The sequence below is a fragment of the Talpa europaea genome, assembly GCF_964194135.1.
Source record: "Talpa europaea genome assembly, chromosome: 6".
Taxonomy (NCBI): domain Eukaryota; kingdom Metazoa; phylum Chordata; class Mammalia; order Eulipotyphla; family Talpidae; genus Talpa; species Talpa europaea.
Window position 1 is genome coordinate 63,058,140 of NC_140072.1, and position 288,358 is coordinate 63,346,497.

Here is a 288,358-nt window from a genome sequence, read left to right on the forward strand (position 1 = left end):
GTTAGAGCAGGGCAGGTCTGGGGACAGAAGGATTATTGTTTCATCTTCTTTAACCTCTTAAGGTACTGTAGTACAGGGAGAAGGTGACTTGAGATCAATTTAAAATTTATTATTATTCTTGTAGCCTACTTCCATGCTACCCGTTTCAACTCCACTTTTCTTTTACTTCCCGCCATGCATCTTGATCTACTGCCATCCATGGGATATGCAATCCTTTTACAGAAAATACTGTATACTCTCCCTCTCATACCTTTAGACAGACCAATACAGAAGAGCGCTATGGTTGTGAGCATGGACTCAGGAGCCAGTGTGCTTGGGTTGAAAGTGGGCTGGCTTTGTCACCCCACTGTGTCTCCATTTCCTCATTACAGGAGCATTGACTGTACTACTTCAAAGGAGTACTTCAAGTATTGAATGAGTTAATACATACAAATGTTTACAACACTTGTCATAAGGTAATTACTTAGTATTATCTGTTATTATCAGCATCACTTTCATCATGATCATTTAACTGATAAAGTTCTATGTTTCAGTGAGGACCTACTAACATTTCTCAGCTTCTCTGCAGCTTTCTCAGAGCCCCACCATTACAGGCAGGCCTTGAACCTTCATGCTGCAACACAGTTTACTCTGCCATTTCAATAATTAGCATTCTGTGTCTCATTAATTGAACATACAACTGTTCCTTGATGATTATAAGTGCATTGTGAGGTAAAATATAAAGGTAAAGGAAGGGCCAAAGAAATTTGTTTTACGTTAAAATTATTTTGGATTATCACTCATATTGATGATATGGGAAATATTTTTAGTTATTTGTGAAATTAAAGAACTTGAGGTCCTTTCCCCCCATCTAAAAGATGTCTTAAAATATTTTCTAAGCTTCTCTCATTATTCAAAAATTTATTGAAAAGTGTAATTCTTTTATGATCTCTATAAAAAAGGTCAATAGTTTACTGAATGTATTTCTAATATAGTAAAGTGTAAATAGTACTATATGTATTTCCAAGCAAACATTTGAAAGTTATATAAATTAATTTCAAATATTTATAAAATGTTGTCTTTTTTTCTGATCAGATTGACTTCTAATCAGTCCAAATTGATAAAGTTCCATTTGATTTAAGAAAAAATATCCATAATATCCTGCTATTGAAACTGGGAGGAATTGCAGGATGTATATTTTTGCTACCTTTTTTTTTTCCAATTCAGTCAGAGTAGAATATCAGGATCTCATACATTAGCAAACGAGTCTGAATACTAATGTGGTTTCACACAGTTTACTTGTCAGTAAATTGTGTTTTTTTTATAATAACTGTCTACCGTTTACTTCACAAATTCCACTTTAATTGACCTGTTTGTATGTAGGAGATTGTAAATATTTGCTTTGTATATTAAAAATATACCATGAAATGTGCTTGTACTTAATAATTACCTAACAGATGTTTCCTTTCCTTAACAATGTTTTTAAAATGCTTAAATATGAAATAATTCTAAATATGCTATCTTAAAAACCAAACATATGTTCTTGAACACCCCAATATCAATATATGTATTCTTCTTACCACATTACTCAATGTGATTTTCCTAAATATATTTCCTAAACATATTTTCCTAAATCTAGGAAAATACATTTTTCATTTTGGGCAATTATTACTGGATGATTAACCAAACATACATCAATGTGTGTTTATTCCAATGAACCAAATCTCAAATATCAGTAGTGGCAAATTTTTATATTATTTCTAAGGGATCTTAGTTTTATTGGCAATATAGGACAATTAATAGGTACCTATTTTTAATTTTTAAACAGTACAGAGATTCCTTCAGCCATCAGATGTCTTTCTGCTTGACGCAACTGCACCTGTGGTCTTTGAAGAATACCTTACACATTGGAGGTAAATGAGCTCTGGATTAATTTTAATATTTTTCAAATACAAGTTACAGCATTATAAATAAGTACTAGCAAAGGTTAGAGCCTGGTATCTCCAGTGGGACTTGCATTATTTTCTTTAATTAAAAATTGACTAATGGAAAATAATTCATATTCTGATTAACGTTTTTTCAGGTTGAGTTGAATTTTGTGTCTTGAAAATTAATTTTATTGACCTAATATTTCTTTCCTCTTAAGATACACACAATTACTGATATGTTACCAATTATTTGCAGGCCAATGAGAAAAGGCATTTCTATTTGAAATTTTAAAATATTTTTAAAATACGGGTCTCCCTGGTGGCGCAGTGGTTGAGCACTGGGTTGTGAAGCTGCCTGCAGCCTCTGCAGTGCCAGTTCGAACCCTGGCCACCAGGCAAGGGTCCCACATGGTGCGCAGACCTCTCCTGCCGCCCGCTGCTCCCCTCAGCAGTGTACCTCGTCAGTCTGCCTGTTCTGCTCTCTACTCTGTCTCTGGTGAATTCTCTCACCCTCCTGCGCTTCTGACTATACCCCATGCTTGTATAAATAAATAAATAAATAAATCTTTAAAAAAATTTTTTTTTAAATACAATTAAAATTTAGTTATACTAATGCTCTTCCATTTCACATTGAAGAATAGGAGTAATATATGTGTTTTAACAATGTATATTGAAATTATAGGATAATATGTCCTTAGAAAACATTTTAAAAAATCTTTTCCTCTTTAACCTAAACAACTCTTATATTTATGAAGACAGTCTTATTTATATTCCGTTGGCACCATTATTAATAAAATGATTTGCCTGGAAATGTATTATTTTGTATATATCTAATATACATGTATGATTACAGAGTAATGTCATTATAATTGCATTAATTTTATTTTGCTTAAAATGTGTAAGGGTAGTTATGGGGACTACAACTGAGGGGGTGGGGAGAAGCAAATGTTGTTTAAAAATGAAAAATGATTTAAAAAAAGAAAAAAGATGTAAAAAATAAAAAAAAATTAATAAAAAAATTTTAAAAAATGTATAAGGATAGAACTTCCAGTTAAAGTAAATTGCACACAATTTGCTTCCTTTCCAAACTCTTCTAAAGTGAGAATAAATGAATTAAAACAAAGTAGGTATAAACCCACAAGGACTAAGAGAATAAGAGAAAAAATAGTGGTATTCAGACAAATTTTGATAAGTCAAAGGGATGGAGGAATTAGCAAAGCTTAAAAACCTAAATATCAACTTTCTACAGAGTAGAAGAAATTTGTTTATCAGAACTCTAGAAAGGTACAAAAATTTGAGTAATCCAATATTGTAGAAAATGGGGATGTGGCAGGAGGCATAGGGTATGAAAAGTCTGCCCAAGAGATAGTGAAACGCCTCTCATATAGAAATATCTACTGGGGAGACTCTACATTTAGGGACAAAAACTCCAGGGGGGGGCAGTATTGAAAGGGAGGATGAAGTGAAGCTTGTAGACTGATGATGAGGTCCCTTTAATTCCAGTGTTTCTGACACTGTCATGGTGGGTTTCCAAGAAGGCAGGAACTTAAGCTGGTTTGCTCTAGGGTGACTGCGTGGCTTCAGAGGGATGACCTATCTATATTAACAGTTGAGGGGTTCTTTTAGCAAACAACCTGTGCCCTGGATAAGTTCTGTTCATGTACACAGATCTTCCAATCAATTTCCAAATGCTTTACTTTTATTTTTTTAAAGATTTATTTATTTATTTATACAAGAACTGGGGTACAGGTCAGAAGTGTGAGAGGGTGAGAGAATTCACCAGAGTGGGGAGCAGAACAGGCAGACGGACCTAAGGCACTGCTGAGGAGAGCTGCGGGTGAGGCAGGAGAGGTCTGCTGCGCCATGTGGGGTTCTCTCTGGCAGGTGGGGAATGGAACCAGCACTGCAGAGGCTGCGGACAGCTTTGCAGTGCAGTGCTCAACCACTGCGCCATCGGGGAGGCCCCTCAAATGCTTTACTTTTAAATATGATTAGCAAGAGACAAAATATGGAAATTTCAGAAAACATCTGAAAATCATACTAATCTTTTCAGTGTTTAATATGTAGCAGAAAAATAGAACTGAAAACAGTAAAAGAAATTCCGTCAGAAAAGTTGAAAATTTAAAAAATAAAGAGGGATGAACCCAGGATGGTAGAATAGGGAGAACTTATGTCTACTTTCTCTGATAATCACACTACAATCAAGAGTGCATAATTATGTTGAAATATGCATAAATATGATAGAAAAAAATGAAGTGAATACTGTGACAGAAGACATGGATAATCAATAGGGAAGAGAGTAACAGATAGGTTAGAGATCCAACAGAACTGTGTATTCAACTGATAACTCTAGGAAAATCAGAAAAGAGTAGGGAAGGAAAATATATGCAAATTTTCTATTACTAGAAAATTTCCTAGAACTAAGAGGATGAGTGTAAGTTGGAAGGGCCCATAAAGTACCCAACACAATGAATGTGGAAAGACTTGTATCAAAGCATAACATTGTATAATTTCTGAACACCGGAGAAAGACAGTAAATCCAGAAACCTTATGTTAAAAAAAAATTATTATTTCCAAGTTAAATTTTCTTCCCAGCCAGCTAGTCAGCTATTTGCAAGAAGAAAATACAGACTTTTTCAGTTATGTAAATCTCACCAAACTTAATGTCCTTTTCTCAGTAAGCTACCAGACCATTGTATGTCTTACAAACAAGGACATTAAATCAAGACAGAGGAAGATATCTCTCTACATCAAGAACAGTATCTGTGCAGTAGACCTAGACATTCGCCAGCTTGCAATGGAGTAAGATTGTGAGGCTCCAGGAGGGATATTGCCAATTGAAAAGTTATACTGATTGGTCACCTGATATGTTACAGCATAATGGAAATTAATTAGTGTTAATATTTTTTAGAAAGCAGGTAGAAAACAAGGTAATTGTATAAGAAAGGAAATGTAATCACAATGTACCCTAGGTTCAGCTGTGAATAATCCTTATGTATTTATAGCACTGTCAGCACAGACTAAACTAAAAACAGTGCTTTTAATATGGGAGAGTGGGGAAGAAGTGTAAGTGGTAGTAGATGGGGAACGGTGTACAATGGTAGAGAATTGACTTCTTTTTCCATGGTGGATTGGCAATAGATAATACCCAAACTGAAGAATCGAAGAGTAATAGGTCAAGCATACTATTTATAAAGATGGAGGTATATCCCAGAAGAAATAGCTAAGAGTTGGGCCTCCGTGGTGGCACAAGGGGTTAGGTTAAGCACAGCACAGCATAGCTCTGTGAAGCTATCAGCAGCCTCTGCAGCACGAGTTCAATCCCCAGCCAGCCAGGGAGCTACCCACATGGCGCAGCAGACCTCTCCTGCCTTGCCTGCTGCTCCCCTCAACAGTGTATTTCAGTAGATCTGCCTGTTCTGTTCCCCATTCTGTCTCTGGTGAATCCTCTCACCTCCCCCCACCCCCTGCACCTCTGGCCGCTACCCCAGTTCTTGTATGCATAAATAAATAAATCTTTTTTAAAAAAGGAAATAGCTAAGAGTTAAAATAGTTGTCTCTAGGGAGCAGATAAAGAGATGGAAGATACACCATGTGGCAATACTGTTTTTGTTGAAAGCCTTTTAGCAGTTCTTGAATTTTTATGACCAGGCACATGTTTGAATTAGATATTTTAAGAGATCAAATGCCAAAAATGAAAAACACTTTTTACATTGTCAAAGACATTGGTAATGTCATAATTGGTGATATTTTTCTAGAAAGGTCCAAATGGTATCAATGCAGATATTCTTTAAAAAGAAGCATGATAGATGCATTCAATCATCTATAGATACAATTTTCTTACAGAAGGAAAAAATGGGACTTGAAGAAATTAAGGTCCTTCTATGTTATATTTTGTGCTTCTGTTTCTCACACTCAAAAAAGCAGTGATGAAGTGATGAATGCCTTAGTTTCTGAATATTTAAATCTTAATGAAAATGTGCTATTAGCTATTTTGATGCTTTCTAGATATGATTATAAGGCAAAACATTATTACTGTTAATGAAGCTAGCAAGCAGATACACTTATGATTAGAATCTTGTTTGTTTTTCATCTCTTTTGTTCCCTTAACTTTATATATTTAGGTTATATGCTTTTTAAAGATTATCAATATCTTAATCCCTTCATTTCTCCTAATCCATTTTTCCTTCTTCAGTTATTTTTCTACCTAGCTTGGACACCATGGTTAGAAATCTGATAATTCTATCTTTATTCCTTATGTCCTTGGTCTTCTGTTACTTGCCCAGCAAACTCCTTCCCTGGCCCTCCATTTGTCCTAAAGTCCTCCATCCCTGCCCCTGCTCCTCCAATTTAGAGACAGTAAATGGCTTTTAGAGAAGAATCCCACAGTGATGCACAATGGCCTCAGGGTGAGGGGGTGAAGAAAGGGGTAGTAAATTTTTCACCCCAACTGGATCTTCAGTAGGCCCTATACATTCTGTCTTCTGGGAACATTATTCTCTGAGCCCATATGAAATCCTGCTACTTTAGGGCTCAGCTTTAATAAGTCACCCAGAGAAGCCTTCACTGTCATTTAGACTAAATTAGTAACCTTGCTAATGCTTTGGTTATACTTGACATTTAAAGTTGTTTTTTTTTTTTAATTTTTGAAACAAACTGATAGAAAACTTGTCAATTAGTGTGTATTTTGGCATTAGTGTGTATTTTGGATAGAAAGGATGTTATACTGTATCACCACTGTAATCATCAGAATCAGAAAATAAACAGTGATTTTAGTACTGCCTGCCTTCTAATACTTGGAATTTCACCAGTTGTCCCATCAGTGTCCTTTTTAATCTTGCTCAGATTCACAGGTTGCATTTAATCTCTTTATCTCTTTTATCTCCTTCATTCTGGAATAAATCTTTCATTCTTTTTATATTTATTTATTTATTAAAATCTTTGTGGTCCTGTACTACTTTTTAAGAATTTAGGCTAGTTATTTTACAGAATGTCCCTAAATTTGGATACATTTGAAGTTTCCTCTCAGTTAGGTTCAGGTTATACATATTTGGTGGGAATAATTCAGAAGCAATGCTGTGTTCTTAGTGCGTCATATTGGGTGGTGCATAAATTTAATTTTTGCCTATTCTGATGATTTTTCTGATTGCTTGATTAAGGTGGTGCCTGATAGGCTTCTCTGCTGCACACTTTCTCCTTTTATTTAGTATTTTGTAAGGAAGGATCTTAAAATTATGTAAATATCCTGTTCCTTTCAATTTTTTTGAATTTTTTATATATCTATTTATTGAACCTTTTATCCCTGTGGGTCCAGATTTCCTATTTTTATTTAATGTTTTTTAACTCATTACTGCCATTTTTTATTTTGATAATTAATTTGCCCCTGATGTGGCCCATCGGACTCCTTTCAGTTTGGTTTTTGTGTCTGTGTGACATGTCTCTGTCAATACTTGAGTATCTCCCTTCTTTTGAGCACAACAGATCATCCAGACTCTTATTAAACATTCCCTTCCCCAGTCCTGGAATTAGCCATTTCTCTAGGGAGCTTGATTCCTTTTAGTAGAGAATGGTATCTAGAAGCAGGGTGTGCTTTGTATCTCCCATTGCTATTGGAATATCCATGCTCGCCGGCCCTCTTGGTGGGCAGGATTTAAGAAATGCATGTGTGTTTATGTATGTATATACACATATTTACATCTGTAATTATTTCTGTATCTATGTATGTTGTGTTATGTCAGAAACCACCAATTCACACTAATACCTTCAATTCTGATCTACCACCACAGGGTTCACTCTAATTTTCTCCCTTTCCATATTTGTATCTCTGACAACAGGAAAGCTGGGTCCAGTATTTTTATTTTTAATCAGTCACCCTGTATATAATCAGTATTCTCTCGCTGCAACTATTCTTTCCCTCTTGTGTATTCCTTTCTTACCCCAAATAGGTTCTAACATGTTAGACTGTCCCATATGTAGTTGTCTTTCTCATCTTGTTCTGTTTCTAACACTATACATTAGGTCATTGTTCCATGTGAATGATCTTGCCCTGCTAAGGTTCTGACACACTGTGTCAGGCTGACCCCTCTGCATGGATACCATCTTCACCCAACTTTTGTTTGGACATCCCATGTAGAGTAGATCTCCTTATGTGGATGCCCCCCTCATCTTGTTTGTGTTTTAACATAACTCTGGAGCAGATGCAGAATTCGGGGCCCCTCATGATCTTCATCATCCTTTTCTAGAGTTATAAATATTTGGATACATGGATTGATGGACCTAGTTATAGAGTAGAATATGATAATAGAGGCTACTGCCTGTGTACATAATACCTATGGTTCTTAGATGAAAAAAACATTTTTTAACATATGCACATAACATATACATGTTGAAAACTGTATAGATCATGAGGTATGTTTTGAACTATCAAAAAAGTTAACACACCCATCAAATCACCACCCAGGTCAAGAAATAAAATACTAGCACTCAAGAGGCTCTACTCGTGACCTTTCCCAATTACTCCTTATTAGAGAAGTTCAAGCCAACTACTAGAAATAAACTGCATTCTATAAAAATATATGTTCCAATTAATAGAATAATGAATAGAATGGCAATTCAATAAATACAGAAGATTGACTATTTTAAAAAAACGTTTTAAAATGTTGAAAGCTAAATTTGAAAGGTTAATTATAGCTGCAATTTTTTTTTTTTTTTTTTTTAAGTTTCCATTCAGTTTGAAAGCTTGGGGCAATCAGTCACTAGGGGGCAGCCTGTACTGCTTGCACTTCTTTAGAAACAGATCTATCCTTTTGTTAGCAATAGAGTAATTTTGCATGGAAGGAAAGGAATGTTACTTCAAAGAAGAATATTTCCCTGTACATACATAGGAAGAATACAGACAAAATTATTTCGTTTTTATATAGTTAAGTGGGAAGAACAGATTCCGTAGTAAAATCATTCTTAACATCAGGAAAGCCTAGCATTGCTTCTCTGTAGCCCAGGCAGAGCATCCACATTTGAATGGCTTAGGAGGCTTTTTGAGTTTAAACAAGATTCAGATAATTTATCCATTCCTTCCTCTAATCCTCTCTCTCTTTCCTATATATTTTCCCCAAACACCATACTAAATTGAGCTAAATTGGAGAAAAAGAAAGCTACAGCTCACAATCCAGTAGTTAGGGCATTTTGACTTCATTTGGCATTGCTTAGTGGCAGTTCCCTTTGGTAGCACCCTGTGAAAAATATCAGGAAGTGTGAATAAAGAACATTGATGTTTCTTCATTTCAGTTTTTTATTATATTCCTTTCTCATGCCATTTCAGGTTTCTGTATTCTTTTCTAATTAGATTGATAAGCTTTCCAATTTTTTGCATGTTCTAGAATAATGGATGAACATATGTGTAGGTATTTTTGAATGATTTTATTTCTAATAATGTGAACAAACTGTTTCTGTCTCCCTCTTTAATCTACCCCACCCCCTTGCCATATAGAATGATTTGAACTTTTTGCCATTATCTAATGCTATTTCTTCCTTTCTATAGATAGAGACATCGGGATCTACCAGTATTATGACAAGAAAGATCCCCCAAGTAAAGTATCTATTTTAATCCACTAATTTTTATAAAGTAAATATTCTAAACTTTAATGACCATTAAATGAACTCTGTTTTTTATAAACTTTTAAAATTTCAAGAAAAGTCACTTTTGTTCTTCAGAAAAATGTTGAGGTTGATGTCGAGGTCTAGAAAAAATAAATACCGAGAAAATTCTGTAGAAGAACATGAAAATTTTCATTTTACTGCTGATCAGACTGATAACTGGGCAGTCTATTCACGTTGTTTATCAGTGTCCCAGTAGAGGGCATTGTTAATGCATGGTCCCACTGATGCTGGCCTCCTGGATCCTCACCTGATATCTGAAATAGGCATTTCTGAGTGAATGATCAATTTTCTTTATCTGATTAATCCTGTTAATCCCAGAAGTTTCATGATGGGCCAAAAGGTCTTTCTAGCTAGAGTTACTTCCTGTTTTGGTCTCTGTTGAAGTGGGGCTTGTGTGGGCATCCTGTGTGCTTAGCTTGGTGGTTAATAGGCTGACTTCATGGTTCTGATGACAGACTGAAGCAGCTTCTGTTCTGGGCTCAGTTGCAGTTCCCGTCCCTATCTGATGAGATTGCAGGCGGAGGATATTGGCCCACCTGTTGTGCTGTGTAAGCCTTTTCACTGCAAATTTAGGAAGTAACTATGTAATTAAAGCATCCAGTTTGTCTTTTCCCCAACTGTTTAAAAGTTTGGCATAAACTATTGATCTCAACAATGTGTATAATATATTTTATAAGTGCTTATAAAAATACCAAGTGTTTAAAAAAAACAAAGCATTATAATAAAAATAATTTCCTTTTTTTTTTCCTCCTTTATATTTCTCCTGCCCCACAATATTCAGCAACAGAGCATGGTTACTTAGAAGATAAGCAGAAGTTGGCAGAATGTGAGCTTACTTTCTATTCTTTGGGAATAAAATTAGAAATGTAACCCTGATGTTTCAGTTTTAAAAAATATTTTAAGTTTTCTGCATAAATAAAAAATTTCATTCCTTCCAAATTTCTTATGATTATAAATTCCCATTTTCCAGGTATATACATATGAATCAGAATTGTGTATGTTAAGCATTTTGAATTTTGATCATTGAAATCTCTATCCAGTTTTGGTAAGATATGTGCTTCTGTAAGCATAAGCTGTCTTAATGAGCCATATTTCTATTTAATATATTTAAAATAACTATATACTATAAGTCTGGAAACATTACTTAGGCTATGCCTAAATTATTAGTATATATTACCCATTTAAGATTTATAATATCGATAGCTTTGTTTCTCTTTAGTCTTTTCTGTTCTAAAATATCTAAATATGCTATATATGTTATATGGATATAATATGGTTTTAATGACTTAAATATAATAAAAATGTTGTCTGAGCTGAACATTCTAATTGTTCTCTTATTTTAAATGGTCAAGTGGACATTTAATTAAAAAATATTGTTTTAGTAGCTGTAACAATGAATTTTAACTTTGCACATATAGTGTATACAATACAATTTAGGGTGTTAGATGAAATTAATTTGCTGAAATCAGCTATATATCAGCTCTAAAATTTCAGTGTCTACATATACTATATATCATGTATACGTACACATACATATACATGTGTATACAACTCTTTTAAAAGAATCATTAATTTTCTTAACATTGTTGTTAATTTGGGGGTAATACTTGATTTTTCCTCCCAGGTATTGTCCCTGTAGTTCTCCCACCATCATAGCATCTGTGATCCATCTCCCCCATCCCTTATGCTCTTTCCTTCCCTGTTTTGATCCCTCCCTCTCCTCTTCCCCTGCTGTGTGCCTCAGAACTCTTATTTAGAAGTATTGTTTAGGAGAATTCAAAGATGAATTCATGTTATCATATATCATTTATCATAGATACAATGAATTTGACATTTTATTCCTTTAAACAGAACTTATTTGATTTTGTCTTAGGCTAACATTGAGACTCTACTAAATAATTTTACCTTTTAATTAAATGTATTTAAAACAAAACAAAGGTTTTAATTATTGAATTGTGGTAAAGATTTTAAAGAAAATTAGTTGAAAAGAGTACTATTAGTGCCTAATTTGTTAAAATTTGAACTCAGTCTTTAATTTTAATATGTCATGCTTTGATTCTTGATTTCAAATTTTTTCCTGTATTTCATTTCTTTCCTCCACTATATTTATATACTGAAACAATTTCAGAAGTGAGGTATCTTGCAGAATCTGAACTTTCTTTTGGATTAAAAATTTAATTATTTACATGAAAATGTTAATTCTTTGGTAAAGAGTGGGTCATTCACCATTAAGAAGTAGATTTACTGGCCTAGGAAACTTTCCCAGGAATTCTCTGAGCCTTGTTGGTTGTCATAAAATTATGATCAGGGAGATTGTTTTGTGGTAAAAATCCTGTTCTTATGACAAAACCTTTCAAAAGGCTGTCATTTGATGATGGAAATGAAGCCCACTTCCTCTCAATTAAGGAGGTGTTTTATTTTAATCTTCCCAAGACACACTGCTAGGCAGTTTCCTTTTTTAATCATGTTTAACTAACTGTAGTACATGTTTTATTTGCCAGCACGAGATTATCCATGGACGCTCAAAAACAGACGCCCAGAAAAACTTCGAGACTCACTCAAGGAGTTGGAGGTATCTTTCCAAAAGTTTCAAAAATGGCAACAAACAAATCTGTTTTAAAACATCTTTCAACAGTTTTAATTTTCATAAAGGATCAACTCTCATGGTGATGATAGCTTTGCTTTTGTCCGGTGAGGAGTTCCAAAACAGTTGCATCTTTGTGTGACATGAATTTTTTTTTTTTTTTTTTGCTTGCAAATCAGAAGCACTTTAACTGATAACAACAATGTGTGTAGCCAACTAGCCAACTCACTTTCTTTTTCTGTTTCCTTCAGGAGCTGATGCAAAATAGTCAGTGTGTGCTGAGCAAATGGAAGAACAAATATGTCTGTCAGGTAAAATGGTTTGACATGCTTTTGCAGTGTTTAACCAACGGAGCTGAAAACTATGTAGTAATTGCTATTCTTGTGTTATGATAGGTAATGGACAAAAACTTTGTAGGAGTGGATATTTCATAGTTTGAATTCTAGTCATTCTAGAACTAACATTAGACAGTTTGACACAGGTCATCAGGCTCCCACATTAATCAGTATAGTTGTGTTCACATACTATAAACACTAATAAAAATATTTTCATACAGTATCTTTTATTTGGATTTGTCTGAATGTTGTATTAGAGGTTTACTGACATAGATCTAATATTTTTGAATGATGATAAAACTGTAGACAAATGGCTGTTGGCATACCACTTTAGTAAGCCTTTGTGAGTACTATGCTGTAGAAATCAACCAGCAGCTACAGTTGGACCTAACATAACAAGATATTTGGTGTTACTTTTAGGATGCTCTATGATGTGGGTTTAATATGATAGTCACCTGTAGCTATTTAAATATAAATTGGGGCCTCCTCTGGTGGTGCAGCGGTTGGGCGCTGGGCTGCAAAGCTGCCTGCAGCCTCTACAGTGCTGGTTCAATCCCCGGCCGCTCGTGAGGGTCCTACATGGTGCGACAGCCCTCTCCTGCTGCGTCCGCTGCTCTCCTAAGCAGTGTATTTTGTCAGTCTGCCTGTTCTGTTCCCTACTCTGGCTCTGGTGAATTCTCTCACCCTTCTGCGCTTCTGACTGTACCCAGTGCTTGTATAAATAAATAATCTTTAATATATATATATAATGAAGCTAATTAAAATAAACTAAAATTAAAAATTCAGTTTCTCAGTTGCATTATCCCCATGTTAAGTGCTCAGTAGCCACACGTTATCAGAGGGGCATTATAGATGCAGAAAATTCCTATCTCAGAAATTTCTATTGTACATGCTACTGCGGCCTAGACAAGGTGAGCTAAATTTCGAATGGATTTCTATTCAGAACATAATCAGGAAATAATAGTATCCTATGATCACAAAATAATGAACACATGCCCCAGCTTTGCTCGTAGGCTTTAAAGTACTTCTTGCCTAGAAAAGTTTTAGCTGGTGTGATAAAAAGAATCACTAGTAATATTCTACTCATACATGTAGTTGAAGTTATATCACTGCTAATAATAATTAAAATTATTTTATGGATTTGAAGATCCTGTGTCAATTTAAATTCTTATCTCTGTACACTGTGATTTAATTTAGGTCTAACTAGTCTAAAGTTTAGGCCCATGACTCTATCCATAAATCCACAAGATTAAATCTAATAATTACAAACACATCTTTATCTACTATTTAAACACAGTTTGTCATTTTAATGGACTCGAGCTCTTCCTCATTCTTTGTTTAAACTAGTCTATCTTTACCCATGAAGATAACTGTTTAGTTACCTCCTCAACTGGCATAAATTATTAGTTTGCAGAGACTATTCACAAGGCTGAATTAGTATTTTGAGACCCATAATACTTCTTAATTTCATTTTAGGATACCATTAAAAAAGATGGGATTATTTAAAAAAATCACAATTTGATTCCATAAAAAGCTTTAATCAGACTTTAAAGCTTGAATACAAAATATGCCCCAGAAAGTTTTATGCTTAGTACAGCTCAAATTATACTTCTCAATGCCATTACTCACCTTAAAAGCAGGATCAAAATTATTTGACTGGAGGGCAAGCCTACCACCTATAGTAAGAGGTGTGTCTATGGTTTCCACCCATACAATTGCACAGGGTAAGTTGGAACATGTCATGCATCTTAAAGTATGCAGTGGAGCATCCCAGTTGGCAATCCTTTATAAATAAACTTTATTGCATTTAAATTTAATAAGCAAGTTTATGTGTATGAATGGGGGCAGTATGGAGAAAGGAATGTCTCATTTGAATTCACCCAACTCAGAAAAGAAATTTTCGTGATAGATTATATACATAATTTTTCTAATTTATTGCAACTTAACAATATTGGTTTCAGAAGCTGCAGTGAGTCTACTTTTAAGGTTTCTAAAGGAACTTATTTTTCTTTATGTTCTGTCATATTTTGTGCTTTATTTCTATGATTGATAAGTTATTCCTAAAATAGGCCTATTACAATTTGCACATTCTTAATGGAATATATTTGAACAACATAACTTGACCTCTCCCCAATGTCAGGCCCAGATCAGTCCCCACATTGTTGGGGCTTTTGAGAGCTCCCATAGCAGTATGTATCTACTTCCTCAATTTCAAGCAAGACTGTTAGTTAGGTCTTCAAAAAGAGAGAGACAGAGAGACAGAGAGAGAGAGAGAGAGAGAGAGAGAGAGAGAGAGAGAGAGAGAAAGTGTGTGTGTTTCTGATTATCTCTAATATCACAGGTACATTTTTAGAAGGATCCCTTTAAACCTTTCACAGTTGCATAATAAGTAAATCACATCTATATGCATCCTTTGGTTCCCCTTTTGTGCGTTCATCCAGTATGGTGGCTCCAAAGGTAAATATGTTTAAGTTTCCATTTACGATTTTTCCCAACATTTTTAGCCCTAAAAATGACAGCAGTTGACTAAAACATCACTCTTTCAGGAAAGGAGTGAAAACAAGTTCCCTAGCATTTTGTTGCTAGCATAGTTGACTGTCAGACTTTGACTGTGGCCACTCCATAACTAATGTAAGCATTTTTTTTTTTAGATATTGAAGATTATGGAATTTATCATTGTGTCTTCCATTTAAGGCATCCTTATTTCTTCAAAATGTTCAATTGTTTAGGAATGAGTGAGGAAACTGCAACAACATGAAGGATTTTAGAATGTAGTGTGAGCTTGGATTATTCCCGCTATTGAATAATGGTTTTCTAGGTTATCACTATTACCAAAGCTTAGTTTATATTGTTCATTTAGTGGCCTATGAATTGTATCATTTAAAAAATTCCTTCCACTTGTAAATTCAGAATAGTTTATAAAATCAAGGTTTACCTATACATATGTTCTGGATGAAAATTGTCTTTTGAAGTTGGTTTTTCAGATTATGCCTATTTCCAGTTTGAGATGCATTAAAAGAGTGAAATATAACTTAAGAGTGTTAATTTTACAAGCTGTTAAACACATATTTTTTTCTAGTTTCCTAAAATCAATTTTTTTGTGCTTTAAAGCATACTCTTTCTTGCAGATTATTGCATAATTTTTTATAAACAATATCACTAAGCATAGATTTAAATTCATACATGTTGGTTATATTAAATTATTTGAATCAAGTATGTATATTTAACAACAAAAGTATATAGTTAACTGTCCCTGATTTCTTTCTATAACAATTCCACAAGTACAATTTTAAAATGCCAAGCAAAGATTGTTTCCTTTCCTTGCTTAAGTCCTATAATGAATTATATGGCAGGTTAGGTAAAAAGATAAATTATTTTCCAAGCCTATCATAGATAAATTGTGAACATATGTAACTCATTTTATCACAACTTTTTCAGTTGTAGAATGAATAATATCATTACCTGATCTTTCCTTTCATCAAGTTATGTGAAAACAAATTTGATTTCCTCATAAAATTATAATTGCCAAATCATAATTATAAGTCATAACTTTTAGTAATAGTATATTATATTTTCAAACCCATCACTTGGTATTTATTGACTATCAAAATTGTGAGACACACTAGGAATGTAAAAGGTATGGGCTGAGTTCCCAGCATCACCTAGTCAAGGAAATAGGCACATGAAATCTCCAGGACATTGATGAGTGCCAAGTTATAGGACATGCATCAGAAAGATAATAGTTTAGAGAAAACATAAAGATCAAGATAATCTGAAGTGTTGTAAAAAATTATAGGGAATTTATAACTTTTACTTAACCTAAAAGGACATGTAAAACCTGGCTAAGCTGACTGGGAAGGTATTCCAGAAGGAGAGCTTTAGATCAAGGTACTGAAGTGAGATATAGGGTATCTAAATTGTAGTGAGGAGGTGTACCCCTTGGGAACAGGGAATTCTCCTTTAAAAACCAAGGGATAAGTTTGAAATGCAACTTTGAGCTTCATTGTCAGGACTTTAAATCTTTTACTAAGATACAATTTAGTGAATTAATGTAACTTTCATAAAAACTTTTATATCAGGGGAGCACCATACTAAAAGAAGACTTATAGAAGGATAGCCTGGCAGTGGGATGCAGGATAAATCATGAAAATCAGAAGCAATTTGTATAAAGAACAAAGGAGATAGGTAATGATTTTTGGAAAACACCAAACCAGAGAGTTCCTGGACTCGAAGAAGTTACGTATAATTCAAAGTAGAAGTGTGGTGGCTAGGTTGAAAAATTGTGTTTAAGTGAGAACCCGTATCTGGAATGGTGAAATCTCCCCCATCTCCTTTCTCACAGCTACGACTAGGCCTCTATGCAGCGTATTTAGAGACTCCCCCAGAGCAAAGCCTATAGATACTGATAGGTGGTAGTTACTCTTGAAAGGTAGTTGTGGCATCTGAGAGGAGAAATCATATATTGTCCAAAAATTAGCAATAATGGAAGAAAAAATTTCACTTAATTAAAAAAAATAAGGGCCTCCCTGGTGGCGAAGGGGTTAAGACACAACCTATGAAGCTATCCACAGTCTCTGCAGCACGAGTTCGATCCCCCGGCTGGCCAGGGAGCAATCCACATGGCGCAGCAGACCTGTCCTGACTTGCCCGCTGCTCCTCTCAACAGTATACTTTGGCCAATCTGCCTGTTCTGTTTCCTACTCTGTCTCTGGTGAATCCTCTCACCCCCCACACCTCTGGCCTGTGCCCCAGCTCTTGTATGCATAAAATAAAATTAAAAAAAAAATTAAGAAAGGTGGTTGTGCCAACCAAATCCTTACAGTGAAACCCAAGTTAACAAACCTGCTAATATATATCAAGCTTCCAATCAAATTTTTAGAGACTCCCTTTTATAAAAATTAGTTTTATGGCTTACCTTATTTAATTATTTTAAATTTATCATTTTTTAATTGAGGTGACATTGATTTAAATGCTGTCTATGATTTCGAGGTAGGGACTTCCTTTTAAATATAACCAGAGAGACAGAGATCATGGTACTTTTTTTTTTTTTAAAGATTTATTTATTTATTTATACACGCATTGGGTACAGTCAGAAGCGTGGGAGGGTGAGAGAACACCTGAGCCAGAGCGGGGAGCAGAATAGGCAGACTGAGGAAGTACACTGCTGAGGGGAGCAGCGGCAGGAGAGATTTGCGCGCCATGTGGGACCTTCTCCTGAGGCCAGGAAATCAAAGTGGAGCTGCAGAGGCTGCGGGCAGCTTTGCAGCACAGCTCTCAACCACTGTGCCACCGGGGAGGCCCAAGGGTACTTTTGAGGACATTCTACATCTGTAAATCTGAGGACTCTGAGTTTGAAGCTAAACAGAAAAGAAAAAAATAGGCGACAGTGTAATAAACAGAACTAAATTCAGAAAGTTAAAATTAATCCCACAGAGAAATGAGATATTGCATCCCTGAAACAAGAATAGGATACTATTTTTTAAAAAAAGGAATAGTAGAGGGGAAGGAAAGAGGTCCTGTGAGTGAAAAATATGACAATTTATTTTTTTTTTTTTTTTTTTTTTTTTTTTTTTTTAAAAGATTTATTTATTTATTTATACAAGCACTGGGTACAGTCAGAAGCGCGGGAGGGTGAGAGAATTCACCAGAGCCAGAGCGGGGAGCAGAGCAGGCAGAAGGACTGAAGTACACTGCTGAGGGGAGCAGCGGGCGGCAGGAGAGGTCTGCGCGCCATGTGGGACCCTCCTTTGGTGGCCGGGGAGCAGCCGGGGATCGAACCCGCGCTGCAGAGGCTGCAGGCAGCTTCGCAACCCAGCGCTCAACTGCTGCGCCACCGGGGAGGCCCAAAAAATATGACAATTTAAATAGAAAAATTAATAGAAGATTTATCCTCTCCCCTGCTTCATTCTCTCCTTCCTTCTCCCCTCATTAGTGTCTAGGATCTATGGTCTGCTTTCAAGGGTCAGTCTTATAGTTTGTCTTTGATCCTTTTAGTTTCTCTAGATTTCACATATGAGTAAAGCCATCCGATATTTATCTTTCTCTTTCTGGCTCACCTTGCTTAGAATAATCCCTTCCAGTTCCATCCATGTTGCCACAAATGGCATGAATTTTGGTGGTGGGAAAACTATGGTGACCACACCTGAGGAGAGAAATCCTATATTGTGAAAAAAAATAAATAAGAATGTTTAAAAATGAAAAGAAAAATTAATAGAGGATTTAAAAGATAAAGTTGAAATATCCCTGTAATGTAGAATATAGTGACAAAATGACAAAACAGTAAGCAATAGGCAATAGACAGTAAGAAAATTAGAGTATTAGTCCAGAAGGTCCAGTATCTAACTAATAATAGAATACAAAAGGGTAGAAACAAAACAATAACAGAAGAAATTTCCCAAACTGAAGAATGTTTGTATTACTTGAAAGGATGCAATGATTGAAAAAAGACCAATACCAAGGGGTGTTTTATGAATTTTAAAAAACCAAAGATAAAGATTCAGAAATTTTTCAGAGTGAAAAAGAAAAACACAATATATAAAAGGAATGGGAATCAGACTCATATCAGACTTGTCAACAACAAGGATTTAGAAGGCAGCAGAATAAGGCCTTCAAAATTCTGAAGGGAAGTGATATTTTGCCTAAATTTCTAAATTGTCACTCAACCAAGGACATACTCGACTTAGTACTTCTAAAAGATAAAATTACCTGCATGAGCTTTTCTCAGGAAGATGTTTCAAGATTTATTGCTGTAAACCAACAAACCAAGAAAGACTGTTCTTAGCATCCAAAGGATCTCACACAGAAAAGTGAAGGGAAATATTAGAATGACAACTGTGCCATAGGCCTAGAGAGCAAGTGGACCAAATTGAGGCAAGGGTAGAAGGTTCTACTTGAGATGTTGGAGAAAGGGAAGAAAAGGAACTGGTAGATCATTTATCTGATCCAATATAGGAGAATTAATAATAAGATAGCAAAAGATATAGAAGAACTAGATTCTTAACTCATAATACAAAACCAATACATAATGATTAAATCAAGGAAATAATATATACGTAAGATATTACTGGTTGTTTGCCCAAATATCCATTTTTCTGAAGTGGTTAGATTTGGGGTATATTTGGGGTTTTGAGTCCTTTTTTTTTTTTTTTTTTTTTTGCTGATGGGTTTGCTGATGTTAAAAGTGTTCGGTACAGAAGAAATTTCTGAGCAGGTGTAAGAATGGAGTTGCCATCTGCTGAGAGGGAAAGATTGAGTAAAGACAATTTTTTTAAGATTTATTTATTCAAGGATACAAGAAGCGGGGTACAGGCCAGATGTGCAGGAGGGTGAGAGGATTCACCAGAGGCAGAGCAGGGAACAGAACAGACAGACTGACCGAAATACACTGCTGAGGGGAGCAGCGGGCAAGACAGGAGAAGTTTGCTGCGCCATGTGGGTATCTTGCCGGCCAGCGGGGACAGATTCACAGCGTTGCACTCAATTGCCTGTGCCACCAGGGGAGGCTCTGAGTAGAGACATTTTTAAGGAAAGTACCAGGTGTTCAGTTTGGGACATGCTGTGTTTGAAATGCTATTCTAGTAGGAAAGTCAATAGACAGTTGATTACAGGAGTTTGTAGTTGAGAGAAACATCTGGATTGGAAATATAAACTTGGGGAAAAGTTACACAGATGGCATTAAAGCCAAATTCACCAACACAATGAGTACAGAGAGAAATAGAAGAGGCCAAAGAGCTGAGCCTGGGATCCTCGTTCATTAGAAGATTGGAGAGAGGAAAAAGGGAGAGATGGAGAAAAGAGAATAAGGAGAATAGAAGTAGAGGTAGAGCATGGCATCCTATAAACTAGGTTTTTAAAAAAATAATTCAAGTGTTACTGGTAGATGAGATACCAGTTACAATATTGCTAATACCGTCCATTGAATGGAGTAGCACTGAGATCATTGGTAATCTGGATAAGAACATTTTCAGTAGATGGTGTGAGCAGAAGCCTGACTGAAATGTATTTGAAACAATATGGGAGGAGAGAATTAGGAATTTATAACATAAGGAAGGGTTTATGTAAGAGAAAATGGAGAAATCAGGCAGGAGTTTGAGGGTCAGATAGGGTCTTTTGTTTTTATTATTAAGGTAACATTGGTTTACAAAATTGTATATAATCCAAAAATTTAGGATTCCACCTCTTCAGATGTATGTTACCACACCCACCACCAAGGTTCCCATAACCCTCCACCATAGTCCATTTTCCCCCCTCCCCCCATGCACTAGTCTCAGTTCTACAGTTGGATTTTCAGGGTTTTTAATAGTTCGGTTTTGTGTGACTTTTGTTTCTCCATATTTCACATATGAATGAAACTTTATGGTGTTTGTCTTTCTACTTCTGGCTAATTTCATTTACAGTAATCCCCTCCAGTTCCATCCATGTTATCACAAATGACAAGAGTTCTTTTATTTATAACAGCTGAGTAATATTCATTGTGTATATATATATTCATTTTGTGTGTGTGTGTATATGTGTGTGTGTGTGTATCTCACATCTTCTTAATTCACTCATCTGCCCTTGGGCACTTAGGTTGCTTCCATAACCTGGCTGTTGTAAACTGTGCTGCAGTGAACATGGATGAGCACATATCTCTTTGAATTAGTGTTTTTGCATTCTTTGGGTAGATACCTAGGTGAGGAATTGCTGGCGCTTATAGTAGATCTATTTTTAATATTTTGAGAAACTTCCATAGTATTTTCTGTAGGGGCTGGACCAGTCTAATTTCCCACCAACAGTCTAATGAGGGTTCCTTTTTTGCCACATCCTCACCAAGACTTGTGTGTGGACTTTTTGATATGGGTCATTCAGGTGTGAGATGGTTTCTCATTGTGATTTTTATTTGCGTTTCCCTGACAAACAATGATGAACATTTTTTCTTTATTTATTAATTTTTTAATTTTTTTTTACATCATTGTTCATTTTTAAACAATATTTGCTTCCTCCCACCCCCTCAGGTGTAGTCCCCATAGAGTTTCCTTCACCAATGCACCCGAGCGCCATCACCTCAGTCCCCTGTGCTCCTCCCTCTCTCTCTCCCTCTGATCCCTCTCCCACCTCCTCCCCTGCAGTTTGTCTCTGATTTATAATTGTCTGTTTTTGTTTTGTTGTGTTTTATGCTGTTATTATTTTTTTTACACTGATGTCTTATTTGGTTCCCCTATATTCCTGCTATGAATGAAATGATCCAATATTTTTCTTTTTCCTTCTGGCTTATTTCACTGAGCATAATTCCTTCTAGCTCCATCCATTTTGCTGCAAATGGCATGAGTTTATCTTTTTTGATTGCTGAATAATATTCCCTTGTGTATATATGCCACAATGATGAACATTTTTTCATGTGTTTATTGGACTTCTGTATTTCTTTGGAGCATAGCATCTATTTCTATTGGTACATTAATGGGAGTGAGCCAATGCAGGTGGGGAAAAAATGATGCAAGGAAAGAATTAATTGCTAGAGTAATATTAAAGGCTACTTAATAAAGGGGGTGATAGAAAATAGGTACCTGGTTACTGGTATCATAGAGCTGTCTTATCATGGGTAGCTTAACTTCAGATTTCTTGTTATATGAGAAACAAACCCCCATTATATTAAGTAATGATTCTCTTTTAAAGTTTCTGATAAATGCTCTTGAATGCAATTCTGACAGCATATTATTTAGAAATGTGGTAGAACCTGATGAAACTGCTAAGAGTTAAAAATAGTTACATTTGAGAATGGGATGAGAGCCTATAGTGGGAATAAGGCCATAAACTGCTATTTTAATTCAAACTATATTTTGACATTTTAACAATTTATGTATTTCTTTAAACTTAAGAAAATTTTTTAACATGCCCAGAGTGTTGATTTGGGTCTCCTGAGAAGCAGATGTCAGGTATTAGCAACACAAGAAATTTAAGGGAGAGATGTGAAAGATAAAGGGGAAAGAGTAAGAGTATTTGAGAACAATCTTTTGATTGTGATAGTGGTCTGGATTTTGTGCAAGGAGAAGGAAAGGAAGAGGTTTGGACATAACCCCACACCGCAGCACAGTTCTGAGAAAGTTTCAGCCAGACCATGGGGAGTCCCCAAGCCAAATTTGTTCATTAGAGGAGTCCCCTGTTGGACTAATAGCCCACCTTGCTCAGTCACAGGCTAATAGTGATCTTGGGAACGTGTGGCTTTTTCAGTCATCATTCCAATCTCAGTTCCTCATGAAGAACTTTGAGAGCTACACATCCATGGCTAGCACATCAACCAAGATTTATATTAAAAATAAGAACACGTGTCTTTGTTCATACATAGTTAACTCTGTACCTCAGTCATCTTTTTTTTTTTTTATAAATTTTATTGTTATATTCCCCATACAATTGCAGCCCCCCATTCTGACCCCAATCCCTCCCCTCCCGCCCCCGCCCCCCTAAAAGTGTCTCTGGTTCATAGTTTTTTGTTGATTTTGATTTTCACTTTCTTATAGTTATTCATTTTCCTGGTCCCTTATTTAAGTTTTCTAGATTCCTGCTATGAGTGAGACCATCCGGTATTTTTCTTTTTCTTTTTGGCTTATTTCGCTGAGCATGATCCCTTCCAGCGCCATCCATGTTGCAGCAAATTGCATGTGTTTATCTTTTTTGAATGCTGAGTAATATTCCATGGTATATATGTACCACATCTTCTTGATCCAGTCATCTATTTTTGGGCATTTGGGTTGTTTCCAAAGCTTAGCTATTGTAAACAGTGCTGCTATAAACATAGGGGTGCAGGTGTTCTTTGGAATTGATGTTTCTGTGTCCTTTGGGTAAATACCTAGGAGTGGAATTGCTGGGTCATATGGAAGCTCTATGTTTAGTAGGTCCAGAAATCTCCACACAGCTTTCCACAGTGGTTGGACCAGTTTGCACTCCCACCAACAGTGCAGAAGAGTTCCTTTTTCTCCACACCCTCGCCAACATTTGTTGTTGCTAGTTTTTTTAATATGTGCCATTCTCACTGGTGTAAGATGGTATCTCATGGTAGTTTTGATTTGCATTTCCCTGATGACAAGTGATGTTGAACATTTTTTCATATGCCTGTTGGCCATTTGCATTTCCTCTTCAGAGAAGTTTCTTTTAAGCTCTTCTGCCCATTTTTTGACTGGATTATTTTCTTTGTTGTTGTTGAGTCTCATCAGCTCTTTGCAGATTTTTGTGATCAGTCCTTTATCATTAGTGTTGGGTGCAAAAATGTTCTCCCAGTTGGTGGGGTTTCTCTTTGTTTTTGTTATTGTCTCTTTTGCTGTGCAAAAGCTCTTTAATTTGATATAGTCCCAGCTGTTTATCTTTGCCTTCACTATCACTGCTTTGGGTGATGTGTCTGTAAAGATGTCTTTGATGTGCAAATCACGTAGTGTTTCGCCTATATTTCCTTCTATATATTTTATGGTTTCAGGTCTTATGTCTAGTTCTTTAATCCATTTTGAGTTGATTTTTGTGTATGGTGTGAGGTGGTGGTCAAGCTTCATTCTTTTGCATGTAGCGACCCAGTTTTCCCAGCACCATTTATTGAACAAACTTTCTTTGCTCCAATGCATAGTCTTTGCTCCTTTGTCAAAGATTAGTTGACCATAAATCTGTGGGTTTATTTCTGGATTTTCTATTCGATTCCATTGGTCTGTATGTCTATTCTTGTTCCAATACCATGCAGTTTTGATGATTATGGCTTTGTAGTATAGTTTGAAGTCTGTGTACCTCAGTCATCTTAATGCTCAGTTAGCCAGTTTAATCTGATGCTCTAATAATTGCCCTTGTATTTGCAAAAATCCATTCCTTTCCAGATCTTTGTCTTGACTATATCAATCCAAACTTTGATGACCTATGATAATTCACTGAAATATTATTTGCTCTTGAGAATATCATAAGATATGACTCCAGTATTGGAACATGGTATGAAACAAAGAACTATTTATAATAACATCTTTGTATCATCAGTCAACATGTTCTTTTCATAAATGGTTCTTTCTTATTGCTTTCATTTAAAAACATATTTAAACTCATAATTCCCTGCTTCTACCCTTTGCATTCATGTCCAATAATGTTTTGGAAGCTTCAATGTATTTATGACAAAGAAAGTCACTCTGGTTGTGAAATACTCTCATATATTCAGTTATAGTTAATAGTAAATATCTGTAAAGTTAAATGAGTTCAAAATCTGAATCATTTCTTGTTTTTTTTCTTTTTATGCATATTTTACAAAGTAGAAACACATGATAAACATTTATTTTTTATTTATACAAGAACTGGGGTACAGGCCAAAGGCATGAGAGGAGGAGAGTATTCAACAGAGACAGAGCAAGCGGGGAGCAGAACAGGCAGATGACTGAAAACACTGCTGAGAGGAGGAGCGGTTGAGATAGGAGAGGTCTGTCGCACCATGTAGGTAACTCCCTGGCTGGCTGGGAATCGCACCCGCTCTGCAGAGACTGCATACAGCTTCACAGCACTGTGCTCAACTCACTGTGCCACCGGGGAAGCCCTATGTTTTTTTTCAAAGGGAGAGTAAAGTTTTACTTCATAGCTAGATAACAAAAAGTATATTGAATACTTGCACTGAATTTTTATGCAGTAACTTAAAACATGACTTCATTGTTTTTGTTGAGTCTCATCAGCTCTTGTAGATTTTTGTGATCAGTCCTTTATCGTTAGTGTTGTGTGCAAAAATTTTCTCCCAGTCGGTGGGGTTTCTCTTTGTTTTGGTTATTGTCTCTTTTGCTGTGCAGAAGCTCTTTAATTTGATGTAGTCCCAGCTGTTTATCTTTGCCTTCACTATTGCTGCTTTGGGTGATGTGTCTGTAAAGATGTCTTTGAGGTGCATGTCATGTAGTGTTTTGCCGATATTTTCTTCTATATATTTTATGGTTTCAGGTCTTATGTCTAGTTCTTTAACCTATTTTGAGTTGGTTTTTGTGCATGGTGTGAGGTAATAGTCAAGCTTCATTCTTTTGCATGTAGCGACCCAGTTTTCCCAGCACCATTTATTGAACAAACTTTCTTTGCTCCAGTGCATATTCTTTGCTCCTTTGTCAAAGATTAGTTGACCATAAATCTGTGAGTTTATTTCTGGATTTTCTCTTCAATTCCATTGGTCTGTGTGTCTGTTCTTGTTCCAGTACCATGCAGTTTTGATGATTATTGCTTTCCAGTCAAAAAATGGGCAGAAGAGCTAAAAAGAAACTTCTCTGAAGAAGAAATGCAAATGGCCAACAGGCATATGAAAAAATGTTCAACATCCCTTGTAATCAGGGAAATGCAAATCAAAACTACAATGAGATACCATCTTACACCACTGAGAATGGCACATATTAAAAAAACTAGCAACAACAAATGTTGGCGAGGTTGTGGAGAAAAAGGAACTCTCCTGCGCTGCTGGTGGGAGTGCAAACTGGTCCAACCACTATGGAGAGCTGTGTGGAGATTTCTGGACCTACTAAACATAGAGCTTCCATATGATCCAGCAATTCCACTGCTAGGTATTTACCCAAAGGACACAGAAACAGCAATTCCAAAGGGCACCTGCACCCCTATGTTTATAGCAGCACTATTTACAATAGCTAAGCTATGGAAACAACCCAAATGCCCAAAAATTGATGACTGGATCAAGAAGATGTGGTACATATACACAATGGAATATGACTCAGCAATCAAAAAAGATAAACACATGCAGTTTGCAGCAACATGGATGGCACTGGAAGGGATCATGCTCAGCGAAATAAGCCAGAAAGAAAAAGAAAAATACCAGATGGTCTCACTCATAGCAGGAATTTAGAAAACCTAAATAAGAGACCATGAAAAAGACTAATCAATACAAAGTAAAAATCAAAATCAACAAGCAACTATAAACCAGAGACACACCGGGAGGGCGGGGGTGGCGGGGAAAGGAAGGACTAGAGTCAAAATAAGGGGGGAGATGCAATTGTATGGGGAATATAACCAAAATGAAAATGCATACATTGTGCAAAGATGAAAAAAAGATGTAAGAATTATATGAAATAAAATATTTAAATTAAATTTAAAAAAACATGACTTCAGATTTAGAACTTTGTATCAGATACACAAATTGAAATATGCTAGGTAAAATGAACATTAAAAACTAAGCATCTGATGTTGTGTGTGAAGACTCAGCAACTTTACATTCATGTTATTTGAGACTATTATATTGTATAGATGATGGTGTATTTTAGGAAATACACCAAGAGCTTTTTGCCAGATTGTAATTTATATACTCTAAAAAAATAGTTAAATTATTAGGTTAGGATGTATTAAACAAGTGACTATGAAATGAGAAACAGTTATGACTATGTTTCTCATAAAATATTGTTGTAAATTAAATATTGTCAGTGACTTTCCACAGTGAAGTACCTATAATTTGGTAGTCTCCTTGGTCTACTAATAATGCTGTGTGCCCAGCATGTAAATCTCCCTACATCCATTCTTCTGCCTTAATAGATGAATAATCCTTACTCCTGTCCAAGTCCAAGCCCTCCACCACACCAACAGTTCTCAAACGATTCATAAAAGACCTGTAGATTGCTATGAATTCACAGGAATCCTGCAGAATATGTAAAATTTTTAAGGGAGACAGACTTCAGTCAGATACTGCAAAGGGGAGTCGCTCCAGGTAGTTCAGTTTCAACATTAGATTGCACTACATTTCTTCCAAGGATGTCATAACTGTATGAAGCTGACATTTCAGAGCTCGCTGTGATAAAAAGCAAGTACCACACAACAATGAACATAGAACTAGAATGAGGGTGAGGGTGTACATTATAATTCCAAGGTTAGAGAAGTTGTGTAGTGTCCAGTTTCTTTTGTGGACCCATTCTCTCTTTTTTTTAATTAAAGGTTTATTTATTTATGCATACAAGAGCTGAGGCACAGGCCAGAGATGCCAGGGGTGAGAGGATCCACCAGAGACAGAGTGGGGAACAGAACAGGCAGGTTGACTGAAATACACTGCTGAGGGGAGCAGCAGGAGAGAGAGGAGAGGTCTGCCTCGCCATGTTGGTTTCTCCCTGGCGGGCCAGGGATCAAACACGTGCTGCAGAGGCTGTGGATTGCTTCATGCGGTGCTTAACTCCTTGCGCCACTAGAGAGGCCCCACCCATTCTCTTAGTAATTTTGGTTACATGAGAATGAAAAAAAGACCTTTTATTTCGATCTCAGCATACTATGTTTTGAATAGTTACAAAGTTAATGCAATATAAATACTTAAATTGTTTTTATATTTATTTAGCAGTACTGGTATTTTTTTCCATAAACATTACTGAGACTTCAAAGATTTCATGAATTGAGAAAGTTTGGGAACTTCTGGCCTAGTCTTTGGATCCCATTCCCTCTGGCTTTTTCAGGCTCCTCAGTCATCACTTTTCTTATATGCAGCATAGTGGTAGCAAGAGCTCAAACTGCTTCATTCTTCTCAGTATTAAATCTTGGCTTTACTAGCTGTGTGACTTTGGGAAAGTTACTTCACCTATCTGTGTCAGAATTTATTTATATATAAAGATTAAATACCTAATTCACACACTTACTACAAGAAGGAAGTTGATATATGTAAAATACTTAGACTAGTTTCTGGCACAGATAAATGCTTTTGAAATAAATTTAACCTTTCTATCAACTGGATCTTTCGAATTTTTAATGAAAAAGTTTTTATTGTGGTAAAAAGTATGTGATGTAACATTTTTCATCTAAACTTTTTTTAGTGTATAGCTCAATAGTGTTAATCATATTGATATTGTTGTGAAACAGAGCTCTAGAACTTTTTCATCTTGGAAAACTGAAATTCTGTACCCACTAAACAGTTCTCACCTCCTAGCAACCACCATTCTGTCCTCTGCTTTAATGTGTTTGATTATTTTAAATACTACATATCAATGGAATCATGCAGGATTTTTCTTTATGACTGACTGACTTTATTTACCACAAGTTCTCAGGGTTCATCCATGTTGCAGCATGAGATAGGATTTCCTTTCTTTTTAAGACCTAGTATTATTCTATCAACCATTCATTAATCTGCTGATGAACATTTGGACTATTTCTACCTCTTGGCTATTGTAAATGTTGCTGCTATGAACATGGATGTGCAAACATCTCTTCAAGACTCTCCCTTCAGTACTTTTGGATATATACCTACAAGTGGTATCATTCAATGATATGGTAGTTTTATTTTTAATTTTTTAAGGAAACCATACATTTTCCGTAATGGTTATACCATTTTACAGTCCCATCAATAGTGCATAAGAGTTTGATTTTCTCTACATCTTCACAAACAGTTGTTACTTTCTGTTTTATGTTTTCATAGTAGCTCTTCTAATAGGTATGAAGTGATAATTTCATTGTGGTTTTATATGCATTTCTCTAATGATTAATGATATTGAGTATTTTTTTTTTCATATGCCTGTTGGTCATTTGTATATAATCTTTGGGGAAATGTTTATTGAAATATTTGGTCTATTTTAACTTTTTAAATGAATTTATTTAATGATCTTTTTCTTATATACTTACATTTTTTGACAGTATGGGATTTCTCTCCTCAGGTGTGGTCACCATAGTTCTCCTACCACCAAAGCACCAATAGTTTTCTATCATAATCCATTATGCTCTGAACCCCTCTGTTTTTACCCCTCTATCCTCACCCTCCCCTTCTGGATGCCTCAGATCTGTGGTCAGTTTTCAAGGCTTGTCTTGTAGATATATGACTTTCAGACAGATGACTTTCAAGGCTTTCAGATATATGACTTTCAAATATTTTCTCCCGTTCTATTGGCTGCTTTTCGTTCTGTTGATTTGTGTCTATTGATGCCCCCAAATTTTTAAGTTTTAGGACATCCCATTTGTCAATTTTTGTTTTTGGTGTCACATCCAATAAATCACTGTCAAATCCAGTGTCACAAAACTTCATCCCTTGTTTTCTTTGAGGAGTTTTATAGTTTTGAACTATAAAACTTTATATTTTTTCCAAAGTTTTACTATGAAGTACTTTACTATAAAGTTTTATGATAAAGTAAAATATAGGTTTTTAATCCATTTTAAATTTTTGTGTATGGTATAAGATAAGGAACAACTTTATTTCTTGCATGTGGATATTGGATATTCAGTTTTCCCAACACTTTTTTTTTTTTTTTTAAGAAACTCATTTTCCCATTGAGTGGTCTTGGTACCCTTGTCAAAGATTATTTGACCATATATGTGAAGGTTTTTTTTCCTGGTCTCCCTTTTTTGTTTCACTAGTCTACTGGTCTGTCTTTATGGTAGTACCACACTGTTTTGCTTGCTGTGCCTTTGTAATATATTTGAAATTAGGATGTACAAGTTTTCTAAGTGTAAGTTCCCTTTATTCCAGCTACCAGCCAGGTCCTTTGAGATTCCCCATCAACTTTTAAATAATCTCAACTTTTTTCCATTTTGAACAAACACAACCTTATTCATCTTGATTCCTTTTCAGGAACCACCATATCTTTTGCTTCATAATCAAATATGTCAAAGGAATTATATCTATTTGGAGTTTCCACCTCCTTATTTTTCACTTGATAATCAACCAACTTCAGTCATGCTTTTCTTTTGACTATTACACTGAAACACTTTCCACTAAAGTTGTAAAATTTAAAAAAAAATTATTAAATACACAGGAAGATTTACCACTACTCACCTCTCCCTTGCTTTTGAGGTACCTTTTTCTATTATTTCCCATGACATTCATTCTTTTAACCTCCTTAGCATTCTTCTGATTTCCTTTCATACCCATGCTTCTCTCCCCTGCCCTTGAATGTTGAAATTCCTCACAAGACCCAAGTCTAAGTCCTCCCTCTCCACTGTGAATTGCTAGGTCACCAAATATATATCCATCGTTTCAGTGGCTTCTCTCTGGAGCTCAGAGCTCTTTCTTATGCTGCAAATCAATCAATCCAACTGCCTACTTGATATCTCCCCTATGGTGCCTCAAAAATACTTCAAACATAGTATCTTTAAAACGGAATTCAGAGCTCCCTGCTGTTTCCTCTTCTACCATTTCAATCTCAGTAAACAGGCTTGCCTTCCACCCACTGATGGGAACCAGAAATCCAGAAGTCACCTGTTTATTCTTGAAACTGTCCTCTTCTTTACTCTCCCCACCCTATATCTAACTAATCTCTGACTTTGTTTATCTAACTTTAGTTAGATTATCTAACTAATCTCCTTAACACCTCTTATATCCTTCATAGCCTCTTCATTCCTTCACTCATAACTTTAGTCATAACCACCTCATTTCATCTCTCTTCTAGACAACTTCACCACTTACTAACTTCTGTTTCCATTTTGGTCCCCCCTAGTCTATCCTCCACACTGTAACCCAAATGATTTTTAAAAGTAAATCCATCACATCCTTGTTTAAAGCCCTTCTACAAGTCTGAAGAATAGATAGGAAACTGGCAAACATGATTAACTAGGACAGAATAGGGGAGTACAGGCAGGAGGGATACAGGGATAGAAAAAAGACATTCAGTCATATACTGTCGTATAATTTGTTTTCTTTTGGAACTACATGAATGTATTATATGTTACAAAAACTAAATAGAACTCAAAAAATTACAACATCCCACTAATATTAATAGAAATATAGACTTGGTCTATATTTACCTACATTTTAAACTTCATCCCTTACTACATACTGTCTTTCAATCTCAGTGCCCCAGCCACACCCAGCTTCTGTCATCTTAGGCTCCATGTCCTTCGCTTGCTTCAGGATCTTTGTACAAATTGTTCCTGTGGTCTGAGCTCTGCCTAAAATGTCCTTTGCTCCCCCTTTCACTGAGATAACTCATTCTTATCGTAGGATCTCAGACCATATGTTCCATTCCTCAGGGAACGCTTCCCTGATGAGCTCTGTTAGCATTGTGTACTTCTTGGCACCCATTACTCTTCCAGTTTTATAGTTTTTGGGTGATGTTTATTACTATGTACCTCATCAATTGATTGGAAATTTCAGCAGGGCAGGGAATTTGCTGGTTCTGTTGAAGAACAAAGTCATAGATTATTTGGGAGAAGTTTCAAAACTCTCTGCTCCATATTTTGTGGTATATTTTCATTTTTAAAGATATTTGTGTTTTTTTATTTTACATGCACAAAAACCAATAGTAACAATACCAATACTCATCCTGAGAATTCACACAAGATAATACATTTTGTTAGTAAATTGGAAGCTATCCAATTGCATATTTAGGGTTAAGTGTTTAACTCAGGAAGTGCTACTGTTCAAGAGTGGACACACAGTTTCCAACCTTTCTTTTTTGGGATATCTTCAAAGATCAGTATTTCATGGATTGTGCTTTGGGAAATGCTATTTTACATTTATGCTGTATTAGCATGTACTACAGGAAAACAGAAGTGGAAGGGTCCAAGCCAGCTGCTAAATATGATGAATTTAGAATCTGTTAGGTAGAGGTGAGCAATTAAAAATGGTAATCTCCACCAAAGGAGCTGAAAATGATTTTGTGGTGATCTCTAGCCCCACTTTTAATGTTTTTGAATTTAATAAAGGTAAAATCTGATCACTCTAAAATAGCACACAGTACAAACAGATATACAATAAAAAGTAAAAGTACACACCTTACCAAAGCTTATTCCCCTCTTATTCCAGTCAGCAGCTTCCTAGCATCTACATGCATTGGTGGGTGTATGTATACATTTGTGCAGACACATTTTTAAATAAATGATATCACTCTAGATATTGTTCTGTAACTTGCTTCATATAACAATGTATAATTTACCTGTCTGATCTACATTTACCTCCTCATTTTTTAATAGGTGCATAGATAGGTTTTAATAGGTAATCCATATTTTAGATGTGCCAGATTTTTACAATTGTTAGTGATAATCATTTTAGTAAATAAAGAAATTGGAATGGATAAACAATCTAATAAGTTAATATGAAAAGATTGTCAGTTTTTTTTTAAGAAGTGAAATTGTAGAGAGAGGGATTCAATTCAGTTTCCTATTTGATCTTTTAGCAAGGAGTCACTCTTATAGTTCATTTTCAGTATGATTCAAATTGTGACTTTTTAGAAACACATTTTGTATCATAAAAGCATATCTTTAAAGCCATAAAACAAAGAATATATTTGTGGTCAGATATTTTAAGAGCTGCTTCTTTATTTTTTGAAAAGTTTTATTAAAAAATAGCAAATAGGGCCTCCCCAGTGGTGCAGCAGGTTGAGTGCAGCGCTGTGGAGCTGACTGCAACCTCTGCAGCGTGGGTTCAATTCCTAGCCAGCCAGGGAGATACCCACATGGTGCAGCAGACCTCTCCTGTGTCTCCCGCTGCTCCCCTCAGCAGTGTTTTCCATACATCTGCTTGTTCTGCTCCCCGCTCTGTCTCTGGTGAATTCTCTCACCCTCCCACACCTCTGGCCTGTACCCCAGTTCTTGTATAAATAAATCTTTTTAAAAAAAGAAATTATTTAAAAAAATAGCAAATAACAGAAAAAATAAAACTCATCCATAATTTCAATTTAAAAAAAGTCGGAAAAGTTAGATGTTAAAGCTCATACCTTCAGCTTCCAACTTCATCTCTTTGAGGTACCTACTATCAATACTTTGGGGCATAGTCTTTCTGACATCTTTTTGTTTTTACATAGGCAATTTCTATATGCTTTTGTGTGTGTGTGTGTGTGTGTGTGTGTATATATATATATATATATATATATATATATATATATATAACTTTTTTTTCCTAATGGGATGATGCTATTTATGTAGGTCTGAAACTTAAAAAAATTACCTTTCCACTTCAACAATGTATCATGGACTCGGGAACAAAATTTTTGATTAAACTTATCTATCTTTTATGTTATCTCCATTTGTGTTCTTGTACTAACAACATTCACAATAACCAAACTCAGAAGCAACTGATTTATTGACTGGCATGTCAATTTATTAATTTATGTACGAGAGCTATCTGGCATCATAGGCTTTGCTTATTTGCTTGGGGCATTCCCACCTGATGGATGAATTACCCAAGAGACTAAATTATAGATAAGAAGGCTGATTGGTGAGCTGAGAACTAGAACAAAAGCAAGGAGGTGTTCTTACAGGATATTTTTATCAAGCTGCCATAGCTCTATGATTTGCCCGGGGGTTTTTTCTGTCTTGACAACCAGCATTAGTCATCAGAGTCATAGCCTTGAACATGGTTAGAGATTTATGGAACAGGCTTCTTCCAGGTTTCTGATCTGAACTCTGCACTGCCCACCACTATGTACAATATATTCCAGGTCCTCATTCATTACCCTTTATGTAAGAAAAGTGTTGATCAGAATTTGAGGCGCCCCTTAATGTGCTTGATGGACACATGGAAAACATCTTCACCTCCATAGTAACTCATTTTTAAGTACTCTTTTTAGGTGAGCCTCTGTGGTTAACATAGAATTTGTGACAACCACAGTGTCTCCAGACAAATGTATCTTGTCAAAATGACCTCAATTGAGAACCACTGGTTTAGAGGGAGACTAGTTTAGAGTGAAGGAGTTACAAAGGAAAACCAGATGGGATATTGCATGGAAGTCAACTGAGAAGTGAGAGTAAGGGTTATTAGTTACTCAGCAACGGGGAGAACAGGATTTGTCCCAAGACTTGGTCTCTACTTTCTCATTAATTATAAAATTTGGTTAATTGTTTTACCCTCCTGGTTATGAATTAGTCTGAGGATTGACCTTGTTCCTATTTTAACTTGCATACTTACTATGTATCATAGTTACACTGGCGTTTTCAATGTATTATAGATACAGTGTAATAGAAATCTTCTGTAATACTGAAAGTTTTTGTACAAAAGTCATGTCTTATCTGGTATGTCTTCCTGTTCTTCTTACCATTTTTTCCCCTCTAGATCTTTTTTTTTTTAAGGTTTACTTATGCATACAAGAGCTGGGGTACAGGCCAGAGATGTGGGGTGGGGGGGTGAGAGGATTCACCAGAAAGAGTGGGGAACAGAACAGGCAGATCGACCGAAGTACACTGCTGAAGGGAGCACAGGCGAGTCAGGAGAGGTCTGCTGTGCCATGTGGGTTGTTCCCTGGCCAGCCAGGGATTGAACTCGTGCTGTAGAGGCTGCAGATTGCTTCATAGTGCAGTGCTTAACACCTTGCACCACCAGGGAGGCCCCCCCTAGATCTTTAAAACTACTGACAGATACTAGATTTACCTTTGTAACTTGTTCTGTGAGTTTGACCATGATTATACATATTTTCCAGAAGTAATCACTTAATTTTTGTGACATCTATAAAAGACCTGAATTTTTTTTAATTTTTAAAATTTTTTTTACATCATCGTTCATTTTTAAACAATATTTGGTTCCCCCCACCCCCTCTGGTATAGTCCCCATGGAATTTCTTTCCCCAATGTATCCATGCACCATCACCTCAGTCCCCTGTTCTCCTCCCTCCCTCTAATCCCTCTCCCTCTACTTCCCCTGCAGTATGTCTCTGATTTATAACTCTGTTTTTGCTTTGTTGTGTTTTGTACTGTTATTTTTTTACACTGATGTCTTATTTGGTTCCCCCATATTCCTGCTATAAGTGAAACCATCCATTATTTTTCTTTTTCCTTCTGGCTTATCTCACTGAGCATAATTCCTTCTAGCTCCATCCACGTTGCTGCAAATGGCATGAGTTTATCTTTTTTGATTGCTAAATAAAATTCCACTGTGTATATATACCACATCTTCTTGATCCAGTCATCTATTTTTGGGCATTTGGGTTGTTTCCAGGTTTTGCCTATTGTAAATTGCTGCAATAAACATAGGTGTACAGGTGTTCTTTTAAATCAATGTTTTTGTGTCCTTTGGGTAGATCCCTAGGAGTGGAATTGCTGGGTCATATGGTAGCACCATTTTTAGTAGATTGAGGAACCTCCAGACAGCTTTCTATAGTGGTTGGACCAGTTTGCATTCCCACCAGCAATGTAGGACAGTTCCTTTTTCACCACTTCCTTGCCAACATTTGTTGTTGCTAGTTTTTTTAATATGTGCCATTCTTACTGGTGTAAGGTGGTATCTCAGTGTGGTTTTGATTTGCATTTCCCTGATGATAAGGGATGTTGAACATTTTTTCATATGCCAGTTGGCCATTTGCATTTCCCCTTTGGAGAAACATCTTTTAAGTTCCTTTTTACATTTTAAGTTCCTTTTACATGGTGTCAGGTAATGGAAAAGACCTGAATTTAAACTTTACTTCAAGGATTAAAATATAGCATCACTCATTTTATAATGAGAGTGAGAAAATGAGATTTCGTAAATTGAAATAGAAGGCAAATTTGGGCCTCCCTCGTGGTGCAAGGGGTTAAGCACCACACTGTGAAGCAATCCAAAGCCTCTGCAGCACAAGTTTGATCCCCGGCCGTGGTGAAGCAGACCTCTCCTGTCTCGCCTGCTGCTCCCCTCAGCAGTGTGTTTCAGTCAGTCTGCCTGTTCTGTTCCCCACTCTGTCTCTGGTGGATCCTCTCACCCCCCCCACATCTCTGGCCTCTACCCCAACTCTTATGTGCATGAATAAATAAATCTTAAAAAAAAAAAAAAAAAACGAAATAGAAGGCAGATTTCCAGCATGCATCTGTTTTCCATATATTGAATCACAGCATACATATTTTTAGAAAACCCCATTGTTAATACCTCACAATTCAAGAAAAATACCTGTTTATTTCTTGTCCTTTTGTTTCTTATCCATAAGACAATTTTCTATAGTGGGTCAATTAATAGTTGTTTTTTTTTAACCTTCGTTTCTCCACTTAAATGTATTAGTCAGGCATGGTTTCCCTCCATACTCAATAGATGTTTGCTGAATGAAGGAATAAATTACAGAAAACATGTTATCTTTCTTCCAACAGGTTATCTACTGAAGTGATCAGTGACTCTACAATTCATTATAGAGTTACACAATGTAAAGTAAATGAAAATGTAAAATTGCTTGACTGTGTATAGTTCTCAGAATTTTTCAAGAATTTATCACATGGATTGGATTTGGGGGCAGGTTGAGGATGATACTGGGTGCCATCATGATGCAAATTCACTAGGCCTATGTAGAAGTGGATCTATAATACCTTAGGTAATTGCTTAAGCCCTAGAATTCACTGTAAGGGTCCTAATATTTTGTTGCTATCTGGATTGTTAGTGTTTAACATCAGCTGTCAATCATAAGGGATCAGTCTTGGCTTCCTGTCCATGACTTAACTCTCAAATCATGTATTCAACCTATCACCTATTGTTGATTTCTTAGTGCTGACCTTGAATGTCTTTACTTTTCCCTTCTACCCAGATATGATGATAATCAGATCAATTTGGGGGAAGTTTCTTAATGATAATATTGAATTCGGGGGACATTTCTTAATGATAATATTACATTCGATGGATTTGTTTGTGATACTGTTGTAAAAGAATTCATTCACAGTTTAATTCTGCACTAGTTTTTCTTTAATACTTGAGACCAAATGTAATGTACTTTTCTTTATGGGTACAAAATACATCATCTAGGAAGCAGTCTTGTATCCTAACCAAAACCTCTTTTTTTTTAATATTTTATTTTATATAATTATTACATCATTTTTCATTTTTTGCACAATGTATGCATTTTCATTTTGGTTATATTCCCCATACAACTGCACCCCCACCCTTATTTTGATGCTAGTCCTTCTTCTCCCCACCTCTCCCCCCCTATAGTGTGTCTCTGGTTTATAGTTGCTTGTTGATTTTGATTTTTACTTTGTGTTAATTAGTCTTTTTCCTGGTCCCTTATTTAGGTTTTCTAAATTCCTGCTATGAGTGAGACCATCCAGGATTTTTCTTTTTATTTCTGACTTATTTTGCTGAGCATGATCCCTTCCAGCTCCTCTATGTTGCTGCAAACTGCATGTGTTTATCTTTTTTGATTGCTGAGTAATATTCCATTATGTATATGTACCACATCTTCTTGATCCAGTCATCTATTTTTGGGCATTTGGGTTGTTTCCATCTGAAAAACCTCCTCTTTATGAGATGAGATCTTCGACTGTATTCAACATAAACCTGACCAGTATGTGTTTTCCCTATTCAACATTGTATCCCCATTTATGTGCTTGGTATATGGAAGGCACTCACATATTTTGTCTTGCTGAATGAAAGAAACTAAGATTATTGTTATTTATGCTTTGTTTTGATTAATGATATATAGTCTGTTGTTAATTTTCTGTTTCTTCTCCCAGTGGCATTTAACTCCCAATTAAGTATTCAATCTAAGTACTATAGACTCCACAGTTAAGAGAAACCAATTTGATGAGCCATCTGAGGATAGTAAGAATTATTTCCCAGTTTCTTAAAGAGAAAGCACACCTCTCTGATATGAGCTAATTGAAGAAAATGAGGAGTAAATGATAAAGGCAATGGAAAGAAACAGGGTCAGAGCATAAATAATGAGATTATTCCTGGCTGAGAAAGTGTTAGAGAAAAGGAAAAGTTTCAGTTCTTGTTTTGCCTTAGTTGTTTCTGTGCAAAGAACATGAAAATTGGAACAGCATTGGGGAATCCCACAGGCCTTCTCATTGATTTGTCCCTGGATTTCTTCTCAAGCTCAGATCTGCTTTGGAGGTGCCTCCTTTTACTTCTCTAACTGCTATTTCATTTTCTGAGCTGTCAGAATTCTCCCAGTTCCTTGCAATAGAATAGGGAAATATCTTAGTACCCGCTCTCTTTCTTGTCCTACCAAATCTTACCTGCGCCTTTCATTGTTGGAGGGCTTAAGAACTAACCTTTCAGAGACTCATGCAGAAGCACTTTCCTGTCCGGACTGGAACATTCTTTTCCTGAGTTTCAGACTGTTTTTTCCTAATTCTAGTTATGTTCATTACCATATCCAGCAGTTATCTTTGGCACCAGAACTTGGAAACTTTATGCTTCCCCACGGGCTGCTTTATAAAAATGCATTAATTAGCTTAATTTATTTATACCTTCTTATTCCAAAATCTGGTGTCAGGGATAACTCTAGGCCACAAGACATTTAGATAAAATGATGGACATACATTGATCCTAATAAGTACCCAAACTGGGTTTCAACAAGAGGCTACCCTAGTTTCCAACACCTCTAAAGATTGGAATGCCCCAGAGTTCAGATCTTGGACCTCTTTCTCTCCCTCCCTCATTACTATTATTATTATTATTTTTTTACCTTTTTGATATCTACAACTTTATTTTTTTTAACACTTAAAAAATTTTAATATTATATAATTCTTACATCATTTTTCATTTTTGCACAATCTGTGCATTTTCATTTTGGTTATATTCCCCATACAATTGCACCTCCCCCTTATTTTGACCCTAGTCCTTCCTCTCCACACACACCCCATTCCCAGTAGTGTGTCTCTGGTTTATAGAAGAGATCATGCTCAGCGAAATAAGTCAGAAAGAAAAAGAAAAATACCGAATGGTCTCACTCACAGCAGGAATTTAGAAAACCTAAATAAGAGACCAGGAAAAAGACTAATTAATGCAAAGTAAAAATCAAAATCAACAATCAACTATTATTATTATTATTATTAGAAGTAGTGACAACAGAATTTATTTTCTCACAGTTCTGGGGGCTCAAAGTCTAATACTATGTTGCCTTCAGGGTTGACTTCTGGCGAGGCCTCTCTTACTAACTGTAGGTGGCTGTTATGTCATACAACCTTTCTTTTGTTGGCTCACGAGAAGAGAGCAAGAGCCCTTTGGTGTTTCTTCCTCTTATAGGAACACCAGTCAGAATTGATTAGGATCTCACTCTGAAGACCTCTCCACTATATTTAAAAGGAGAACTTACTCAGTTCTATGACTTAAACACTACCTTTATATTGCCAGTGGCATCCAAAATGTGTATCTCCAGCTCTCACTTCAGTTGGAACTCAGACTCATTTCTAATTATCTACTTAATATCTCTTCTTGTAGTTCAGTAGACACCATGTTTAAACCAAATTGTTAATTCACCCTAATCTAAATTTTGTTCTCCTCGCTTGTTTCCTTCTTAGTAAACCCAGCAGCTTACCACAAAAAAACCTTCAGGTGTTTCCTCTGTAGGCCACGTCCAATCCTGGTTGATCTCTTTAAATTTTTTCTCAAATCTGTACATATATTGTCTCTCTAGCATTGCCATACTAGTTCACGCCATCATCTTCTCTCATCTGACCACTGCAATGACCTCATAGTGGCCTCCTTGCTTCTACTCTGACCATGACCTCCTCTGAAAACACAGATTAGATTATAATTCTCTGCTATTTAAATCTAGTGACTTCTCATCAAAGAATCGAACCCAGCCTCACCCCTGATTACCTTTCTGATTTTATCTACTTAGAATATCTGTTCCTCTCACTCTCCTTCAGCTGCACTGACCTACCTTTCTTTAGTCATCCCAGGTACATCCCAACCTCACAGTTTTTGCATTTGCTGTACTCTACCTCAAACTCCCTTTCTCCACATAATCACATGGCTTGCTCCTTCATCTGTGTCTACACTCAAATGACATTTCCTCAGAAAGGCCTTTTTATTTCCTTAGTAATCGTCCTACTTACAACAGCATCCTCCTAAAATTCTTATCCTTACTGTGCTGCATTTTTTCTGTTGTTTTTATTGCTATCAGACAATTATTTTAAAACTGTTTCTGTCTCCTTTATCCATACTTGAATATTTGCAAACTCCCCAAGGGAAGGGAAGATAAGGGCATTGTCTGTCTTATTCACTGCTATACCTTCATCTCAAACAGGGTCTGACTTATACAAAGTACTAAATATATATTTGTGGAATGAGTGATGTATGAATAAGTGGCTACACCTACTAATTGAGAAATATTCAGAAGGAATGCCCAAACTCACTCAGCATGATCCACAGTCCCCAAATCACTGCTCTTAAATCCATGTGTAGATTCGCTATCTACTGATCTATGCCTACTGTACCTTGATACCTCCCCTTTGGATCCTTTCCAGCTTAGGTTTCTTCTTTTTATCTACTCTCACAAGTTGCACTTTCCATCTCCATTCCACTAAACTGGTCTTTTTGAGCTATTTTTATAACATAACATGTTCGTGCATAGATAAAGCAATTTCTATTAGGAGATGAGAGTTATAACATGGCAGCATGGTAGGAACAGAAAATGAGGAACAAGAAATTAGAGATTTGGACAAATTAAATTTTAAAGTTCTAAGGGAACCTGAAAATATCTTGGAGACAGTATCCTTGTGAAATCATTGCAAATGGGAAAGGTAGCAAAAGATTTTGTTATAATTCACCTAGAGACCATCATCTAATGACAACAGACAATTTAGTGAGAATATATCACATGAGTAGTGGTTGAGTAATAATAGTAACTGCAAATATTATGTGCTAGGTATTATTCTAAATATTGTTTGTAAAAATTTATTTAATCTTCATCTTCAGGATCATGCTCAGTGAAATAAGCCAGAAAGAAAAAGAAAAATACCACATGGTTTCACTCATAGCAGGAATTTAGAAAACCTAAATAAGGGACCAGGAAAAAGACTAATTATAATAAAGTAAAAATCAAAATCAACAAGCAACTATAAACCAGAGACACACTACGGGGGTGGGAGGGGAGAAGGGGGAGAAGGGAGTAGGATCAAAACCAGGGTGGTGGGAATTGGATGGGGACTATAACCAAGATGAAAATGCATACATTGTACAAAAATGAAAAATGATGTAAAAAATATACAAAATTAAAAAAACAAAAAAAAAGTCAAAAAAGTAAATAAAATCACTTATTCTCCAAAAAAAAAAATCTTCATCCTCTGAAATTACTACTATTCTATCATATCAGATGGAGAAATGAAGTTACAGAGAGGTTAAGTAATTCCCTCAAGGTCACACAGCAAGAGGTAGAGCCAATGCTAATTTCAGTCTGTGCTCTTAACTACTATGCTATTACTCTTAATATTTAAAAAGAGTGCTATTGAAGAAATATAGGGGATTTCTTCAAAACTGTAAGGATTGGGGCTTTATCTCAAGCTCAAGCATGAACCACCTCCTTATTTTCCTGAAGTGTATGTACTAATAGGATCAGTAACAATACTTTATTGCACTTAGTTGCTTGGATTTCTGCTCTCTGTTAACCTTTATTAACTTATTTTAAGAGTTGTATTTGAGCCACTAAATTTAGTTTAGTGCTTGGCATATAATCAATAGTTTTTGTTGAATGAAAAAAATCAGTATGACAATTAAATTGCTTAGAAACTGTCCAATGGTAGAAAAACTTTCCTGTCAAGTAATGAACTCCTGGTCATAGGCACTATTTAGACACAAGCTAAATGCTGAAGGGATGCTACAAAAGGAATTTCCATGTTCTGTGGAAGTGAAAGATTAAACTTCATTTCCCCATCTGATCTGATAGTATTAATTTCATAGGATGAGGATCCAATAACTTTACAACTGATCCTACGATCACTTAATTATGTCTTTCCCAAGCATTTGGTTCATATCTACTTTGTGCCTAGTGTTCTAGACTCTGAAGATAAAAAGGCAAACGTTGCCTAGTCAGTATTATAAGGAGCTACTAGTCAGCAGATAATTAAGGGAACAGCGAGTCCTCCAGATCTGTGGGTTCTGCCTTGGTCATTCCAATCAAATGTGGATTAAAAATACATACTATAGGGCCACCCTGGTGGCTCAAGGAGTTAAGCACCTCACTATGAAGCAATCTACAGCTTCTGGAGCATGAGTTCAATCCCTGGCCAGCCAGGGAGCAACCCACATGGCGAGGCAGAATTCTCCTGTCTCTCCCCCTGCTCCCTTCAGCAGTGTATTTCAGTCAGTCTGCCTTCTGTTCCCCACTCTGTCTCTGGTGGATCCTCTCACCCCCCTGCATCTCAGGCCTGTACCCCAGTTCTTGTATGCATAAATAAATCTTTACGAAAAAGAAAATGCATACTATATAGCTAAACCTACTATGGTTGCATCTGGACTGAACATGTACAAGACTATTTTTCCTTGCCTTTATTCCCTCAGCAATACAGTATAAAAACTAGTTACATAACATTTAGATTGTATCAGGTATTATAAGGATCTAGAAATAAAGTGTAGGGGAAGATTTGTGTAGGTTATAAGCAAATATGCCATTTTATATAACGGACTTTAACAACTACAGGTTTTGGTATCCATGAGAGTGCTAGAACTAAGAAATGACTGTATAGCTATAAAGTTTCAGTAGATAAAAACAGGAAAGGACAGATTTTAGAGATATCTTGAGTAAATGGGCAAGGGATAAAAGAGCTTGTACAGGTAGACAACTAGATATAAGGGATGACCCTAAAACCGCCTGCCTGAGAAGGGAGATTAGGGAGTGAAGACCACATACTGTGTTGTTATGGAGGAATTCCCCCAAAGGGACATATATTACAGAGCTGACTGTAATCAGTAGAGATCAATTTATTTGTGAAATCTTTTGAAATTCTTGGAAAAATGCTCCTTCTCTCTCAGTCTCCAAAACCAATGAAAATGATTTAAGTCCATCCTTCTCCAATTCCCAACCTGTTAGTCCCTTTAGGAGCATTAATATGAAATGGAAAGGCCTTTGTTAGGTGGTTCACTAGAAAGAAAGCTTTATGGTGACTAGAACAAGGATGTAACAGTTAAGTAAAAAGGGAGTCTCTGGTTTCTTTTCTGATTCTTGTGCCTAGAATCTGCTAGGCAGTTGGGGACCAGTGGTCTGTCTTTTTATTACCTAGGTCCCTTGTGCTGCTGCTTTTCTAGACATATCCAAATGTGTCTTGACACAGAATCAGTTTCTCTAGCTGGGACATGATACCTAAGTAGGTGGGGAATTCCCCTGTTTTGTTTAAATCATAGTTGTCTTTGAGTTTGGCTAACATGTCCATGATTAGTTTAATGACAATTGGATTTTTTTTCTTTTACACCATATGCTACTTCATCATTCATCTGCTTTGCATCTGTTGCCTTGAAGGTGAAACAATTTCTTCCAATGTTGATATTTTATAATCTCCTAGATAACAAGCAAACAGATAGATATAGCCTCTTTGGAAGTTTTAAACATTTGGAGATGAATGAATTATACTGCCACAAATGGAAAAGAACAGCGTAAAATCATAATGGTGATATCCAGTCATCTTTTGTTGTGTAGTTGGATAAAACTGATAAAGCCCAGTTACTTGACTATGTTTATCTTCTCTTGAGGAATTGTTTCTGGTATGTGTTACTTATGAATTTTAAAATTCAACATTTTACTGTAATTGCTTTGATTTACATGTATTTTAATGTACTAAGCTGACAATATCTTTGTGGAAGTGGGCTTTAAAATGCCAAATAAATTCTAACATACACTGTTTATATTGTAATGGTGGCATCTTTTCTGTATTTAATGAATAGCAATGACTAGTCAAACCTCAAGAAGTCTTTTAACTTGTAAAAGGGAATGGAGGCATCACACGCCCAGAATTCAAACTATACTACAAAGCCTTAATAATCAAAACTGCATGGTACTGGAACAAGAACAGACACACGGACCTGTGGAACCAAATAGAAAATCCAGAAATAAACCCACAGATTTACAGTCAACTAATCTTTGACAAAGGAGTAAAGAATATGTAATGGAGCAAAGAAAGTCTGTTCAATAAATGGTGCTGGGAACACTGGGTCACTACATGCAAAAGAATGAAGCTTGACTACCTCACACCATGCACAAAAGCCAACTCAAAATGGACTAAAGAACTAGACATAAGACCTGAAACCATAAAATATAGAGAAGGAAATATAGGCAAAACACTACATGACATGCACCTCAAAAACATCTTTACAGACACATCACCCAAAGCAGTGATAGTGAAGGCAAAGATAAACAGCTGGGACTACATCAAATTAAAGAGCTTCTGCACAGCAAAAGAGACAATAACCAAAACAAAGAGAAACCCCACCGGCTGGGAGAAAATTTTTGCACACAACACTAATGATGAAGGACTAATCACAAAAATCTACAAAGAGCTGATGAGACTCAACAAAAACAAAGAACATAATCCAGTCAAAATATGGGCAGAAGAGCTAAAAAGAAACTTCTCTGAAGAGGAAATGCAAATGGCCAACAGGCATATGAAAAAGTGTTCAACATTACTTGCAATCAGGGAAATGCAAATCAAAACTACAATGAGATACCATCTTACACCAGTGAGAATGGCACATATTAAAAAAACTAGCAACAACAAATGTTGGTGAGGAAGTGGAAAATAAGGAATTCTCCTACACTGCTGGTGGGAGTGCATATTGGTCCAACCACTATGGAAAGTTGTATGGCGATTCCTCAACCTACTTAAGATAGAGCTTCCATATGATCCAGCAATTCCACTCCTAGGTATTTACCCAAAGGACATAGAAACATTAATTCAAAAGGGCACCTGCACCCCTATGTTTAAGCAGCACTATTTACAATAGCTAATCTTTGGAAACAACCCAAATGCCCAAAAATAGATGACTGGATCAAGAAGATGTGGTACATATACACCATGGAATATTACTCAGCAATCAAAGATAAATTCATGCCATTTGCAGCAACATGGATGGAGCTAGAAGGGCTCATGCTCAGCGAAATAAGCCAGAAAGAAAAAGAAAATTACCAGATGGTCTCACTCATAGCAAGAATTTAGAAAACCTAAATAAGGGACCAGGAAAAAGACAAATTATAATAAAGAAAAAATCAAAATCAAGAAGCCACTATAAACCGGAGACACACTACGGGGGTAGGGGTGGAGGAAGGAGAGATTAGGGTCAAAATAAGGGGGGTGCAATTGTATGGGGAATATAACCAAAATGAAAATGCATATTTGTCCAAAAATGAAAAATGATGTACAAATTATATAAAATAAACAAAAATAAATAATTTTTTTTTAAAAAGAAGTCTTAACTTGTGACATAAATAGCAATCTTTCAGAACCTTTTAATGGAACACACTGCAATTCTGAATACAATGCAAAGGAGTTATTTCTTCACTGGTACTTCCTAAGTACTAAGAAGATTAGAATTAGACTTCTAATAAATATTATCTGAATTCATCTTTTGCAGATAGTTTTAATCAGTAAACTTACTTGATGCATCACTGTATCACCTGTATCTTTTCACTCAGAATGTCCATGGTTTGTTTTTGGTGAAGAGAAACTATACTTTCATGATATAGATGCATGTGTAAATATCTTTATAAGTTGTATATTTGGAGAGAGATTTTTCAAAGATTCTAATTCTCAGTATATCTTTGTCTTTCTTCCCCTTTACTTGGTTTTAGCTCCTCTTTGGTTCAGGTGTGCTGGTGTCCCTAAGTCTTTCTGGGCCTCAGCTGGAAAGAGTGGTGATTGACAGAAGCCTGGTGGGAAAGCTCATCTCAGACACCATCAGTGATGGTAATTACCCCCATGTGCAAACCAATTGCCTACATTAACAGTGGGGCAGGAGAGATACTGTGTCAACAGGTAGACTAATTACTACCACTGGGGACTTGCAAACACAAGTAATTGCTTGTAATAGCATAGTTCCAACCTCTGGGACCAATATAAGTTTTGACTATTTAATATAAAAGTTTTTATTAAGTGTTAGACATATCTGAGTATTTTTTGCTCTTAAAAAAATGTAAATGTATTTTCAAACAAGGTTTTTTGTTGTGGTCTTTCAAAATTAGCATCACTGACATTTTACGTATTTTCCATTTTCAAATAAATTTTGAAAAAATACCCTAATGTATCAACATAGCCACCAATTAAAAAGATCTGTGCTTTGGCTATTAGGGGAAGATTCTTTGTTACTAAAGTGTATGAATATTAACTTACATTTGAGAGTTTTGGCAGTATTTCCAAATATCAAAAACCAGTGTCAAACATACTTTTAGATAAATCTGGATCTGCTTATGTGATATCACAATCAGTATGTAATTGCTCCAAAACACATAAGAAAATATTTTAATCCTGTTATTGAAAAGTTATGATACTGGCAAAAGCTTCTCTGCTGTGCCAACCTACCTTTCATTAAATTCAAAACACAGCCTTATCAAGAGTAGTTATTTCCACTTTATAGGTAAGGAAATTCAAGATGAGATGCTAAGAAACAAATGAGATACTAAGAACAGCTCAAAAGTGACTGAGCTGCGGGCCTCCCTGGTGGCGCAGCGGTTGAGCACTGGGTTGCAAAGCTGCCCGCGGCCTCTGCGGCCCCGGTTCGATCCCCGGCTGCTCCCCGGCCACCGGAGGAGGGTCCCACATGGCGCGCAGACCTCTCCTGCCGCCCGCTGCTCCCCTCAGCAGTGTGCTTCGGTCCTTCTGCCTGCTCTGCTCCCCGCTCTGGCTCTGGTGAATTCTCTCACCCTCCCGTACTTCTGACTGTACCCAGTGCATGTATAAACAAAAACAAACAAACAAATAAATGAATAAATAAATAAAACATGCCTCTATTTAAAAAAAAAAAAAAAGAAAAAAAAAAAAGAAATGTACCTTTAAAAAAAAAAAAAAAAAAAGTGACTGAGCTGGGATCTGAACCCAGGTGCTAGTTATGCTACCCATTTGCTTTTTGCTGTACTATACCCCTAAAGTTTTAGAAGTCTTTTATCCAAGGCAAGAAGTTCTAAGAAACAGATTGCATTCTCACTAGAGATTGAAAATTGTCAGTATTTTAAATTGAATAATCAAGAATAGCATGTTTTTGTGGAGATGATAGAGGTCTTCCTTTTGCTGTGTGCTCTCATTCGCTACCTCTGAAGAAAGAATTTCATCATCTTAAAAAAAAAAGCACTCTGCAGGATGGCTATAATTAGTATCATTCCAGATGATAATAAGCTGGAGGGGTAGGATGGAAATGTGCCATTTTCTTTTCCTTACCAGGAATATGCTGCTAAGTAAACTTCTCTTGTGGAAGAGAGTCCGTTCCAGATGTCTAATATTTGACCCCTTTGTTGCCACTGCAAATAAAATAGTGACTATGATGATTTTGTCATATTGATACTCCTCTACAAGAATTAAAAGGAGACCTCCAACACTATTCATGTCTCTGAGATATCTTTTTTTTTACTTGTTTCCTTTATTTATACCCCAAATAATACACTCTCATGAGACCATGATAACAATGTGATTTCTTGGCAGTTCTCCAGGTTCTCCTGTAATTGCGTAGCTCTACTGTTGGTTACTGCTTGCATAGCCAGGGTTGTGCAAATAAAGAAAAATATGGAAAACTCTCAGTAATTTCTTTAAGAATGAAAAAACATTTCTCAAATTCCTATTGTGTTTGTATCAATTCTACTTAACATTAATGAACATTATGTATTGCCTGTGTGCTTTAGAAATAAAACTAGGAATAATCTTCATTAGTAAATATTAATTTATATAATATACAATTAACATGGTATGCTTAATTTCATTTAACCTGTATATCCTCAAAAGGAAGGTTCATTGATGAAATTTTTTTTATTTATTTATTTATTTTTTTTTTGTGGGACCCTCGCTGGCGGCTGGGGAACGAACCGGCGCTGCAGAGACTGCGGGCAGCCTCGCAGCCCAGTGCTCAACTGCTGCGCCACCAGGGGAGGCCCCCATTGATGAAAATTTTTTAGAATAGAAAAAGCAAGATTGGTGGCTAACACTGAATTGTATCCCCTAATGAATCCAATTTATTCTTAGATGGTTTATGTCCTATGTACACCTATAAAAGGCTGTGCACAAATAAATGTTTTTATCATTGTATTCATATTTATTTTATGCTTTTCTATCCCTAATTTCCAAATACATCTCATCTGGTGGTTGTCCCCAAAACAGTATTTATTAAAATTATTAAAATGGTCACAGGAAAAAAGAAAATATCAAATCTATGTATGATTAGATTGATCATCATTGTTTATCTACTTAATGTCCTTATCTTATCTACTTAATGTCCTTGTAAAACATCATAATGATGTTTAGAGACTTTAGTTATTTCAATTAATAGTCATCTTCTGAAAATACATTTCAGTGGGAAAAAATTATTAATTCATTATTTGATTCTACCTTAGTGTTTGATAGTATTATCAAATCTTTTTCCATAGCTCTCCTTACAGACAGCTTTATCATCTTGTCATTTTTGGCACAAAGCAAACTATGTTTTATTCAGTTTACCAAGAAGATGGGTTCTCCTGATATAAACAGAAGACTGGAAAAACTTTCAGCCTTGGATTATAAGGTAGAGATTTCAATTTGTACAGTCATATTGCTATTTATTAAGGTATTATAGAATGCCACATGGGTTGATAGTGTGTCCATTATTCTTGAATATTTCCAGATTTCAGAAAACACAGAGTTATTACAGGATTAAGCTTGATTCACTAGAAACAGTGGCCATCCTAAGTTTTCTTTTACTTTTATTATGGGGGGCTAACAATGGCATCTTGGGAACAATTTATGTAATACTTATAGAGGCAAGTTATATATGTGAAAGTGATATTCTTGCTAGTGGTAGTGTGTATCCCATTCTCATCTTTCCCTTAGACCCTATGTCATATTTCTAGGCTAGGAGAGCTGCCCTGGTTTCCATTTCACAAGAAAAGAAAGAAGGGAGAGGTATTTGCAGAGGTTAATAGAAAAGTGTAATAAACAGGGAGCAGAAACTCCCGCCTTCTCTTTCCAACTCCCAGATACACTGAAGAAAAAGCAAAAAAAAAAAAAAAAAACTCCTTCATGTATTGGTATCTCTCCCTTCACTAACTCCAGGTAATTTGTTTCCTTGTATCAGGGACTTTACATCTGTTAAGGTAGGATTTTTATTTTAAATGATGTGTTTAATTTAAGTTTTACCACATTACATTTTAACTGCTTGGAAGGCATACTCTCTGCTGGGATGAGTATCTAATACATTTTCCAGGCTGTTTCAGTTCAAGGCCTCTTTTCAGCAGTGACTTGTGTTTGCAAGATTGATCCAGCCTCTGTGACGTGGATTTGAGACAGTTCACTGTTCACTGGGAACAGAGCTGATATACAGCTTCCTTAAAAAAAGATGCACCCTATGCCATACCTAGAGTTTCTATAGCAAGAGCAAAGATTTTTAGAAGTCAGTTCCGTGACATGAAACTTTGTGTATTTTTGAAATAGTGGTATTTAACCTAACTCTTTGCTCTTCTATATTGGTTTTTACTTTTTTTTTTTAAGACTTATTTTATTTATTTATGCATACAAGAGCTGGGGTACAGACTAGAGGTGTGGAGGTGAGAGGATTCACCAGAGACAGAGTGGGGAGCAGAACAGGCAGATCAACTGAAATACCCTGTTGAGGGGAGCAGCAGGTAAGACAGGAGAATTCTGCCTTGCCATGTGGGTCAGCTCCCTGGCCAGGGATCAAACTCATGCTGCAGTGGCTGCCAATAGCTTCATAGATCTGAGACTTAACCCCTTGCACCACCAGGGAGGCCCTGTTTTTTTGCTGTGACTGACATGGTAGTAGTATGGGGAGGACTTAAGTTTATTTAGTGAGAATATCTATTCTTATAAGGAAGATGTTAACAAGGGATAAAGTATATTTAAAAATTCATATGATAATAAACTACAATTTGACTTTGTTTGCCAACTTTGTGGAATGTCTGTAATAGTTTGATAATAATGATCTTCAACTGGAAATCATTGTTATCTATTATATTTTGGTTAGTCAAAAAACAGTGTTAACATTCTTAATGCAGTTTTATTTTCTAGAATGACTAACTGTAGATTTACTTGAAATGTTGTTTTTATACCAGTATGCATTAACTCAAACTATTTAAAGTGTTTTTAATGTTCTCTATAAAATTTTGTATAACTTGTTTCTCCCTGTCAAGTGTGATGAATAGCTTGGTAAAATCTCCTCAACTGAAGAATAGTAGCTGCCTGTTAATGAGAGCAGAGAGAAACTCATCTTTTCTTATGAAAAAATGTGGAAAACGGACTTAATACATGGGTCTTTATACCTTAAGTAAGAGAATTACTTTATTAGAATTCTTACTCTTCCTGTCTTTGGATTGTGGAAAGTAGGAATATGATTTCTCAATGTCATTTCTATACACTAGAGAAGTATCCTGCTTCCTTTTAGAAAGTCCAAGAGTTTTGTTTTTTGGTTCAATATTTAAAATATTGATATTTAATACTTAGTGAACACTGTCATTTGTCCATTGGAAGGATATTAGAAATTTACTCATTTTACTTGCCCTTTCACCATTACGATAAAATATCAATGCCATTAAAACTCATGGCAAACATGAAATTTTACAACATAAATGATTTGCATTGTGTAGGGACTAACATCACCAGTCTCTTGTTTCTTCATCTAGAAGTTCATAAGTAATATGGCAAATAGGACATGAAAATAATGTATATTTTTAAAGACTTAGTAATTCCATCCTGATATATCTCAAAGAAGATAGCTAGTTAAATAATGATATTGAGAGATTTTAAATACACAAATTTACACTTCAAAATATCAAGTACATCTGTGTTGTCTGTCATTGCCTACTTGTATTTTAAAACAAGGAAATGGTGTAGAGTATTATAATTCTGCTTTTCTTTACAGCTGTACCATAATTTAATTCTGTTAGATTGAAATAATTTTGGCAAAGAAAATTACAGGGTAAATATCCTGAAACTACTGACCTTTAACAAGTTTTCCTGTCTACATTTTAAAAATTCAATTCAATTTATTTGACAGTGAAGGGACAGTGCAAGGAGTTAAATGTTTACCATGAGAGAACAACACTGGTAATTACTTTGATTTCAGTTCCTTTTCATGTGCATTCAGAGGATGAAGAGGTCAATAATATTATGGCCATGCAAATAGAAAAGGGTTCCTTTTGACCATATTAAAAAAAAATAGCAGAGGATTATTAAAGCATTAACCTTGATTTTAATGGCCTTGGTTGAGTGGTGAGATCACAATTTGGATGAGCCTGATTATTTACTAAATACAATACATAAATGCAACGGGTTCTTAACACCCATTGCACTCTGGCATTATCGCATTACTGCCATCCTTTGTTGCCTTGCAGACAGGAATATGAAAGCAATCTGTCATGTAGTGAGACTGGCTCCAGAAGCATTTCTCTGATAAGAAGACCCCCTGCCCTTTGCTAGTGTCTGGTCCAGTAGGCTTAGCCATGCGCTTAATCCCCAGAAAGTGGTTCGATTATTGCTGACCAGCAATGGCAAGATAGTTTTTTTTTTTCCTTCCAAGCTATCAACCTTCCATTAATTCCTTAAGCAGAAATACGGTGCAATCTATATTTCCTTGGCATGTGTCACCCAGATGGTGCCGTGCTTATGTTTTCAAATAACCATGTTCCAAAATAACATAGTTTGAATAATAAATTCTACAAATCCTTCCGTAGAAAGAGAAGCATAATTCTCAAAAGCTGCATAAACTTTTACGCATGATGCTGTGGCTTATCCCTTTATGCAGAATATGTGTATATGTCTCATATAGTCTTTAAAGTGATATTTGCCTCAAGTTGTTTTTCCTTTTGTTGTCAGTCATTGTTAATATGTTATGTCTTAAACAGTAGTCAGACACTCTTGGTCAGCAGAATTGAACTTGTCATTTAATATGGCTGGTCTTAAATCCTATGTGTAGGTCGATGCTGTCAGGCAACCATGACTGTACATTTTGGTATTGATTGGGATTGCTACAGCCAATGCCTCCCTAACTCACATTTCTCCTTTCCTTTCCTCTGCTAAAAATGGGGAGAATATTGAACATATGTCTTTTTTGTATGTGTCAAAAGAATTTGGTAAATTCTGACACCTCCTTAAGCACATGTTTAGCATGGATATTTACTTGCACTCATCTACATTTACAGATGCTTTAATTTTTGTAATACTTGGAGGTTTCATCTTTAAAAAATAATTCTTTTATGTTTCTTTTTTTTTAACCATTAGATTTCCTATTATGAAATACCTGGTCCAGTAAACAGAAATACAAAGCGTCGTCTAGCTATCAATTGTGCTCAGGACATGATTGTTTGCTGGTGGCCACTGGTCAGTGATGATGCTTGGCCGTGGGCCCCCATTTCTTCTGAGAAGAACAGAGCCAATCTGCTGCTCCTGGGTTATGCTCAAGGAATACTGGAGGTAAATCTAAAGCAAGTACATACATTTTATTGATGAGAAAATAAAATAGGATTATTAGTTTTTCTATTCTGAAATAAAATTGAAAATTTAAAACCTGCACTTTATTTTCCTCAAATATTCAGAAAAGGAAATTATGTATGAAATGAGATTCTTTGAATTAATCATATCTAGAGAATACACAAACAATTTGTGGCTGGCCTAAATAGCACACTGATTAGGAGAAGAGGCTTCAGGATTAAAATCCTGTGTCTGCCACTACCTAGGCTCTTGGCCCTTGTGACTAACCTCTTTGTGTTGTGAATTGTGGGTTTGTTATTTGAAAAGTAGAGTTAAAGATAAATGAGTTAACATGAATTTAGAGATCAGTGATCAGTATTGTGACTCTTATTAATATCATTACTGATAGTCATACTGTTTGCTCAGAATTTCATGCCTGTCAAAGCTGTGCTATCAATCACCTTCAACTTCAGTCAGTCAGTTAACAAATATCAGTTAGATATTATAATTTGTGCAAGACCCTGTGGTGCTGTACTGTGACTGGGGTGAGAATTTGTAAGGAGGGCTGTCGAGCAATAGTCTTCTTAGTTGAGCATCTACTGCAGACAGGAGCGCCATAGGGTCTGTCTAGGAGACCAGGAAAAATCTTACCTTATCTTTTCCTGACAATGTTTCTATCATCATTCATTATTGTGAACTTATGTGTATTTTCAGTTTGTATCATTTCTTTGAGTATTAAAATCTGTTATTTATAACTTTAAAAAAAGAAAACCTTTCTCCCTCTGCTTTTTAAAAGTTTTTACCTGGAAAGAAATAGTGTGTTCCTTTATTTTCTCTAACTGTAATATTTTTGGCTTTAAAGAGTATTTTTCATGATTAGTATTCTGAGATACAGTCTGCAAGTCCAAGTTTTCTCTAGCCCTACCTACCTCTCCTGATTTTAAAACTTCCAGGCTGTCTTTTAAGACTGGTATGCCGTTGGTTGGTTGGTTAGATAGTTAGGTCCCTTATTCTGGAAATTTTCCAATTTGTTGCATTACTTAAAACCACTTATAATACTTTAGGTATGGATTTTGTGAGCCTAAGGAAGTCTCTATTCCTATTCACTTTCCGTTCTTGCCCACCATTCTATTAATATTGGCCCTAAGCTAATTAAGTAAGACTTCATTAAAGTGACAATATAATAAAGCCATAGAATTCTGTTAAATTTCCTGTCTTCTAGTAAAAGTAAAAACAAATCAGCCTTTAATTATGAATTACCTTTATTTGAAATGAGTGCATCATGAAACTGGGACTTTTCTAAAAGGATATACATATGGGCTTACACACTTCATCTGCTGGTCTCATCTATAATAGATCTTGAACTTTCGAGTTGGACAAACTTAGATTTGCCTGTGGTTGGATCATATGCTAACATTGAGCTCAATCATGTTTATTTCCTCTGAGATGCTGCTTGCTTTTAGTTAATTCTGTTGTCTGTGGCCTTGGGTAGATCATCTACCCTCTTGGCTATAGTTTTCTATCTTTTAAAATGATGGATTAAGCCAGATAGGTCACCACCAGGTTCCTGACAGCTCTAAACCATGCTTATCTATATTCTGAAGCACAGATTCAGTTTAGCCATTGCCTGTCAAATGCCTTCAGTGGATGCTGAAACTAAACCCAGTCTCAGCACAGAGAAGTCCACGCTGATTGGCCCTGCAGTACCTTTCCAGTCTCACTTCCTTTTATAAACCTGTGTTCCAGCCTATTGATTTACTTAATGCTTCATTTTTTCCTGACTCCTTTCTGTGCACATTACTGGTGTTTCTACCAGAAAGCCTCTTCCTCTCTTTTTCCACATCATTCAAGTTATCGAGTATGGCCATGAAGTAAGCCTTGCATTTCATTCCAGGGGAAATGAATAAGAAAATATCCATGTTCATAAGAATCTAAGCATCTACCAATGAGAAACATATAAAAAAATAAAGTAAGGATACTAAAATGTTAAATGATGCTGCGTATAGAATATGTGTAAGCTAGAATGGGAGCCAATGGGTATGATTGATTCTACTTAGAGAGATAGTAAGGACTGAATATAAATAAGTAAAAAGGCTTCACTAAGTACTCAAATAGGACATCTTAAACTATTTTACTATTATTTCTAAGTTTCATATCAAAATTATACTTAGCTCTATGGAGTGTATTGGTTTAGCTTTTATGTTTTATCCCTTCTGAAACAGTACCAAAAATATCTGATACTTTAAGGCTTGGTAAAACTCACTTATCAAACTGCTTCAGTGTGGTGTTTTTTATGGAAGACAGATTTTTTTCAAGGGTTGTTTTCCTTGAGTCATTTTTCTATAATTTGTATTTCTGGAAAATTAGCCATTTTGTCTAAGTATTTTAATAGATTTTCATAAATTTGTATATGATATTTACACATGATTTTTAATCATTTACCATGGATTGCATAGCTAGTGTACCCCTTTTAAAATCTTACTATATTAGTATATATACTACTTTTTTAATATAGTATATATAGTACTTTTTTTTGCAAGAAGCTTTAGTCTTGAATTTGGCTATTTTATATTCATTCTATCAAAATTAAACCATAAAATTTGTAAAGTCTTCCTTTTCAGGACCTCATGTGAACATCAGTATGCAAAAGGTGAATATCTTGAAAGAAATGTCTTGGGAATTGTTTCTTTCATGTGTATTTGCAGACATCTTCAACTGTAAATTATAGCGTTTTTTTAAGACCATGAACTGAAGTAACTATAAAAGTAATATTCAGGCATATCTCTTTAAATTTTTTTCACTAGTGACCAATAGACTTTTTAAATTATTCATCAGAATGGTGGATATATAGTATACTCCTAAGCCTTAACAGTCTAACTAAAAAAGTTGCAGCCCCGTGGAGAAGAAATTTAATTTTTGCATCTATTAAACTATAGGATTCTTAAAAAGCTTTTCCCACCCAAGTTCAGTCAGATAATAAGCTTTTATTTGGACAGTGGCAAGATCCCTGAGTAGTGGCTCCTAGCCTTGGCAACACATTACAATCACCTGCAGAGCATTTACAAAGGGGCCCACCCAGACAAGTTACATCAGAATTTCTAGAGGGGCAGGAGGCATCGGTATTCTTTTACAGGTTCCCTAGGTGATTCTCATGTGCATCCAAGTTAAGAACCACTGCATTACATACAGCAAACTTAAAAAAAAAAAAAATTAAAGCCATCCTTTTTGCATAACAGACCATGGAAAGGATAAAGCCCACATACTGAACCAAATGAGAGTTTTAACAGTAGATTCTAAGTAGAAAATTGGCTTACCAAGCTGCTTTTTAAAAAAGAAAACAAAGGAAACATAGACATAGGCTCTCTGTGACGGAATTATCGGTCTTTCAGAGGAGGAACATTTTTTTTAATTTATTTTATGGATATTAGATAACTGCTGGTCCAATTTCACACCACAGAGCTCTAAACAACAGTATATATCTTAATTAGAAGCACAGAACAGAAAGTTATGTAGTTTAAGAAAATAATTTCTTTTGAAAAATGTGCAATAGATAATATAGAGAAAAAGAAAAAAATTATCAATAGATAACTTTTAAATAGTTTTAATGGTATTTGTGTGGATTATCATATGTAATAATGGTAGTTGTTTTTATTTAAATCTCACATCATCTGTCTCCTTTTGGAAAGTTAACTATTATCCTAGAACTATTTGATTTATCACTTTGTCAAAATTGTTATAACAATATAACTTACTCTTCCTTTATCTTTATATTTGTGAGCAAGTTTTTTAACTTTTCACCTGTATGGATTGGTAATGTTTCCTGAGTATGGTGGTAATTTCTTACTCAGAAAATGTCACCTGAATTTGTTTAACAAATTAATCAAAAAACACATAAGCTGATCTACAAAACCTTAAAACCTGATGTCATGGTTAGAAAAATATAACCTCACCAAGATAAATTTTCCCATAATAATTCAAAACTATTCTTGCAGTAATGTACAAGAGAAGCAACTGGTGCAAAAGTGAAAATGTAACTGGGCCTCCCTGGTGATATAAGGGTTAAGTGTCAGCCCTGTCATGCTGTAACTGCTAAGGCCAGAGTTTGATCCCCCACCAGGGAGCTAACCCACATTTGGCACAGCAGACCTTTTTTGTCTCACCCACTGGTCCCCTCAGCAGTGTATTTCAGTCACTCCTCCTGTTCTGCTCCTCACTCTGTCTCTGGTGAATCCTCTCATCCCCCGTACCTCGGGCCTACCCCCAATTCTATACAAAAATAAATAGAATCTTCAAAAGAAAAAATGTAACCAACTGAACCATACTCAGGTGAAGAAATAGAGCCTTATTGACATCCAGAAATACTGTCACATTCTTTGTCATGATCTCAAACCCTTCCTGGTCCCCAAAAGTGGCCACAATCATTACTTTCAATCACTTTCTTGTATACCCATATAGTTTTTAACACCTAAACATGCATTCACAATTGTAGTTTAATATCCATATAAAACACTTAAGTGTGTTTCTTTAATCTCTTTTTACCTCTAAATCCCCCCTGCATCCCTGTCTTTACCTTAAACTTTATTTGTTGAAAATGTAGTGTCCCACATTCTGGACTTTGTAGTTTGCATAAGCTTGTTGTGGTTCAGTGTGCTTGTCTTTTGAAATTCTGCAAGTTAGTAGTCAGTTTGGGCAAGACTATGTCAAATGGTGTATTCTTTTATCAAAAGGCAAATAATTAGGTTTCCTCTTTCTTTGTTATCTCTCTTTTTGGATGGTAGCAATTGATGCTCAATACCTAGATTCACTCATTCATTAGGGTATCAAAATAGTGGCACTCTAATATTTTTTTTCATTTATTAATTGACATACAACTCTTCCTTGGCAAATGGTTCTAAGTCCCAATAAACCCCTTGTGAGTTTAAAGTATCATAAGTCAAAATGCATTTAATGCTCCTAGCCTATCAAATAACTTAGACTAATTACCTTAAATGTGCTCAGAACACTTAGATAACCTAAAGTTTAGAAAATCAGCACAAAGCCATTTTATTATAAAGTGTTGAATATCTCATATTATTTGTTGAGTACACTACTGAAAGTGAAAAATAGTCTGTAGCACTTCAGTTATTTACCTTCATTATCATGGGACTGACTGGGAGCTGCTGCTTACTACCTCTTGCTGCTGCCAGCATCAGGAGAATTATCAGACCACATAGTGCTAGCCCAGCAATATGTAAGATCAAAATTTACAATTGAGGGGCTTCCCTGGTGGCACAAGGGGTTAAGACGCAATATATGAAGCTTACCGCAGCCACTGCAGCATGAGTTCCATCCCCAGGCAGGGAGCAACCCACATGGCGCAGCAGACCTCTCCTGACTCACCCGCTGCTCCCCTCAGCAGTGTATTTCAGTCAATCTGCCTGTTCTGTTCCCCGCTCTGTCTCTAGTGAATCCTTTCACCCCTCGCACCTCTGGCCTGTACCCCTGTTCTTGTATGCGTAGATAAATAAATCTTTTAAAAAATTTACAATTGAAGTGTGGTTTCTACCGAATGCATGTTGTTTTTGCATCATTGTAAAATAGAAAAATCAAATTGAACAATTGTAAAAGATTGCCTGTACTTTTATAAAGGGGCACTTCCATTCATCTATTTGTCTGTTCTGATCTGTCTCTTTACTAACTGGGTTGTTTTTTTTTTGTTGTTGTTAAATTAAATACATTGTTTGTATATGTTGGAGATTAACCCCAAGTCAGTTGTGTATTTATGTGAGTATTTTCTCCCATTCAGTAGGATGTCTTTTTAATCCACTAATGTTTTCTTTGCTGTGTAAAAGCTTTTTAACTTGAGTTAAAAGTTATATACAAACAATGAATAAGAAGAAATATTCCACTCACAATCAAATGAAAAAGAATCAAATATCTAGGAGTTAACCTAACAAAGGAAGAGAAGAATTCATACAATGAAAACTATAAGACATTATTAAATGACAGGGAACATGACATAAAGAGAAGGAGAAACATTTCATGCTCCTGAATAGGGAGAATCAATATAGTCAAAATGTCTGGTCTACCAAAAGTGATAAATTTAGCATAATCCCTGTTGAAATATCAACAATTTTCTTCAAAGAAACTGAACCAAAAAAATATTAAAATTTATATGGAACCATCAAAGGCTTTGCGTTGCAAAAGCAATCCTGAGAAAAAAGGGAATAAGGTTTTTTGTCCTACTGGTTGAGTCTCATCTTTGTGTTTTGAAATGTATACCCAATGTTTTCTTCTGTATATTTTATCATTGTATTCTTATATCTAAATCTTTAATCCAGTTGGAATTTATTTTTGTGCATGGAGTTAGAGTGATTCAACTTACATATGTCCTTCCAGCTTTGCTAGTACCATTTGTTAAAGAGGCTCTCCTTTCCCCATTGTATGGTTGTTACTCTTTTATCAATAATTGCTAATATATATTTGGATTTGTTTCTGAATTTTTCATTCTGTTCCATTTGTTTTTCTTTATCCCAATACCATATTGCTTTATAATATAACATCAGGTGACATAATGCCTCTGTTTCTTACCTTTTTTACTCAGGATTGCTTTAGCTATTCAGAGCCTTGGTTCTGGATAAATTTTAGTATTTTTTTGTTCAGTTACTTTGAAGAATGTTGTTGATATATCAATAGAGATTATTCTAAATTTATCACTTTTGGCAGACCAGACATTTTGACTATATTGATTCTCCCTATTCAGGAGCATGAAATGTTTTTCCTTCTCTTTATGTCATGTTCTCTGTCATTTAATAATGTCTTATAGTTTTCATTGTATGAACCCTTCACCTCCTTTGTTAGGCTAGCTCCTAGATATCTGGTTCTTTTTCATGTGACTGTGAATAGAATTATTTCTTCTTCTTTTTTTTTAAGGATTTATTGATTGATTGATTGATTGATACATACATACGTACAAGCACTGGGTACAGTCAGAAGCACGGGAGGGTGAGAGAATTCACTAGAGCCAGAGCAGAGAGCACAGCAGGCAGAAGGACCGAAGTACACTGCTGAGGGGAGCAGCGGGTGGCAGGAGAGGTCTGCGCGCCATGTGGGATCCTCCTCAGATGGCCGGGGAGCAGCCGGGGATCGAACTGGCGCTGCAGAGACTTCTGGCAGCTTCGCAACCCAGCATTCAACCACTGCGCCACCAGGGAGGCCCAGAATTATTTCTTCTTATTCATTGTTTGTATATACAAAATGCAACAGATTTTTTTACGTTGATTTGTAACCTGCCACTCTTCTGTATTCATTTAGTTTCTAATAGGTTTTTGGTGGCGTCTTTAGGGGTTTCTATATACAGTGTAATACCAGCTACAAACAACAATTTCACTTCTTTTTTCCCCCAACATGGAGTCCTTTATTTCCTTTTGTTGTCTGAGTGCTCTAGCTGAACCCTCCAAAACTAAATTAATCAGAAGTGATGTGGGTCTCTTTTTCTTATTCCTGATTTTAAAGGGAAGGCTTTTGATTTTTCATGATTCAGGCTTATACTAGATATGTGTTTGCAATATATGACCTTTATTATATCAAGGTAGGTTCCTTCAGTTTCCATCTTGTTTAGAGTTTATATCATAGATGGTGCTGAATCTTTTCTCTGTATTTCGTTACTATCACATGATTTTATCTTTTCTTTTGTTGATGATATGTATTACCTTGATGATTTAAGTATATTAAACTATCCTTGCATCCCTGGGATAAATCCTACTTGATCATGATGTTTAATGCTTATAATGTATTGTTGAATTTGATTTGCTAGTATTTTGTTGAAAATTTTCACATAAATATTCATCGTGGATATGGCTGAGGTTTTCTTGTGCTATCTTTGGATTCAGTATTAGGGTAATGTTGTACATTTAATGCTGCACGTTTAATGTTCATTAAATGTATTAGGGAGCATGTCCTCTTCTTGGGTTCTTAGAAATAACTTCAGCAGGGTGGGTATAAGCTTTTCTTTGAAGATTTAATAGAATTTGTTCGTAAAGCCCTTTGGTCTTTTGTTTTGGGGAAGATTTTTGATTAATGTTTCAATTTTCATGATTATGATCAGTTTATTCAACTTTTCTGTTTCTTCTTGGTTTAGTCTTGGTGAACTTTATTCCAGAAATTTGTCCACTTCTTCAAGGTCAACGAATTTATCAGTCTGTAATTATTCATAGAAATCGCTTATGATCCTTTGTGTATCTGCAGTAATTTTTCCACTTTCATTTTTAATTGTTTATTAATGTTTCTCTCATCTTTATCGGTTTTATTTGTCAGTTTTGTTTATCTTCCTGAAGAGTCAAGTTAGTTTAATTGTTTTACGAGTGCTCTTTTTAAATTTTTATTGTCATTCTTATTTTTATTATTTCCCCCCTTCTACTTAAGGTTTTGTTTTCTTTTTCAGGTTGTTTCAAGGCTGGCTAATATTAAGTTATTTATTTGAGATTTCTTGTTTCTTAAAGTAGGCCTGGATTGTAATTATCTTCCCTCTTATGACTGCTTTTGCTGCATGCCACAAATTCTTGTACCTTGCATCCTCATTTTCACTAGTCTTACAGTATTTTTTTATTTCTGATTTAATTTCCTCTTTATCCAGTAGCTATTAAGCAGGATGTTGTTTAATCACCATGTATTTGAGGTTTTTCTATAGTTGATTTCTAGTTTTAAGGCATTGTGGTCAGAAAGAGTACTTGATATGATTTCAGTCTTCGTAGTGTTATTGACAGTTTACTTGTATCCTGACAGATGGTGTATTCTTGACATTTTTTTATGTGCACTTAAAATGTATATGAGCAGTTTTTGAGTGGGGTGCTCTGTAGATGTATATTAAGACTATTTGGTCTGGCTCCTTATTTATAGCTATTGTTTATTTATTCACATTTATTTATTGTTTATTTATCAACATGTCTTGTTGATCTGCCCATAGTTGTTAAGTGGTTATATTATAAATCCTCTAGTGTTTTTGTGTCCTGACAATATTATGCTTTATTTCTGTTAACTATTAATAATTGCTGTGTATATCTTGGTGCTCAATCACTTGGCGCATATGTATTTATTAGTGTTATTTCTTCATGTTTTATTAGACCCTTAATCATAATGTAGTATCCATATCTATCTATTGCTACCTTTTCAAATTGGAAATCCATTTTATCTCATATAAGTATTGCTATTCCTGACATTTTATGATTGCTATTGCTTGTAGTATTGCCTTCTAGTCTGTAACTGTTAGTCTGTTTGTCTTTGTTGGTAATATTAGTTTCCTGTAAACAGCAGAAAGTTGGCCTTTGTTTTGAAATACTCTCACCCACTCTACCACCTAATACCTTTAATTGTTAAATTCAACCCATTTCAATTTAAGGTGATTATTGAGACATAAATGCTCATTGTCATTGTGTTATTATTTTTTAATTATTTTAATATGATTTTGTCCTTTTATTTTTTATCTTCCTTTTATGTTTTTAGATTCCATTTCCATTATCTTTACATATTAACTTCTATTGATTTTTGTTTGAATGTTCTGCTGAGACTAGTGTATGATAGACTTTTTTTGTGGCCCATTGTATTATTTGATCTCAAACCTGGTCTGATAGGCCACATTTTTATTCTCCTATTTCCCCACATTGTATAATTTAAGTGTCTGTTACCTCAAGATTTGTTATTGCTTCATAAAAATACTTTTAATACTTTTTCCATGTCTAGGATGGTGTTGATATCTTCTTTAATTTTTGCTATTCATTGAAGCTGTTTACCTTCCCTTCTGCCTTGAATGATAGTCTTGTAGGATAAATATTTTAGGCGGAAATCTTTTTCTCTGAGTAGTTTTAATGTCTCCTGTCTTTCCCTTCTTACTTGTAAGGTTTCCATTGAAAAGTTCACGGGCTGTTTAATAGGTATTCCCTTACAAGTTACTCTTCTTTATCTTGATGCTTTTAAAAATCTGTCCTTGTTATTGGTTTGATTATATTTCAATAGCTTAATGTGGCTAGTCTTTGTGTGTTGGTCTAGTATTGTTTTGTTTGGAAGTCTTGGACTTCTTGGATCAGGGCAACTGACTGAGATGGTTCTCAGCAATTATTTCTTAATATACATTTTATACTCCTTTCTCTTTCTCTTCTTGTTCTGGAACCCATATGATATAAAGATATTATTTCTCTTGAGGTTTTTCCAAAGAGTTCTTACACTGTTTTCACTTTTTTAAATTCTCTTTTCTCTTTGTTATTCTATTTTTTTGCTCTCTATCACTGTGCTTTCAGGCTTGCTAGTTCTCTCCATTACTGGCATTTGTCACTTGTGGGGCTCTCTGTCATATTTTTTAATTCAGGTATAGTAGTTTTTATGTCCATTAGTTCTACAGTAGTTATAACAGCCTCAACTTTCTTGATCTGTATTATTTTACTGGTTTTGATGTTTTTTTCTTAATTTGGCAAGCATGGTTATCATTGTTACCTTGAACCCCTCCTAAATCATATGTCACAGTTCTACTGGATTGAGACTTCTCTCCAGTTATTTTTTTTTTTGTATTAGTATTTGTGATATGTTCTTTCTTTTCATTTTTAGTTTTATTGTGTGTAATAGGAAGTTTTTTTTTAAGTAGTTTTTTTTTTTTTTAAGATTTATATATTTATTTATATAAGCACTGGGTAGTCAGAAGCGCGGGAGGGTAAGAGAACTCACCAGAGCCAGAGCAGGGAGCAGAGCAGGCAGAAGGACTGAAGCACACTGTCTAGGGGAGCAGCGGGCAGCAGGAGAGGTCTGTGCGCCATGTGGGACCCTCACCCAGTGGCCGGGGATCGAACCGGCGCTGCAGAGGCTGCAGGCAGCTTTGCAACCCAGCGCTCAATCGCTGCGCCACCGGGGAGGCCCAGTTTTCTCTTTTTTTTAAATCTTAATAAATTGGTTTTATGCCCCGCCTATAAAAGGCTGGATATAATCCTTGGTATTGGACCCAGGTTTTTTATAAATTGATTTTTATAAATTGATAACTGTTCAAATGACCTGGGCACTGGTTCTGATGTAAAGGGTGAAATGTAGAAAGGAACTGGGGCAGTAGGGCACCAAAGGGTTGCCTCCAGTTAGGATTAAGGATTCGAGCTTTCTACAGTGCTGTGGGTACCCAAGTTGCATAGTAAGAATCCACAGTGATTCCCCCATCTCCCTTGAACCAACCCTTAAACCAAACCATCTCATACTTGTTTCTTGCCAGCCTCACCCTCTAAACTGTGGTGCTAGGTGATGGCTACAATTAAGACTGGACAACAAACTGGGAATTGATCTCTTTGTTTTCTGAGTATTGGGTCTTACTATGGGGCATGTGTTCCTGTTGTGATGATCCAGGTATTTCAAAATTTTCATTAGTGAGAATATTCAATCTTGTCTTAGTTTTTGTCCCTAATTTGGGGAAGGCAGGTATTTGGCATAACACAGCCAATGGATGCCTTTTCTGTGCGAGGACACATAGGTGATCCAACCAGACTCTCACCACCAGTTCAGACTTCAGAACTTAAGCCCCAGGCTTAAGCCAGGAATCATCACTTTATACCTTTACTTCTGTAGTTCTGCAGTGGTGCACCCTCTGTCTTGCCTGCTGACTTTCTGCACCCCCTTCTCCAGTGTAATGCCCATTTTTAAAGGTTCCTGATGTTGAGCTATGCCCTTGAGTTAGCAGAGGAACTTCATATAGCAACTGCTTCTCTTTCTCATAGGTTGTACTGTGCTGGTATCATTCTAAACATTGCTTAATTATAGTTTTTCCTACCCCTTTCCACCATTTGCTCCTGATGTATGCAAATAGTCATCCATTTATCTTTCAGTGGTTGTTTTCTTACTTTTGTTACTCTCGGTTTTATGTGGAAGAAGCAATCCCAGTGCCTTCACTCTGCTGCCAGCTTGCCAGATTCCAGTATTTTCTTTTTATATAATATAATTAATATATGGACTTACGGACATTTGAGTTGAGGGACTTTATAAATTGTAATTATTCTTTTGGAAGCTCAAATTGTTTTATCTTTGGCCAGTAGGAGGCTCTTCAATGTAGCCCCTCTATTTGCCATAACCTCAGTTTCCTTGGCTAGCTCCCTGATACTTGGTATAATTTTTTCCTTTCTTATGCATTTCTTGCCACAGCCTTGGTAATAGCCATTTTATCAATAAACTCTCTTTTATTTTAATGAAAAATTGTATTTTTAGGTCCAAATTGGGAGTGAGGTACATTTTATTGTCATTATTGGGTTGGTTATTGTTTCTACATTTCTGTAATAGAAAGAGATAGAGATTTTATACATACATGTATTCATGGTGAGTTCGTAGTTATACTTCTTACTCAAATACAGAATTTTGTGATTTTAATTTAACCTCTTCTGGGTTAAATCTGTATCTCCTCTATTCCACACCAAAAATCCTAGTTTGCAGGGAGGAACAGGGGATGAACTATAATATCCCATAATTTGTTACTTGTTTTATCCTACAGTACACATATACCAGTCTTAGAATAGTCATACTATCAGTAACTAATATAAATTAAAAGAACATTCCAAAACATTTTGCCAGTATCTTTTTCACATCTCCCCCTTTCATTTTTAAGCAGTAATTTTTTTAAAAAATTAATTGATTTTTAACTGAGGCAATTTTGGGGTATGCCCATCAGGTACTACCACCATAGTGCTTTATTTGCATATTTGGAAAATGTACTCATTACATCCACTCCTCTTTCACTTTTTAATCCATGTCTGGTTGCCCATGGGCTTTTGGTTTTTCTTTTTAGTCGAACTGTGTCTTTCATATAGGGATTTAGAGAGGTTCAAAACATGGTGCCACCATTGCCACTTTGTTAGAATCAGGGATGTTGTATTCATGGTTGTAACAGACACTTTTAGTTTGAACAAACTTTTTGTGAAAGGTGAAGCCCTGTGGTTAGAGTCATGTTTTTGCACATGTATATCCAGTTATTCCAGTGCTACTTGTTTAAAAGACTATCCTTTCTCCATTGAACTACCATTGCTCCTTTGTCAAAGAAGCGTTCACTATATTTATGTCAACTGAGCTTATCCGTGGGTCTATTTCTGGGCTCTTTTCTGTTCCACTGATCTATTTGGCTTTTTTCATGAAATAACTTTTTTATATAGGTTGTATTGACTGTTGTTACAAGTAAGTCTGTGAATTGAAGGGTTTTATTAGTAGACACATACAAGTTGGTGACCTTCTCATACCAAAAAATATGGATGAAGAATGTTTATACTTCCAAGTAGATATATTCATTTTTTCTAAGCTAATAAAACATTTATAAAGTTGTCTCTAGTATCCATGGGGAATTGATTCCAAGAACCCTCAAACCTTACCCAAATAGATACCAGAAAATGTTGATGTTCATTCAAATCCCTTTTCTAAAGTGGTATACTATTTGCATGTAACCTATGCACTTTCTCTGTATACCTTAAATCATCTCCAGATGACTTAATGCCTTATATGATGTAAATGTTATGTAGTTAATTGTTATAATGTATACTTCAGGAAATAATGACCACAAAGAAAGTCTGTACATGTTGAGTACAACTGCGTCCATAGTATGCATGTTTTAGTTTGTGCTTGGTTAAATCTATGGTTGTGAAAGCTGAGAAATATGGAAGACCATTTATATTTATCCTGTATACAAATGTCAGATTTCATTGAAAGCTATTTACAAATAAGACGGATAAGATGTGGAACAATAGGGAACTCTCATACATGCTTATTAGAAAGTATATTAGTCACTAAGGAAGCAACTTAGAAACAGCTAATGTAATTGAAGGTGTGAGTCTCCTACATTAGGAAAAACTGGTCTATGTGTACAGGAGATACATACAGTAAAGAAACATTGTTTGTAATAAGAAAAAAAATTCAAAATAAATATCTACTAACTGGAGATTGAAAGCATATTTTGTGTCATATTTAGAGGGTCAAATGGTATGCAGAGATTCAAATGAAGCTTTAATTAAATGCCAAAAGAATAAAATTGAGCCAAAATGAATTATGGTATGATGCAGTATAGCAAATTTTAAAACATCATTTTAAAACATTAAAAACAATGCTATGTATTGTTTGGGGTCTTCTAGCTTAGTACAGTAATAATATGCATAGGAATGAATACCAAATTTATGACAGCATTGCCTCTGGGAAAGTAGGGAAGAATGAGATCTAGCAGGTTTGAACTGAATCAGTTTCATTTCTTTAAATAAACTTTATAAAGCTGGTTTTTGCACTTACTATATTGTTCTCTTTGCTTTTATGAGTGTCTTCAATGTTTCACTGTAAAAATGAAGTATACTTTTTATCCCCCATTCCTAAAAATTTCTGCAAAATGAGATGGGGTGTGGATTTATAAGAATTTTGGTTGCTGCAAGGACTTTTTTAAGTAATCTGGGTAGATTACTACTAGTAAATGCTTTTACTATTAGTGAATGCTTTTAGTTCCAGAAAAGGCCACTCCAAATATTTTTTTCCCTGATTTTTATGTTGTGTAATCATTTCAAAAGTGCCTCTCTACTTAAACCTGAAACTAGAATCTTGAGCCTATTTCCTAATTGCTTTCCAGCTTTCTATTTTCTCAATTTGAAAATATCTTTCAGAGGAGGCATCAGTTACATTGCCTGCTTATACCTTTCCTCCTTTATACTGTTTTTCCTTTGATGATGTTTGGATCAATTGTTTTTTCAAATTTGGATTTTTAAGAATAAAGATGAAACCTCTCTGTGCATTTTTCCGACTTACTTTACCCTTAAAGCTGACTGATTTAAACTTACACATTTCCTATCAGGACTAATACTCCCAACTTGCTTGAATTGGATAAGTCTAAGACCTTTAGGATTCCCTTTTATCTTTCCTTCCCTTTCTTAGCTTGGATTTTTTTAATTCTTGCCATTTCTGTCTTTACCACACAGTTTTCTTAAAATAGGAAAACAGTGGCCACCTCGTCCATCTCTCTTTGGTATTACACTCTTCCTTTATTTGCCACTTCGAGGCTTGAAGAGCCTTTGTCTTAACTAACACTGCATGTGTTTCCGTGCTTTTCTTCCTGCATCACCTTCCTATTACTCCAGAATTAAAGCAGAGATCTTTTATTTTATATTTTCAGACTTCCAGCAGGTCATCACTACATGTTATAAAAGTCTTTTTTATAATCTCTTAATTATCTATATTATTCTTCCCATCTCATCCCTATTCACTGTATCTTTGCTAGAACTTTTACCCTGTTCTTTATCACAGGCATTCCCACTTGAATTCTGATGACCAATTCTTGAAACCTCTGGCATATATTTTAAGAATTTTTAAACTATTTTTAGATCTCAGAATTTTCCAAGTCTGGAGAGTACCTAAAGATTGGATTAAGACTAAGAAACCTAGTGATTTCTCCTCTCAGGTATGGTCCCCATAAAATTTCCACCAGCAGTGTAGGAGAGTTCGTTTTTCTCTATCTCCTCGCCAACATTTGTTGTTGCCAGTTTTTCAATATGTGCCGTTCTCACTGGTGTGAGGTAGTATCTCATTGTGGGTTTGATTTGCATTTCCCTGATTATAAGTTATGTTGAGCATTTTTTCAAGTACCCGTTGGTGGTGGGAATTCTGTGGAGACTACACCTGAGAGGAGAAATCACATGTTGCGCAAAAATGAACAATGATGTAAATATATGTAAATTTGCATTAAAAATAAATAGAATATACTATAATTTAATGTTTTAGTAAATAAATAAGGTTAAAACCAGAAGGAAAATTAAACAAAAAAAGAATCCTAGTGAGAGAAGGAAATAAGGGAATTCTGGATCACAAAGTGGATAGAGAAAGATGACCATGCCTAGTGAAGGTGGGAGTAGACTTGAGCTGAAATTCATCTTGCTAGGGTACATGAATATTGCCAGGCAAAATCCTCTTTTTTCTTCTTTTTGGATTTTTCCCTTTCCTTTGTACTTTTTTTCAGGGCGTTGTCACTTAACATTTCGCACTTTACTACACACCATATTTTTCATTCTTTATCTTAGTATTACATCTCAACTTGATCATCTCCTGACTAGTACTTCAAAGTAAGTTCATTTGAGGAAGAAAAACTGACAGCATAATTATAAAATTAATAATATGAATGGTGCCTTAGTATATGCAAGATTGGATTTTGAAAAGATGACTTTTTCATATTTTGAAATAATTACATAATTGTTTTGGGTGTTTTAAACTTGTTTGCAAATTATCAGCTAACAAAATGTCTTCCAGCTTGCAACATTTGTTAACACATTTTTTCCCATATACTTCTTCAACCAGTAGTGTACACTTTAAGTACTTTTTAAAAACTGCTGAGAATGCAGGTACAATACTTCAATCTCATAATCTTGGTCCATCACACTGGGATTTTCCTAGAAAAATTGAATGGCTGAGTTTTCTTCCCTTGTACCTCATTGCCATATTTTACCTCTGTCCATTTTTATTGATGAATATCTGTCTTTAATAGGTATTAATTTTTTTATTTTAAAATCATTACATTTTTATATGTATTAGATTATTGTTTCTATTTTCATTTGTAGTTAACAATCCCTTATATCCTTTCTGATTAAAATTTTATTTCTATAAGACTGTTAACAGAGTTCTAAAGTTTTTTCCTTTGTCTACAAATTGGAATTACATTTCTGGTAATTTCAGAACTGTGAGGAGTGGATAAAAAAGAGATTAAATGGTTTAAAGTCTTTTATTCACCCCAGAAAAATTAATATGTAATTTTTTTATATTCTGCTAACCATATTATTTTACTAAAAACCTACCTTATTAGTCTTATATATTCAATGGGATATTTTTTCTATAGATTATTTACAGATGTTCCAAAACAAACTGTTAAAATCTTGTATTTTTATTTCTACAGCTGTGCTACATATGTATTCTTTGTGATATATCTAGATATAGAATATATAGGTATAGATATGGCTACACATACATGTTGCTGATGGTGTTCAATAAGATGCCTGATTAATATGCAAGTCTATGTATGACAGCTGAAGAAAGTCATGGTCTCTCTGAACATACTTAATACATTTTTTTACAGGTTCTGAGTTCTGTACGCACAGAATGGGATCCATTGGATGTTTGCTTTGGCACCAAACAACCTTATCAGGTGTTCACAGTGGAGCACTCCGTCAGTGTAGACAAAGAGCCCATGGCTGATAGCTGCATCTACGAATGTGTTCGGAACAAAATCCAGTGTATATCAGTCACCAGAATACCACTAAGATCGAAGGCCATTAGCTGCTGCAGGAATGTTACTGAAGACAAATTGATTCTGGGCTGCGAAGATTCTTCAATTATTCTTTATGAAACTCACCGTAGAGTGACTCTTTTAGCCCAGACTGAACTGTTGCCTTCATTAATAAGCTGCCACCCAAGTGGTGCCATTCTGCTAGTTGGCAGCAATCAAGGGGAGCTGCAAATTTTCGATATGGCTCTATCCCCTATTAACAGCCAGCTCTTGGCTGAAGACTGCTCACCCAGGGAGACTCTGCAATTCAATAAATTATTTGATGTCTCCAGCAGTCTTGTCCAAATGCAGTGGATAGCTCCTCAGGGTGTTGCTCAGAAGCCTGAAAGTGGGGAAATCTATGACCACCTCTTCCTCAGGTTTGACAGAGGACCTTTGGGTGTTCTTTTATTTAAACTTGGTAAGTCAAGGAAGTTGGTAAGTAATTTGAAGTGTTTATGATGGTGACATTATATATAGTTAAAGCAATGTAACTATTCTTGGAATGTTGATTTTTCTATTTGTTATCCCATAAATATTCTTGCCTGTCAAACATTTCATATAGTTTCCTCAAGAAGAATTTATGATGATTTTCTAAATGTCAAGGAACTTTATATATGGAAGAATTAGATATTGAAGGATTTGGAAATTACACTAATTATCCATTGTTATGAATAAAAAGCCTAAACTTTCACATTTGATACTCTCCAAAATAAACTTATACTAAAACAAATTATTTAATAGGTATGTGAATATTTAAAAAGGTACTTGGTATGTCCTTTAAAAAAAATTCTTGGTTGTTAGTAACATAATTTTTTTTGGATTAAAATTATTTTAGCTTAATGGATAGGTTGCTTCCCAGATTGGAATTGTGTAAAGCAAATGTTTTAACAGAAGAAATAAGCAAATATTTAGTCAGAAATTGCTAATGATACATGTCTTATTTATCTTGTTTCCCTTGTGGATGAAAATATGTAAAGGGACTTAACAGTACTGTCATGTGTCACTTAATGACAGGATATGATTTAAGAAATACATTGTTGAGTGAATTCATCATTGTGTGAACATTACAGAGTGTACTTACACAATCCTAAGTGGTACAGCCTCTTACACATCTAGGCCGTTACATAGGGACCATCATGACTATGTGGTCCATTGTTGTTACGTAGCAGATGACAATATGCCCTTTTCAATGAGGAGACTTTAAAATAAAATTTTAGTATTATGATTTGTTTGCCTTTTATAGTTTTGCATTACCAGTTTTGCCCTGAAATACATGATATTATTTAGATAGTTTTGCATAGTCTAACATTCTTTAAAGAACCTTACTTAGGCTTTTAAAAAACAGATTTTAATTAATGCACATCATGGCTACTTGAACACACAGAAAGTAAATACATTTTAAAACCTCTTAGAGGATTTGACACTGTGGCACAAAGTTAAGATTTTAATGCATCTTCTGGCCTCTAAAATTCAACACATGAAATAAGTCTAATGAAAATAATTAACCTGAAAGATATAATTAGAGGGCTATGTTCTTTCCACATAATAAATATGCAACAAAATCTATTCATAATGTTCTTATTGTGCAAGAAAAAAAATGCTTGGAATCTCATTTATTCCAAAATAGTCCAGATCTACTTTGCCCAGCTGCATGTTCAACAGTTGTATGTCTCCATACACAACATTTATTAAAGTGGATGTTAGATGTTTTACATGTCTGTTAAAAGACATGCATGTACACAGGCATGTACAAGCACACACGTTCACACATTCAGACACTCACTCATATTCTCTAAATTACCCAGTTACCTGTCAAATAGCAGGCTGCCTGCCCACATACACCTAGCTTGTCTTCAGCCCTCCCTGTGGGCCTGCTCACAACAGCTTTACAAAAAGCACAGCTTTCTCTTCCTATCTCTAGCACATTTGCCTTCTTACTAAAGTAAACAGGCTCTCAGTGTAGGGATTTAGAGGGCTTCCTGCTAATTGCCAGCTTGTAAACTTAATTGGACTGTCTCCCTGGGCGCTGTTCCTAAATCAATTAGGCAATGAGTTGGCTGTCACCTCTTTTTCCCAAGAAGGTCTCTTGGAAGAGAATTATCCAATAGAAGTCAAGCATTCAAATGAAAAGGTGATAACTTCTGCAACTGACATTTATCATAAATTTTATTTTCAATGTAACTCTTAAGTTTTATAGGATAGGACAGTTTTGCAGTCTTTCAGATTCTTTAAAAGATCTAAATATGAAAGTATCCCAGGACAGAAAAAGTTTTTGTCTGCATTTTTAATGTATTATAAGATTAATGTTTATTACAATTATTTTTCCTGAGTAGATTCCTTTAAACAGTAGATTCCAATTAACATTTTTTAAAAGAAAATCCTGTTTAAAGAACAGATTTTTCTTAGGATCTGCTACTAAATACATCCAAAAATTTAATATACTTCTTGAATTAACACAGTGCTGATTCTGGGCTTTCATGTGAAAATTTCATGTATAATTCAAGTTACTGCATATATAAGCAGGTAGTAGCATGTACAGTTTTCCCACTAGGGAGTATTTATGAGATTTTTTTCAGATGCTCGTTATGCAAGCCTTTGGAAAATCTGACATGAAAGGTGTAGCTTACAATTTAAGAAGCTGGTATAGATCATAGTTTAAAATAGAATGCTGTCACATGTAAACGTTGTAGTGGTTGGTGCCATTATGCTAGGATTTTTGGAATTTGACTCTTAGATTAGGTCAGTTAGTGTAATGTTGAAGACAAACTTTTTCTAAGACTAGAGCTTTCATTCTAAATCCTTATAATCATTGCACAAATGTGTTGGGGATTAAAAGGACATCACACTTTTATTAGAAGAATGCAAAGAACATGTCTTCCTCAGGAGAGAGCTAGAAGTGTCATCCTCCCACACGGAAGCCAAGAAGTACTGTTTTATGTAAAGCTATAATCAGATTTCCTTTACATGACAATCATTATCCCATATTTACACATACATAGACTGAGATTAATTTTTAAAAGAAGAGGCCCTAGTTATACTACTGAGACATTACAGCTTTTCCAGTTTCATCAGTACCTTTTTCAACCTTCACTGTTCTCTTTAAATCCATGCGATCTGCCCCTGCCCTCTGTAGAGAACCTGACCAGTTTTTCCTCACCATCCACCCACCCAATGAACCATTTATCTACTTACATAAGTCTTCTCAATTCATTGGGAAAAGAGCCTTTCCCCTGTCCAAGACTAGTTCTACCACTAGTTACACTGGATCCCATAACATTACCTTTGTACCTTTACTTTGTCACCCTCCCAACTCCTCCCACAATTCTTGCTACATCAGTGTCACCATAAAACAAACTTTATTAAAATTTTTCCATCCTGTTATTAATTGTATGCTTATAGTCAAATAAACATAATTGTGTTCACCTTTCATACATCATCTTCTCATTGAAATAACAGTAAACACTGACTTTCTCTGCATTTTCACTTCTTATTCATTCCTGAAAGCACTGTATCCTAACTTCAGTGTTCTCCTGAAACTTCTCTTGAAAAAGTCACCAGGGACATCCCACTATATCTATATCTGTATCCTTATTTCCTTCTTATTTGATGGCTTTTCAGCATTGTGTGATTGCTGACCACTTCCATTCTCACTGCACTTCCCCTCTGTGACCCTAATTCAACTTTCTTCAACTTTTTATTTACTTCTGCATATTTAGGAAAATGTTGATGCTCTTTAGGGTTCCATTTTTAGCTTTCGTTTTATGCAGATTGAGAGTTTATTCTTAATTTAACTATCCCAACTTTCGCCTAGACTACCCTTAATTCCATATCCACATATTCACCTAGCTCCTGGGTACCTCCTTCTGGGTATATACAGATGTACCTCAGACACATGTGCAGACATGAAATCACTATCTTTCTCCCCAGACATGCTGTTCCTTCCATTCTCTCCATTTTGGTGGATGGCACAGTTATTCAGATGGAATCCCAAGTCAAAAGTCATCCTAGATGTGGTACATAAACACAATGGAATATTACTCAGCAATCAAAAAAGATAAACTCATGCCATTTGCAGCAACATGGATGGAGCTGGAAGGGCTCATGCTCAGCAAAATAAGCCAGAAAGAAAAAGAAAAATACCGGATGGTCTCACTCATAGCAGGAATTTAGAAAACCTAAATAAGGGACTAGGAAAAAGACTAATTATAATAAAGTAAAAATCAAAACAAGCAAATATAAACCAGAGACACACTACTACGGTGGGGAGGGGGAGGGAAGGAAGGATTAGGGTCAAAACAAGAAGGGTGGGGATTGTATGGGGAATATAACCAAGATGAAAATACATATTTGTGCAAAAATGAAAAATGATATAAAAATATATAAAATAAAAAAATTTAAATAAATGACACCACCTAATATAAAAAAAAAGTCATCCTAGAATCTTGCATCACCCCTATTGCCATATCCAAATAATTGCCATCTTGGGGCCTCCCTGATGGCGCAAGGGGTTAAGCACCACACTTTGAAGCAATCTACAGCCTCTGCAGCACAAGTTCGATCCCCAGCCAGCCAAAGAGCAACCCACATAGCAAGGCAGACCTCTCCTGTCTCTCCCAATGCTCCCCTCCGCAGTGTATTTCAGTCAGTCTGCTTGTTCTGTTCCCCTCTCTGTCTCTGGTGAATCCTCTCACTGCCCCCCCCCACCCACATCTCTGGCCTGTACCCCAGCTCTTGTATACATAAATAAATAAGTCTTTAAAATATAACAAAAAAAAATGCCGTCTAAATGTTATCAAAATCATCTCATTCTTTTCAGTTAGCTGTGATTACCTTAATCTAGAATTTCCCTATTGTACCACAATCAAGCAGTGCCCTCCATCTGTATTCTTCACCTTTTCAATCTTCCCCTCCCATCACTAGTTGGTTCCCCAAACTGCCAGCAGAGTTACCTAATTGCACAGATTTGGTCTTATAGTCTCTAACCTGAAATCCTTCAGTGGTTACTAAACACTTACCTGCTTCTCAGGGTTCTTTCCTGCTTGCTTCACTGGAGTAGTCCCCAATCATGGCATGTGCCGTCACAGGCCTTTCTTCCTTATGGCGGTGCTGATAATATTCCATCCCCTGGAGTGTCCCTACAGTGCTCTCATAGAGCAGGCAAAGTGGGGAAAAGGTTAAGTTTTCAAATGATAGTATTAAACAAGAAGCAACTAAAGCTAACTTCTTGCCTCTCAGGGGGCTTTGAAAATCACAGCTGTGTGTGTCTGTCACTCTCTAAAAAAACATGTATGATTTTTTTCTTAGTACTTTTGTAAGAAAAATGTTATTCAGTAGTTATTTTTAATGATATATTTAAATATTATACTTTACACTGGTGGTAATTATTAGTATAATTTATTGCTAGAAATGTCCAGAAAGAATGTTACTGTTCTTTTCAATAGAGACCATTCTCACAGGTAATAAGATGGTATCTCATTGTGGTTTGACCTGATGTAATGATGAGCTATTTTTCATGTACCTGTTGGAGAAGTGTCAGTTTAGCTTGTGCCCATTTTTTTTTTTTTGACTGGATTATTTGCTTTCTTTTTTGTTCAGTTGTATGAGTTCTTGGTAGATCTTGGATATCAGCCCTTTGTCAAATGTGTCTGTGCAAATAGTTTCTCCCATTCAGTGTCTTTTTGTTTTAGTGATAGTTACTTTATGCAGAAGCTTTTTAGTTTGATGTAGTCCTATTTATATTCACTTTTAATTCTCTTGCTGTTGGAGACAAATCCACAAAGATATCATTGAAGCCAATATCATGAAATGTTTTGCCTGTGTTTTCTTCAGTGTATTTTATGGCTTCTTGTCTTGATTTCACCTCTTTATTTAATACATTTGAATTGATTTTTGTGTTAGAAATGAGATGATGATCTGGTTTCATTGTTTTGCATGTGGCTGTCTAGGTTTCCCAGCACCAATTATTGCAGAGAATTTCCTTTCTCCAATGTATAATCTTGGTTCCTTTATAATTTTCATTGCATAGGTCATTCAATTTATTCAGTGTATATCTAGGTATTTAATTCTTTCTGATGTGATTTAAAATGGAATTGTTTTCTTGATTTCGTTCTCTTCTAGTTTGTTGTTAGCATATAGATACGTAACTGATTTTTGTAAATTTATTCTGTAAACTGCCATGTTATAGGGTTGATTATTTCAATTGGTTTTAAATGTAGTCTTTAGGGTTTTTATATGTATATTATCATATCTCCAAATAGTGATAGTTTTACTGCTTCTTTCCCACTTTGGATTCTTTTTTTTAAAATAATTTTTTTTCATTCTTTTCTTTTTTTATTTTTATTTTTATATTTTTAAATAATAAATTTTATTTTTATATTCCCCATACAATTGCAACCCCCCCCCATTTTGACCCCAATCCCTCCCCTCCTGCACCCCACCCCCCAAAAAGTGTCTCTGGTTCATAGTTTTTTGTTGATTTTGATTTTCACTTTCTTAAAGTTATTCATTTTCCTGGTCCCTTATTTAAGTTTTCTAGATTCCTGCTATGAGTGAGACCATCTGGTATTTTTCTTTTTCTTTCTGGCTTATTTTGCTGAGCATGATCCCTTCCAGTGCCATCCATGTTGCTGCAAATTGCATGTGTTTATCCTTTTTGAATGCTGAGTAATATTCCATGGTGTATATGTACCACATCTTCTTGATCCAGTCATCTGTTTTTGGGCATTTGGGCTGTTTCCAAAGCTTAGCTATTGTAAACAGTGCTGCTATAAACATAGGGGTGCAGGTGTTCTTTGGAATTGATGTTTCTGTGTCCTTTGGGTAAATACCTAGGAGTGGAATTGCTGGATCATATGGAAGCTCTATGTTTAGTAGGTCCAGAAATCTCCACACAGCTCTCCATAGTGGTTGGACCAGTTTGCACTCCCACCAACAGTGCAGAAGAGTTCCTTTTTCTCCACACCCTTGCCAACACTTGTTGTTGCTAGATTTTTTAATATGTGCCATTGTCACTGGTGTAAGATGGTATCTCATGGTAGTTCTGATTTGCATTTCCCTGATTACAAGTGATGTTGAACATTTTTTCATATGCCTGTTGGCCATTTGCATTTCCTCTTCAGAGAAGTTTCTTTTTAGCTCTTCTGCCCATTTTTTGACAGGATTATTTTCTTTGTTGTTGTTGAGTCTCATCAGCTCTTTGCAGATTTTTGTGATCAGTCCTTTATCATTAGTGTTGTGTGCAAAAATGTTCTCCCAGTTGGTGGGGTTTCTCTTTGTTTTCGTTATTGTCTCTTTTGCTGTACAGAAGCTCTTTAATTTGATGTAGTCCCAGCTGTTTATCTTTGCCTTCACTATCACTGCTTTGGGTGATGTGTCTGTAAAGATGTCTTTGATGTGCAAATCACGTAGTGTTTCGCCTATATTTCCTTCTATATATTTTATGGTTTCAGGTCTTATGTCTAGTTCTTTAATCCATTTTGAGTTGATTTTTGTGTATGGTGTGAGGAAGTGGTCAAGCTTCATTCTTTTGCATGTAGCGGCCCAGTTTTCCCAGCACCATTTATTGAACAGACTTTCTTTGCTCCAATGCGTATTCTTTGCTCCTTTGTCAAATATTAGTTGACAAATCTGTGGGTTTATTTCTGGATTTTCTATTCGATTCCATTGGGCTGTGTGTCTGTTCTTGTTACAATACCATGCAGTTTTTTTTTTAATTTCACAGTTTTTTATTTTTTATTAAGATTACATGCAAGTGAACTTTTAGAATTTTGAAAACTAGATCTTTTTTCTATCCATCTTTATCTTTTTTATAATAAATTTTATTTTTATATTCCCCATACAATTGCAACCCCCTTATTTTGACCCCAAACCCTCCCCTCCCCACCCCCTACCCCCCATAGAGTGTCTCTGGTTCATAGTTTTTTGTTGATTTTGATTTTCACTTTCTTATAGTTATTCATTTTCCTGGTCCCTTATTTAAGTTTTCTTGATTCCTACTATGAGTGAGACCATCCGGTACTATTCTTTTTCTTTCTGGCTTATTTCACTGAGCATGATCCCTTCCAGTGCCACACATGTTGCTGCAAACTGCATGTGTTTATCTTTTTTGAATGCTGAGTAATATTCCATGGTGTATATGTACCACATCTTCTTGATCCAGTCATCTATTTTTGGGCATTTGGGCTGTTTCCAAAGCTTAGCTATTGTAAACAGTGCTGCTATAAACATAGGTGTGTGGGTGCTCTTTGGAATTGATGTTTCTGTGTCCTTTGGGTAAATACCTAGGAGTGGAATTGCTGGATCCTATGGAAGCTCTATGTTTAGTAGGTCCAGAAATCTCCACACAGCTCTCCATAGTGGTTGGACCAGTTTGCACTCCCACCAACAGTGCAGGAGAGTTCCTTTTTCTCCACAACCTCGCCAACATTTGTTGTTGCTAGTTTTTTTAATATGTGCCATTCTCACTGGTGTAAGATGGTATCTCATGGTAGTTTTGATTTGCATTTCCCTGATTATAAGTGATGTTGAACATTTTTTCATATGCCTGTTGGCCATTTGCATTTCCTCTTCAGAGAAGTTTCTTTTTAGCTCTTCTGCCCATTTTTTGACTGGGTTATTTTCTTTGTTGTTGTTGAGTCTCATCAGCTCTTTGCAGATTATTGTGATCAGTCCTTTATCATTAGTGTTGGGTGCAAAAATGTTCTCCCAGTCAGTGGGGTTTCTCTTTGTTTTTGTTATTGTCTCTTTTGCTGTGCAGAAGCTCTTTAATTTGATGTAGTCCCAGCTGTTTATCTTTGCCTTCACTATCACTGCTTTGGGTGATGTATCTGTAAAGATGTCTTTGATGTGCAAATCACGTAGTGTTTCGCCTATATTTCCTTCTATATATTTTATGGTTTCAGGTCTTAAGTCTAGTTCTTTAATCCATTTTGAGTTGATTTTTGTGTATGGTGTGAGGTAGTGGTCAAGCTTCATTCTTTTGCATGTAGCAACCCAGTTTTCCCAGCACCATTTATTGAACAAACTTTCTTTGCTCCAATGCATATTCTTTGCTCCTTTGTCAAAGATTAGTTGACCATAAATCTGTGGGTTTATTTCTGGATTTTCTATTCGATTCCATTGGTCTGTATGTCTGTTCTTGTTCCAATACCATGCAGTTTTGATGATTATGGCTTTGTAGTATAGTTTGAAGTCTGGGCGTGTGATGCCTCCATTCCCTTATTTCTTTTTCAGGAGAGCTTTGGCTATTCGGGGTTTTTTGTGATTCCATATGAATTTCATCAATAATTGTTCTATTTCTTTGAAGAATGACATTGAAATTTTGATTGGAATAGCATTGAATCTGTAGATTGCTTTTAGTAGGATGGCCATTTTAATAATGTTTATTCTTCCAATCCATGAGCAGGGGATGTCTTTCCATTTCTTTGTGTCTTCTTCTATTTCTTTTAACAGTGTTTTATAGTTTTCTTTGTATAGGTCCTTTACCTCTTTTGTTAGATTTATTCCCAAATATTTGATTTTTTTTGTTTTGATAATAAAAGGGATGGTTTTTTATTTGTTCTTCTTCAGATTTATTGTTTGTGTATAGGAAGGCTACAGACTTTTGCATGTTGATTTTGTATCCTGCCACTTTGCTGAACTGATTGATGAGTTGAATTAGTTTTTCTGTGGAGTTTTTGGGGTTCTCTATGTATATTATCATATCATCTGCAAATAGTGATAATTTGACTTCTTCCTTGCCTATTTGGATTCCTTGTATGTCTTTCTCTTGTCTTATTGCTCTGGCTAGGACTTCCAGTATTATATTGAAAAGCAGTGGTGAGAGTGGACATCCTCGTCTTGTTCCAGATCTTAATGGAATTGCTTTCAGCTTTTCACCATTGAGAATGATACTGGCTGTTGGCTTGTCATAGATGGCCTTTATGATGTTGAGGTATGTTCCTTGTATCCCAAGAATTTCAAGGGCTTTTATCATGAATGGGTGTTGCACTTTGTCGAAAGCTTTCTCAGCATCTATTGATATTATCATATGGTTTTTATATTTCTTTTTGTTGATGTGTTGGATAATGTAGATTGATTTTCTGATGTTGAACCATCCTTGTGGCCCGGGAATGAATCCAACTTGGTTGTGGTGAGTTATCTTAAGGATACATTGTTGGATTCAGATAGCTAAAATTTTATTGAGGATTTTTGCATCAGTGTTCATTAGGGAGATTGGCCTGTAGTTTTCCTTTTTTGTGTTGTCCTTGTTCGGTTTTGGTATTAGTGTAATGTTGACTTCATAGAACGTGTTTGGTATTGTCCCTTCCTTCTCAATTTTTTGGAAGAGTTTGTGAAGGATAGGCACTAATTCGTCTCTGAATGTTTGGTAGAATTCATTTGTAAATCCATCAGGTCCTGGGCTTTTGTTTTTGGGGAGGTTTTTGATTACCATTTCAATTTCGCTGCTTGTAATTGGTCTGTTTAGGTGTTCTATTTCTTCTTGATCTAGCTTTGGGTGATTGTAGAGTTGTAGGAATTTGTCCATCTCCTCTAGATTGTTGAACTTGTTTCCATATAACTGTTCATAGTAGTTACTGATTATTCTTTTTATTTCTGCTGTGTCCATTGTGATTTCTCCTCTTTCATTGATGATCCTGTTTATTTGTGCTTTCTCCCTTTTTTCCTTTGTGAGCCTGGCTAGGGATTTGTCTATTTTATTGATTTTTTAAAAGAACCAGCTCTTGGTTTCATTGATCTTTTGGATTGTTTTTTCAGTTTCAATTTCATTTATTTCTGCTTTGGTTTTTATTATTTCTTTTCTTCTACTGGTTTTGGGTTTTATTTTGTTGTTCTTTTTCTAGATCTTTGAGCTTCGAGATTAGGTTGTTTCTTTGAGTTCTTTCTTGTTTCTTGATGTGAGCTTCTATTGCTATATATTTTCCTCTTATTCCTGCTTTTGCTGCGTCCCATACATTTCGGATATTGGTATCCTCCTTGTCATTCAATTCAAAGAATTTTTTAATTTCTTCTTTGATCTCCTCATTATTCCAGTGGTCTTCCAGTAGTGTTGTTTTTAATCTCCATGAGGTAGGAAATTTCCTTGCCTTCTTTTTATGGTTTATTTCTAGTTTGATGCCTTCATGGTCAGAAAAGATGGTTGGTATAATTTCATTCTTGGTGTATCTGTTGATGTTTGTATTGTGCCCCAGTATGTGATCGATCCTGGAGAATGATCCGTGTGCACTTGAGAAAAATGTGTCCTCCGTTTTTTTGGGGGTTTAGTGTTCTATAGATGTCTGTTAAGCCCAAATGCTCTAGGTCATTATTTAGAGCTTTAGTTTCTTTGCTTATTTTTTGTCTTGTTGATCTATCCATTGTTGATAGTGGTGTGTTGAAGTCTCCCACTACGTATGTGTTTTCTCTGATGTCTGTTTTCAGAGATGACAACAGTTGTCTGATATATTTTGGTGCTCCTTCGTTTGGTGAGTATATGTTAATGAGTATTATTTCTTCTTGAAGTATTGTCCCCTTGATCATAATGTAGTGACCGTTGGGGTCTCTTTTTATTTTTTTGAGTTTGAAATCTATTTTATCTGATACAAGTATAGCTGTTCCTACTTTCTTTTTTGGTCCATTTGCTTGTAGGATAGTTTTCCAACCTTTAACTTTGAGTCTATTTTTATCTTTTGTAGCTAAATGTGTTTCCTGGAGACAGCAAAAGGTTGGATTTTGTTTCTTAATCCAGGCTGTAACTCTGTGTCTTTTTATTTATTTATTTATTTATTTATTTTTTATAGAGGCATGTTTTATTTATTTATTTGTTTGTTTGTTTGTTTTGTTTATACATGCACTGGGTACAGTCAGAAGCGCAGGAGGGTGAGAGAATTCACCAGAGCCAGTGCAGGGAGCAGAGCAGGCAGAAGGACCGAAGTACACTGCTGAGGGGAGCAGCGGGCGGCAGGAGAGGTCTGCGCACCATGTGGGACCCTCCTTCGGTGGCCGGGGAGCAGCCGGGGATCGAACCGGCGCCGCAGAGAACGCGGGCAGCTTCGCAACCCAGCGCTCAACCGCTGAGCCACCCGGGAGGCCCACTCTGTGTCTTTTTATTGAAGAGTTTAGTCCATTTACATTTAGAGTTAATATTGATATGTTAGCATCTGTATTTGCCATTGTGTTTGTCTTTCCTTTGATTTTATTTATTTATTCTTTTAATAACTTTTTTTCTTTTTTTGGCCTTCTTTTGTGGTTATTCGTCCCTCTGAGGTTCTGGCTTTAGGATTCCTTGTAGTATTTTTTGGAGTGGGGGTTTAGTTGTAATGAAATTCCGGAGTTTCTGTTTGTCTGGGAAGGTCCTTATTCTTTCTTCATAGAGGAAGGAGAGCTTTGCGGGATAGAGTATTCTTGGTTGGCATCTGTTTTCTTGGAGTCTGTTGACTATGTCCCTCCACTCTCTCCTTGCCCGTAGTGTTTCTTCAGAGAAGTCTGATGTCAGTCTGATTGGTTTTCCTTTGAATGTTATCTTTTTCTTCTCTCTTGTCAGTTTCATTATTTTTTCCTTGTCCTGGATTCTTGGGAGCTTTACTATTATGTGTCTTGCTGTATTTTTCCTTTCATCGTGGAAGTTTGGTGTTCTTCTTGCTTCTTGTATATCAATTTTTAGCTCCTTCTTCACATTTGGGAAGTTCTCTTCAATTATCTCTTTGAATATTTTCTCTGTTCCTACATCTCTCTCCTCTCCTTCTGGTATTCCTATAACTCTTATATTTCCTTTCCTCATTGTGTCAGTTAATTCCCGAAGTCTTTCTTTGTTCTTTTTCCTTCGTACTTCTCCTTCCTTTTCTGTTTTGGTTCTTTTTATTTCTGTGTCTTCAGAAGTACTTATTCGTTCTTCCATTTCATCTATTCTGCTTTCATTGCTTTTCCCAGAGTTCTTTAGCGTATCCATTAATTCTTTGATCTCCTGCGTTTCTTTTGCTTCCCTCTTTAGGGACTCAATTTCCTTCTTCTGATCATTGTTTTCCTTTATGAGTTCTGTCATTTTTTTAATCACGGCAATTTTAAATTCTCTTTCTGGAAAGCTCAGAAGTTCTTACAAGTTACTGTCATTGCAATCTGGGGGCTGGTTTTCTTTTTGTGGTGTGCTTTTTTCCTGAGGAGTTGTTAGGTTGAGTTTGGTTCTTCTACTCCCAACTGTCTGTTTTCTAATTTGTCGTATGCATTGGGACACTGTGTTGCTGGGACTGGCCGGCATCTTGGGTGAGCTTCTCCACTCCCCTCTTGCTCCTCCAGGGGCCATCTGTCTGTTTCAAGCAGACTTTACTGAAGAAAGGTCCCTGTTCTAAAATGCCGATGTGGGGACACACTCCCCTGTGCTCCTGGTCTGCCCCGGCGGTGGGTTCCCACTCCCTCCTGGGTTTGGACTGCAGGCCAGAAGGGGCCTGTCGTGGGTGAGCTTCCCTGCTCATCTCTGGCTCCTGAGGGAGCCTTCTGCAGGCAGTCTTTACTGAAGAACTGTCCCTGTTCTAAAATGGCAATGCGGGGCGTACTCCCTTCACGTCCAGTCTCAGGTACACTCTTCTGCGCGCCCGGTCTGCCCCAGCCGTGGGTGCCCGCTCCCCCTGTGGGCTCAGACTGCTGGTCGGAAGGGGCCTCGCGTGGGCTAACTTCCCAGCTGGCCACTGTCACCTCCAGGAGCCTTCTGCTCGTTTCAAGTCGCTAGGTGGCGCCAGAGATCTCTCCTAGAGCCCTTGGGGAGCTGATTTTTCCACCCAGTGGGACAGGGAACAGAGCGGGAATGGTAGGGTAAACCTCAACGGCTTTGGGGTGCTGTGTCTGCCTTGTGCCCCACCGTTTTGGAGAACCCACACCCCGAATTTCGTGCCCCGGGTCTCAGTTCCAAAGCCCTCAGGTCCAGGACGTGGGCTGTAGCCCAGTTCAGTGTCCGCAAAAATGGAGTCTTTTGCACCCAACTCCCGTGCCTGGGTGCCTGGTTCCTGATTACTCAGTGAGGGGTTTTCACCTCAGTGAGGGTCCCTGCGCATCTCCCCGCAAGCCTAGGTCGCAGGCGTGGGGACCTGGGTAGCCACGAGATCCACGTTTGCTTTTCAAGCACGCCGCTTTTCTGCGCAAGCTTACTGGCCGGCCCAGGGCTGTGTGCGGTCTCTGCTGTTCTCTAATGGTGCCCGGAGCCGTTTGCTCACCGCTGCAGCGAATCCTGCAGGGTTCTCCACAGCTCCAGTTCACGGGGTGTGGTGGCTGCAATAGTTCCTTTCCACTCACAGTCCCGCTTGATGCGTAGTTTGTTCTTGTTGGTCGTTTTAGTTTGTTGTTTTCCTCCTCTCTGCAGGTCGGAGAGTGCCGACTCTGTGGGCAGGGGAGGGGAGCAGGGTTCTGCGCTTCCCTCCCTTCTGGTCCTCTTTTTTGGCAACTTTCTTCTTCGGGTAGTTTGCTGGAGTCACCCATTTATCTTCCGTGTCCCAGTTCTCACTGGGACCTGCCGCTTTTCCTCCCTATTAACTTTTTTTTAATGGGAGATCTTACTCGCAGCGTCTCCTCGCCGCCATGTTGCTCCGCCCCCTCTCTTTTTTAAATAAATTTTATTTGTATATTCCCCATACAATTGCAACCCCCTTATTTTGACCCCAATCCCTCCCTGCCCCCTTACCCCCATAGAGTGTCTCTGGTTCATAGTTGTTTGTTGATTTTGATTTTCACTTTCTTATAGTTATTCATTTTCCTGGTCCCTTATTTAAGTTTGGGTTCTTTTTATATCTTTCTCTTGCTTACTTGCTTTAGCAAGAACTTCCAATACTATGTTGAATAGTAGTGGTGAAAGCAGACACACTTGTCTTATACCAGATCTTAGAGAAAAAGCTTTCACTCTTTCACATTGAGTATGATGTTAACTGTGTGTTTGTTGTATATGACCATCATTGTGTTAAGGTATGTTCCATCTCACCTCAGTTTTTTTAGGATTTTTATCATAAATGTATGTTGAATTTTATCAAATGCCTTCTCTAAATCTGTTGATATGGTCATATGATTTTTATCTTTCCTTTTGTTTTTATTTTATTTTTTATTTATTTGTTTGTTTATTTGTTTGTTTATACTAGCACTGGGTACAGTCAGACTAGCACTGGGTACAGTCAGAAGCTTGGGAGAGTGAGAGAATTCACTAGAGCCAGAGTGGGGAGCAGAACAGGCAGACTGACAAAATACACTGCTGAAGGGAGCAGTGGGAGAGACAGGAGAGGTCTGTCCCACCATGTGGGACCCTCGCTGGCGGCCGGGGATTGAACCGGTGCTGCAGAAGCTGTGGGCAGCTTCACAGCCCAGTGCTCAACTGCTGTGCCACCAGGGGAGGCCCTATCTTTCCTTTTGTTGATGTGGTGATTACACTGATTGATATTTAGATATTGAACCATCTTTGTGTCCCTGGAGTGAATCCCATTTGGTCATGATGTGTGAATTTTTTTTTTTTTTTTATGTATTGCTGAATTTGTTTTGTGAACATTTTTTGGAGGATTTTTGTATCTATGTTCATCAGGGATATTAGTCTGTATTTTATTTTTTTGTTGAGTTCTTTGGTTTTGATATAAAAGTGACACTGGCCTCATAGAATGTGTTTGGAAGCATTCCCTCTATATCAGTTTTTCTGAGGAGTTTGGGAAGAATAGGTACTAGTTCTTCTCTGAAGGATTTGGTAGAACTCACGAGGCTTTTGTTTTGGAAGGAGACATTTAATAATTGTTTCAATTTCCTCCTTGTAACTTGGTCTATTCAGGTATTCCATTTCTTCTTCATCCAGCCTTGAGGGGTTGCAGATTTCTAAGAATATGTCATTTCATCTAAGTTACTCAGTTTGTAGTAACCTCTTATGAATGAGCCTCTGTTGTAACTTCTTTTTCATTTCTGAGTCTATTTATTAGCATTTTCTCCCTTATTAATGAGTCTAGTTATAGGTTTTTCTATTTTGTTAACTTTTTTTAAAAAGCAAGATTTTGATTTTATTGATCTTTTGGCCTGCCCTTTTGATTTTTCACTTATTTCTGCTCTTTTATTATTTGCTTCTTTCTACTGGTGTTTGGTTTCATTTGTTTTTAATTTTAGAAAGCTTAATTTTTCTCCACTGAATATGAATCTTGGCTGTGTGTGAATATACTCTTTTCTTACAGTGACTTATATGTTTATATTTACATCTAAACACAGTCCTACTGTGACTCAACAGTAAATCTGAAAACCAGGTATTAGTCTTCTGTCATTATTCTTTTTCAAAATTGTTCTGACTACTCTACAATATCTGGTTTCAGTATAAATTTTAAAATTTGTACATTTCTACCAAAAATGCCTAATGAGATTTTGACTGGGAATATGTTGATTCTATAAATCAATTTGGGAAGGGAATGACAGTTCGACAATGCTGAGTTTCCTGATTGTGAACACAATTTCTCCACACTTATTCAGGTCTTGTTAAACTTCTCTCATCAGTATTTTATAATTTTAAGTGTAAAGATCTGAATATATTTTGTTTGTGTTCTTAGATGCTAGTGAAAATATTTTAATTAAAATTTTTAATTGTTCACTGGAGTTTTAGAAAGCACATTTTTTAGTTATTAATCATATATGTTATCAATACAGCCATGGTAAATTCACTTCTTTGTTGTGGTAAATTTTTTGGCATATACCTTAGGATTTCATTCATAAATGTTTATCTGTAATTTAAAAGTGTTACATCTTATTCTCCAACCCATGTCTTTTGTTTTTGTCCCTGACTAGACAAGCAGACCTCCAGTACAATAGAAAAGGGAAGACAGGACATCCCCTTTTTGTTTCTGATCTTAAGTAAAAAATATTCAGTCTTTCACTATAATTATCATGTTATTAGGTTGAGAAAATACCCTGCTGGCCCTGTTATGTAGAGCTACATTATCTTGAATAGACGTTGAATTTTTTAAGTTTTTTCCATCTATTGTAATGATTAAATGTTTTTCTGGTTATATGGTAAATTATATTGATTCATTTTCAGATGAAAATGAAGTGTAACCTTGCACTTGCTGACTAAATCTCTTATTCACAATGTATTATATTTTTAATATATTGCTGGATTTGCTCATATTTTATTAGGGATTTTTTGAGCTTGTTTATGAGAAATATTGTTCTGAAGTTTTATAATATCTTGGTTAGTTCTTGGTATCAGGGTAACGCTAACGTCATGAAAAGAGTTGTGAGATATCCCCTCCTCTTATATTTTGTATAAAGATGGTATTACTTTTTCTTTAATGTTTGAGAAAATTCATCAATGAAGGCATCTAGACATGCAGGTTTTGTGAGTATATATGTTGTATGTGAGTATAAAACTTCCTTAACTACAAACTCAGATTTAAATAATATACATTCTGAGGTTATCGGTTCCTTCAATGAACTTGATTGTTTGACTTTTTCAAGGAATTAACTTCATTTAAGTTTATTTGATAAAATTCTTCATGTTACTTACTTATTGTTTTTAATGCATATAGTTCTAAAGTGCTTATTACTCTTAATATTGGTAAGTTGTGTCCTTCCTCAGTTTTTCCTCAATTTAGATAGAAGCAGATCAATTTTACAGATCCACTCAGAGAGCCAGCTTTTAAATTCATTTATTTTCACTGTTCTTTATTTTATATTGATTACCTTAATTGTTTCCTTCCTTACACCTTCTTTAGGTCTAATTTGTTCTTTCCTTAGTTGCTTAATGTGGAAGCCTGGATTTTTTTTATTGTAGACCTTCTTTTTAATTGATTTTTTTATTTTATATATTTTACATCATTTTTCATCTTTGTACAATGTATACATTTTCATTTTGGTTATAGTCCCTGTAAAATCCACACCACCCTTGTTTTGATGCTACTCCCTTCTCCTCCGCACCCCCTGTAGTGTGGTTTTGGTTTATAGTTGCCTGTTGATTTTGATTTTTACTTTATCATAATTAGTCATTTTCCTGATCCCTCATTTGGGTCTTCTATATTCCTGCTATAAGTGAGACCATCCAGTATTTTTCTTTTTCTTTCTGGCTTATTTCGCTGAGCATGATCCCTTCCAGCTCCATCCATGTTGCTGCAAATGGCATGAGTTTATCTCTTTTGATTGCTGAGTAATATTCCATGGTATATATGTACCACATCTTCTTGATCCAGTCATCTATTTTTGGGCATTTGGGTTGTTTCCATAGCTTACCTATTGTAAATAGTGCTGCAATAAACATAGGGGTGCAGGGGCCTCCCTGATGGTGCAGGCGGTTGAGCACAGCACTGTGAAGCTATCCGCAGCTTCTGCAGTGCCGGTTCGATCCGCGCCAGCCTCAGAGCAACCCACAAGGCAGCAGACCTATCCTGTCTCGCCTGCTGCTCCCCTCAGCAGTGTACTTCAGTTGATCTGCCTGTTCTGTTCCCCGCTCTGGTGAATACTCTCACCCTCCCGCGCATCTGGCTTGTACCCCGGCTCTAGTATAAATAAAATAAATCTTTAAAAGAAATAAAAAAATAAACATTAGGGGTGCAGGTGCCCTTTTGAATTAATGTTTTTGTGTCCTTTGGGTAGACATCTAGGAGTGGAATTGCTGGACTATACGGAAGCTCCATTTTTAGCAGATTGAGGAACCTCCACACAGCTTTTCATAGTGGTTGGACCAGTTTGTGCTCCCACCAGCAATTTAGGAGAGTTCCTTTTTCTCCACATCCTCACCAACATTTGTTATGGCTAGTTTTTTTTTAAATATGTGCCATTCTCACTGGTGTAAGATGGTATCACATTGTAGTTTTGATTTGCATTTCTCTAATTGATATTTTTAAAGATAGAAATTACTGTATAAATACTGCTATACATCTCATACATTTTGATCTTACATACAAGATTATTGATTAATGTCTACTTATTTGGTGATTTTCAGATATCTTTCCATATTGTTATCTAATTTAATTTTGTTGTGGTCAGAGAACTACTGTTTATAATTTCAAAACATTTACATTTATTGAGACTTGCTTTATCATCTCGAATAACATCCTGGTTGCTATTATATGTGCACTTTAAAAGAATGTATAGTCTGTTATTGTTGGGTGGAAGTATTTTAGAAATGTAAATTAGGTCAAATTCATTATTACAGTTTTTTAAGTATTTTTAATTTTTACTGATTTTCTGTTTACATGTTCTCTCAACTAGTGTGAAGGCTAAAATCTCCAATGATAATTGTAGGTTTGATTTTTTTTAGTTCTCTGTTTTTGTTATTTTATAGTTCTGTTATATGCATTGAAGGTTGCAATGTTTCTTTCAGCTCTTTATTATAAAGGTATATAATTTTAAGTGAATTTATTTTTATTTCAGTTATTAAAGAATTGCTGTTGTCTTCTGGCATGTATTATATCAGAAGCAAAGTCTATAGTGATTCATACCTTTGTATATTATATCTTTTTTCCTATGGCTTCTTCTTAAGATTTTATCTTTAACAACTTTTGAACAATTTGATTACATATTAGTTTTTTTTTTTTTCTCTTGCTTAAAGTGCTGCTTAAGGAATAGAGTCAACAGATTTCATGTTTTTGGCTTCTTGCAAAGTTTCCCTGCATTAGTATCTACTGCAAAGAAAACACCCTGATTTATGAGAACTTCCAGGGCTTGACTGCAGGCAGAAAAACTTTTGTTGTTAGTATTTGTTGATTCCACCAACACAAAAAGAATAGTAAAATTTTACTGCTAAGTATAGGCAGGGCAATTCCTCAGATTCCCTATCAAGTTGAGTCCTGTTAGATATAGTGCAAGTTCTCATTTTTATGTGACTTGAAGTTACTATGAAGAATTTTGACATCTTTCTCATGAATCAATTTTTTAAAAACCTGAAACCTATAAACAATTCCAGTTAAATTATAATAAAAATTAAAAAATTCATTAACATTTTATATATTTTATGGTTTACAAAGATTTTACATAATTTTTTGGTTTAGCTTTATCATTATTTGTACTGAGAAGTTTTTGTAGTCACTCAATCTGTAAATATTGGCTGAAGAAAAAAATATTTCACAGCCAGCCTTGTTTAAAAGATTTTAAAGAACTGCTTAGAGGACTTAGTACTTATTGTCATTTGATTACACAGAAATTGTCAGTTTCAAATGAGATCATCCATTTTAAAAGGTGATAGAATAGATTGCCACTCATCTTTGTTTTGTCTTCTGTTCCCTTAAGAAGTGGATTTTCTTTTTCCTCTTTTTTGGAAGGAAGAAATAATTTATCTTGATATTAATATGGTTGTTTAAATTATATACATTGAGTATAGGGCTATACAATAGTATTTTTAAATGAATTTTAAAAATAATTTTATTCAGGGCCTCCCTGTTGGCACAGCAATTGAGTGCTGGGCTGCGAAGCTGCCTGCAGCCTCTGCAGTGCCGGTTCGATCCCCGACCACCGGGTGAGGGTCCCACATGGCGCGCAGACCTCTCCTATGGCTCCCTCTTATCCCCTCAGCCATGTACTTCATCAGTCTGCCTGTACTGTTCCCCGTTCTGGCTCTGGTGAATTCTCTCACCCTTCCGCACATCTGACTGTATCCAGTGCTTGTATAAATAAATAAATAAATCTTTAAAAAATAATGATTTTATTCAGGTAACATTGATTAATAATACTAAATGTGATTCAGAGGTATAGGACATACCTCTTCAGATATATGTCACCACACTCACCACTAAGATACCCATAGCCTTAGCCTCCACCATAGTTCATTGGGTCCTCTCTGTTCTTTCCTCTCCATCCTCCCCACCTGCCTCTGGTAGTGGGGAAATCTACACAGATTTCTAGTGTTTGTTAACTGATTTTGACTGACCTTTTATTTTTCTATAGTCCCTCTGTAACTGAAATCATGCATTATTTATCTTTCTCCTGAGTTCTTTTACTTAGCATTTTAACCTCCAGTTTCATCCATGTTGTCACAAATGGCAAGAGTTTATCTTTTCTTATTGCTGAGCAGTATTCTGTTATGTGTACATACTCCATCTCCTTAATCTACTCATCTGTCTTGAATACTTAGGTTGTTTCCATAACTTGACTGTAGTAAATAGTGACACAGTGAACACAGGAGCATATATTCCTTAGATTTAGTGTTTTTGCAATCTTCAGATGCCTGTAACTGGAATTGCTGGATCATATGGTAGATTAATATTTTAAGAAATGAATTTTCTTTTATTTTAAAAAGGAGAAAACAATTTATATTGTACCAAGTTATTTTATAACAAATACTACTTGTGAAAGAGATCAATATCGGAGCAGCACCCACCGCTGGGGCAGACGGGGCGTGCAGGGGAGTGCGTCCCCGTCACCGGCATTTTGCAGCAGGGACCTTCTTGCTGGAGACTGTGTGAACCCAGCAGAAGGCTCACCAAGGAGCCAGAGGTAAGCTGGGAGGCTTGCCCAGGCCGGGCGCCTTCTAGCCTGCAGTTCCAGCCCAGAGGGGAGCAGCACCCGCCGCTGGGGCAGACCGGGCATGCAGGGGAGCACGTTCCCGCATCGCCATTTTGCAGCAGGGACCTTTCTTTGCTGGAGACTTGTGAACCCAGCAGAAGTTCCCCAGAGGAGTCAGAGGTGAGCTGGGAAGGTCGTCCAAGATGCCGGCCAGTACCAGCAACACAGTGTCACAAGGAATACGGCAAATTAGAAAACAGGCAGTAGGGAGTAGAAAAACCACATGCAACCCAGCAACTCCTCAGCAAAAAAGCACACCGCAAAAAGAAAACCATCTACCAGATTGCAACGACAGAAACTTGGAAGAACTTCTGAGCCTTCCAGATAGAGAATTTAAAATTGCGGTGATTAAAAAACTGACAGAAGTCATAAAGGAAAACAATGATAAGGGGAAAATAATTAATGACCAGAAGAATGAAATTGAGTCCCTAAAGAGGGAAGTAAAAAAAATGCAGGAGATCAAAGAATTAATGGAGACGCTAAAGAACTCTGGGAAAAGCAATGAAAGCAGAATAGATGAAATGGAAGAACGAATAAGTACTCTTGAAGACACAGAAATAATAAGAACTAAAACAGAAAAGGAAGGAGAAGTATGAAGGGAAAAGACTGAAGAAAGACTTCAGGAACTATCTGACTCCATGAGGAAAGGAAATAGAAGAGTTATAGGAATCCCAGAGGAGAGGAGAGAGATGTAGGAACAGAGAAAATATTCAAGGATATAATTGAAGAGAACTTCCCAAACGCTAAGAAGGAGCTGAAAATTGATATACAAGAAGCAAGAAGAACACCAAACTTCCATGACGAAAGGAAAAATACAGCAAGACACATAATAGTAAAGCTCCCAAGCATCCAAGACAAGGAAAAAATAATGAAACTGACAAGAGGGAAGAAACAGATAACATTCAAAGGGAAACCAATCAGATTGACATCAGACTTCTCTGAAGAAACACTACGGGCAAGGAGAGAGTGGAGGGACATAGTCAACAGACTCCAAGAAAACAGATGCCAACCAAGAATACTCTATCCCGCAAAGCTCTCCTTCCTCTATGAAGAAAGAATAAGGATCTTCCCAGACAAACAGAAACTATGGAACTTCATTACCAATAAACCCCCACTCCAAAAAATACTACAAGGAATCCTAAAGCCAGAACCTCAGAGGGACGAATAAAAACGAAAGAAGGCAAGGAAAAAAAAAGATATTAAAAGAATAAATAAAATCAAAGGAAAGACAAACACAATGGCAAATACAGATGCTAACATATCAATATTAACCCTAAATGTAAATGGACTAAACTCTTCAATAAAAAGACACAGAGTTACAGCCTGGATTAAGAAACAAAACCAAACCTTTTGCTGTCTCCAGGAAACACATTTAGCTACAAAAGATAAAAATAGACTCAAAGTTAAAGGATGGAAAACAATTCTACAAGCAAATGGACCAAAAAAGAAGGCAGGAACAACTAGACTCATATCAGATAAAACAGATTTCAAACTTAAAAAGATAAAAAGAGACCCCAGTGGTCATTACATTATGATCAAGGGGACAATACTTCAAGAAGAAATAACAATCATTAACATATATTCACCAAACGAAGGAGCACCAAAATATATCAGACAACTGTTGTCATCTCTGAAAACAGACATCAGAGAAAACACATACATAGTGGAAGACTTCAACACACCACTATCAACACTGGATAGATCAACAAGACAAAAAATAAGTAAAGACACTAAAGCTCTAAATAAGGACCTAGAGCATTTGGGCTTAACAGACATATATAGAACACTAAACCCCAAAAAATCTGAGTATACATTTTTCTCAAGCGCACACGGATCATTCTCCAGGATCGATCATATACTGGGGCACAAGACAAACATCAACACATACACCAAGATTGAAATCATACCAACCATCTTTTCTGACCATGAAGGCATCAAACTAGAAATAAACCATAAAAAGAAGGCAAGGTACTGCCCTACCTCATAGAGATTGAAACCCACACTACTGGAAGTCCACTGGACTAATGAGGAGATCAAAGAAGAAATTAAAAAATTCTTTGAATTGAATGACAAGGAGGACACCAATTTCCTAAATGTATGGGATGCAGCAAACGCAGTAATAAGAGGAAAATATATAGCAATAGATGCTCACATCAAGAAACAAGAAAGAACTCAAAGAAACAACCTAATCTTGAAGCTCAAAGATCTAGAAAAAGAACAACAAAAAAACCCCAAAACCAGTAGAAGAAAAGAAATAATAAAAACCAAAGCAGAAATAAATGAAATCGAAACTAAAAAAACAATCCAAAAGATCAATGAAACCAAGAGCTGGTTCTTCGAAAAAATAAATAAAATGGATAAACCCCTAGCCAGGCTCACAAGGGCAAAAAGGGAGAAAGCACAAATAAATAGGATAATAAATGAAAGAGGAGAAATCACAACGGACACAGCAGAAATCAAAAGAATAATTAATAACTACTATGAACAGTTATATGGAAACAAGTTCAACAATCTAGAGGAGATGGACAAATTCCTACAACTCTACAATCACCCAAAGCTAGATAAAGAAGAAATAGAACACCTAAACAGACCAATTACAAGCAGCGAAATTGAAATGGTAATCAAAAACCTCCCCCAAAACAAAAGCCCAGGACCTGATGGATTTACAAATGAATTCTACCAAACATTCAGAGACGAATTGGTGCCTATCCTTCACAAACTCTTCCAAAAAATTGAGAAGGAAGGTATAATACCTAACACGTTCTATGAAGCCAACATTACACTAATACCAAAACCGAACAAGGACAACACAAAAAAAGAAAACTATAGGCTAATCTCCCTAATGAACACTGATGCAAAAATCCTCAATAAAATTTTAGCTATCAGAATCCAACAGTGTATCCATAAGATAATTCACCACGACCAAGTAGGATTCATTCCAGGGACACAAGGATGGTTCAACATCCGAAAATCAATCAACCTTCTCCATCACATCAACAAAAGAAATATAATAACCATATGATAATATCAATAGATGCCGAGAAAGCTTTCGACAAAGTGCAACACCCATTCATGATAAAAGCCCTTGAAATTCTTGGGATACAAGGAACATACCTCAACATCATGAAGGCCATATACAACAAGCCAACAGCCAGTATCATTCTCAATGGTGAAAAGCTGAAAGCATTTCCATTAAGATCTGGAACAAGACAAGGATGTCCACTCTCACCACTGCTTTTCAATATAATACTGGAAGTCCTAGCCAGAGCAATAAGACAAGAGAAAGACATACACGGAATCCAAATAGGAAAAGAAGAAGTCAAACTATCACTATTTACAGATGATATGATAATATACATAGAGAACCCCAAAAACTCCACAGAAAAACTAATTGAACTCATCAATCAGTTCAGCAAAGTGCAGGATACAAAATCAACATGCAAAAGTCAGAACCCTTCCTATACACAAACAATAAATCTGAAGAAGAAGAAATGAAAAAAACCATCCCCTTTATTATCGAAACAAAAAAAATCAAATATTTGGGAATAAATCTAACAAAAGAGGTAAAGGACCTTTACAAGAAAACTATAAAACACTGTTAAAAGAAATAGAAGAAGACACAAAGAAATGGAAATACATCCCCTGCTCATGGATTGGAAGAATAAACATTATTAAAATGGCCATCCTACCAAAAGCAATATACCGATTCAGTGCTATTCCAATAAAAATTTCAATGTTATTCTTCAAAGAAATAGAACAATTATTGATGAAATTCATATGGAATCACAAAAAACCCTGAATAGCCAAAGCTCTCCTGAAAAAAAAAAGAAGGAAATGGAGGCATCACACGCCCAGACTTCAAACTATACTACAAAGCCATAATCATCAAAACTGCATGGTATTGGAACAAGAACAGACACACAGACCAATGGAATCAAATAGAAAATCTAGAAATAAACCCACAGATTTATGGTCAACTAATATTTGACAAAGGAGCAAAGAATATGCATTGGAGCAAAGAAAGTTTGTTCAATAAATGGTGCTGGGAAAACTGGGCCGCTACATGCAAAAGAATGAAGCTTGACTACTACCTCACACCATACACAAAAACCAACTCAAAATGGATTAAAGAACTAGACATAAAACATGAAAACATAAAATACATAGAAGGAAATCTAGGCAAAACACTACGGGATATGCACATCAAAGACACCTTTACAGACACATCACCCAAAGCAGTGATAGTGAAGGCAAAGATAAACAGCTGGGACTACATCAAATTAAAGAGCTTCTGCACAGCAAAAGAGACAATAACCAAAACAAAGAGAAACCCCACCAACTGGGAGAACATTTTTGCACACAACACTAATGATAAAGGACTGATCACAAAAATCTGCAAAGAGCTGATGAGACTCAACAACAACAAAGAAAATAATCCTGTCAAAAAATGGGCAGAAGAGCTAAAAAGAAACTTCTCTGAAGAGGAAATGCAAATGGCCAACAGGCATATGAAAAAATGTTCAACATCACTTGTAATCAGGGAAATGCAAATCAAAACTACCATGAGATACCATCTTACACCAGTGACAATGGCACATATTAAAAAAACTAGCAACAACAAGTGTTGGCGAGGGAGTGGAGAAAAAGGAACTCTTCTGCACTGTTGGTGGGTGTACAAACTGGTCCAACCACTATGGAGAGCTGTGTGGAGATTTCTGGACCTACTAAACATAGAGCTTCCATATGATCCAGCAATTCCACTCCTAGGTATTTACCCAAAGGACACAGAAACATCAATTCCAAAGAACACCTGCACCCCTATGTTTATAGCAGCACTATTTACAATAGCTAAGCTTTGGAAACAGCCCAAATACCCAAAAATAGATGACTGGATCAAGAAGATGTGGTACATATTTACCATGGAATATTACTCAGCATTCAAAAAAGATAAACACATGCCATTTGCAGCAACATGGATGGCGCTGGAAGGGATCATGCTCAGCGAAATAAGCCAGAAAGAAAAAGAAAAATACCGGATGGTCTCACTCATAGCAGGAATCTAGAAAACTTAAATAAGGGACCAGGAATATGAATATCTATAAGAAAGTGAATATCAAAATCAACAAAAATCTATGAACCAGAGACACTTTTGGGGGGTGGGTGGAGGGAGGGGAGTGATTGGGGTCAAAATGGGGGGGTTGCAATTATATGGGGAATATAAAAATAAAATTTATTATTAAAAAAACGAAAGAGATCAATATCAGGAATAATAGAGATCATTTCTTATTTCAACAGAAGAGATTAATCTCTAAATGTCAATTTAAAATTGATATGTGATATCTATGATGAATCAATTTAAAGTACTCATTAATAAAAACAGACTTTAAAGCATTTATATAATCACATTATATCTGTCATATATTTATACCCCCCCTTTTTTTTTTTAAAGATTTATTTATTTATACAAGAACCAGGTTACAGTCAGAAGCGTGGGAGGGTGAGAGAATTCACCAGAGCCAGAGCGGGGAACAGAACAGATAGACCGATGAAATACACTGCTGAGGGGAGCAGCGGGCACAGCAGGAAAAGTCTGCGCGCCATGTGGGACCCTTGCCGGCAGCCAGGGATCAAACTGGCGCTGCAGAGGCTGCGGGCAGCTTCACAGCCTAGCGCTCAACCGCTGCGCCACCTGGGAGGCCCACTCCCCCTTCATTTTAACAGTTGAAAACATGGGACTTACATGCAGGTCACAGCTTATGAAGGTTGTCAATAAGAATTTTGTTTGTATCAAAACCTTCTTTTTATTTTCATATTTTTAACTGCATCAGAGACATCCTAGCTTTATTAAAAGGCCTATACTACAGTCATAAAAACACAAAATGTTCCATCAATTTAATAACCCTCACCCTGCCCCCCAAAAAAACCCCAGTGGTGGAAAATTGAAGTGCCCTTTGACCAGGGGTGTGGGGGGCTATGTCTCATGGCACCATACCTTGCTTTTGATACATGTTGCTATGAGGTTGGGGGACAGCAATTGTCCTGTGGGAGCTACCTTTCACCAGGGTTGAGGACCCTCACTTCTTTTTGCTCAGCTTCTGCATGCAACCCATTTTGTCCAGCAGGCCAGAGGCAACACCTCATTGGGTTTGTAATAGTCAACCAGTAAAGTAATTCCTTGACACTGGGAGCCCAGGTTTTAATACTCTCCATGCTCAGGAGCTTGTCCATACCTTTCTCCAGCTCTGCCTGACAGTAATAGATTGAGTGAGTGGCTCTAGAATCTACTCCTCTGGGCTGAGGTGCTTCCATAGTTCCTTAAGTTCATACTTGACCATGATCTTCCCTTGGCACCTCACAGGAACGCGGTGGTCTGTGATGCCAGGGCCTTATCCTGTAGCCCCAGAAAAGCACTGCAAGAAGACTCTGAGACCTGGGCCCACTCTGTCCAGCCAGTGGGCCAGGGCCGCTGTTCACCATGGCAGCTCCAGGGCCAAGTGCATGGGTTGGGCCTCTCCTTGCGCTATGCCTCCACCCAGCTGCAAGGGCACCAGGTGGACTTGCCCAGGACTGCAGCAGCATGCGGAGCCCTGGGGCCTGGCCTGCCAGTAGCCACCCGCGGTCACCTCCCAAGCCGCCCCAAACCTTGTCTTTTAAATGTGCCAAAGAGACCTAAACAACTGTTTAGGGTTAGCTATTGTGGTTGTCCTAAAAATTATTTTCATGTTTATTGTATTTTAATATACAATGAAAGTTAGCTGATGATGTGCTGAATGATAAACATAAGCTAGATGGAGTTGGTAGGTGGCATACAAAATGAAAATTTAACCACAGAACCATATTAGTTTTCATCTTCAAAATCACACATTCCTAGCATTTATGAAGGAAATGATGGATTGCTGTTTTTTTTCTTAATGGAAAAGTTACTCTGTTTCTGTTGTTCTACTTTCTATTTTAAATTTCACTTGACTTTACTTTTTTTGTGACAGGTATCTTCACACGAGGACAGTTGGGCCTGGTAGACATTACCTTCCAGTACATTCACTGTGGTGAGATCTCTGAGGCAATCAACATCCTGAGCAGTATGAACTGGGACACTCTTGGCCACCAGTGCTTTATCTGTTTGAGTGCCATTGTCAACCATCTTCTTAGACAAAAGCTCACTCCAGAAAGAGAAGGTTAGATTTGAAATAGACTTTATAAATGGGTTTATGTTTACATAAAGCATATTTTATTGAGTCAGTTATTTTTGAGGATGTTTTGAGTTATTCGAGAGTAAAAGACAAAATTATTATTGCCTTTTTAAAACAAGGTTAGATATCAATTGATTCTTACTGTATAGAATTTGACAACTTTCCATATACTTACATTGGAACTCACAATGCTGTCCTTGTCCATTTCAATCTAAGTTCATGTGTAAAATATGCTCAGATTTCAAACTTGGATCAAGCATTTCACTGCTCTGTAGGGTCTGTATGACAAAAGCCACTAAACGAAAGTCCTTATTTCTCCCTCACTTTAAACATCAATATTTCTCTCACACCCCGGGTTTTTTTGTCTACACAGTAGTTCTTATCACTGTGTGGTGTGTGTGTGTGTGTGTGTGTGTGTGTGTGAATGTGAATGAATTGAAGCACAGGCTGCTTTCTTGTCTTCACTCCCTTCTTCCTGCTTAAATTTCCCTACTTTCCTTCAGTAAGTGATTTTGCCCATAGGATCTCAGATTATTATTGTCAAAAGAGAGACAATAGTATATTACATGTAATACTGAAAAAAAAATTCTATAGTCAATTATCCAGTTTATATTGTACTATATAAGTTATTCACTTAATGTAAAATGTACCTAAACTTACTTTTTTTTGTATTATCAAATTTTTTTAGATTAATCATCATTTAGAAAATTTGTGGGGTACAGCTTCCCACCCGAACATGTGACATGCTTCACTCATTCTCCACCAAGCTTCTAGTGCTACTACATACCATGTTTTCCCATTTTATCCTCTTCCTCTCCCCGCTTCGTCCCCAGTAATTTCCATATTTTTCACATAGTCTAGAAGTTATTTTTGTTTTACTTTGACTGTTTTCTGTGGTTAAGTACATCCTACAAATGAGTGCTATCACTAGGTAGTTGTCTTTCACTTTCTGAATTACTTCACTTAGCATAATCACCTGGAAATCCATGCATACTTGTCACAAAGGACATGATTTCATCATTTTTATATTTAAACTTTTTTTTAAGATTTATTTATTTTATTTTATTTATACAAGCACCGGGGCCTCCCCTGTGGCGCAGCGGTTGAGCGCTGGGCTGCGAAGCTGCCCGCGGCCTCTGCAGCGCCGGTTCGATCCCCGGCTGCTCCCCGGCCGCCAGAGGAGGGTCCCACATGGCGCGCAGACCTCTCCTGCCGCCCGCTGCTCCCCTCAGCTGTGTACTTCGGTCCTTCTTCCTGCTCTGCTCCCTGCTCTGGCTCTGGTGAATTCTCTCACCCTCCGGCGCATCTGACTGTACCCAATGCTTGTATAAATAAATCTTTAAAAAAAAAATTCTCCAGTGCCAGAGCAGGGAGCAGAACAGGCAGAAAGACCGAAGTACACTGCTGAGGGGAGCAGTGGGCACGGCAGGAGAGGTCTGCGCACCATGTGGGACCCTTGCTGGCAGCCGGGCATTGAACCGGTGCTACAGAGGCTGTGGGCAGCTTCACAGCCCAGGCTCAACCACTGCGCCACCAGGGGAGGCCCATATTAAAACATTTTTTCATTTGCATCTTTATTTCAAATTCTTTGCAATAAATATTGACATTAATAGTGGGAAATCATGCCACATGATTTGGTAACTTAAATCCAGGAAAGCACTAAATCTGTTGAAAGGATTTACTGGAGAGGGTTTTTTTTCCCTCCTGTTTTGTTTGCATGTTTACAGATTCTTTTATTCCATTTCATTATATTTTCAAAGTAAACAGGAAGTTGTTTAGATATAATCCTGTACATAACCATTATTTTAGTAATTTTAAACAATCAGTGAGTACATGTTCCAACAGGAAGCTTTCATCATAGAAGGTTCGCTCAGCTCACAAGAGGTTCACAATAAATAATGATGTTAATTAAATTCACTTTTGGGTAACAATTCAACCTATCTATGGAAATTCCAGTATTTCTCTAGTGAACAAAAGCCTAGCACCCTGTTTGACCCACAGTAGGTACTCAATGAATTTTAATTAAAAATAAAAAGTTTAACTTCAGAGTTTCATTAGGGGACTTCAAAGTTACCAGGTATTACTATAACATTTCTGCCTGTAGAAATATCTCATGTAATTATTTCTTAGTATTGGCACATTATCAGGACTGGGTATAGAGTAAAGAAAGCCTATGAAGGTACACCCCGTCTATACAAAAGAGCCTAACTTCACAGTTGTAAAAGAAAAGAAATATGGAGAATATAAAATTGAATCTCAGAACACTGAGAAATTGCTCGCACCTTAGTGAACTTGTGCTGTAAGATTGCTGTATTATAAGAAAGACTCTTAAGGAACTCACAAATGGGCATTAATAAAGGATATTTTCAAGGAACCATATTGGGAAGACAGGGAAATAAAAACTTGTATGATACTAGTAAAATAAAACTCAATGTTTGGTTATCAGAATAGGAATATTTTAAGTATGTGTGCACATATGTATACACATGCATTCCCCCCACCCCCGCCAAGTAACTACAAACACATTTCTAAGACATTCAGAATTCCTTTCTATTGAGATTTATTCTATCTAAATCTAGCAAATTTGACATGGTAATTTGTTTTCCTTTTATTAGTGGAACCCAGTGAGCTTTTATTTGTAACCATGTTGTGTTATCTTTGAGATCTTCATTTCTGCTTTAAACATCAAGCTGGGCTATCTAATGAATCTGTAACTGTGCTTGGAGTTACAAGTATTCCATAGGCTAGAACGTTTCAGATGTACGAAACATGCTGTCAAGAAAACAAGCAATGGCAAGAGAGTCTGGCTTGTTTTCATAATAACATTGCTGTATTCAATTTTAATCTGAATTGACTGCTGCTTTGAAAGAAAATACCCCTAAAGTTCATCTTACTTTACTGTCTAGATTTGAGATTTAAAAAAAGAAATTACTAACAGCTTAGCCAAGTCCATAGCAATTACTTTGATGAGGTATTTAATATTTTCAAACCCAAATATGCCTAAAACTAAAGAGTTTTACTAAATCAGGAATATTCAACCCGATGCTAGTAGCATAAAAATCAATGGCATCTTACTGTGAACAGTGTTGTTCTCATACATACTCATGTTCTTGCCATTTGGTAATTACATAACTTTCAGGTATTTCTGGGCAGAAACACAACCCCTTAGGCATGTCTTGGTAAAACTGTGAAGCAGGCAAATAAATCCTTTTTCTCCCAATCTCTGGTTTATCAAAAACCATTCTCCAATCCTTTCCTAGGAAGGTGTCAGTTGACCCAGCTCAAATTATCATGTTTTTCCCTCCCAGTGGTGTTAATTTTCACTCTTAGACAAAACCAAGAATCTTGTTGTTTAGGAAAGGATTTAGAGACAGTTAGGGATTTCCATGAGTTTTAAAAGTTTTAATAGATATTTTACTTCATAAAGCTGCTTTTATTTGTATTTTTTTAAACATTCGTAATACTGATTTCAGTTCCCAGTGCAGGAACCTTTTTTCCCTTCAGCTGAAGAGAGTTAAATGTTGAGTACACTGTGAGTTGATTTTACTGGAAATACTAGTTCAAACTGTGTTACTTTGATGAGTCACTGTTTTAATTACCCATTTGTGGTGAGAGGTTGGTTCATTATGAATTTCTTCAGTTTTGACAGCTTTTTGTTGCTCAGAGTCATTGTCAGCTTTGCCTCAAGTGAAAGTTTATATACAGGTTTGTTTTTGTACCAGCTGTCATATTTTAATTTCATCTTTCCTGCAACAAGCTCACATTTCATCCAAGTTTGCAAAACCTGACTGACTGCAAACATGAGTATTCTGTTGTAATTGAAGGAGTTTCACTTGTTTAGTGCTGCTATGTTTGAAATCCACAGCACAGCTTGAGGCAAGCCTTGGAACCTTCTATGCTCCAACAAGACCACTACTGGATACAACTATATTGGAATATAGAGACCAAATCAGCAAATATGCAAGACGATTCTTCCATCACTTGCTCAGGTGAATAGTATCTTTGAATTGATTAGTATTATACTGGTTATTATTTAAGAAAAGGTCTTTCATTAAAATAATATGATTGTTTCTAATAGCCCATCCACTAAGGGAAAAAATCTTCTCTTGATATTCTTAATTTCTTATTTTCCTTTCAACGAATATATTGAGTACTATTTAGGGCTTTTATATCATTACTGTACATTAATATAACATCCTTTTTAATATGGAAGTTAAAAATATGTAAAGTTGCAGATATATAAAACTGATTTATGATTTAATTGTGCTGTTAGCTCCTAGTTTTCATTGAAGCTAAAAATATGAATGTGCTGTTAAGTTCTGAGACAGTCATTGGTTTGCTTTTATTTCAAATTACCATAGAAAGATTTATCTGTTGTCCTCTCCTCTGTGACAAGTAACTGGCTTCACTGTACCTCTTTTCTCTGCTTTAAATGGGTAGTAAGCTTCCTTTAACCTTAGGGGTTATGTGAAAATTTAGGTAATTATGTCAAGAATTATTCTGAGAAAAGTACTTAGGAAGTTGAAGGATAAGTACAAACAGAATATTTCATAAAGTTTAAAAAATAGAGGAATAGGTATAGAAAGACTGACAGTATTCAGATATATGTCAATGGGTCAATATTATAAACTAAAGCAAAGAGTGATTAGCATGAGATTTTAGGAGAGAATGGAGTGGATTAAGAAAGAAATGATAGGAACAGGCACATGGAGTTTCCAAGGTACTCCATTTCTTAAGATGAATGGGGTCTATAACAGGGCCCATTAAAAATTACTCTTTTAGCTGAATATTTATTTTGTATATCTTATATAGATATCTTTATAACAGAAAGTAATAGAATTTTCACTCCATATACCGAAAGTATTACAGTGAGTTGAATTTAGACTTTCAATTTTTGTTTAGAATGTAACTTTTAGTTCTTTTTAACTCTTTCAAGCAATCTCAGATAAAGCCACATGTTTTGTTCCTCAGAACACTCTTGTTAAGATTGTATCATCACTTGACAAATGAGTCAACTATTTATAAAGTGGCACTTTGATCTCTATCCAGCAGTGAAGCCTTTGGAAAAGTCTTTTTTTAAACTGAGAAATGTTAATATATTTCAAGAATTAGGAATGTTGCCTTTTTTATCTAAATGACTTTAGCATTTCCGAAGAGTCCCTTCACTCTGAAGGAGGCAGTACTTTCTGTATGAACATATGGCCCAAAATACTGACAATGATGGCACATGTATATGAACTTAGGGCTTTAGTTTTTGCTCTTTGCCACTATTTTGTTTTCTGTTTCTGGGGAATATGAACGAATTCACCTCCTGCTGGAAGATCCCAGAGAGATTAGCATGAATCAAGAAGACATTTTGGAAGCATATTCTTGGTGGCCTCACAATGTCTCTGGCCTCTCAGATTTAACCCAGTCATTTGGCTGTGCATAAGCATTGCATTTCATAAGCTGCTGGCTGTAAAATGCTCATTCTGCTAATAATAACACTACTAGTGTACATATTTTTTATTGGTTTTCTGCAGATGCAGCATTATAATTATTCTTTGGCTGTACTTTGATGAGGTCACTAATATCATCATTATTATACTCTAGCTTTTCTTGTGTGATTATATCTGGAATTGAACATTTTCTCTCTATAATAGACTTTTCATATTTCCTTTTTTGCATATTTTACTTCTGTTTCAGTTATATATAGTAAGTATACATAAATTCTTTTGACAATAGGCTATCTATGACATTATTTTTAAAAATGGTAACTTCAGAAGACATAAAATGAGTTAGCTTCAGTTGGAACCATTATTTTGTTTAATTGGTTGCTAAGAAATTCTCCCTAGAGAAGGAGAAACAGGCCACATACTTTTCTGTATTTGTCTAGTACTAGAATTGTAGTACTCCCTCTCTTTTGGTTTGCTAGTATTTTTTTTTTAAGATTTATTTATTTTTATATAAGAGCTGGGGTATAGGCCAGAGGCGTGGGGGGTGGTGAGAGGATTCACCAGAGACAGAGTGGGGAGCAGAACAGGCAGAAGGACCAAAATACACTGCTGAGGGGAGCAGCAGGTGTGACAGGAGAGGTCTGCTGCGCCATGTGGGATTCTCACCGGCCCGCTGGGATCGAACCTGTACTGCGGCAGCAGACATCTTCACGGTGCTGCGCTCAACCCACTGCACCACCAGGGAGGCCCTGGTTTGTTAGTATTTTAATACTCTAAAAAAAGTTACTAGATAATGGAGTCTTTAAGTAAAGATCATCATAAGAAATTTTAAATTTGGGCCTCCCCTGGTGGCGCAGCGGTTGAGTGCTGGGCTGCAAAGCTGCCCGCAGCCTCTGCAGCACCAGTTCAATCCCCGGCCACAGGTGAGGGTCCCACATGGCGCGACAGATGTCTCCTGCCCTGCTCACTGTTCCCCTCAGCAGTGTTCATCAGTCTGCCTGTTCTGTTCCCCGCTCTGGCACTGGTGAATTCTCTCACCCTCCTGCGCTTCTGACTGTACCCAGTGCTTGTATAAATAAATAAATAAATCTCTTTTTTAAAAAAAAAGAAATTTTGGGCCTCCCCGGTGGCGCAGCGGTTGAGCTCTGGGTTGCGAAGCTGCCCGCGGCCTCTGCGGCGCCGGTTCAATCCCTGGCTGCTCCCCGGCCACCGGAGGAGGGTCCCACATGGCGCGCAGACCTCTCCTGCCGCCCGCTGCTCCCCTCAGCAGTGTACTTCGGTCCTTCTGCCTGCTCTGCTCCCCGCTCTGGCTCTGGTGAATTCTCTGACCCTCCCGCGCTTCTGACTGTACCCAGTGCATGTATAAACAAACAAACAAACAAACAAATAAATAAAAAAACATGCCTCTATAAAAATAAATAAATAAATAAAAGAAAAAAAAGAAATTTTAAATTCAAGTGAAGAAGAGGACCTCATGGAGAGTGGTATGAGCCTAAGACCACATCCTCGTAAAGCTGAGAACATTTTTTCATATGCCTGTTGGCCATTTGTATTTCCTCTTTGGAGAAGTTTCTTTTTAGCTCTTCTGCCCGTTTTTTGACTGGATTATTTTCTTTATTTTTGTTGAGTCTCTTCAGCTCTTTGTAGATTTTTGTAATCAGTTCTTTATCATTAATGTTGTGTGCAAAAATGTTCTCCCAGTCGGTGGGGTTTCTCTTTGTTTTGGTTATTGTCTCTTTTGCTGTGCAGAAGCTCTTTAATTTGATGTAGTCCCAGCTGTTTATCTTTGCCTTCACTGTCACTGCTTTGGGTGATGTGTCTGTAAAGATGTCTTTGAGGTGCATGTCATGTAGTGTTTCGCCTATATTTTCTTCTATATATTTTATGGTTTCAGGTCTTATGTCTAGTTCTTTAATCCATTTTGAGTTGGTTTTTGTGCATGGGGTAAGGTAGTAGTCAAGCTTCATTCTTTTGCATGTAGTGACCCTGTATTCCCAGCACCATTTATTTTATTTTATTTTTTTAAAGATTCATTTAGTTATTTATACAAGCACTGAGTACATTCAGAAGCGTGAGAAGGTGAGAGAATTCACCAGAGCCAGAGCAGGGAGCAGAGCAGGCAGAAGAACGGAAGTACACTGCTGAGGGGAGCAGCGGGTGGCAGGAGAGGTCTGCGTGCCATGTGGGATCCTCCTCCGGTGGCCGGGGAGCAGCTGGGGATTGAACCAATGCTACAGAGGCTGCAGGCAGCTTTGCAACCCAGCGCTCAACCGCTGCGCCACCAGGGAGGCCCCCAGCACCATTAATTGAACAAACTTTCTTTGCTCCAGTGCATATTCTTTGCTCCTTTGTCAAAGATTAGTTGACCATAAATCTGTGGGTTTATTTCTGGGTTTTCTATTTGGTTCCATTGGTCCATGTGTCTGTTCTGGTTCCAATACCATGCAGTTTTGATTATTATGGCTTTGTAATATAGTTTGAAATCTGGGAGAGTGATGCCTCCATTCCCTTCTTTTTTTTTCAGGAGGGTTTTGGCTATTCAGGGTTTTTGGTGGCTCCATATGAATTTCATCAATATTTTTTCTATTTCTTTGAAGAATGACATTGAAATTTTAATTGGAATAGCATTGAAGATTGTAGATTGCAGCACTGCGATCTGTAAATTGCTTTTGGTGTGATGGCCATTTTGATAATGTTAATTCTTCCAATCCATGAGCAGGGGATGTCTTTCCATTTCTTTGTGTCTACTTCTATTTCTTTTAACAGTGTTTTATAGTTTTCTTTGTATAGGTCCTTTACTTCTTTTGTTAGGTTTATTCCCAGGTATTTGATTGTTTTTGTGTCAATAATAAAAGGCATGGTTTTCTTGATTTCTTCTTCTTCAGATTTATTGTTTGCGTATAGGAAGGCTACTGATTTTTGTGCATTGATGTTGTATCCTGCCACTTTACTAAACTGATTCATTAGTTTAATTAGTTTTTCTGTGGAGTTTTTGGGGTTCTCTATGTATAGTATCATATCATCTGCAAATAGTGATAGTTTGACTTCTTCCTTGCCTATTTGAATTCCTTGTATGTCTTTCTCTTGTCTTATTGCTCTGTCTAGGACTTCCAGTATTATGTTGAAATGCAGTGGTGAGAGTGGACATCCTTGTCTTGTTCCAGATCTTAATGGGAATGCTTTCAGCTTTTCACCATTGAGAATGATATTGACTGTGGGGTTGTCATATATGGTCTTTATGATGTTGAGGTATGTTCCTTGTATCCCGAGAATTTCAAGGGCCTTTATCATAGATGATTGTTGTACTTTGTTGAATGCTTTCTCAGCATTTATGGATATTATCATATGGTTTTTATGCAATATTCCTTTCAAATCATTGGTTTTTTAATTTTTAAGGTAGATGCCTGGGAGTGGAATTTCTGGGTAATATGGCAGATACACTTTTATTCTTTTGCGAAAGCTCCAGTCTACAGTCCCACCAGCAATGTGGGAGGGCTTCCTTATCTCTCCATCCTTGCTAGCACTTGTTGGTTTTGGTCTTTTTGATATGGGTCATTTTCATTGGTGTGAGGTATCTCACTGTAGTTTTGATTTGCATTTCCCTGATCATAAGTGATGATGAGTATTTTTTCATGTGTCTGTTTGCTGTCTGTATGTCTGCTTTGGAGAAGTGCCTGAGTAGCTCTTATGCCCATTTGTTTGACTGGGTTGTTTTCCTTTTTTTCAGTTGTGTGAGTTCTTGGTAGAGCTTCCATATCAGCTCCTTTTCAGATATATGCTGTGCAAATATTTTCTCCCATTTAGAAAGGATATCTTTTTTTTTAAGCTACTATTTCTTTCATCTTGCAGAAGCGTTTTAATTTAATGTAGCCCCAGTTGTCTATATTCTCTTATTTTTCTTGCTGTTGGAGAAGACTCCCTCAAGACATCATTGAATCTTGTTGCAAAGTATTTTGCCTATGTTTTTATATATTATGGTTTCAGGTCTTACATCCAAAGTCTTTTATCCATTTTGAATTGATTTTTGTATATAGTGTGAGAGAGTGGTCTAATGTCGTTCTTTTGCATGTGGCTTTCCGGTTTTCCCAACACCAGTTATTGAAGAAGCTATCCATATTCCAGTGTATGTTCTTGATTCCCTTTGTTGTAGATTAACTGTCCATATGACAATGGATTTATCTCAGGGTCCTCAATTCTACTCCACTGGTCTGTGTGTATCTGTTTTTGTTCCAATACTATCCTTTAAAAATGAATGAGTGCAAAAGAATGAAACTGGCTACTATCTCATCCCATGCATAAAAACTAACTCAAAATGTATAAAAGAATTGAACATAAGACCTGAAACCATAAAATATTTGGAAGAAAATATAGGTAAAACACTACATGACATACCTCTCAGTAACATCTTTAAAGACACATCCCCCAAAGCAAAGAAAGTTAAGAAAAAGATAAATAGCTGGGGTTACATCAAACTGAAAAGTTTCTGTACAGCAAAAGAGACATTAGCCAACACAAAGAGATATCCTACTGATTGGGAGAAAATTTTTGCACTCCATACAACTGTTAAGGGACTGATCACAAAGATCTACAAAGAACTCACACGACTCAACAAAAAGTATACAATCCAGTCAAAAAAGGGCAGAAGAGCTAAAAAGACACTTCTCCAAAGAGGAAATATATGAACAACAAATATATAATAAAATGTTCAACATCACTTATAATCAGGGAAATATAAATCAAAACTACAATGAGATGTTACCTCACACCAGTGAGAAGGGCACATAGTGAAAAACTGGCAACAAATGCTGGTGAGGATGTGGAGCAAAAGGAACTCTCCTACACTACTGGTGGGAATGTAAACTGGTCCAACCACCATGGCAAGTTGGGTGAAGTTTCCTCAAATTACTGAAAATGAAACTACCATAATGACCCAGCAATTCCACTCTTAGGAATCTACCCAATGAACACAAAAAAACATTAATTTGAAAGGAAGCCTGCACTCCTATGTTTATCACAGCACTATGTACAATAGCTAAGATATGGAAATGACCTAAATGCCCAAAAAAACAGATGAGTGGATCAAGAAGATGTGGTAGATATACACAGTGGAATACTACTCAGTAATCAAAAAGATAAACTCTTTATGGCCATTTCTTAGAACTGTTTATCAAGTAAATCACTCCTCTCTCTTTCACTAAGTTTTTTTCTTCCTGGTTGTTTCATTTGAAACATATTCCTGTATTTCCTTATTTTGCTAGATCGTTTGTTTGTGTTCCTATATATTAGATAAAATAGCTACCTCCCCAGTCTTAGGAGTGACTCCATGTAGTGATGCAGAGGGAGATTGCAAATAAGGCACCCACCAGCCTTTGTTCCTTGAGAGCACCTCTTTAGGCCACTAGATGTGTTACAAACCTGAAGCCTGCCCCTCAGACTAAAAATGTCAGGACAAGTAAAGGGATCTCTTTCATGGAAAGACTTGGGTGTTTTTCAGTCCGCTGTCTCTGCAGTGCCCTGAGGATGGTAATCTGCCAAGAACTGTCTCTCCAATTTTTACAGTCTCGTGAAACTCAGGAATGTAAGCTCCCGACCCCTTGGCCTGCATAACCAGGTGATCAAGGGATGTTCTCTCAGTGGAAAAATGAACTAGGAAAGAAAACTAAGAAGATGAAGTCTATGAAATAGAAAAAAAAAAATGACAACCCAAATGCAAAGAAAGAGAGTGGGATTTAATAAGGGTTAAATACAGCCAAAAGGGCACGTAAAATGAGAACTTATCTTTATGTTTGATCATTAGAAAATAGATAACTACTATTGAAACACTGCAGTGGAATGGGGACAAATGCAAAATGGCTGTACATGTACTGGCAAGCAGGACAATTTGCTTATCCTCTGGCCTCTTCTCATTAGCTCTCACCTACACCAACTAGGCAATAAATCAGTAACCTATCTGAAACCAGACACTCTTCAAGTAAATGCAATTGCCTTCTGATCTTCCATAGTTGAGTAAAAATACTAGTAAGAAGGATCATTGAGAGATGGGGATAATAGCAATCAAACACACTCTGGAAATTGTGAAGTATCTCAGGTTCTGGACTTAGCAACTAATAGGTAATAATGTCTTGTTTGAATTTTAATTATCTTAGCTACTTTAATATGTGATCTGTTAATAATATAATTAGAATCTTTTCTGGTAAGATTTATTTGAAATCTCATGTTTTATTACCATAGTTCCCAATACAAAATGAAAAACAAAACACAGAGTTGTTTAGTTAACTGCTGATTTTAAAGTCAGAAAATTGTAGTTTTATCTGTATAAATCTCAGCACTCAGACCAAATAAAGATGACCCATCCTTCCAAAAACTTGTGCAATGTTCATGACATGATTTTCTCTCAGGATCTTAAACTTCTATAAATGTGATTAACTTACACTGCTGTTTTCATGTATCTTAGCCAAAATTTAAGCCTTTACAAAGAAAATTCTCAAAAAGTAAACTATAGGAAAGCATATGATTATGAAAAGTAAGTAGAAAGGTAATATTAAAAAAATACTTAGAAACCATTTATATTGTTATTTTACAATGTAAAATGCAGCCTAAATTGTATTTTTCCAAAATGCACAAATATAAGACTTTTATAATAATGCAACAGTTGACTTTTTAACTTTTACCCAAGAAACCCAAAAGTATATAGTTACATGATGTAGTAATGACTCTTCCTATATTCTCCAAATCCCCAAACTTTTTTCTTACAAAACACAAAAAGTAAAAAACTATGAGAAGCACTGCCCTACGTTCAGCATTACCTACTCTGAGTTATACTTACCCATGAAAGTTGCTCTGATGGCCTCAACAGGCGCTGTGCTTCACTTAGCTCCTGCAAAGTGCAGTAACACTTCACATATGGAAGATCCTAGCAGGCTAAATCCCTTCTGTTTGAAAATATTTTTCCCATCACAACAAAAACAGTAACACATAAACAGTGTTCTACTTTTATATAGTTTTGTTCACAACTAACATAACATTTCTTCCTTGTAGGTATCAGAGATTTGAAAAGGCATTTCTACTAGCTGTTGACATTGGTGCTCGTGACCTGTTTATGGTGAGTCATTCTCAGAGATGATTTTGTGCATTCAGTTCTAAGGCTGAGTAAGTTGTCAGCTTTTGTGGCCATTAAAAAGGATTAGTGTCATTTGTGCCTTCGATACACTGTGGGAAAGCATTATTCCATCTTGGCTTGCAGCTTTGCCTTCATAGAACTGGTCAATAGCCATCTAGTTGCTTTTGACTTGTTGACATTTTTCGTTGCCAAGGTCCAAAGGACTTTTTATGTTTTTCTAAGAATTTATAATTCTTGAACTTTTCTCTTCATGTACCTTGATGTAAGGGGATGACATCTTTCTATCTAATAAGCTTAAATGTCTTTCTAATCCATTCTCTGAAGAGGTATAGTTGCAGGAGCCAGGACATAGGGCAAAACAGATCCCATAGATCTTTAATATGCTCATTTGGCTCTTCATTTTAGTGAGAAAAAACAAAATCATTAATGTTCCCACTTGTGTTTTTAAAGTAACCACGGTGCAAAGTGGATCTATGGAGTTAGAAAATCACATACACATTAACCCTCTTGTATTAGCTACAGAAGCTACAGAAGAGAAAACTTGATCAGGTTCATACAGATACTTGTATTCTGTATCAGGTTCTTACAAGATTTTTCACCACAAAGCACAGTGAAATTAGATCAACAAAGATGGGGTTTCTTTCTTGCATATTCTACTTCACAGAGATTTCATTGTTGCCAAACAATAAAACAAAAACTTCTAGAAAACAACATCTGGAAGGCTCTTTTCTTGAATCTTAGGCACAATGAAGATACTTTGTAGTTTAAATTAAGCTTTGATGCTTTAAATGTTAATATGGGGTTGTGACATTAGGTCATTTGTCTTTGGAATAACTTTATTTAAATTCTAACTGCATATCCTTCATTTAAATTGTGCTTTCACTGGTCATGAAAAAAAATTTAATTACTTTCACAAGTATGAACCTTCTGCTATTTGTCATTTGTATTTGTTATGTCTAATTGAAGACATTAGTATATTGAGGGGAAGGTGTTACTATTTTCATCAGAAGCTATGCATACAAACATCACAATGTCAGAAATTTAATTACAACACTTAAGATTTTTCTGACCCCATTGACTTTTCCATTTTTATCTCTATCTCTTCACCTCTTCCATTTACCCAATCAAGGTTTTTGCTTTTTTTCCCCATATTTCTTTATTTTTTAGATCTGTAGTGTCCATCTTTTTTCTAGCTAGATAAAAACCAAAGACATAAAAAGTATTTAAATGTTTAGTGTCTGGCAAATTTTTCCTCTTGGTGTTTTATGTTATTCTCTGATTTCTACTGCTTTAAGTATTAGTTACTATTACCTAATCAAGGCCATGATCTCAACTGTTTTTCAATTCATATCTATTTTAGTATTTAGTCTCAGTCTGTAATATAACGAAATTGTCCATGTTTGTTTAAATTTCTTTTAATGCAAAGAGCTTTTTTACTGAACCTAACTAGATGGTTTTTATGTATAAAAGATGAGAAAAGTTTTACTTTCTTTTTATTTGCAAAAGTCAATAGTCATTATTTAGAACACTGAATCTTTGAGCATTAACACCTAAAAGAAACTTCCATTTAAGCTCATGAATATACTATATAGATTCAAAGCACCATGTTGAAATAGTTTAAAAGAATATACAATGTTTTCTAATATAGCAACTCTTACTACTTAAATTAGCCATTTAGAGATCTACAGGTCTAACCCTATACTGAAAAATATTAACCTCATTTAAATTGAAAATTTTATAAAATAAACAGAATTAATCCCATTTATGACTCTATTTTCTACTCCCAACATACCACTTCTTAAAAGACTAAAAATAATACCATATGGAACATAGGGGAATAGATATAAAAAAAGTATCAATTAATCTGCAAATAGTCCTTAATATTTACATCTATCAGTGATAGAGAAAGACATATAGCATAACATCAGTAGGCTTCGAATATTTAAAATGCAGTATGAGGATGCTCCACCTGAGGAAGAGGACCATCTACATTATACTGCAGCCTAAGAAATACTATTTCAACTAGGGTTCAGCACACTATGGCCTGCCAGAGAAATCCAACCCCCAAATGTCTTTATGCAATTTAAACCTTTGAAAAAATTCAAAAGAGAAACAATATTATTATAACACACTTAAAAATACACAATATATAAACTCAAATTTTAGTGTCCATGTGAAGTTTTATTGGAATACAGATGAACTCATTTGTTTATGAACAGTGGCCGCTTTTGCTTTACAATCACAGGGTTAAGTAATTGCAAGAGACCATATGTCTTATATAGTCTAGAGTATTTACTGTCTGACCCATAACCAAAAAATTAGACATTCAGTCACAGTAACTATAATTTATAATTCACTCTATTTAAAAACTTTCTTGTTGCTGGGCCTCCCCGGTGTCGCAGCGGTTGAGTGCTGGGTTGCGAAGCTGCCCGCAGCCTCTGCAGCACCGGTTTGATCCCCGGCTTTTCCCCAGCCACTAGAGGAGGATCCCACGTGTCGCGCAGACCTCTCCTGCCAGGGACCAGCCTCGGCAAAATGTCGTGTCAGGGGTTCCTGAAAGGATGAGACAGCGTCGTTGGCCAAAAACGAAAGGACTGAGGGGAAGGGGACAAGGTAGAATGAGGAGACACTGACACTTGGTGAGGTGCTAGTATCTTCTGCTGAGAGGCTCAGCAGGTTATTTATACATTTTTTGCAAGCGTTGAGATTACATTATCATGTGCATAGAAACAGAGCAGAAACAATCGGTGCATCTCTTTTTCCATAGGCTTTTGGCCACCAAAGGGCTCTCAGTAAGAAGGCAACCTTCAAGGTTAATAAAAAACTAAGCCTTACACTAAAACTCATTGTTTCAGCCAAACAATAACCTAAGATAGTAGATAGCCGCCAGTACATCCCTATCAGCCAAAGCCTAAGCAAGAAAAGACTCCTCTTATTCGCATGGCCTTCAGCTGGGGACCGGCTGCTACTCAGCTATCAGAACTTTTTTCTATTTAGAAACTCCTAACTCAAATAGCTTCATTTAAAAACTTTCCCAAGAAACTTCAAGAGAAGGCAAAAGAAGGACCCACTACAATTGTTGTGCTGGATTGCCTGTCAGGCATGCACAACAAACCATCTTCTATTGTCAAGTGGGCCAAACTGCCCAACAACTAATTTCTTTTTTTTTTTTTATATATATCTTTCATTTTTTATAATAAATTTTATTTTTATATTCCCCATACAATTGCAACCCCCTTATTTTGACCCCAATCCCTCCCCTTCCACCCCCTACCCCCCATAGAGTATCTCTGGTTCATAGTTTTTTCCAACAACTAATTTCTAAACAGACAGTTTTCCGTGCCATTTACTTACAGTATGCTGATACATATAATTTATTGCCTAATATACTTTCTGATAAATTTTTCTCTCTCTATGACCAAGAACAAAAAGCAAAGGGATGCCAGATCTTCAGCCCCATGGTGTGAGGCCCTTTCTCTTAGCTGCTTGTCAGTATCCTATCTGGCTGGGGCAACAAGACCCCCTGCAGCACTCTCCTGCCACCGGCTGCTCCCCTCAGCAATGTACTTCAGTCCTTCTGCCTGCTCTGCTCCCCGCTCTGGCTCTGGTGAATTCTCTCACCCTCCCGTGCTTCTGACTGTACCCAGTGCTTGTATAAATAAAAATAAATAAATCTTTAAAAAAAAAAAAAACTCTTCAAAAAAAATTCAAAAAAAAAAAAACTTTCTTGTTGCTTTTGGAATATATTCTAATTCTGGGGGGCCTTTCTGATGGGGTTAAAGTCTCAACAATATCAAGCTATTGCCAGAAACTATAGCATGAGCCTGATCCCTGGGCTGGGAGCTACCTCACATATGGCATGATAGACCTCTCTTGTCTTGCCCATTTGTCCCCTTAGCAGTATAGTTCGGTAGATCTGCCTGTTCTGCTCTGCCTTTGGTGAATCCTCTCACCCACCTCCCCACATTTCTGGCCTACACCCCAGTTCTTATATGGATAAAAAAAAAATAAATCTTAAAAAAAATTCTAATTCCTTAATATAGCATGTAAAGCCCTTCCAGTCTCATCTCTCTGCTTTCTTACAGTTCTGGGAAATATACTGTACTCCTTATTCCATCCAGACTGTGTTAAGGAGTTTGGATTTATTCTTATTTCAAATCAGCCTATATCTTGGTTTAAGGAAATACATGGAATTTGGGTCAGAAGTCCCCTTCATGGTCAGTAAATTTGGCATTTTAAAACGTGTAAATGATAATAATATAGTATAAATTCATTAGGTTGTTTTTTATTTTCAGTGGGAATAATGTATATGAAAGTATTTTGTAAACTTGGTACAATGTGCTATTATGAGAGGGCAACTATTGTAATTACATGCCTGTTGCAAGTGGGGAAAAAATGAAGATCTCAAAGAAGGCCTGAATTATATAAATGTAAGGGAATGGATAATTTGGAAGCAAAATCAAAATAATTTATCAAACCCTTAGATGAAAATAGAGTATTTTTGATTATAAGAATAATCTTATAATAAAAAGAAATATACACCATAAAAATATAAAGAACAAAGCAAAAAATGGCTTTAAATCTTCCTTTCCAAAAATAATGAATATCCTCTAAAACAGTTCTCAGTACTAAAAGAGAAGTTATAAATGCAGTTCAGACCTACATTAAGAAACAAAATCTGGGCCTCCCTGGTGGTGCAGGCGGTTGAGCAGCACACTGTGAAGCTGTCCACAGCTTCTGCAGCACGGGTTCGATCGTGGCCAGCCATGCGAGAATGCCACATGGTGAAGCAGACCTCTCCTGTCTTGCCCACTGCTCCCCTCAGCAGTGTATTTCATCAGTCTGCCTGTTCTGCTCCCAGCTCTGTCTCTGGTGAATCCTGTCACCCTCCCACACCTCTGGCCTATACCCCAGCTCTTGTGTAAGTAAAATAAATCTTACCAAAAAAAAAAAAAAAACACATTTTCAAGCAATTTAACCTTGCCTAAAATAATCTAAAAATGAACAAATAAAGTCAAAAGTTAGTAGAAGGAAGGAAATAACAAAAATTAGAATGAAAATAGATGAAATAGAAACCAAAAAGATAATACAAAAGACCAGAGAACCCAAGAGTTAGTTCTTTGAAAAGATAAAATCAACAAAACTTTAGCTAGGCTCATAAGAGGAAATTTTAATAAACAGAATTGAAAAATGAAAGAGGAGAAATTATAAAAGATACCACAGGAATACAGAGGGGTCATACGAGATTACAATGAACAACTAATTTCCAATAAATTTGATAATCTTGAAGAAATGGATACATTTTTTAGAATGATGAAGTTTATCAAAACTGAAGCAAGAAGAAACAGAAAATAAATATAGACTTATCATAATTGTTGAAACTGAAACCATTTCAAAATCTTTCGAAAAACAAAAATCCAGGACCACATGGCTTTACAAGTAAATTCTATTGAACCTTCAAAGAATAAATTATTTCACTCAAACTTTTTCAAAAAGAGGAGGGAAACTTACCATTCCATGAGACCAACATTATATTAATACTAAAATGAGACAAGAACATCACAATAAAAGAAAACCTATAGACAAATAACTGATAAATATAGATTTGAAAACTCTCAACAAAATACTAGCTAACCAAATTCAACAATATATTAAAAGGATCATACACTACCACCAGGTGGGATTTATTCCAGGGATACATGTAAATAATGCACCACATCAACAAAAGGCAGGACAAAATTCACATCACATCAGCAGACACAAAGAAAGATACAGCACCCATATGATTAAAAAAATAATCACTTTAACAAAAAGGTGTAGAAGGAACACACCTCATCAAAATAAAAGTTACATACTACAGATCTGCAACCAATATGATACTTATTTGTGAAAAACTGAAAGTCCTTTCCTAAAGATCAGAAATACTGCAAGGATGTCATTTTCATCACTAATAAAAAAAATTTTATTTTGTATTAGAGGTCTTAGAGTCTAAGCAATTAAACAACAAGAAATAGAAGGTATATCCAGATTGGGAGTGAAAAAATGAAATTAGTGTTATTTGCAGACAATATAATACATTGGGTTATCAGAAAAGTCGTGGCGTAATTTTTTTTGTTTTTCAAGAAAAATATGTCATGACTTTTCCAGCAACCCAATATATAGAAAACACTGAAAAATCCAACAAAAAACCTTCTAGAAACAATAAATGAGTAAGTAAAGTCACAGACTACCAAATCAAAATACAAAAACTGGTTGCATTCCTATATGCAAAAAGTGAATTAGAAGAGTAATAAATCAAGAAAATGGGGCCTCCTCAGTGGCACAGCGGTTGAGCGCTGCTGGGTTGTGAAGCTGGGTTGCAAAGCTGCCCACAGCCTCTGCAGCGCTGGTTCGATCCCTGGCTGCTCCCCGGCCACCGGAGGAGGGTCCCACATGGCGTGCAGACCTCTCCTGTCACACCCGGCTGCTCCCCTCAGCAGTGTACTTCGGTCCTTCTGCCTGTTCTGTTCCCTGCTCTGGCTCTGGTGAATTCTCTCACCCTCCTGCACTTCTGACTGTACCCAGTGCTTGTATAAATAAGTAAATCTTTAAAAAAAAAAAAAGAAAAAAAAAGTTACTGGAATGAAAACAGACACACAGACAAATGTAAACAGATTTTAGAGTCCATAAATAAACTCACACTTATATGGCAATTTGTCTATGACAAATGGAGAAAGGCACGTCTCTTCAACCAACTGTTGGGAAAACTGAACGGTCACATTCAAAAGAATGAGACTAGACCACTATCTTTTACCATACACAATAATTAACTCAAAATGGAATAAAGATGTGGATATATGCTCTGAAACCATAAAGTTACACAGAAGAAAACACAGGCAATATACTCCATGACAGTGGCTTCAGGAATGTCTTTACAGCCTTGACTTCAATGGCAAGGGAAACATAAACAAATAGAACTACATCAAATTAAAATATTTTTGCATAGTGAAAGTAACTATCCTTAAAACTAAAAGATACTGAATGGGAGAAATTACTTGCTCATTATATATTTGAATGGGGCTAATATGCAAGATCTATAATAAAATCCTACAACTCAACAACAACAAAAAGCAAATAACACAATTTAAAAATGTGCAGAAGAGCTAAATAAACACTTCTCCAGCAGAGAGATGGGTGGCCAATAGCCACATGAAAAATGCTTATCACTCCTTACATTCAGAGAAATTGAAATAAAAATAAAAATAAAAAGGCACCTCACACTGTGACAAAGGCCTATATCAAAAAGAACAGAAACATGCATTGGTAAGGATGTGGAAAAAAGGAACCCTCATGCAATTCTATAGACAGGTCTAGTTCCTATGGAAAACAATACAGAGGTTTCTCAAAATACTAAAAAAAATTTTTTAAAAATCTAACATATGATCCAGCAGTTCCACTCCTAGATATCTATCCAAAGGATGCAAAAAAGCTCTAATTTGAAATGACGCATGCACTCCTATGTTCACTGTAGTACTATTTACAATAGTCATTATGGAAACAACCTAAGTGTACTGGGACTGATGAGTGGATAAGAAGCAGTATGTGTACACAGTGGAATAATACTCAGCTGTTAAAAAAAAATCTTTTTGTGACAACACAGATGGACCTTGATAGGATTATGCTAAATTAAATAAGTCCAAAGAGAAAAAAAAAAAAAAAAAAAAAAAACAGACGATTTGGAATATAAAGAAACAAGGCAAATGACCAGACAAAACAAAAGTTCTTGGATTTTGACAACAGAACTAATGTTACCAGAGTGTGAAGAGAGGTGAGAGCAAAGGGTAGGGGGAGTTCGTTCAATGGACTATAGTAGATAGTTGTTAGTAATTTGGTGGTGGGTGTAGTATTTTAACACATATTTGAGGAAGTGTAAACCTGTACTTCTAAAATATATAGTTTTAGGGCCTCCCCGGTGGCGCAGCGGTTGAGTGCTGGGTTGCGAAGCTGCCCGTGGCCTCTGCGGTGCCGGTTCGATTCCCAGCTGCTCCCCGGCCACCGGAGGAGGGTCCCACATGGCACGCAGACCTCTCCTGCCGCCCGCTGCTCCCCTCAGCAGTGTACTTCGGTCCTTCTGCCTGCTCTGCTCCCCGCTCTGACTCTGGTGGATTCTCTCACCCTCCCGCACTTCTGGCTGTACCTAGTGCATGTATAAACAAAAAACAAACAAACAAATAAATAAATAAAACATGCCTCTAGAATATTAAAAATAAATAAATAAAATATATAGTGCTATAAACAATGTTGCTCAATATTGTAAAATAATACAAAAATAAAATAATTCTATGTTTATGTACAAGATGGCTGCATTTCAAATACATGAAGCAAAAGCTGACAATTAAAAAAGAGAAATGGACAAATGCAGTAATTCATATAGAGTATATGAAAAACATATATATGAAAAATCCATATAGAATAGACCAAGATCTGGCCAAGGCTATAATCTGCTCCTGTCAGTCCCCATACTGAGTACACCATTATGATCAACAGCTCACAACCTACAACTATCCAGTGGCCCTCCAACAAGCTGCAAACATACCTGAAGTGTTCAGCCATCCCCTGAACCCTCACATGTCCCAGCTGAAGAAAATGTGAGCGTCTCTGTCATAGGAGGAGACTCCCCCACCAACTGAGCCCTCCCAAAATATGAAAACTGAAGAGAAAAATGTGTCACTATCAACCAACATAACCTAATTGATATTTTTTGAACCTATATTCAATAATGTTAGAATGTACATTCTTTTCAAAGCCATATAGAATATTCACTAAGCAGACTATATTGTTTCATATATAATAAAGCACTGAACATTTTAGAAGACTGAAATATGACATTAGAGAAATTAAATTACAAGTTAGTAACATTCAGATATCTGCAAAGTTCCCAACTATTTGCATAGTAAACACTACTCTAAAAGTCTCTTTGAGTCAAAGAAAAAAATCACAAGAGAAATTAGGAAGTATTTGCAGTTACTTTTAATGAATATATTCAAAAGGTGTGTGATGATTATAATCCATTGCATAAGAGTAGTACATAGTAAATAAAGTATTTACTACTTACATGATTTTACAACTATTATAAGTAAAAGGAATGATACAATGAGAAAATGACAATTTGACAAATAATAGTAATAAGTAAGGGACAAGAGTCATTGAGGATGTTAGAACTGTGAGACAAAGTTTCATGATACACATAATATTTATAAAATCTTGAAATATTTCCCCACAAGAGATTTATTTACAAAAGGAAAAAGAGTACCATGGAGAAGGCTGGCAAATACAATGATAATTGAGTGATCAAAATGGTATCAATTAATGGAAAATAATTTGCTATCACATATTACAGTAAGAACACATCATCTATACTGTGGCATTCCTGTAAAAAGTGCATAATCTGAATCTATTCATGAGGAACTATCACGTGAATGCAAGTTGAGGAACATTCTAGTAACTTGTCATACTCTTCAAAAATATAAATCCCATGGAAGCAAAATGAAGAGAACTATTCCAAAGGAAACTAAAGAGACATAAAAAAATGCATCAAAATAGGGATTTTTGAGCTAGAAAGAACAAATGGTGAAATTTCAGTGATTAAGTGGAAGTGGTAATTCATTAATTTCATTATTTTGATTGTATGATTGTGGTTAGGAAATAAATGCTAAAGTATTCAGTGTGTTGGCAACTTACTCTCAAATGATTTAGGGAAAAAAGATCTTTGTACTGGCAACTTTTGTCAGGTTGTAACTCATATTATTTAAACATATTTAAAGGAAAAATATAAAGTTTCAAGATTGGCAAAGCTTTAGATTCCTTATTTTCCTTGTTTCCTCTAGGTAGAAGCTTTCTGTTACTGTTGGTCATAGAAATGCTTTTAATTCTGTGTCCTTGGGACTTTATTCTGCTTTTGGAAATTTAGGTAACCTCCTAACTTAATTAGTAGTGTGGTATTAAAGCTACTCATCTACCATCCAAAATTGCTTCTCATGCCCCATGTTGGATTGCATGAATCCAATGAGTATGCCTTCTGAACAGTCTTGTTTTGATGTCCCTAATTACCTTGACCATTGGCACAGGACCAGTTGGAATGTCAACTGTGTTCCATTTTATAATGCTATAACAAGTCCTAAAGCTACATCTCTCCAGCCATCTGTGCCTTCCCTTGGCATGATTCTATTGGGCATGATTTCTGTAGTGTGGCTTACATCTGCCACTCCTAAGCACTTGCTTGGTGATTAAGTTGACATAAAATTGCTTCCTTGGCACTGTTTTTATATAGAGGAGTTTTATACCTGCTAACTTTGCATGCAAGAATTACCATTTATTACATACATTATAATTATAAATATTAAGAATATTGGCTTCTTTGGCGTCTATTGAAATCTCAAATCTATCATGGCTTCCAAGTTCAAATTTTTCCCAATCTGAAGTCTCCACTCTGAAGAAGCATCTAAATGAAATGTACCTCTTCACAGTGAAATGTATCTCTTCTTTTTTAATGACATGGCATTGTATATGTCAACCTATTTCTCCTCTGCCAAATCTCTAGAAATTATGGCAAGAATGTATATGTATTTAAAATTTATGACTGGAATTCAAAACAAGAATATATGATGGACCATAAGCTGTGAGAAATCCACTGAAAGCTGTAAAACATACAAAATCAGATAGAAAAAGGAAAGTAGAAAACCTAAGTGTCCCAATGTTGGGAGAAGTATCCAAAATGCCCTCATGGACAGGGATACTAGGAATCAGGGAAAATGTTCCTGGGCAAAAAAGGGTGAATCATCAGAGTTGAGTAGGACAGCTGAGTAGATAAAAGTCAAAATATATGCTGATTAAATCCCAGGTATTGTTAGGAAGGTCCGCTGATATGACCATGTTAAGGACATTCACCAGGAAAATAGGAATGGATGATATTATGGGCTGAATTGTGCTTCCTCCTGACTCCCCAATCCAGTTGTTGAAGCCTCATTTGGAGATAAACCTTCAAAGTTGTAATTAAGATTAAATAAGGCTATGGAGATGGAGCTTAATCCCACATGTCCAATGTGTTTATAAGAAAAGGAAAAAACACCAGGGAAGCATAGTCACAGAGGAAAGACCATGTGAGGACATAGGAAGAAGGTTAGCCATCTACAAACCAAGGAGAAGAGGTCTCAAAGGAAACCAAGCCTGTTGACAGCTTGACGGTAGACTTCCAGTCTCCAGTCCTGTTTACCCTATTAAAGAAAAAAAAAAAAAACATTTTTGTTGTTTGAACTCCTCAGCTTATGGTATTTTGTTAAGGCAACCCTAGCAGAGTTATGCCCAAACAGCATGACTTTAGAATCAATTAATTGGAAAAGCTCAATAAGGAAAACAATAAATTACTAAAAAAGCAAACAAAAATGATCAAAAGGAAATAGTTTAAGGTATGGTAAACAGAAAATACAAAAGAAGCCCTCAAGATTGTCTAAACATCATTAACTGTGTGAATTAATTAAATTCATTTAATTCATTGAAAATCAGGTAAGACTGGACTTTTAAAATATCCAGATATATGTTGCATAGATATAAACACTCCAAAAACATAGAAAGATTCAAATAGAAAAAGATAAATGTTGCCAAAACCAAGTATCAGGCAAAATATCTGAAGGTAAAATAATTAAGAGGAAAAAGAGAGTGAAGTACTTTTAAAATATACCCACAAATTCTTTAATACTCCTCTTCTCAAATGTAAGCTGGATTTAGTAAATCCAGTTATGATGTGTAACTTCTGAAACTAGGTAATAAAATGTGTTATGACTGCATTTTTGCCCCCTTTCTCTCCGATCAGTTGCTCTGTGGTAAGCTGGCTGCCATGTCATGACCACACTGAAGCAGCCTCTTGCAGAGGTCTGTGCAGTGAGGAACAGATGTGTTAGCGTGGAGCCTCCAGACCTCTGACTAATTCATCTAGAAGCAGGCTCTTCATCCCTAGTCATCTTTCAGATGACAGTAGCTCTGGCCAAAATTATTTTTTTTAATTTGTTGAGGTTTTCTTGGTGACCTAGATAGGATCATGATTTGGGATTTTGTTAATAATTTGCATTCCCTTTATTAAATATAACATCTTAATTAGGCAAAGTTTCCTAATTAAGTTATTTTGGACCTCAATATCTTGCCTTTTTTTTTTCTTCTCTGTATAGTTTTCTGAAAATGGCATGTTAAAATTTTGTACTTAGTGGATTTTTCAGTTTTTCCTTGAAGGTTTATCTTTTTAAAAATGTTATCTTTGGAGAACATATTCAGTGACTTCATTGCAGTAAAAGTTATAAAAATACTATCCTATTAAAAATAACATTGTATGCCTCATATTTTAAAAGCATACTTCTTAATAACTTGGGTTAAAGGTGATGTCAAAGTGGAAATTATAAGCCTTTGACTTACTGACAAAGAAAATATTACATATTAAGATCTGTGGCTTGCTACCAAAGCAATAATACTCAGAATTTAAAAACAAAAACAAAAATAAAACACTTATACTTTCATTTCAGTAGGTATAGAGACAAACCAGAGTGTAAAAAAACAAAATTCATGAAGATAACAGATTAAATTTTAAATATTTACAGATTTTCTCAAGATCACAGCAATTTTCTAGAAACAGTATACAAGACAATAGTTTGGAAAAAGGGATCAAGACGCATAGGGGGAAAAAATGACAAAAATAGGATTGAAAATAACTACAATGGAAATGTTTTTAAATAGGATGATACTTTTTGAATTTTTATCATGTGAAGAAAATAGCGAATCACTATATACCAATCTCCTAGCTTCAGCAATTATCTTTACATGACCAAATACTTCACATTTATATCACCAACCACTTTACATTCTGGGTTTGGATTATTTTAAAACATCATACTATTTTGCTTGTAAGTCCTTCAGTATGTGTCCCTAAAAAGTTGAGTACTTTTTCTTTTTAAAGAAACATAACCAATTTTAGAACAGGGATCTCTGTGTCCTGAACCCACCTAGACTGTGTGGAACTGGGAAAGAGCTGTCCCCACAGCCAGAAGTGAGCTGAAAAGCACCCACAAGCCAGGTCCCATCTGGCTGTCAGTTGGAGCTCAGAGGGGGATCCAAAAGAAATATAAAAACCATATGATAATATCAATAGTTGCTGAGAAAGCGTTCGACAAAATACAACACCCATTTATGATAAAGACCCTTGAAATTCTTGGGATACAAGAACCATACCTCAACATTATAAAGGCCATATATGACAAGTCCATAGCCAATATCATTCTCAATAGTGAAAAGCTGAAAGCATTTCCATTAATATCTGGAACAAGACAAGGATGTCCACTCTCACCACTGCTTTTCAATATAATATTGGAAGTCCTAGTCAGAGCAGTAAGACAAGAGAAAGACATATAAGGAATCCAAATAGGGATGGAAGAAGTCAAACTATCACTGTTTACAGATGATATGATAATACACGTAGAAAACCCAAAAACTCCACAGAAAATCTAATCAATTTACTAAAGTAGCAGGATACAAAATCAACACACAAAAATCAGTAGTCTTCCTATACACAAACAATATATCCAATGAAGAAGAAATCAAAAAAGGGGCCTCCCTGCTGGCGCAGCGGTTGAGCGCTGGGCTGTGAAGCTGCCCGCAGCCTCTGCAGTGCCGGTTCGATCCCCGGCCACCAGCGAGGGTCCCACATGGCGTGCAGACCTCTCCTGCTGCGCCCGCTGCTCCCTCAGCATTTTATTTCGTCAGTCTGCCTGTTCTGTTCCCCACTCTGGCTCTGGTGAATTCCTTACTCTCCCACGCTTCTGACTGTACCCAGTGCTTGTATACATAAATAAATAAATCTTAAAAAAAAAAGAAATCGGGCCTCCCCGGTGGCACAGCGGTTGAGCGCTGGGTTGCAAAGCTGCCCCCAGCCTCTGCAGTGCCAGTTCAATCCCCGGCTGCTCCCCGGCTGCTTCCCGGCCACTGGAGGAGGGTCCCACATGGCACGCAGACCTCTCCTGCCGCCCGCTGCTCCCCTCAGCAGTGTACTTCGGTCCTTCTCCCTGCTCTGCTCCCCGCTCTGGCTCTGGTGAATTCTCTCACCCTCCCACACTTCTGACTGTACCCAGTGATTGTATAAATAAATAAATAAATCTTTAAAAAAAAAACTAAAAAAAAATTTAAAAAACCATCCCTTTTATTATTGAAACACAAAAAAAATCAAATACTTGGGAATAAATCTAACAGAAGAGGTAAAGGACCTATACAAAGAAAACTATAAAACACTGTTAAAAGAAACAGAAGAAGACACAAAGAAATGGAAAGACATCCCTGCTCATGGATTGGAAGAATTAACATTATCAAAATGGCCATCCTACCAAAAGCAATTTACAGATTCAGTGTTATTCCAATAAAAACTTCAATGACATTCCTCAAAGAAACAGAACAAATATTGGTGAAATTCATATGGAGCCACCAAAAACCCCGAATAGCCAAAGCTCTCCTGAAAAAAAAAAAAAAAAAAAAAGAAGGGAATGGAAGCATCACACTCCCAGATTTCAAACTGTACTACAAAGCCATAATAAAATGGCATGGTATTGAGCCAAGAACAGACACACAGACCAATGGAACTGAAAAGAAAATCCAGAAATAAACTCACAGATTTACAGTCAACTAATCTTTGACAAAGGAGAAAAGAACACGCAATGGAGCAAAGAAAGTTTGTTCAATAAATGGTGCTGGGAAAACTGGGTCACAACATGCAAAAGAATGAAGCTTGACTACTACCTCACAACATGCACAAAAACCAACTCAAAATTGATTAAAGAACTAGACATATGACCTGAAACCATAAAATATAGAGAAGGAAATATAGGTGAAACACTACATGACATACACCTCAGCAATATCTTTAAAGACTCATCACCCAAAGCAGTGATAGTGAAGGCAAAGATAAATAGCTCATACTATATCAAATTAAAGAGCTTCTGCACAGCAAAAGAGACAGTAACCAAAACAAAGAGAAACCCCACCAACTGGGAGAACATTTTTGCACACAACACTAATGATAAATGACTGATCACAAAAATCTACAAAGAGCTGAAGAGACTCAACAAAAACAAAGTAAATAATCCAGTCAAAAAATGGGCAGAAGAGCTAAAAAGAAACTTCTCCAAAGAGGAAATGCAAATGGCCAACAGGCATATGAAAAAATGTTCAGCATCACTTATAATCAGGGAAATGCAAATCAAAACTACAATGAGATACCATCTTACGCCAGTGAGAATGGCACATATTAAAAAAAACTAGCTACAGCAAATGTTGGCGAGGATGTGGAGAACTAGGAATGCTCCTGCTCTGCTGGTGGGAGTGCAAACTGGTCCAACCACTATGGAAAGCTGTGTGGAAATTCCTCAACCTGCTAAAGATGAAGCTTCCATATGATCTAGCAATTCCACTCCTAGGTATTTACCCAAAGGACACAGAAACATTAATTCAAAAGGGTATTGCGCCCCTATGTTTATGGCAGCACTATTTACAATAAGTAAGCTAGAAACAACCCAAATGCCCAAAAATAAATGACTGGATCAAAGAAGATGTGGTATATATACACAATGGAATATTACTCAGCTATCAAAAAAGATAAACTCATGTCATTTGCAGCAACATGGATGGAGCTGGAAGGGATAATGCTCAGCGAAATAAGCCAGAAAGAAAAAGAAAAATACCAGATGGTCTCACTCATAGCAGGAATTTAGAAAACCTAAATAAGAGACCAGGAAAAAGACTAATTATAATAAAGTAAAATTCAAAAGCAACAAGCAACTATAAATCAGAGACACACTACCCGGGTGGGGGAGGAGGGAGTAGGAGCAAAACGAGGGGCGTGGGAATTGTATGGGGACTATAACCAAGATGAAAATGAATACATTGTGCAAAAATTGAAAAATAAGGTAAAAAATATGTAAAATTAAAAATAATGAAAAAAATTTAAATAAAACTATAATAGTAATATCAATCCAAAAAATATCAACTTGTTAGGGGAAAGGATGTCCTGAGCAAACTCCACAAATAGGTTTTATGAACTTCACCCCCACTCCAGACCAAAGAGATCCAGACACCAAGAACTACAAATCCCAGAATGTTATCACCAAAGGGAGGATTGCTGGGACCTGAGGGTGGAGGTAAGCAGCCAGGTTTGGTATAAAAGCAGACATGTGGGCCTTGGAGTCTCTTGGTTTTTTGCCAGCTCTCACCATGCTATTGGGATTCCAGCTCAGCAGAACTGGTTGGAAGCATTCATGGATTTATCTCCCTCTCTTTCTCCTTGAGTTTTTCATTTGTAAATAAACCCTTCTTTTGTAAATAAGCCCTTTATTAACCTTTTTGTGTGTGCCTGCAGTTGAGTCTTACTGTATGTCCCTTTTAAGAGTGCAGGTGAGGACTCATAGGCCACCCATTTCATATCAGGACTGCCATGTAACAAACTCAGTTTCTTAATATCACCAGTTAATCCAATTGACATTTAAATGTCTGTAGTTATCTCCTGAAATATATAAAAAATCTAAAAGGTCGTAGGATATTCAGACATACATAAGGTCCAATGTTATATTTGATTGATGTGTCTCATACCTATTTTAATCTGAGTTTCTGCTACCTCTCTTTCTCCTACTTGTTATGCAGTTTTGCTGTTGAATAAACAGAGCCACTTTCTCCTAATGAGTTTTTCATATTCTAAACTGTGGCAACTACATATCTTTAGGGTACTTAATGAGCTCCTTTGTCTCTCATATTTCTGTAGGTTCATTTGTATCTTTGTGTATATGCAAGGAAACCTAAGGTGCTTCATAGGTATTGTATATCAGCTAACAAATGTGTTCTTTTTGTGATGTTAACTGTTGGGTTCATGACTTACCTGTCTAAGGTAATTATTATGAGGTTCTCCTTAAGCTTTCTGCATACTAGTTTTAAAATTGCTTGCTTGCATTATTTCACTAGGGCTGCAACATGTGATATTTTATCATTTATTCTTCATTTATTAGTTGGAATTTCTCTTAAAAAACTTTCTTCCTTGCTGTTGGGTTATTCTGAGATACATTTCCTACAGGAAAAAAAAAAGTTTAAATGCTTAATTCTTTGCTTTTCTGTAGTATTTGAGAAGGGTTTTACCAATTGTACTTTTAGTATTATTGTTGTTCATATATTAAACATCTACAATATTGATGAATAATTTAAAATATAATCAAATTCACCAATTTTAGTGAGTTTCAACAAATGTATATAGTCACATAATCATTACCACAATCAAATTTCTAGAACTTTTCTATCACCTAAAAAATGTATTTGTAATAACTCTCCTGCCCAATCCAGGAATATAACCCATCTGTTTTCACTAATATAGGTAAGATTTTCAAGAATTGGATTAAAATGTTATTACATAGTATATACATTTTTGTAACCAAAATTTATTGCATAAGTTGTACTTTTGATGATATATCTTTGCCTTACTATCCAATGCCAAAATAATTTATCTTGAATATGATAATCTTAGGTTTTATGTTTTAGGCCTATGATCTATGTTCAGTTAAGTTTTTAATATGTAGTGAGTTATGCATTGGATTTTTTGTTTATATGGATGCCCATTTTAAAAAGCATTCTTTCTCTACTGAATGTCTTTGCAGTGATTTGAAATCAGTTTGGAAAATACATGTAGGTATTTTTCTGAAGTCTCTTTTCTGTTCCATTGACTTATATGTCTATACCAGTATTTTCAACACATGTGATTGCTTCTCAATACCCCACAGCCCTATACTTTTGGCAGTGTCCAAAGATGTATTTGAATGTTACAACTGTGGTGCTATTGCTATCTTGTAGATGACAGCCAGGGATACGGCTGAACATCGTACAATGTACAGGATAACTCCTCATAAGAATTATATGTTCCAAAATGACAGTGGATCTAAAATTTGATATAGTCTTCAGTACTATTGCTAGTCTCATATTGTTTTATTATTATGAAATCAGATCAAATAATTCCTTTTTCTCTTTAAAAAGTTATTTAAGCTATTACAGGTTGTTTGCATTTCCACATATATTTTAATCAACTTATCAATTTCTTTTTTAAAGGTGTCTGTTAGGATTTGGTTGTAATTGCAGTTTGCTGATTTCTGCTTTCATTGATTTCTGTGTTAATTTTTATTTCATCTCTTATACTTTGTTCTTTTACTTAGGTTCTTATGATGGAAGTTTATATGATTTTGACCTTTCTTATTAGTATAAGCATTTAATTCTAGAAATTTATTTATAAATTGTGTGGCTGAATTTCACTAACTTTGATGTATCATTTTTCACTTCCATTTTCAGTTCAAAAATTTTTCTAATTTTCCCCTAGTAATTTCTTCTTTGATTTACAAGCTATTTAAAATTGTTAATATCGGGCCTCGCTGGTGGTGCAGGCGGTTGAACACAGCTCTGTGAAGCTGTCCGCAGCCTCTGCAGTGCCAGTTCAATCCCGCCGGCCGCAGAGCAACCCACATGGCACAGCAAACCTCTCCTGTCTCGCCTGCTGCTCCTCTTAGCAGTGTATTTCAGTAGATCTGCCGGTTCTGTTCCCCACTCTGTCTCTGGTGAATCCTCTCACCCTCCCGCACTTCTGCCCTGTACCCCAGTTCTTGTATAAATAAATAAATCTTTAAAAACAAATAAATAAAATTGTTAATATCCAAATATTCAGGGATTTTACATATATCTTTGTAAACTGATTTCAATTATTTGTTAATAAAATATGCTCCAAAAAATTTCAGTCTTTTTAAAATTTAATGAGATTTATTTTATGGCCTCACATAACTGTCTTGTTAAATGTTTCATGTGTACTTGAAAAGATGTCATTGCATAAGTGATAATTAGGCACAACTGGTTGATAATGTTGGTTAAGTATTTTTATAACCCACTATGTATTTGTTCTGTCAATTACTTAGAAGCATTAAAATCTTGGGCTAAAATTCACTATTTCTGTTTTCAATTCTTTCATTTGATTCATATTTTGAAACATTGACTGTATTTACTATTTTGAAATACTCTTTCTGTAGTAGCAGTTGTTGTTCTGTGATATACTCATATTTTATAGACACCAGTTTGCTTTTGATGAGTGCATGGGATGTCTTTTTCTATCTTTTTTATTTTAACCTATCTATGTCTTTAGATTTTAAAGCCAGTCTCCTGGCCTCCCTGATGGCGCAGCGGTTGAGCGCTGGGTTGGGAAGCTGCCCGCAGCCTCTGCAGCACCAGTTGGATCCCCGGCCTCCAGGCAAGGGTCCCACATGGTACGCAGACCTCTCCTGCTTGTGCCCGCTGCTCCCCTCAGCAGTGTTCTTCGTCAGCCCGCCCGCTCCGCTCTCCCCTCTAGCTCTGGTGAATTCTCTCACCCGCTCGCGCTTCTGACTGTACCCAGTGATTGTATAAATAAATAAATAAATCTTTAAAAAAAAGTAAAGCCAGTCTCCAATGAATAAAATGTAGTTGATGCTTGCTTTTTCATTCAGTGTAGCCTGCTTTACTCATTGGTCTCTCTAGATCATTTTATTGATATGGTTACATTTAAGTATATATTTTTTAAGATTTATTTATTTATACAAGCACTGGGTACAATCAGAAGCGTGGGACGTGAGAGAATTCACCAGAGCCAGAGTGGGGAACAGAACAGGCAGAAGGACCGAAGTACACTGCTGAGGGGAGCAGCAGGCGCAGCAGGAGAGGTCTGCATACCATGTGGGACTCTTGCTGGCGGCTGGGGCTCAAACCAGCGCTGCAGAGGCTGCGGGCAGCTTCACAGCCCAGCACTCAATCGCTGTGCCAGCAGGGGAGGCCCCATTTAAATCTATTATGTCTCAATAATAAAAGGGATGGTTTTTTTGTTTCTTCTTCTTCAGATTTATTGTTTGTGTATGGGAAGGCTACTGACTTTTGCGTGTTGATTTTGTATCCTGCCACTTTACTGAACTGATTGATGAGTTGAATTAGTTTTTCTGTGGAGTTTTTGGGGTTCTCTATGTATATTATCATATCATCTGCAAATAGTGATAGTTTGACGTCTTCTTTTCCTATTTGGATTCCTTGGATGTCTTTCTCTTGTCTTATTGCTCTGGCTAGGACTTCCAGTATTATATTGAAAAGCAGTGGTGAGAGTGGACATCCTTGTCTTGTTCCAGATCTTAATGGAATTGCTTTCAGCTTTTCACCATTGAGAATGATACTGGCTGTTGGCTTGTCATAGATGGCCTTTATGATGTTGAGGTATGTTCCTTGTATCCCAAGAATTTCAAGGGCTTTTATCATGAATGGGTGTTGCACTTTGTCGAAAGCTTTCTCAGCATCTATTGATATTATCATATGGTTTTTATATTTCTTTTTGTTGATGTGTTGGATAATGTTGATTGATTTTCGGATGTTGAACCATCCTTGTGTCCCTGGAATGAATCCTACTTGGTCGTGGTGAATTATCTTATGGATACATTGTTGGATTCTGATAGCTAAAATTTTATTGAGGATTTTTGCATCAGTGTTCATTAGGGAGATTGGCCTGTAGTTTTCCTTTTTTGTGTTGTCCTTGTTCGGTTTTGGTGTTAGTGTAATGTTGGCTTCATAGAACGTGTTAGGTATTATACCTTCCTTCTCAATTTTTTGGAAGAGTTTGTGAAGGATAGGCACCAATTCGTCTCTGAATGTTTGGTAGAATTCATTTGTAAATCCATCAGGTCCTGGGCTTTTGTTTTTGGGGAGGTTTTTGATTACCATTTCAATTTCGCTAATTGTAATTGGTCTGTTTAGGTGTTCTATTTCTTCTTGATCTAGCTTTGGGTGATTGTAGAGTTGTAGGAATTTGTCCATCTCCTCAAATATTTGGGAATAAATCTAACAAAAGAGGTAAAGGACCTATACAAAGAAAACTATAAAACACTGTTAAAAGAAATAGAAGAAGACACAAAGAAATGGAAAGACATCCCCTGCTCATGGATTGGAAGAATAAACATTATTAAAATGGCCATCCTACCAAAAGCAATCTACAGATTCAATGCTATTCCAATCAAAATTTCAATGTCATTCTTCAAAGAAATAGAACAATTATTGATGAAATTCATATGGAATCACAAAAAACCCCGAATAGCCAAAGCTCTCCTGAAAAAAAAAGAAGGGAATGGAGGCATCACACTCCCAGACTTCAAACTATACTACAAAGCCATAATCATCAAAACTGCATGGTATTGGAACAAGAACAGACATACAGACCAATGGAATCGAATAGAAAATCCGGAAATAAACCCACAGATTTATGGTCAACTAATCTTTGACAAAGGAGCAAAGAATATGCATTGGAGCAAAGAAAGTTTGTTGAATAAATGGTGCTGGGAAAACTGGGTTGCTAAAGTATGAAGCTTGACCACTACCTCACACCATACACAAAAATCAACTCAAAATGGATTAAAGAACTAGACATAAGACCTGAAACCATAAAATATATAGAAGGAAATATAGGCAAAACACTACGTGATTTGCACATCAAAGACATCTTTACAGACACATCACCCAAAGCAGTGATAGTGAAGGCAAAGATAAACAGCTGGGACTACATCAAATTAAAGAGCTTCTGTACAGCAAAAGAGACAATAACGAAAACAAAGAGAAACCCCACCAACTGGGAGAACATTTTTGCACACAACACTAATGATAAATGACTGATCACAAAAATCTGCAAAGAGCTGATGAGACTCAACAACAACAAAGAAAATAATCCTGTCAAAAAATGGGCAGAAGAGCTAAAAAGAAACTTCTCTGAAGAGGAAATGCAAATGGCCAACAGGCATATGAAAAAATGTTCAACATCACTTGTAATCAGGGAAATGCAAATCAGAACTACCATGAGATACCATCTTACACCAGTGACAATGGCACATATTAAAAAATCTAGCAACAACAAGTGTTGGCAAGGGTGTGGAGAAAAAGGAACTCTTCTGCACTGTTGGTGGGAGTGCAAACTGGTCCAACCACTATGGAGAGCTGTGTGGAGATTTCTGGACCTACTAAAGATAGAGCTTCCATATGATCCAGCAATTCCACTCCTAGGTATTTACCCAAAGGACACAGAAACATCAATTCCAAAGAACACCTGCACCCCTATGTTTATAGCAGCACTATTTACAATAGCTAAGCTTTGGAAACAGCCCAAATGCCCAAAAATAGATGACTGGATCAAGAAGATGTGGTACATATATACCATGGAATATTACTCAGCATTCAAAAAAGATAAACACATGCAATTTGCAGCAACATGGATGACACTGAAAGGGATCATGCTCAGAGAAATAAGCCAAAAAGAAAAAGAAAAATACCGGATGGTCTCACTCATAGCAGGAATCTGGAAAACTTGAAAACTTAAATAAGAAAGCGAAAATCAAAATCAAGAAAAAACTATGAACCAGAGACACTTTTTGAGGGGTGAGGGGCAGGAAGGGAGGGATTGGGGTCAGAATGGGGGGGTTGCAATTGTATGGGGAATATAAAAATAAAATTTATTATTTAAAAATAATAAAGATAAAAAAAAAAATAAATAAATCTATTATGTCATTAATTCTCTCATCTATTCTTGTTCTTTTTTTTTTTTATCCCTTTCTCCTCCTCTTCCTTCTTCTTTTCAATTATTTGAGAATTTTTTGGCATCTCAATTTATCTCCTGTCTTGGTATATTAGCTGTACCTCTTTATATATGTGTGCATGTTTGTGTGGGGGTATACATGTATATACACTTGCTCTAGGGTTTAAAATATGCATCTTTAAGTTTGGCCATCTGCATTTTCATCTTTCCTATTTTTTGTGCTACTATTACTCACTTTACTTCTACATATATTATACGCCATCATAAACTGCTTTTCTTTTTCTCTTGTGATGAAAACTTTTAAGATCTATGCTTTATGCAACCTTCAAATATATAATACTGAAGCAACCTTCAAATATATAATATTGCAATGCTATACATAGCATCCTCAGGACTTACTCATCTATAATTGGAAGTTTGTACCTTCCAACCACCTTCACCCGTTTGTCCCCAGCCCATACTTTTGGTAACCATCAATCTGTTCTCAGTATTTATGAGTTTGGTTTTTCTTAGATATTACATATAATAAAATCATATGGAATTTTTTGACTTAATGCAATGCCATTGAAGTCTATCCATGTTGTTACAAATAGTAGGATTTCATTCTTTTTAGTGACTGAATATTCCATTATATATAGACATAGATAAAGATATATATATATAGAGAGAGAGAGAGAGAAAGAGTCATGTCACATTCTCTTTATACATTCATCCAAGAGTGGATATTTAGGCTGTTGTAAATAAAGCTATAATGAACACAGGAGTGCATATATCTTTTGAGTTAGTATCTTCATTTCTTTTGGATAAATACCTAGAAGTAGAATTATTGGTTCATATTGTAGGTCTATTTTTAATTTTTTGAAGGACCTTCATACTCTCTTTCCATAATGACCGCACAAATTTACATTCCCACCAGCAGTGTGCAAAGGATCTTTTTTCCCCCATATCCTTTCTAATATTTGTTATTGCTTTTCTGTTATAATAGCCAATTTTCATATGTGATGTGAAATTTAATTGTGGTTTTGACTTGGCCATCCCTGGTAATTAGTAATGTTGAGCACTTTTTCATGCATCTGCTGGTCATCTGTTTGTCTCTGGAAAAATATCTATTCAGATACTCTGTCCTTTTTTTTAATCAAACTGTTTTTCCTTTAAACAGTTTAGTTACCTCTTCATTTTTAATGTAAAAAAGTACATTTCTATATACAGCCGGTCCGTGAGTAACATTTTGTTAAATGTAATTTCATTGTAACACTGACAGGAAAAAACAAATTGATACTCAGCAAGTGCTGCTGGCAGTGTTGTTTGCACATTTTCCACATGTCTGCATGGGTTTTCTCAGCACTTTCCATTTCTTCCACATCCCAGTATGAGTGAATGTGGTGTGTGTGAATATACCCTGTGATGGGATGGTGTACAGTTTTAGGTTGCTTTCACCGTTGCATACTTCCAGGATAGGTTTCAAATTTGCAAAACAACTGGAGTAAGTGACTTGGAAAATGAGTGAAATCATGAATATAAATTACTATTTAATATTGATCTTTAGTTTGGTAATGTTTCTGTAACCAGAAATATGCCATAGGAACTTAACTTATTTATATACCAGAGTTATTTTGATAGCATGCAGTTTCCAAGAATCTACTAAGGATGTTAAATGAAGACTTACTTGATTCACCATTTTTGGTGCTCCTCTTCTTTGTATCATCTCAGATATCCCTCTGGTATATCTTCCTTTTTGGCTGAATAATATTGTTTAGTTTTTGTTATTGTGTGGTTCTTTTAATAATAAATTCTCAGCTTTTATTTTTAAAAAGGCTTTTATATCTTCATTTCTGAAAGATATTTGGATGTGGTGTAGAATTCTTAATTGATCAGTTGAATTTTTTTTTCCCTCTTTTAACAAAGATTTTCCATTTTCTGGTATATTATGTAGTTCAGAATCTTATTTTTACCTTAAGTATCTTTTTCCTTTACTTTCAAGATTTCCTCTGTCATTGTTTTTTACTAGTTTGTGTTGTACCTTTGTATGTGCATGTATCTGCACATGCATGTTTATCCTGTTTGTGGTTTATAGATCTTTTAGTTAATAGTTAATCAACTTAATTAATAGTTGTCACCATACAACTATAAACTAGAGACATACTGCAGGGGAGGAGGAGGGAGAGGGATCAGAGGGAGGGAGGGAGGAGCACAGGGGACTGTGGTGATGGTGCATGGGTGCCTTGAGGAAGGAAATTCTATGGGGATTCAATCTGAGGGGGTGGAAGGAAGCAAATATTCTTTAAAAAATTAAAAAAATGATAAATGTTAAAAAAAATGGAAAAAAGTAAAAATAAACAATTCAGATTAAGTCAGGTCATGTGACCACAACTAGGGGGCCTTTATACTCGATATTATATATTTATATTGTAACATAGAATGTGGGCCTATGTATGTCCTGGGTGTATACGTGTATGTGTAAGTGGATATAAATGTGTGCACCTGTGTATTTGTATTTAAAAAAATAGTTGTCATCATATTTGGAAAATTTTCAGCCCTTAGATATCTATATCAATACCCCACCCTTCTCTCTTCTAAGTTTCCAGCTACATTGATGTTATACTACTTAATATTATCCACTGGCCACTGAAGCTCTATTCATTTTTGTGTGTGTGTGTGTATTGATAACATCGCTTGATATGGTCAAATGGTTACTGAGACTGTGTTCATTTCCTTTTCAGTCTTCTTTTTTTAATGTGAGCTTCATTTTGGATTGTTTCTGAGATTGTTCTAAGTTCACTCATTCTTCAGTGTCTAATTTGTTCTTACTCTATTCCATATTTTTTCATTTTAGAGTTTGTATTTTAAATATCTAGTTATATCTGGCTCTTTTTTTATATCTTCCAATTATTATGTTTGTTTTTATATTAACCTGGGGGGGGGAGACAGGTATGTCTGTTTAAAGTTCTTTTCTCCTAATTTCATTAAATCTGCCATTTCTGGATCTGTTTAAAGTAGCTAGATTTTCCTCCTTCCTAAGTATGCATTTTCTTAATGCATCTCCTATCTAGCATATTTTTTTTACTGAAAGCTGGATTTTATTAAATTTGTGTAGATAACTGCTAGATTTTATTGTATTTCTTTAAAGAGTGTACAGATGGTAATTTTTTGTACTCATCTTCAGTCATGAAAATGCCTTCAAGTTGGCACCCTAGTACTATTAGGATGATTTCAGTAGAACTGACAGCTTCCTTGTAAACTTGTCTTCTAACTTGGATTCAACTCAATTTGTTTTAATAGAAAGTCACTTGAGTTCACAGACTGAGTGCTAAAGTGCTTCTTTTAACTACTGAGTTTATTATACTTTTCCATTGCAAAAGCTTTAGGACATGGTTGGAAAACTTTTCTGTCAAGGATGAGAGAATATATATAGCTTTGCAGGTCATACAGTTGTGACACCAACAAATCAACTCTGCCATTGTAACTTGAAAGCAGACATAGGCATATGTAAACAAATGAGTGTGACTGGTCTGATAAAACTATTTATAAAAAAAACTGGTTGTAGGCAGGATTTGGCTTACAGTTTGTATTTTATTCATCTCTTTTATACTCTCCTAGAAATTGGTTACAGAATAATTATACAAATATTCCTACTAATAAAATTATGAAAACAGTCTAAGATTTCCATTTCCAGTTATTCTGTGTATATTTTAAAGTAATTTGAAATAATTTTTCAAGTAATTATGCCACCGATTTAATATACTAAGTTCATTCATTTTCCTTTTACTGCTTGCAGAATGTTTTTTATTTAAATTTTATCAGAATTATAAAAAAAATTTCCAAAATCAGATATCAAAAAGTGGTACAAAGATGTTGTTTTCAATCTCTGTTTTCTTCACAATATTCTTCTTTTCCACTAGGTTATCACTTTTGGTCGATCATTTGTAGAAAATATCTAACTGAATATGCATATATATTCATCTATACACTTGTGGGGTTTTTTTTTAGGTTAAACCCATTTTAGGTTTTAGTGGCATTCTAAACACATTTGCAACTTTATATTTTAAAACTCAGTATATCCTGGGGCTCACGCCATAGAAGTATATGGAAAGATCAGAAGATTTTTGTAAATTATGAAAATATCTGCAACTTTGTACAATAAACAAAAAATTAGTGAACATGAATAATTTTCTAGAAAATATATCAATTGCTAAAAAAAAAGACATACTAAATATATGAATAGTTCAGTAGCTCCAAGTACAAAATCTGAACAGTAGTCAAAAACATAACTCCTGAAAGGATACATTAGGTTTTACTTATCAGTTATGCAAAAAACTTCAAAAACAAAAAAATTTCCAAAAACTTAGTGAAACATGAAAATTCATCATTCCAAAGAAATTCTTCACATGGTAACAAAATTAAATTATCCCTATCTATGTTTCACCTTTAAAATGATTATTCAGTTTTCTTACTTACATAAGATTGTGAAACATAGATATTAAGAATTGTATATAAATATAAACTTTAGGTTTATATTTATAAACTCTCAGTATAACTGAGATAAATTTCTTAAGATACTTTTCTTGAAAGTTTTTTTCCTGAAATCTACAACATACGAGATGTCTAAAATATCAACACATTATAAAAAAGCACTTCTATTCCTAACTTTTAAATTTTCTTATCAGATTTCTCCTATGAAAGTAAATATTATTTTCAAATAAGTTGATAAAGAAATGTACTAACACTTTATACTTTCTCTTCAGCTGAAATAAACCAGCTTGAAGTTATTAAATGTTCTGAAGGCAATTATGGGCAAGACTTAAACTTGTAAAGCTATAGGACAAGAATTTAAAATTTTGATTATCAGTTGTTTGAACTATTATGAGAGAGGATGAGGACATAATTGTCCTAAATATGTATAAAGTATAGCATGTCTTTTTAAGTGCTTCCATGATGTCATACAAACCTATCAATTCCCAGAAATTTTATAAAAATTAGAAAAGGTTATATAACATTAATATACAATAGTTATATTTATTGTCAATGACTGATCCAAAGTGTGATTTACAGAATACTATCTATAATTCAATTTTTTTTAGTTTTAAATACTTTTTGTTGTAAATGTGCATATTCATTCTAGCATTCTACATTTAGAAGTCATCTGTGAAAGGTAATGAGAACCCAGAACAGCAAGTTTTGTATTTTAGAATTTACATGATACATGCAGACAGAATATGTACACATTTTAAAATCTGGATCATCCCCAAAGACTTATCAGTGTTTATTATCTTTTCACTTAACAGTGCTAAATTAAGATACTAATATGTCATTGTGATAAGTGATATTTTATAAAATTGTCATTAAGAATGATGGAAACTAAGTGGCTCATTTTTCTGAAAACTAACTTCCAAGTTAGTCATATTTTTGTAATATAACCATCCACCAAATATGTAAATCTGGCGGGGTGGAAAAAATACTGGAATTTATGAGTATAGCACTTTTTAAGTCTATTGGCACCTATGTTGTCTCTTTAGACTTGTTATATTCCATCTTCATCTTATACAATAAATTTCCAAAAAGAGGCCAACAAAACAAAAAAGAACTTTACTAAACAACCAAACATGCAGTAACACAGTCCATTAGTATGTAAGAACATTGATGGTTGATATCAGGGGTAGAGACATGCTTTATAGGGCCTGAAGCACACTATAAAACTTGAATACATCTTACAAAAAAAATTAAACACAAAAGTCTGTGTTTTAATCTAGTGCTTACTTATGTTTTTCAGTAATGGGTGGTATTGCATATTTTGGGGTTATTTTCAGTGAAGAATTACATGCAAACTTTGCTAGAGAAAAGAAAATAGAAAAATCACCTCACTTATAAAGCTAATATAATTTGATAGCAGTCAGGGGCTTGGTAGCTATCAAGTCCAAGTAATGTCATAGACTTTGTTTATTTAAGAACACAGATGCAAAAGTCTTAAATAAAATCCTAGCAGATTTAATGTAGTAGTGCATGCTTTCAAATTATTACTACTTTCTTCATTGACTATAAGAATCTTTTAAGAAAGTATTATGTCTCTCTTGGGCCAAGAGAGAAAAACCCCAAGATTTTTTCAATTGATGTACATTGAAGTTGCTTCTAATTTTCCATTGTGATAAGCAATGTTGTCAATACCAGTCTTGGACATGTATTGTCACACTGTTTCCTCAGGAAGATTTCCCAAAAATATATATGCAAATTCTAAATTATGATAAGTTGTTAAAATACGTGATCAGCAAACATTCTGTAAAGGCTAGATAGAAAACATTCTAGGTTTGTGGACCAAGAGGCAAAATTTAGATTATGACAAAGGTACTTTATAAAACAAGAGAGAAAACATCTTCCCACAAATCTTTATTGTGATACAATTAAAAATGTAACTGAATACAGTTTTTATAAAACTGGCTTACAAATGCAAATAATATTCTTTGGGAAGATAATATGACACTAAGTAGGGTTAAAAGTTGATATTCCTTACCAACATCTTTTTCAAATGTTCATGTTAATACTGATCTATGATGAGATTTGATGTATTTCACCTTTGCAAATTTCTTATAGGTAGGAACTGCCAAATATTGGTGTTAATTCATGTACATGTGGTTTTATGTGAGCATTTTTAGAATCCCATTAGCTAAAAGAGTAGAATGTCATTACGCTGCTAATTAATCACTTCCAATTAAAGTTCCTCAATTGTACAGGTAAATAGATTTTGGAACATGTAATTTCCTTTACATTTGCATCAAAGTTAAATGCTGCAGTGGATTAAAATTAGAAAATATTGCTTGGAATTTGTATAGAAACAGATTTCTCTTTTTAAAAAAAGTTTTGACTATTCTGGAAGTACATAGCACTGTCTGACATTACTAGCAATTCAAACAATGGTTCTCATTGAAATGACTTTATCATGGTATAAGTTTCACATTTAAGTACTGTTTGCCTTGTAATTTTAGGCTGAAACATTTTCAGGTCTGCAGCTAAAATGAAGCCATTCATTCAGAGTTTAATAACAGTGGTTGAACATGGTTTCCCCCAAACTTTGTAACCAGTAATTAGTAATAACTTTAAAGAACTTATCCAATTTGAAATTATTTTTTCAATTTGAATTTATTAGGATATTAATAAAGTGAAGTATGTTTTATGTTATGGGTCATTGATATTTCTTCACTATAAATTGAATATTCGTGTTCTTTTCCCAATTTTATTGTAGTAAAATTTTCATTCCAACAGTCATTCTGCATTACCATAGAGTTCTGTGTTTTTTTTCCAGTGGCTTTATCTACTTGTTAAATATTATTTTTCACTGCTTTCTCCCACAAAGCCAACGCTCCATCCATTTGAAAACCTACCATTGCCTGATAGAACTACATTTTCTTAAGCTTCTCTACATATACACATCAGAGATCACTCATACTGTCACCTTTTCTACATTTTCCCTCCAACCATAATTCTTAGTATGAACAAATTCAGATCAAGGATCAATTGCTCCTCTTCGGCTCCCCAGTATTATGTGCAATAACTGCCATAAAAGCTATGTCATACTAGTATGTAATTAACTGTAAATTTACAGCAGCCCCACTGGGCTCAAGGCTTCTTAAGACATGGTAGTGCAGTCGATCTAATCCAGAACAGTGCCTGGAACTTAATAGGCACTGATTATTTGTTGGCTGAATAAGATCAAAATATTAATAGCATTAAAATATTAACAAAATAATGTGACAGGCATATAAATATCAGAGACAAATCTGTGTCATATGTTCCTTCTAAAATATTTAGCATAATATAAGGTATGATAGAAATACGCAAAAGCTCCTCAAATATTAAAATCTCACTACAGAAAATAGCAATTCATGTTTTTATTCTCTAATAAAGCTGAGTATGTCAAACATTTGATTAAAAACTTATACTTTTCCCTAAATATATAATAGAATTTATTTAGGTCCATTTGTTACGTCTATGAGCTCCAATTTAGGAAAACAAAACTGAGAAAGTAAAAACACAAAAAGAATATTCATCAGCCATGTCTGTTTTGTAATCTGAACAATAAGTTTCTTTCTTTCAAATTCTCCTTTGTAAGTTGAGCAAGATTCATTTTGGATTAATCTTTTATTTTGCTTTATTTCCAAAGGATATCCATTACCTTGCACTAGATAAGGGTGAATTGGCACTAGCTGAAGTGGCAAGAAAAAGAGCTAGTGACATTGATGCAGAATCAATAACCTCTGGAGTTGGTAAGCTGTTTTTTTTAAGTGCTTTTTTGTTTTAATCAATACTTATTCAGTATCATTTCTACTTGTGTTTGTAGGGCACGGTTGGTTAATTTGAATTGTTTTCTTTGTAAAGACAGTGTCTTTTTAAAAATAATAAGAATTGAGCCTGAGTAAATAGTATAATATGGATACTTAAGTTATGTTACTATGAAAATTGTTAATCAGTGATTAATCACCATTTAGTAAAAAATGAAAAGAACATTCTTTTCATAAGATTTTGAGGAAATTTGTTTATCATCAGTGCTATTATTAAAATTAACCAACACAGGAACTCATGTAATCCTTTATACATATACACAGACATGTCATTTCTCAAAAAAATTCTCTCCTATATCAGACAAAATATTTCACATGAAATCTTAGGTTTGATGGGTAGTCTGTTTTAATTAGAAGTCACTAGAACCATTTACAGTATAGTCTTCCATAGAATATAAATCAGAAGCTTAAATTGAGGTCTATTTAAAACTTTTTAATATAGAAATTGATAATTTAAAAAAACTTACCCTTTTTCTAAACTCAGTTTATTGAATGTGACTAATCCTGGAAAAATTGCTGTCTAGATACTCCAATCCTATTCTTCCTAGTATTTCCTATTCCTGGGTTAAAGGACCTTCAGAATTATAACAATTCATTTCTTTGTGGAACACAAACTTTGTAAGTTGCCTGAAAAACATACAATCCTCTCCAGTGATAGCCCATCCTGTGCTTCGTTTCTGTAATACTATTTGCAACCAGGCACTAAGCGCGCCTTTCTAACACCACCACCAGAGATGCCCATCTTAAAAATGACTCCAATGCCATACCATCAGGGCAGCTCTCAGTCTGATTAGAGAGGTGACAATTACTTACCACAAAGATGATTCCATCTTTTTCCCCACCCTCAAAGGGTTTCAAATAGATGGAGACTAAGTGAGTAATAGGCTACTTTCAAAGCTCCATTCCTAGTGTATATTCTTTTTAATATTCACCATTAATATATTAGATAAGAATAATTTTAGTTGAACTATCACTCTCTTGTTACTGGTGAAGGATATTTACATACATTCTAATAACAACAATAGTAGTTTCTTATGGAATGCTTTCTATGGGCCAAGCACTAATCTAATTTACAAATATTAACACATTTAATCCTTACCTCAGCTCTGTGAGGTAGCTACAATTTTCATGTTATGAGGTCACTTTTAACTAAATGATGAAACCAAACCATGTTAATAGGAATTATGGGGTTACATTATGGGAATACAAATGTCTTCTATCTCCATCCCTCTTGCCATTTAGGAAAACACAGTCAGAGGTTAATTCATAGTAATTTTTATAGAAATTTTCTTTAGTTGCCCTATACCCTGCCTTTACTACTAAGATATCATTATGGCAATAAATTCAGGTTGCTTTTATAGTTCTTTTCTGTTCCTTTCTTCCTGTTTTCTGTTCTCTTGAGGTATGATAGCTTTCTTCAGTGGTGTTTTTACTATACATTTTTGCTTTATGGTTACTGTGAGGTTCAGCTGTAACATTTTATGTATATATTGTTCCTTTTAGAGATGATGGTTATTATATCTGAACACATAGCTAAACCTCATCTTTATTCCCTCCCCATTTTTTATATTAATATCTCACTTTACATTGTTATGCTATAAATTGGTTTGCTGAAAAAAGTCATGATATATTTTTTGATTTTCAAGCAAAAATGTGTCATGACTTTTCTGATAACCCAATAATTCCCTTAATTGTAGCTTTAATTTTAGTATTGTCTTAATATCTTTCTTGTTTTAGAAATGACTGCTCTACTACTTTTACTGTGAATTTATATTTTCCAGTAAGATGATTTCTCATGTTTTATTGTTTTAGTTTCCAGTCTTTTCAGTTTAAAGACGTCCCTTTAATATTTTCTTCATCCGCAAGGGGTTAAGACACAGCCTATGAAGCTATCTGCAGCCACTGCACCACGAGTTTGATCCCCGGCCAGGGAGCAACCCACATGGCGCAGCAGGCCTCTCCTGTCTCACCCACTGCTCCTCTCAGCAGTGTATTTTGTCAGTCTGCCTGTTCTGGTCCCCACTCTGGCTCTGGTGAATCCTCTCACCCCCCCACCCCAACACCTCTGGTTTATACCCCAGTTCTTGTATGCAGAAATAAATAAATCTTAAAAATATATATATCTTCTTCAATGCCATTTGGTATCGAATTCCTTTAGCTTTAGTTTGTCTAGAAAGCTCTTGATTTCTTCCACAAAACTATCACTAATCACAATCTTGCCAGTTGCAGAATTTTTGGTTGAAACTTTTTTCCTTTCAGCAATTTGATTTTCTCATCCCATTTTATTGTGGCCTGTAAAGTTTCTATTGAAAAATCTGTTGGTAGCTTTATGGGGCTTCCCTTATTTGTGACACACTGTTTTTCTCCTGCTGTTTTTAACATCGTCTCATCATTAATTTTTACCATTTTAATTATGTGTCTTGATGGGGATCTCTTGGGTTCCTTTTATTTGAAACTCTCTGAATTCCTGTATCTGAATTTCTGTCTTCCTTCCTTCCTTCCTTATGGAAGTTTTTGGTGATTATTTTCTCAAATACTTTTTTCTGGCCCTTTCTTCTTCCGGCACCCCTATGATGCTAATAAAGAGGAATACCTCTTAATGTTGTCCGAGATGTCTCTTAGAGTTCCCTCACTTTTTAAAATTCTTTTTTTCATACTGATACCCTATCTGAGTGAGTTGTATTGCTTTCTCTACCAACTCACTTATTTGCTCCTCTGATTCCAGTCTGCTATTGGATGCCTCTACTGATTTTAAGTTCTATCACTACATTCTTTAGCTCTCTGACTTCTTTCTATATTAATCTTTCATCACTTTTCTAGTTCATTCATTTTTTTCCCATGGTTGGTGAATATCTTTATAACCATTACTCTGAACTCTGTATCAGGTGATCGCTTACTTCCATTTCTTTAGGGTCTTTTCCAGAGTTTTGTCTAGCTCTCTTATTTAGGGCATTTTCTGCTGTTTCCACATTTTGCTTGACTCTCTGTGGTATTCGTGTGTTTTAGGAAACTATACTACCCAGCCTAGTCGTGATGTTGGTCTGATGTTACAGTTCCAGGAGCACAGTTCCTGCTTTCTTGAGCTACTCACTCAATGTGTCTCCTTTGTGGGCTATTCCGACCTGCCTGCTCTACTGGGGCAACACAGTGGGCAGAGCTTTCTATGACATATCAGTTGGGCTTGGCCTAGGTCCTCAAATATGGTGTGCTGAGTGGATGGTGCTGTGGATTAGGCTTTGGCATGAGTTCATTATGGGATGACTCCAGTCCCTGTAGTGGTATGTGGCAATATATGGCAGGCAAATGGAGCTGCTGACACATGCTTTTATGGTGCTCATTTAATGGTATATTGGACCTGCTTGCTATGAATGTGACTAAACAGGGCAAGGCCTGTTTATTTACCCAGGGTTGGCCTTCTCAGTTGCTGTAATTTTGCTCTCTGCTAGCTTGGGCAACTTTGCAGGAGTGATTGGAGCCCTTGTCTGGGTTTATATATTGGAGCCCTTGTCAGGGTCTAGTATATAGAGGGTGGGTTCTAAGATGGTGCCTCCCAGTGATTCCAATTTGGGGGTCATTCCTAAAGTTTCTTGCTTCTCTGGCAGACACAGTAAAAATGGTTTCATAAGTAAATGAGTTTCATTTACTTATGGGTCTGGCACTGTATAGACAGTGTTACTGCACTGGGTCCCAGGGGTGAATAAGTCTACAAGGCTTTTTTTTTTTTTCTTTAATATTAAGATAACATTGGTTTATACTGTGTTGGTATTTTGCAAGTACAGAACTGCCTCCACTTCAGGTGTAATTACCATAGCACCCACCACCAAAGTAGCACAGTCCATTGTGCCCATCCCTCCCGTCCTACCCCTCTTAATGCCTAGGTTCTAAGTCAGCTTTTAGTAGTCAACTTTTAAGCTATCTTTATGTGATTTTTTGGCTTCTCTATCTTCCATGTCAGTGAGGCCATCCAGTGTTTGTCTTTCTCCTTAACTTCATTTAGCATAATCCCTTCCAGTTCCATCCATGTTGCTGCATATGGCAAGAGTTTATGTTTTTTGATCACTAAGTAACATTCCACATCTTCTTGATCCATTATCTGTTTTAGGGTACTTAGGTTGTTTCTATAGCTTGGCTATTGTAAATAGTGCTGCAATAAACATGGAATTGCAAATTTCCTTTCAAATTAATATTTTTTTAACTTGGGGGTTAGATACCTAGGACTGAAATTTCTGGGTCATTTGGCAGATCCATTTTTTTTTTTTTTTTTTAGAGGCATGTTTTATTTATTTGTTTGTTTGTTTTGTTTATACATGCACTGGGTATAGTCAGAAGCGCAGGAGGGTGAGAGAATTCACTAGAGCCAGAGCGGGGAGCAGAGCAGGCAGAGGGACCGAAGTACACTACTGAGGGGAGCAGCGGGCGGCAGGAGAGGTCTGCGCGCCATGTGGGACCCTCCTCTGGTGGCCGGGGAGCAGCCGGGGATCGAACTGGCGCTGCAGAGGCCGCGGGCAGCTTCGCAACCCAGCGCTCAACCACTGCGCCACCGGGGAGGCCCTGGCAGATCCATTTTTAATCTATTGAGAAACTTCCACATGACTTTCCATAGGAACTGGACCAGTCTACACACCAACAGTGTAGAAGGGTTCCCTTTTCTCCACATTTTTGCCAGCACTTAATGTTTTTGATGTTTGTGAGATAGGCCGTTCTCACAGGTACAAGGTGGTATCTCATTGTGGTTTTGTATTGCATTTTCCTGACAAAAACTGATGAACTTTTTTCATATGCCTATTGGACATCTTTGCAAAAGTGCCTGTATAGTCCCTGTGCCCCTCCTTTTTTTGATTGGGCTAGGTTTTTTTGGCTGAGTTTTAGTTTTTTGTAGATATTTCATTTCTACATACATCCCTTGTCAGATGTATGATGTGCAAATATTTTCTCCCATCTAGTAGGATATCTCTTTGTTTTAGCAATAGTTTCTTTTACAGGATCTTTTTAGTTTGAGATAGTCCCAGTTGTTTATATTCCTTTTAGTATTCCTTGCTGTTGGGAACAAATCTGCAGAGATATCACTGAAGCTATAAGTCATGAAGTGTTTTGCCTATGTTTTCTTCTATGTATTTTATGGTTTCAGATCTTACATTGTATGATCTTTTGTCCATTTTGAATTGACTTCTGTGGATGGTATGAGGTACTGGTCTTATTTCATTCTTTTGCATTCAGCTGTTTCAGTTTTCCCAACACCGTTTATTAAATACGAGGCTATCCTTGCTTCAGTGTATGTTCTTTTCTCACTTGTCCATACAGGTGTCAGTTTATTTCTGGGCTCTCAATTCTATTACATTGGTCTGTATGTCTCTCTTTGTTCCAGCACCAGGCACTTTTAATTATTATGGCTTTACAATAGTGTGAAGTGTGGAAGTAATGATACTTTCATACTTTTGTCAGGATTCCTTTGGCTGTTCGAGGTTTTTTTGTTATTCCACATGTTTTTAGTAGTTTGTTCCGGTTCCTTGAAGAATATTGTTGATGTTTTCATTATTATTGCACTGAACCTGTGTACTGCTTTGAATAAGATAGCCATTTTGATAATGTTGATTCTTCTAATCCATGAGCAGGAAATATTTTTCCATTTCTTTGTGTCTTCTGTTTCTTTTAACAGTGTCTTAGTTTTCTTTGTATAGATCTTTGTTATGTTTACTCCTACATATTTATTTTTTGATGTGATTGTAGATGGGTCTATAAAGGGTTGGTAAAATTCACTTGTGAAACCATCTTGCACTAGACTTTTGCTTTGGAGGGAAAGTTGTGATTATTGTTTCAGTTTCCTTGTTTGTGACTGGTTTATTCAGTCTCAGTGGTTGAATAATTCTAAGAATGTTTTCATCTTTTCTGGGTTATTGAATTTGTTAGAGTACAAATAAATGTGCATAGTAGTCTTTAACTATCCTCTGAATGTTTGCCACATCTTATCACTTCTCTTCTTTCACTTGATCCTATTTGAGATTTCTCCCTTTTAGTGAATCTTGCTAGGTTTGACTATTTTGTTTATTTTTTTCTAAGACCCAGCTTTTATTTTATTTCTGGTTTGGTTTTATTATTTCAGATCTTCTATTGACTTTTGTATTTGTTCTTTTTCTAATTCCTCATGATGAGAGAGATCTTTTCTTTGATCTCTTACTTCTTGATGTGGGCCTGTATTACTATATAATATCTTCAGAGTGCTGCTTTTGCTGAATTCTATAAGCCTTTAAAAGTTGTATCTTCATTATCATTTGTTTCAAGGTATGTTTTTCTTCTTTGATTTCTTCATTAACTCGGTGGCCTTTTAGTACAGCGTTGTTCAGTCTATATGTATTAAAAGGATTTCCCTGCTTTCTTTTGAGAATTGATTTTTATAGTTTGATACCTTTATGGTCTGAGATGCTAGGTATTATTTTTTAAAAGATTTATTTATTTATGCATACAAGACCTGGGGTACAAGCCAGAGCTATGGGGAGGGAGGGGTTGAGAGGATTCACCAGAGACAGAGTGGGAATAGAACAGGCAGACTGACTGAAATACACTCCTGAGGGGAGCAGGAGGCCAGTTAGGTCTGCTGCACCATTTGGGTCACCTCCCTGGCTGGGGATTGAACTCATGCTGCAATGGCTGCAGATAGCTTCATAGTGCTTCATCTTAACCCCTTGCGCCACCAGGGAGGCCTGATGCTAGGTATGATCTCAATCTTCATGAATTTGTTGATGTTTGTTTTATGACCCAGCATGTGATCTATTCAGGAGACAGTCCCATGTACATTTAAGAAAAAGTGTACATTCTTTTTTTTCAGTTGCAATGCCCTGTAAGTGTCTAATATACCCATACAGTCTAATTCTTTGTTTAAGCTACTCTGTCCCTCATTTTATGTTTATCTGTCCATTGGTGAAAGTGGAGTATTGAAGTCCCCTGCTACAAATCTTTTTTTCCCATTGTCAGTTTTCAGAGTTGATAGTAGTTTCCTAATGTATTTTGGTGCACTTTATTTGGTGTATAAGCTGTGGTAAATGTTATGTCTTTCTGCTGTACTGTTCCCTTAATCGTTACATTGTGTCCTTTCCTCTCTTTTTTTTTTTTACCTTTTTTTTTTTACTGGAAATCTATGTTGTCTGATGTAAGTAAGGCTGTCTCTGCTCTCTTTTGGGTCTCCTTATGTTGTAGGATTGTTTTCCAGCCCTTTAGTTCAGCGTATGTTTGTCTTTGGAGTTTGGGTATGTCTCCTGGGGATAGCAGAAGGTTAGATTCTGTTTCCTGATCCAACTTGGTACTCTGTCTTTTAATGGTGAGTTTATTCCATGTAGATTTTGTATGATTATTGACACAGGAAAGTCTGTTACTGCTATTTTGTTCTTAATTTTTATGGTTCAGCTTATCTTCTCATTGAGTTCTTTGTGTATGTTTTTCTCTTCAGTTTAGATGCATATGCATGCTCCTTTCAATATTTCTTGGAGAGTGATCTAATATTTGCAAACTCCTTGAGTTTCTCATGTTTGGAAAGGCCTTTATTTTTCCTTCATATCTCCCTCAGAAGATAAGAGTATTCATGGCTGGTAGTTTTTATCTTTAAAGTGGTTGGATCAAATCATTCCATCTTCTTGCCTGTAGTGTTTCTTCATAGAAGTCTGATGTTAGCCTGATAGGGGTACCTTTATAAGTTGTTTGCTTCCTTCCCCTTGCCAGCTTCAATATTCTTTGTCTTGAACTCTTGGAAGTTTCGCTACTCTGTCTTAATGTAGTTCTCATGTTGATTAGGTACTCCTGGGTTCTTTTAGCTTCCTGAATTTGTACAGTATTACCTTTTCTAGGTTAAGGATGTTTTCTCCATTTTTTTCTTTAAATACATTTTCTGTTCCTTTTGCTCTCTCTTCCCACTGTGGTATTCCCATTATTCTTATGTTGCCTTTCCTTGTGGAGTTGATAATTCTTGGAGTGTTTTTTTTCTTTTACTTTGTTTTTCTGTTCCTTTTCTACCTGAGTTTTTTGATTATTCACATCTTAAAGTACTCTGACTTATTCTTCCATTTGATCTATTCTTCTTCCATAACTTTCTTCTGAATTTTTCATCTCCTGTGTGTCTTTTTATATCCTGAATCTCCACTGTTACCTTTCTGAAGGCTTCATTTTCTGTCTGCTGTTTGTTGATTTTATTTCTAAGGATATTGATTTGTTTTTCTGAATTTTCTAGTTTGCCATTCCTTTGAATTTCTTTGTCATGGCATTTTTAAACTCTGTATCTGATAGGAAGAATGTATTGTCCATGTCTTTGAAGTTGGCTTCTGGAGAAATGTTTTCTGTGTGTTGTATTATTCTCCTGAAGATTTATATAGCCATTTGTTTGGTTTTTCCTTCTCTCCATTGTTTGCTTTGAGGCCCAGAAGCTGTGGGTGGGGCTCCCCATGCCCCTCACTGGTCATGGGTCTCACCTGTCTGGCCAGGCAGCTGCACCTCCCCTGGCACAGGGCTAGGGGCTCAGTGGTCTGAGTGGGCCTTTGGTGGGGTCACTCAGGGCCTGAGGATGTTCTGACACCTCCTCACTATAGGTCCAGTGCCTCGTCCGTCCGGGCAGATGGCTGGCAGAGTCTTGTGGGAGATTGCAAGGCCTGGGGCTGCTGTCCGTATTGTTCCATTTCTTTGAGTTTCTTTATTAAGACAATTGTGAATTCTGTGTCAGGTAAAAAGAAATATCTTCTGTGTCTTTGTGACTGGGTTCTGGAGATTTGTTCTCTCCTCGTAGTGTATTATCCCCCTAAGGATTCCTGTGGCCATTTGTTTTTTTCCATTTCCTCATTATTTTTCAGGTGCTGTGGTAGGTGGGGCTTCTGCTGGGCCTGGCCCCTCTCTCCTGTCTATTTGAATGCTACCTTTTTATTCTTTGTAGTTTAGTTCATTTGGTTTTTAGGTCTAATATGAGTAGATGAATCCATATTTAGTTGTAGATTTGTTGTGTCCATGGAAGAAGGTGAGTATAGTTCTTTCTTTGCAGCCACTTAAACCCACCTCCACATAAACTTTTTTAAAAGGGTAGTAAAAATAGCAGGTTTGAGGGGTTACAAAAATATTCTATTGATAAAATTCTGAGTATCAGAGATGTTAAAAATCTTGTGCCACACTGCTTGGAATTTGAATACTAGTTTGATTACTACTAATTGTAGACTCTGGGTAAGTTATATTTACCTTCCTGGGGCCTTAGTTTCCCCATTGTTTTAGAAGAGTTGATGATAATCTTATCATCTAATTAAGTTAATTAAAACTTTGAATAGTTTCTGATAAATATTAAAGTGTGATAAAAGTAATCTTATAAACAATCAAAATATAGTGTGATTAATAACGATTTCTTGTATAGTAAGATATGACACATGAATTGATGTTTCTTAGTTATACTGTAATTTAATATTTACCTGTTTAAGTTTTAGCACTGTTTATTAAATCTGGAATCCACACTAGGTTGTTTTTGTAAGAAAAATAGTAGGAACAGACATTCAGTAATATTTTTGTTTAAAAAAACTTTATAAATGTGCTATTTATAGTTCAAATCTGGTAAGTCAGATACAAATTGTACAGTACAAGCTGTGAAGTAAAATATGTTCTCACATATATTTGCAAATTCCTCTTTGGCCAGGGTTAAATGAGCTTCATTGATGGTGCACTAGTGATGGTATAATGCCAATAAATATATTATGTAGGCGTCTATAACCAGCCACTATTATTTAACATAGAAAAGAATTTTATTTTATAAGAATCCTGGCAGGTATTCCTGTCCTGGTATCAGATTATTAGACTCCTCCTATTGTGTTGCTTAGACTTCATCTGCTTTACTGAAAATTGGTATCCCTGCCTACAATGAGGGAAAAAAAAGGCATACTCTTTTCTTATTCAGGGAACAACCCAGAGTGGCTTATATTCCATCAGAGAGAACGTGGTCATAAGACCATACTTCACTGTACAACAGTCTGGGAAGTTTTTTTGATGGAGTGGCCATGACCTGGTAAAACACCTATAAAAGCTATACTTATTAAAGCAATAATCACATGGCAGGGAGGGAAGAACATCTAGTAGTGTAACAGGGCAGGGAGAGGGGCAGCCCAAACCCTGCAAACCTGCCTATTCTAAATGGGTTCTGCCATCCGCCTCATCAACACAAAACATAGGAGACTTTAATGGGAAGGAACTTTAATACAATTAGGAAACAATACAGGAAAGGCAAAGAATCTAGTTTCTAAATCAAGCACCCAAAGTTACCCGTCCCCTTGTGGGTAAAACTCCATCCAAATGGGACTGGCCCAGAGCAAGGCCCCAAAGCCTGCCACAGGTCTAAAGCATCTTCCAGTGGGGACCCACAGAAAAGGGTCAGAAATAACCAGACAAGCCCGGAAGGAAAAGAGCAAAATCAAAATCAAGATAAAAACTGCCATTGTCACTTCCCCACGGGTCTCACCCACATCTGTGTCAACCAGTCTACGAGCAAAAGGCAAGTGCAGTTTCTTCACGTGTCTCTCGGCTCCATGCGCCTCCTCCACGTCTCCTTCTGGCTCCATCCTGCTTCCTTCCTTCCTCAGTCTCCTCTGCAGCTTCTTCTCTCCCTGCTCAGCTCCACCCTCCATTTGGGTGGGGCAGGGAACCTGAAACCTCCCCCTTTCCTGGGGACCACCCTGTTACAGTAGTTCAATGGAAAATGAATGGTAGAAGAAAATGTGTAAGGTGAAATGACTCCCTCTAAATAATCCTCACATGCAGATAAATAGGAAAAAAATTAAACCCTATTCAAAATAATTCCCAACTCCACTTAATATGTACATATGTACAAAGCCAAATTCTTCCAACTGCATATTTCCCAATATACTCTTCAATATATATATATGATCATTCAGGTGCTATTATAAACTGCCACCTACTTTTAAAATATATTTTAGAATTCCGATAAAAAAGTTTATTGGTGCTTAATAGGGACTTTAGAGAATAAGATATAAAAATAAAGATTACTCATTGTATGTGTAAAGATTACACACTGATAATTCAGTGTGGCCTCTTTTTTACTATGCATACAGTTAACAAAATTGGTATCATTTATCTTCCTTTTTCTTCCCAATGGTATGACATTACTCCATATCATTAAAAATTATTCAAATAACCTGCTTTTAATGTTATCTTCTTTCTAAAAAGTATATACCCAGTAGATGACACATAGATGAAGGTATATACTTTATCTTAAAATTAATGTGATCTTTCTGAATTTAAGCTACAAAAAGTATTTAATCCTATAAACAATATAAAGCTGTGGTTAACTGTTTACCTACATAGTACTTAAGAGGCTACATTCTATTACTTGTTTGACTTAGGAGGAATATTCATGCCAACCTACTTTTGGCTTCACTTCACCTTTCTTCTTTATTGTGTCATGATGTCAGTTTTGATCTATACCTTCCTACCTCGAGGCATCTTTGCCTAGAGACATAATCCTAAACTCTTCATAATTATAAGAACATCAAAGACTAACTGGTTTGCTTGGCTGCAGAAGTCTATACAAGTAATACAGTCTTGTATAGACAACTTAAAAGAGATTTATAGTTTTCAGTAAAATTCCTAAGAATTCATGATTATCCAACCTTTGTTTCTTTCTTTGTGACAATACTATATCAATCACAGAATGTGACATAGTAAAGTATGCCAATTCTAACTATCGATTTTTTTCTAAATTAGGTATTTATTTTTAGGTTGAACCTCCTCATTTAAATATTACTTAACATACCTTTGAACTCTGAGATAGTAGATCACTATTATGAAAGAAGATGTTATCTTTTCAAAACTTATCTACTCATAAATTGACAGTTACTTAGCAGGAGACAACAGTCTTTTCCTGGGGAGAAAGGTACAAACATTAAAGTATTTGGAGTTTAACCTAATTTTTCTCCTTTTCAGAAAGTAGAGAACTGTCTCAAACATTTTTCTTTGTTTACTAGACTAGTAAATTGTGTTTAAGACAGAATTATTGCTATTTAACTTTTCTGCAAGCATTTTGCTGGAGGATTGGTATGTAATATTGAGTAGCTAATGAAAGCATGAAATTAAGTATAAATATAGCAAAATATTTTATCAGTAATCTCCAAATGGGAATGGACAAACAGATTCATGCATAATATGCTAAAAACTTTAAGAATATCAAGGTGGTATTTGGGACAATTGAGCTCTAATTTTAACTAATAGCCAAGAATAATCATCTAAAAAGTTTGAACATCTCTTAAAGGAGGAATTGTTTTATTCAAAATATATATTTTTAGTTAAATCCACTTAGTGGTGACTTTTAAAGACATTGGTTTTTTTGTAATATTTATTTTTAATCTCTCATTTATTTTCTTTACATCACTGTTCATTTTTAAACAATATTTGCTTCCCCCCGCCCCCTCAGGTATGGTCCCCATAGAGTTTCCTTCACCAGTGCACCCGTGCACCATCACCTCAGTCCCCTGTGCTCTTCCCTCTCTCCCTCTGATCCCTCTCCCGCCTCCTCCCCTGCAGTATGTAAAGACATTCTTTATACTGAAATTCATTGTAGCAAAAGTGTATAGGGTGCCCAAGTCAAGCCTCTAATACAGAAATAAGAATCTCTAAAAAGAAAAATGTCACATTATTTCATCATTTCTAAGGTAATCCTTCTACAATATCCCTTACCACACCCCTGGGCAATATCTATTGATAGAAGAAAAAAACTTTGGTATGTTATATGCTGGTAGTCCATAAAGTTAAAATAATGCATGTTTATCAAAATTAATACATTTATCCCACTGTTAATCATTTCACATTTGCAAAATGGCTTCATATAACCATAAATTTATATTCTCAAGGGGAGTCAATATATTTATATTCACTTACATTGCAGAGACTATTAAAGAAAATAAAATGTTCTACATTCCCAGCTCAAATCATCCTATAACTGGCTATACAGTAGAATTTACTTATACTAAAGCTGATCTATTTTAGCCCCCATCACAAACATATATAGTATCTTTCATGAAATAGGGCCTACCCTGTGGCGCAGCTGTTGAACGCTGGGTTGCGAAGCTGCCTGCAGCATCTGCAGCACCGGTTCGATCCCCGGCCACTGGGTCCCACATGGCACGCAGACCTCTCCTGCCGCCTGCTGCTCCCCTCAGCAGTGTACTTCATCAGTCTGCCTGCTCTGCTCTCCCCTCTGACTCTGGTGAATTCTCTCACCCTCCCGCGCTTCTGACTGTACCTAGTGTTTGTATAAATAAATAAATAAATCTTTAAAAAAAAATAACTTTCATGAAATATAAATGTTAGAAACTCAGAGTATTCCGGTTATGCACCACAGCTGACTCTGATAGCCTTCCAAATATCATCTGGAAGGTCAAGTCTTCCTATATCAAAATAAAAACCTCTGTTTCTGATTCTAAAACAACCAAAACTGAATTAATATTCACATATTCTCTTCCTGTACCTTAATTGGAAGGATTAAAAGCATTTGTAGGGTCTGTATCATAACATGATTTATTGTTAAGTCTTTGAACTTGTACAGCAGAGATGTCCAATAGCTTTAAATTTTGTACTAAAATATATCTCAAATTAGATGTTAAATAAATTTTCATTGGAAATCCTTTACCTGTATCTAGATCATAAAATATACAGTTGAAAAGCAATTTTAGGTACCCAAGTTGGTGCATACATTCCTAAAAATCTTACAACTAGTAAACTGTATATTTTAGGTTTTTACATTTAAATTAATTCCTCAGCCACACATAGTAGTGGTTACCATATTGGGTGGTACAGATCTACAGCATCACTACTGAGGATTTAGTTCTCTAGAAATTTGTGCCTTATTCTGTGCCAACGTGAACTGCATAATTACTTCAACTTTTCAGTGCCTCAATTTTCTGAGATAGTGTAAGATTATTGTCTCCTAAGATTATTACTAACAAGTTCTAATGACTGCTGTAATTATGAAATCACAGGATATAACATTTGCTATTTTTGGCACATCACTGAATTAGTTATTCTACAACTAACTCACATAGTAGCCGCATTTTATTTTTTTTATTTTTTTTCCCCATGGAAAAACCCTCTTGTTTATTTGATTAAACAAAAATAAAATAAGCTGTATAGGAATGATTTTAAAGTCCAAAGAGACACCAACTTTGTTTTAAGGCTGCAGTAGCGGATACAGCATCTCCTTGCTACCTTCTCCAGCCTTCTCTATGGACCACAGCGATACATTCAGAGCCTGTTAGCTAACACAGGTGTTTTTGAACACTTTTGCATTGGTTCTTCATCTGCTCATTGCCTGTCTGCTTGAGTCTGCAGTAAAACATTTAGGATTTTAAAGTAAAAACTCAAAGGAGTGGGAGAGACCTACATTGAACAGAATCCCATTTGTCCAAGGCAGAGAAGATATAAGGAATATACAACACCAGAGTAACACCACAGAAACCATACTGCAAGCCCATCTGGGGATGCTGACAGCCTCTTGTGTCTGTTTAAAATAGACATTGCTGTGATGGTGTGGATCCCATCAGTTAAGTGGAGAATGGGGAATCAAAAGTTTTCCCCAAAACCTTTAAAGCAGCCGCATTTTAAAGAAGAGCTTAGCCTTGTTAATAGCTAAGCTTTGGAAACAGCCCAAATGCCCAAAAATAGATGACTGGATCAAGAAGATGTGGTACATATACACCATGGAATATTACTCAGCATTCAAAAAAAGATAAACACATGCAATTTGCAGCAACATGGATGGCGCTGGAAGGGATCATGCTCAGCGAAATAAGCCAGAAAGAAAAAGAAAAATACCGGATGGTCTCACTCATAGCAGGAATCTAGAAAACTTAAATAAGGGACCAGGAAAATGAATAAGTATAAGAAAGTGAAAATCAAAATCAACAAAAAACTATGAACCAGAGACACTTTTTGGGGGGTGGGGGGTGGGAGGGGAGGAATTGGGGTCATAATGGGGGGTTGCAATTGTATGGGGAATAGAAAAATAAAATTTATTATAAAAAAAAAAGAATCAATATAATTTTTACCTGTTCCAAAAAGAGAAGAAATAGTTGCCTTCCCACCCCCACCAGCAAATTATCATTTGAGATGGTGGTGTTAAAAAATAAAGCTTGAAGTGTACATTAAAAAAAAAATAAAATAAAGAAGAGCTTAGCCTTGTTAGATGTTCGTAGCAATAAATCATAAGCATTTATAGTTTTATGCATATTTAAAAGGCTTTAGAAATTATAATTTAATAGGAATGATATGTTGTCAAGGCTCAACAAGAAAACCTTCAATCAGTTATAATACACTATATAATGTAATGTACATGAATTTAAGTGATAAAAAAGAAAATATTCATATTAAGTAACTTTTCTAATGGAAACTTCTCTATGAGTACCATAACTAATCTCAACAGAGAAAAAAATCACTATTTGTGTGTTGCCTGAAATACTAAGTCAAACATAGCTTTCTTGATTATATAGATTTTTAAATCTCATTTTCATGGTACTTAATCTCTATAAACTCCCATTAGAAAAAGCATACCACCCATTTTTATAAGATTTGCAGCTTAAGTGCTTATCTGCATTACTTTATTTCAATAACCCTAAAATTTGAACAGAATGGATGCCCTTATGCCCACCTTTTGGAGAAAACTCAGGAAAAAATGGATAACTTACTCAAAGTTACATAGTGATCAGTGCAAAAGCTAGAGCCAGACTCCAATTCTTATGATTTTGCCACCATTCAGCAAGTGTGTACTGTATGTTGTGAATTATGTTGAACACAGCTCATTACCTCATTTAATGGTCACAACAATCTCAATATATTTTACAAATGGGTATGATACAGAAACATCATTACACATAGGGCCTACGTTCTCTACTATGCAGAATCTAAAAATGAAATATCAGGTTGAGAGTAAAAGAACCTATTTTGATTACAAATGAAACCGTTTCTAGCACAATTTATTTGCAGGCATAGGACTGAGCTCTGCAGCTACTGTTGCATTTCATATTTATACCAATCCTACAGTTCTGTACCAGTTTTAACATTTATAAATACAGAAACACTAGGAAGAATAAGAGGCAAAATTAAAACATTGTAACTTCAAATCTCATGCTTTTAAATGTTTTTCCAATCTACATTTCTATTGCAAATTTACTGCTATTTCCCATATTTCTTGCTGCTTGATATTGCTTGTTAATGTTTTGAGTTGTTTTAGGTTTTATTGTTTTGTTGTTAAAATAAGATAGCATTTGGTATCTTATTATATCATATTATGATATACTGCCAAAAGTGAGTATTTACACCATAGCATGATACAGAAAAGTAGTTTTGAGTACTATCGCACACAATTTCTATTATACTTTGGGTGGTAAGATAGCAAGTTGTACTACTAATTAGTTGTACTAATGTGAAGTTGACTTTGAGCTAAATAATTCCTTTGCTTATTAAATGGGAAATTTATGCAATTTTAAATTGAACGAAAGGAAGCTGGCTGGTCCATTCAATGGATATTTTGATTTAATGCTATGTTTATAATAAAATATGAGAGTAAACATTAGTTGATAAATTTGCTTTATATTGATGGAAACCATTGAATATGTGCATCAAGAGTGATCACTTTTCCTGTCATAAACTCTTTCTACGTTATCTGAATTTCCCTCAACTTTCAGTTTTTAATCAGCAGTAAGTGCTTTTTAGATCTTCATATGCATTTTTGAATAATAAAAGGCATGCATGCTAACCTAAGTACCATAAATACTTTCAGGGTAAAATTTCTGTTAAATTTCAGTATTACTTTTTCTTTATTTTCTAGCTAAATCCATTTGCATAAATAGACACCATGTTCCTGGTAAGAGTGACTAAGGAGGAGGTAAAACAACTCTGTCTGCCTATATATGCAGAGATAAAATGTGAAAGAAGTATGTTTCTAGTATAATTCTGCTTATCTAGAATTAAGTATACTCAAAGCTATGTACTTTAATGATGCAGAATTTACTAAAAATTTAGTAATCTAGATGCTTATAATGCATTTATTTTAAGCAGAAGTAGCTGGCAAATATTTTCAAGTCAGGTAGTATGCATGCTATTGTTTATTAAATGTAAGGTGATTTGATTTGTCACTTTTGTCACAAATAATTCAGGTCAGAAATTTTAACAAATCTAAAAACAATACAGTTAAAAAGGATTAAATTTTATTTTCAAGATCTATAGAATATATACTGTTTTTTCCTATTACCTGCAAATAATTGAGTTCATGCTTAACTGATTAGAAAAAGCTGTTACTCAGAAAAAACAAAAGGAAATATCTGGCAATTGAGATAGGGGAGGAATCTACATTTCCTTACAGTTAAGAGTTGTATACTGAATCTACTTTTTGACCAAACAACTGAAGGGATAAAAAGGCAAAATAGGTGACAGAAAAAATTTATCTAAAGCCTTTACAATTATTTAGCTATCATTACAAACTTTTACCCCAAAACACAGAAATTCAATAAATGCAATTTTTTTTTGTTTTTTTGGTTTTTTTTAATTTAAATATTTTATTTTATATAATTCTTACATCTTTTTTCATCTTTGCACAATGTATGCATTTTCATTTTGGTTATATTCCCCATACAATTGCATCTCCCCCCTTATTTTGACTCTAGTCCTTCCTTTCCCCGCCCCCCTCCACCCCGTGTGTCTCTGGTTTATAGTTGCTTGTTGATTTAGATTTTTACTTTGTATTGATTAGTCTTTTTCATGGTCTCATTTAGGTTTTCTAAATTCCTGCTATGAGTGAGACCATCCGGTATTTTTCTTTTTCTTTCTGACTTATTTCGCTGAGCATGATCCCTTCTAGCTCCATCCATGTTGCTGCAAACTGCATGTGTTTATCTTTTTTGATTGCTGAGTAGTATTCCATAGTGTATATGTACCACATCTTCTTGATCCAGTCATCAATTTTTGGGCATTTGGGTTGTTTCCATAGCTTAGCTATTGTAAATAGTGCTGCTATAAACATAGGGGTGCGGGTGCTCTTTGGAATTGATGTTTCTGTGTCCTTTGGGTAAATACCTACCAGTGGAATTGCTGGATCATATGGAAGCTCTATGTTTAGTAGGTCCAGAAATCTCCACACAGCTCTCCATAGTGGTTGGACCAGTTTGCACTCCCACCAGCAGTGCAGGAGAGTTCCTTTTTCTCCACAACCTCGCCAACATTTGTTGTTGCTAATTTTTTTAATATGTGCCATTCTCACTGGTGTGAGATGGTATCTCATTGTAGTTTTGATTTGCATTTCCCTGATTACAAGTGATGTTGAACATTTTTTCATATGCCTGTTGGCCATTTGCAATAAATACAATTTTTGTGATTACAAGAGTGCTTCTAAAGGCCTGAATTTTGTTTCTATCATGGGGAAATTAGTATATATTTTTTAAAGTAAATGTTAACACATACATTTAGAGGACTGTGTGCACCATAAGTAGTCAAATCCATGTTGCGCATCCAGATCATGAAGAGAGTCCACTGTCACCCCTTCTTAGACTTCCAAAGGAAAAATATGCCTGACTTATAATAATATAAATCATTTTTATCTGAGCCTGAAAAGAGAATCCTACATCTTTTACTAAAAGTAAAAACAGGTATACTTGGGCCTCCCCAGTGGCGCAGCGGTTGAGTGCTGGGTTGCGAAGCTGCCCACAGCCTCTGCAGTGCCAGTTCGATTTCCGGCCACCAGGCAAGGGTCCCACATGGCTCACAGACCTCTCCTGCCACCCGCTGCTCCCCTCAGCAGTGTACTTCGTCAGTCTGCCTGTTCTGCTCCCTGCTCTGTCTCTGGTGAATTCTCTCACCCTCCTGCACTTCTGACTGTACCCAGTGCTTGTATAAATAAACAAATAAATCTTTAAAAAAAAAAAAAAGGTATACTTACTTGTAGTGTACTAATGTATAAAATAATTATTTGGGTAGAATAACCCAAATATTGGACTTGAGAAGTAAGGTAGAAGCTTAAAAAAAAATAGGAAGCAAAAATGACACTTCAAGAACTATATGACTCCATTAGGAAAGGGAATATAAGAACAATGGGTGTCCCAGAAGTAGAACAGAGACACAGGAGCAGAGAATTTATTTAGAGAAATAAGAGAAAAAATTCCCCAACCTGGAGAAGGAAATATACAAATCCATGAAAATAAAAGAACACCAGTGTAGAGACCTACATCAATACAAAGAATATTGAAGTTGGTAAGGGGGGAGAAACATAATGAATAAAGGAATCCCAACCGGGATAACTCAAATTTCTCTAAAGAATCACTGAAAGTAAAGCTATTGGAATGCTGTGATCAAAAACTTATTCACTGTCAGTTTCTATCTTTATCTTGCAAGGCTCTCCTTCAGAGAGAAATAGAGGGAGAAATAGAGACCTTTTCAGACAGAGAAACTTGAGGAGTTTGGAGGACTAGACTCATTCTCCAAACAATATCAAAAAGAGCTCTACTATCTAAGCCAAGGAGAGGAATACCCAAAAAAAAAAAGGAGAACAAAGAAACAGAATGACAAAATGGTAGTTGTAGGACTCCACATATCACTAATCACTCTAAATGTAAATGGACTGAACTTATCAATTAAAGGACAGAATATCTGGTTGGATTAAACAGAAAAACCATTCAAAATAATCAACCAGTTTAGTAAAGTAGCAGGATACAAAATCAACACACCCAAAGCAGAATCCAACATTCTACTCTCTTCAGGAAACACACCTGAGCTCCAATGATAAACAGAGGCTCAGATAAAAAGGGTTGGAAAACATTTCTACAAACAGGATCCAAATGAAGGCAGAGACAGTCATATCTGATAACATAGATCTACAGCTAATAAAGGTAAACAGAGACTGAGATGGAAACTATATAATTAGCAAAGAATGCATTAAGAAGATATAACACTCATCAGTATATATGTACCCAATGAAGGGGCACCAAAATGTATAAGGCAATTGCTAGCAAACCTGAAAACAGACATGGGAAAAAACACATTCACTGCAGGGACTTCAACATCACATTCACCAAAGGTCAGGTCAACCAGACAGAAAATAAATGACACACTAGACTTAAACAATTAGACCACAGAGGCTTAACAGAAATGTATAGGGCACTGCACCCTAAAAAGCTGAACAGATGTTCTTCTTGAAGGTAGATGAGACATTATCCAGGACAGACCACATATTGGATCACAAGACAAGTATCAATAAATTTATGAATACTGAAATACCAAATATCCTCTGATCATTGGAGACTAAACAACACACTACTGAATGACTATTGGGTTAATAAGGACATTAAAGAAGAAATATAAAAAATACCTCAAGACAAATGAAAACAAGGACACAATCTACCAGAACCTATATGACACACCAAAAATATACTAAAAGGAGCATATATAACAATTTGGTACCACATCAAGAAACAAAAAGGAAAATCGAAAGCAAAACCACGATGAGATACATTTGTTGGAATGCCTATTAAAGTCTAGAAATATTAGCAGTGGTCAAGGACATGGAGAAAAGAGCTGTTTTGTGTTGTTACTGGGGATATGAATTTGGAAAACAGTATGGAGACCTAAAAAAATTGAAAAATAGAACTACATATTATCCAGCAATTTCACTTCTGGATATTTTTTCAAAGGAAATGAAAATATTAACTTGAAAAAAATATATTCACTTCTGGATATTTTTTCAAAGGAAATGAAAATATTAACTTGAAAAAAATATATGCACTTTGCAGCATTACTTATAATAGCTAAGATATGGACACAATATACCCACTGATGGATGAATGGATCAGTTAAATGAATTTATGAACAAAGAATTGTATATATGTGTTGATGGTTATATAAATATATATATATATATATGAAGTCCTGTCATTTGCATTAACATGGATGGATTTCAAAAACATTGCTCTGAGTGATATAAACCAGACATAAAAGACAAATACTATATGATCTCACTTATATGTGGAATCTAGAAATTAAAAACAAGCTTACAGATACAAAGGACAGATTTGTATTGTCAGAGACAGTAGATGGGGGGGGCAGGGAAATGGATGAAGTGGGTCAAAATGCATAAACTTCCAGTTATAAAATAAATCATGGGGAAATAATCTACCCTCTGGTAGATATTGTAATAATACTGTATTTTATGAACATTAACGAGTCAAATCACAAGAAAGAAAATTTTGTAACTGCATTAACTAGATTTATTGGTGATTATTTCATGGCATGCAAATATTGAATCATCATGTCTCATATATGGAAAAATGTTATATGTCATTTATAGCTCAGTAAAAAAAAAAAAAGCAATCAATTCTTATCTCAAGAAACTAGAAAGAGAGCAAAGTAAACTCAAAGTAACCTGAAGGGAGGAAATAATGAAAAGAGCAAAAATCAATAAAGTTTAAAACAGATAAACCCAAGTTGGTTCTTTGAAAAAAGACCAGTGAAAGGAAACACTTGTAGTAAGACTGATGAAAAATACTAAAAGGAAAAGACTAAATATCATAATGGAAAAATTGTTACATATTCTGTAGATATTAAGAGTATAATAAAGTAATAATATAAACGTCTACCTCTAAATTTGATTTAGGTGAAATGTACCAATTCAAAAAGCACACTGTCAAAACTCACCCAACATGAAATGGGTAATCTGAATATTCTTATTAGGAAATCATAATTTAAAATGAGAACTCCAGAAAAAACTCTTAGGCTTAGATGCCTACAGAAGTCTACCAAATTTTTAAAGGAGAACTAACACCAATTCTACACAATCCTTTCCAGAAAATAGAGAAGAGAACAGTTTCCAATTCATTTTATGAAGTTGGTATTACCTTGATATCAAAGCCAGGCAAAAAGTACAAAAAGAAAAACTACCCATCAGTTCTTCTCAAAAGTATTAATGAAAAACTCCTGAACAAAACAGTAGTGAAAGGAATTCAGCAATATGTAAAGACAATAATACACTGTGATTAAATGTTGTATCCAGGCATGAGAGACTAATATCCAAAACTCAATCAGTGTAATCCACTATAGGAACAGACTAAGGAAGACAAATCACATATCAGTGCAAAAAAGCATTTCACAAAATTCAATACCCATTCATAATAGGAAAAGAGGGACTTATCCAAACTTGATAAAGAGAATATATAAAACATCTACTCAGCATGAATGATAAAAACCATGTTTTCTCTTCACCACTATTACTCAACAAAGTAAGAGTAGTTCTAGCCAGTTCTCTAAGGTGAAAGGAGGAAATTAAAAGTACACAGACTAAAAAGAAAGTAAAACTGTGTTGCAAATGACATGATACTGAATATTCATGAATTTGGAGTGTCAACATTGTAAGGATGTCAGTTCTCCCTAAATTGATATATAGGTTAACCCAATTCCTTTCAAAATCCCAGCAAGATTAATGGTAGATTTTGATGAGACTAATGGTAGTTATAAACAAGATTATGGCAAAATTTATATGGAAGAGTTAAAGCATAAAAAGGGAAAATACCTACCCATTTTCAAAACATTATATAGCTACCATAATCAATACTGTGGTATTGGTAGGGGAATAAAGACATAGATTAAAGAAATTATCACCCAGAGGTAGGTCCATACTAATTGCCCAAATTACTTTTGACAAACGTGCGAAAACAAGTTATTGGATAACAGCTACCATTTCAAAAAAATGATGTGGAACAACTGGATAGCCATAGGCCAAAAAAAAAAGTGCTTTATCCTTATATAAAAGTTTATATATCCTTATATAAAAGTTAACTCAAAATGGATTACAGACTTAGATATAAAATATAAAACTATACAAGTTTTAGAAGATGACTCAGAAGGAAAATTTGGGAACCTAGGGCTTGGTGAAGGAGTTCTTAGATAAGACACAAAAATCATAATTCATAAAATAATGGATAAAGTGGATTTGTTCAGAATTTAAAACTTTTGTGCAATGAAAGACCCTCTTCAAAAAGATGAAAAAACAAGCTAAAGATTGGGAGAAAATATTATGCAACCACACTTCTGAGAAAGAGCTCATAACTAGACTATGTGATGAAATCCGAAAACTCAAAAAAAAATTAGAAAATTGGAGTAATCATATATGGATGAAATTTAGATTTCAACTTCATATGAGTCTCTGTCCAGGCGAAGCAGAATGCCTGTTGAAGTGGGGGCGATTCTCCTAATCAACATTCTATCCAACTATGGGAAAGGATCCTACCCAGAATGGACAACCCACATCTCTCAACAAAGACATTTAAACTTTTATGAGATTCACAGGTTTTTTTCATCACCTATTTTCCAACTGCATTGTCCTGCTTAATAAACCTTCAAAAAATATAAAAGTATAACGTTCTGCCTGAGTTCTAATCATAAGTTCTCCACGTAGTTTTAACGGAGGCAACTAGGAGCAAAAAGCAAGTGAGTGGACACCTACACACAGCAATGCCTGCCCTAACCAGCTTTAAGAGGGAAGCTTCTCAAGATACAGACAATGTAGGAAAGTCATCTGCCAGTATATTTAGTTCTATATATCTAGAAGAAAAACTCAGACATAAATCCTGCATTAAAGAGTCATTATAGCCAATAAATAATTTATTTACAGACTATCATTTCATAGCAATTTTGACTTCCAAACCTGCTTTTTCTTTATACAGCTAGGTACTGTCACAATTCCTCATCAGTCATTAATTAGGAAGAACTTTAAAAAATCTAAAAAGACTTAGAGAAAACCATCTAATGTAGCAAGCAGTGGACAAGTTATCAGAAGTCATAAACTTACACCAATTTTCCTCCAGGATCCCTGCCTTCTTACCCCCCTTCCATAAAGTACGATTTTCTTACATTCTTGTTAAATTTTGTACATTTAGGTAAGAATTTTAGCTAATAATTTCCTACTCTCTTTCAGTATCAAAGTTGTAACCAATCATCTCACGTTCAGATGAAAGTTGAAACGGTCAGTCAAATTCATCCACTCTTATGTTATTCGCTACAGCTTTGAAATCTATAATGGGTATCAATTTTCTAAAAGCAGAAACTGTTAAAACACATGTAGGATTCTTACTGGATTAAAGCCTGATTCTACCACCCAAATCCATGAGTTAAAACTATGTACCATATTACCACATAAAAGAGAGAATACAGGCAGATAATACATATATAAAGAAGAAAAAGTTACTAAGGATACCGTGTTTGGAGTAGCATGGTAAAGGGATGTAGGCAACATAACCTTAGGCTTTTTGTTGCTGTTGTTTTTGTTATGCCTTAATATGAATAAAATATGTAACCACTGAATATATATATATATATATATGTGTGTGTGTGTCATTCATATGAACATTTTCTGGGTGTATGAAAGTTATTATATAATACTTGTAAGAAGGCAAAACAAGTATTTTTAAAAATCAAAGTTTCAACAACATTAAATTATAATTCCTGTCATTCTTGCAATAATTATATCAACTGCAAGGAAACTACCCGTTTAGGTAGAATGGAAGTCTCTGCTTGAGGACTTCAACTTTAATCTAGGGTTTTCAAACACTGACATGGTTGCATGGCCTTTTAAAAGCCTTTAGGTATAAGAATGATTAAATGTGGTTTAGTAATTGGCATACCTGTGCAACAAAGCATTTGGGAGGTGTGACTGACACACCAGGAGTGTGCATAAGGGAAAACGTATCCTTATGTCTGCTTCAGTGACTTTATTAGCCACACCTTACTTGTAAATTGTAAACTGTCATTCAAAGTAGTATAGTGATGTTTGAAATAAGTCAGGTTATAATACCTCTACTTTTTTTGTCTTAATGCCTAAAGGTAAATTAAGAAAATACTCCTATGTTTTGGTTCATAAAAGCATCCATCTGGAAGAAAAAAAACAACCACCCTGAAATAGTGAAGAGCAATGCCAAAGATTTATAGCACTGTGCATATACATAAGTTGTACATCTAAATATCACAATTAGCTGATTCAGTCTTCATTATAGTTTAGCAACTATTTCAAATTGAAGACAAAGAAAAATAATTTTATTAATTGTTGGCAACTCTTGAACCAGTATTTTAAAACATGAAAACAATACAAACTGAGTAAATTTACTATTAATGTAAAAAATTTCACTGGAGACCTTTTTAATATCTTTATAAAGAACTATGGAAAAAATCTGCTTTAAAATATGCTGTATCTCATGAAAAATGCCTAATTTTACATTAAAATATTAAAATAAGTGCAGAAATAACTATTAATAGCATAAATGTTAGCTAACTTCTTACTAATAATACTTTAAATAATTTTCCTCAATATCAGATAATTTAATCTTAATGAGTCTTAATAATAGTAATATAAACTCCAGATTGCACACAAAAGTACACTATAGTAAATGAAAATCCCTCATAATCCCCTCTTCCTAACCAAAATCCTTACAAGGAAATAATTTTTGTGGTCTAAATTTCAATAAGTAATTCAAATGTTTAGCTTTTAGGTAAGTATTAAAGTTTTTGATCTTTTTGCCATTAATTATTAAATTGAATTTTGGTTTCTGGTCAGTGCTCAATTTTTGAGATAAAGACCTATCTGTGTAATTGCTCAGAAACTTAGTATTCAATAGTGACATTTCTAATTTTTCATATCTGAATGGGTACAAAGGATATGTCAATGGATGGGGGCAACCTTAAGGGATATTAAGTAGTTTAGTCTTTATCTGTGGATTCAATAGTAGGATTCTTGGGTTTTTCTTTTTAAGGTAGACCAAACCACAAAACTGTGTCTCAGGAAGTCTATTTATCTGACAGGTAAGAAAAGATAAACACCTGTAAGTTGATGTTTAAAGCCCAAACTAGTTTTGAAGTAACAAGAAAGGGAAAACTAACAGTTCAAATTTCAGTCACTTTTCATTTAAATCCATCAATGTGTGCACTGGTCCATTAATTATGTGGCCCAGCACAAAATGGTATGTTAGTCTTCCCCTTTCCTCTAGGATGACAGCTATGAGGTAAGATTTTAGATCAGGAGGACAGAGCTTGTTCAAACACTTTATTTGTTGTTCTCAAGAATTTATCTGTAATGAATAAAAATGAAAATAACTATAATTGAGAAACAAATTATTTTTTATCACTGTTAAAAACCAAAATAAAATTGGAGAGGTTTAAAAAACCTATTATTCTAATAAGCCCAATTTTTCTAGGCTAATGAATTATTACAAAGCAGAGGTCAGCACATTATTTTTTTATAAAGAGTTAGATGGTAAATATTTTAGATGTGTGGGCCATACAGTCCACTGTGCAAAAAACAGCATAGATGATAGGTAAAAAAAATCATCAAGGCAACTTACAATAAAATTTTATGGACAGTGAAAGATAAATTTTACGTAATGTTAACATGTCACAAAATATTTTTTTTGCTTTTTTCCCAACCAATAAAATAATTAAAATCATTCTTCGCTTACAGGTTGTAGGAAAAGAGGCTGCAGGCTAGATTTGATTTATTCATAGTTTGGACCAACATAGTTGGTGACCCTAGTTCTAACAGATTATTCTGGTTCTTAATTTTATGAATTTATTTCTGTACGTCAAAGTAAAAACATATCTGTGGTCTTTTTGATATGGGCCATTCTCACAGGGATGAGATGGTATTTCATTGTGATTTGCATTTCCTTGCCAGATGCAAGTGTTGTCAAATAGGTGGAGAAAAAAGAATCCTCATACACTATTGGTAGGAATGTGGACTGGTCTAGCTCCTATGGAAAACAGTAGGGAGGTTTTTCAAAATACTAAAAATAGATCCACCATATCATCCAGCAATTCTACTCCTAGCTAGCTATCTGAAGAATACAAAAACAATAATTCAAAAGAATATATGCACTTTTATGTTCATTGCAGCATTATTTACAGTAGCCAAGTTATGGAAACAACCAAGGACAGAGGAGTAGATTAGAAAATGTGGTATATATGTACAATGGAATACTATTCAGCTATTACTATTCAGCCGCTTGCAACAATATGGATAAATTGAAGGGGATAATGCTAAGCAAAAGAAGTCAGAAGGAGAAAGACAAATACCAGTGACATATATTGATGTCACTTGTATGTGTAATACAGAGAAAAAAAACAAAGGTTCATATAAAACCAAACCAATAACAAACCCTAAAAATTTACTATGGACTATACACTACAAGAAGAGGAAGGGGGAAAGCAGAGTGGGGAGGGAAGCGTAACAGACTATGATGGAGGCTGCTGGATGCCATGGTGAGGGGTGTAGTGTGAGGAAATACATCTGAGGAGTTGTGATCCTATGCCTCTGAATCACATACAATGTAGTGAACCAATGTTACCTCACATTTTTAAAAAGGTGAAAACATCACTGACATTTTTAAAAATTTTTATTTAGAGTATTAGATTTTTAAAAGCTTATCAATGACTTGTCAAAATAATTCAGTGGAAGTAATACCATTTAAAATATTTCTTCTTAAGTGAAAATCAGAATCAACAAAAAACTATGAAACAGAGACACTTTTGGGGGGGTGGGGGGCGGGAGGGGAGGGATTGGGATCAGAAAGGGGGGGTTGCAACTGTATGGGGAATATAAAAATAAAATTTATTATTAAAAAAAAGAAAAAAAGAAAAGAAAATATTTCTTCTTGATGAATCAGTTCACTGTCTTTAGACCACATTATTCTAGTAATCCTGAGAAGGTAGGTTTTTAATATGAAAAGTATAAAATCTTTGGTTTCATTTATTTCTTTTTTAATGCTAACGAATTTTAGACAAAGATTAAATTTGGCCATTTCCTAAGTTATTTTAGATGAGTTTACCTGTATGGTATGTAATTCTTTGAATCTTAAAGTTCATTTATTTCTTGAAAAATGAATACAAATACATACATGGTTCAGAATTCAAAATGTATAGTTCACAGTGATAAGCTTATCTCAAGTGGCTTGGTAGTCGCCCAATTTCCTCTTGAAAGGAAAATAATGTTACCATTACATGGTAACATATATATTACACATATATTAGCATATCTATTACATTTACAATTAAGTATAACCTTGAGTGTATTTTTTTAAGATTTATTTATTTATGCATACAAGAACTGGGGTACAGGCCAGAAGTGTCAGGGGGGGTGAGAGGATTCACCAGAGCCAGAGTGGGGAACAGAATAGACAGACCTACTGAAATACACTGCTGAGGGGAGCAGCGGGCGAGTCTGGAGAGGTCTGTTGCACCATGTGGGTTGCTACCTGGTCGGGGATCGAACTCATGCTGCAGCATCTGTGGATAGCTTCATGGGTTGCATCTTAACCTCTTGCACCACCAGGGAGGTCCCTTCAGTGTATTTTAAATGTATGCTTCTTTTTTTTTTTTAATGTATGCTTCTTTATGCAGAAAAGGAATCTTAAATATTTTTATAGCTTTCATCCCAATTTTCATATTTTTAATAAAATATGTTCATACATTACTTTCTATTTTGCAAATTACCTTTTAATTTTTTTAACATTTTGGAAAACTGTATTATTTTATATAGATTGACCCCTTCTCTTTTCTAACAGTTACATTATTCAATTATATAGATATAATACAATTTTCTTAACCAGTATCCTATTGTTGGATGTTTGGGTTATGCCCTGTTTTTATGAAAGTCAGTGCTGGTAGAGAATTCTGAAAAGATGGCATCAGGTAGCATCTGAACTCAAGAATCTCCTTGAAACCCATCATAGGACCAGAAAAAGCCAGTAGGATAATGAGCATTCATGGACAACTCATAGACAACACCTACAGTAAAATTTAGTAATTTAGTAACAACCTATTTATGAACCCCAAAGTATAAGTTTGTAGGGGGAAATAATCAATAGCTACAAGATGCACTAAAAACTTGATGGACTCATGAAGTCTTGTGGTGGGTATTAACAAATGTGATTCACGCCTATTCCTCTGAATATTAGAGTGAAGAAATTTAGTGAGACAAAGCTAAATGCTGACTATGACTATCTTAAGGTAGCCAAATGCCTTATCTAATTAGTGGCATGCAAACACGGATGAACAGAATTCCCACTGTCCCTACCTTAGTAGCCAGTGAAACCACAGCCCATGGAGAAGGCCTGGTAGAATTATTCAGGAGAGAAGACCCTACAGAGTACAATGGTAGTCAGGCACACTGAAAAGACTTCATGATGAGTCTGGTGCCTTGCCCATCCCTGTGAATGGGGTGGGACAGGGGCAGCCTTGTGGGCCAACCTTTGAATTACACTGCTCTTACTGTTTTTTTCCCCGACCCTGCAAGGGGTTGAAAGTGCTGGAAGCCTTCTACTGAGAGGGTGAGTGCCAAGGGGCTCTCACCTCTGATTCTAAGCACTGAGTCACAACAGCCTAGCACGATCTTTTTAAAAACAGTGCCAGATGAGGAGCTGACTGAGAATGTCCATCTGTGAAACAGCAACGCAGGTCTGCTATGAGAAGTTCAAGGAGGGCAGAAATCTGTGAAAACTAAGAGCGAACGCTGACTTGTCTCGATTTTTCAGTATAAATGCAGACTGTGGATGCACACACACTTCATGGGAGAGGCAGAGGGATGGTAAGAGGATTTCCTACGGCCCCTATGCTGATAGGTAACTCAAGTACTAACTGGAAATTTTTGCAGGGTTATACTCAAATCAGCAGATGAAACTGGAGGGGACAATGTAGGCTCTATTTTGTGGATACAGGGGAACCATGTGTGGAGTTATGGAGATGCTGAGAAAGTCTAGATTTTGGTCCTATAAATAACAAATGAAAATACTCTTTCTATATGAATCTCCAAACTGAGGAGAAACAGTTGGGAGTAGGGCTGGGAGTAGGGCCCATCTTGAGCATAACAGGCACAATAAGGCCATGGAAAAATTAAAATGGAGGACTAGAGATGCTAGTCGAAATGTTTGTGTCCCATCCGAGTTCTACATTAAAATCTTAATACCTAAGTTAATGATATCAGAAAGTGGGAGCTTGGGAAAGTGACTAGTTTATGAGGGTGTAGCCCTCACACATGAGATTAGAATATCATAAAAGAGACTCCAGTGAGATCACTTACCCCCACCGTGAGAGGATAGTCTATAAACCAGAAGAGAGCCTTCATTAGATTATAACCATGTTTCTATCCTGATTTGGGGCTTTCAGAATCCAAAACTGTAAATTTTATTTTCATAACCTACCAGTCTCTGTGGTATTTTCTTCTAACAGCCTGAATGGACTAAGACAAGAGGAGACCATATTTTGGGTTATTTGATAAACCATAGACTCAGATGCTCAAGAGAAGATAAAAAAAACTATCAAGTTATCAATTCTGCCCTCTTTAAAGACAAAATAACCAATTTCTCATAAAAATTAATAACAGTGAAATATTATGATGAAAATCTCATACAAAATAACTTTTTAAAATAGAGACTAAGGATCAGGATAATTTCCCAGCCAGTACTGAAGGTACTCCAGAAAGACATGCCTGAAAATTGACCATAATACTCTAAAATAAGCTTAAATAAAATAATATGATAGGAGTTATAAAAAAATATATAAACAGTATTAGAGAAACTCATAAAGGAGCCAATTAGAGAAACAAATTTTTTAGAGATGAAAGAACTAATAAAGTAATTAGAAATAGATGTTAAAAATCATTTTAAAATGAATGGAACCCAGATGATTCCTGACTAGGATTGCTAGGGCGTGGCTATCATTTCTTGATTTTTGATAATAGCCTGTGTGAGGTGAAATCTCATTGCGGTTTTTATTTGCATTTTATTAATGATAAGCAATGTGAAACATTTCCATGTTTGTGGAGAAATAGTCTTTTTTTTAATTTTTATTTAAATTTTATTTTTATATTCCCCACACAATTACAACCCCCTTATTTTTCCCCAATCCCCCTTTCCCCACCCCCACCCCCTCATAGAGTGTCTCTGGTTCATAGTTGTTTGTTGATTTTGATATTTTCTTTCTTATAGTTATTCTTTTTCCTGGTCCCTTATTTAAGTTTTCTAGATTCCTGCTATGAGTGAGACCATCCGGTATTTTTCTTTTTTTTTCTGGCTTATTTCGCTGAGCATGATCCCTTCCAGATCCATCCATGTTGCTGCAAATTGCATGTGTTTATCTTTTTTGAATGCTGAGTAATATTCCATGGTGTATATGTACCACATCTTCTTGATCCAGTCATCTATTTTTGGGCATTTGGGTTGTTTCCAAAGCTTAGCTATTGTAAACAGTGCTGCTGTAAACATAGGGGTGCAGGTGCTCTTTGGAATTGATGTTTCTGTGTCCTTTGGGTAAATACCTAGGAGTGGAATTGCTGGATCATATGGAAGTTCTATGTTTAGAATCTCCACATAGTTCTCCATAGTGGTTGGACCAGTTTGCACTCCCACCAGTAGTGCCGGAGAGTTCCTTTTTCTTGTGGAGACATAGTCTTAAATGAAACTCTTGGACTTTAAAGAAAAAAACATTTTTGCATTCAGATAGAACAATTAAATGCCAATAAAGGAAATAAAATTAGATTATGATCACTTTTTGATAGTAATACTTTATGCCAGAACATAGTATTGTAGTAGATTTAAGGTACTCAAGAAAAGAAAATGTGAGCCAAAGTTTTTATATTCAGTCAAATCAATCTTTATGGGAAATCCTCTAGAGAAAAGATTTAGACAACTAAAATGACTAAAGACATCTACATAAGATTAATGGTAACCATTATAAATATGTCTACCTAATGAAGCCAGCCACAAAAGGACAAATCCTGTCTACTTCTACTCATATGAAGTATTGAATATAGTCAAATGTGTAGAAACAAAAATAGAAAGGTGGTTGCAGGAGGTTGGGGTGGGGCAGGAGGGTATAGTGTTTTATAGGTATAGAGTTTCAGCTTACCTGCATGAAAAAGTTCTAGAGATCTGTTGCACAACAATGTAAATACTACTGAGCTGCATACTTAAAAACAGTTAAGATGGCAAATTTTAAGTCACTTTTTTTAACCACCATAAAAAAAAAAACCTTAATGATGGTTGTAAGGCAATGACAACAAAAAGAACTATCAAAAAAATGGGGAGGAAAAAAAAATTTGAATGGAAACCTGCACTCTTTAAAATAGCCTACCTATGGAAACGGCCTAAATGCCCAAAAACAGATGAGCGGGTCAAGAAAATGTGGTACATATACACAATGGAATAGTCCTCAGCAACTAAATAAGATAAACTCGTGTCATTGGCTGCAATGTGGATGGAACTGAAGGGGATTATTGGAAATGAAGTGAGCCAGGAGAAAGATAAATACGAGACAGTGTCACTTATATGTAGAATATAGAGAAACCAAACAAGGGTCAAGCAAAGACAAGTTTTAAAACAAACCCTTGAAAGCTGATCTCAGATCTGAGGCATCCAAGAAAGGAGGGGAGGAGGGTAAAGGGGTGAACTGGAGGGGAGGGGAGAGCACAATGGACTATGGTGAAAGATGATGGGTGCTTCGGTGGCGGGAGAGCTTCGCTGACCACATCTGAGGGGAACTATCCAATACTGTCAGAAAATTAACAAGAATATAAAATAATGGTACATCATTAAAAAATGTTCAATTTTTAAAAAATGGGAGAATGAGAAGACTACAAGAAAAGAATAAGTCTTTTAAGCCCTGTCTGGAAGCAAAAGGAATGTTACTTCAAATCTGACGCTACAGAAGAAGGATAAAGGTGAAAATGGACTAATAGCAAATTCCAGTATTGCTTGCAATAATGGACAAAGCTCCCCTAAAAAAATATAGGTGCCAAGGGTATTACATAAACACACGGATATAACTACTGGAATACATACAAACCTTCCCAAGTATTACAAGTTTGTATATAGAGATTAAATGAGGCAGAGAACATAGACTGTGTACACAATGAAACAATACGCCAAACACAAAGATACTAGTAAATGTAAATAAGTTGAACTTAATCATAAAAAGAAAAATTTCAGATTAGCTAACAAAGCAAAGTGCAACACCCCATGGCATGCATGATATATTCCTTCCTTCTCTCTCCACCACTCTCCCTCCTTTCTTCCCTCCTTCCCTCCTTTTCTTTCTCAGTGAGGGACAGGGGAAGAAAGACTGACTCCAAGAGGTTTAACATCAAAGAACAAAGATGTGGACAAGCACAAAAGAAATGATACGTGACATTCTAGATACCTGATAAGGTAGACTTTAGCCCAAATGAAATTAAGCACATTTCATAATGGTAAAGATATAATTCACAGTGAAGATATAACAGTTATGGAAATTCCAAATAACAAAGCAGCAATTTTCATTAAGCAGAAATCACAAGAGATGCAAGGTGAAATAAAGAGAACAACACTGTCAATGGAAACCTTAATATACCTCTCTCAATTTAAGAAAGATCAAATGGACAAAAAATTAGAAAATATACAAAAGACCTAAACAATATAATGAGTGAGCTAGATACTTTAAATCTATAATAAAGTGTAAGCTCTAATTATGGAAAATATATTTTTTTTGGTGCTCATGGGAAACATTCAGGAAACTAGCCGTATCTTAGGCTGCAATGAAAACTTCAGTAAATGAATAAATTTAAATGAATAGTAATAATACAGAAATGTGTATTTTAAAAGCAATGAAATGAGAAATGAGTAGTAAGATAAGGTCTATTACTTGGACACTTAAAAACACATAGTGTTGGATAATTTTTTTTTTTTTTTAAAGAGGCATGTATTTTTTATTTATTTATTTGTTTGTTTGTTTGTTCGTTTACACATGCACTGGGTACAGTCAGAAGCGCGGGAGGGTGAGAGAATTCACCAGAGCCAGAGCGGGGAGCAGAGCAGGCAGAAGGACCGAAGTACACTGCTGAGGGGAGCAGCGGGCGGCAGGAGAGGTCTGCTCGCCATGTGGGACCCTCCTCCGGTGGCCGGGGAGCAGCCGGGGATCGAACTGGCGCCGCAGAGGCTGCGGGCAGCTTCGCAACCCAGCGCTCAACCGCTGCGCCACTGGGGAGGCCCCGTTGGATAATTCTTATATCAAGTTAAATAGCAGAATTTTTTTTTTTTTAAGAGAAAGAGCTTCTTTATTTTTTCATTTTTTTTTAAAGATTTATTTATTTATTTATACAAGCACTGGGTACAGTAAGAAGCGCAGGAGGGTGAGAGAATTCACCAGAGACAGAGCAGAGAGCAGAACAGGCAGATTGACGAAGCACACTGCTGAGGGGAGCAGCGGGCGGCAGGAGAGGTCTGTGCACCATGTGGTACCCTCTCGGCGACCGGGGATCAAACCGGCGCTGCAGAGGCTGCGGGCAGCTTCACAACCCAGCGCTCAACCACTGCGCCACCGGGGAGGCCCAATGGCAGAATTTCTTAAAAATAAAAACAATGATAGGGCCCCCTCGGTGGCGCAGTGGTTGAGCGCTGGGTTGCGAAGCTGCCCGCAGCCTCTGCTGCGCCGGTTTGATCCCCGGCTGCTCCCCGGCCACCGGAGGAGGGTCCCGCATGGCGCGCAGACCTCTCCTGCCGCCCGCTGCTCCCCTCAGCAGTGTACTTCGGTCCTTCTGCCTGCTCTGCTCCCCGCTCTGGCTCTGGTGAATTCTCTCACCCTCCCGCGCTTCTGACGGTACCCAGTGCTTGTATAAATAAATAAACAAATCTTTAAAAAAATAAAAAAAACAATGATAATATATTGAAATCTTTGCATTATCAGAGGAAATTTTATCGCATTTGAAATTTACATTAAAATGAAATTCAGAGGAGACCTGGAAATCCTGCCCACCCGCTCAGTCACCTGGATGACCCAAACCTAGGGGTGAGCCACAGGAGGTCCCACCAATCTTAGCAGTACAGACACCTGCCTGTACTACCCACCCCAGGAACAAAGTCCAAAGGAGACAATGGGGAGAAAGAAAATTGCAAATGGTCAATCAAGCCCTCTAGGAAATACTACATCACAGAAAGAAAATCAATCTATAAAACTCAACAGCAATTACATGGAAGAATTTTTCTTCTTATCAGATGAAGAATTCAAATTCTTCACAATTAAGAAAGTCAAAGAACTCAAACAGCACAAACAAAACTCAGAAAAATAGATCAGAGAAAAACAAAAAAGCAGCAGAAAAGATAAAGAATGCTATGAGAAATATAATTAACAAACAGAAGATCAAGGTTGAAACTTTAAATAAGAAAATAAATTGCAGGATGTAAAAAGATCAATGAAGGAGGTAAAAATTCTGGGAAAGGCCAGGGAAATAGAATAAACAATATGGAAAAACAAATTAGTAATCTCAAAGACACAAATATGAAAAGAACTGAGAGAGAGAGACCAAGGAAAAAGAATGAAGAAACACTTTGAGAAGTACCTAACACCAGGAGTAAAGGAAATATTAAAGTCAAAGGAATTGGGGGGAGGGGGTTAAAAGAAGGGAGGGTAGTGAGAGAGAGAGAGAGAGAGAGAGAAGGAAACTGAAAAGCTATTCAGGGAAATAATTGAAGAAAACTTCCCAAATTTGAAGAAGGAAATGAAAATAGACATACAGGAAACTCAAAGGACACCAGACTATTTTAATGAAAGGAAATCTACAGCAAGACACATAATAGTAAAGCTTCCAAAAGTCCAAGACAAAGAAAAAATAATGAAGCTGACAAGGGGAAAGAACAGACAACCTTTGGGTTGTCAGAAAAGTCATAACTTTTTTTCCTATGTTTTTCAAACAAAAATGCATCATGACCTTTTCAACAAACCAATATAAAGGAAAACCAATTAGGCTAACAATAGACTTCTCTAAAGAAACATTATGGGCAGAAAGAAATGGAATGACATATTCAAAAAACTCCAAGACAAAAAAATGCCATCCAGGAATACTATCCTGCAAATCTCTCCTTCCTACAAGAGGAAAATAAGGACCTTCTAAGACAAACAAAATCTTTGGAATTCGCTACAACTAACCCCTACACCAAGTAAATTAGAAGGAGTCTTAGGATATAAACCAACCAAGAAATGAATACAAAGAACTGAACAAGGAATTAAATAGAACCACAAAATGATGAAAAAACAACAGTAACAGACTCCCATGTATCAATACTCACCCTAAACATTAATGGACTAAACAACTCACCAATGAAAAGACACAAAGCCGCAGGATGGATTACAAAACAGAACCCAAACTTCTGTCTCCAGTTCCAGAGATAAACATTAAAAGTAAAGGGTTCAGGGCCTCCCCGGTGGCACAGCGGGTTGAGCACAGTGCTGTGAAGCTGTCCGCAGCCTCTGCAGCATGGGTTCCATTCCCAGCCAGCCAGGGAGATTCCCACATGGCGCGGCAGACCTCTCCTGTCTCGTCCGCTGCTTCCCTCAACAGTGTATTTCGGTCATTCTGCCTGTTCTGCTCCCTGCTCTGTCTCTGGTGAATTCTCTCACCCTCCCACGCTTCTGGCCTGTACCCCAAGCTATTATATAAATAAAAAATAAATCTTTTAAAAAAAAAAAAGTAAAGAGTTCAAAATGGCACCCAAAAGAAGGCAGGGTGGCCATTCATATCAAATAATAGAGTTCCAGCTAAAATAAGGCGACAAGAGACATGGATGGACACTATATAATGATCAAGGGGACAATACACGAGGAGCACATAACACTCATCAATATATATTCACCAAATGAGGTAGCACGAAAATACACTCGACAATTACTGTTGTCCTTGAAAAAACTTATGGGAGAAAATACACATGTGGTAAGAGACTTCAAAACCCCATTCTCAAGAATAGACACAGATGAATGAAACAGAAAATAAATAAGGACACAATAACCCTAAACAAAGATCTAGACCACATCGACCTAACAGACATTTATAGGACACTGAACTCCCAAAAAACTGAATACACATTGTTCTCAAGTGCACATCATACTGGATCACAAAATAAACATCAACAAGTATATGAAGGTTGAAATCACAGCAAGTATCTTCTCTGAGCATAAGGCATCAAATAGATTCCCCCATTACTGAGAATGAATTGGAGACTGAACACCGCACTACTGAAGGACTACTGGATTAATGAAAAATCAATGAAAAAATTTTTTAAATACCTGGAGATGACTGATAATGAGGACACAAACTTCAGAAAATATAGGACACAGCAAAAGCAGTATAAAGAGGAAATTATACAGAAATAAAGGCTTCATCAAAAAAATAGGAAAGAACCCAAAGGAACAACTTATCTCTCCCATCTCAAGGAACTGAAAAAAGAACAAACAACCCAAAGGTCAGTATAAGAAAGGAAATAATAAAAATTAAAGCAGAATAAATGAAATAGACATAAAGATAGCCCAAAAGATCAATGAAACCAAAAGCTGGTTTGTTTGTTTTTTTTTTTTGAAAAATAAAATAGACAAGCTTCTTGCCAGGTTCACAAGGAAAAGGAGAAAAAAACTCAGATAAATATGAACATAAGTGAAAGAGAAGAAATTACAACAGACAGCAGAAATCTAGAAGATAATTAGAGATGACTACAAATAGTTATATGCAAGCAATCTCAACAATCTAGATGAGATGGACAAATTCTTTATTTTTATTTTTATTATTTTTATTTTTTACATCACTTTTCATTTTTAAACAATATTTGGTTCCCCCCCTCAGTCCCCATAGAGTTTCTATCACCAATGCACCAGTGCACCCCTCCTAGGTATTTACCCAAAGGACACAGAAACATTAATTCCAAAGGGCACCTGCACCCCTATGTTTATAGCAGCACTATTTACAATAGCTAAGCTTTGGAAACAACCCAAATGCCCAAAAATAGATGACTGGATCAAGAAGATGTGGTACATATACACCATGGAAGATTACTCAGCAATCAAAAAAGATAAACTCATGCAATTTGCAGCAACATGAATGGAGCTAGAAGGGATCATGCTCAGCGAAATAATCCAGAAAGAAAAAGAAAAATACTGGATGGTATCACTCATAGCAGGAATCTAGAAAGCCTAAATAAGGGACCAGAAAAAAGAATAACTATAAGAAAGAAAAAATCAAACTCAACAAACAATTATAAAACAGAGACACACTATGGCGGGGGCGGGGAAAGGAGTGTTTGGAGAGATGGACAAATTCTTAAAATTACACAATAACCTAAGGCTGAACACAGAAGAAATAGAAAACTTAAATGAATTAAAATCAAGGAAACTGAAACAATAATCAAAACCCTCCCTCAAAACAAAAGCCTGGGTCCAGATGGTTTCATGACCAATTTCTACCAAACATTCAAAGATCAACTAACTCCTATCCTGCTAAAACTCTTTCAAAAATTGAGGAAGAAGAAATACTACCAAATATATTTTATGAGGCTAATATCACACTAATGCACAAACCAAACAAAAACAACGCACAAAAAGAAAACTACAGACCAATGTCCCTAAGGAAACAGACGCTAAAATCCTCAATAAAACCTTAGCAAACTAAATCCAACAAGGCATCAAAAGGATTATATAACATGACCAAGTGGGATTTATCCCAGGAACATAGGGTGGTTCAACATCCAAAAATCAATTAACACAATTCACTACATAAACAAAAAAGTAAAAACCATATGATCATATAGATACCAAATGCATTTGATAAAGTTTGATGTCCATTTATGAAGAAGGTTCTTGTAAAACTTGGGGTAAAGGGAACATATCTTAACATAATAAAAGCCATACACGGAAACGCAGAGTAAACATCATTCTCAGTGTGAAAACTGAAAGCTTTTCCATCAAGATCTGTAACAAGACAAGGATGTCCATTCTCACCACTGCTTTTCAATATAATACTGGAAGTCCTACCTAGAGCAATTAGGCAAGAAAAAGACAAAAAAGGAAAGAAGCAGCTAAATTATCATTATTTGCAGATGATATGATAATATGTAGAGAGAACCCTTAAAAATCCATGGAAAAAACAATTAAAACAATAAACCAGTTCAGTAAAGTAATGGATTACAAAATCAATACACAACAATCAGTCTGAAGAGAAAGAGATCTAAAGAACCATCCCATCTACAATTGCATCAAAAAAATTAAATACCTGGAATTAAACCTAACAAAGGAGGTGAAAGACCTATAACAAGAAATTTATAAAACACTGTTAAAGGAAACAGAAGACATAAAGAAATGGAAAGATTCCCTGCTCATGTGTTAGAAGAATCATCATCTTTATTTTTTATATAAATTTTATTTTTATATTCCCCATACAATTACAACCCCCTTATTTTGACCCCTATCTCTCCTTTCCCCGCCCCCCACCCCCTCATAGAGTGTCTCTGGTTCATAGTTGTTTGTTGATTTTGATATTTTCTTTCTTATAGTTATTCATTTTCCTGGTCCCTTATTTAAGTTTTCTAGATTCCTGCTATGAGTGAGACCATCCGGTATTTTTCTTTTTCTTTCTGGCTTATTTCGCTGAGCATGATCCCTTCCAGCACCATCCATGTTGCTGCAAATTGCATGTGTTTATCTTTTTTGATTGCTGAGTAATATTCCATGGTGTATATGTACCACATCTTCTTGATCCAGTCATCTATTTTTGGGCATGGACATCCTACCCAAAGCAATTTACAGACTCAATACAATTCCAATAAAAATCTGAATAACATTCTTCAAAGAAATGGAACAATATTGCTGGAATTCATATGTAATCACAAGCCCCCCCCCCAAATAGCCAAAGTTCTGACTAAAAAGGGAAGCATTACACTCCCAGACTTAAAACTATACTACAAAGCTGGTGGGAATGCAGATTGGTACAGCTACCATGGACAGCTGTAAGGTTCCTCAAAATACTAAAAATGGGTCTACTACATGACTCAATGATTCCACTCCTAGGAATCTACCCAAAGGACACAAAAACACTAATTTGAAAGGAAACCAGCAATAAACCTATGTTTATTGTAGCACTCTTTAAAATAGCCAAGCTATAGAAACAACCTAAGTGCCCCCAAAACAGATGACTGAATCAAGAAGATGTGGTACATATACACAATGGCAATCAAAAAAGATAAACTCACACCATTTGAGGTAACATGGATGGAGCTGCAAAGGATTATTCTAAGTGAATTGAGCCAGAAGGAGAAAGATAAATACCAGATAGTTTCACTTATATGTGGAACCTAGAGAAACAAAACAAAGGCAGGAAAAAAGACAAAATTTGCAAGTTGACCACAGATCTGAGGCAAACAGGAAGGGAGAGGGAGGAAGAGGTATCAAAATGGGAGGGAAAAGCACAATGGACTGTGGTGCCGGATCATGTGTGCTACGGCTGTGGGCGAACCATGGGAACTACACCTGAAGAGAGATAAAATACTACCCAAACACAATAAAGATGTAAGAAAATAAATATTTAAAAATTTAAATGAAATTTAAAAATCTCTACAACTTTAAAAGCTACAAAACAACAAAGCAAGTCTATTGTGTCCCCCACCCCCTCCAAAAAGTAAGCAGAGGGAAGTACTGGAAGAAAAGTAAGAACAAATTAATGCTAGAATTTCTATAATTTAAATTCTGAGATAGAAGACAAAAATAACAGAAACTAGAATAATGGAATGCAAAATTTGTTCATTTGAAAAATAATTAACATAAATCATTAGCTAACCTAATCAAGAAGACAGAAAAAAACACAAAATACATGAGATTAGACAGGACAGAAAGTGAGTAATGATCAAAACAGGGAACTTAAAGTAGCATAAGAGACTTTTACACAATTCTATACAAATAAATTTGAAGGATTTAATGGAAAGAATAATTGATAAGAAAACTGTAATTTGCCAGATTAGTATCAATATAAATAGCAGTAACTGGAAGTTACTAGAATTGCGGCAAGTACCCCGCCTCCACAGTGAAATTCATGGCCTAGGTATTTTAATAGGAAAATTCTTTCTAAAAATCAGATCATTACAAAAGTTCTTGAATTTTTCCAGAGCATTAAAGAGGGAAACTTCAAAATTCATGTTATCAGGGTAGTAAAACATTGATCATAAACCTATCAAATGAACTACTGAGATCATTCTCACTAATGAACTAACAATCATTAAATGAGTATTACTAAATAGAATCCAATAACAAAATTAAGAAATAATGTATCATAATCAGATGTGGTTTATTTTCATTTGTAAGAACAGTTATTTTGGGCCTCCCCGGTGGCACAGCGGTTGAGCCCTGGGTTGCAAAACTGCCTGCAGCCTCTGCAGCGCCCGTTCGATCCCCAGCTGCCGGCGAGGGTCCCACATGGTGCGCAGACCTCTCCTGTCGCTCGCTGCTCCCCTCAGCAGTGTACTTCGTCAGTCTGCCTGTTCTGCTCTCTGCTCTGGCTCTGGTGAATTCTCTCACCCTCCTGTGCTTCTGAGTGTACCCAGTGCTTGTATAAATAAATACATAAATCTTAAAAAAAAAAAAAGAAGAAACACAGTTATTTTAAGAACTCCACTAAGTCCTCACATTCATGGTCTCACTTATATGTGTAATAGAGAGAAACAAAGCGAAAGGTTAAAAAAAGTCAAAACCAGCAAGCACACAAAGGAATATGGTGGTGGGTCACAGGTGGTAAGGTGGTGGGAGAACATTGGAACTCCAATGATGTAAGAAAAAAATTCAATTAAAAAAATTTGCAAAAACAAAGTCATATTCACAGAGTTAAGGAATAAAACCATATGATCATCCCCATAGAGACAGAAAGGCATTTGACAAAATCAGTTATTAACACTATGCCTATAAAATACCACCAGATGATTTCCCCCTGAGGTCAACATGTTAATTATAAAATTCATTTGGAAAGATAAATAGTAGAAAAAAGCCAGGAAAATCCTATAAAATAACAATGAGAAGGAGCTGGCCATACAGACATCTAAACACACTAAAAAGACTGTAATTAAAAGTTTAATGTCGATACCTCAATGGAAAAGAATAGACAACTATGGAAATACATGTGATAAAAACAGTTCAAATTAGTGAAGAAAAGTTGAACTTCAGTTTTTGAATACATGGAATCTCTAGAACTGAAGAATGTATTAGATGTTCCAGTGATAAATTCAGATTCATTCCTCACACCATAATAAATTCCAGAAGGATGAGGAATTTAAAGGTAAACCATATAAGTACTAGAGGAAAACATGCGTAATGTTCAATATAAGATGGAAAAGTGAGAAAATTTGCTGAAAATGAGTGTAGGCAAATGGATCTTCCAAAGATGCCCATATCTAAACTACAAGAACCTCTTAATATTCTTTCACAAAACAAAAGGGACTAACAAGTATGTTCACAACTCCAGGAGATTACCAAGCTATTCAAATGAGCTGGAGAACTTTTTCTGTCTAGAGTCAGAAATATGTGGTAAAAGGAGAGTTTAGAAAGATTTAAAGTGTGAGAGACACTTGGCTTTCTTTAGCTGGAGAAGTAAACAGAAAAATATGACACGAATACAAAGATGGCTTAGCTGACAGCCACTAAGGAGAGGGGGGAAAAATTAATAAACACACACACACACACATGCATGCATGTACATGATTTACAGGATCAGGAGAAAAAAAACTAAGTGAGCAAACAGTATGCTGCCATTTATCTAAATATATTTTGTTTAAATTTTAATAAAAGGATAAATCACTAATTTTTATAGTAGTTATAATGTAGAGAAAAGAACTAGGGAGAAAGGAAGAAGTATAGAACTTAAAACTGCTTTTAGTATGCCGTTTTATGGATTGGACTTTGGAACCAAATAATTTTACATAACTATAAAACAAAATTTGCTTTAAAATAAAAGCCATCCTAAAAATGAAACAAAGCCAGCTATGGATCCAACTGCTGCCATAACTACACAGAAATTATTCCCAGTTATTTTAAAATACAGTATTTATAACTGTACATCCCAAATGGGTATACCCTAAGGACCAGAAGAACCTGTCAAAAAAATCTTGTGTTTATAGTAATCATATCAGTGGCAGTTATGTTGGTAGTGATTTTCTGAGAGTCACACTGTAGTATAGGATAAAGCAAACAATGAACAGTTATATTAATATTCAGAACTGGGATTTTTCAATGTAGATAAATGGAGATAAAAGTATAGTAACACTGATGGGGGAAAAATCACCACACACCTGAATTTGAATTGACAATACCAATACAAATGAATGATGATGTTTATATTTTTTTATTTGAAAACCAAACAAGATCTTCATCCTACCTTCCCCAGCTTAAAGGACATTCCTAGTACTCCAATTATGGTCCATTATTTTTCCACTAAAAGGAATCAGAATTTTTTGGCACAATGCAAATAGTAAGACAAAATTCTTAAAAATAAGTTATGTAAGAAGGGGGATTAAACAATCTATAGATTAAAAGAGTCCTTCAGAAACTAACCAAATTCAATATACGGAATCTTAATTCAAACACACAAACTTCATTTTATATATATGGGGGGAGAGAGGGAAAGGTCAGATAATCAGGGAAATGACATACTGACTGAATATCTGATGATTTTATTTCTGGAATATCTGATGATTTTATTTCTAGAATATCTAATGATTTTATTTCTGGAGGGGTGTTAGGATGGTACCGTGTTATGTTTAAAAGGGGCAAATTCTTATAAGAGATACATTATATTTGAAATAAAATTATCTATGTGGGATTTGCTTCAAAATAGTACAGTGGACAGGGTAGGGAAGTGTTAGTGAATATAGAGGAAATAAGGTTAATCATAAACTGGTAATTTTTTTAATAAATTTTATTTTTATATTCCCCATACAATTGCAACCCCCTTATTTTGACCCCAATCCCTCCCCTCCCCGCCCCCTACTCCCCATAGAGTGTCTCTGGTTCATAGTTGTTTGTTGATTTTGATTTTCACTTTCTTATAGTTATTAATTTTCCTGGTCCCTTATTTAAGTTTTCTAGATTCCTGCTATGAGTGAGACCATCCGGTATTTTTCTTTTTCTTTCTGGCTTATTTCGCTGAGCATGATCCCTTCCAGCTCCATCCATGTTGCTGCAAATTGCATGTGTTTATCTTTTTTGATTGCTGAGTAATATTCCATGGTGTATATGTACCACATCTTCTTGATCCAGTCATCTATTTTTGGGCATTTGGGTTGTTTCCACAGCTTAGCTATTGTAAATAGTGCTGCTATAAACATAGGGGTGCAGGTGCTCTTTGGAATTGATGTTTCTGTGTCCTTTGGGTAAATACCTAGCAGTCCTTTGGGTAAATACCTAGCAGTGGAATTGCTGGATCCTACGGAAGCTCTATGTTTAGTAGGTCCAGAAATCTCCACACAGCTCTCCATAGTGGTTGGACCAGTTTGCACTCCCACCAGCAGTGCAGGAGAGTTCCTTTTTCTCCACATCCTCGCCAACATTTGTTGTTGCTAGTTTTTTTAATATGTGCCATTCTCACTGGTGTAGGATGGTATCTCATGGTAGTTTTGATTTGCATTTCCCTGATGACAAGTGATGTTGAACATTTTTTCATATGCCTGTTGGCCATTTGCATTTCCTCTTCAGAGAAGTTTCTTTTTAGCTCTTCTGCCCATTTTTTGACTGGATTTTTTTGTTGTTGTTGTTGAGTCTCATCAGCTCTTTGCAGATTTTTGCGATCAGTCCTTTATCATTAGTGTTGTGTGCAAAAATGTTCTCCAGTTGGTGGGGTCTCTCTTTGTTTTTGTTATTGTCTCTTTTGCTGTGCAGAAGCTCTTTAATTTGATGTAGTCCCAGCTGATAAACTGGTAATTTTTGAAGCTGATGATGGGCAACTTACAAGGGGTTCATTATATTGTTCTCCCGAGTTTCACACATGTTGAAATTGCCATAATAAAATGTGTATGTGTTTAATAATGCTGACATAAATACCACTGTAAATACCTCTATGCACATTATATGCTAGTATTTGTACAGGATAAATTTTAAGACAGAGAATTTCTAGGCCAAAAAAGAAGTATAAAAATTTTACAATTTTGCCCAATTCCCCTTTAAAAAATATTGCTTTACTATCGATAATATACAATCAACAATATAAATTTCATTTTTCTCAGGTGAGACAATGTGGTAAATATTTCAAATCACTAAATTTGTTCATTGTATTTCAATGATAATCATTTGGAAATGAAATTTGATTTTGTTTGTTTAGACTTCTTTTTCTACCAGTCTGCTCTGGAGTAGACTATTTCAGGTAAATGCTTTCCCTATGATGTACTGATAACATATGTACACGAAAGCTCAATATATTAACACACAGTTATGATAACAAGAATTGAAATTCTTATAATATACCCTAACCTTGACTCATCTCTCCAAGGAAAGAATTACTATTATTTATTTCCATTTAGGCACATCAACTTATAGCAAAGGTCTCTAAAGATGACAAGAAAAAAACAATATTACTCAGCATTCAAAAAAGATAAACACATGCAATTTGCAGCAACATGGATGGCGTTGGAAGGGATCATGCTCAGCGAAATAAGCCAGAAAGAAAAAGAAAAATACCGGATGGTCTCACTCATAGCAGGAATCTAGAAAACTTAAATAAGGGACCAGGAGAAAGAATAACTATAAGAAAGAAAATATCCAAATCAACAAACAACTATGAACCAGAGACACTCTATGGGGGGTGGGGGGCAGGGAAAGGAGGGATTGGGGTCAAAATAAAGGGGTTGTAATTGTATGGGAATATAAAAATAAAATTTAAATTAAAAAAAAAATGAATACCCTCCCACATCTGGTTTTAATCTAGTAGTCTTGGGTTATGTAAACACTAATAAAAATACATTTTATAGGAAAAAAAGACAAACTTTAATTTCATAAATTACTATGATAACATTATCATTAATTATATGCCTGTTTTTCCTGTTTATGCTTACATATTTTTCTGAAGAAAGCAGAGCTATTCAACAAAATATATGCTGTACTTCTTGGGGGGGGGAGTATATGACTTTCACAGATATCACATCAACACTTTTTTTTTTAAGATTTATTTATTTATTTATTTATTTATTTATTTATTTATTTATTTATACAAGCACTGGGTACAGTCAGAAGCGCGGGAGGGTGAGAGAATTCACCAGAGCCAGAGCGGGGAGCAGAGCAGGCAGAAGGACCGAAGTACACTGCTGAGGGGAGCAGCGGGCGGCAGGAGAGGTCTGTGCGCCATGTGGGACCCTCCTCTGGTGGCCGGGGAGCAGCCGGGGATCGAACTGGTGCTGCAGAGGCTGTGGGCAGCTTCGCAACCCAGCACTCAACCGCTGCGCCACGGGGAGGCCCACACATCAACACTTTTAAGTAGCAGAGACCAACAAGTAGGAGGACCTCATAACATTAGCCCTAAAAGATAAGTGGCCTGTGCTCACCTCTTTTATCCTTTTATCTTTCCAGCTCTTTCCTACTTTTGATAAACTGATGACACTACTGAGCATACTACACTTCCCCCCATTATCATCTCAGTTTCTGGCCATTTTCTAGGCCTAAAAAAAATATTATTTTCCTTAAGAATAGAATGGAAAACATAGTTGGAGGGACAAGAAAAGGAAATTGAAGGTAGGAAAAATATTCCTAAAGATCTGGGATAATTTCATAACATATGAGTATTTAATAATTAAATAATTCGTGGTGGTTTGAGCAAGCTATCAACACATCACAGATTTAGAAACCACTACCAAGAAATTTTTCCTTCCAGTCTAGAGCTCTTACCATTAAGCAGAAGTCATTAAATAAAATTAGCAAGTTCTTATCACAGGAGCATCACCAGTGTCATTATTCCATGTTAATTGTCAAGATTTTCCCAAATGTCACCTTATTTTTCCCTCTTCATAAATAATCTTGAATTGTAAAAACTGTGTATCATTGCCCTTTTTTTGAAAACTAAAAATTTACCAATAATGCAGATTTTCAAGGACCGCATTTCAAAAGTTTGTTTTTTAAAAAAGACTAAATCAAAAAAATAAAATAAAAAAGAATAAATCACTCAGCTTATATCTATCATGTCAAAATAGTAGATTATGGCATAAAAATGCAAATGTTCAGTTACTTTTCAACATTTTTGTTGACATTATTCGCTTGTGATCTATTACCTTGAATTACAATAATTTTCATTATATCACTGGCTAAAATCATAGTGCAATTTTGAACTGTATTGAGACAATAGGTATTTTTATACATATAGCTATGTATAAATTACTACCTTCTAATAACAAACATTATTTTAAAAAGCCACACCAAAACTTTAAAGAATGTTTGGGGGCTTCCTAAACTGTTTAAAGATCAGTACGAAAAATTCTTGTACAAAGTTCTTACAGGGTATGTGTCCTTTTAACTTAGAAGGCTTTATATTATAATTGCTCTGTAAATATCAAAATTTTCTATACGCTGTGCAGTGTACACAGAGAAGCCGTCAAATGGCTTATCTTGTACTTATCAACTTGTTTATTTTTATGCCTCCAAGAAGCTGTATTTTTTTACAAGAGCAGCTGCTACTTTGTAAATATTTTAATGGCTTCTGTTAAGTAGAGCTGTCAGTTTAACAAACAATATTATAAAAGATTTTCATTCTTCCATGTGATTGCACATCTTGAAATGTGTTTTACCCTGAAAATCCTTTGGAGATTTTAGATTGGAAAGCATATCACTTTGAAGGCACAAAGCCAACAAAAGAATAGGTAGATTTAAAGAATAATGTGTAACATCACCAGGGAAGTAGTGTCATTTGTTTTAGAAGACAAATGTGTAACAGCAATAAGTTCCCTTTGCTCACTTTCCCTTTTTTGACTCAGGTGGTTTGTTGTAATGGAATAGCACTGGCTTTGGAGCCAGACATTCCAGGTATGAACCTCAATTCTTTTGCCACTTAATAGATTTTGTTTAGAGCAGGCCAATTAACCTCTATGACACCTAGTTTCTGTACCTGAAAATGAGGTAGTGATACCTACCTTACACAGTCATGAGAATTAGATAATATGTGTAAAGGACCCAACTCATTAAATGTAGTAATTATTATTCTGTCCTTCCTCCTAATCAATCAGGAGTCTCCCAATCATTCTTTAGTCTTTGTCTTTTACATTTTTATTCACCCACCGTACCTCTTCCTTTCTTCCTTTTTTGTCTACCTCATGGGGAGTAGACCACTTTTCTTAAAATGAGAAAATATTTCGGAGATGACTGAATTTAACACTTTAATTGAACAAATGAGGAAATAAATGCTCAGAGAGATTAAATAATGTGTCCAAGATGATTTTTCCAAGATTAAGAGATTTATCCAAGTTCCACAGATCAAACCCTGGTCTCCTAGATTTTTTATGGTTTTTGTCCTTTCTATTAAATGGAATTTGATAAGGCAATTCTATCCTGGGTCTGAGGGAGTATGTGTTAAGATATGAGAGTGAACAAAATAGTGCAAGAGAACAGAAAAATAAAAGGACTAAAAAAGAGATGGAGATAGCTTTCCCCTTTTGTTCTAGAGCAGAGTTTAGCAAACTGTTTTGTAAAGGTCCAATAGTAATCTTTTAGGCTTAGCAAGACATATGATCTCTCGCTACACAACTCGAACATGGCAGTACAAAACAGTCATGGTTGATATTTAAACAAAAACGCATGGCTGTGTTCCAATGAAATTTTATGTGGACACTGAAATTTGAATTTCACAAATTTTCACATGCCTCATACCATTATGCTGCTTTGAATTTTTTCAATCATTAACTGTAAAAACCATTCTTCTATCTTGGACCATACAAAACCAGGTTGAGGTCATATTTGCTCTAAGGGCTGTAGTTTGATGACCTTGTCCTAAACCAAACTTCAATGCCAATGAGGGTATAAGTCTAATGATAAATAGGAGAACATTCTCAGCTTTGGTGTTGTAGCTGTAATGGGGTTTCATAAGGACTGGGATAAACTGTAGTGTGCCATAATCATTCTGGTTCAAATGACTGCAACTCTTAGGAAATGGAAGCCAGATATTGACAAATCTGATTTTTGAAAAAAAAAAAAAAAAAAAAAGGCCTAACTCTAGATTCTTAAATTTCTCAATTTTTAATTGAATTATTATTCAAAATAATTTTTCAAATATTGCAGGTTAAACATCTGTTGGTACCTGGACTACCAGTTTAAAACTTTTGTTCTAGCAAAACAAAATTCTTCATAATTTGCTTTCTGGCAAGCACCTAAAGTTATCAAATTCAGAATCTTTCAGCCCAAATTCTTAGTCTACCAACAGAACACAAGAATATGATTTTAAAGTAATCGATTACTAAGACTATAAACTTTCCCTACCTGATCCTCTGTTCCAGCTCCAACAAAATTCAGCCTTTTCATAGTTTAAGACTTTATTCTTTGTTTAGTAGATAAAAGTATTAGTCATGCCTACTACCTTCCCTGGAATTCAGTTAATACAATGCTGTATTTTAAAAATTAAAACATAATATCATAACTATGGTTTAAGACTGCCTAACTTAAACATTAACAAATATAGAAGGGGGCCTCCCCGGTGGCGCAGCGGTTGAGCGCTGGGTTGAGAAGCTGCCCGCGGCCTCTGCGGCGCGGGTTCGATCCCCGGCTGCTCCCCGGCTGCTCCCCGGCCACCGGAGGAGGGTCCCACATGGCGCACAGACCTTTCCTGCCGCCCGCTGCTCCCCTCAGCAGTGTACTTCAGTCCTTCTGCCTGCTCTGCTCCCCGCTCTGGCTCTGGTGAATTCTCTCACCCTCCCGCGCTTCTGACTGTACCCAGTGCTCGTATAAACAAAACAAACAGACAAATAAATAAATAAATAAAACATGCCTCTATTTAAAAAAAAAAAAAAACAAATATAGAAGAGACTATTAATCTTTTCTAACCATTCTTCCCTTCAGCCATTTCTCCTAATTGTAACCACAGAAAATCGTATATTCAAAATGGTATAATTTAGGGTCTCTCTAATGGCACAAGGGATTAAGTCACAGCACTATGAAGCTATTGGCAGTCACTGCAGCATAAGTTCAATCCCCGGCCAGGGAGCTGACCCACATGGTACAGCAGACCTCTCCTGTCTCACCCACTGCGACCCTCAGCAGTGTTTTTCAGTAGATCCACCTGTTCTGCTCCCCACTGTCTCTGGCAAATCCTCTCTCTCTCTCTCTTTCTCTTACATACATACACACACACACACACACACACACACACACACACCCCAGCTCTTATATGCATAAGTAAAAATAAAATCTTTTTTTAAAAAGGTATAATTTAAACATATTCATAAGTATAAAGGACTCAAAATAATCCTATTAGTATCTCCCAAGAAACTTTATTCTCTAATTCCATCCTTGTAGATTTTCAAAATCTACTTCAACATCACCGAAAATATGGAAATGCAAATCAAAATTATGAGATAGCGCCTCATAGCCAGTAAGATAGCTACTTAAAAAAAAGAAAATAACAAGAGTTGACAAGAATGTGGAGAAATTGGAATCCTTGTACACTGCTAGTAGGATTGTAAAATGGTGCTGTCACAATGAAAACAATATGGTGGTTCCTCAAAAAAATCTAAAAATAACCTACATGTGATCCAGTAATCCAACTTATAGATGTATAGCCAAAGAAATGTTATCAGGGTATCAAAAACATCTGCACATCCATGTTTATAGTGGCATTGTTCACAACAGCTAGGAGGTGGAAGCAACCCAAACCTCCATGGATGGATAAATGGCTGAAAAAAAAAATGTGGTATAGACTCACAGAAGAATATCATTCCACCTTAAAACAGGAAGGAAATACTTGTCATGTGCTACAACATGGATGAACCATGAGAACATTGTGCCAGTGAATAAGCCAGTTACAAAAATGCACATACTGTATGATACCAGTTACATGAAGTATCTAAAGTAGTCAAATTTATAGAAAAATAAAGTAAAAATGGTGATTATTGGAGCTGGGGGCAGGTGAAATGGAGGAGCTGGTTAATGAGTATACAGTTTCAGTTTTGTGAGATAAAGTTCTGGAGATATGTTGTACAATAATGTGAATATACTTGATATTGTCTGAGAATTTTATTTTTAGTAAGGTTTGTGTTTTTTAAGTATGTATTTTTACAATTTCATTTTGGTTCAAAAAATTTGCTAAAACAATGTTCTATCAAAGTTGCCAATATTATAGTTTTCTCTGTACATCTGTATGATGTGAGAATAGTCAACTCTTCCTATATACTTTAAAATTCTATTCAAAGAAAATATTGGAAAAGATATTTTTGTTTTCAAATTGTATGGTACATGTGAGCGTCACCTATTTAAAATTTTTAATATATTTTGAAAATTGATTAACAAAAGAATATTTTATTAATAAAATGCTATTTATTTTTTCTTTTTTAATATTTTATTTTACATAATTCTTACATCATTTTCCATTTTTGCACAGTGTAATTATTTTCATCTTGGTTATATTCCCCATACAATTCTCACCCCCCCTTATTTTGGCTCTGATCCCTACCCCCCACCCTTAGTGTGGCTCTGGTTTATAATTGCTTGTTGATTTTGATTTTTCTTTATTATAATTAGTCTTCTTCCTGGTCCCTTATTTAGGTTTTCTAAATTCCTGCTATGAGTGAGATCATCCAATATTTTTCTTTTTCTTTCTGGATTATTTTGCTGAGCATGATCCCTTCCAGCACCATCCATGTTGCTGCAAATGGCATGAGTTTATCTCTTTCGATTGCTGAGTAATATTCCATTGCGTATATTTACCACATCTTCTTGATCCAGTCATCTATTTTTGGGCATTTGGGTTGTTTCTATAGCTTAGCTATTGTAAATAGTGCTGCTATAAACATAGGAGTGCAGGTGCCCTTTGGAATTAATGTTTCTGTGTCCTTTGGGTAAATACCTAGGACCTTCAGAGTTTTGAATACCTTCAGTAGGTGCATCTTTATTTTTTTTTATTTTTATATTCCCCATACAATTGCACCCCCCTTATTTTGACCACAATCCCTCCTTTCCCCGGCCCCCCCATAGTGTGTCTCTGCCTTATAGTTGTTTGTTGATTTTGGTTTTTTCTTTCTTATAGTTATTCTTTTTTTCTGGTCCCTTATTTAGGTTTTCTAGATTCCTGCTATGAGTGAGACCATCCAATATTTTTCTTTTTCTTTCTGGATTATTTCGCTGAACATGATCCCTTCCAGCTCCATCCATGTTGCTGCAAATTGCATGAGTTTATCTTTTTTGATTGCTGAGTAATATTCCATTGTGTATATGTACCACATCTTCTTGATCCAGACATCTATTTTTGGGCATTTGGGTTGTTTCCAAAGCTTAGCTATTGTAAATAGTGCTGCTATAAACATAGGGGTGCAGGTGCTCTTTGGAATTGATGTTTCTGTGTCCTTTGGGTAAATACTTAGGAGTGGAATTGCTGGATCATATGGAAGCTCTATCTTTAGTAGTTTGAGGAACCTCCACACAGCTTTCCTTAGTGATTGGACCAGTTGGCATTCCCACCAGCGGTGTAGGAGAGTTCCTTTTTCTCCACATCCTTGCCAACATTTGTTGCTAGTTTTTTAATATATGCCATTCTCACTGGTGTAAGATGGTATCTCATTGTAGTTTTGATTTGCATAATAAAATGCTATTTAAAAACTATGAATGTTGGCAACATGGCGGCGAGGAGACGCTGCGAGTAAGATCTCCCATTAAAAAAAGTTAATAGGGAGGAAAAGCGGCAGGTCCCAGTGAGAACTGGGACACGGAAGATAAACGGACGACTCCAGCAAACTGCCCAAAGAAGAAAGTTGCCATAAAAGAGGATCAGAAGGGAGGGAAGCACAGAACCCTGCTCCCCTCCCCCGCCCACAAAGTCGGCACTCTCCGACCGGCAGAGAGGAGGGAAACAACAAACCAAAACGGCCAACAAGAAAAACGGACGCAGCAAGTGGGACTGTGAGTGGAAAGGAACTATTTCAGCCACCACACCCCGTGAACGGGAGCTGTGGAGAGCCCTGCAGGATACGCCACGGAGGTGAGCTCCAGGCGCCATTAAAGAGAGCCCCGCCCCCCAGGAGGAGGCCAGCACCTGCACACAGCCCCGGCCGCCCGGTAAGCTTGCGCAGAAAGCTGCGCGCTGATCCAGATCGGATCGCAGCTGCCAGGTCCCCGCGCCTGGGACCTAGGCTTGCGGGGAGACCGCGGAGGCCCTCCCTGAGTGAGCAGGAACAAGGCGCCCAGGCAGGGAAGCTGGATTCAAAAGGCGCCATTCCCGCGCCACTGATCTGGGCTACAGCCCACGTCCTGGAACTGAGGGCTTTGGAACTGAGACCCGGGGCACGAAATTAGGGGCATGGGTTCCCCACGACGGTGGGGCACAAGGCAGACACAGCACCCCAAAGCCGTTGAGGTGTACCCTACCATCCCCGCTCTGCTCCCTGTCCCACGGGGTGGAAAATCAGCTCCCCAAGGGCTCTAGGAGAGATCTCTGGCGCCACCTAGCGACTTGAAGCCAGCAGAGGCTCCTGAAGGAGCTAGTGGCCAGCTGGGGAGTTAGCCCACACCGGGCCCCTTCCAAACAAGTAGTCTGAGCCCACAGGGAGAGCGAGCACCCACAGCCGGGGCAGTCCAGGCGCGCAGAAGAGTGAGCCTGAGACCAGACGCGCAGGGAGTGTGTCCCACATCACCATTTTAGAACAGGGACATTTCTTCAGTAAAGACTACCTGCAGAAGGCTTCCTCAGGAGCCAGAGGTGAGCGGGGGAAGTTTGCCCACACCAGACCCCCTCTGGCCTGCAGTCCAAGCCCAGAGGGGGAGCAGGAACCCACCGCCGGGGCAGACCAGGCGCACAGGGGAGTGTGTCCCCACATCGGCATTTTAGAACAGGGACCTTTCTCCAGTAAAGACTGCTTGAAACTGACAGATGACTCCTGGAGGAACCAGAGGGGAGCAGAGAAGCCCACCCAAGATGCCGGCCAGTCCCAACAACACAGTGTCCCAACGCATACGGCAAATTAGAAAACAGACAGTAGGGAGGAGAAGAACCACACGCAACCTAGCAACTCTCCAGAGAAAAAGCACACCACAAAAAGAAAACCAGCCCCCAGATTGCAACGACAATAACTTGGAAGAATTTCTAGCCTTCCAGAAAGAGAATTTAAAATTGCCGTGATTAAAAAACTGACGGAAGTCATAAAGGAAAACAATGATAAGGGAAAAATAATCAACGATCAGAAGAATGCAATTGAGTCCCTAGAGAGGGAAAACAATGGTCAGAAGAAAGAAATTGAGTCCCTAAAGAGGGAAGTAAAAGAAATGCAGGAGATCAAAGAATTAATTGAAGAACTAAAGAATTCTGGGAAAAGCAATGAAAGCAGAATAGATGAAATGGAAGAACGAATAAGTAATCTTGAAGACACAGAAATAAAAAGAACCAAAACAGAAAAGGAAAGAGAAGTACAAAGGAAAAAGAACGAGGAAAGACTTTGGGAACTATCTGACTCCATGAGGAAAGGAAATATAAGAGTTATAGGAATACCAGAAGGAGAGGAGAGAGATGTAGGAACAGAGAAAATATTCAAAGAGATAATTGAAGAGAACTTCCCAAATGTGAAGAAGGAGCTAAAAATTGATATACAAGAAGCAAGAAGAACACCAAACTTCCACGACAAAAGGAAAAATACAGCAAGACACATAATAGTAAAGCTCCCAAGAATCCAGGAGAAGGAAAAAATAATGAAGGTGGCAAGAGGGAAGAAACAGATAACATTCAAAGGAAAACCAATCAGGCTGACATCAGACTTCTCCGAAGAAACACTACGGGCAAGGAGAGAGTGGAGGGACATAGTCAACAGACTCCAAGAAAACAGATGCCAACCAAGAATACTCTAGCCCGCAAAGCTCTCCTTCCTCTTTGAAGAAAGAATATGGACCTTCCCAGACAAACAGAAACTCCGGAATTTCATTGCAACTAAACCCCCACTCCAAAAAATACTACAAGGAGTCCTAAAGCCAGAACCTCAGAGGGACGAATAACAATGAAAGAAGGCCAAAAAAAAAAAGTTATTAAAAGAATAAATAAATAAAATCAAAGGAAAGACAAACACAATGGCAAATACAGATGTTAACATATCAATATTAACTCTAAATGTAAATGGACTAAACTCTTCAATAAAAAGACACAGAGTTGCAGCCTGGATTAAGAAACAAAACCCAACCTTTTGCTGTCTCCAGGAAACACATTTAGCTACAAAAGATAAAAATAGGCTCAAAGTTAAAGGATGGAAAACAATCCTACAAGCAAATGGACCAAAAAAGAAAGCAGGAACAGCTATACTTATATCAGATAAAACAGATTTCAAACTCAAAAAGATAAAAAGAGACCCCAATGGTCACTACATTATGATCAAGGGGACAATACTTCAAGAAGAAATAACACTCATTAACATATACTCACCAAACGAAGGAGCAACAAAATATATCAGACAACTGTTGTCATCTCTGAAAACAGACATCAGAGAAAACACATACGTAGTGGGAGACTTCAACACACCACTATCAACAATGGATAGATCAACAAGACAAAAAATAAGTAAAGAAACCAAAGCTCTAAATAAGGACGTAGAGCAATTGGGCTTAACAGACATCTATAGAACACTAAACCCCAAAAAAACGGAGTACACATTTTTCTCAAGCGCACACGGATCATTCTCCAGGATCGATCACATACTGGGGCACAAGACAAACATCAACAGATACACCAAGATTGAAATCATATCAACCATCTTTTCTGACCATGAAGGCATCAAACTAGAAATAAACCATAAAAAGAAGGCAAGGAACTTTCCTACCTCATGGAGATTAAAAACCACACTACTGGAAGACCATTGGACTAATGAGGAGATCAAAGAAGAAATTAAAAAATTTTTTGAATTGAACGACAAGGAGGACACCAATATCCTAAATGTATGGGATGCAGCAAAAGCAGTAATAAGAGGAAAATATATAGCAATAGAAGCTCACATCAAGAAACAAGAAAGAACGCAAAGAAACAACCTAATCTCGAAGCTCAAAGATCTAGAAAAAGAACAACAAAAAAACCCCAAAACCAGTAGAAGAAAAGAAATAATAAAAACCAAAGCAGAAATAAATGAAATTGAAACTAAAAAAACAATCCAAAAGATCAATGAAACCAAGAGCTGGTTCTTTGAAAAAATAAATAAAATAGACAAACCCCTAGCCAGGCTCACAAAGGAAAAAAGGGAGAAAGCACAAATAAACAGGATCATCAATGAAAGAGGAGACATCACAACGGACACAGCAGAAATCAAAAGAATAATCAGTAACTACTATGAACAGTTATATGGAAACAAGTTCAACAATCTAGAGGAGATGGACAAATTCCTACAACTCTACAATCACCCAAAGCTAGATAAAGAAGAAATAGAACACCTAAACAGACCAATTACAATTAGCGAAATTGAAATGGTAATCAAAAACCTCCCCAAAAACAAAAGCCCAGGACCTGATGGATTTACAAATGAATTCTACCAAACACTCAGAGACGAATTAGTGCCTATCCTTCACAAACTCTTCCAAAAAATTGAGAAGGAAGGGACAATACCAAACACGTTTTATGAAGCCAACATTACACTAATACCAAAACCGAACAAGGACAACACAAAAAAGGAAAACTACAGGCCAATCTCCTTAATGAACACTGATGCAAAAATCCTCAATAAAATTTTAGCTATCAGAATCCAACAATGTATCCATAAGATAATTCACCACGACCAAGTAGGATTCATTCCAGGGGCACAAGGATGGTTTAACATCCGAAAATCAATCAACGTTATCCAACACATCAACAAAAAGAAATATAAAAACCATATGTTAATATCAATAGATGCCGAGAAAGCTTTCGACAAAGTGCAACACCCAATCATGATAAAAGCCCTTGAAATTCTTGGGATACAAGGAACATACCTCAACATCATAAAGGCCATCTATGACAAGCCAACAGCCAGTATCATTCTCAATGGTGAAAAGCTGAAAGCAATTCCATTAAGATCTGGAACAAGACAAGGATGTCCACTCTCACCACTGCTTTTCAATATAATACTGGAAGTCCTAGCCAGGGCAATAAGACAAGAGAAAGACATCCAAGGAATCCAAATAGGAAAAGAAGAAGTCAAACTATCACTATTTGCAGACGATATGATATTATACATAGAGAACCCCAAAATCTCCACAGAAAAGCTAATTCAACTCATCAATCAGTTCAGTAAAGTGGCAGGATACAAAATCAACACGCAAAAGTCAGTAGCCTTCCTATACACAAACAATAAATCTGAAGAAGACGAAATCAAAAAAACCATCCCTTTTGTTATTGAAACAAAAAAAATCAAATATTTGGGAATAAATCTAACAAAAGAGGTAAAGGACCTATACAAAGAAAACTATAAAACACTGTTAAAAGAAATAGAAGAAGACACAAAGAAATGGAGAGACATCCCCTGCTCATGGATTGGAAGAATAAACATTATTAAAATGGCCATCCTTCCAAAAGCAATATACAGATTCAATGCTATTCCAATCAAAATTTCAATGTCATTCTTCAAAGAAATAGAACAATTATTGATGAAATTCATATGGAATCACAAAAAACCCCGAATAGCCAAAGCTCTCCTGAAAAAAAAAGAAGGGAATGGAGGCATCAGACTCCCAGACTTCAAACTATACTACAAAGCCATAATCATCAAAACTGCATGGTATTGGAACAAGAACAGACATACAGACCAATGGAATCGAATAGAAAATCCAGAAATAAACCCACGGATTTATGGTCAACTAATCTTTGACAAAGGAGCAAAGAATATGCATTGGAGCAAAGAAAGTTTGTTCAATAAATGGTGCTGGGAAAACTGGATCACTACATGCAAAAGAATGAAGCTTGACCACTACCTCACACCATACACAAAAATCAACTCAAAATGGATTAAAGAACTAGACATAAGACCTGAAACCATAAAATATATAGAAGGAAATATAGGCAAAACACTACGTGATTTGCACATCAAAGACATCTTTACAGACACATCACCCAAAGCAGTGATAGTGAAGGCAAAGATAAACAGCTGGGACTACATCAAATTAAAGAGCTTTTGCACAGCAAAAGAGACAATAACAAAAACAAAGAGAAACCCCACCGACTGGGAGAACATTTTTGCACCCAACACTAATGATAAAGGACTGATCACAAAAATCTGCAAAGAGCTGATGAGACTCAACAACAACAAAGAAAATAATCCAGTCAAAAAATGGGCAGAAGAGCTAAAAAGAAACTTCTCTGAAGAGGAAATGCAAATGGCCAACAGGCATATGAAAAAATGTTCAACATCACTTATAATCAGGGAAATGCAAATCAAAACTACCATGAGATACCATCTTACACCAGTGAGAATGGCACATATTAAAAAAACTAGCAACAACAAATGTTGGCGAGGGTGTGGAGAAAAAGGAACTCTTCTGCACTGTTGGTGGGAGTGCAAACTGGTCCAACCACTGTGGAGAGCTGTGTGGAGATTTCTGGACCTACTAAACATAGAGCTTCCATATGATCCAGCAATTCCACTCCTAGGTATTTACCCAAAGGACACAGAAACATCAATTCCAAAGAACACCTGCACCCCTATGTTTATAGCAGCACTGTTTACAATAGCTAAGCTTTGGAAACAACCCAAATGCCCAAAAATAGATGACTGGATCAAGAAGATATGGTACATATATACCATGGAATATTACTCAGCATTCAAAAAAGATAAACACATGCAATTTGCAGCAACATGGATGGCGCTGGAAGGGATCATGCTCAGCGAAATAAGCCAAAAAGAAAAAGAAAAATACCGGATGGTCTCACTCATAGCAGGAATCTAGAAAACTTAAATAAGGGACCAGGAAAATGAATAACTATAAGAAAGTGAAAATCAAAATCAACAAAAAACTATGAACCAGAGACACTTTTAGGGGGGCGGGGGCGGGAGGGGAGGGATTGGGGTCAGAATGGGGGGGCTGCAATTGTATGGGGAATATAACAATAAAATTTATAAAAAAAAAAAAAAAAGCTAAACAAGAGTGGGGAGTGGACATGCTTATCTTGTTTCTCATCTTAGAGGGTCTTTGAGTAGCTGTGGGCTTTTCATAGATCCCTTTTATCATGTTGAGGAAATATCCCTCCCTTTCTAATTCACTGAGAATTTTTTATCAATAATGAATGTTGGATTCTGTCAGTTTTATATCCATCTGTTGAGATAATGATACATATTTCTCTTTTACCTGTTAACATGGTGAATTATACTGATTTTTCAAATGGCAAACCTATTTTCATTTCCTAGGATAAACTTCCCTTGGTCATGATACATTTTCCTTTTACTATATTGATGACTTTGTGCCTCTTTACATGGCATTCTCATTTCTACTTCCAGGTAGAGTAAAAAAATAAATAAATAAATAAAAACTATGAATGTTGGGCCTCCCTGGTGGTGCAGGGGTTAAAGTCTCATTACTATCAAGATATTGCCAGCCTTTGTGTTATGAATTCGATCCCCAGCCATGTGGCTGACCCACATGGTGCAGCAGACCTCTCCAGTCTCTCACTGCTCTCTTCAGCAGTGTATTTCAGTAGATCCACCTGTTATGCTCCTTATTCTGTCTCTGGTGAATCCTCTCACATACACCACTGCCCCCACACCTCTGGCCTACACCCCAGCTCTTATATGTATAAATAAATAAAAATAAATCTTTGAAAACTATGAATGTTGCTTTCGTTGGTGGTTCACACCCCTTCTAAATCCTATACAGTTGTTAACCAATGTTACCTCAATAAAAAACAATAAAAAATTTTTAAGACAAATCTTATATTAAATCTTAAAGTTTTTTTAAATTATGAATGGGAAAATTATAATTTTTTAAAATGTGAACTTGAAAATAATTCATTACTCAATTGCCAATCTACCCTGAGTAAACTAAGTATAAGAGAAATCATAGGGACTGTAACTACAACATTTCTAGTATGTGCTACATAGTAAACAGACAAATAATATTCCATTGGACTATGTGAAAGCTTTCCTATAATCATGCCTATGAGGGAATTAACAAAAACTGTATTTGACTCATATCTTAATCATTTTTTAACAGAATTCCTGGGGCCTTTGGACAAAGATGATATGTTAAATGAAACTTTTGTTGGCCTATCTTTAGCACCTCAAGAAGACAAATTTCCAGGTAACCTCCCTCCCTCAGGTTCAATCCACAGACAAATTCAGCAAAGAGCACTAAAAGTCTCTTCCAACAGGTAAGATATTTTGAATGGAGAAATCTGCTCCATTAAAGAAAAAGTTTTCAGTTCTAGCAACTTAAATATTCCTGTGTAAAAGTAAAAATATAGTAAGCAAAAATATTTCAAAATGTCAAGTAAAAAATGTGTGTTTCCTCACGGGTAGAACTTTGCAGTAGTTTCATCATGAAAGAGCAGGCATAATGAAGGCAAAATTTAATATAAATGTAACATTGTTGGAATGAATGCTATAAGTAAAAATAAAATTATAACATTGAATTGTATATTGTTATTAAATTTTAGAATTGTTAGATTATCTTAAATATTATATTTAATATTTAAGTATTAGACTTAGTATCAATTTTAAGAATATGTACTTTGAATAATTTACATGAGCATACTTTACATAAACTGTCACTAGTTTCTGAACTCTGATAAATGATGAAATCTATCCAGTTTGTCATTGTGTTACTGAGAAAATAAACAGCAAGGATATAGGTGAAACTGAAAACACAAGTCAGTGTTATTCACCTGAAGTGGGGTACCCTATACTTCCAAAATACAAACAACAATGTAAACCAAGGTTACCTCTATAAAAAATAATTTAATTTAAAAGTAAATTATAAAAGCACTAGCCAAAGTCACAGTGTATGTATAATGGCAATTATATTAATTGATGATAGTGTTCCGAGGCAAAGGTTAGGAAACATTTTGTGTAAAGGGTTGGTTATTAGGCTTTTGTACCATACAGGTTCTACTGCAACTATTTAACTCTGCTGTTGTAATATGAAAACAGTCATTGACAATATATAAATGAATAGCTGTATTATAATTACACTTTATTTATAAATACAGGCACTGGATCAGATTTCACCATTGATTTGTAGTTTACATACCTGTTCAAGAGGAACCCAACTATATGCAGTTGTGAGGAGGTCACATTTTGATATTGTCTTGTGTGTGTGTGTACACATATACACACAAATAATGTATATACACACAAATAATGTATATATATGAATATACATCTATTAATATATCTATGTGTGGGTATCAATTTTATTCTGTCATATTCCAGGTATGACAAGAGTTTAGAAGTCAGAAAATCTCCCTAGAAACAATTATGAAACTGGACAACCACCACCATTTTAGGGCTCTGGAAATCAAGTAGAGGCACATAAGATGAGAAGCATTTATTCATGGAAAACTAATGAATTTCCAGTAATAAAGTGGGAATCTGTGATGTTCTGGGACTGCTTCCATCTTCCTACTACCCCCAAGCCAACTGATCCTTGTAGTTCTACCAAAGTAGGACTGGCTGTGAAAACCAACTGCTGACTTGATTTGGACGCTTAAGTGTGGACAAAACCTACGCAGTAACATTGTCAATAAAAATGACAGACTCATTGTCAGAAAAAGCAACAAACTTGATAGGGAATTCATAAGCAAATTCACAGTTCTGATAGCCTGCTTATGTCAAGACAGAATGGGAAGACTAACAGGGAGATGCTAAATGAACTAAAGAGGGCCTAATTAAGTTGTTTTACACATTCCTGGTGAAATGCTATGCCCTCTCATTTTTAGCTTTCTTTCGTCTTCAGAATGCTGTTTTCCCCATGTGCTGCTTTACTTTCACATTTAATGGCCAAAAAATGTCTCTTCCTCTTTGCCTTTTATCACTCACCCATATCCCATCTCAGAAACTATTTAAAAAAACTGCCCCATCTGGGAAAGTATAAACCTGCTCCCCTCAATCATATATACAATATTATAAATCCATGTCCCTCAATGGAAAAACAAAACAAAACAAACCTCTTAGGTAAGGAAGAAAGAGAGAAGAAATTGCCCCTCCAGTATTTGTCTTTTTCCTTCACAAACAAAAAGGGTGTGGGGCTGGGGAATAAAATCATCCCCAAAAAAAAAAAAAAAAAAAAAAAAACCTGCCCCTTCAAATTACACAGTACTTTTAACTCCTTTCCTTGTAATTTATGCTGCAATGTACTACAATAGAAATCAGAATGGTCATGAACTGAGAATTGAGGGTTTTTTCCCATTTTATTCATAATTATTTTGAAGTTTGGACATTCTCTGTTGTCAAATCTTACTGAAGGTGTTGTTTTCATGTAGTTTTGTTTCTCCCCTATCTTGTTCTGTATGGTTTATAGAGGAAATACTGGGAGGTGTAAGACTGTCATTATCATCTAGGCTACCTTGAAATCCTTTCTCCTTGTTTACTTTTTTAAAAATCAGTTTTACTGAGGTATAATCAACATGTAACATAAAATTCACCCACTGCAATTCAATGATATTTGGTAAATCTACAAAGTTGTGCAACTGTCACCAAGTATGGTTTTGGAATATTTCCAACACCCCAAATAGTTCCTTTGTGCCTCTTTACATGGCATTCTCATTTCTACTTCCAGCCTGAGCCAATCCATTAGTCTACTTTCTGTCTCTGGAGAAATTATATATAAATGCAATCATACAATCTGGAAATTTCATATAAATGGAGTCACACAATATGTTGAGCTTCTTTCACTTAGCATTATGTTTATGAAATTCACACATGTTGTAGCACAGTTTATTCCTTTTTATTTTCCAAATAGTATTTCCTTGCATTCATATACTCTAATTTGTTTATATAATCACCAACTAATGGATTATTGAATTATTTCTAACTTTTGGTGATTATGACTAATGTTGCTGAAACATCACGTGTAAGTCTTTAAATGGACATGTTTTCATTTCCTTTAGGCAGATACCTAGGAGTCAAATTACTGGTCCATGTTGTAGGTTTATGTATTAGTTTTTAAAAAGTACCAAATTGTTTTTCTAAAAAGAGACTAATATTGGGCCTCCCCGGTGGCGCAGTGGTTGAGCGCTGGGTTGCGAAGCTGCCCGCGGCCTCTGCAGTGCTGGTTCGATCCCCGGCTGCTCCCTAGCCACTGGAGGAGGGTCCCACATGGCGCGCAGACCTCTCCTGCCACCCGCTGCTCCCCTCAGCAGTGTGCTTCGGTCCTTCTGCCTGCTCTGCTCCCCACTCTGGCTCTGGTGAATTCTCTCACCCTCCCGCGATTCTGACTGTACCCAGTGCATGTATAAACAAAACAAACAAACAAATAAATAAATAAACATGCCTCTATAAAAAAAAAAAAAGAGACTAATATTTTACATACCTACCAGCATATCCTCACCCATGGCTGGTACTGTCAGTGATTTTGATTATAACCATTCTACTAAGTATCTTACTTTGATTTTTTTCCAAAGATTTACTTATTTATGCATACAATAGCCGGGGTACAGGTCAGAGGTGTGGGGGGGCGGTGAGAGGATTCACCACAGACAGAGTGGGGGAACAGAACAGGCAGACTGACTGAAATACAATGCTGAGGGGAGCAGAGGGCGAGTCAGGAGAGGTCTGCTGCGTCATGTGGGTTGCTCCCTGGCCCGGATAGCTTCATAGGTTGCATCTTAACCCCTTGCGCCACCAGGGAGGCCCCCTTATTGTGATTTTAATTTGTGTTTCCCAAATGACTAATGATGCTAAACAGTTTTATCTGATCATTAGCAATTTGTATTTTTCCCTTGGTGAAATAGCTATTCAAAACTTCTGCCCATTTTTTAATTGGATTGTTTCACTATTACTGAATTAACGATGCATTTATATATTCTAAATGTAAGTCCTTTATCAAATGTATGATTTATGAATATTTTCTCCTAGTATGTGGCTTGCCCTTCCATTTTCCAAAGACAGTATCTTTTAAAAGTGTTAAAATTTTAAATTTTGATGAAGCCCAATTTAGCTGATTTTTTTTTCTTCTATTGATTGTGCTTTCTGGTTATATACATAAGACATCTTTTTCTAACAAAAAATTTTCAATTATGTTTTTTCCTAGACATATTAAGTCCATTTTGTGTTAGCTTTTATTTATGAGGTTAGTGCATTATTTTGTATATGGAAATATAATTTTCCTGGCACCACTAGGGGAACATGCTATTCCCACCCACTACCATTGAATTCCCTCTGCACCTTTGTCAAAATCAATTAGCAATAAATGTAGATTTGTCTTTCAGTTTCATTGATCTATATATCTATTCTTACCACCAAGTGTCTAGGATGCCACTATTTACATAATAGATCACAATATCATAAACATAGCAGGAAAAAGATGAACAGTTCCACAGAGCTAATTCAAAGAAAAACAAAACACAGGAATTTAGGAAAATTCATCCCCAACCAAAAGCAACCATGAGGTAGAAACAGTCTATGTAACAATACTCCAAGCAAGATCAAATACAAACAATAGGTACATGGAAAGTCACTCAAAATTAGAAAGAAAAAAACAAAAGGGGGAGGTTGGAGTTCCGTAAACTAAAGAACAAAAAGGAAGAAAAAGATGGTATTAACTCAGAAATGAAAAATAAATTAGAAAGTTCCCAAATGAAAATAAACTCAAATTTAAAATATAACAAAAGGCATTAAAATGGTAGAAAACAAGAAAATAAAAAAGAAATAATTTTTTTTAAAGATTATTTATTTATACAAGCACTGGGTACAGTCAGAAGTGCAGGAGGGTGAGAGAATTCACCAGAGCCAGAGCAGGGAGCAGAACAGGCAGACTGACGAGGTTCACCGCTGACGGGAGCAGCGGGCGCCAGGAGAGGTCTGCGCACCATGTGGGACCCTCCTCCGGTGGCCGGGGAGCAGCCGGGGATCGAACCAGCGCTGCAGAAGCTGCGGGCAGCTTTGCAACCCAGTACTCAACTGCTGCGCCACGGGGGAGGCCCGAAATAAAGAATTTTTTGCAAATTGCATGTTTATCTTTTTTGAATGCTGAGTAATATTCCATTGTGTATGTGGACCACATCTTCTTGATCCAGTCATCTATTTTTGGGCATTTGGGTTGTTTCCAAAGCTTAGCTATTGTAAATATTGCAGCAACATGGATGGCGCTGGAAGGGATCATGCTCAGCGTAATAAGCCAGAAAGAAAAAGAAAAATACCAGATGGTCTCACTCATAGCAGGAATCTAGAAAACTTAAATAAGAGACCAGGAAAAAGAATAACTGTAAGAAAGTAAAAATCAAAATCAACAAACTATGAACCAGAGACACTCTATGGGGGGTGGAGGGTGGGGAAGGGAGGGATTGGGGTCAAAATAAGGGGGTTGCAATTGTATGGGGAATATAAAAATAAAATTTAAATTTAAAAAAATAAAATAAAATAAAAAGAAATAAAGAATTTTTTAAAGTCAGAAGAAATGGATTGGGAGATAAGGCAATGAAGCAAATTTATTTGTACAGTTTGATTTTTTAGAAGAAAAAAACAGTGGAATGGCATTCATATTTAAAATATTAATATTTACAATCCAGTAAAATGTTTTAGAAATAAGTTTCTTAGAAAAAAGGCTCGGGAGTGTATATTGAAAGGTCATGCCACACACCTGAGGAAACAATTGGGCCCTAAACCATATCCCTAACAAAACTCAGATTTCAATAATTAATTTTTAAATCTTCAAGACCTCCTGGTAAAAAGAGCAAATAACTTACAAATGCAAAAGAATTAAACTTAAATCTGCCTTTTCAAAAATAAAATACAAGGCAAGGCAAGGCAGAAGTGCAACTGTAGTTTTTTAAAATTTAGTGAAATAAATTATGAACCAATGATTTTATATCTAAGTAAGTGCTTCTTCAAGCACCCACACTAAAAATAACTGGTTTTCATGAACCCCTCTTGAGGGAAGTAAACTGTTTCATTTCATCCGACCACGAGATGACTCAGAACTACAGCAAATGTACTGATTTTGAATGTTTTAATTCATATAGAGAGGACAAAAGTGGGGTGTGGTGAAACAAATATGGAAGACTTGTATACAAATATTTTATTCTGTGATTAAGTAGGAGTGGTACAACTAAAGATGGGAGAACAGAGTAAAAGAAATAGAATAAGCTCACTGATGCATACAAGCAATAAGGGATCAAATAATAATTCACTGAGAAGAGAATAATTTACTAAGATGACAATAAAGGTGTTAGAAAAGATATCAGAATACAAAGGTAGCCACTAAAATAAACTAAAACCTTCCTATAGGGCCTCCCTGGCGGAGCAGCAGTTGAGCACTGGGTTGCGAAGCTGCCAGCAGCTTCTGCAGCGCCGGTTCAATCCGCAGCCACCAGGGCAAGGGTCCCACATGGCGCGCAGACCTCTCCTGCTGCCCGCTGCTCCCCTCAGCAGTGTACTTCGGTCCTTCTGCCTGCTCTGCTCCCCACGGTAGCTCTGGTGAATTCTCTCACCCTCCCGGCTTCTGACTGTACCCAGTGCTTGTATAAATAAATAAATAAATCTTTAAAACCTTTCTATATACCGTTAAAAAAAGAGCGCAAAAGTAGCATATACATACCTCAGAAAGAAATATAATAAATGTAACCAAATACACATAATTATAAATATTCAGCCTTGAAACCTAGAATATTTGTCATTATCTATTAATATAAATACCTCATCTGTTAAAAGAAAAAGAATGTCAATTTACTCACAAACCAAAATCAAGCTATGTACCATAATATATGAGAGATACATTTAAAATAAGTTAATTCAGAATAGCTAAAAATAAAGAGATGGGAAAAGATATTCTAAGCAAATGAAAATAAGAAACCAATAGTAGAAATCTTGACTGAAGAGAGAATAGAATTCATGTTCAAAGTTTTATATATGACCAGAAATGCTAACATTCCAATTTTACAAAAATTAAACATATATGTGTATCAAATAACACAGAAACCATCTCTATATAGGAAAAATCTAAAAGAAATGCAAGAAAACATAGCCAACTAATAATAGGAAACTTTAATTATTCTTATTACAAAGTAAATTAAGTAAGCGAAACATAAGGGAAAAGGATACCTAAAATAAGATAATCGGTAATAGTGACATTATGGATATTTATTCTATACTATCATAACAGAGAATAAAATTTCTTCCCAAGAACCCTGGGTATATTCACAAAAATTGAGCATGTGTTAAGTGACAAAAAGATATCACTAAACTTCTTAAGAAAAAACTACTACCAAGAAGCCCGATAGCAATGCAAATGTGCAGAGTTGCACACAGTAGGTCACTGCTCTCCTGAGAATTAACTTATTTTAAATGTATCTCTAGTATATTATGGTACATAGCTTAATTTTGGTTTGTGAGTAATTTGTGGGTAAATCATTCAGGTTTGTATTGGAAAATAAGAATCACATAGATAAGAAACAAGGAAAATTATATAATCAAAGCCATTTAATTAACAGTAAATACTAGGAATATTACCAAAAACTGTTGATCAGAATAATCCTCACTGAGAAGGCAGTATTTGAGTTAAAACCCAGATGACAAGAAAACATCAATGACAAGGAATCATCTATGTGATATATGCAATAACAGCATTTGAGGGAAAGGAAACTGCACATGCAAAGGCCCTATAGTGGAACCAAGTTTGAGTGGTTTGAATAACAAAGCAAATATAGCTAAATTGTAAAAGGGGACTGAGGATAATAGTATTTAGGGCCTTTACAGGCATTCTAAGGTGTATGTTCCTTGTTCTAATTGCAATGAGAAACCATTATAGGATATTAGAATACACAGTAGGCAGAATAATTGTCTCCCAAAGATGTCCACATCCAAATCCCTGGAATTTGCACATGTGTGTGTGTGTATATATATATAGTGTGTGTGTGTGTAATTAAGTTTCAGATGGGATTAAGGTTGCTAAATCATCTGACTTTAAAATAGGGTAATTATGCATTACTAAGAGAGACTTAATGTACTTCTTAAATGTGGGGAAGAGTCGTTAAATGTCCATGGAATATTACTCAGCATTCAAAAAAGATAAACACATGCAATTTGCAGCAACATGGATGGCGCTGGAAGGGATCATGCTCAGCGAAATAAGCCAAAAAGAAAAAGAAAAATACCGGATGGTCTCACTCATAGCAGGAATCTAGAAAACTTAAATAAGGGACTAGGAAAATGAATAACTATAAGAAAGTGAAAATCAAAAGCAACAAAAAACTATGAACCAGAGACACTTTTTGGGGGGTGGGGGCCGGGAGGGGAAGGATTGGGGTCAGAATGGGGATTTGCAATTGTATGGGGGAATATAAAAATAAAATTTATTATTTAAAAAAAAATGTGGATGGAAGGGAGAAGCAGAAGAGTCAGAGTGTTCTACTGTGAGAAGGACTCAACCTGCCATTGCTAACTTTGAAAATGGAAAGGGAGCGGGGTGGGTGATCCAAGGAATACATGTGGCTTCTAGAATCTCAAAAAGGTAAGGAAACAGACCCTCCAGAAAGGAATGTAACTTGTTTAATTCACTAATTTGTTACAACAGCAAGGAAAAATTGACACAAAGTTTTAGAAGTTCATTTTCAATACTGATAGATCACTTTGATCAGTCTAACTTGACAGTCTAATTTGACATTGGAAAGTTATGATGCGTATTCTCTTTTTGCATTTCACCAACTGAATGCTGGGGCTTAAGACTAAATCTGAAACATCAGAATTTCATTTGGGGGGAGTTTAGTTACTAAAAGATACTTAAAGTTTTTGTTTTAATTCTCATTCAATGGACACGGCAAATTTAATCAAAGACAAGAGCAAAGAGAAAGTCTTTCAATAATAGTTTCAATAATAGGAAACAGAAAGGGAGAGACACTAAGATGACAATGTAGCCCATGGCTGAGGCTCACTACAAATGTGCCTGCTTTTGCTTATTATTGTATCCACAATATCCAACCCAGTACCAGCCACACAGTCAATATTTAACATATATTCCATCCATGAATAAATGAACGATCCACAAAATATCAGCCTCCTAATTTTAATCCTCTTCATCACTATTTACATCCTTCACACACTTTCAGGTCATTAAACACAATTTTAATTTCTGGATAGCCTTTGGGAAAATTAATAAACTGGATTTGTTTAAATATAATGCAGAAACCAACTGTAAATAGAAAAAAAATTTATAGGCCAGAGTTCATAAATTTATTAATTAGCATGTAAACTGTAGGAAGGTAGAGATGTTTACATCTTTTCTCTTTTGTTATTGACTGATGCATCATCCAGGACTTAGCAGAGTGCCTGGCATATAACTGTTGCTTAATAAACATTTATTGAATAAATATTTTTATAATACAAAAATATCTAGTAGTAAGTGTAGACATTTTAGAAACACAAAGGAATCAAGCAATTCCAAATTTAAACAGTTACTACTACTAGGTTATAAATAAGTTTTATAAAAATCACCACTACGTGAATTGAGTGACACTTTACATGTCATTAATACTAGTATTCAAATAGTTAGTTTTCATACTTTTGAAGTGGCTAAGATGACCATGATTTAAATGGTTGGTTTTTCATATTTTTTGAACTGGCAATTAAAAAATTACACAACTCAAAGAAAAACAGTGCAGATGGGGGGTGGGAATCCGACACAGTGAGAAGGGCAATGATAAATTAAATAAATGATCTTAGGACTAAACTAAAAAATGCTTAACTTTAGACTTTGTACTTCCTTATACTAAATATATCTCAAATAAGTCAACTTCTCTGGTTGCCTTAATTTTACTACTCAAATTAGATTATTCCCCCCCCTTTGAGATCTAACACTATTATAGAGCAAATATTGTACAGCAAATTTATCTACTTGATACTATTATAAATTAGTTGCAATACTGTTTAGTTTTCTGAAATTTATTATATCTGAGTTCATACCTAAGAAACTCCAAATGAAATACCACCCTTTCAGGAAATACTGAGTTTTGGCTTGATTTTATTTGATTTATAGCTAGGTAATTTCCTTTAAGATGGAACAACAAAAACAAAATCTATTCAGAATCCTTATGTGTGCCTATAAACAATATAACTGATGAAATTTTTCAGTGTTTACAAAACAAATAAAAATGTCAACAGAATGTCTGGTAGTAGACTTACCAAAAAGAAAAAAACTACAGTCTACAATTCATGAAGATTGGCTCAAAATAAACTGGCCCTGCCAACAGAAAATCTGACAATTATTCTGTTGTCTAATTTGGCTCAGTCTAAGTTGACCTTGTTTATTCATCTCAGTCTTTTAATTCTTGCTAACTTGGCATAAAAGGAGAACATATGGCATATGTCTAGGAAGTCCATTTCTGCATCTTAAACTGAAGTAAATGAAGAATATACTGAGCACTTTAAGATAGCTTGATGTATATTAAATAAATCTGGTTAAATTCATATTATTCCCACTAGACTTTTTATGCTGTTGCCTATAAAATTAGAAACTACATAGAGACATCTTTTTTTAAGTTTCAGTATATGATGAAGACTGGCCAATTTTAAATGTTTCCAAAGACAGACAATCATAAACACTTAAAACATAAAAATGAAAAAATATCACCAATTTGGTAACTCTACAGATTTTTGATGAATCTGTTTAAGAGAGCTGACCAAGATAATGGGAAAACAACAAAAAGAATATTTCCCTTTTTTTTTTTTTTACCAGCTTAATCTAGTCTCCAGTGGCAATATCTACTGTCTTCTGATTTTACATGATATACAATAGCTAAGCTATGGAAACAACCCAAATGCCCAAAAATAGATGACTGGATCGAGACGTGGTACATATACACAATGGATATTACTCAGCAATCAAAAAAGATAAACACATGCAGTTTGCAGCAACATGGATGGAGCTAGAAGGGATCATGCTCAGCGAAATAAGTCAAAAAGAAAAAGAAAAATACCGGATGGTCTCACTCATAGCAGGAATTTAGAAAACCTAAATAAGGGACCAGGAAAAAGACTAATTAATACAAAGTAAAAATCAAAATCAACAAGCAACTATAAACCAGAGACACACTGGGCGGGGGGGAGAGGAAGGATTAGGGTCAAAATAAGGGGGGGGTTGCAATTGTATGGGGAATATAACCAAAATGAAAATGCATACATTGTGCAAAAAAGAAAAATGATGTAAGAATTATATAAAATAAAATATTTTTAAAAATTTCATACAATTCTAATCAAAAACACAAAAGACTTATAGATATAGACAAGCTGTTTCAAAATGCAAGAAACTAGAATAGCAAAAACAATTTTGGAAAAAGGAAAAAATTGTTGGGAGGAATTACATGTGATCTAAGATTTTTTACTAAAGCAGGAGTTGGCAAATATTTTTTGTGAAGAGCCTACTGGTTAGGTTTTGCAGGTCCTACAGTCGCTCTCATAGCTACTTAAGTCTGCCACTGTAGCAAAAAAGCAGCCATTGGCAACATGTATGTAATTAAATGTGGGTATGTGCCAATAAAAACTTATTTACAAAAATTGACATGGGGTCTCTTTGGTGGTACAGGGGTTAAAGTCTCAGCAGTATCAAGCTATTGCCAGCCACTGAGGCCTGAGTTCAATCCTCGGCCAGGGAGGTGACCCACGTGGCACAGCAGGCCTCTCCTGTCTTGCCTCCTGCTCCCCTCAGCAGTGCATTTCAGTAGATCCTCCTGTTCTTCTCCCCACTCTGTCTCTGGTAAATCCTCTCACCCCCCGCACCTCTGACCTACACCCCAGTTTAAATATGCATAAATAAAAATCAATCTTTTAAAAAAAATGACATAGCGCAGGCATGACCTGTGGATTGTGGCCTGCCATTTCCTGCTCTAAAGTAATACTAAACAAGAAATTATGTATTAGCAAAAAGATATAGATTAATGAAGCAGATAGAGACCCCAGAAATAGATCCATGCAAATATGCCCAACTGATTTCTGACAAAAGATAATTCAATGGGAAAAGAGTAGTCTTTTCAACAAATAATATTGGAATGACTGGATATCTATGTGTAAAAACAAAGTGATCCAAACTAAACCTTCAAACTTTTCTAAAATTAACTCAAAATGGATCATAGATCTAAATGTAAAACTATAAAGCATTTAGGAGAAAAACCTCAAAAGTAAACCTTCATGATCTTGGATTAATCAAAGAATGCTTAAATCTTACACTAAAAATACATAATCCACAAAATAAAAAAAAAACTGATAAATTAGACTTCATCACCTTTTGTTCTTCAATATTTTTCCTTACGAGAAAATATTTGCAAATCACATAACAGACAAAAGATTTGTACCAAGAACGTATAAAGCACTTTTTAAACTTGATTACAGGGCTTCCTTGGTGGCACAGGGGTTAAAGAGTGCTATGAAGGGCCTCCCTGGTGGCGCAAGGGGTTGGGCACTGCACTATGAAGCAATCTGCAGCCTCTGCAGCACGAGTTCGATCCCCAGCCGGCCAGAAAGAAACCCACATGGCGAGGCAGACAGCTCCTGTGTGTGAGCCCACTGCTCCCCTCGGCAGTGTATTTTGGTCTGTCTGCCTGTTCTGCTCCCCACTCTGTCTCTGGTGAATCCTCTCACCCACCCCCCGCATCTCTGGCCTGCACCCCAGCTCTTGTATGCATAAATAAATAAATCTTAAAAAAAAATAGCGCTATCAAGCAATTGGCATGAGTTCGATCCCTGGCCAGGGAGCTACCCACATGGCGCAGCGGACTGCTCCTGTCTCACCTGCTGCTCCCTCTACTTCAGTAGATCTGCCTGTTCTGCTCCCCACTCTGTCTCTGATGAATCCCCTCACCCCCACATCTCTTGCCTGTACCCCAGTTCTTGTATGCATAAATAAAATCTTTAAAAATAAACAAATAAATAAAATTCAATTGCAATTTTCATACATTTCTGGTGAGACTACAAAATGGTACAACCACCCTGGGAAAGCAGTTCAGCAGTAATTACAGTTGTATACCAACTATGAGTCAGCAATCCTATTTACAACAAATGAAAACTTACGTTTACATACAAATTTGTACATGAATGTTTACAGCTGTTTTATTTATAACTGCAAAAACCTAGGGTCTGTGGGGATAATCCTTCAATAGATGACTCAACAAAGTGGCACATCTGTACAATGGGATACTACTCAGCAATGAAAAGTAAACCACTGATGCACATAATATCTTGGATCAATATCAAAGATGATTATACTTAGTGACAGATGCCAGTCACAAAAGTTTGTATTGTATGATTCCCATTAAATGGCATTCTTGAAGTCAAAACTGTACTATGGAGAGTCAATTAGTGGTTGCCATGAGTTACTAGAAGGGGGGGCTGTGACAAGTATGAGTGAGTTTGTTGGCATGATGAAATATTTTATATTCTGATTGTGGTAGTAATTACATGACTCTATTTACTTGTCATAATTCATAGAACCTATAGCTTAAAAGACCATTTTAACATATAATAACTAATATAGTAAAAATTTTAAAACTAAAAAATGTTATCACAGTGAAAGAGAATTATGTAAAACTTTATAAGGCACTATTACCTCAGCTTTATTTTTTTTTTAAGATGCATAAAATAAGTATAAGAGCTAACTAACCAGATGAGAACTTTGGATATTTTAGTTAGGTTTAATATCCTTTTTGTGTGTATTCCGAGTTTTTCTGCACTAATAGGGTTTATATTTAAAATTAGGAAAATAAAGTTTACTGAATGGAAAATTTCTACCTTACATTGTAATTTTTATAATTCATAGGTAACTAAAGCATCACATTTTATTTGCATGATTACTTCTTTTGAAAACTGTACATGTAAGATATTTGTATATTAAAGTGAATTTAACTGCTCTTTAAAATGTCAACATTTAATGCTAGAAAAGTAAAAGTAGTTGTCAATGTTTTTATTAACATTATGGTATTTGATTATATTACTGAAAGGTTCCAGAGGAATTAATTACATTTTTTAAAACCTCAAACTTTGAAAATATTCAAAACTTTAAAATATGTAACTTATAACTTAACCCTATACCTTTCTTTTCAATCCCTTTTTCCATAAAAAAAAAAATACAACAATTATAGGCAAGTATTTGACAGAAAGAGTGAACTTGGAAAAAACATTTCTACTGCACCTTTGATGGCTAAGACCTACAATGAAGAAGGCAACGATATCCACGGTGATACCCAAAATATCCAAGGTATAACATAAAACAATTTTATGGCTGACAAGAGCTTTTCATAAATGAAAAAAATGAATTAAAAAAAGAAAACCCAGGACATTTCTAGTTGGTGTATTATTAGACTGCTCTGATTGGTATAATGTAAAATACCAAGTCACCTGATTGTAACAAAGGATTAATTTTAATGAGCATATATATGCTAAATGTATATGGTGCTACAACACATATATGTGCAATGTATATGCTAAAACACATAGTTATCTCAATAAAAATAAATTAATAAAAAAGAGAAACTTTTAATGGTTCTTCCCTTCTTTCTTTATAGAAATCACACTATGGTATGATACCAGGAATCAAGGTATCTGTCTCTCCGTAGACTATCTTGCTTTGGTTCATTTTTAAAATTTACAATCCAACATGGATCAATACCATTGTAAAAATGAATTAAAAACAAAAATTTAAGTGAAAAAAATAAAACATAATTATCCAGGGCCTCCCTGGTGGTGCGTAGTGCTGTGGTTAAGCACAGCACTATGAAGCTATCCACAGCCTCTGCAGCATGAGTTCGATCCCAAGCCAGCCAGGGAGCTACCCACATGGCACAGCAAACCTCTCCTGTCTCACCCGCTGCTCCTCAGTGTGTATTTCAGTCAGTCTGCCTGTTTTGTTCCCCACTCTGTCTCTGGTGAATCCTCTCCCACCGGCCCCCAACCTCTGGCCTGTACCCCAGTTCTTGTATGCATAAATAAATGAATCTTTTGGAAAAAAAATCCAAGGAGGTTCCATTTCAAAATGGTGAAGTAAGAGGATACTAAACGCACCTCCTTCTTTGGACATACCAGCTCTACAGATATATATGGAACAATTCCCTCTGGGGAAAAAAAACAACTTTAAAATAGCTGAGCAACTCTAACACATTGGACAAATGAGGAAAAAACCACAATGAAGCAGGAAGGAGAGGCTGAGACACAATCTTACCATAAAACCCATCCCCAGCATGGTTATCCATTATTAGGAGGGGCTGTGGGGATAATCCTTCAATAGACGACTAAACAAAGTAGCACATCTATACAATGGGATACTACTCAGCAATGAAAAGTAAACTACTGATACACATAATATCTTGGATCAATATCAAAGATGATTATACTTAGTGACAGATGCCAGTCACAAAAGTTTGTAAAAAAACCTCATGTAAGGCACTCCAACCTCAAGATCTGCACCTAAGAGGTGACCCCCCACAAAAAAGATCTAGTTTTGATCTTTGTGTTGGGGCTTGTGTTGACAAAATCCATAAGGCTGTAGCAAACTGAAAGTGCACATTCTCACAAACTCACCCATCCCAGGGGCAAATGCAGAAGTAGCGGATTCATACCAGACTTTATGTGAAAGAGGCTTATTTGCTAATTTTACAATGTTGTGCTGATGGGCAGACACTTCATTTAACTTAGATCTAGGGGCATGATGGAATACTGTCTAGGGACAAAGACTGGCAGGCAATCCCCTGCTCCGGCCAGCAGGCACCACCCTTTTTCTTCTTCTTCTTTTTTTTTAAAAGATTTATTTAATTATGCATTCAAGAACAGGGTACAGGCCAGAGGCGCAGGCAGTAAGAGGACACACCAGAGAGAGTGGGGAACAGAACAGGCAAACTGACTGAAATACACTGCTGAGGGGAGCAAGTGAGAAGAAGTCTGCTGTACCATGTGGGTTGCTCCCTGACCAGAATATAAACCAGAAAGAGTTTATATTCTTGTATGGTAGCCTGTTTTTGCAGTTGCCACCAAGGGACACCTTTATATCACCTGGTTCTAGTATGCAGCAAGCTTAAGCTTGTGGTTCCCACAGTACTGTAACCAGTAAAAAACCAGTCCTTAAAGAGCTACCATCTACAAGGCAAGCAAGAGACATCAGACCCAGTACTTCTGTGAAACAGGCCTATTAGCTTATCATTATAGCCACAACCTGAGGGGCAAAAATTTAATTAAACACACATCTAAAAGATGACTGTAATCCTTTCTAGAGATTTTGGATGGCAGGCACTATCTACATACTCTCCCTCTGCTGTACTCCACAACACCAGTATCTCCCAGAGGGGAGAGCTCTTACATGTGTCTGGTGCCCCAGTTTTTACATCTACTGTCACACCAAAATACACTATAATTAAAATGTCAAAAGTTACAAAGAAAGAATCTTAAATAAGCAGCAAGGAAGAAAATAATTTGCTATGTAAAAAGGAATTCCCATCAGACTATCAGAGATTTTTCAGCATAAATTTATAAGCCAGAAGTGAGTGGCATGATATATTCAAAGTGCTCAGAGAAAACCATTTCCAAACAAGAAAACACTACCCAGCAAAGTTATCATACAGAACTAAAGGAAACTCAAACTCTGGGAAGCCATTTCCAGATAGGCAAAAGCTAAAGGAATTTGTCACCACTAAATCAGTGTTAAACAAATTGTTAAGGGACCACTTGAAGCTGAAATGAGATGGTGCAAATTAATAACAAGAAAATGTGCAAGTATAAACTGCACTAATATATAAAAAAAAGTGGACAGATCATTTACAAAGCTAGTATGAAGGTTAAAGATGAAAGTAAAAACTATTGTTACTATAGTTATGGGATACATAAGATAAAAAGATATAGAACTATGACATAAAAACAATAAAACATGGAGAGGAGAATAAAATACGTAGAGCGTTAGAATGCATTCAAATTTTTATTAATTAAAAGTAGACTATTATAGTCTCATGGTAACTATAAATCAAAAACTCAGTACATACATAAAAGAAAAAGAGAAAGAAACAAACACACCGCTAAAGAAAGTCATCAACCCATAAAGAGAACAGGTGAAGAAAAAAAGGAACCAAGGAACTACAAAACTGAGAACAATTACCAAAATAGCAATAAGGTCATATCAGTATTTATCTTAAATATAAATTAACTAAATTCTGAATCAGTTAAAAAGACCCATCTAAATTTTGCTTATAAGAAACTCAGTTCAGGGACTCCCTGGTGGTGCAGAGGGTTAAGCCACAATGTGTAAAGCTATCTGCAGCTGCCACAGCATGAGTTTGATCCCTGCCCAGGGAGCTACCCACATGCACAACAGACCTCTTCTGACTCGCCCTCTGCTCCCCTCAGCAGTGTATTTCAGTCAATCCACCTGTTCTGCTCCTCACTCTGTTGCTGGTGGATCCTCTCACCCCCCTACATCTCTGGCCTGTGCCCCAGTTCTTGTATGCATGCATGAATAAATCTTTAAAAAAAAAAACCTCAGTTCAAATGCAAGCATCAACAGACTGAAAGTGAAAGGATGGAAAAATACATTAACGAAAATGGAAACCAAAAGATATCTGTTAGCAAGTTTATGGAAAGTTGTGGAAATCTATATTTATATCAGACAAAATTGACTTTAAAACAAAGACTGCAATAAGAGACAAAGAAGGGCATTCCAGAATGACAAAGGGGTGAATTCAACAAAAGAATATAACATTTGTAAATATTTTAGCACCCAACCTAAAACTGAATATATAAAGCAAATATTAACAGACCTAAAGAGTAAAACAAACAGCAGTACAATAACAGTAGGGAACTTTAATGCCCCACTGACATCAATGGGCAGATCACTCTGACAAAAAATAAAATTGATTGTAAATGACACACTAGACCAGATGATTTTAACAGATATATAAAGAACATTCCATTCAAAAACACATTCCTCCCTAGTGTATATGAGCCATTCTCTAGGGTTGATCATATGTTAGGCCACAAAACGAGCCTTAATAAATTTAAGGAGACTGAACTCGGGACTCCCTGATGGCACAAGGGGTTAAGACACAATCTATGAAGCTATCCATAGCCACTGCAGCATGACTTCGATCCCTGACCAGGGAGCTATCCACATGGCGCAGCAGACCTCTCCTGACTCGCCCACTGCTCCCCTCAGCAATGTATTTCAGTCAATCCACCTGTTCTCTTCCCTGCTCTGTCTCTAGTGAATCCTCTTATCCCCACCCACACTTCTGGCCTGTACCCCAGTTCTTGTATGCATAAATAAATAAATCTTTAAAAAAAAAAGACTGAACTCATATAAAGTATATTTTCCTAACACAAAGATATGAAACTAGTAATCAATTACAAGAAGAAAACTGGAAACTTCACAAATATATGAAGAGTAAACAACAGTAAAAAACAGTCAAAGAGAAATCAAAAAGTACCTTGACACAAATGAAAATAGAAATACAACATACCAAAAACTATAGAATGCATGAGATACATCTCAGAAACATCTTTTAAGACTCATCCCTGGAAGCAAAGAAAATGAAGGAAAAGATAGACAGCTGGAACTATGTCAAACTAAAAACTTCTGTACAGCAAGAGACAATAACCAAAGTGAAGAGACACCCTACAGATTGGGAAAAAATATTTACACTCCACACAACTGATAAGCAACTTATATCAAAGAGCTTACACAACTCAACAAAAATAAAGAATCCAGTCAAACATTGGGCAGAAAAGCTAAAAAGACACTTCTCCAAAGAAGAAATGCAGATGAACAATAGCCACATGAAAAAATGCTCAATTGTCATATATAATCAGGGAAATGCAAATCAAAACCACAATGAAAAACCACCTCATACCAGTAAGAATGGCCCACATTAAAAAAACTGACAACAAATGCTGGTGATGATGTAGAGAAAAAGGAACGCTTTTACGTTGCTGGTGGGAATGCAAACCTGTCCAACCACTATGAAAAGCTGTGTGGAGGTTCCTCAAAGCACTAAAAATGGAGCTTCCATATGACCCAGCAATTTCACTCCTAGGAATCTACCCAAATGGCACAAATACATTAATTCAAAATGAACCCTGCACCCCTGTGTTCATTGCAGCACTATTTATAATAGCTAAGCTATGGAAACAACCCAAATGCCCAAAAATAGATGACTGGATCAAGAAGATGTGGTATCACAATGGAATACTATTCAGCAATCAAAAAGATAAACTCATGCCATTCACAGCAACACAGATGAAGCTGGAAGGAATTATGCTCAGTGAAATAAGTCAGAAGGAAAAAGAAAAATATTATTGTTTTCACTTATTGGAGGAATATAGGGAAACTGAACAAGGGGTCAGGGAAAAAATAAATAGTAAAAAAAAACTATGGGGGCTTCCCCGGTGGCGCAGCGGTTGAGCGCTGGGTTGCAAAGCTGTCCGCAGCCTCTGCAGCGCCGGTTCGATCCCCGGCTGCTCCCCGGCCACCGGAGGAGGGTCCCACATGGCGCGCAGACCTCTCCTGCCGCCCGCTGCTCCCCTCAGCAGTGTACTTCGGTCCTTCTGCCTGCTCTGCTCCCCGCTCTGGCTCTGGTGAATTCTCTCACCCTCCCGCGCTTCTGACTGTACCCAGCGCATGTATAAACAAGCAAACAAACAAACAAACAAATAAATAAATAAATAAATGCCTCTTTTAAAAAAAAAAAACACTTTAAAAAAAAAAAACTATGGGATGCAATAAAAGCCATTCTAAGAGAAATGTTCCTAGTGAATGAATGCCTACATCAAGAAACTAACAAACAAAAATATCTAAAACAACTTAACTTTAAACTTCCAGAAAATAGAAAACAGAACAAATGAAACCACTGTTAGTATAATGAAGGAATTAACAAAGGTCAGAGCTGAAATTCCAGTGACAAGTATAAATCCACAGCATCTCAGGAGCCACGCGTTAATACCTGACCACAATATTTATTTTATTTTTATTACCAGTGCATGCTCATGATATCAAAATAAAATAAAATTGCACTTCAAATTTCACATTTTTAAGGCACGGTGAAAGTGGTTTGCTTTGCTATCAAATTAGATAGCAAAGTTTTGTGTTGTTATGCAATGATACATTAGCTAAGCTCAAAAGACGCCAATATATATAATACCAGACAGACAAAGGACCTATCATAAGCAAACAGCGGTCATAAAAACTGGAATTTTTTAAATGGAGTCTCATAATCAAATCTCTTCATAAAAATAAAAACTGACATGAGGTTGTGTCTTGTTTGTTAGCCAAGCAAGGACAGCCTTTTACTGAAGCTGAGCTAATTATCAATAAAATGAAATCATGTTTGATTATAGAACCTGAAAAAAATGTGCCCAGAGAAAATAAACCTTTCTCAGACTATTGGTCAATGGCCAGTACAGTTGCTTAAAAAGTTGAGGGCATTGACAGTAACATGAATAGATTTTAAAAGTCAAGGAAAATGAATTCAAGTAGCTTTCTTTGGTCAACAGATACTATGATACTGTTCAACTGCTGACTCTATTTGAGGAATCAGTGCCAAATGAAGTGTCTACAGAATTAGTCTCTACAAATAGTTTGTGTGAAACAGCTTCAGGCAAGAATATTTTCAAAGAAATTAAGAAAAACACTAATTCAGCACAACCTAAAGTGGATTCTACAAAATGTATTACAACTGATGGCATGCAGAGGACAAAAAGACAAATTTACAAAGTTTGTAAATATTTAAGCTGTTTAAATCTTATGATTATTCCCTGAATTTATTAATCATCAGCAGATAACTAGCAGAAAGCAATTGATTCTATGATGTGTTACTGAACCAGTGTGGTCAAAGGTGAACCTTAGTCACTCTTGTGGATTTAACCATCAACAATTTCTTGAATTTCATCAAACATAGAAGTTGCATAAAACTTCTCAACACAAATCCCCAGGTAACCACCACTAAACAATCAGAATTGGCACTTAGAGTAAATTTATTTAACCATACAAATGTTAAGATATCACTTTAAAAACAAAAGGAATCATACAGGCAGAGTTTACTCATTTGATTTTAGTACATATACTAGCCACACGTGCATTATAAGAATAACTGGTACTTTTACATACTATTTTGAAGTTTGGTTATTCTCTAGTTTTCAGCATTCTTATTTAAGTTATGAGTATTTAACTTTTTAGTGAGGATAGTAAAAGGTTTGGTAACAATATTAAGGTCTTTGATTAGATTTGAAGATAATATTGTACTCCTTTGTTTTAGTAGGAGAAAAAAGAGAAGACTGCACAGGACAGGTAAAACACTTTTCTTACTATTTATTATTAGACATTTAAATTCCAAGAGAAATGCACACCATATCTGATTATTTTGAACTCAGGAAATGCTGCCTTTTGGTATATACTAACTAGAAACATCTTTCTAGAAAACTTCAGCTTTTCAGTCTTTCAAAGTTGTAATTATTAAAAGTTAATCCTTATAAAATTGTACATAATCAAATATGTACAAATGAAATTACATACATCTGGAATTTGCCTCAGAATTGTCCAGTAGGTGTCAAGTAGGTGGATTCCATGGTGAATGAGTTGATATCTATTTAATGACAATATAGCAATTTACATATACCGTCTTCTCTACTTTAGTGTATATTTAAAATCATCCAAAATTAAAAACTTAAAAATGAATGTTTAATAGTAACTATGACATTACCTGATTCATTCATTTTTATTACAAGTATATGTAATTTTAAAAAGTAAATACACAGTAAATTACCATAGTAACTGATGCATGGGACTTCAGTTTGAATGATAGTTCCACAATTAATAACAGTATTACTTTGGAAAAATCATTTCATCTTTCTAAACCTCAGCTTCCTCACCTGCAAAATAGCGATAATTCTCTATACTTCGTAGGGTTTTTATGAAGCTCTATTGTGACCACATATGTGGTAGGATTTTGTTAATTACTTGGAATTATACTAATGAAAGTAATTATCAATATCATTGCTTTAATCAACATTTTTATGAACAGATCTATGTTGAAAATAATTTTTTTCTTGCTTGGAGGGAAATATTCAATATTATATATAGCTGCATATATAGTAATCATGTTTAATTTGCTAAGTTTAATGTAATTTATCTATACCACTCATATATTTTTAAATAGCTTATTTTATGCACACTTGTTAAATGACTGCATTCTGTCAAAACTGTACAGACATATCAATTTGTATATCGAGTATACATGAAACACAATCAAGAAACTGACTCTTAATGTTTATGTAAGCGTTTTTTTTTTTAAATATGGGAAACATTAGTTTGTATACTGAAGTATAGAATGGTTATTGTAATCAAATTAGCCATAAATCTTTGAGTTCAGATATTGATACAGTGTTAAATTCAGGTTAACACTAATTCATGTACATCTTAGGGTCAGTCCTGGTTTTCTGCTGAGGAATTATTATTATAAGCACAGATAAGAAACAGATTCTAACAGCTTGTCATTGCTTGCAAAGATCTTTCTCATTCAGAATTTTTGCACACTACCTGCTTTTCCACTGGATACTCTGAAATACATCCCTGCTGATCTGTGTAGATGTTAATTATATTCATTTTCCATACCTGTTGTATTCCACTAGATGAACACTGAGCTATTCTTTGTTGATAAACATCTTGGTTTTTAGCTTTTTCTATTAAAAATAATGCTGCCATAACATTTTTTATATATCTCTGGTATATGTACTTTGGAAAATAATTTTTGGTCATAGGAAATGCATATCTCTAATTTTAATAAATAATTCCAAAAATTTTTCCAAAGTAGTTTTACCAATTTATATTCCTATCTGTCAAGTATAAGAGTCCACTATTGCACAAACTTGTTAACATTTAGATTTAACAATCATATTTTTAAATCTCTTATATTCCTAGTACTGTGAAATACTTTTCATTGCAGTTTTAATTTCCACTGATCCGATTATTGAGTTTCAACATGTTCATATGTTTCTGATCATTTTAGTTTTTCCTTCCTAGAAATGCTTTATTTGTATCAGTCATTCATTTTTTCATTTGGATTATTTATTTTCCATTAGTGATCTGTAGGAATTCTTTATATATCCTGAAAATCAATCCTTTGTCCATGTTAACAAATTTTCTCCGTTTGTTGTCTCTTCCTTGACTTTATGGTTGATAATTAGAAATTCAACTATATTAATGACAAAAATGCACCATCTTTTCCCCTATGGTATTTGCTTTTATATCTTAAGATTTCCATTCCTACTCCCAATGTTAAAGATTCCTCTGTTGGGCCTCCCTGTTGGCGCAGGTGGTTGAGCACCGTATTGTGAAGCTGTCCACAGCCTTGCAGTGTGGGTTTGATCCTGGCCGGCAGGCGAGAATCCCACATGGCAAAGCAGACCTCTCCTGTCTCGCCCGCTGCTCCCCTCAGCAGTGTATTTCAGCCAGTCTGCCTGTTCTGTTTGCAGCTCTGTCTCTGGTGAATCCTCTCACCCTCCTGTGCATCTGGCCTGTGCCCTGATTCTTGTATAAAAATAAATAAAATCTTTTAAAAATAAACACATGTAAATAAAATCACTACTGTCTAAAAAAAAAATTCCTCTGTTATTAGTTTTTAACCTTTCATGTTTATATTTAATCCATTTGTGTTCATTATGCACGTGTCAGCCCAAAATTAAAATGAAGTTATTCTAAGCATATAGAGAAATAATATAATACTATTCTAAATCAGAGTTTAACACTAACCTTGATAAGCAAAGCTTACAAATGGCCAAACAAACATGGCATGATCCAAGTTATTTAAATTGATTATACAATCAAGCTCCATAGAGATAGATTCTTTAGAATGATTATTGTAATAAACTGAACAGATTTGTTTCACTCTTAAGATACAACACAAATACAACACAACAAAACTAAATTCTCAACACATAAATCGACAAAAGACTTAATCCTGGTCCGTTTAATTCTAAGTCACCAAACATGCATATATACATATGTATATGTATACAGGTATAATTCTTTCTGTACATTTTTAGATTTAAATGTAAAATCCCGATGCATGATTATAATGAATAGCATTTCTTTTTAAATACACATCACTTTTGTACTGTTTTTAGTTAGATGTTTTGTATTTGTATTCTAAGCTGGTTGGTGTGGGGTTTTTTTCCTTACAATTTTAGATATTTTTGAGATAAACAGGCAATACTGAAATTTGCATAGGCATGTTTAAGATAATGGTAGCTACGATTCTCAGTCCTAACACTCAGCAAAAATCCTGAGTCAGTAACAGGAAATAGTTAATACTGAAAATTGAAAAGTAAGGAGTCCATATTTGAATTTCATCAGAATTCTCAAAAAGTGTGTTTTACTAACAGTTCATTTTTTTAAACTAGAGTCCAAATATGAACTCCACCTGCCATTTGTCATGTCACTTATGTTTTTTTAATTCTGTAACACAATTTTATTCTGTAACAGAATATTATATTAATATATAAATACTATATTTATATTTATTATAGTTATTCTGTAACAGAATCCTTATATATATTTAATATATCATATAAATATATATTTATCATATATACATATCATTCCTTAGAGAAACTGTATCATTCTATATAATGTCCCAGGTTTTGGATTTGGTTGACATATTGCCCATTGAACATGTTCTTCTGTCCCCTTTTACTTCCCATATACTAGTATTTACCAACGTCACACGTTACAGCAAGTGCTACCTTGTAGGTGGTTTTCTACATCGTATCATTAAGTACATACATATTTGGTTGCCTCAACTTTTAGTTATGCTATGACTGACCAATGGTCAAAAGGTGTCTAATTCCTCCACTTGACTATTTCCCATCAGCTGTCTAGACAAAATCTTACACTTGGAATGAGAGCTCATTCTTCTAATGTATAATTATGACAGAGATAGCAATCTGCTTCATAAATTGCTATTCTGTCCTACTATCATCCAAGAAGGGATAAGCTAACAGTCAGAAATGAGTAGTAGAAATAGAGTATACCATGTGTTTGTATATTTTGACACATTTCAAAGTGAGCTGCAGACATCCATGCTCCTCAACCATTTAGCCACTTCAGCCCTTTAACATATTAACTAGTTTCATCTTTCTTTATGTTAATAGAAATATTTAATATCTGTAATTATTCCCAATGTGTACATACTGAAAATTATCAGATGACCTTATATAACTGAAATGTGCAATATCTAGAAGTATGGCTTTTAAAGCAGTAGTTTTTGTACTCACTGATACTTCTATCATAACATGTATTAATCTACTTAGTGTATGACATCTTCCAATATTTGTTGAGTTGGAATAAATGAAAAATTATTCTCATACTTCTTTCCTCAAAAAAATGGTTTTTAAAAATGTTTTTAAATGTATCAAAATGTTCCCTAAACAGCAGAGTTAGACAAATCATAACAGTAAAAACAAAACTCTCAACACAGCCATAATATGGTGATCATTCTTCATAATTCTGAAATAATTAATTTTAGTATTTATGATCTACATTTTCTGAACAATTCAGGGACGTTCACAAAATTATTCTATGTAGAATACATAGAATAAAATTATACAAAGCAAAAATCAATTAAAAATTGCAAAGTAAGAGATATTGACTATCTGTGCCACTTTAATCAAATTAAAATAGACTTTGCGGGCCACCCTGGTGGCACAGGGGTTAAGATGCAACCTATGAAGCTATATCCGCAGTCACTGTAGCATGAGTTCGATCCCCACCCAGGGAGCTGACCCACATGGACCAGCAGACCTCTCCTGACTCGCCCACTGCTCCTCTCAGCAGTGTATTTCAGTCAATCTGCCTGTTCTGTTCCCCACTCTACCTCTGGTGAATTCTCCCACCCCACCCCCACACACCTCTGGCCTATACCCCAGTCCTTGTATGCATAAATAAATAAATCTTTTAAAATAAAATAAAATAAAACAAAATAGACTTTGTTCTGAATTGGGGGAAACTATGGCACAAAAGGGCAATAGACAGGTTTACTTTAGGATGTAACATGGTATAATAGAAAGAATGCAGGATTTATAGGAAAACTATCTCAGTTCCAGTTTTGTTCCACCACTTCCCACTGCTACACATCTTTTTATATCTATTTCCTAATCTGTAATATTGGAATAATTATTAAATAACATCATTGGGTCATTATGTCAAATTAGGTAATGTGAAAGCATTTTGTAAATTCCAAAACACTCTTCATTATTATGGTTCTTACTGACTTAATTTTTAAAGTACACAAAAAGTAAATTCATCTGGATAAAAATATTTTTCTGGCACTGAATTCACACTCAAGAACACATATGCTAGAAAACTGTAAAATTAAACATGTCTTCAGTTAGGGTTTGAAAAAGACAGAAATCCTGTTCACATAGATGTTTTCATTATAAATCTATAGTGAGGGAATTATCATAATTCAGAGAAGAGAGTTCTGTGAAAAGGTGAGATGACATGTTCTTAGTACACTCCTTTCTCATGGTTTACTTAACACAATGGAAGTTGGAAAGTTACCTAGTGAGCTGACCTATTTACCTGTCTCATAAGTAGCAGAAGCCTCCAGTCAACCTTAGGCAAATACTAGATTATAGTCAATTTGAGATTTCAGTTTATAGAAAGAACATCAAGCACCATAACTCTGCAATACTGATTAGAAAGAAATCCCTGTGTGATACCAAATATGCAAGTAGTGGAGTTTATAGAAAACAGTATAACTTGAGTAACAGGACAACCTGCTCAGGAAAAGTGTATCTTATACAGAGGGAGGCTACTGGCATGCCGGTAAACAAAAGCCTTAAATAATAATAGGAGTTAACCATAAAGCAGCAAGGGAATACACGTTATTTGTTAATACAGTAAAAACTGTAGTGAAGAAAAAGTACTTCATGGGGAAATAACAACTAAATTTGAATCTCAATTCTGCCACTAAATCAGTGACTTTTAACAAAACAGCTAATCCATATGAGCATCAGTTTCCTAACTTGTAATATGAAATAATTTCACATTAGTAAATTTAAAGATTTCTTCTACCTCTGAAACACTACTATTTCTGGGATTTAATTCTTATTAAACCAAATCAGAAACTTTATGAGAGACCATTAGTTACCCCAGGGGAAACAACATAAAATAATGAGATGATCACTTAGACTATTAAAAAGATATCTGTACTAATTGAGTAAGCAATAGGTCAAAAATCCAGTCTGTAGTAAAGCAAACCTTAACTTGTCTGCAGAATTTGCTTACGAAAGTTTGAGTGCATTTAAAAGAAAGTGACCTTGTATCACCCAACATTAGGTAACAGCAATAGGGTGTGTCTCAAAAAATGCACTTAACCGTATGTAGAAATCAAATGAGGGGCTGGGGAAAACCCTTTTGTTGCAGTAGACTATTACAGGAATTAACATGCAGCTTCATTCAGTCACCGGTGAGCACAATTACATAGCACATAAATAAAGATCAACCTCTTTTGAAGCTATGACTTCCTGTTACTAAACAAAATCACCTCCTCCCAAACTAGCAAATTCAACAAAACTAATAATTCTACAGTGTGTATCTAGAGGTCTAAAATTTCATAAACTTTTGTCCAATAATTCCATTTCTACAGCTTAATACCAAATAAATAATCCTAAGCCCAGAAAAAACTTCATGCCTAATAATGTTTATCACAAAGCTGTTAAATTAAAAAAAAAAAAAAAGATACGGGAACAAAATTAACCAAAAAAGGAATGGTTAAGTAAAGCTGTAGTAATGGAGTAACTGACATCTTTATTAGATACGTAGATGAAACACATGGGGATTGAGAACTGAAAGACTTCAGTGGTACTAGCAGCAGAACTAGAAGACCCAAATTTTTCTTTTAAGAATTTGAAATGTACTTTCATGGGAGTCTTTGTACTCTTCTGAATTTTCACAGGTTAAAAAACATTTCATTAATGAACTTAAAAAAAAAATTCCAGACTAGGTGGGAATGTGAAAAGTGTCTCAAGTGAAGCCAAAGAAAATATCCCCCAAACAAAAATACGTAAAATTGAACATATAATTCCAGTTTCATTTAAAAAATAAAACGTGGGAAAAAAGACTAGAAGCAAATATATATTAAGCCATCATTTTATATGTCTGATGGGATTATGAGTAAATTTTTATACTTTTCTGTGTTCCAAATTTTGGTTAATGAATATACTTTATTTTCAATAATGATTCAATAACTCAGCATACAAAATAGATTATTTCATTTATCAAAATATTTTTCTAAGGTAAACAGGGTATAAGTCAAGGTTATTTACCATGGAACACGCTATCATGAAAACCTTAGAAATGCCCTGAAGTCTTTTAAAAATAAAATAGATTTTAAAGGAAATCCTTCAAAGGAAAGATTTTCTTTAATTCCTGGGAGATTCCTGTAAAGTTAATTCTATGATTCCTTCTTTTTAAAATGTAATTCCTAACCTAAGAGTGGTATTAAAGCCTGGATAGAAGGTAGTACAGAATATCAAGAATATGGCTGAATCACATGATATTTCTTAGGTATGCAAAATCTGGCTGGCCTTCAAGCAAAAATCATATCCAGATAATAGGAAAATAAAATTGTGTACCCAGACTCTCTACCAGTTATTGAATAAGACCAAGTCTAAATCCAGATTTCTTGATGACCATTCTAGTGATACAGAAAATACAATTTGATATAGTAGTTTGTAAGCCAAAAGTTAGAGCTTATGATTTTTAAAATACCAGCGCTTATGATGCTTTTTGTTTTTAAACTGAAAGCTACTAAAACCCCTGAACTTGCCAGTACACACAAACAAGCCCCAGGCTTAAATTACTCATTCTTCTTGTTACCTGTTCTTCCAGGTTGTTTTTTCTTTTCTTTTCTTTTTTTTTTTTTTTAATTTTGTGTATATAAGGATCCACAAGCACATGTTGTGCCACAGGCAGAGAAATACACGTTTCCCTTACTTGCTAACCGCACATCTATTTTCCTTGAGGTCTATTTGAAATAATATAATGCAATGACTTTCTAAAATGCTTCTCTCATTAAAAAGAAATTTCAAGACATAATTTAAAGAATAGCTTTAAAATAATTTTTAAATAAATGTCTCCAATTATGACATTATAGTATTAACCACTACCTCTATGCTTTACTTTACCCCTTTGCCATTTCAACTTTAAGTAGGTTATCTCTAAGCTTTAAAATATGTCCTCACCATATTATTTTTGAAATATCACTCACCTTTAGTCATACCTTTAAGCATCTTACAGACTCTTTCATAAAAGCCTTTGTTTTGGGCCTCCCCGGTGGCGCAGCGGTTGAGCGCTGGGTTGCGAAGCTGCCTGCAGCCTCTGCAGCACCGGTTCGATCTCCGGCTGCTCTCCGGCCACCAGAGGAGGGTCCCACATGGCGCGCAGCCCTCTCCTGCCACCTTTTACTCCCCTCAGCAGTGTACTTCAGTCTGCCTGCTCTGCTCCCCGCTCTGGCTCTGGTGGATTCACTCACCCTCCCGCGCTTCTGACTGTACCCAGTGCTTGTATAAATAAATAAAATAAATCTTTAAAAAAAAAAAGCCTTTGTTTTTCTACACTTGATGGGACTGGAGGTAAGGCGTAAAAGAAAGAATAAGAAATGGGAAATGGATGAAGTTCTTGTTTGCATTTCTTTGCAGCACCATAAAATCTTATAAAGGATGTATAAAGCCATGATCTTTCCTTGAACCATAACCTCAAAGGCATATATTAAGAAACATATGCTATAGTGTCTTTTAGAATAGACACTATTGTAAAATCAAGGATGTAGAATCATAAATAACCCACAGCTTGCAATTTTTCATTCCAAAAGCCTTCAGTTACCTCTAAATTTCAACAAACATCTGTCCTTCCTCTGTTTATGCTTCACATACTATTTTTTGATTTTTATGAACACTCTATCAAAATTGTAAGAGTAAGATAGCCTCATGTTTACATATCTATAATGGATTTTAAACTATTTCATTATTTAAAAACTTTTATAAAAAAATGCATTTAAAATAACTTCACTGGCTTAAATAATTAGATTAAAAATATTAAAGATATAAATATTAAATCAATTCTTTTTTTACTCTGCTTGAACATTATTTTAATTATTTTTATTTATTTACTTTTAGGAACTCGGAGATGGTAGTTCTCTCAGAATGGTTCACTTTGGCTTGGTATAAATAATAAATTTTTTATTACTTCAAAAAGGAACCTACCTTTTTTACATTTTCATAGCTTTATAGAGATTGAACTCTCCCTGTATGGATTAAAAATAAGACAAACATTATAAAATAGTGAAATAGTTAAGAGTTTTAATTCAGAGTATTTTCAAAGTAAATTTTTTTCAGTTTCAAAAAACATGCAGCATAATGTCAAAGATACAAAGTAAGAGTTCTTATTTTACTTACTTATTTTCAATAATGTACAATTTCGGAAGTTTCTTACTTGTACATTAGTTCCTTCCAAAGTAGAATATTAATCTGGGTTCTTCCAATTACTTTAAACATTTCCTATTGCAATGTTCTTTACAATACCAATCCCATTATGAATAAAATATTTATTAAGCAAAAATTTCAGCCTTCACCCACTTTTGAAAGACAGTTTTCCATGGGTCTCTAGAATTATTGTTATGAAGCACCATTGACTGCTGAACACCACTGACTGTTTTAAGGAACACAGATACTATTTCCCTCTGTAAAAAGGAAGGCAATGCTTATAGCCCATATGAAAGATTGTGTTTCCCAACCTGAAAGCCCCAAAACAGATGAATGGGTCAAGAAGATGTAGTATATATACACAATGGAATACTACTCAGCGATCAAAAGATAAACTCATGCCATTTGCAGCAACATGGATTGAGCTGGAAGGATAATGCTAAGCAAAATAAGTCAGAGAGAGGAAGAAAAATATATTGCATGGTCTCACTTGTAGGGAGACTATAGGGAAACTGAACACAGAATCAGGAAAAAGACAAAACTTGCAGGCAAACCATAGATCTGAGGCATACAACAGGGTTGGGAGAGAGAGGGGTCAAAACAGGTAGGGAAGAGCACAAGGGACTATGGTGATGGTCACAGGTGCTGTGGTGGCAGCATTATGAGGATTACACGAGGGAAGAAACCAAATATAAAAAATCAAACAATGACATAAGAAAATTTTAAAAATAAAATTAAATTAATTAAAGAGTGAGTTTCCTAAACTGAGGGTTCCTATCCCACTGAATGTACAAGTGTCACCTAGCCCAATTCACATCACCCTGTGGGAATGTTTGCAGAAGCAATGCCCCACACAAGAGTTGATAAATGTAGCTACTACTGGTATGAGTAATAAAGTGTCCTTTTGTATCTGACCCAGGAGTTGCATGCCTTGTACCAGGATAAAACTACATAATTTGTTAGCTCACAAGCAAGGTAAAAATCTCAGATCCCTCAGTTCATTAGTGGATAGCATACATTTTATAATTGTAGATGTCTATAATAATCAACATCTTTTTCAAATATTGTACACGGGGTAAATTATATGTTTAAATCTTATAGTTAAAAGTTAGATTAAAGGTTTTTCTACTTCATTTTTTCTCCCAACTTCCTATTCATCTGTTCCTCTAACCAAAGGATATGACAAAGAAAGGAGGTGATTCTCAGATTTTTCTATTTGCTAGTGCCTGGAAAAGTAAATAGTAAACCATGCTAAAAGAGACAGAGAAATTTTCATATAACAATAATCAAAAATTAACTATTTTTTAAAGAAAGAACACATTAACATACGGTTTTGTCAAGACTATAACATTTTCTCCAGATTTTGTAATAAATCATCATTAGACAAAAATACAAACCACATTTTCTGATTTACATATACTTTTGCTCATTTGACTACCTGTCTTTTACAACTTGGTGAGAAATTGGTAGATGTTCAGTATTATTTTTTGGTCCTATGTGTACTAAAAAGTAAAACTTCAAATTAGATGGTAAGACAAAATATGGAACAAAATATGGACAAAATATGCAACAAAACTATTTTGTTCTGCATTATGGTATGATGATAAGTTTACCAGTTATTTAGGTGAAAACTAAATAGAACTTGATTCTAAGATAAATTACCTATTTTTCTTACTTCACATAACTCTGGGAAAATTTAGATATGCAGAAAACCAAGTTTAGATTCTAGTAAGAATATATTATGCGTGAGATCTTTGACAATGTCCATGACTTATAAGCACAATATATTCCAAATCTTGTGAACCTGGAAGCATGTATTAATTAAATATTTCAATAAACTGATATTCCTGTTCTGCCTGTTCTGTTCCCCGCTCTGTCTCCAGTGAATCCTCTCACCCTCCCGCGCATCTGGCCTGTACCCTGGTTCTTGTATAAAAATAAATAAATATTTAACAAAACAAAACTGGATATTAGAATGCCAAAGAATAAAGCTGGACACTCACAGTATTACAAAAATTAACTCAAAACAGATCAAGGACCTGGGCCTCCCTGGTGGAACAAGGGGTTAAGCACCACACTATGAAGCAATCCGCAGTCTCTGCAGTACGAGTTCCACCACTGGCCAGCCAGGGAGAAACCCACATGTCACAGCAGACCTCTCCTGACTCACCTGCTGCTCCCCTCAGCAGTGTACTTTGGTCAATCTACCTGTTCTGTTCCCCACTCTGTCTCTGGTGAATCTTCTCAACCCCTGCATCTCTGGCTTGTAACCAGTTCTTGTATGCATAAATAAATAATTTAAAAAATATTAAAAAAAATAGATCAAGGACCTAAACATTAACATATTTAAAACTCTACAAAGGAAACATAAAGGAAAGGCTTATTACATTGAATTCAGCAATAATTTCTTGAGTATGACACAAAAAGTATAGTCGACAAAAATGAAAAAAAAGATAAAACTGGACTACATCAAAACTGAAAACTTGTGCATAAACAATGAAAGAGCAACCAATGGAATAGGAGAAAATATTTCTAAATCATGTATCTGATAAAAATTTCTTCAAGAAATTAAATAACCCGATTCAAAGATGAGCAAAGGACTTAGATAGATATGTCTCCAATGGTGACATACAAATGGAGAATAAAACTAATGAAAAAATACTAAATATTACTAATTATTAGGTAAATTCAAAAATATTAGTGTAGTTTATATTAGAATATTTTTATGAATTATATAAAAGTTTTATAAAAATTTTTTAACTTTATTTTAAAAAATTAAGTCACTATTCCTGCTCTCTCAAGTTTTCAGCTAAAATGATACACTGAAATTGTTTTCATATAACCTCTTATCAGGAAAAAAATATCCTATATTTTAGTTTATTTACATTTACTTTAAATATTTCTTATATATGCATTTCAAACCATAATCTCCATATTCCTCATTTTTCATGCTCCATTTTAACATTCACAATATTCATTTAATTTTTACCCATTTCAAAAAAGATAAACACATGCAATTTGCAGCAACATGGATGGCACTGGAAGGGATCATGCTCAGCGAAATAAGCCAGAAAGAAAAAGAAAAATACCGGATGGTCTCACTCATAGCAGGAATCTAGAAAACTTAAATAAGGGACCAGGAAAATGAATAACTATAAGAAAGTGAAAATCAAAATCAACAAACAACTATGAACCAGAGACACTCTATGGGGGATGGGGGGAGGGGAGGGATTCGGGTCAAAATAAGGGGGTTGCAATTGTATGGGGAATATAAAAATGAAATTTATTTAAAAAAAAAAAGAAAATATCACTAGACTGCAAAAAAATAATAATAATTTTTACCCATTTCATTAAAAAATATATACATAAGCAAGTAGAGCAGTTCTCAAAATATTAACTATTTTGTTTAAATGTAAAAAGTTTATCTGTACTTGTATAAGAAAATTAAAGTTTTCAATAATGTAAAGTATTATATAAAAATAAAATTTATCCTTATTGAATGAGTTACCCCAATAAAATGGGAAGAATCTACACAGAATATTTAATGGCACTTTTATTATATAAACTAGCAGAGATATACCTTTTCCACTAATGCTTGTGAAAGTCTGAAAACAACATATTTGTAAGGTTTTATTTAAATTTAATTTGGAGAATTATACAAACAGTCAAGAAGCACAGCATTCACCTTACATGAAATAACCTAGCCATTGAGCTTTTCTGCTGAATTGCAGCCATATTTCTGTCATTTCAGTGATGATCTATATATGAAGGATTAATCTGACACAGATAGTGAAGCTTAATCCTTCAGTATATCATAATCTATTTATTCGGCATGCTAAGAGGATTTCAGATTTTAAAATTATACAGGAAGTGATGCTAGAAATGTACACAGTACAAGAATGAGTTCCTAAAATGTTAGCTTTTAATGTCTGTGCTGTAAGAATGGACTTCTTTATTTTAAAATGTTAAAAAATATCAAAATGTTTATGTAACATGAATGGACTTCTTTACTTTAAAATGTCAAATTAACATGATATTTAATCCTTAAGAGGTGGGATTGATGTATTCATTAGATAAAATTTTATATAAGAAATAAATCTTAAATGCAGAGATTCATTTAAGGGGTTCTATCTGGAAGTCAGCAGGTTTTCATTTGTGACCATTTAACGAAGTTACCATTATCAAAAGAGGATAGATGTGCTCACATAATTCACGAGTGAGACACAGTCAGACTAATAAGAAGATCCCTTGTTTTACTCTTATACACACTGTATATAAAAAATAAAATTATTCATGAGATGCCCGTAATTTCTCCTTTGCCTTTTTAATAACCTTTCTGCTATTTGACTCTATCCCTTCACTCCCAAACCTTCCTCCAGTATACAACTAGTTGTAGCCATTAGATACTCTCTCCTGGGACAGAAGAGAAGCCAGAAGTTACATAGACTCTAGGTCCTAGACCATCATTTTGAGACCAAAATAAAAACATGTGCAAGTGAATGGATGATCTGGAAAGTTAGTTTATAATGAATAAGAGAAAAGCAAACATGCAGAAAAATGTCAACAAACCAGGATGTTGCAGAAAGCTGTTTTCTTGAGGCTGCCTGACATTGAATGAATAAAGTGGAAAGTGGGGAACTCTAATATCTGTACACCCGTGTTCATAACAACATTATTTGCAATGGTCAAAAGGTGAAAGCGACCCACTGCCTAAACAAGGACGAATGGATAAACAAAATGTGGCATATACATACAATAGAATATTCAGTATTTTAAGATGTCAACTTTCCCCACCCATTTGTAGCTCATTTTGAATGCCTTTCTGCTTTTACAACCAAATGATTCTTTTTTTTTTAATATTAAAATTTATTTTTATATTCCCCCATACAATTGCAAACGCCCCATTCTGACCCCAATCCTTCCCCTCCCGCCCCCCACCCCCCAAAAAGTGTCTCTGGTTCATAGTTTTTTGTTGATTTTGATTTTCACTTTCTTATATTCATTTTCCTGGTCCCTTATTTAAGTTTTCTAGATTCCTGCTATTAGTGAGACCATCCGGTATTTTTCTTTTTCTTTCTGGCTTATTTCGCTGAGCATGATCCCTTCCAGCGCCATCCATGTTGCTGCAAATGGCATGTGTTTATCTTTTTTGAATGCTGAGTAATATTCCATGGTATATATGTACCACATCTTCTTGATCCAGTCATCTATTTTTGGGCATTTGGGCTGTTTCCAAAGCTTAGCTACTGTAAACAGTGCTGCTATAAACATAGGGGTGCAGGTGCTCTTTGGAATTGATGTTTCTGTGTCCTTTGGGTAAATACCTAGGAGTGGAATTGCTGGATCATATGGAAGCTCTATGTTTAGTAGGTCCAGAAATCTCCACACAGCTCTCCATAGTGGTTGGACCAGTTTGCACTCCCACCAACAGTGCAGAAGAGTTCCTTTTTCTCCACACCCTTGCCAACATTTGTTGTTGCTAGTTTTTTTATTTTTTTTTTATGTATTATTTATTTGTTTGTTTGTTTGTTTATACATACATGCACTGGGTACAGTCAGAAGCACAGGAGGGTGAGAGAATTCACCAGAGCCAGAGTGGGGAGCAGAGCAGGCAGAAGGACCGAAGTACACTGCTGAGGGGAGCAGCGGGCGGCAGGAGAGGTCTGCGCGCCATGTGGGACCCTCCTCCGGTGGCTGGGGAGCAGCAGGGGATCGAACCGGCGCCACAGAGGCTGTGGGCAGCTTCTCAACCCAGCGCTTAACCGCTGCGCCACCTGGGAGGCCCGTTGCTAGTTTTTTTAATATGTGCCATTCTCACTGGTGTGAGATGGTATCTCATGGTAGTTTTGATTTGCATTTCCCTGATTACAAGTGATGTTGAACATTTTTTCATATGTCTGTTGGCCATTTGCATTTCCTCTTCAGAGAAGTTTCTTTTTAGCTCTTCTGCCCATTTTTTGACTGGATTATTTTCTTTGTTGTTGCTGAGTCTCATCAGCTCTTTGCAGATTTTTGTGATCAGTCCTTTATCATTAGTGTTGGGTACAAAAATGTTCTCCCAGTTGGTGGGGTTTCTCTTTGTTTTTGTTATTGTCTCTTTTGCTGTGCAGAAGCTCTTTAATTTGATGTAGTCCCAGCTGTTTATCTTTGTCTTCATTATCACTGCTTTGGGTGATGTGTCTGTAAAGATGTCTTTGATGTGCAAATCCCGTAGTGTTTCGCCTATATTTCCTTCTATGTATTTTATGGTTTCAGGTCTTATGTCTAGTTCTTTAATCCATTTTGAGTTGATTTTTGTGTATGGTGTGAGGTAGTGGGTCAAGCTTCATTCTTTTGCATGTAGCGACCCAGTTTTCCCAGCACCATTTATTGAACAAACTTTCTTTGCTCCAATGCATAGTCTTTGCTCCTTTGTCAAAGATTAGTTGACCATAAATCTGTGGGTTTATTTCTGGATTTTCTATTCAATTCCATTGGTCTGTATATCTGTTCTTGTTCCAATACCATGCAGTTTTGATGATTATGGCTTTGTAGTATAGTTTGAAGTCTGGGAGTGTGATGCCTCCATTTCCTTCTTTTTTTTTCAGTAGAGCTTTGGCTATTCGGGGTTTTTGGTGATTCCATATGAATTTCATCAATAATTGTTCTATTTCTTTGAAGAATGCCATTGAGATTTTGATTGGAATAGCATTGAATCTGTATATTGCTTTTGGTAGGATGGCCATTTTAATAATGTTTATTCTTCCAATCCATGAGCAGGGGATGTCTTTCCATTTCTTTGTGTCTTCTTCTATTTCTTTTAACAGTGTTTTATAGTTTTCTTTGTATAGGTCCTTTACCTCTTTTGTTAGATTTATTCCCAAATATTTGATTTTTTTTGTTTCGATAATAAAAGGGGTGGTTTTTTTTATTTCTTCTTCTTCAGATTTATTGTTTGTGTATAGGAAGGCTACTGACTTTTGCGTGTTGATTTTGTATCCTGCCACTTTACTGAATTGATTGATGAGTTGAATTAGTTTTTCTGTGGAGATTTTGGGGTTCTCTATGTATATTATCATATCATCTGCAAATAGTGATAGTTTGACTTCTTCTTTTCCTATTTGGATTCCTTGGATGTCTTTCTCTTGTCTTATTGCTCTGGCTAGGACTTCCAGTATTATATTGAAAAGCAGTGGTGAGAGTGGACATCCTTGTCTTGTTCCAGATCTTAATGGAATTGCTTTCAGCTTTTCACCATTGAGAATGATACTGGCTGTTGGCTTGTCATAGATGGCCTTTATGATGTTGAGGTATGTTCCTTGTATCCCAAGAATTTCAAGGGCTTTTATCATGAATGGGTGTTGCACTTTGTCGAAAGCTTTCTCAGCATCTATTGATATTATCATATGGTTTTTATATTTCTTTTTGTTGATGTGTTGGATAACGTTGATTGATTTTCGGATGTTAAACCATCCTTGTGCCCCTGGAATAAATCCAACTTGGTCGTGGTGAATTATCTTATGGATACATTGTTGGATTCTGATAGCTAAAATTTTATTGAGGATTTTTGCATCAGTGTTCATTAGGGAGATTGGCCTATAGTTTTCCTTTTTTGTGTTGTCCTTATTTGGTTTTGGTATTGGTGTAATATTGGCTTCATAGAACGTGTTTGGTATTGTCCCTTCCTTCTCAATTTTTTGGAAGAGTTTGTGAAGGATAGGCACTAATTCGTCTCTGAATGTTTGGTAGAATTCATTTGTAAATCCATCAGGTCCTAGGCTTTTGTTTTTGGGGAGGTTTCTGATTACCATTTCAATTTCGCTGCTTGTAATTGGTCTGTTTAGGTGTTCTATTTCTTCTTTATCTAGCTTTGGGTGATTGTAGAGTTGTAGGAATTTGTCCATCTCCTCTAGATTGTTGAACTTGTTTCCATATAACTGTTCATAGTAGTTACTGATTATTCTTTTGATTTCTGCTGTGTCCGTTGTAATTTCTCCTCTTTCATTTATGATGCTGTGTATTTGTGCTTTCTCCCTTTTTTCCTTTGTGAGCCTGGCTAGGGGTTTGTCTATTTTATTGATTTTTTCAAAGAACCAGCTCTTGGTTTCATTGATCTTTTGGATTGTTTTTTTAGTTTCAATTTCATTTATTTCTGCTTTGGTTTTTATTATTTCTTTTCTTCTACTGGTTTTGGGGTTTTTTTGTTGTTCTTTTTCTAGATCTTTGAGCTTCGAGATTAGGTTGTTTCTTTGAGTTCTTTCTTGTTTTTTGATGTGAGCTTCTATTGCTATATATTTTCCTCTTATTACTGCTTTTCCTGCATCCCATACATTTAGGATATTGGTGTCCTCCTTGTCATTCAATTCAAAGAATTTTTTAATTTCTTCTTTGATCTCCTCGTTAGCCCAGTGGTCTTCCAGTAGTGTGGCTTTTAATCTCCATGAGGTAGGATAGTTCCTTGCCTTCTTTTTATGATTTATTTCTAGTTTGATGCCTTCGTGGTCAGAAAAGATGGTTGGCATGATTTCAATCTTGGTGTATCTGTTGATGTTTGTCTTGTGCCCCAGTATGTGATCAATCCTGGAGAATGATCCGTGTGCGCTTGAGAAAAATGTGTACTCCGTTTTTTTTGGGTTTAGTGTTCTATAGATGTCTGTTAAGCGCAAATGCTCTAGGTCCTTATTTAGAGCTTTAGTTTCTTTACTTATTTTTTGTCTTGTTGATCTATCCATTGTTGATAGTGGTGTGTTGAAGTCTCCCACTACGTATGTGTTTTCTCTGATGTCTGTTTTCCGAGAGGACAACAGTTGTCTGATATATTTTGGTGCTCTTTCGTTTGGTGAGTATATGTTAATGAGTGTTATTTCTTCTTGAAGTATTGTCCCCTTAATCATAATGTAGTGAGCACTGGGGTCTCTTTTTATTTTTTTGAGTTTGAAGTCTGTTTTATCTGATATAAGTATAGCTGTTCCTGCTTTCTTTTTTGGCCCATTTGCTTGTAGGATTGTTTTCCATCCTTTGACTTTGAGCCTATTTTTATCTTTTGTAGCTAAATGTGTTTCCTGGAGACAGCAAAAGGTTGGGTTTTGTTTCTTAATCCAGGCTGCAACTCTGTGTCTTTTTATTGAAGAGTTTAGTCCATTTACATTTAGAGTTAATATTGATATGTTAGCATCTGTATTTGCCATTATGTTTGTCTTTCCTTTGATTTTATTTATTCTCTTAATAACTTTTTTTTTTTTTTTTGGTCTTCTTTCGTTGTTATTTGTCCCTCTGAGGTTCTGGTTTTCAGATTCCTTGTAGTATTTTTTGGAGTGGGGGTTTATTCGTAATGAAATTCCGGAGTTTCTCTTTGTCTGGGAAGGTCCATATTCTTTCTTCATGGAGGAAAGAGAGCTTTGCGGGATAGAGTATTCTTGGTTGGCATCTGTTTTCTTGGAGTCTGTTGACTATGTCCCTCCACTCTCTCCTTGCCCGTAGTGTTTCTTCAGAGAAGTCTGATGTCAGCCTGATTGGTTTTCCTTTGAATGTTATCTGTTTCTTCCCTCTTGTCAGCTTCATTATTTTTTCCTTGTCCTGGATTCTTGGGAGCTTTACTATTATGTGTCTTGCTGTATTTTTTCCTTTCGTCGTGGAAGTTTGGTGTTCTTCTTGCTTCTTGTATATCAATTTTCAGCTCCTTCTTCGCATTTGGGAAGTTCTCTTCAATTATCTCCTGGAATATTTTCTCTGTTCCTACATCTCTCTCCTCTCCTTCTGGAATTCCTATAACTCTTATATTTCCTTTCCTCATGGAGTCAGATAGTTCCCGAAGTCTTTCTTCATTCTTTTTCCTTCGTACTTCTCTTTCCTTTTCTGTTTTGATTCTTTTTATTTCTGTGTCTTCAAGAGAACTTATTCGTTCTTCCATTTCATCTATTCTGCTTTCCTTGCTTTTCCCGGAGTTCTTTAGTTCCTCCATTAATTCTTTGATCTCCTGCATTTCTTTTACTTCCCTCTTTAGGGACTCAATTTCATTCTTCTGGCCATTGTTTTCCCTCTTTAGGGACTCAATTTCCTTCTTCTGATCTATCACTTTTTAATCATGGCAATTTTAAATTCTCTTTCTGGAAGGCTCAGAAGTTCTTCCAAGTTGCTGTCGTTGCAATCTGGGGAGTGGTTTTCTTTTTGTGGTGTGCTTCTTTCCTGAGGAGTTGTTAGGTTGCGTGTGGTTCTTCTACTCCCTACCGTCTGTTTTCTAATTTGTCGTATGCGTTGGGACACTGTGTTGCTCGGACTGACTGGCATCTTGGGTGAACTTCTCCGCTCCCCTCTGGCTCTTCCAGGAGCCATCTCTGTCTTCTGGGGGAGCTTTCTGCTGGTTTTAGGCAGTTTTTACTGAAGAAATGTCCCTGTTCTCAAATGGCGAAGCGGGATGCAGTCCCTGCGCCTCCGGTTTCAGGCACACTCTTCTGCGCACCCGGTCTGCCCCGGACGTGGGTGCCTGCTCCCTCTGTGGGCTCAGACTGCTGGTCGGAAGGGGCCTGGCGTGGGCTAACTTCCCGGCTGGCCACTGGGTCCTCTAGAAGCCTTCTGCCCTTTTCAAGCAGTCTTAAGAAATTTCCTGTTCTATGGGGTGTTAGTGACTTTTTTTTTCCTGGTCGCTAGGTGGCGCCAGAGATCTCTCCTATTGTCCTTGGGGGGCTGTTTTTCGCCTCCCCCCACCCGTGGGACAGGGAACAGAGCGGGAATGGTAGGGTACACCTCAACAGCTTTGGGGTGCTGTGTCTGCCTTATGCCCCACCATCGTGGAGAACCCACGCCCCGAATTTTCGTGCCCCGGGTCTCAGTTCAAAGCCCTCAATTCCAGGACGCGGGCTGTAGCCCAGTTCAGTGGCGCAGGAATGGCGCCTTTTGCACCGCTCCCGTGCCTGGGTGCCTGGTTCCTGCTTACTCAGGGAGGGACCTTCACCTCAGTGAGGACCTCCGCGCGTCTCCCCGCAAGCCTAGGTCGTCTCCCCGCAAGCCTAGGTCGCAGGCGCGGGGACCTGGGCAGCCACGATCCCGGTCTGCACTTGCTTTTCAAGCACGCAGGCTTACCGGCAGCCCGGGCTGTGTGCGCGTCTCCCGGGGTCTTTGTTCTTCTCTAATGGCGCCCGGAGCCATTCGCTCACCGCCGCGGCGAATCCTGCAGGGTTCGCCTCAGCTCCCGTTCACGGGATTTGGTGGCTGCAATAGTTCCTTTCCACTCACAGTCCCGCTTGCTGTGTCGTTTGTTCTTGTTGGCCGTTTTGGTTTGTTGTTTTCCTCCTCTCTGCTGGTAGGAGAGTGCCACCTCTGTGGGCGGGGGAGGGGAGCAGGGTTCTGCGCTTCCCTCCCTTCTGGTCCTCTTTTATGGCCACTTTCTTCTTCGGGTAGTTTGCTGGAGTCACCCGTTTATCTTCCGTGTCCCAGTTCTCACTGGGACCTGCCGCTTTTCCTCCCTATTAACTTTTTTTAATGGGAGATCTTACTCGCAGCGTCTCCTCGCCGCCATGTTGCTCCGCCCCCTCAACCAAATGATTCTTGATTAGGTCAATGATTCACCAAAAAAACAAAAACAAAAACAAAAAAATGCTTCATACCCAGAGTTTTAAGAAATAATTAAGGATTTCTAGAAACATGCTAGAATGGAGAAACAAAATTTCAAATTTCCTTTAAAATATTTGAGGACCTCCCAGGTGGTACAAGGGGTTAAGTCTCAGCACTAGGAAGCTATCAGCAGCCACTGCAGCACAAGTTTGATCCCAAGCAAGGGAGGTGACCCACATAGTGCAGCAGACCTCTCCTGTCTTGCCCGCTGCTCCCCTCAGCAGTGTATTTCAGTAGATCCTCCTGTTCTGCTCCCCACTCTGTCTCTGGTGAATCCCCTCACCCCCCATACTTCTGGCCAAGACCTCAGCTCTTGTATGCATAAATAAATCTTTTAAAAAACAATAAAATATCTGAGAACTGCTAGCTTTTTCAAATATGAGAAGCATGAGAGAAGTGGCACCACTGAATTGTGTCCCCTATCCCTCAACAATCTACAATAAATAAATCAAAACTTGAAATTTATTCAGCCACATGGCACAGTTTACTCTGATTCTTACAAGATTTAATTTGAGACTCTACCTACCCCCTTCATTTTGGTGTGACTTCATCTTTTAAACCTCTAATCTCAATTCATTCTTTTTATCATTTGAACAAGTTTTATGATTTTATTATTCAGCCTTTACCTTTCTGGTAAAATATATTGGTTGCTATTAGCTTATATACACTATATTAATATTTTGGCTATCTTATCACTTTAAACCTTTTTATCCCCTTGAATATTCAATACTTCATAATTTGCATTCAAGTGTTTTCTCTATATTTATTTCATCCAGACTAGCTATATCTAAACATTGCTTACTTTTCTCTAATTTTTAACTATATATTCATTATAAACTATTTTAAAATACATGAAAGTTGTAAAGAATATAATTTAAAACCACTATTTTCTTTCACATTTCCTTTTCTGTAAATGTATTTTTTTTACAAAACTGAGATAACACAACTACATACTTTAGTGATGTGCTTTTTAAATTAATATTTTCTAATTTCATGTAGACTTGATAGAAAAAGAAGAATTTGCACAATGAACACTAAAAGACATTGTTTAAGGAAAAAGAAAACACAAGGAAAAGTATTCCCTTTTTATGGATTGGAAGAATTAATATTGTTAAAATGGCCATATTACCCAAAGCAATATACAGATTGAATATAATCCCTATCATTTTTTAAAGATTTATTTTTATTTATTTATGCATACAAGAACTGGAGTGTATGCCAGAGGTGTGGGGAGTGAGAGGATTCACCAGAGACAGAATGTGGAGCAGACCAGGTGGATCTACTGAAATACATTGCTAAGAGGAGCAGTGGGTGAGACAGGAGAGGTCTGCTGCACCATGAGGGTTAGCTCCCTGGCTGGGGATCAAACTCAAGCTGCAGTAGCTGGCAATAGCTTGATAGCACTGAGACTTTAACGCCTGCACCACCAGGGAGTCACTCCCCATCAATTTTTCTTTTTTTTTTTTTTTTAAGATTTATTTATTTATTTATACAAGCACAGGGTACAGTCAGAAGCGCGGGAGGGTGAGAGAATTCACCAGAGCCGGAGCAGGGAGCAGATCAGGCAGACTGACAAAGTACACTGCTGAGGGGAGCAGCGAGCGACAGGAGAGGTCTGCGCACCATGTGGGACCCTCGCCCAGCAGCTGGGGGATCAAACTGGTGCTGCAGAGGCTGCGGGCAGCTTCGTGACCCAGCACTCAACAGCTGTGCCGCCAGGGGAGGCCCTCCCTATCAATTTTTCAATGGAATTCATCAAAGAAATAAAACAAACTATTGAAATTCATATGAGACCGCAAGAAACCCCCAAATTGCCAAAGCAGTTCTGACAAAAATAAAGAAGAATGGTTGTATCACACTTCCGGACTTCAAACTATACCAGAAATATACAGTAATCAATACAGTATAGGGGCCTCTGCTGTGGTGCAGCGGGTTGAACGCAGCGCTGTGAAGCTATCTGCAGCCTCTGCAGCGCCAGTTTGATTCCCGGCCAGCCAGGGAGCTACCCACGTGACGTGGCAGACCTCTCCTGTCTCACCCGCTGCTCCCTTCAGCACTGTGTTTCGGTCCATTTGCCTGTTCTGCTCCCCGCTCTGTCTCTGGTGAATCCTCTCACCCTCCTGTGCCTCTGGCCTGTACTCCAGTTCTTATATAAAAATAAATAAATCTTTAAAGAAAAAAAAAAAAACAGTATGATACTGGAATAAACACACACACACACAGTCCAATGGAATAGACCTGGGAGCCCAGAAATAAACCCACACTTACACGGACAGTTAATATACAAGAAATGAGCCAAAAGTATACATGAGAGGAAGGAAAGTCTTTTTAATAATCAGTAATGGGAAAGCTGGACAGTTGTATACAAAAGAATAAAATTAGACCACTATCATATACAATACACAAAAATCAATTCAAAATGGATAAAAGACTTAGCTGCAAAACCTGAAACTATAAAATACGTAGAAGAAAACACAGGCAAAATACTCCATGACATTGGTTTCAGTGATGTCTTTGAAGATTCATCTGCAACAAGAGAACCAATAGAAAATATAAACAGATGGGAATATATGAATAAAAATGTTCTGCATGTAAAAGAAACTATCACTAAAACAGTAAAACACCCTACTGATTGGGAGAAAATAACTGCATATCATACATCCATCAAGGGTGTAGATACCAAAGATCTACAAAGAAGTCATACACCTCAACAAAAAGAAAACCAATCAAAAAATGGACACAAGAGCTAAACAGACTTCTCTAGGGAAGACATACATACAACCAACAAGCACATTAAAAAATGTTGAACACTTATCACTGAAATGCAAATCAAACCCAGAGAGCTACATCTCACACCTGTGAAAATGGCCTGTATCAAAACTAGAAACAACAAATGAAGAATATAAGGAACCCTTAAAGACTACTGGTGGGAATGCAGCCTCATCTAGCCTCTGTGGAAAACAATATAGAGGTTTCTCAAAACATTCAAAATTGATCTTCCATATGCTCCAGAAATTCCATTCCTAGGTATATACCCAAATAATGCAAAAACACTAATTTAAAGGAATAGATGCACTTCTATGTTCATTGCAGCACTACTTTAAAAAACCAAGTTAACTAAACAAACTAAGTGCCCAAAGAGAGAGCACTGAATTTATAAGAAAAGGTGTGGGCCTCCCCGGTGGCGCAGCGGGTTGAGTGCTGTGCTGTGAAGCTGTCCGCAGCCTCTGCAGCACGGGTTCAATTCCTGGCCGGCCAGGGAGATTCCCACATGGTATGGCAGACCTCTCCTGCCCTGCCCACTGCTCCCCTCAGCAGTGCATTTCAGTCCTTCTGCCTGTTCCGCTACCTGCTCTGTCTCTGGTGAATCTTCTCACCCTCCTGCACCTCTGGCCTGTACCCCAGCTCTTGCATAAAAATAAATAAATCTAAAAAAAAAAAAAAGATGTGGTGTGTACATATATACAATGGAATACTTTTCAATGATTAAAAAAATAAATGAACTTTTGTCACTTATGACAACATGGATGGAACTGGAGGTGATAAGCTAAGCAAAATGAGAGAGAAAAAGAAATTCCAAATGGTTTTACCTTTATATGGAATATAGAAAAAGAAAAAGAAAGGATTAGACAAAACCAACGTTATAACAAATCCTAGAAATGTGACAACAGAATCGAGGCTACCAAAGGAGGAGTATGGACAGCGAGGCGTAGACGGTACATAGTGAATTATGGATGCCTTGGTGGTGGTGGTGGTGGTGTGTGGCATATACATTTGAAAGTGTGATCTTATATATCTTGATCTCATATAGTGTCACAAATCATTATTAATAAAGTAAATAAACTTCAAAAGAAAAACAAGAATATATCTTGTTATGTTGGGTGTTATATCCTATAAATTAAATTAGATCCAGTTGGTTGATGGTATTGTTCTGTTGTTCTACATGTTTGTTGATTTGTTCTCCACTTGTTTTATTGCTTACTGAGAAGAGTTTTAAAATATTCTGGTCTAAGTGTACTTGCCCATTTCTCCTTTCAGTTCTAACAATTTTTGTGTCATATATTTTAAATCTCTGTTCTTAGATACATAGATATTTAAAATTGAAAGTATTCTTGGTTCTTTATCATTACATAATATTCCTGGCATTTTTTTCTTATATAAAAGTCTACTTTAATGTTAATACAGCCACTCCAAATATTTTATTATATTTTCTTGGTATATCTTTTTCTATCCTTTTCTTTTAAACTGTCTGCATCATTATAATTTAAGTGGTTTTTCTGCATAGTTGAATATGACAGTCACTATTTCTTATTTATTGTATTTTAGACCATTTGTATTTAATGTAAATATTGGTTATTTTACTTTTTCTTCAGTTTATCCTTCTATTTTCATCCCTCTATTCCCTCAATTATTTGAATATTTTTACTATTTAATTTTAATTTACTGTGATTTTTATTATGTCTATCTTTTTGGTGGCTGCTCTTGACGTTACAATAAAGTTACTTAATTTTTCAAGGTCTTCTTAGAATCACTGTTTTAGCAAGTCAAGTGGAATGCAGAAACAATACCACCATATAGATCCCCGTACTTCCCCCCTTTATGTTATCTACCATATTACAACATAAAAAAATTATCAAATGATTTCATCAATGTATGTCAACTATCAAACATATACTACAGAACTAAAATACAAAAATCATCTATTTACCAAACAATTCACCATTCCAGTTATTCACAAAGATAAGGAGATCAATACTGTGACAAGAGTTGTTACCTAGCTCAGATTGATCCTCAGCTCTATTCAATCACCCATCTTCACTTCCCTATTTAATTCCCTCCCAATCATCACTGCTTTTTTCTGACCTCCCATCCTGCCATTTCTCCTCCTCAGCAAATAACCCTGCCTCCTAATTCACTGATAATATGGGACATTATTATCTCGACTTAAGTTAATAACTTGTTCAATAATATTACCGAGCAAAAGCTATGGGCTAGGTAATGATCTGGGAAATAAGATGAACAAGTTCCCTGCTCTTGAATAGTACACAGGAGGTCCCTTCTCTTGGGGTACTTGTACTCTAAAAGGAGCCTATAAGAAACAAGTGAAGATAACATATAGGAACAAATACTGTTTTATTAGTCAATGGATGATGTAATATATAAGGATAATACAGATTGAAATTAAAGGACAGTCACACTGAAGTGCAACAGACCTAAAAAGATGAGAAGAAATCATGCAAGATAGGGTCAAGGGGGGGAATAGAACACTCTAAATAGACTAGCAAGTCCCAAAATGAAAACAAATTTGACCTATTAAAATAGATAAATGACTTCTCCAAGGGTGGAATATAAAGAGCAAGGAAATAAATTATAGGAGATGATGGTGGAAAGAAGTCAGATCAAGTAGGGTTTTTTTTTTTTAAGATTTATTTATTTATTTATACAAGCACAGGGTACAGTCAAAAGGGCAGGAGGGCGAGAGAATTCACCAGAGCCAGAGCAGGGAACAGAACAGGCAGACTGACGAAATACACTGCTGAGGGGAGCAGCGGGCACAGCAGGATTGGTCCGTGACCCTTGTGGGACCCTCGCCAGCGGCCAGGGATCGAACAGGCACTGCAGAGGCTGCGGGCAGCTTCGCAGCCCAGCACTCAATGGCTGTGCCACCAGAGGAGGCCCTCAAGCAGGGTTTTAAGGGCCACTTAATTTTTAATTAGTATGAATAAATTAACAAATGAATAAAGTGATAGGAAAACAGTAAACTTTTAAATATTAGGTAAAATGTTAAGCTATGTTCTCTGTATCTGGTAAATCTTTTACTATGAAGTAAATGATGTAATTTTTTAAAAAGATTTATTTATTTATTTATGCATAAATAAATAAATAAATAAATACATGCACTTATGCATATTTATGCATAAATAAATACAGGGGTACAGGCCAGAAGTGTGGGGAGTGAAAGGATTCACCAAAGACAGAGTGGAGAACAGAACAGGCAGACTGACTGACTGAAATACACTGCTGAGAGGAGCAGCGAGCGAGACTGGAGGGGTCTGCTGAGCCATGTTGGTCTCCTCCCTGGCTGGGGATCGAAATCATGCTTCGGTGGCTGCAGATAGCTTCATAGGCTGCGTCTTAACCCCTTGCACCACGAGGGAGGCCCAAATGATGTAATTTTTTTAACTAGAAAGTCAGCATCTCCTTACTCTCAGTAAAATAAATATTGGACAAACATTTGAAGGGGTGTCAGTTTAGATCTTACTTTTCTATTTTCTTCCTTTCATTATAGAATAGAAACATTCTCAGAAATGGAGCTCATCACTGTCCACTAGAGCCTCCGAGAGTTTATGTGTACACAATGAAATAGAAAAATGACTCCTCTAGCTACCCAACCCCTGTACCAGGACATAAATTTAGCAGTCAAAGCACAAGATTTCAGCTCATCCTCACCACTTGGCTCAGCATCTTTATGAATAACCATTCAACATGACCTTACCAACCAATGCCTCAGAAATTGTACTGTATCAACCCTTCTATACTGTAACTTCAACTGCTCCCTCATAAATAAAGTACATAGATGTCAGAAACTGTTTAAAGTTAGGCCTTTCCCCTTAAGTAATGCCGAGTATTATTGTATATCTACCATTACGTGCTGCCAAAGCCCAACATAATGGTAAGGCTTTGAATGTTTTATTAACTTAAATACACACTTATAGTAGTTCAAGAGTTCTCATCCCCTTACTAGAAACTACTTATCTTTATTGGGTTGGCTTTAAAATTATGTATACACCTAGTTATTTGTTATCCACACCCTACTTCCTATGGGTGTGAGATATATCACAGTTCCAGAATGAATTTTTGGATCATCTATAATTTCAACTACCCTATATCTGAATCCTGGCATTACAGCTTACTATCCTGCCAAAAATAATGATGCAAAAACTGGCAGATGTACTGATTTGTCTGTCAAGAAAATCTTTTAAAAATAATATAACATTTAAAAATGTCCTAGTCAGCACTTAAAACTTTCAAATTGTTTTAAGTAGAATATGTTCCTTAACATGGACTATACCTTACTAATAACAAATGGCTATTTTTTTTTACTATGCCTTCACAACTGGTAAGCCAGTAATGTTATTTAAGAGTATATTCGAGGGTTTAATAAGATATTAACATTTATATGAGGTGTATTGTTTTATTTAGGAAATTTTATTTTAAAATAATGCACAGGGCCTCCCCGGTGGCGCAGCGGTTGAGCGCTGGGTTGCGAAGTTGCCCGCAGCCTCTGCAGCGCCGGTTCGATCCCCAGCTGCTCCCTGGCCACCAGAGGAGGGTCCCACATGGTGCGCAGACCTCTCCTGCCGCCCGCTGCTCCCCTCAGCAGTGTACTTCGGTCCTTCTGCCTGCTCTGCTCCCCGCTCTGGCTCTGGAGAATTCTCTCACCCTCCCGCGCTTCTGACTGTACCCAGTGCTTGTATAATTAAATAAATGAATAAAAAAAAAGAATGAATAAATAAATAAATCTTTTAAAAATAAATAAATAAAAAATAAAAAATAAATAAAATAATGCACAAATTGTGTTCTATAAAATGCTTGCTTTCCCTTCTGCTACCTATCTAAAAAGATATCCACAGATCATAAGGGACCTGTAACAATTTTCAGCAAATTAATCACTTTGACTTTGTCCATGCTTTGAGACTATCTGAAGTAACCGACATAGCACAGAGAGAATTTATACTTCAAAAGATAAGCTTTCAGATAAAAAAATCACAGCTCGTTTGCTCTGAACAGCATTTTTATCCAGCTTGTCTTCAGCCACTTGCACAACAAACTTGGCCTTCTCATGCATCACTAATCTGGTCATCTCATATTCTGCATGTAAGTAGGAAGCCCTCAATTACAAAAAAATAATAATAATAATAATAGTATTAGTAAACGAGGCCAGTTATATAATAATCAGGTATCATAAGGGGAAGATTTTTAAAATATACGTTGAGTTATATAGTTAATAGCTAAGTAGTCACATTCAAATCAAATATAAGTTGAAAAGCTTGTTCAGCAGATCTTAGCAGTAAAATTACAAATATAGTAAAAACTCAAGAATACAAGTGACTTGATTTAGCAGTGATTTAATTATATTTTAAAACAAACCATGAGCTGCAATGTTAAGTCCCTTTATCAAAAATCTTTTAGATAATTTACAAATTAAATGATATGTTGCTTTTCAGTTACTGTATTTTACTTCAAAATAATTTTGAGGAAGGGGCAGTAAGTAAGGCTAAATAAGGCTATCCTTTTGTTAATGACTGACGGATACACAAGGTTTCACTGCATTTCTTAGTTTATATCTAAAATTTTCCAAAACGAGAAGGAAAGAAAAAAAAACTGTACCAAAAAAATCTAAGATACACAAGCTGAAACCAAAAAATCAAGGCTTGTTTTTCATATATGTTAACTCAAGAATCAAAGGGACCACAACCTAGCCACCATTCACAAGGGCAACTGTCTGATGACTATGCTAAAAGAGTCTTCAAACTACTTGGTGCAGCTGTCAGGAAAACCTCTGATAAGGAAGAACCCCTTCATTCACATTCAATCTCTTAACAAGTACTTATTAAGCACTTATTTTGTGCCAAACCCTGCTCTAGGCACCATGGTTACATCAATAAATAAAGCAAATTTAGAAAATCTAAAAGTTTACACTCTAATAGGGAGGGAGTGGACAGACAATAAGTATAAAGAGTAAATTATATAGTATGTTGGAAAGTGATAAGTGCTAAGGAAAATGTTTAGCAAGATAAGAGAGCATAGAGACAGTAGATGAGGCAGTTTTATGTAGGGTCATCAGGATGGGCCTGAAAAGAAGATCTCATTTGAGCAAAGACTTGAAGAAAAAATTAAAAAGAAGTTTTGGGTATCTAGACAATGGTCTAGAATACAGAAGAGACAATAAAATGGTCCTGAAGCAGAGGCATGCCTGATTTAAAAAAAAAAAAAAAAAAAAAGCCAAACCAAAAATAGTAGGAATGCCAAAATGGCTAGAGCATAACAAGCAAAAAGAAAAACAGTAAAAGAGGAAGTCAGGAAGACAAGAGGGGAAATGGTGGGACACAGATAGTTTTGTACATCAATACAAAAACTGGCTTTACAGCCAGTGAAAAGGAATGCCAAAATGAAGGATTTTGAGCAAAGATGAGCCCTTTTCTGAATAATTTTGATTCTGGGGTTCTAGTCTTCCAGTCAGCCAAGTGGTTGCTTTCTGTTAGCACTCATGATCTGAGAGTCCACTCACTGTCAGTGACTGCCAGAGAGGGTCTCCAATCTATATTTACTATTCCTAGAAAAGCTCTTCACCTACAGGAATGGGATATAGTATGACTTCCAAAAGATGATCTATCCAATTAAAAAAAAATGTTTTCTTTTCACAAGTAGAAATAATTTGCATCAATATAAGCTTTTAGATTATACAAAATGCCAAAATAATTGGTTATCATAACTGATCATAATTAAAATCTAAGCTCAAGGGACCTCCCTGGTGGTGCACTATGAAGCTATCAGCAGCCACTGCAGCACAGTTTGATCCCCAGCCAGGGAGGTGACCTACATGGCCGCAGCAGACCTCTCCTCACTAGCCCGCTGCTCCCCTCAGCAGTGTCTTTCAGTCAATCTGCTTATTCTGTTCCTCACTCTGTCTTTGGTGAATCCTCTCACCTCCCCAAACCTCTGGCCTACACCCCAGCTCTTGTATGCATCAATAAATAAATCTTTAAAAAAAATTTTTTAATCTAAGCTCAAATACTTAATAGCTGACTAATCTTGGGCAAGTTATTTAATTGTTCTTGCTCTCAATTCTTCTTTATTAAAAAAAAAAAGGAAAAACTTTTGTGAAGATAAAGTAAATTAAATGAAAAACTATTCTAGTTAATAGAACAATTAATAGTGTTAGATACACTACTTAAGACCTAAGAGCACTTTTTGCATATACTTGAGAACACAATCCCAGTAGCCCACCTAGAGATGGGGGGAAGGGAGAAAAGGTCACACTAGCTTAAGTGATAATGATTTATTGTTTACAGTTTCATAATTGAGGCTACTGTGTAGCAGCACTTTAAGAAGATATCTATACTCTGGATTACCTTTTATGGAAAGGCACCTGGGATTAGTGTTGCTGTTCCCAGGGAAAAATGTTTTTCCAGTCACTTTCATGGGCTCTATGATGTGATACTGTGTCTGTATTTTTTATAAAAAAGTATGTGTCAATTCTCTTTGTAAACTACATCTGACATGGATTCAAACAATACAAACAGGAAAAAAAGGATAAATATATTAGCACTACATTAAAGGGACTATACATGTATTTTTAAATTTTGATGCTTTAAAAGGAAGCTTTGCAATTAAGTTTCCCAAATGGCTTTCTGCACATAATATGAACATAAGTGATAGGAACATATATGTCTTTCACTAAAATTCTCAAAAGATAAAAAGATCGAAACCTCAATTTTTTAAAAAAGATTTTTATTTAGTTATACAAGAACTGGAGTACAGGCCAGAGGCACGGGAGGGTGACAGGTCTCACCGGAGACAGAGCGGAGAGCAGAACTGGCAGACGACTGAAAACACTGCTGAGGGGAGCAGCGGGCAAGACAGGAGAGGTCTGCCACGCCATATGGGTATCTCCCTGGCCGGCTGGGAATCAAACCCATGCTGCAGAGGCTGCGGACAGCTTCACAGCACTGTGCTCAACCCGCTGTGCCACCGGGAAGGCCCCAAACCTCAATTTTATCACTTTATTAGAATTTCCTTATAGGGGAAAGATGCTAAAGTTCTTTCCTGTCCTAATTGTAAGTAAAGACTTATGTACCAGTAATGAAAGAAATATTTTAAAACCATCTCACTATATTTCAGTTGCCACCTCTTTGATTTTATAGATACACAAGAAATTTAGTAATTATTACTATTTGCCTCTTGTTCCTTCTTCTTATGTACCTTAGTTAACCTGGGAGAATATATGAGAGTGACTACAAAAAAAATGCATATTTATTTACTTGCCTTTATAAGTGATGAATGTTATCTTTGATCTTCTTCCCCTCTTAGAAATTTTTTCTTTGAATTTTACATTGCAAGTAAATATCAATCCTTTGCCATTCACTGCAAAAATTGTAAATGCAGTGATGCAGAATTCTCCTGGATCTCCTTAAATGGAGAAAGCTTGTTGCTGAGGGAGGGGCAGAGACTAATTTTTCAGGCAATAGTTCACTGTGAATTGCCTGGGGCCTCTGTGTAACTATAAACTCCATCTACTCTGATTGACCACTTGTTCCCTTTTGTCCAAGGGAGGTGAAGGAAAGTATTGTCTTGCTATGGGAGAGAGGGTCATCTGACCTGATGGGAGAGCATGCCAGTTTCTTGTCTCCAGTTCCAGTCCTACGCAGACAGAGTAAGGGTTTTCAAAGATTCTTTTAACTACTTGGGCATCTTCATGCTAATCATATGTTTCCTTCTGGACTCCTCTTAGGTTAAGCAAAGATGCCCCAATTCCTTCATGGTAAGAAAAAGAAGGTGCCATTTAAAGTGCTTGCATTTTCTTTCCTGGCTGGAGCACCTCCCTTCAAAATAAGTAGTGCCCCTTAACTGCATTTAAGATGATTCAAACCTTGTGCTCCCCTTTGCACGTTGTGGAGTAGCAATAATTCTATATGGTATCATTGATATTTGGTAGAGTAGCCTGCTTTGCCATCAGAAGAGAGACAAGCTGTGACTTTCCTTCCTGATCATGGTTATCTCCCCTGCCAGGTAAGTACTGTGGCCTTCCTGAAACTAGCAAGGAAGACATCTGGGACCAACAGCCTGAAGAGTTTACACACTGCTTTGGTTACATTTGATCTTTATGAATTTCAAGGACTTTAAAAAATCATATTATTGGTCCTGTGGACCATGTGTCACTGATTTTCAAAGCTTCACAATAACAAAAAGATTTTCTTCACTTAGAAAAGGCAATTTTGCTTAACTTACATCATTAGGGAATACAATTTCTGGTTTGGACTCTGATGCTTTGAAAGTGAAAGCACTTTTGGAATATCTACTATCTTATCCATAGCTGTTCTTAGGGATAAACATAACACCTGATGGGGACACCCCAAAGATACCTCACTTCAAAATAAGTAATAAAAAATCTATTTTAAAAACTTTGTTGAAGTAAATGACACAATTTTTCTTAGATAAATTCACTATGCTGATTTTCATTCTGGGTGGAGGGATGCAGTTGCCTTAGTTACTATTTCCTTTCCATTTTCTTTCAGCAAATTTGTATATGCCCATACTAATCAACTCCTTGGTGTCATACTTCTCCATAAAGTCAACCTCTATTTTCTCAGAGTGGTAACCATGTGATAACATCTCCCTAAATCAAACTCAGTTAGATCTTATCAGTGCTAAAAGTTTTGAATTTGTTTTTTCTCAACATGTTCAGTACAGGTACAAAAGAAACCAATCACAGACAAACTATATATCTGAGGCATGTAACCAGGAAGAGGAAGAAGAGGGGTCAAAGTGGGAGGGAAGAGCACAAGGGACCATGTGATGTCTCACGGGTGCTGTGGCGGTGGGAAATTTATGGGTTTTACACCTGGGGGAAAATTCAAATACTGTACAAAAATGAATGACAATGTAAGAAAATTTAAAAAGTGTTGTTTTGTTTTTAAAAAGAAACCAATCACGGCCTCCCCGGTGGCGCAGCGGTTAAGCGCTGGGTTGTGAAGCTGCCCGCAGCCTCTGCAGCGCCGGTTCGATCCCCAGCTGCTCCCAGGCTACCGGAGGAGGGTCCCACATGGCGTGCAGACCTCTCCTGCCGCGCCTGCTGCTCCCCTCAGCAGTGTACTTCGTCAGTCTGCTTGCTCTGCTCCCCGCTCTGGCTCTGGTGAATTCTCTCACCCTCCCGCGCTTCTGACTGTACCCAGTGCTTGTATAAATAAATAAATAAATAAATCTTTAAAAAAAAAAAAAAGAAACCAATCACTTGTTAACTGGGATCATCTGAAGTATTTGTTGATTATCCTTTTTCAATTCTCTGGGATTACTCATACTGAAAAACATATCAATGGATTGGTATATGTTCTGGCTAAAGGAGCTAGGGGCATTTTAGATGAAGAGGCAGAAAGGACTCAAGTGTGCTGCCTACTTTTTGATCTAATCGTGTTTCTATCATTAGTGAAAGTTGACGATATTGGGGTAAAAATTGAAGTCTAGAAAGTGGAAAGCACACCATGGCAGCAAAGGGACACTGGGATCAAATTCTCTCATAAAAACATCTGATAGGGAGAAATAAGAGCTAGATCCTGGCAGGACCATGACGCGTTAGACAGACTTGGCGGCACCTGTAATTTGCCCAGACTGCCAAGCAAATTTGGAAAGACAGTGGGGGGGAAGGGAAGAGAGAAAATCATCGAAACCCTTCTCCCCTCCTCCACCCAGAAAGCTGGCCCACTACATCTAGAAGTAAGGGAGGAAAAGCTTGAAGACAAGAAGTCAGGAGAATCCTGAGACATCTGAGGTGACCGGACAATGAAAGGTGGGCAAGCAGGGCCTCCCCACAGACATACAGTGCTGGGAGCAGCCCCTTCATTGTGGTGCCTCCCTCCACCCCTCTCCAGGAGACCAGCAAGATGATTTAACTGGTTGGTCACACTTAAACAGGAAGGATATCAGGGGAGAGCCTAATAGGGTTGGTCGTTATCGTGGGGGACTCTTGGTACCCCAAGCCCTCAGGTGAGGGAGGCAGCAGGAACCCCATCACCCACCCAACTACCTCATGGGCCCAGAAGGTGTGCCAATTCTCACACACACAGAGCTGCAGTTCATTCCACTGTCCTTTTGTGCTTGTTTTTTTCCCCTTCTTTATCTGCACTCCCTGGGTAGATACCACTGGCAGTCTCCAGCAGACCAGACTAAAGCAACAACCACTAGCTCACTGGGAACCATGGGAGTCTTGAGAAGCAATTCTCCCCCCATCTGTCTGTGTGTGTTTGTTTTATTGGTCAGAGATAAAGATGAGGTCTATGAGAGACATAGATGGTCATGACATTATGATTAAGAGCACAATACATCAGGAAGACATAGCACCTCTTCAACATATGCTCACCAAATGAAGGAGTATCAAAATATATCAATTATTAGCATCTCTGAAAACAGACATTACAGAAAATACATATATAGTAGGAAATTGCTACACACCACTGTCACTAATGGACAGATCGATAAGACAAAAAATAAGTAAGGACACTAGAGCCCTAAATAAGGATCTAGACCTCATGGGTTTAACAGACATCTATAGGACACTGCACCCAAACAAGTCTGAGTACACATTTTTCTCAAGTGCACATGGATCATTATCCAGGATTGATCACATACTGGGCCATAAGACAAACATCAACAGATACACAAAGGTCAAAATATTACCAACCTTGGGCCTCCCCGGTGGCGCAGCGGTTGAGCGCTGGGTTGCGAAACTGCGCACGGCCTCTGTGGCGCCGGTTCGATCCCCGGCTGCTCCCCGGCCACCGGAGGAGGGTCCCACATGGCGCGCAGACCTCTCCTGCCGCCCGCTGCTCCCCTCAGCAGTGTACCTCGGTCCTTCTGCCTGCTCTGCTCCCCGCTCTGGCTCTGGTGAATTCTCTCACCCTCCCGCGCTTCTGACTGTACCCAGTGCGTGTATAAACAAAACAAACAAACCAGCAAACAAATAAATAAAGCATGCCTCTATTAAAAAAAAAAAAATTACCAACCATCTTCTCTGACCATACAAGCATCAAAGTAGGAATAAACCATGAAAGAAAGCAAGTAACCCTCCTACCTCATGGAGACTGAAATCCACACTACTGGAAGATCATTGGATCAATGAGGAAATCAAAGAAGAAATTAAAAAATACCTTGAGATGAATGACAATGAGGATACAACTCTTCAGAATGTATGGGACATAGCAAAAGCAGTTATAAGAGGAAGATATATGGCAGTACAGGCTCACATCAAGAAACAAGAAAGAGCTCAAAGAAACAACCTAATCTCCCACCTTAAAGAACTGGAAAAAGAACAACAAAAAAAACCAAAAGCCAGTAGAAAAAAGGAAAGAATCAATATCAAAGCAGAAATAAATGAAATAGAAGTTTAAAAAAAAAAGTCCAATGAAACCAAAAGTTGGTTCTTTGAAAAAATAAAACAAAATAAAAATAAAACAAACTTCTAACCAGGCTCACAAAGAAAAAAAAAAAACAGGAGAAAGCACAAATAAATAGGATCATAAATGAAAGAGGAGAAATTACAACAGACACAGCAGAATTCAAAAGAATAATCAGATTACTACGAACAGTTATATGAAAACAAGTTCCATAATCTTGAAGAGATGGACAAATTCCTAGAATGATATAATCATTCCAAAGCTAGATAAAGAAGAAATAGAACACCTAAACAGACCAATTACAAGCAATAAAATTGAAACAGTAATTAGAGCACTCCTCAAAAACAAAAGCCCAGAAGCAGATGTCTTCACAAATGAATTCTTCCAAATGTTCAGAAAAAAATTAGTGCCTATCCTATACAAACTCTTTCAAAAAATTGGGAAGGAAGGAATATTACCAAACGTGTTTTATGAAGCCAACATTAATATCAAAACCGAACAAGGGGACAGCACACAAAAAGGGAAACTACAGGCCAATCTCTCTAATGAACACTTATGCAAAAATCCTCAATAAAATCCTAGCTAACAGAATCCAACAATGCATCCACAAGATATTTCACCATGACCAAGTGGGATTTATCCCAGGGGCACAAGGATGGTTCAACATCCAAAAATCAATCAATGTAATGCAACACATCAGCAAAAAGAAAAATAAAAACATATGATCACATCAATAGATGCTGAGAAAGCATTTGACAAAGTTCAACATCCATTTATGATGAAGGCCCTCAAAATTCTTGGGATGGAAGGAAATACCTTAACATAATAAAGGCCATATATGACAAAACCTTAGCCAATATCAGTCTCAATGGTGAAAAGCTGAAAGCCTTCCCCTTAAGATCTGAAACAAGACAAGGATATCCACTCTCACCACTGCTTTTCAATATAATACTGGAAGTCCTAGCTAGAGCAGTAAGACAGGAGAAAGATGTACATGGAATCCAAATAGGGAAAGAAAAAGTAAAATGATCACTATTTGCAGACAACATGATAATATACATAGAGAACCCTAAAAACTCCACAGAAAAACTAACCAAAATAATCAACCAGTTTAGTAAAGTAGCAGGATACAAAATCAACACACAAAAATCAGTAGCCTTCCTATATGCAAACAATGACTATGAAGAAGAAATCAAGAAAACCATCCTTTTTATAACCAAAACAAAAAGAAATCAAATACCTGGGAATAAACCTAACAAAAGAGGTGAAAGACCCATACAAAGAAAATTATTAAACTTTGTTAAAAGAAATAGAAGACACAAAGAAATGGAAAGACATTCCCTGCTCATGGATTAGAAGAAATTATCAAAATAGCCATCCTACTGAAAGCAATTTAAATAGTCAATGCTATTCCAATAAAAATTTCAATGCTATTCAAGTAGAATAAATAATGATTAAATTCATATAGAAACACAAAAACTCTTGAATAGCCAAAGCTCTCCTGACCAAAATACAAGGAGACTGGCATATCACACTCCCAGACTCATAACTATACTACAAAGCCATGATAATTAAAACTGTATGGTACTGGAACAAAAACAGACACAAAAACCAATGAAATTGAATAGAAAACCCAGAAATAAACCCACATATTTATGGACAACTAATATTTGACAAGGGTGCAAAGAATATGAAATTAAACAAGTCAGTTTGTTCGATAAATGGTGCTAGGAAAACTGGACTGCTACATGAAAAAAAAAAAAAGAAACTAGACTACTACCTCACACCATGCACATAAACCAACTCAAAATGGATAAAAGACTTAGACAAGGGCCTCCCCAGTGGTGCAGCGATTGAGTACTGGGTTTCAAAGCTGCCCACAGTCTCTGCAGCACTGGTTTGATCCCCAGCCGCCAGGCGAGGATCCCACATGGCATGCAGACCTCTCCTGCCACCCGCTGCTCCCCTCAGCAGTATATTTTGTCACTCTGCCTGTTATGTTCCCCGCTCTGGCTCTGGTGAATTCTCTCGCCCTCCCATGCTTCTGACTGTACCCAGTGCTTGTATAAATATATAAATAAATCTTTAAAAACAAAAAAAAGACTTAGACAAAAGAGCTGAAACCATAAAGTATATAGAAGAAAATACAGGCAAAACACTACATGACATACATCTCAGTAGCATCTTTAAAGACACATCCTCCAAAGCAAAGAAAGTGAAGGAAAAGATTAACGGCTGGGCATACATCAAATTAAAGAGCTTCTGTACAGCAAAAGAGACATTAACCAAAACAAAGAGACACCCTAACGATTGGGAAAAAATTTTTGCACACAATACTACTGATAAGGGACTGATCACAAAGATCTACAAAGAGCTCACACACTCAACAAAAACAAAGTAAACAATCCAGTCAAAAATGGGAAGAGAGTTAAAAAAAGACATTTCTCTAAAGAGGAAATGCAAATGGCCAACAGGTAGATGAAAAAATGTTCAAAATCACTTGTAATCAGGGAAATACAAATCAAAACACAATGAGATACCACCTTACACCAGCGACAATGGCACATATTAAAAAAACAGGGAACAACAAATGTTGGCAAGAATGTAGAGAAAAGGGCCTCTCCGGTGGCGCAGCGGTTGAGCGCTAGGTTGCAAAGATGCCGACAGACTCTGCAGCGCCGATTCTATCCCGGGCTGCTTCCTGGCCACTGGAGGAGGGTCCCACATGGCGCGCAGACCTCTCCTGCCGCCCGCTGCTCCCCTCAGCAGTGTACTTCGGTCCTTCTGCCTGTTCTGCTCCCTGCTCTGACTCTGATGAATTCTCTCACACTCCCGCGCTTCTGACTGTACCTAGTGATTGTATAAATAAATAATACTGGAAGTCCTAGCTAGAGCAGTAAGACAGGAGAGCAGTGGGCAGCAGGAGAGGTCTGCGCGCCATGTGGGACCCCCGCCCAGTGGCTGGGGATTGAACCGGAGCTGCAGAGGCTGTGGGCAGCTTTGCAACCCAGCACTCAACCGCTGCGCCACCGGGGAGACCCACTTTGCTTGAGATTTTACCAAAGAATTTCTTTGTTTAGTTGGTATGCTTTTAGAGATACATTCCTATAGTTTACTTTGAGTTTGGACTTCTCCAATTTGCATGTGATTTACTCATGAAATTTTGTAATCAATTAACGAAAGGAAATTTTCAACAATCCACACCAGCTATGAAACCAGTTAGTTCAACACAGGAGACCTGGTATTGACCCATTTCACCAACTTTGGCCATCAAAATTCAATTGTGTAGTAACAGTTTTTCATAATTTTGGTAAGTCCTAGCAGGTTTATTAAATTTCACAGCCCAGTCTTGAACAGTTTCATATATTCTGATGAAATACAATTGCTCTGATATTGCAAGACATATGCAACCTAAAAGTTCTCAAGGGGACTCATGACTGCCTAGATTCCACTATAAATGGAGCACATTACAGACATTCCTGAAAGTACTTTTAAGCAAGCTAATTTAGCAATTTGGAAATAAAACTCCACAGCAGAATAGTTTGGGGAAAAACTGCATCTTCTTTTAGCTAAATAGATGATATTTATTAATATATTAAAAGCTATGAAAATTCAAGCAGTTCAGAGGAGGAAAAAATACCATTTTGCTTTGACCATGAAGTATTTTCTCCATCATGGACATTTGATTAACATGTCAAAAACTAGTTTATCACATAACACAGTTTAAGAGACACTTCATTTGAAAATCACTTTCAACATTATTCTCAATGGGGCAGACTCCCCTAAGAAAAGGAAAACTTTTCCAACGTGCAGGAATTTATATTTAAACACATTTTTGGATTTGGGGGGGCATTTTGGTTATCACAATTATTGGGATAGGAAAGGTGCTAGTGGTATTTACCCAAAGGACACAGAAATATCAATTCCAAAGAACACCTGCACCCCTATGTTTATAGCAACACTATTTACAATAGCTAAGCTTTGGAAACAGCCCAAATGCCCAAAAATAGACGACTGGATCAAGAAGATGTGGTACATATATACCATGGAATATTACTCAGCATTCAAAAAAGATAAACACATGCAATTTGCAGCAACATGGATGGCGCTGGAAGGGATCATGCTCACCGAAATAAGCCAAAAAGAAAAAGAAAAATACCGGATGGTCTCACTCATAGCAGGAATCTAGAAAACTTAAATAAGGGATCAGGAAAAAGAATAACTATAAGAAAGTGAAAATCAAAATCAACAAAAAACTATGAACCAGAGACACTTTTTGGGGGCTGGAGGGCGGGAGGGGAGGGATTGGGGTCAGAATGGGGCATGTGCAGTTGTATGGGGGAATATAAAAATAAAATTTATTATTTAATAAAAAAAAAAAAAGGAAAGGTGCTAGTGATAGTTACTGGGCAAGAAGCAAGTGAGCAGAAAGTAGGACAGCTCCAAAGAACAAAGAATTGTCTTATAGGTTCTAAATTCCTGATACTTGTATAAGGAAAAATTTATTTTTCACTTAACCTAGACTCTAACTCCACCTTATTTTCAAACACAATATATTCTTGCACTAAATCACTATGTGCTGAACTTTTCAAAAACACAAAGTTTGGCACTTTTTTCAAGAGTAATTCACCATTTCAGAAAATCATACTACTAAAAGAAACACTACTGATGACATGTTTAAACATCCAATAAAACATATTTTTTAAAGATTTATTTATTCATTTATACAAGCACTGGGTACAGTCAGAAGCACGGGAGGGCGAGAGAATCTACCAGAGCCAGAGCGGGAAACAGAACAGGCAGACGGATGAAATACACTGCTGAGGGGAGCAGTGGGCACGGCAGAGAGGTCTGTCGCACCATGTGGAACCCTTGCCGGCAGCCGGGGATCAAACCGGTGCTGCAGAGGCTGTGGGCAGCTTCGCGGCCCAGCGCTCAACCACTGCGCCACCAGGGGAGGCCCTAATAAAATATTATTTTTAAGATTTATTTATTATACAAGAACTGGGGTACAGGCCAGAGGCGCGGGATGTGAGAAGATTCACCAGAGACAAAGCGGGGAGCAAAACAGGCAGATGGGCCAAAAGCACTGCTGAGGGGAGCAGTGGCGAGTCAGGAGAGGTCTGCTGCGCCATGTGGGTATCTCCCTGGCCGGCCGGGAATCAAACCCATGCTACAGAGGCTGTAGGATAGCTTCACAGCTCAACCCGCTGCACCACCATGGAGGCTCTGTCAGTTTCCATATTTCATAATGATTTTGTTACAAGTTACAAGCACCTGATTATTTTCTTGTGATTTCTGCTATAGTTACATCTGGGTATTGACTTACTGAAATACCCGATATTTAATTATAAGTAAGTTTCCTTTATTGCTTCTTAATATGATTTCAAAAGTTATATTATCTTCTTAAATGTATAGATTATATCATGTACAAATTTTATTTCAAGATAATAACTAGATGTTAGATAGCATCTAATTTTTTTTAAGATTGGTTTATTTACATATACAAGAATCGGGGCACAGGCCAGAGGCATTGTGGGGGGGGCAAGAGGATTCACCAGAGACAGAATGGGGAACAGAACAAGCAGACTGATCGAAATACACTGCTGAGGGGAGCAGCGGGTAAGCCAGGAGAGGTCTGCCATGTGGGCATCTCCCCTGCTGGGAACTTGTGCTGCAGTGGCTGCAAACAGCCTCATAGGCTGCGTATCAACCCCTTGTGCCACCAGGGAGGCCCCTGAAAGCATCTTTTTTTTAAAGGAGTTGTTCGGTCTGAAGAAATTGAGAACCACTAATCTATGGTTCTCTAAGATGAGATTTCAATTAAGACAACTTAAAATTGACAAAAAAAAAAAAAAAAAATGAGGGCCTCCCTGATGGCGCAGCGGTTGAGCGCCGGTTGGATCCCCGGCTGCTCCCCGGCCACCGGAGGAGGGTCCCACATGGCGTGCAGACCTCTCCTGCCACCCGCTGCTCCCCTCAGCAGTGTGCTTCGGTCCTTCTGCCTGCTCTGCTCCCCGCTCTGGCTCTGGTGAATTCTCTCACCCTCCCGCGCTTCTGACTGTACCCAGTGCTTGTATGTATGTATGTATAAATCAATCAATCAATCACTAAATCTTAAAAAAAAATGACTGAATAAAGTTAAACCAAAAATAAGTGTGGTAAAGGCAGATATTGGAATAATTTATCAGAGAGTGGTATGGGCCTAGCATTTGGATACACTGAAGCACAAAAAGGCATATAACACATATCTGTCTGCCTTTATGAAACTCAACAACAAATAGCAAAGTAAAACAAAGCAGCAGTATAAACACTTTAAAAACTAGTTACCTTCTAAATACTTGTGAAACAACTGTACATGTTTAAGCAATCATCTCAGAAGCCTGGGGTGGTTAGGAAAGGCTCAAGATAAGGTAGACCATCTGTTGTATAAGCCAAAATCAACCACACAGCATTAGCAAGGTGTGTTTACCATGACAAAGAACAGACCTGTCTAAATGCCAAGGGTAGAGGAAGAAGACCAAAGTAAATCCTGAGACCAGTAAAAGAGAGATGGTGGAACTAGATGATGAAAAATCTTGAAAGGCACATCAGCCTGAATTTAAGGCCATACTCAAAGTCCTTACAGATACCAAGAAAGAATAATAAAGATTGGGCCTCCCCGGTGGCGCAGCGGTTGAGCGCTGGGTTGCGAGACTGCGCGCGACCTCTGCGGCGCCGGTTCGATCCCCGGCTGCCCCCCAGCCACCAGAGGAAGGTCCCACATGGCGTGCAGACCTCTCCTGCCGCCCGCTGCTCCCCTCAGCAGTGTACTTCGGTCCTTCTGCCTGCTCTGCTCCCCGCTCTGGCTCTGGTGAATTCTCTCACCCTCCCGCGCTTCTGACTGTACCCAGTGCATGTATAAACAAAACAAACAAACAAACCAGCAAACAAATAAATAAAAGCATGCCTCTATAAAAAAAAAAAGATTTATATTAAAAAAAAGAATAATAAAGATTAATTATTTAGGATGGTAAGACTAATAGTAACATATAGGGCAAGCTGACTTAACGGAGAAAAAGACATACATAAATGGCCTCAGGAACCTGGGAAGGAGGTGCGAAGCTCAAAGGGGAGCTAAGTTTTAGATTTGATGAAACTGAGACCATTGGTTTGAATAGATACTTTAAGCATTAACATAATACGTTAACATAGAGATAACAGCTGAATAGCTCATCACCAGAATGAATGAGCTCACACAGAGAACGAATATCGAATATCGAAAAAGTTAGAGGTAGAAGGCAGGGCCCTGAGCAACAAACACCCACAGGTTATAGGACCAGAATGCCTGGCAACCCAACCAAAAATTATTGCCTGTACAGATACGAAAATGTTATGACATAAATCCCTAAACTTTTAAGGTGCTATCAAAAATTATAGCCCTCTATGCATGTGGCATAAACATCCTTCCATAAAGAAGGCTTTTCCAAAAGACAGACATAATACAGAAAATGGGTCCAGTCACATATATAGGTGAGTCAATTGATTTATAGATGCTATTATAAGCTTTCAGAAAATAACAGTAAGCATAAATGAACCATAAACTCATCATCAATCATCACAGAACATTGCAACACCATAAAGATTACTCTAACTCCATGTTAATAGACAAAAAAGTTGCCTAAAGGGCAGTCCAACTTAGAGCACAAATTTAGTTATATACAATAAAAGTAATAGCAGATCTCTGTATTTTTCATGAATTATCCTTAATTATCTGTTCATTTGTAATCTGAAGCTATTTACACTAAATTTCTCAACCTTATGACCCCACCTCTAGATTGTTTAAGCTGTCAATTCTTTACAGAAAGTAATCATTACACCATCATGACTAAATATTACCAAGATTAAATGCTAACTACAGTTGCAATCTATGAACATGAAGCACTCTATAAATAAGATAACCTATGTCCCATTTTGCTTGGGGCAGTTATTTTACACCTGTTTTCATGGAGGGTCATTAGTAGCACACCAGTGAAGCCAAGCACACAGGAAACTTATGAACTACACCTATTTTTCACTCAGGTTTATTGCTAATTAAAAAAAAACACCTGTCACATCTGATGAACATCCATCATAGTTGCCAAAAACATGTAAAGTTCTGTTCATGCAGGATGTAGCCTTGAGATAGCTAGGGACTGCCTCCTAGTGGTTGGGTGATTCTTGGATGTCCCTGACCCCACCTCTGTTTCAAAATCTCAAACAAGCTGATGTTCTTCTCTCATAGCAGCCCAGCCCTTTCCATCCCTTACTTTTTTCCCAATGGTTTTAATAAGTTCATTTAAACCAAGATAATGAGAAAAACATCCCAACTATGAAAGACCACTCTCCATATGTGGAGGTTATTGCAAAAAAGGTTTGGTTTCCTCTAAAATCAGGAACAAGACAAGGATTTCCCACTTTTACCAGTTCTAGTCATCACAAAACTGGAAGCTCCAGATAGAGTAATTAGCAAGAAAAACAAAAGGTATCCATATTGGAAAAGAAGTAGAATTTGCAGATGACATGATCTTCTATGTAGAAAATCCACAAAAAAAAAACCTATTAGAGTGATGAAATAAATTCAGCAGGGCCTCCCCTGGTGGCGCAGGCAGTTGAGCACCGCACTGTGAAGCTGTCTGCAGCCTCTACAGTGACAGTTCAATCCCAGCATGCCGCGAGGGTCCCCCATGGCGCAGCAGACCTCTCCTGTCTCGCCTGCTGCTCCCCTCAGCAGTGTATTTCATCAGTCTGCCTGTTCTGTTCCCCACTCTGTCTCTGGTGAATCCTCTCACTCTCCCGCACATCTGGCCTATACCCCAGTTCTTGTATAAATAATCTTTAAAAAAAAGAAATAAATTCAGCAAACTTGTAATATACAAAATTAATAGGCAACTGACTTTTTATGTTGATTTTGTGTCCTGCCATTTTGCTGAAATGGTTTATTGTTTCAATTAGTTTGCTCACAGACTCTTTGGGGTTTTCTATGTATATTATCATATCATCTGCAAACAATGATAGATTTACTACTTCTTTCCCAATTTGCATTCCTTTTACTGCTTTCTCTTGCCTAGTTGCTCTAGGTAGGATTTCTAATACTATCTCCTAGATACAAATAATGAACTAGAAGAAGAAATTAAAGAAAGCTATCCCATTTGCTTTCTCACCAAAATAAATAAGTAAATACGTGGGAATAAACCTAACAAACAAGGTGAAAGACCTTTACATGTAAAACTATAAACATTGTTAAAAGAAATAGAAGACACAAAGAAGTGGAAAGATATTCCCTGCTAAAGGATAGGAAGAACCAACATTGTCAAAATGGCTATCCTACCCAAAGCAATTTATAGATTCAATGCAATCCCAATAAAGACCCCAATGGCATTCTTTGAAGAGACAGAACAAAGATTGGTGAAATTCATATGGAATCACAAAAAATAAAGTGGAATAGCCAAAGCTCTCCTGACTGAAAAGGAGAAAAATAGAGGTGTCACATTTCTGGACTTCAAATTATAGTATAAAGCCATAATTAAAACAGCATGGTATTGGAAAGAAAAGAAATGGACACAAAGACCAATGGAATAGACTTGAGAGCCCTGAAATAAAATTACACACTTATGGACAACTAATATACAACAAAGGAGCAAAATATATACTGGAACAAGGAAAGTCACTTCAATAAATGGTGCCTGGAAAACTGGACTGTCACATGCAAAATAAATGAAACTAGACCATAATCTCACACCATACAAGAAAGCCACTCCAAGATATATAAAAGACTTGGATGTAAGACCTGAAACCATAAAATACACAGAAGAAAACATAAGCAAAACATTCCATGACATAAATCTCAGAAATATCTTTGCAAATTCACCTCCAGCAGCAAGGAAAACAAAGGAGATAATAAATAACTGGACTTGATCAAACTAGTATCACCAAAACAGACACTCTACTAAATGGAAAAAATATCTGCATATCCTATATATGATAAGGGATTTATATTGAAGATCTATAAAGAGCACAATTCAACAAAAAGAAAACAAAAAAACTCAATTAAAAAAAATGGGCCCAAGAGCTAAACAGACCAATCTCCAAAGATGGCAAACTGATGGTCGATATGAAAAAATGTTCATCATCACTTATCATGAAGGAAATGCAAATCAAAACCACAGAGAGATGGCACCTCACACCTGTGAGAATGACCCATTATCAAAAATAACAAGTGCTAGTAAGGATGTAGAGAAATGAAAACCCTCCTACACTGTTGGTGGGACTGTAGACTGGTCCAGTCCCTGTGGAAAGCAGTATGGAGGTTTCTTTATTAATGCTACAACAACAAAACAATTTGACAAAGGACTTGAATATTTTTTTAAAGAAGATATGCAAGTGACCAATAAGCACATGAAAAGTTGCTCAATATCACTAATCATTAGGAAAATACAAGTCAAAACCATGAGATACCACTTCATACACATTAGGATGACTGTTATTTAAAAAAAAAAAAAAAGTGTGGAGAAATTGAAACACCTGTGTATTGCTGATGGCAATGTAAGATGGTGCAGCCACTATAGAAAACATCCATGTGCGACAATATGGATGAACCTTGATGATATTATGCTAAGTGAAATAAGCTGGACACAAAAGGACAAATATTCTGTGTTTCTATTTATATGGGATATCTACAACAGGTCAATTCTTAGAAACAGAAAAGAGATTAGAGGCTACCAGATACTGGAGGTAGGAAGAAATAGGACGTTACTGTTTAATGGAACAGAGTTTCTCTCTGGGGTAAAGAAAAAAAAAATTGAAGTAGAAAGTGGTAATGATTGCACAATACTGAATATGATTAAAGCCACTGAATTCTGTACTAAAACAGGGTTAGAGTGGCAAAGTTATTTACATATATATTTGCCAAAAAACAAACAAACAAACTTGAAATCAGGCTTTAATTGGATTGATACATGATAAAATTCAATAATCTGAATTCATTCATTCAATCATTCAATGAAATTTTACATAGCACATATTATGTGCCAGGCACTTTGCCAGACTTTAGGGATAAGTGATGAACAGGCATTTACAATAATGTTAATAATATAGGTAATATTTAATATTAGTGAGGTAATAATTGACATTTTTGGTTATTCTGTAGGCTCCCTACAGAGGTAACTTTATGAGGTAACTGCTACTGAAGCTTAGAATCAGTAACTTGAAAAATATGGCAATGCTTCACTCTATACTTTCAATCATTATTCTGCCAGTTAAGAATATTTGCCACTATGAGAGGACATAAGCAAGGCAATTAACTTTGTCACCCCAGGGCTTTAGGGATATCTAAGTACAGACCTGAAGGCTGAGTAGGAATTTGGTAGGGGGGAGGATATATTTTAAAAAGAAAATGTTTCTAACAGCAGGAGCAAAAAGTCTATAAGTAAAAGCAGAGTTCATTCAGGAAACTTCAAGCAGCTTAGTGAAGGTGGAGCTTAAGGTGTCAAAGGTGAATTGCCAGAGACACATAGTAAGCAGAATAGAGAGAAGTTTTGTTTTAGTTTTATCTATTGTGAAATAAACCACCACAAAGTTTAGTAGCTTAAAACAACGACCATTTTGTTAGCTCTCATTATTCTGTGGATTGATTGGGCTCAGGCAGCTCTATAGCTCCATGTGATGTCACCTAGGGCTGAAAGTTTCTGGGAGTTTTCCAGGTATGGAACATGTAAGATGTTCTCTCATAGGTCTGGAATCTCGGTTGGGTACATTAGAAGTCTGGACTCACCTGGGATGCTGGGATGCCTGGGTCTCTCTCTAACTCCATGTAATTCCAGGTACTCTCTCCATGTAGTCCTCCAACAGGATGGATATACTAATTATGAAGCACTCTAGTGCAAAGGTGTAAGCTATGTGGTATTTTAAAGGATGAGCCTGGAACTGGCATAGGGTCACTTCTGTCACACTCCATTACTAACAGTGAGTACAAGGTCACTGAGAGGGCACTAAACAAGAGCATGAATCCTAGGAGATGTGGCTCATAGGGACCATCTTTGGAAGCTAGATCTCACACTGTAGCAAGACTGGAGAAAAGAGCAATCAGTTAAAACCACTGAACTAGAAAATAATGACATTTCATATTTGTATTTGGGGTGTAGACAAGTTAATATAATTAGGAGCTACTAAGTGATGAAATGGACTAAAGCCCTTGGTGAGTAACTGATGAAGTTGAGGAATGACCAAAATGGATAGAATGTAAATGGATCTCTTGTTTCCTTGTGCTCAAGGGCTGATTTAATTGTTACTCACTGAGATAAAGAATAGATTCGGTAGCAGAGATACTATGCAATGTCCAGCAAACAACTAGAAATTGGGTCTAGAGTAACTGAAAACATGGGAGTGGATGAATGACCCACGATGGCATGTCAAGCGAGAAAATACCACAGGGTGGGAGTCTTGAAGAACATCAATACTTAACACAGCAAAGGAGTCACAGAGGAGAATAAGAAGGAAGAGTTGAGAATTAAAAAAAAAAAAAAGAGTATCACAAAAACCAATGGGGAAAAAGCATCTCCTATAAGAGAAAATGATTACTAGTGTCAAATACTACAGAGATATTAACTGTGGTAAAGACTGGAAATTGTCCCCTTGGATCACAAACATATAAGCGGTCTCAGGGATGGAAAGTTTATTGTAGTGAATTAAAAAGTGAATAGACAGTGAGAATGTGGAAACACCAACAGGTCATTTTTTTCCCAAGATGCTCAACTGTTAAACACAGAAAGAGCTAGTGGCAGGTCTAAGAGAAGAAGAGGTCAAGAGAGGATTTTTTTAACATAATAGAAATTAGAGCAAAGATCCCTCAACCTGCTAAAGATGGAGCTTCCATATGATCCAGCAATTCCACTCCTAGGTATTTACCCAAATGACACAGAAACATTAATTCCAAAGGGCACCTGCATCCCTATGTTTATAGCAGCACTGTTTACAATAGCTAAGCTATGAGAGCAACCCAAATGCCCAAAAATAGATGACTGGATCAAGAAGATGTGGTACATATACACCATGGAATATTACTCAGCAATCAAAAAAAGATAAACTCATGCAGTTTGCAGCAACATGGATGGAGTTAGAAGGGATCATGCTCAGCAAAATAAGTCAGAAATAAAAAGAAAAATACAGGATGGTCTCACTCATGGCAGGAATTTAGAAAACCTAAATAAGGGACCAGGAAAAAGACTAATTAATACAAAGTAAAAATCAAAATCAACAAGCAACTATAAACTAGAGACACACTATGATGGGGGGGGGCGAGGAGAGGAAGGATTAGGGTCAAAATTAGGGGGGTGCAATTGTATGGGGAATATAACCAAAATGAAAATGCATACATTGTACAAAAATGAAAAATGATGTAAGAATTATATAAAATAAAATATTAAAAAATAGAAAAAGAAATTAGAGCACATTTAAGCACTGTTGGAATGAAGTCAACAGGAAAGGAGAAAGAAAATGCCAAAAGAGAGGCCTCTCTGGTGGTGCAGGGGTTAAAATCTCAGCACTATCAAGCTATCTCCAGCCACTGCAGCATGAGTTCAACTCCCCAGCCGGGAGCTAACCCACATGGTGCAGCAGACCTCTCCTGTCTCGCCCACTGCTCCCCTTAGCAGTGTATTTCAGTAGATCCTCCTGCTCTGCTCCCCGTTGTCTCTGGTGAAGCCTCTCACCTCCTGCATCTCTGGCCTATATCCTAGTTCTTATATGTATAAATTTAAAAAAAAAATCTTTGGAAATAAAAAATGCCAAAAGACAGGTCTCTGAGGAAGCGGAAGGGACAAAGATGCAGGAGACAGAAACAGAGATTACTACCAGACACCGTAGAGTCACTGTGCCGAGCACTTGACAGGAGTAAGAGAATGACAATGAGTACAGGCTAGAGTGTAGACATGGTAAGTTTAAATGTCAAGAGCATTCTCTGATACTCTCAACAGTATTTTCTCAGGTAAATAAGGTCATCTGCTGAGAACAAGGATAGAGAAGGTTTGAGAGGAGTGAGAGAAGTATGAGGTGGCAACTATGAAGGCTATGTTAAAGAGATGATTAGGAAAACACAGAAATATTGTTAGAAAGCTTGATAACACAAGGCCAGGTTGGGAATCAAGACTATGATATTCTCATAAGGCATGACTGTGCAGTTTCCTCTTAAAGAATTCAGTAATCTAGAAAGTAAGTTTTATAGATTCAAGGAATGAGTTGTGCTGAACTGGCATGGTGGATGTATAACAAGTACAAATTTTTGCAAGATGTCTATTAATAAATTTATACTATTCCCTTTTATTCAATAAACAGACTCCATGTGACTGATTTTGTGGTTTGACCCAAACCATACGGAGGTGCTGCACTGTATAAAGGAGGTCCTCATGGACAAGATTGTAATTCCTTACTTAGCATCTTCCGTGGGTTCCTGGGAAGTAAAACTTTAAGGGCAACAGCATGTAATGAAACCAATTTTACTATAGGCTAATTGACACAAACAAGTGTTAAATTCTTACACCTATTTTTGATCACAAAAATATCACCAATATTAAGTAATAATTTGCCTTTATTCATTTTCCCAACCAGGGGGACTGGAGCCTATCCTAGCAGTTTACCTCCCCAGGCAGTACCAACCATGGACTGGATGCCATCACAGCAGCACGTGCACAGGCACACACAGCTATCTTCATGCAGACTGGGAGAACTGAGACACTCCAGTTAAACTAATGTGCACATTTTTGGGATATGGGAGGAAATCCAGGAATACATGAGGAAAACACAGCCCTGAATAATTTTTTTTCTTATCAATGTTATAATGAAATGACATTGAACAAAACTATGTTACTGGAAGATCTACTATACTTTCTTTTTTGGTTGCTCCTATAAGAGACAGATCAGACTCGCCCATTGCTCCCCTCAGCAGTGTATTTCAGTCAATCTGTCTGTTCCATTCCCCACTCTGTCTATGGTGAATCCTCTCATCCCCCCACTCCCTGGCCTGTACCCCAATTCTTGTATGCATAAATAAATAAATCTTTTTTTTTTTAAAAAAAGAAAACTTTCCAGCCTGAGATATATGACCCTGAGAGAAGAATCAGAGGGATGCCAAACTACTAGGACCTGACCAGCCTTTATTGGTTTTGGTGATGGAGGAAAAGGGCCAGGAGCCCTGGAACTTGGCAGCTTTAAGAAGCTAGAAATGGCCCTTTGATTACAGTCAACCAAGAATAGAGACCCAGATCATCCAGCTACAAGGAACTGAATTCTACCAATACCACAAATGAGCACAGAAACATCTTCCTCCAGATGCTACAGAATACATCATGATGACACCTGAATTTCAGCCTAAGAAGACCTATATCAAACTTCAAGCATACAAAATTCTAAGATAATAAGTTTGCCTTTTTTAAACCAAAAAAGTCACATATATAACTTAAATTGTCTAGTCTCCAGATTAGAAAAGTAAAAAGAAACAGGTGAATATTTAAAATGCATATATTTGATTCAACACAATATATTCAAAATATTTCAACAAACTAATACAAAAATTACATTTTTTACATTGTCTTTCAAGATGAGTTTTCTATTTACATTGTACGTCTGCTTGAAATTTAAGGGTTTTTTTGTTTTTTTATTTTTTTAAAGATTATTTATACAAGCACTGGGTACAGTCAGAAGCGCGGGAAGGTGAGAAAATTCACCAGAGACAGAGCAGGGAGCAGAACAGGCAGACTGACGAAGTACACTGCTGAGGGGAGCGGCAGGTGTGGCAGGAGAGGTCTGCGCACCATATGGGACCCTCCCAGGTGGCCTGGGAACGAACCCACGCTGCAGAGGCTGTGGGCAGCTTCGCAGCCCAGCGCTCAACAGCTGCGCCACCGGGGAGGCCCTGAAATTTAAGTTTTAAAAATAAGGAAGGCCCAATCAATTTTATTTAATCTCTTAAGATTATTTTTGTCCCTTCAGTTCTCATTGGGACAGAGCAGCTTGTTCTAATCTCTTCAGCTAGAACCCACTCATAGAGGGCAACCCATTGCATTCTTTCATCATTCAACATTTTTCCTTGCTCACAACTTTTAGTTCAATGCATACATTTCTATTTTATATATATTTTTAAAAGATTTATTTATGCATACAAGAGCTGGGGTAAAGGCCAGGGATGTGAGAGGACTCACCAGAGACAGAGTAGGGAACAGAACAGGTAGACTGACTGAAATACACTGCTGAGGGGAGCAGCAGGTGAAACAGGTGAGGTCTGCTAGGCCATGTGGTTTCTCCCTGGCCGGCCGGAGATCGAACTTGAGCTCCAGAGGCTGAAGATTGCTTCATAGTGCGGTGCTTAACCCCTTGAGCCACCAGGGAGGCCCTCTATTTTATATTTTAAGGTTAGTAAAATTCTTAAACTCTGAGTTCTATTTTGTGCCAGACTCTGCTGGATTTTAAGAATAAAAAGATTAGTTAGAATACTTTGTCTTTGAAAACCTCATATTCAGCATGAGACAGATACATAAGCTAACAAATATAAACCAACATGATAAATATGGCAATAAAGGTGCCATGGGAAGCCCAGAAGCAGGAAGGATTAATGCTTTCTGGGAATGGTGGTGGAAGGAATAGGATTTCCCCAGTGGGAAGAGGTGGGTGGAAGACTATTCCAAGCAGAGGTAACAAGACGAAAAAGGTCACAACGAATGTATGAGCTCCTTTGGGAAATGATAAGCAACCTGGTATGGCTAAAACATGAGATTCCTGCAGAGTAATGTAGAAGCCATGTGAAGGAATTTGAACTTTTTGTTATAATTAAGGCAATGAAAAGCATATAAACAGGAAGGAGATGGGATTTGTGTAGAAAGAAAACTGGCAGTTGTGAATGACTGACAAGAGAACGGAGGATAAGAAGGCAGGAAAACCAATTAGAAAGTTATTGTACCCAGCTACATGGAACTCTGAGCAGTAACTGTGGCACTGGAGAGAAGGGAGAGAACGGATTAGACATGCCTTTCAGAAACAGAATCATTTTTCTATGATGGCTATTTGGATGGAAAAGATAAGCAAAGAAGAGTAAAGATCCCACCATATATTTTTGTTTATATGTGTTTATATGATGATTTAATCTAAACAGAAAGTAATAAAGTTTTTTTATAATGAGATCAGATTTGCAGATATTTGCAAGACATTTAAATGGAGGGATCCAGGAGGCAACTAGAAATGAGTATCTCACCTAAGAAGTAAACTCAATACCAAAAATAAAATTTTTCAAATTAGCAACATAAAGATGATATTTTCAGTCATATGAACACATGAAATTTCAAGAAGGAAAACAAACAATTGCCAAGTATTGCATGCTACAAAAAAGGCAGATGCTAAATATTTTAAGAAAAATTTCTTAAAATAAATCTTTTATAAGAAAATATGGGGAAATACTTTCATGATCATGAAGAAAGAATATCCTAAACAGATACACGCACGCACACACATACACACACACACGCACAGAGTCATAAAGGAAAATGACCAGTTATTTTAAAACACTGTAAGAAAGGCAAAAAGGACAATTCACAAAGTGGGAATAATCTCTGCAATACATGTAAGTGACAAAGCGTGAGTAAGCAGAATATATAGACTCTTACAAATCAAAGAGAAAAGGCAGAGAGTCTAAAAGAAAAGGAAATATTTAGGAATAGGCACTTCACAAAGGGAGCAATTCAAATACAAAAGAAACATAAAGGGCTCAGCCTCACAAGTGATCAAGAAAATACAAACTAAAACTACAGTGTGATATTATTACACACCTAACAAATACACAAAATTTTAAAAGTCTAACAATACTAAGCTGTGGCAAAGATACAGAGTAGCTGGAATTCTCATAAAATATTTGCTAATATAAACAGAACCGATTTGGAAAATTGTGCCAAGTCAGGTTGAAAATAAGCACTCCTGCAGCTAAGAAAATTCACTTCTAGGATACACCCTACATATTTGTATCTTTGCGTGCACAAAGCAACAGATAAAAGAATGTTCAGAAGAGAATTGTTATAATTGTCCCAAACTGGAAACATTCCAAATGTTTATCAACAGTAGAACAGATCAATAAATTGTGGTATATTCACACAATTGAATACCATACCACATAGCAATGAAAATGAGCAAGCTACAGACACACAAATGACATGGATGAATCTTATAAACACAATGTTAAATGAAAAAAGCAAGTCACAAAAGCAAAACAATATAATTCTTTCCACATAAAATTCAAAATAGGCAAAAAATTATTGTTTAGAAATGCATATGCATTAAAAGATAAATGCAACAAAATAATTAGAATAAATGACAGAAAATTGGTTACCTCTGGATAGACAGAAAAAAATAGCAATGGGCAAGGGAGACTGAGGAAATTCTGGAGTTCCAACAATGCTCTATTCTTTGTCAGGTAGTAGTGATTACATGGTGTTAAGTTGATGACTGCTTGATAAAATGTAATGTAAACTTTTAAGTATATTTCATAGCTTAAAATTTTAAGGAATTAAATTTTGAAATGAATTTATGTTGAACAAGAGAAGTCACAGTGAAAAGTAACCCAAAAGTTCTGAATTCTAAGGATGATCAACAGAGATAAAGAAAATATGCTATCAATTATTCATAATAGCCAAGAGCTGGAACTACCCTAAGTGACCATCAACAGATAACTGGACGAAGTAAATAAGGTATATATACACAATGGAATACTGCTGGACTATTAAAAAAAAAGCTGAAATCCTGCCATCTATAACAACATAGACAGACCTAGAGACTATTAAGCTTAGTGCAGTAAGTCAGATGGAGAAAGACAAACACCATATAATTTCATTCCTAGAGAAACCAAACTAATAAACTAAACAAAGCAAAAGTAAACTTTTAAACTATAAAACAAACTAGTGGTTACCAGATGAGAAGGGGGAGTGATAGGTGGGTGAATTGGATAAAAGAGGATAACTCTACAGTGAAGGAGAGACCTGGACTTTTAGAGTTGGACATATGTACTATATACAGATGTTGGTTTGTAATGATGCACACCTGAAATTTATATACTGTAATGATGCTGTTACTTTAAAAACTAAATTAAAATATGTTACTGAATTCAAAATGAACTTTGAAAACCACACACACAAAAAGACAATTCTGCACATGAGATGAATTACATTTAAATCTATTTCAAAGTCTGATGACTATACTGTTGAGATCTACCTTGTGTCTGGCACAAAAACTTAGTCCTATCTCTTAGACTTCTCTCAGCACTAAAATCTCCAGTGACTTCTAATCTCTTGGGATAAAAGATTTAGCTGATTTATTGATTGGAATACAATCTTGGGGTGTGGAGGGACTATCAGCTCCAAAAATATAACAGATAAAAAGACTTGTGGGAATAGCAGGTGCTGTTCTAAATATACGATAAATTGTATGTCCGAGTGAGTAAAGGGAGAAAATAGACGTTAATGCTGTTTTCTACAAACATTAATAAACACGAACAGACCTTTATTTTTCACATTAGGGAAAAGGAAAACTGAAGAGGTGAGTTGAATGAAAACATAACAGAGTTTTTAAAAACTGAAGAAATAAAGACATAATTTTAAAAAGACTTCTGCTGTTTGCTTCTTTATAACAGAAACCTGTATCTATGAAGTAATGTGATCTCTACTACCCAAATTGTTAACTCATTTTTAATTTCCAGACTGAACTCTGAACAGTAAAATTTGGCCCCCTAAAACAAGGATTTGCTATCAGTGAGATTTACAAATTAAGTTACAACTCCAAAACTTGAAAAGGGAAGTTTCTAAGTTTTCAGTTAGAAAAAAAAAAGGTTCTGGATGTTTTACAAATAAATTAAGCCTCAAAAACAAAGCCATTAATCTAATCTCAAAACCATACCTGGTTCCCTGGACTAGAACTCCTCTAACATAGCAAAGCAACGTTCAAAGAAGCAAAAAGCGTTCAATCAAGAACAGAAAACACCATTTACTCATAAACATGAATCAATTAGTAAGGAATTTTTTTAATTTCTTAAAAATTAGAAAGTTAAAAGCAATAAGGAATTTTCAAAGGAGGAAGAAATATCTAATACCAGAGACTAACAGGTCTCATTGAATGCTGTACTGCTCTCTCTCTGAACAGTCATAAAATGAAGTCATGTCCAGAAACATAAAGGTAATAATAACCCAGGAAATAATTTTTAATTACAAAAATTCAAAATTTACAAGTTTAATTTAGATAAAGCATGTTTGTTGATATCAATCTGGTAATCTGATTCTCAAGTGATAAGGTGTTGTTTTTAATTAATATTTGTTAATACACTGAAAAATTTCACTAGCTCTTATAGCCAAAAGAACATGGAATCTGAAAACTAAATACCAAGTTCTGCCATCTACCAACTATGTAACCTTGAGGAGATAACCAAACCACTCTGAGCCTTATCCCAACCAATCTCGTAAAACTAGAGAGCCAAGAAAATAATATTGGTGAACCATACTGTATGTGCTCCAAAGCACAGCAAGCTAAATTCCCTCAACATACTGCAAAATTTAATTTCTGCAAACAAATATTTTTATTGTGGAAAAAATTAAATATATGAAAGCACAGTATAATGAAGTTATATGTATTCTCATTCAGCTTCACAATTATCAACAATTTTCAACTCATGGCTAATCTTGTTTCATCTATATCCCACCCATTCTCTCTCTCCCACTATTATTTTGAAGCAAGTCTCAGACATCATATCACCAACTTTCTAAGGGCTAAAATCTAATGACCTCTTTTCAATCATGTACAGGTGTATGAAATCCAACAGAGGTGTCTAAGCTAGAAATACACATCTGAGGGTCACCAGTAATAAAATCAAGAGTTGAAGGTATAACTTTAGATGAAGTCAAATATCCATGCTTGAAGAACAAGAAGATAAATTCTTTTGGTGCTCTTTCATTAGCAAAATAAATAGACATGAAGCACAATCCTTTCATCAAAAAGAAACCCTATAGGTTTTCAAAGGTCCAGAGAACTTTAATATTCTCTGATTTTAATTGTTTTTTTTTCTGCTTTAAAAAGGTGTTCCTATATATTAATAGCCACTACTCTAAAGGAGTGAACAAAATCCCGAAAACATAAACAGCTAAAATTTATCTAACATCAAATTCAAACAGATATTACACATAACTCCAAATCTACTTTTCCAAGTATCTGTTAAAAACTTGTTGCTCCATGTATATTTTACTTTCTTTTTAAAGTGTATTCATCTGTTTTATATTTTCTTTAGTACTGTATTTCACACTAAATTTTTAAAAAGAATTAAAAAAAAAGATTCTTATGTTGAAATAGCTATGACAGATGATGGTATGTCTTATAAACGTTCAGAGCTTTAAACATATATAAGAATATCTGTATTAAAAATATGTTACAAGCAACCAAAGTTACCACAATTTTTAAAAAAGTTATAACCTCTGAAGACAAGAGGCCGTTTATTTGGCATGTTAATTTTAAACCCCCCCCCTCCCCAGGTCAAGATTTGTTATGATTTATACTCCATTTCAAACCTAAAAATTGTGAGCTAACATTAGCCATCAAGTAAACTATCCAAAAGGGGCAGGAGGAGTACAATTTTTAGATAGACAATAGAATTCTAGTATTTAACTTCTGATGGATCATCATTGCTTAAATTAAGCCTAAGTCCCATTTGACTGGAAGAATTCCAAAATATCATTGAAGTCCTAGAAACATGAATGTACAGTTTCATAATTAGAGGGGTATGCATTTTAGTTGTGAGCACACCATACACGTCTATGCTGTTTTTTTATTTTATTTTTTTTAAGAAAAAAATATATATTTAAAGCAGTTTCTACTTTGGCTATTTTATGTAACTGCATTTCACCTAAGCTACTAAAGGTTTGAAGGAAAATATTTCTCAATTTAAAATACTTTTAAAGGGCTAAGCTAACCTGTTTTAAGTAAAATCCAACTCAACCTTAAAGCATCAAAAGAGCATGCTCCCTGTTCCTCTCCCCCCAAAAAATCCAATTCTTTTTTTCAGATATTAGTAAATACTAACAGGATGACCAAGTATAATTGCCTTTTCCAAGAACCACACAGAGCCACACACAGTCCAACTCCTTCTTTTCAAAAGAGTATATTCTACAAACCCAAACATTTAATTAAACATATTCTTTCTTAAAGATAACAGATGTTTGTTGTCAAATGAGCAATGCATTATTATTTTTCATTTTTCAGTTCGTGTTTTTTAAAGTATTGAGTTGTTAATTATAAAAATCCCTTAAACTTAATGAACTCTCTTCATTTTCATTTTACACATTAAAATGTATGGGGGAAGGGAGCTAAATTGTGGAAAATATAGAATAACTTCAGAACTTGTTCAGTTTTCAACTGAAGATTTTATAAAGATATCTTGCTGCTGTTCTTAAATTAATTCTGCATCAGAAGCCAAGTGATTTTTTTGTCTTGAATAGTAATGATACAGACTTTCTTTACCAATAATGTACATATTAACTACATGCATACATCAGATACATTTAATTTCTATATCCCTAAAACTTCAGTGCCTGTCAGTACTTAACATCAACATTAATTCATTTTTTTGGCCAGAGTAAGCATTGAATTTACCATTTTCACAACTGAAAAACATCACTCGCTGTGGAAACTTCTACTCTGAACAAAATACATTAAAAAACTAGTAATTTTCTTCTGACACATGAAATCACTCAGTTTTTTGGTCTCTAACGTAACCCAACATAAATCTGCTGACATTCGGGGTCTATTTACCTGTATTTCCGCTCACATTTAATACCCTACAGTTTTAAGGATTTTTTTTTAAAGTCACAACTTAGAGAAATGTCATCTCCATGTACCCTCAGCAGCTACTACAAAGTACTGAAAAGCTGTGCAATGAATAAGGTTATTTTGCCGAAAAATTAATGCAGTGCCCCTGACATGGATTTAAGAATTTTTAATTTTTTTTTGGAACCACAGCTGTGACCTGTGCTTTCCCCCCACACACACCTTCACCTAAAGGTAAACATTTCTGCCCCCGGAGTACGGCCAGAGAACGCCGGTCAGGAGCAGAAAACATGAAGATTTCGTTGGGCACCCAAGGGAAGCAACGTGCTGCTGTCTTAACGCGCTGCATCTCCTCGAGTGGGCTCAGGTGAAGTGGCTCCAACTCCGAGCGCCTCGATGGTGCACGAACCCCAAAGCCAAACAGCAGCACCTCTTCCCTGGGGAACGGGGCGGGCTGAGGCCGGCGCTCGGAGAAGCCGCCAGTTAACAGGTGGCGGGGCCGCAAGGCGCCTTTCGCGGCCCCGCCGCCGCCTCCCGTAAATACTAACAGGATGAGCGCCCTCCCCGGCCCGACTGGCTCCCCCGCCGCCGTCGCAGCGGCCGCGCACTCACCCCGCGCCCCCACTCTCCAGGCGCCGGCGTCCCGGGGCCCAGCGCCTTCCAGCGCCCGCGAGCCGCCCGGAGCGGGCGCCCGGCGCGGGCGGGGGCCCCTGCGAGGAGCACGTGCCTCTCCTCGAAGCCTCGTCCCCGGGGCGGGAACTCCCGCGGGGCCGTCGGTCCCCGTCCGCCCGAGTACGCAGGCGCCGAAGCTTCTAGAAGCCGCCGCTCCGAGCGGGCGCTCCCGGGGGGGAGGCGTCGGCCCCCACCGCCCGCAGCCGGGCCGGAGTCTCACGCTCCGGAACGTCCCGGGCCCGCGCCGTCTGCCCGCCACGGCGCCGAGTCTGCGCGCCCGGCCCCGGCGCCTGGCCCGGGGCTACGCGCTTGTCCGAGGGGCGGGAGGCCGAGCGTTCTGGCCCGCCCGGCCCAGCAGCCGAGGGGACGGCTGGGCCCCGCCGAACCCGGCTCGGGGAGCTGCGGGCGCGCGGCCTAACACCTGGGCCTCGAGCCGCGCCGGCCGTGCTCGCGTGGGCCCGGGAGGCCCCGGACGGGCCGGGCGGAGGGTCCGCGGGGGGTGGGCCCGGCCGCCGCGCCGCCCCGGCCCGTGTGGCTCGGGCCCAAGCCCCCGCGCTCCCGCCGTCCGTCCGGCCTCCCAAGCGCCTGCGGGCCCCGCACCCGAGTGGCCCCAGCGCACGCGCCGGGTCGGCCTCGGTCCCGCACCCCACTAGAGGCGCCGCCAGGGGAGGAGCCCGCGCGGGTGCCTTGCTCCCCGGGTTCCCTCCCGAGGCGACGCCGCCGGGCCAGGAGCCGCGGCTGCGCCCTCCCGCGGGCCTGGGCGGCGTGGGGGAAGCCGGGCTCTCTGGAGGGGCGCGCGCCCAGCCAGGCCTGCGCGGCCCGCGGCGAGGACGCGGGCGAGGAGACTTTTCCGGAGCCGGGGCTCGCAGCCCGAAACCTGGCTCGGCGCGGGACCCGGGAGGAGGGTCGTTCTCCGAGCCCGGCCTCGCGTTGTGTTCTCGGGACGCACACGGACTGGGAAAAATGGGGTGTATTGGTCACTTCGCGGGAAACTTTTCGTTGTTCCCTTATTTCCTTCCCGCTCGTGGACGAGTCGAGCGGCTTCTCATTCTTACACCCAGGAGGTTTCAAACCAAACAGTCCGAACAACTCAGGACTCTGGGTTTTGAGGGGGGTCATCCCACCCCATCCCCACCGCCACCGGGTCTCCCCTCGGGCATGGTGGAAGGGTCCTTTCCAAGCCCTGCTGCAAACCGTGACTCTTCGTCCCCTGCCAAAGTGAAATGGGTTCTTGTAGATTTTTCTAGATTCTGTGTTTGCGGTTTAAAGACTCTTCACAGTGCGAACAAAGATCATCTGGCTACTTCTGGCAGAGAGGGCTGCGGGTTTAGAGGGGCACCGGAGCACGTGGAAGGAGTGACTCGGTTCCCCCAGCCGCCGTGAAGCCACCCGGGACAGCTCAGCAGAAAGGAAGATTGTTTGCTGCCAACATGCAAGACACGGATCGGGTTTTTTGTCGTTTTGTTTTCTTTTCCTTTTTGGCTTGGCTCTGGGAGCTTTACAGAGCTCTCCTTTCCCGCCTCCCGACCCTCTCCCCTCCCCCTCTTCTTTCTGGTGCAGGCAATTAGGGTGAAGAAATCAGTGCCAGGCTCCTGCCTCTGAAGAGAAAGGAATTGCTGCGGGAATGGAGTCCTGACACCTGTCTCTGTCCTGGAGGGCGAGAGGGGATGCGGGGTCAGAGCGCCAGGGGGAAGAGACTGGACTGACTGGGGGGGGGGGGGGGAGGTCCCTCAGAGAAACTTTCTAGGGGCTCCTGTTGCCACATCCTCCCGCCCTATCCATTGGCCTCCGGCTCCACACAGGTCATTAACACGCTGGTTATCAACACGGGACTTTCCCTCCTTTCAGGCCCCCCGAGACCGGGACCTGGGGCTGGAAGCAGAAGAGCAACACTGACAAGCCATCCATTCGTTAATTTGCATTTATTTTCGGGAAATAATGTAGATAAAGGGGGGAGAGGGGCTGCCTTACATTTCAACAAGTAATTTGTGATCTTCACATCGGACAAATCAAATTTACAAATTACTTTCCCACCTACTGGACAAAACGGCCAAAGCCAAAATCAACACACAGGTGCGGGCTCTCCGCGGATTTCGGGAACGCAGGTGCACTAACAACTCACTAGACAAAACAGGGTGTTTAAGGAGAGAAGCCGACGGAGGAGTTGGACCTGGGGTTTGGGGCCTGGGTTTTGTTTTTGTTTTTTTCATAAGATTGTATTTTTTCACTTTTGTTTTGTTTTTTGGTCTCTAAACCACAACTACGACCCTGCGCGTAGAGCGGCCTGCGGGAGGGCTTCGCCCGCGCCCTCCGCGGAGTCCCAGCGAGCCCTCCTGCACCCTGACTCGGCGGGCTCCCCGCGCCCCGGGCCCTCCCGTTCCTCTGCGGAGCCTCCTGGGACCTGCGGGTCTCTAATAAATACAGAGGAAGGGGTGAGAGGGCAGGGCAGCTTTGCCACAACTGAAAAAGGAAAAGCGCCATCGTTTGAGGAGGGAAGAGGGAAAATATTTTTTGCTTTTGTTTTATATATATGTGTATATATTTATATATATATGCTGTATATATCTTAAAGTTCTATTTCCTGGGCGCTAAAACAAGATATGCTCAGTTCAACCAACAGCAACTAGAAAGTGTAAGTGGTCCCTGGAACGGACCTGACTATGTACAGCATTCCCGCCAGGGCGGAAGCTCGAGCCCGCTCAACGCAGGGGTGGGGCGGGGCGCGGGAGGTTGGGGGAGGGGCGCTCGTCCCGCGGGCCTCGCCCCAGCGCCTCCCGCAGGGGTGAAGGCGACGCCGGGGAGCTCTGGCCTGCAGGCCAGGAGCGGGGGTCGAGGGCAGCTGAAGGGGCGGCAGTCTGAGCAACAGAAATACTTGGTGGTGGTCCTGATTCCGAGCGCTGTGGGTGCACTCCCAGGGCAGACACGCGCCAGTGAGTGACTCCAAGGTCCAGAAAGAATAAATAAACGTGTCGGGCTCAAACAGCGAGTCAGAGCGAAGAGCCTCTGAAGGCGGCAAGTGCATAATGACTGTCCAGAAAGACTGGGAAGAGGGTGACTGAGGAGTTCGTTAGGGGCTGGGCAGGGGAGCGCGCAGCTCTCCCACACAGAACCTGCGCGCCAAGCCAAAGCCCCGGCCCCCTCGTCCCAGGGGGAGGGGGCGTGCACTTCCCCGAAGCGAGTGGCACAACGATGAGGGCAGCAGTGCAGGCGCTGGGCATCTTTTGGGGGGCATGAAAGTCAGGTCTGGAGAAGCCGAGGCAAAGGAGGTGCAGCAGCAGCAACAGGACGGGGACCACAGAGGGCGCAGGTAGTTGCGTTTCTTCTCCTCTTGCTCCCACGCCTGGGCTCACAAGACCTGGAACCGCCAAGAGGCTTGGTCTTTATAGTCCAGGCAATCGGGCGAGTTGAAGTTGAGTTTCCAAGCTGAGGGAGCCGCGGCCGCTCCGGGCTCCTTGTAATCCAAGCAGTCGGCGGAGTTGAAGGCGAGCCCGGACCCCCCGTAGCCCTGGTGGTGGTGGTGGTGGTGGTGGTGGTGGTGGCCCGAGGACTGGCTCAGCGGGTGGTGCGCGTGCGGGTGGTGGTGATGGTGGCCCGCCATGGAGGAGGGCGCCATAGGGCTGAGCTGGTGCGGGTGGTGGTGCGAGTGCATGGGCGCCAGGTAGGAACTGCAGTCCACGCCACCGAAGTAGGAAGAGGATGGCGCGGGGTAGCCTTGGCCGTAGCTGCCTCCCTGGCCATAGGACATGGGATAAGAGGCTGCAGCCGAGGCGGCGCCCGCAGCCACCGAGCGCTGCATACACGAGGCGTTGCTAGGCGCGGCCAGCGGCTCCGGTACAGACACCGACGCCGGCGCCGAGCCTGGCGAGATGGAGGCTGGACTCCAGATGGACGAGGCAGCCGGTGTACTCAGGGACGACGGAACTGCCACCGCCGGGTTCCCGCCCAGGCCCGCGGCCGCTGCAGCCGCTGGATTGGCCGAGGCGCTGGAGGCCGAGCTGGAAGACGAGGCGGAGCTGGACACGGCAGGTGGCGTGAACTGGCCGCTGCTTTCCGAGCCGGAGCTCTCCCGCACCGGGGACGACTTCTTCTTGGCTGGGCGGCTCTTGGTCCCGCTCCCGCTCTGCTGTTGCTGGCGGCATTTGGCGCGGCGGTTCTTGAACCACACCTGCATCGGGGCGGTGGGGGAGAGCGTGTCAGAGGGCAAGTAGAGTCTGCTGCTTCCCCGCCCTTTGCATACACCACCCGGCCTGGGTCTGGCATCCCTCTCCTACTCAGGCCTCTGCCCCTCCCCATCTCTGGCCAGGCCAAACCCTGCCCCTACTGTCCCAGTTCCTCCACTCTCCCCCTTTCTTTTGCTCAAAGACCCTCCTCTGGCAGCTCCGGAGTGGCGACTTGCACCTCCCCACCCCCAGCCCGACTCTGCCCAAGGGTGGAACATTTGCGTCAGTCCAGCCAAAAGTTCAGCCATCTCTAAACTGCTGCTGTTGGCTGCTTCCCAGCAGCCCGGTGTGTGTTTAGAGGCCCTGTCTTACATGAATGGCGCTCAGAAAACAGCGCAGAGACACAGTGGAGGCCGCAGAGTGCGGCTCTGTCACCAAATCTGGCTGGAGCCAGTGGAGACCCCTCCCTAGGCAGGGTGAGAATTTGGGTGAGATCAGAAGCAAGGTCGGGAGGTGGAACACAGGCTGCTCTCAGCGGACTCAGCACTGAAGCATGGGCAGAATTTCGTTTGGCTTCTTGGCTCCAAGTGGGTAACCAAATGTTAGTCAGTCATAAAGTTCTCACTCCTCTTGAAAGGCCCGGGTACATGGCAAGACACTCCTGGTTCTTCCTCCAGCCTCCGGGAGGGAAGGCGACATGAAAAGCCCTTGAGGAGAGTTCTGAGTTATAATCCCGGCAGCGTTTTGGGGGCCTTCCATGGGGGAAAAAAAACCCAAAGAGCAAGGCCGGTAGCCGGGTTTTGTGCTCGGCATCCTCTCCAGGCAAATGAAGCATCTGATCAGAAGGCGCCACCCGTGGAGCGCAATCCTAGACAGCGCTCCAGGCTCGGATCAAGCTCTTCTTTCTCCAGGTTTCCCAGGACGAACGCAAGGGCGGAGGCAGAACTCAGGACCGGGAAGGAAAATGCCAAATCCTGACGCAGCCGAAGAAGCAGGGGCAAGTGTTGGGCCCTCAGGGCACTTTACCTTCGGGAGACTTGCTTGTCCTCCCACAATCCTAAAAAGGACTTTTGGATACCGAAGGCGGCCAGGGACCAAGGGCCGGTTCCAGGACTCTAACTTTGCCTCTCTTCCAGGCCCAGGCCCAGCGCTAGGGGGAGTCTGCGAGGGGCTGCCCAGGCTGTGAGCCTGCCCCCAACGTCAGACTTCCCTTTCCAGACCCTCTCTTGTCAGCCCCGGCACCCCTACCCTGACCCTAG

The 288,358-nt window shown here is 36.7% G+C and overlaps 2 protein-coding genes across 2 annotated transcripts in view; one reads left to right on the forward strand and one right to left on the reverse strand.

Moving 5' to 3' along the window:
• Positions 1–1,831: 1,831 nt before the first annotated feature.
• Positions 1,832–232,402, forward strand: WDPCP (WD repeat containing planar cell polarity effector; the record flags this gene model as incomplete). Its single annotated transcript, XM_084234852.1, has 17 exons — positions 1,832–1,892; positions 9,445–9,492; positions 10,345–10,389; positions 12,065–12,135; positions 12,399–12,458; positions 45,791–45,905; positions 48,566–48,699; positions 52,407–52,598; positions 69,667–70,276; positions 98,307–98,495; positions 102,376–102,499; positions 110,984–111,047; positions 141,881–141,983; positions 202,224–202,380; positions 216,289–216,404; positions 223,432–223,463; positions 232,352–232,402. The coding sequence occupies 17 exons, from the start codon at positions 1,832–1,834 to the stop codon at positions 232,400–232,402; spliced, it is 2,172 nt and encodes a 723-aa protein (XP_084090978.1).
• Positions 232,403–286,285: 53,883 nt separating this feature from the next.
• The window catches only part of OTX1 (orthodenticle homeobox 1), a gene marked incomplete at its 3' end in the record, with an annotated part of 3,357 nt that continues 1,284 nt past the window's right edge, over positions 286,286–288,358 (reverse strand). Inside the window, exon 3 of the mRNA XM_084235569.1 lies at positions 286,286–287,104. Within this exon, the coding sequence (XP_084091695.1) occupies positions 286,286–287,104 (819 nt within the window). The remainder of the gene's footprint in view (positions 287,105–288,358) is intronic.